Raw genomic sequence first — 288,358 nt, 5'->3', positions numbered from 1 at the left:
GCAACAAGCCAGTAGGCAAGCAGAGAAGCTATAAAACACAGGGTGATGAATACAATACTGAAAAGCTAGTGTCTCTCAGGACCTGGCCACACCCACCTGCAGTATCTCAGCACACTCTCAGAATCTCAGAGCGCAAATGCAACACAGCCATTACTATCCTGCTAGTGCCTAGCTGCTACCCTCCTTCCCCCCACCCCGCAGTCTAAAGAGGAAGCTCGATAATACCATTTAGCCCCCCCCACACCACCCCCCAAAAAAGCAGACTGTTTTTTTTTTTTGCTAGTTTGTCTTCTTTGATTCTTCTCTGACAAAATGAGCAAAAAAATTTAAACAGACCTTAAGCATTGATAGCTTCTATAAGGATAGAGAGCAGACTTTAAACCCTGGGAAGACTAAAACCATACTGTCTCCAGATGAATCCTCAAAGGGGAATATGATCTGGTCCTCAACACAAAACACTGTCATAGAAGAAATTAAAAAGGCTCTCACAAGAGAGCTAGGAGAAAAATGGGAAAAGGAAAGGGAAGCTTGGCAAGAGAGTCTGGATAAATCATCCCACTCATTTAAAGACAGAGTGGATAAAGAAATCAAATCCTTGAAAAACAGAATTAGTGAACTGGAAAAAGAAAATAGCTCTCTAAAAAATAAAATTGGCTAAATGGAAAAAAAATTCCATAGAACAAAACAACTCACTTAAAAACTCAATTGGACAATTAGAAAAATATATTTAAAAATGAATGAAGAAAAATATTTCATTGAAAATCAGAATCAAACAAATGGAATTGAATGACTCTAGGAGACACCAAGAATTAGTCAAGCAAAACCAAAAAGAAAAAAAGAAACAATGGGAAAAAATGTCAAATACCTTCTTGGGAAAACAACAGACCTAGAAAATAGATCTAGGAGAGAAAATCTGAGAATTATTGGATTCCCTGAAAAATATGATGAAAAAAAGAGCTTGGACACTATCTTCAAGGAAATTATCAAAGAGAACTGCCCAGAAGTTATAGAAACAGAGGGTAAAATAGAAATTGAAAGAATGCATCGATAACCTACTGAAAGGGTTCCTAAAATCAAAACACCAAGCAACATAGTGGCCAAATGCCAGAACTATCAGATGAAGGAAAAAATACTGCAAGCTGCTAAAAAAAAAAAAAATCAGTTCAAATATAGAGGAGCTACAATAAAGATTACCCAGGATCTAGTAGTGTCCACATTAAAGGATCAAAGTGCCTGGCATATGATATTCTGAAAGTCTAAGGAACTTGGTATTCAGCCAAAAATAATTTACCCAGCCAAAATGAGCATCTTTTTCCAGGGAAGAAGATGAAGATTCAACGAAATAAGTGAATTTCACCTATTTTTGATGAAAAAACCGGAACTAAACAAAAAGTTTGATCAACAAATATAGAACTCAAGAGAAACCTAAAAAGGTAAAAAGAAATCTTGGGAACAATATTTCTGCCATAAAGATATATAAATAACACATGTATACTTTTAGTTCTAGAAACTAGAGGTGGAAAGGAAATTATCCAGAAAAGGATAAAGTGGGGGTATTACATCTCATGAAGAGGCAAAGGAAACCTATTATAGCTGAGAGAAAGAATGGAGAGGGGTGAACATAGTGTGTATCCTCCTGCCATCAGAATTGGCTTAAAGAGAAAAAGATTAGACATATTCAATTTATGGTGAAACTTCTTCTACCTCATTGAAAAGTGGGAGGGGAAAAGTGAAAAAGGAAGGAGTAAACTAAGTGGAAGTGAATACAGAAATTGTGAGGAAAGTGGGGGTAGGAATATTAAAAAGGGAGGGCTGTGAGAAGTAAGTAGTCCTCATAAGTTTAATACTGGAGAGGGGAGTAAAGGGGAAGGAAAAGAGAAAAGCATAAACAGGGGTTAAGAAGATGGCAAGCAATATAGAATTGGCAATTTTAACCATAAATGTGAATGGGGTAAACTCCCCCATAAAGAGGAAGCAGTTAGTAGAATGGATTAAAATCCAGAATCCTACAATATGTTGTTTACAGGAGACATGCCTGAAGCAGAGTGATACATACAGACTAAAGGTAAAAGATTGGAGCAGAATCTACTATGCTTCAGGTGAAGTCAAAAAAGCAGGGATAGCCATCTTCATCTCAGATCAAGCAAAAGCAAAAATTTATCTAATTAAAAGAGATAAAGAAGGGCACTATATCTTGCTAAAGGGTAGCATAGATAATGAAGCAATATCAATATTAACATCTATGTACCAAGTGGTGTAGCATTTAAATTCTTAAAAGAGAAATTAAGAGAGCTGCAAGAAGAAATACATAGCAAAACTATAATAGTGGGAGGTCTCAATTTTGCACTCTCAGAATTAGATAAATCAAACCACAAAATAAATAAGAAAGAAGTCAAAAGGTAAATAGAATACTAGAAAAGTTAGATATGATAGATCTTTGGAGAAAACTAAATGGAGACAAAAAGGAGTACACTTTCTTCTCAGCAATTCATGGAACATATACAAAAATTGACCATATATTAGGACATAAAAACCTCAAACTCAAATGCAGTAAGGCAAAAATAGTAAATGCATCCTTTTTTAGACCATGATGCAATGAAAATCACATTCAATAAAAAGCCAGGGGAAAATACACCAAAAAATAATTGGAAACTAAATAATCTCATACTAAAGAATGATTGTGTGAAACAGCAAATCATAGACATAATTAATAACTTCACCCAAGAGAATAACAACAATGAGACATCATACCAAAATGTGTGGGAGGCAGCCAAAGTGGTAATAAGGGGAAATTTCATATCTCTAGAGGCCTATTTGTATAAAATAGAGAAAGAGAAGGTCAATGAATTGGGCTTGCAACTAAAAATGCTAGAAAAGGAACAAATTAAAAACCCCCAGTCAAACACTAAACTTGAAATTCTAAAAATAAAAGGAGAGATCAATAAAATTGAAAGTAAAACAACTATTGAATTAATTAATATAACTAAGAGTTGGTTCTATGAAAAAAACCAACAAAATAAAAAAACCCTTAGTAATCTGATTAATCAAATTGTTAGTCTTAAAAATGAAAAGGGAGAACTCACCACTAACAAAGAGGAAATTAGAACAATAATGAGGAGCTACTTTGCCCAACTTTATGCCAATAAATTTGACAGCTTAAATGAAATGGAAGAATACTTTCAAAAATATAGCTTGCCCAGATTAACAGAGGAAGAAGTAAATAGACTAAACAGTCCCATTTTAGAAAAAAAATAGAACAAGCTATTAACCAACTCCCTAAGAAAAACTCCCCAGGACCAGATGGATTTACATGTGGATTCTACCAAACATTTAAAGAACAATCAACTCCAATGCTATATAACCTATTAGAAAAAATAGAGAATGAAGGAGTCCTACCAAATTCCTTTTATGACACAGACATGGTACTGATACCTAAACCAGGTAGGTTGAAAAAAGAGAAAGAAAACTATAGACCAATCTCCCTAATGAATATTGATGCAAAAATCTTAAATAAAATATTAGCAAAAAGATTACAGAAAATCATCCCGAGAATAATACACTATGACCAAGTAGGATTTATACCAGAAATGCATAGCTGGTTCAATATTAGGAAAACTATTTGTATAATTGACTATATCAATAACAACCAAATAAAAACCATATGATCATCTCAATAGATGCAGAAAAAGCACTTGATAAAATCCAACATCCATTCCTAATAACAACACTTGAGAGTATAGGAATAAATGGACTTTTCCTCAAAATAGTCAGGAGCATATATTTAAAACCATCAGTAAGCTTCATATGCAATGGGGAAAAACTGGAACCTTTCCCAGTAAGATCAGGTGTAAAACAAGGTTGCCCACTATCATCATTATTATTCAATATTGTTTTAGAAATGCTAGCCTTGGCAATAAGAATTGAGAAAGAGATTAAAGGAATTAGAGTAGGTAATGAGAAAACCAAACTATCATCTTTGCAGATGATATGATGATATACTTTGAGAACCCCAGAGATTCTACTAAAAAGCTATTAGAAATAATATATTACTTTAGCAAAATTGCAGGATAAAAAAATAAATCCACATAAATCCTCAGCATTTTTATACATCACCAACAAAATCCAACAGTAAGAGATACAATGAGAAATTCCATTCAAAATAACTGTCGATAGCATAAAATATTTGGGAATGTATCTATCAAAGGAAAGTCAGAAATTATATGAGCAAAATTATAAAGCACTTTCCACACAAATAAAGTCAGATTTAAATAATTTGAAAAATATTAAGTGCTCTTGAATAGGTCTAGCAAATATAATAAAGATGCCAATACTCCCTAACCTAAACTAATCTATTTATTTAGTGCTGCACCAATCAGACTCCCAAGAAACTATCTCAATGACCTAGAAAAAATAACAACAAAATTCACATGGAAGAACAAAAGGTCAAGAATTTCAACGGAATTAATGAAAAAAAAAAAATCAAATGAAGGTGGTTTAGCTGTACCTGATCTAAAACTATATTAAAAAGCAGCAGTCACCAAAACCATTTGGTATTGGCTAAGAAATAGATTAGTTGATCAGTGGAATAGGTTAGGTTCACAAGGCAAAATAGTCAATAACTATAGCAATCTAGTGTTTGACAAACCCAAAGATCCCAACTTTTGGGATAAGTGTTGGAATCTTTACAAACTGCTAACTCATTAGAGTTGAAAGATTATTGATCTGATCTTACAAGAAGATGTTTTGGGCCAGAATCTGAAACAAAGTACTAAGTAGAACTAATTAATACAAGGCTTGTGTTCACACCTTTACTCATTGGAGTTCTCAAGTATGGGAGTTTCACAAAGTAAACTTTGTAACTTTTGCAATTCACACCTCCCTTGAAGCTCTTAGGGCCAGAGAGCACTATGAAAAAACCCATAATCCCTCTCTCTCGTATCCCACAATTCCTCCCTCTTGTATAAAAGAAAGAGACAGAGGCTCTCAGTCAGATTTCAGCAGAATTACGCCAGAAGCCCTCTCTCTGAGGCAAGAGAGAATATTTTCCACTTGGCTGGCTGGTGGCAGAAGGAGAGTTCAGCTGGATTGGAGAGGAGCACTCTGGTGCAGACACAGAGAACTTTGAGAGATTTCAGCAGAATTACGCCAGAAGCCCTCTCTCCGAGGCAAGACAGATTCAACATGGTGCTGGCTCTGGAGGCTGAAGAAAGCAGAGGCAGAAGCAAAAGACAAAGCAGCAAGAGCTCTTGGAACCAAGCAGAGAGATAGGCCTCTAAGCTAACCGGGCTATATTGGAGATAATAAAAGATCTGAACTTTTATCACCTGGCTGCATTTTGAGGTGATTATTACTTTCAACTGATACTAAAGCTGCCTCCAAGAAAACCTCCCCGAGAAACCTACCTTCTCCCAGAGAGAACTATTCTACTTATTTTAAAAGAAGAAGAACTCTTACAGATAAGAACTCATTATTTGATAAAAAAGTGCTGGAAAACTGGAAATTAGTATGGCAGAAATTAGGCATGGACCCACACTTAACACCATATACCAAGATAAGATCAAAATGGGTCCATGATTTAGACATAAAGAAAGAGATCATAAATAAATTAGAGGAACATAGGATAGTTTATCTCTCAGACTTGGGAAGGAGGAAGGAATTTGTGACCAAAGAAGAACTAGAGATCATCATTGATCACAAAATAGACAATTTTCATTACATCAAATTAAAAAGCCTTTGTACAAACAAAACTAATGCAAACAAGATTAGAAGGGAAGCAACAAACTGGGAAAATATTTTCACAGTTAAAGGTTCTGATAAAGACCTCATTTCCAAAATATATAGAGAATTGACTCAAATTTATAAGCAATCAAGCCATTCTCCAATTGATAAATGGTCAAAAGATATGAACAGACAATTTTCAGATGAAATTGAAACTATTACCATTCATATGAAAGAGTGTTCCAAAACACTATTGATCAGAGAAATGCAAATTAAGACAACTCTGAGATACCACTACACACCTGTCAGATTGGCTAAGATGACAGGAAAAAATAATGATGAATGTTGGAGGGGATGTGGAAAACTGGGACACTGATGCATTATTGGTGGAGTTGTGAATGAATCCAACCATTCTGGAGAGCAATCTGGAATTATGCCTAAAAAGTTATCAAACTGTGCATACCCTTTGATCCAGCAGTGCTACTACTGGGCTTTTATCGCAAAGAAATACTAAAGAAAGGAAAGGGACCTGTATGTGCCAAAATGTTTGTGGTGGTCCTGTTTGTAATGGCTAAAAATTGGAAAATGAATGGATGCCCATAAATTTGGGGATGGTTAGGTAAATTGTGGTATATGAATGTTATGGAATATTATTGTCCTGTAAGAAATGACCAGAAACATGAATATAGAGAGGCTTGGAGAGACTTATATGAACTGATGCTAAGTGAAATAAGCAGAACCAGGAGATAATTATATAACTCAGCAATGATACTGTATGAGGATGTATTCTGATGGAGGTGGATTTCTTTGACAAAAAGAAGATCTAATTCAATTCCAGTTGATCAATGATGGACAGAATCAGCTACACCCAGAGAAGGAAGACTGGGAAATGAGTGTAAACTGTTTGCATTTTTGTTTTTCTTCCCAGGCTATTTTTACCTTCTGAATCCAACTCTCCCTGTGCAACAAGAGAACTGTTTGGTTCTTCACACATATATTGTATCTAGGATATACTATAACATATTTGACATGTATCTAGGGGAGGGGGTGGAAGGAGGGAAAAGAAAAGTCAGAACAGAAGTGAGTGAAAGGGATAATGTTGTAAAAAAAAATTACCTATGCATATGTTCTGTCAATAAAAAGTTACAATAAAAAAGAAAGAAAAAGAAAAGATTTTTATTGACAGAACATATGTATGGATAATTTTTTTACATTGACCCTTGCAAAACCTTGTGTTTTAAATTTTCCCCTCCTTCTCCCCACCCCCACATTTTTTTCATAAGACTAGAAAAAGTTTAATTTTTTTTCAATTGAAAAGTGGTCTGTTCATATGCTTTGACCATTTATCAATTGGAGAATGGCTTTTATTCTTATAAATTTGAGGCAATTATCTTTATATTTTAGAAGTGAGGACTTTATCAAAGCCCTTGAATATACAATTTTCCCCCTGTTTACTACTTCACTTCTAAACTTGTTTGCATGGGTTCTGTTTCTACAAAAAAATTATTTAACTTAACAATTAAAATTACTCATTTTGCATTTCATGATATACTCTACTTCTTTGACCACAAATTCTTTTATTCTCCACAGATCTGAGAGGCTATCCTTTGTTCTTCTCATTTCCTTATAGTAATACTCTTTATGACTAAATAATGAGTCCATATCAACCTTATCTTAATATAGGATGTTGGTCAATGCCTAGTTTCTGCCATAATAATTTTCAAATTTTCCAGCAATTTTTGTCAAATCCTGAGTTCTTATAAGCTGAGATTTTGGATTTATCAAACACTAGATTACTATAATCATTGACTATTGGGTCTTTTGAACATAACCTATTCCACTTATCAACTACTGTATTTCTTAGACAATACCAAATGGTTTTGATGACCATTGCTTTATAATATAGTTTTAGATAGATAGGCCAGTATAGTTTGCATTTTTTCGTTAGAAATTCCTTAGAATTTCTTCTTTAGAAATTCTTGACCTCTTGTCCTTCCAGATGGACTTTGATATCAATTTTTTTCTGTAAATTAATTTCTTTAGAGTTTGATTGGTACAGCACTATATAATTAGATTAAGTTAGGTAAAATTGTCATTTTTATTATAATAGCTCAGCCTATCCATGAGCATTTGATATTCTTACAAATGTCTAACTCTGACTTTATTTGGGTGGAAAGTATTTTGTAATTGTGGGAATATTCTTCCTGAGTATATATTGGCAAGTAGACTCCCAAATATTTTATATTACATTCAGTAATTTTAAATATAATTTCTCTTTGTATCTCTTGCTGCTTGACTTTGTTGATAACATATAGAAATGCTGATGATTTATGTGCATTTATTTTCTATCCTGCAATTTTGCTAAAATTGTGAATTACTTCTAGTAGTTTTTAGTTGATTGTCTAAGTATGCCTTTATATCATCCGCAAAAAGTGATTAATTTGCTTTCCTCATTACCTACTCTAATTCCTTTAATCTCTTTTTTCTTCTCATTGCCAAAGCTAACATTTCTAAAGCAATATTGAACAGTAATGATAATAGTAAATAATTTTGTTTCACCTCTGATCTTGTTAGGAATGGTTCTAGTTTATCCCCATTTCATATGATGCTTGCTGATAGTTTTAAAAAAGATGCTACTGATCACTTAAAGAAAACTCCATTTATTCTTATGTTTTCTAATGCTTTTAGTAGGAATAGGTGTTAGATTTTATCAAATGCTTTTTCTGCATCTATTGAGATAATCATATGATTTCTGTTAGTTTGGTTATTGATATAGTCAATGATATTAATAGTTTTCCTAATATTGAACCAGCTCTATGTTCCTGATATAAATCCCCACTTGGTCATCTTCTATTATTCTGGGATAATTTGCTATAACATCTTTGCTAATGTTTTATTTAAGATTTTTGCATCAATCTCCATTAGAGAAATTGTCTATAATTTTCTTTCTCTGTTTTGACCCTACCTGGTTTAGGTACCAGCACCATATCTGTGTCATAAAAGGAATTTAGCAAGACTCCTTCTTTCTCTATTTTTCCAAGTAGTTTGCATGGTACTGGAATTAATTTTTCTTTAAATGTTTGACTGAATTCACATTTAAATACATCTGGCCCTGGAGATTTTTCTTAGAGTTGATTAATAGTTTGACCAATTCTTTTTCTAAAATGAGACTAAGTAATTTATTTCCTCCTCTGTTAATCTGGGTAATCTATATTTTTAAAGTATTTATCCATTTCACTTAGATTATCAGATTTATTGGTATACATCTGGACAAAATAGCTCCTATTTATTATTCTAATTTCTTCTTCATTGATGGAAAGTTCACTCTTTTCATTTTTGATACTAGCAACTTGAAATTCTTTTTTCCTGTTTCTAATCAAATTATCTAAGAATTTATCTATTTTTAATAAAACCAACTTTTTGTTTTGTTTATTAGTTCAATAACTTTTAATTTTATCACTCCTTTTATTTTCAGAATTTCAAATTTGGTGTTTACTTGGGAGTTTTAATTTGTTCTTTTTCTAGATTTTTAGTTGCCTGCACAATTCTCCTTTTTCTCTATTTTGTGCAAGTAAGCATCTAGAGATTTAAAAAAAATTCCCTAAGAACTCCTTTGATTGCATCCTATAAATTTTAATATGTTTTCTCATTATTATCATTTTCTTAGCTGAAATTATTAATTAGGTCTGTGATTTGTTGTTTCACCCCCTCATTTTTTAGTATTAAATTATTTAATTTCCAATTAATTTTTGACCTGTTTTTTTCTGTCCATTTATTACATGTAATTTTTATTGCATCATGATCTAAAAATATGTATTTATTATTTCTTCCTTTTTGCATTTGATTTTGAGGGTTTTATGCCCTAATACATAGTCAATTTTTGTATAAGTACCACTGAGAATAAAGTATATTCCTTTCTATCCCCATTCAATTTTCTCCAAAGATCTATCATGCCTTACTTTTCTATAATTCTATTTACCTTTTTAATTTCTTTCTTATTTACTTTGTGGTTTGATATATCTAGTTCTAAAAAAGCTAGATTGAGATCCTCTACTAGCATACATTTGCTATCTATTTCTTCTTGCATCTCTCTTAACATTTTCTCTAGGTATGCTATTTGGTGCATATATGTTTAGTATTGATATTACTTCATTATCTATTGTACGCTTTCTAATCTCTTTTAATTAGATCTATTTTTGTTTTTGCTTGATCTGAGATCAGGATCACTTCCCTTGTTTTGTTTTGTTTTGTTTTGTTTTTATTTCAGTTGAAGCATAATAAATTTCTCCACCTCTCGGATCAAGCAAAAATGGATGGGGGAAAAATTGAAGGAAAGGAGATAATGTGAAACTCAAAATATCAAAAAAGTGAATGTTAAAACTAAATAATATGTTTGTTGTGTTTTTTTAAGGGGGAAGAAATTTTCCACATAAATTATTTCCCCTTATATAACTTGGTACAAATCACTATGGATCTTGTTATTCTTGGCAATCTATAAGATCCCTTCTAGCTCAAAACCTAGGATCCTGAGAATCTCTGGGTTCAAAAATATGGTACATTGAGAATTCATCATTTTTCTTATATGCTTTAGCACTATGTGATACTTTCAATATGGAAAGTAGCTTCATTGTTCCTCAAAGAGGAATTTTTAAAGAATGGGAAATTCTGTACTCTAATTTCCTATTCAAAGGATCCTACAATGAGATAAGATTTGGTGGCTTTGATCAACTACTTCTCTCACACATTAGAAATAACTTTTAAATAGGTTAAGTAAAAGTCACATATGATTATTATATGAATCGGGATAGAGAAATACAGATGATGTCAGAGTTGTTAAAACATAAACAATCAAACAGGAAAAGGAAAATCTTAAAAGAACAACCAAAGAACTTTGTGTTTTAAAACTTTCCAATAACAATTTGATGAAAATAGACTATTTTTCTAATAATCTCTATTCCTTTATGTCTGGGGGTATCCTAAAATTCTGCCTTGTGTACTTTTCTTTCTATGTATTCTCTCAGTGTTCTCATTGCTTCTCATGGTTTCAATAGTCTTTTCTAAGCACATAATTCCAGATTTTGTGCATCTGGCATTTATTCCTCTTCTGAATTCCAGTACTGCCTACTTAACTGACCATTGTTTCATTTATATTTTAAGTTCAGCAAGTTCAAAATGGACATCATTATCTGTCCCACTAAACTAGATCATTAATGCAACTTCACTTTTCTATTTCAAGTATCATCCTTCTAGTCACATAGATTCATAGCCTTAGATTCATCTTCAACTTTTTGCTCTGAGCCCCTTCCCACCTCTAATCCATGGCCAACTCATATTAATTCAGGCTCCAAAACATTTAGATTTTTCCCATTATCTTTGAACTCAATCAACTTCCCCCAATTCTGTCCTTCATACTTCTTGCCTAGGTTATTGCAATAAATAAAATAATAATTAATCTTTTCTCTGTCGAACCCATTTTCCCAATGGCTATTAAACTAGTAATCCTATGGCAGAGGTTTGACCATGTCAAACCCTCTGATCAAGAAACTTCAGCAGTTTACTTTTGCCTTTATGGTAAATTGTAAATTTCTCTCTTCTGTATTTTTAAGGGGGAAGAAATTTTCCACATAAATTATTTCCCCTTATATAACTTGGTACAAATCACTATGGATCTTGTTATTCTTGGCAATCTATAAGATCCCTTCTAGCTCAAAACCTAGGATCCTGAGAATCTCTGGGTTCAAAAATATGGTACATTGAGAATTCATCATTTTTCTTATATGCTTTAGCACTATGTGATACTTTCAATATGGAAAGTAGCTTCATTGTTCCTCAAAGAGGAATTTTTAAAGAATGGGAAATTCTGTACTCTAATTTCCTATTCAAAGGATCCTACAATGAGATAAGATTTGGTGGCTTTGATCAACTACTTCTCTCACACATTAGAAATAACTTTTAAATAGGTTAAGTAAAAGTCACATATGATTATTATATGAATCGGGATAGAGAAATACAGATGATGTCAGAGTTGTTAAAACATAAACAATCAAACAGGAAAAGGAAAATCTTAAAAGAACAACCAAAGAACTTTGTGTTTTAAAACTTTCCAATAACAATTTGATGAAAATAGACTATTTTTCTAATAATCTCTATTCCTTTATGTCTGGGGGTATCCTAAAATTCTGCCTTGTGTACTTTTCTTTCTATGTATTCTCTCAGTGTTCTCATTGCTTCTCATGGTTTCAATAGTCTTTTCTAAGCACATAATTCCAGATTTTGTGCATCTGGCATTTATTCCTCTTCTGAATTCCAGTACTGCCTACTTAACTGACCATTGTTTCATTTATATTTTAAGTTCAGCAAGTTCAAAATGGACATCATTATCTGTCCCACTAAACTAGATCATTAATGCAACTTCACTTTTCTATTTCAAGTATCATCCTTCTAGTCACATAGATTCATAGCCTTAGATTCATCTTCAACTTTTTGCTCTGAGCCCCTTCCCACCTCTAATCCATGGCCAACTCATATTAATTCAGGCTCCAAAACATTTAGATTTTTCCCATTATCTTTGAACTCAATCAACTTCCCCCAATTCTGTCCTTCATACTTCTTGCCTAGGTTATTGCAATAAATAAAATAATAATTAATCTTTTCTCTGTCGAACCCATTTTCCCAATGGCTATTAAACTAGTAATCCTATGGCAGAGGTTTGACCATGTCAAACCCTCTGATCAAGAAACTTCAGCAGTTTACTTTTGCCTTTATGGTAAATTGTAAATTTCTCTCTTCTGTATTTAAAGTCTTTCACAGCCTAGCTAGAATTATTTCATGTCACTTATCCTAACACATTCTATATTCTAGTCAAACTCCTCATTATACATGGAATTTCCCATTCCACTTTTATGCCTTTGCACAGGTTGTTTGGAATACTCTTGCTCATATTTTTTCCCTCTGGAAACTCATGTTCTCTTTCTGGCCTTCCAGAAATATAAAATTCTGTTACTTACATCAGGCCTTCCCTGATTTCCCAGTTGTTAGTGCTCCCATCTGTCCCTGCCACCAAAAAATATATAATATTTATTCTGAGTTTATCTTTTCTCTAGGCAGAAGTGATGCAATTTTAAGTCCTCTAGAGTTGTGGTAAATCATTGTATTGGTAAGTTACTCTTTCACAACTGACTGTCCTTTCAGTATTGGGATTACTATAGAGACTGTGCTCCTTGATCTACTAACTTTACTTTGGATCAGGTCATTTAGGTCTTCCCAGCTTCTGTGTTTCCTTGTTCTTTATTCTTGGAGTACAGACCTACTAGCAGTATTATATTATTCTCTAGAATGAGTGGCCTAGCTCAAAGGCTGACCATCAGTGTATTTTATGTGCTGATTTTACAACATGTTTCTCAGCATTTGTAATTTTCCTTTTCTGTCATCAATCTGATGGGTATGAGGTAGTAACTCAGAGTTATAACTCTGGTTCTTTTAATTTGTATTTCTCTAGTTAGGAGTGATTTAGAGAATTCTTTCATATGATGATAGCTTTGATTTCCTATGAAAACTGTTTATATCCTTTGATGAATATGTAAATTTAATATACTTTCTTCCATACATATTGAATGTCCCAATAGAATATAAACTTCTTGAAAGGAAGGATTGCTATAATTTTGTATCCTCATCACCGACTATATAACTATTGAATTGAATTAATAAAAGAAAATAAGCTCTCAAGCCTATGTTTACACAACTCAGAAAACCTTACTATAATATAACAGAATCAGCACTTGGTGGATATTTGAAAAGATTGGTATATGATGGCCTTTATCTAGAAGGGCTATAATGTCATTCTTTTTTTTTTTCCTGAGGCAATTGGGGTTAAGTGATTTGCCCAGGGTCACACAACCAGGAAATGTTAAGTTTTTGAGGCTAGATTTTGAACTCAGGTTCTCCTGACTTCAGAGGTGGTGCTCTAGCCATTATACCAACTAGCTGCCCCTAGAATATCATTCTTAAAACTCCAAATGACAGCTATGCTCCATTTACTGGTAGTATGTGCATTTAAGAAAACTCATCAACTCTTTGAAGTTACCTGAGTACTTTTTGGTGCAGAAGACAACAGGTACGTAGAGAAATGTTATATACTGACAAAGAAGGATGAATGTTACTCATTAAAATGTATGGTGCAGTAATACAACTGTAATATCTCCTGTTACCAAAATAGTTGAGATTGACCATTGGATATTAATTCACTGATTGAATTTAAAATTCATACCACACCATCCCTGTATTCAGTATTTTATGCCTCCATATTTTACCTTAAATCTGAAAACCCTTTATATATTTTATGGAGCATCAAAGACTTTTGGGGCGATAAGAAAGCAGAGGCATACACACTTCAATGCTAATATAACTCAAAAAGAAAAAAAAATTCAAATTTACATTTGCATTGCTCAATATATGATCTCTATAATCAGAGTGACATAGTGCATAGAAAACCAGCCTTGGAGAGACAAAGACATATATAACACCTTTGGTATGTACTGGCTGAATGACTTTGGACACTGAACCTCTCAGCATTCTGGGCAACTTTCTAAGACTATAATTTGAAGAGAAAATGATGACCTGCATTTGTAGATTGGTATTCTCACGTGGGAGTTTTCTGTACAAATGAATCATAGGTCCAGTGTCTACTTCTATCCCATCCCTATTCCTATGCTATCCCTATGATCTGTTATCTTCTTGTAGAATAAAAATGTGAATTATAAAATTCTGCTTTGAAGATTTATGAAATATAACACTTATTTTTCAGCCATAACAAATTCTATCCTTTGGACAGTTTCACAACAATATGAAATATACCAAATCCATAGGTCTAAGGGATTCATTAAAAGCCATAAATAGCATTTGTATTACTCAGAGAAAGATAGAGGCAGGATGAAGAAGATAGTGTGCAGGTCACTAATCACTAAATCTTATCCCTAAATTCCTTTAGGCTACTTCTAATTTGAGACTTTTCCATGGATGAATGATACAATCCTTGATCATAGTATAATTACTTTAAAAACATATAATTTCCCTTGAAATTATTTCAAGATTCCCTTAACTACTAAGATTTCTTTTTTAAAGTGACTTAATTGTGGCAGGGCATACAAAAAGTTAAATCACTGGAATACTATGTTATGACCAAGGGTTCTTTGACCCTTGAAGTGCTTTGTTGGCTAGGCAACATCAATGCAAATGCCCAGGACTACTTCCCTTCACTGCTTGAAAATTTATGAAGTAGTATACTTTAACCATAAAATAAAACACACACTGATATTTGATGTTCTCCACAGATAGCTTCCTCCTACCTTTTCAGGCTTTTTTAAATTATAACTTTTTATTTACAAAACATATGCATGGGTAATTTTTCAATACTGACCCTTCCAAACCTTCTGGATGTATATATATATCCATACAGTCATCTTGCTGCATAAGAAAAATTGGAATTAAAAAGAGAAAAAAAAAACCTGGGAAGGAAAACAAAAATGCAAGCAAACAACAACAGAAAGAGCTTTTCAGCCTTTTAAAATGATATTTCACCTTCATGTACACTGAGTCCCAGCTTACTATACTACACTCCTTGCATTACATATTGTTCCCAATGTACCCCTGCCTTTTCTCATGAAGGATGCCTCTTTCCTCCTTCTTCCCCTTATATGACTGTGGCCACTCATTTCTTCAAGACTTTCCTGAACTTCATGCAAAAAAGAAATTATCATATTCATCATAAAGCAATCTAGAAGCATTCTATCATTCTTGTTTTATCCTTCTTATTAAATTGTAAGCTCATTAAAGGCAGACTCTGTTGGTTGCTTTTCATTTATCTAGTCATATATCAAATCAGAGTATCCTGCTTATTTTAGGCACTTTATAAATATTTTCTGAACTAATTTTAACCCAGTTTTCTGAAGTTGAAGGAAATATAGTTGATTAATATTTTTAAAGCACTGGGAAGACACTTTTCAATTAACTAATTAAGATGCAATTGTTAATGCCTATTAAGCAAGGTACTGAGAGTATGAAAATGTATGGTGAAATTATGCCTGTCCTCAAACAGTTTATTTTCTCTCAGGAAATATATCATACAAACTTATAACCATATGTAAATTATTTAAGATATGTGTAGTGTGTTTGCACACATGGATTGTATGGATATATTGGTAGATAATCATAAATAGTTATCTCTGACATCCATTGTGCCTCTCAAGAAATATGAAGAAACCTGGAAAGTGCCTGAATCACCATCATCATCATCATTATGTCTGTCAGAGGGAGATGGGGGGCAGTTCCAAAAAAGGCAAGAGGGGTAATGGACTATGTAATATTTATGTTCTCACTTAAACATTGCTCTTTTAGGGGAACAATAGGTTCAAAAAAGAGAGGTGCCTCTCTTTGTCATTAGTTTTTTAATAACTGTTACCTTAATTCTTTCCCATCATTGTTGGTTACACAAAAGACTATCAGAAATAGTGAATATCAAGTAAACCCATTTATCTAAGCCAAATAGCAAAAAGAAGTTGGAAAGCTTGTATAAATTACAATGCCCCAGAAAATGTATAGGAGGGGAGGAGTTCTTTAGACAAGTGTAAAATTAGATTGCACCTGAAGCAAGAGGCAGTCCTCAATCTCATACAAAGGGAAAAGTTTCTGAATTCTCCAGCATTAGAATTCTCTAAAGCTCTCCAATTAAAAGTCAACTTAATCATATCTCCCTCTGAAGGCTCAACAGCAAGCAAAATGTTCAACAGCATTCACCACAAGTGTAGGAGAAAGCCCATTTATATAAGCAAAATAAGCAGAGGGTAATTTGGGGTCAGGGTAGGAGGCAAATAGTTTTCTAATAGCTGGGGTAATTAGAAAAGCCATCATATTGGAGGTAGAATTTCAGATAAATTTTGGGGGAAATTATTTTATTTCATATGCTCTTACACACCATAGGTAATTACTAGAAATTGAGTCAAATTCTTATTGGCATAAATTGGCACTTAGGCATTGATCTAGGGATTGAGCTCTAGGACATGTGATAAATCATTGAGTAGGGACTTTATATCATTCAGTTACATCAACTCTAGTGCCCACTTTCCAAACTTGTAACTCAAAGAAACATAATTATTCTACTGATACTAGTTCATGCCAGTGGAACTTAGATTCAGCAAACATGCAGACAAACTTTCACATTTATATTTGTCTCATGCCACCTAAGTGCCTCAAAATAACAATGTACCTGCTTACAGATATTTCCACTCTGTATGTTCTCTTGCCACTTAAGTAAATCCCTTTTTCTGAAGCCTGATAAGACAAGCAACTATCTTCCATTAATCTGTATGCACAACAATTTGCTCTTTAGAAAAGGAGACTACATGGGTGAACAGGTAAAACTGTTTTTGTGATCTTTCTCAGAAAAGGAGAATTAAGTTTTTTTAATTTGAAAAAGAATCAATGAATAGAAAAGTTGAAACACAAAATTAATTTATCTACACAACATAAACCCTGTACATAATTTTTACCATTTCTAGGATCAATGTTTGTTACTGAATTTACTCTGGAGCATAGGCAATCTGCTACTTGCTAGACCACAACTAAGCTATAGCACAAAGACTCACAAGAAGCAGACATAAGTCTTCCTAAAACACTAACAAATGAAAAGAAATGAAAATAGAAAGATAAGGATACATGCACAGCTGGAAATAGCAAATTTTATCTAAGGTGATTCTTCAATGCTAAATTATAGAATTTCTAATTACTAAACAATTCGAGAAGATTAGACTGAGGTGATAAGAGAAAGCACATAACCATTAAGCAGTTTGTTCTGCTTCTGAAAAGGAAAACTTTTTTTATATGTGACAAAATTAGATTTCTTGGACAGGAAACAAGTCTTAATGAAATGGGGAAGAGTGGAGAACCTAAATTCTGAAGAGATTTGTATCCCAAATATCTATACTTTGGAAGTACAATGAAGGGATTTATAAATTTTGGATTCAATAATATTAAAATTGTAGAAAATGTCCTAGAAAATAATGAAAAGATCCAGCTCAAGATAGACTAAAATATTTTCAAGAAAGGTCAGTCTCACTGGGGTGAAAAGGGTGTTCAGCCCAGGTCAGATAGACTCTGGGAAAGCTGGTGAGAGGGTCTTAATCACAGCAAATCAGTAAGTAAGATCTTCATTCCTGTCTTGGTAGAGGAGGCAGGATGGCAGCTTCCATTCCCAGCTCAGAAGGCAAACTTTGGGAAAACAGGATGTTTTCTGAAGAGAGAAAGCAAAGCAACCCCCTACAAACACAAGGGGCCCCTGTACTCAAATCCAAGGCTCAGAACCACATAGAAAGCTTGGGACAATGTTCCCTTTATCCCAGAAATACAGTTCCATTTAAAAAAAAAAATTACCAAAAGAAAAGTGTAGAGAGCAGGGATTCTGAAAAGGTATATTTGAATCAAGTACAGCAGAGTGCTTTAGTTAAGCACTTACTCTTTCAGGGGTGGAGCCAAGATGGCGGAGAAGGCACACATGACTTTCTAAGCTCCTCTCATTCCCCTCATAACTAACTATTTAATTCAGCCTCAAAAATAGCTCTTCACTGCTTAAATTCATGAAGATTAGAAGCACTACAACTTATCAGCCAAATCATATTGGAAGATCGCCAGGAAAGGTTTGTCCTGAGGGGCCAGGAACAGACTAGTTCAAGTACCAAGAGACTAGCCTCCTGAGCAGACCAGGGGCAGAAGTGATCTCTGTGGCTAGAGAATTTATAGGGATGAAGAAAAGTATAATCTGGGGATATTAGGATGACAGGAAATACAGAATTGGTTATTTTAACCATAAATGTGAATGGGATGAACTCTCCCATAAAGCGAAGATGGATAGCAGACTGGATCAAAAGTCAGAACCCTAAAATATGTTGTTTACAGGAAACACATTTAAAACAGGGAGATACATACAGAGTAAAGATAAAAGGCTGGAGCAGAATCTATTATGCTTCAGGTGAAGTCAAAAAAGCAGGGGTAGCCATCCTTATCTCAGATCAAGCAAAAGCAAAGATTGATCTAATTAAAAGAGATAAGGAAGGAAACTATATCTTGCTAAAGGGTACTATAGAAAATGAAGCAATATCAGTATTAAACATGTATGCATCAAGTTGTATAGCATCTAACTTCCTAAAGGAGAATTTAAGAGAGTTGCAAGAAGAAATAGACAGCAAAATTATAATAGTGGGAGATCTCTATCTTGCACTCTCAGATTTAGATAAATCAAATCACAAAACAAATAAGAAAGAAATTAAAGAGGTAAATAGAATATTAGAAAAATTAGGTATGATAGATCTCTGGAGAAAACTGAATGGTGACAGAAAGGAATATACTTTCTTCTCAGCAGTTCATGGAACCTACACAAAAATTGACCATATATTTGTTAGAACATAAAGACCTCAAAATTAAATGCAGGAAGGCAGAAATAGTAAATGCTTTCTTTTCAGATCACAATGCAATAAAAACTACATTCAACAAAAAGTTAGGTGTCAATAGACCAAAAAGTAATTGGAAACTAAATAATCTCATCTTAAAGAATGATTGGGTGAAACAGCAAATTATAGACACAATAATTTCACTCAAGATAATGATAACAGTGAGACATCATACCAAAATATATGGGATGCAGCCAAAGCAGTAATAAGGGGAAATTTTATATCCTTAGAGACTTACTTGAATAAAATAGAGAAAGAGAAGATCAATGAATTGGATTTTATGAAAAAACCAATAAAATTGATAAACCTTTGGTAAATCTGATTGGAAAAAGGAGAGAGGAAAATCAAATTAGTAGTCTTAAAAATGAAAATGGGAGAATTTTCCACCAATGAAAAGGAAATTAAAGAAATAATAAGGGACTTTGCTCAACTTTATGCCAATAAATTTGATAACCTAAGTGAAATGGATGACTACCTCCAAAAATATAGGCTTCCCAGATTATCAGAGGAGGAAGTAAATTGCTTAAATAGTCCCATTTCAGAAAAAGAAATAGAACAAGCTATTAATCAACTCCCTAAAAAAAAATCCCCAGGACCAGATGGATTTACATGTGAATTCTACCAAACATTCAAAGAACAATTAGCCCCAATGCTTTATAAACTATTTGAAAAAATAGGGAATGAAGGAATCCAACCAAATGTATTTTATGACACAGACATGGTACTGATACCTAAACCAGGTAGGTTGAAAACAAAGAAAGAAAATTATAGACCAATCTCCCTATGAATATTAATGCTAAAAATCTTAAATAAGATATTAGCAAAAAAGACTACAGAAAATCATCCCCAGAATAATACACCACAATCAAGTAGGATTTATACAAGGAATGTAGGGCTGGTTCAATATTAGGAAAATTATCAGTATAACTGGCCATATTAATAATCAAAATAACAATAACCATATGATCATCTCAATAGATGCAGAAAAAGCATTTGATAAAATCCAACATCCATTCCTATTAAAAACTCTTGAGAGTATAGGAATAAATGTACTTTTCCTTAAAATAATCAGTAGCATCTATTTAAAACCAGCAGTAAGCATCATATGTAACGGGGACAAACTGCAACCATTCCCAATAAGATCAGGAGTGAAACAAGGTTGCCCACTATCACCATTACTATTCAATATTGTATTAGAAATGCTAGCTTTGGCAATAAGAATTGAGAAAGAGATTGAAAGAATAAGAATAGGCAATGAGGAAATCAAATTATCACTCTTTGCTGATGATATGATGCTATACTTAGAGAACCCCAGAGACTCTACTAAAAAGTTATTAGAAACAATGCACACCTTTAGCAAAATTGCAGGATACAAAATAAACCCACATAAATCATCAGCATTCTTATATATCACTAACAAAACCAAACAGTTAGAGTTACAAAGATGTTGGAATCCTTACTAACTGCTAACTAATTAGAGTTGATCTAATCTTACAAGAAGATGTTTTGGGCAGAACCTGAAACAAGGTACTAAGTAGAACTACCCATAATCCCTCTCTCTGGAAGGAGCATAAATAGGCCAATGGGCCAGTCGGAGAGTTCTTGAGAGAGGAAGACGCTACAAGTCGAGATTTCACTGGAATGACATGAAGACTGGAGCTGGCTGGAGGCTGAAGAAAGCAGAGGCAGAGGCTGAAGGACCAGACCTTTGGATTTAAAGACATTTGGAGAGAGCTCTTGGAACCAAGCAGAGAGATAGGCCTCTAAGCTAACCGGGCTATATTGGAAATAATAAAAGATCTGAACTTTTATCACCTGGCTGAATTTTGAGAAGAAAAAGCTCACCACATTTGGTGCCCGAACAGGGACCGATTCAAATCCATCGGAACTAGATCACAACACAAAGAGAAATTCCATTTAAAGTAACTACTGGTTGTATAAAATATTTAGGAATCTATCTGCAAAGAAACTTTATGAACAAAACTACAAAACACTTTCCACACAAGTTAAATCTGATCTAACCAACTGGAAAAATATTAAATGCTCTTGGATTAGGCAAGCAAATATAATAAAGATGACAATACTACCTAAATTAATCTATTTTATCAGACTGTACATACTCTTTGACTAACAGTGTTACTACTGGGCTTATATCCCAAAGAGATCTCAAAGAAGGGAAAGGGACCCACCAGTGCAAAAATGTTTGTAGCAACCCTTTTTGTAGAGGCTAGAATTGTAAACTGAATGGATGTCCATTAATTGGTGAACAGCTGAAAAAATTGTGGTACATGAATGCTATGGAATATTATTGTTCTGTAAGAAATGACAAGCAGTATGATTTCAGAGAGGCCTGGAGAGAGTTACTTAACTGATGTTAAGTGAAATGAGCAGAACCAGATCATTATATACTTCAACAGCAATAATATATGCTGATCAATTCTGATGGACATGGCTCTCTTCAACAATGAGATGAGTAGAACTTGTTCCAACTGTCAGTAATGAAGAGAATCAGCTACAACCAGAAAGAGAACTATGGGAAATGAGTGTGGACCACAACATAGCATTTCCACTCTTTCTGTTATTGTTTGTTTGCATTTTTATTGTCCCTCTCAGGTTGTTTTTTTTTTTTTTTAACTTTCTTTCTAGATCCATTTTTTCTTGTGCAGCTAGATAACTGTATAAATATTTATACTTATATTGTATTTTACATATACTTTAACATATCTAACATGTATTGGACTACCTGTCATCTAGGGGAGGGGATGGGGGGAAGGAGGGGAAAAGTTGGAACAGAAGGTTTTGCAAGGGTCAGTGTTGAAAAATTACTCATATATATATATATGTTTTGAAAATAAAAGGCTATAATAAAAAGAGAGAGAGAGAGAGAGGAAATAAACAATTTTTTTAAAAAAAGTTTCAATTGCTTTCCTTTTTCTTGTCTTCACTAATGTTAACCATCCTTCCATTCCAACTTCCTGACATTATGAAAAAAATAAAAATAAAAAAACTGCAAAAATTAATCATAACTTCACACATTGGCCATGTCTAAAACATATGTCTCTTTCTGCACCCCTTGGATCCATTATCTCTCTGTCAGGAGCTAAGTAACATGAACTATGATAGATCTGTGGAGATATGTTTGTTAGCTCATTGCATTGATCAGAGTTCTCAAGTCTTTCAAAATTATTTCTTTTTATAATATTATTGTATAGTTTGTTCTCACTTTCCTCTGTACAGAGAGCTTTCTGCAATCTTTTATGTTTTACTTGTACTATGATGAGATTCCATTATATTTATATAATATTTTTTCCATCCATTCTTCTATTATTGGGTACCTCCTTAGATTTTTATTCTTTTCTTTTTTCCTCCTATTCATCACTATATTACTATTGAGTTTGAAGTATTTATAAATGATATTTTTGTTTGTTTGTTTGTTTTTGGAGGGCATCAGAGTTTAGTGTTTTTTTTCCAAGGGTTATACAGCTAGTGTCTGAGGCCACATTTGAACTCAGATCTTCCTTACTCTAGAACTGGCAGTCTATCCACTATGCCACTGAGGTGCACACACATCCTTCTTACATAGCCTTATTTTTAGGTATGTATTTATATGTTTAATTCTAAGTATGTGATGGTATGTTGAACTTTCCTTTGCTTGTGGTAATCTGATAATCACATCATTTACCCCTTTCTTTTCTATATATATGTTTCTTCTATAGTCTTTTATTATTCCCTTTCTTTCTCACTTTGAGCTCTTAGAATAGTACCAATTTACCTCCATGTATTGTCATTTTCTTAACTCTATTAATTTCCTTTGAATACCTTAAGATCTGAAAGGATGATTGTTTTTTCTCCCCCATTAGAAAGCCTGCACTACATCATCATAAATCCGCTTTAGCTATGGGATCTTACATTTATATTTCAGTTACTCTGAGCTGTTTTTTAATCATTAATTCTTGAAAATCCTCTTTTGCACTATAGGTCCATTTTTTCTTCTGTAAAGATCATATAAGTTCGGCTTTGCAGAGTAAATTATACTTGGCTTTAAACATAAAGCTTTTTCCCTTTGGAATATTACATTCCAAGATATCCTTTTGTTGAGAGGAGAAACTACCAGATTTTGTGTGATCCTGACTTTGGATCCTTGATACTTGAATGTTTTATTTCTGCTTTGTTTTGCAATATTTTTCTTGAATACAAAAGTTCTGGATTTTGGTTAACATGTTCCCTGAACTTTTGCTTTTGTGCTTCATTTCAGAAGATAAAAGTACAATTGACCAAATACAAAGAGATAAAAAAAAAGTAAATAAAAAAATTCATTAAAAATTAAAACTGGACAAATAAATGAATGACTCAATGAGACATCAAGACTCAATCAAATAAAACTGAAACAAATGGAAAAAATAGAAGAAAATGTAAAATATCACAATGGAAAAACAACTCACTTGGAAAATAGATCCAGAAAAGACATTCTAAGGATTATTGGATTACCTGAAAGCCATGATTTAAAAAAAAAAAGGAGCCTGAAGTTCCAGTGATCTTGTGATGAAGAGAGCCATTTGCACCCAGGGAGAGCAGTGTAGGGACTGAATGTGGATCACAACATAGTATTTTAACTTTTTGTTTGCTTGCATATTGTTTTCTTTCCCTTTTTTTTCCTTTTTAGTTTGATTTTTCTTGTGAAGCACAAAAATTGTGAAAATATGTATAGAAGAATTGCACATGATTAACATATTTTGGATTACTTGACATCTAGGAGAGGGGATGAAGGCAAGGGAGAGAAAAAATTTGGGACACAAGGTTTTGCAAGGATGAAGGTTGAAAATTATCTATGCATATGTTTCAAAAATTAAAAGCTTTAAAAAAAGAGCCTGGACAATATATTTCAAAACATTATTAAGTACAATTGCCCTGATATTTTGAAACTAGAGGACAAAATTGTTATTGAAAGAACTCACCAATCACCTTCTGAAAGAGACCCTGAAATGAAAACTCCAAGGAATATTGTAGTTAAATTCCAGAATTATCAAATCAATGAGAAAATGCTGCAAGCAGACAAAAAAGAAACAACTCAGATACTGAGGAACCACAATCAGAATTACCCAAGACTTAGCAACTCTTATTTTATAGGATTGAAAGGCCTGGAATATGAATTCCTGAAGGCAAAGGAGCTTGGACTACAACCAAGGATCAATTATCCAGCAAAACTATGCATTGTCTTTTGGGGGGAAAGATAGGAATTCTATGAAATAGGGGATTTTCAATCATTTTTGATGAAAAGACCAGAGCTAAACTGAAAATTTGATCTTCAAATATAGTACTCAAAAGAAATATAAGAAAACAAGGTAAGAAAAATAAAATGTTTACATCCCTACATGGAAATATGACATTTGTAACTTTTTTTTTCTGAAGCAATTGGAGTTAAATGACTTGCCCAAGGTTACACAGATAGGAAGTATTAAGTGTCTAAGGTCACATTTGAACTCAGGTCCTCCTGACTTCAAGGCCGGTATGCTATTCTCTGCACCATTTAGCTGCCCCAGATATGTGTAACTCTTAAAAACTGTATTTGTCAAAGTAGTTAAAAGATATATACTTAGATGTCAGTGTAAATTGCTGCACCATTTAGGTGTCCCAGATATGTGTAACTCTTAAAAACTGTATGTCAAAGTAGTTAAAAGATATATGCTTAGAGGATGTCAGTGTAAATTGACTTTATATAAATGATATATACTTTTAAAATTTATGGAGAAAATATCAATAAATCAGATTAACACCTTTCCCCCCCCCAAAAAAAAAAAAGAATAAGGAACAGTCTACCTGTTAGATCTATGGGGAGGAAATAACAAGGGATAGAGAACTTATAAAATATAAAACAGAAAATTCTGATTATATTAGATTAAATACAAACAGAATCATGATACTCAGATTAAAAGAAAAAAAGCTAAGAAATAATATTTACAAGTGTCTCTGATGAAGGTTTCATTTCTCAAATATATAAAAAATTGAATCAAATTTATAAAAGTGCAAACCGTTACCCAACTGACAAATGGCCAAAGCATATAGATAAGTTTCAGATGAAGAAATCAAAGCTATATACAGACATCATTTTTCTTTATAGAAATGCAAATTAAACCAACTAGGAGATACTACACCATATCAGATTGGCGTACTATGACCACAAAAAGTAAAAGTGATAAATGTTGAAGAGGACATGGAAAAATTGGGACACTGATGTACTTTTAGGTGAAGTTGTGAACTAAATCAAACATTTAAGAGAGTAATTGCAACTATGTCCAAAGGGCATGCCTTTTGATTCAACAATAGTAGATCTGTATCCCAAAGAGATCCTAAAAAGAGAAAATGATCTACACATGCAAAACAAATTATCTATAGCAACTTGTATCAAAATATTGGAAAATGAAGGGATGTCCATCAATTAGGGAATGGCTGGACAAATTATGGTTAATGATTATAATGAAATATTGTTGGATAATAATGATAGACAAATTTCAGAAAAACCTGGGGAATCTTTATGAACTGATACAAAATGAAATGAGCAGAACCAAAAAAAAAAAAAGCATTTTATACAGAATTAGTAGCATTGTGTGATAATCAGCTATGGATGATTCAGTTCTTTTCAACAACACAATGAGACAAGTACAAAGGACTCATCAAGGAAAATGCTATCAATATCCAGATAAAGAATGAATGAACTCTGAGTGAAGAAAGTAGCATAATTTTTCCACTCACTTTACTCTTTCTTGGGCTTTTTTTCCCCATTTTTACCTGTTTTTTTTTCTTTTACAACCGTGGCTAAGATGAAAATACACTTTATGTGAGAAACAAATTCAAAATACCTACTATTTTGGGAAGAGAGGAAGAGAGAAAGGAAAGGAGAAAATGTGGAATTTAAAATCTTGTGAAAATGAATGCAAAAAAATTTACATGTAACTGGGAAATATTGTTAAAATAAAGATTAAATATTAACAATATTTATTTGCTTTATTTATTTCTCTAGTTCTACTTCCTGAACTTGAGATTGATGCCAAGGTCTTTGCCTTCTATTGTGCTTTTTCATTGGAGTGGTCAGCTATGTTTTTTCTTATTCTGTTTTCCTACATGTACTTCAACCTCTCAGAGTTAGATCCATCTGAATCTTTGAAGTTCAGGACACTTGATCTTCAGAGCTGCCTATAATATTCCAAGAAAACCATGTCCACTATGTCTTCTATTCTCCAGCAGCCAGCTCCTCCTACCTTATACAACTCTGTAGGTTAATATACATATGAATACTGTCTCCTACATTATGTTCCTACATACATGCAAGCTTTTTGAGGGCAAGAATTATTTTTGTTTTGTTGTGTTGTGGGTTTTTTTTTCTTTGTGCCATCAATGCTAAGTATAGTATCTGACACATTAGAAATTATCAATAAATTATAGGAAGGAAAATTTAGTTTCAACAATAATTTCTGCTCCTTGGTTTTAGTCTAGCCCTCGAAATTTACACAAATTATATCATCTTTTCAATGGTATCCTATATTTGAAGAAAATTACTGGAGTCATTAAGTATTCCCATTTCAAGGATAAACAGTGTTTCAAATTAAATGTTCTTCAAATGCTTCCCAAGTGACATGGTTTCAATTATACTCCTCATCCTGACCACTGTTTCCCAAAGGCACTTTAATTCATTACTATCTTTCATTAGAGGTAGCCCCCTGAACTACACAGAGCATCATAGAACTTGGTTTGATCAATGCATACTGTACAGAGAGCAGGCTTATTTTTGAACAGTTAAATCTAGGACTTCATGCTTGAGACACAGAGGCATTTATCATTTTCTTTATGGTGTGATCTCAGAGCATAAGTTCCAGAATCTGTTGGCATGGAGACTATCATATAACAAGGTACATTTCCCATCAAGAACAGTAGGAGCCAATGTTGTTTCTGCTGAACGATTTACAGATCCCCAAGAAAGAAGAACCAGTGGTTTTACACAGTGGACAGAGAAGCAGGAAAAACAAAACAAAACTGCCTAGAGACAATATCTGTGGGAGGGGAAAGGAGACTGATTTTTAATATGTACAGTGTGGACACCTGTACATAAGCATATCATTTATTCTATCTAAAATGGAAATACTTAAATACTTAGTATTTTCACAATATTGAAAAAAAATTTAAATGTCATTTATATTAAGTATAGATTAAAGAACTGAAAATTAAATGTAGACAAATTTAACCTAAAACTCATTTTTAATTTTATTAGATATATAATATATTAAATGGTTGTAAAAAGTAAATTATGTTATTGCAAATAATTCAGATTTAGAATAAATTGAGTCTTTATCATAGCATTGTCCCTCATTTGTTAATATGCCTCATCATCATGACCATCATCACAATAATTAGTAATATTTATATATTGCTAAATATGTTCCAGGTACTTTGTTAAGCACTTTTAAACTTTAGTTTATGTGGTATTTATAACAACTCTAGGAGGAAGGTGCTATTATTATCTACATTTTACAAATGAAAAAAACTAAGCCAAACACAAATTAAGTGTCTTGTCCACAATAAGTGTCAAAGACAGGATTTTAATTCAAGTCTTCCTGACTCTGGGCCTGGCACTCTACTACAGTGCCATACAGGATTTGTTGTTTATGTTACTATATACACAGACACATTACTAACCTTAAAACAACACAAAGACTTCCAGGACACCCCATATATAAGTAGGGGGAGATATTAAGTCTGTTTAAGATATATGAGTTTGAGGCAGCAGCAAGGGCCAAATGAATATAAAAAGATAGGAAATATGTTACAGTTGAAGATAGAGATTTAAGATTAATTTTCATAAAGACAATTGAAACTAAATAGGAATAAGATATATTATTCTTTATGAAATATCATATATAGATTTGTAATTTTAAAATGAAAGGTTTAAAAATTCTCCTTAGCATAAGCTCTTATTTATGAATATCACTAACTTCTACTAAGTTACTATTTGAATACTTCACTTTGAAATATATCTACTCTCAGCTCTCAAATGTTTTGTTAGGGACATACAAGCTCTAGTAGGTCATACCAAACTACCCACTTGTATGTACATATGTTGTGTATGTCTATTATCTGAAAGCGGCCAAACTCAATGCAAAGAGGCCTAATATTTTAAGTCCTAATCACATTTCAGAGTTTATGACTTGGATCAATAAAGGTAGTTTTCAAGCTGTTAAAGTCATGGATCTTTCACAGTATTAGCACATTTATGCTTACTGGGTTATCTTCTGGCTCTAATAATGGGTAGTCCAAGTTTGAATAATTAATTAGAAAAATATGATGATACATGTTGACTAAGATTTAGTGGAAAAAGCAATAATTCTGGACTTAAAGGACATGGGTTCAAATCATACTGTTCAAATGTACTGTGTGACTTTAGGTAAATAATCATTCTGGTATTCATTTATTCAACTGTAAAATGACAAGGTAGAGAGCAACTAATGTCACCACCAGCCCCAAATGTATGATTTTATGATATTTGCAAGGCAAAACTGAAGAGAGATCAGAATGTTTGTGTGTGTTTGTGTGTATGTGTGTGTATACACACTGGAACATACACTTAAACACACACACACACACACACACACACAGAGTACTATATTTATATTTAAGCAATGGCAGAAGGCAAACCAAAGTTCAGTTTGTTTATCATTATGAAGACCAAATAGAAAGCAAATGATTGCCATAATCAAACTAGTCCATCTAAGTTCAGTCTTCTCTCTTCTGCAATATCATTAATAGATTAAATACTCATAAAATTATTTCCACTGCATTATTATTATTATATTTAAGGAGAAGACACATTTTTATATTCCTTGATACAATGCAAGATAAAATGTTTCCATCCCCAGGAGGAAAATCATTTAATTGGTTGAAGAAAAAAGTGTTTAACTATGATCACCATGGAAGTCTTAAATGTGGTCCTCATTGAAAAAACAATTTATAGCCTGTATTCTAACAAAGTTTAGAAGGAAAATCATCTCTGAAGAGGAAAGATTAGGAATTCATCCACATGTTTCTTTTCTTAGAGGATGGAAAGTGAAAAGAAATTAAATTTTAAACAATTAGTTTTTCACTGAAAAAAACCCATAAATTTATACCATTTAAAGAGAGATTGGAAATACATTTAAAGGACTTTCCATTATAGAAGGGAATAAAAATAAAATCTTCATAAAACACCAAAGTATTCTTTTTCAAAAGCAATGAAGTGTGGTCCTCTTTGTAAAAACAATAAATTTATTTAAATCTTATAATAGATTTTAAAAATAAGAATGTCTAGAATGAAAGGTCTAGAAAAAATAGTAGAACTATAACTAGAAATATCTAGAATGAAATAGTAGATCTGTAACTAGAAATGTAGAATGATATAGTACAGCTGTAACTAATAGTCTTTGTGCTAGGGGTAAGTAACATCAATAGTACCAGGGACAAGAGGCAATAAAAGGACTCAGTGGAGGACCATCTTAAGGGGAACTCACTTGGCAGCTATATTGCTGCCACACTCTAAGTTGTGGAAGAACCAAAAATACTCTCAGAATACTCTTAAATTCAGCATCCCTAAACAAAGATCTACTTGTCCCACCCTCATGACTAAAAAATAGTAAATTCATGGATGCAGAAAATAAATTCCCAAATGGAAGCTCATGTCAACCCAAAATTATTACTTATATTTATATATTCTTGAGAAATAAATCTTTAAATGTTATTTGCTTCCATTTTTTCTACTTGTAGTCTCATTATCTTAAGAACTCACAAATCAAATCCTAGAGACATTTTTAACTTCTATAATTTTTTCTCCATGTCTATCACATGTACATTTGACTCTCCTTTTCCATTCACATCTCAATCCAGGACTATTGCCATAATCAAACTAGTCTATCTAAGTTCAGTCTTCTCTCTCCTGAAATATCATTAATAGAAGACAATTCAGTTTTTTGTAAAATATCTTTGTGTATGTCATGATTCTTTTCAAAGACATTCTATCACTCTCTTTTGGAGGATAAACCCCAAATATTATAGCTAATCATTCAAAAGCCCTCTCATAACTCTTTAATTTTATATCACCATATTCCTTTTTAAAAAATATTTTCAACATTTTTTTTATTTTGTTCCTCCTTATATGAAAATTACAGCAAATATTATTGTGAAATCTATTTCTATATTAGAAATGTTACAAAAATTAATTAAATGGAGTAAGAACATTATACTCTTGGTGTATCAGTTCTCTTCCTCTAGAAGATAAAAAAAAATTCATCATGAGTCCTTTGGAGTTGTCTTGGATCATTGTATTGATCAAAGTAGACAAGACTTTCATAGTTGATAACCATTATAATACTGTTATTACTGTGCACAACTATCTCCTAGTTCTTCGCACTTCAGTTTGCATTAGTTCATTTAGATCTTGTCATGAGTTGTTTTATTTTTTCCCTAAAAGCACCCCTCCCTTCGTCATTTCTTTTAACAAAATAGCACTCCATCACAATCATATGCCAAAACTCATTAAACCAATCTCAAATTAATAAACATCCCTTCAGTTTTCATCATTACACACACACACACACACACACACATACACAATGTTATAAATATTTTTGTACATATAGGTATTTTTCATTTCTTTTGATCTTTTTGGGGTAGAGAATTCCTAACCTTGCTGAATGAAAGGTTATGCACAATTTTATAGTTTTTTTTCAGAAATAGTTCCAAATTGTTCTCCAAAATATTTGGATCAGCTCACAACTTTAACAGCAATTCATTAATATATCTATTTTCCTTCATCCCCTCCAGCATTTGTCTTTTCTGATAGGTATGAAGTGACTATTTAGCATTGTTTTAATTTTTTTTGAATATTTCTTCATTGCCTTACTATCTTTTTGCAAAATGTGGTTTTCCTAATTATCTCTTTTTATTAGGCCTTTTTTATTTGCTTTTGCTTTGTCTTTTATCAGGATTGTCTGTATTCCATAATATCCAACCAACATACTCTTTAAATAAATCAACCACTCTAGTCAAATTACTGCTTATGTGACTTTGAGGAAGTCACTTTACATTGCTTGCTTCAGTTTTTTCATCTGTAAAATAAGTGAAAGAAGGACATGACAAACCACCTGTAGTGTCTTTGCCAAAAAAACAGAAACACCCAACAACAGCAACTTGGATCATAAAGGGTTGAACAGAACTGAAAAACCACTGACCAAATACTAGCCAAAATGGTCTCCTTGTTTCCATAACATGCCATGAAATATCCTACCTCTGTCGTCCAGTTTTGTGTAAAGACTTCCAAGAAGGAAGATTCTATGACATACAAAGGTAATCTATTCTATTTTTGGACAGTTCTAATTATCAGGAAATTATTTCTCATATGAATTAAACTTTTCTTCTCTGTAGCTTTGCCTCTTTTCCCCACTTTAGCTCTGTTCCTGGTACAAGAAGAACAAGTCGAGCCTCTCTTTCAAATGATAACCATTAAAAAATAATTTAAAAAAGGAATTAAGATGCTGGGGATAGGGGTGGAGTATAACTGACTTTCCTGGGTCATAATTCTACTTCAAGGTACAGGAAAGCAATTGCTGCATTGTATTTCTCAGTGTTTTGGAACAGTAGATGCTTATTTGCATATGACAGGCTATAGAAATTTAAAGCATGTACAGACCTATATCTTCAAAGCACATATCAAAACTTGAGAACATTGAAGTCAATAATTGGGGCGATATGAACATACATTTTTCTATATTTATGAGATAAATGCATAATAACTTGATTGCAGTGTGAAAAACACGAGATTTTTGTTAGTAACTATAATAAGATGGCATCTCCCAGAGAGTACTCAGGTGATGAGCCCAGAAAATAGAAAGGTAAAAGAATAAACTACAGAGGGGTGGCTAGATGGTGCAGTAGATAGAGAACTAGCCCTGAAGTCAGGAGGTCCTAAATTCAAATTTAGCCTCAAGACACTTAACACTTCCTAGCTATGTGATCCTGAACAAGTCACTTAACCCCAATTGCCTCAACAACAACAACAACAACAAATTAATTTTAAAAATAAACTACAGAGCTTTGTCAAAAACAGATAATTTTATCCCTTCACTATCATATGTTGTCAGGAATATTTGGTTGTTCACAAAGACTGAAGTTATATTTTTATTACCATTTGATTCTTAAAAAAAACATTTTAAATTTATATTATTAAATATTTCCCAATTATATGAAAAAAATTAACAATATTTTTAAAATTTTGAATTCTAAATTTTCTTACTTTCTGCCATCCCTCCTCTTCTTTGATATAGCAAGCAATTTGTCATTGATTACCCATGTGAAGTCATGCAAAACATGATGCCATATCTTCCTTGTTGCTAAAGAAAATGAAGCCCAAAAACTCCAAGAAAAAAATAGTTTAAAAATTGAGAGTTTAACAATTCTCTCTCTAGAAGTGGATAATATTTTTCATCATATGTCATTTGAAATAGTAATATATCATTGTCTTGATCAAAGTAGCTAAATATTTCATAGTTAATCATCCTTGCACTATTGCTCTTACTTTATTCAATATTTTCCGAGTTCAGCTCATGAAAAGAACAAATAGAATAATTTGAACCTCTCAAATATACCACACCCTTTGTTCCCCTTAGGCTGATAGGTATTCACTTTAAATCAAATATTTTCCCAGTTTCCTTGAAACCAATCTAAGTCTTCCCCAACCTACAAGCAAGTCTTAAGGCTTAAAAATTCTTCAAAATTGACCTAAATCCCCAAAATTCATTTCTCTTTTTTCTTTTCTTTCTTTTATTATAGCATATAACATATGAATTTTACAAGTTAATCTTGGATTATTACTTTCATACATTGTTATAAAATTATTCAGGGCTATAAATTTTAATCTCTTTAATAAGACTTTAAGAGAATCATAGCACCTACCTATTCCTTGGCACATTAAATAAATTTCAAAAAATCTTTCAACTAATCAGATTTTAGAACTGAATAGTTTTAGAGATTTAATACAGTCTGATAGGATCACATTATGAAAAAGTTGTAAAGTTTAACCCTTTTCATTTATATGTGATAAAATAAATCCAAAGAAGTGACTTGCCCACAGTCACACAACAAATAAATGGAATAGTTGGGAATCAAAGACTGTAACTCTGACTCCAAATCCAGCACTCTTTTTACTCTACCATGGAATTAGTATCATGTGAACCTTTCTTGATTAATTGAATCTTTAAGTTTTTCTTTGTCTAAAATCAATGATTACTAGCTATACTTTTTTCCCTAATAAATTCTACTCCTGATCCTTATTGCAGGATTTGTGTATATCTCTTCTTTCCTATTCCTGCTAACTCTTCTACTTTAATTCTGCTCCTTAACTTGCCTTGCTATTACTTAACCTCCCCCCACCCATGGAACCCACTCTTGTATTCCTCCTCCACTTTTTGATTCCCCCTCTACCTATCCCTTCTCCCTTATTTCTTTTTAAATAGTTTTTTTTTTATTTTCAAAATACATGCAAAGATAGTTTTCAATATTCACCCTTGCAAAACCTTATGTTCTGAATTTTTCCTTCCTTCCACCCAGCCCCTTTCCCTAGACAGCAAGTAATCCAATATGTGTTCAACATGTGGAATTTTCTATATATATTTTCACATTTATGCTGCACAAGAAAAATCAGATCAAAAAGAAAAAAAAAATGAGAAAGCAAAGAAAGCAAGCAAAAAAATGGTGAAAAAACTATGTTATGATCTTCACAGTTAAAGGTTCTGATAAAGGCCTAATTTCCAAAATATATAGTGAATTGACTCTAATTTATAAGAAATCAAGCCATTCTCCAATTGATAAATGGTCAAAGGATATGAACAGATAATTTTCAGATAATGAAATTGAAACTTACCACTCATATGAAAGAGTGTTCCAAATCACTATTGATCAGAGAAATGCAAATTAAGACAACTCTGAGATACCACTACACACCTGTCAGATTGGCTAAAATGACAGGAAAAAATAATGATGAATGTTGGAAAGGATGCAGGAAAACTGAGACACTGATGCATTGTTGGTGGAGTTGTGAACGAATCCAACCATTCTGGAGAGCAATCTGGAATTATGCCCAAAAAGTTATCAAACTGTGCATACCCTTTGATCCAGCAGTGTTACTTCTGGACTTATTTCCCAAAGAGATATTAAAGAAGGGAAAGGGACCGGTATGTGTCAAAATGTTTGTGGCAGTCCTGTTTGTAGTGGCTAGAAACTGGAAATTGAATGGATGCCCATCAATTGGAGAATGGCTGGGTAAATTGTGGTATATGAATATTATGGAATATTATTGTTCTGTAAGAAATGACCAGCAGGATGAATACAGAGAGGCTTGGAGAGACTTACATGAACTGATGCTAAGTGAAATGAGCAGAACCAGGAGATCATTATACATTTCAACAACAATACTGTATGAAGACGTATTCTGAGGGAAGTGGATTTCTTTGACAAAGAGACCTAACTCAGTTTCAATTGATCAATGATGAACAGAAGCAGCTACACCCAAAGAAAGAACACTGGGAAATGAAAGGAAACTATTTACATTTTTGTTTTTCTTCCCGGGTTATTTTTACCTTTTGAATCCAATTCTTCCTGTGCAACAAGAGAACTGTTTGGTTCTGCATACATATATCGTATCTAGGATATACTGCAACATATTTAACATATATAGGACTGCTTGCCATCTAGGGGAGGGGGTGGAGGGAGGGAAAAATTGGAACAGAAGTGAGTGCAAGGAATAATGTTGTAAAAAACTTACTCTGGCATGGGTTCTGTCAATAAAAAGTTATTATTAAACAAACAAACAAGCAAACAAATTAATTAATTAATTGATTGATTGATTTTTTAAAAGTATCTCTGGGGAACCCACAGACCCACAGATTCTACCATAATTCACAGTCTACAGAAATGTTTAGAATCAATGAATGGGTAATTTAAAGACTTAATGATAGACACCATGGTTTTAAGGCTTTAAAAATAAAAATTGAACACACAAAAAAAATAATACTATGTTATGATCTAGATTCAATCTACACACTCCCCTTTCTGGATGCAAATGGTTCTCTCCATCACAAATCTTTTGGAATTGTTCTGTATTTGTTGTTGAAAAAAGCCACATCCATCAGAGTTGATCATCACATAATCCTGTTGCTGTGTACAATGTTCGAACTTGGTTCTTCTCATTTTACTTAGCATAAGTTCAAGCAAGTGTCTCCAGGCCTTTCTGAAATCATCTGCTGATTGTTTCTTGTAGAACAATAATATTCCATAGCATTCATATACCATAACACATTCAACCATTCCACGACTGATGGGCACCCACTTAGTTTCCAGTTCCTTACAAAAAAGGATTGCTACAACAAAACATTTTTTGCACATATGAGTCCATTTCCTTTTATAATCTTTTTGGGACACAGATCCAGTAGAGACAATGCTGAATCAAAGAGCCTTCTTATTTCTTTATAGGTTTTGGAGGGTGCTGTTTCCTTCATGTTATATATGGAGTGTTGCCTATCTAACCAATTCCTGGTGTGAGTAGGTTTTCAAAACTTTGAGCCCTCTTATTCACTCTAATGTTTCTGTACCTATTCTTTCTCTGGATCTCACTTGTATAACATAATTATATTTTTAGAGTCAGATCATACTCAACTCTGCCCTAATCTTTCTTTTGAGCTATCCAATTGCTGATTTCACTTTTAAACATATGACATAATTTCCACACAAAAATCATAAACAATTTCTCCATGTTAAAGGTAATTGAAATTGATCTTTGATATTAGCTTTTATATGTGAAGTTTTCTATTGTTTGGGTTTTGTTGAAGGAAAATCTTGAAAATTACAAGCTAATTGAATGTTCATTTTTGTTTTCATCCAATATTATGGATAATTTTCTGGATATCATATATTTGATCATAGGCCTAGTTCTTTTGATTGCTGGTATATATGAATCCAAGATCTGTGGTCTTTTATTGTGGTTGCTGATAAATCCTGCACAATTCTAATTGTAGGTCCAGCATATTTGAATTATTTTTCTCTTGTTTCTTGTAAAATTTTCTATTTCAAGTGGGGGTTTTAAAATTTAGCAATAACATTCCTATGTGTTTTCCACAAAGTATTTCTTTGAGATGGTGATCAGTGTATTTTTTATTTATACTTTCCCCTCATCTTCTATTACTCCAAGACAATTTTCTTGAATTATTTCTTGCATTATTGTGTCAAGGTTCTTTTTTTGGTCACATCTTTCAGGTAGTCCAATTATTCCTATGTTTCCTCTTGATATGTTCTCCAGATTGTTGTTTTCTTATAACATGCTTTACATTCTGTTTTATTTTTTCATTCTGTATAATTTGCTTTCTTATTTCTTATAGCTTCACTGGCTTTCGCTTACCCAATTTTAACTTTTAAAGATTTATTTTCATTTTTGACACTCAGTGTCTCTTTTTCTAGTAGGTTAATTTTTTTTCATAATTTTCTTGTTTTGCTCAGATTTTTTTTTGTTTTTTAGTTTTTCCTTACTGTCTCTTATTTGATTTTTAAATAACTCATGTTATTACTAAAAATGTTGTTCCCCAAGGCTGTCTACATAGTTGGAATATACCACATAGGTATACCTATGCATATGTAGCCTGCAGTATTCTCTAACACTATCAATCATGGCAATTTTACAGCAAAGGGGAGAATAAGGTAGCATACAAATAAAGATATGTAAAACTCCCTGTAAAGATTATGTGGGATAAAAATAGGAAAAGAAAAACATCCTCCTGAAAGATTAAATTGTTGAAATGTCACAATTCCTATACTTCCTAACAAAAAAGTAGTTCTAGTACTGGAAATATTTTGCATAATAGCAAGAGAAGACAATACTAAGCTTGGTCAAAGATTTAGGGATGGAATTGTTTTTAGGCATTGTCACTGTTAGTCACAGAAAACCTTGTGAAATAATAGCCATTTTATTGACATCATATAGTTACCAATGAGTTTCCTGAAAATTCAAAGTTTTCAGACCCAAATGTTCTCATATTGATGGTTTCTTGGTTAATGCTATGCTGGAAATGAGAACAATTACTATACATGAGAGAAAAGTGGGACAAAAATATGAACAAAATCAAAGTATTTGCAGATTATATGCAGCAAAAGTACCCAATTCTAAGACTTAATGGAAAATTGGTTTCAGGAGGATGTTTTTCTTTCCTTATTTTTATCCCACATAATCTTCATGGAGAGTTTTACATATCTTTATTTGTATGCTACCTTATTCTCCCCTTTGCTATAAAATTGCCATGAATGATAGTGTTAGAGAATACTGCAGGCTACATATGCGTGGATATACTCATGCTATTATTAAAAAATGTTGTTCCCCAAGGCTGTCTACACAGTTGGAACATACCACATGATTTCTTACAAATCCATTTTCCCTTTCTCACTATTATTCATTTTGATCTACAGAGAAATAAAATAAAGGCATGTAAGAATATATCTTTTATTTTACTTACTTTCTGACTGTGTTGGTAATAGTGAACATCTCTGTAAACACAAACTTTAATTTTCAATGATTCAAGCTATAGTTTTTTGTAAAGGGCTATCTATTTTACATAAATATTATCCTAGTTCTATTCTATATTCTGTTCACCAGGGAGCACAAAGATGTCAGAAAAAACAAAATTGCAAAAAGAATGAGGCATGGTAGTTATAATAATAATTATTTGTACATCAATTTGGTTCAATAAGCATTTGTTAAGCTTTTACTAGAAACAAAGTAATGAACTAGGTGTTAGAGAAGTAAAATATATAACCAAGGATATGCATGACTATGACACAAGGAAAAATAGCCAAGCTGGAAAGCTAGGAAAGTACCAGAAGGATAACCCATGTGACATATGGAATTAAAAAAAAAAATTAAAGTAAAGCTTCCAGAGCAGAATAAGTTTTTCAGAATATAGTTGTGGGAGGATATATTTAAAACTCAAAATAAAAAGTGTGAGCAGTTTATGAGTTGTAGAGGTTTAGTAGGTGATCACAATAATTAAATCAAACTAAAAAAAATTCTCTCTTGTTATATGAGTTCAAATATGATCTTAGACACTATGTGACACTGGGCAGATCAATGAAAAACTGTTTGTTTCAATCCACTAGAAAAAGAAAAGGCAAACCACTCCAATATCTTTGCCAAGAAAACCCTATGGACAGTATGATCTACATGGTCACAAAGAATCAGATACAATTAGATGACCGAATAACAAAGTCAGACTTTGCACTGGGGATTTTTATAGTATGAAGAAAGAAATTAAATATAACCTCTTGTGTTGTAAGAATAGTGGATTTATTTGACAATTAACCTTATATGGAAGGAAAACATAAAAAAAATTATATTCAAAGATTTGATGTTAGGAACAGATAGACAATAATATTTTAATATTATGGGGAGAAATTCCTAAGGCAGCAAAGGAAGGGTCTAAACTATTCAATTCTATCTTGTTTTATATTGAGGTAGATGAGACAGTAGTGAATAGATTTAGAAAGATTTTAAGGGAAATTAATAGGAAGAGATAGAAGGAAGAAATGAGGCACAAGAATAGATCAGAGTAGATTGAAGAAGAAAACAGAGATGGAAAGAGACTATGCACAAATTGTCCAACACTTTGTAACTCTATTTGGAGTTTCCTTGGCAGAGATATTGGAGCAGCTTGCCATTTCCTTCTTCAGTTCATTTTGCAAATGAAGAAACTGAGGCAAACAGCATTACATGATACTCATTTTTTAATTCTTTGGTAACTATCGTGGTCTATGACTCACAAACATGAAAAAGGCAAAATAGTGTGTTATAAGAATGCTGAGATTAAATCTAGGAAGACTTGGGATCAAATGCTGCCTTTGCCTTTTACTTATTAGTTATATGGCCTAGGGTTAGTTACAATTTATATGTACCTCAGGCAACTCTTTAGAATTCAGTTCCTAAGGCATAAAATAATTCTCATTCAGACAATTCCTTATTTTGGTTAAAAATCACAAATCCTTAATACAATAGAGATAGATCTTTTATCTATATGCTTCATAACCATAGACATATTTTTAAATCATCAGTTTAAAAGCATATTACCTTTGAACTACCAAAATAACAATAGTTACAGACACTAGTTACAATTTTACACAAATTGGATTTATGGAAAAGAATAGTCTTTTCACATACTTATGATTTTTGTACTCTTCATTTACTACCTTCTTCCTTCTCCCCCCATACATACTGATATTTAAAGGTCTGCTTATTTCATATGTGTAGTTATTCCCAGCGGCCATTGTAGATCACAGTTCTATATCTTAGTAATCTTCATGAGTTACTACAGCTAAGGGGGAAAAAAGGATTATTACATGGGGCTGATGTTCTATTGAAGAATTTCTCTTATGCTAGCTAGATTAGTGTCAGATGACTGCTACACACTGGGTCCAGTGCCAGGCAGAACTTTATTTAAATTCTTTCTGTCTTGAAAGAACCTGCCAGAATTTTTACTCTATTTGTAAAATCTTAAAGAATCCAAGGTTACCTGTATGCCATAATGAGACACTGAATCAAGGTTTAGGATGGTTTGTGAATTTGTGCATTTATATACACACAAATACACATTCAGATGTTTATAAACTATTACCTAGTGGTAAGAAATATTTGTATATGTATATGAAATATCTACCAATAAAGACATATATCTCTTAGTTGGTATTGTATCTACATGATAAACATATAAATGAATTAGTAAAATATTCAGTCACATGAGTGTTTTCCTAACCCCAAAAGTATTGAAATCATATCAAGTAAACTATTTCTAGAACCATTAAGAATAATTAGAGTGATAGAAAACATGTACCCCCTACTCTACTATGATATTCAATTTCTTTCTCACCATTGTGGAATTCATTTGACAATGCAGTCATATTTAACTAACTTAGTCTGACATAGCACACATTTACTTTGCAAGAACAATCCTACTCCTAATCAGGAAGCATTCTATTGCAAGAGAACATGATGTGAAATGTAATTCATTTGTGCATGAAAGTAATATAATACATGGGCTGAGGTGACATAACCACAAACAGCACAAAAGGTCTAGAAATAACATTTGGACCTTGCAAGTTATAGTACAGTCTTTCTATGGAAAGTATAGTTTAGTGCAAGTCTATCTCTCAAGTCATTATAAATTGAGAGAGAAATAATCAGTAACATTTTCCAAAAAAGGATCTTGCACAAAAGAAATTATGTGAAATTGTTTTAATAATTATGAGCCATTTTTATTATTAACAAATACTATTTTCAACTTATTATTATTATTATTAATTACTGATTATCCTAAAGCATTTTAAGATTTACAAAGTTCTTTACAATACACTATCCCTTTTGATGTTCTCAATAATTTTGTGATTGAGATACTGTAGTTATTTGCTTTACAGAAGCAACAGAAGTTCAGAGAGATTCGGAGATTAGTGATATACTTATTTAGTGTCATAAGGTTCAAGTAAGGTCTCTCTACTTCAACTCCAGCATTATTTCTTGCCACAGTCCTTGAAAAGAATGTTAAAATTAGAATCCAAAGACTTGAGTTTGAATTGTGTCTTCTTATGTAATGTTGGGTCACAGACAACAGTCCTTGAGAGGTGACAATTAGGAAGCATTAAAAGACAAAAACCACAAACTACAGCGACCTCTCGGCTGACTCACTATTGCTGAACCTGATATGGCATTTCTTCCTATGTAATCAAAGTCAAGAGAACTTCTTCTTTCTGAGCTAGAGGGCGCAATAAAATGTGACAGACCTTTAAGCTAATGTAAACCTTTCTTTGAACTTGCCAACTTTAAAGGAAAAAAAAATAACATAAAGGTGTTCTTAAAGATTAAGACTGATTGAAATATCAGAGAAGACAGAGCAAAATGATCCATAGATGATCCAACGCACTTTTTTTTCCCCAAAAGGGAAGAAAAATATTCAGAAAACACAATTTAAGATTGTACAATGATAGAGAGATGGATTAGACTTCATTATAGAAGTCTAATAGTTTTCCCATGAATAAGATTAGTAGATGGAATTCCTGCACCTTGGATTTTAACTGAAAAAGGTTGTGTCATTCTTTGAAAATGTTAGATAATGCTATAGTAGAAAGAGGGGAAAACTTGTAATGGATAAAATAAAATACATGAAACTAAACCTATCCAAATTAAAAAAAAAAGTTTACATACCCCAAGTTAATCAAGTATGGGCTAAATTATTTATAAGGTTACAACCTGTAATTGTTATTTAATGACTATAGTGACCTCCACATGGGAAAAAAAAACACTCTATACTGGTGCAGGTCATCATTTTTTCTATAATTTATATTCTTCAAGAGTTAGTGACTCAATTAGAGTCATCAATATATATCAGAGGACACATATTGAGGGAGGATTTATATTCACTATACCAAACCTTCTTAAAATTTGGGTCATGACCCCATGAAGAGTTACATAACTGGATGTGGAAGGGATCATGAAATTTTGAATTATTAATTATAAATGTTTTATTTGTATTTCTATTTTATATACTTATATACTCAGGGTTATGTAAAAATTTCTCAGGTGAAAATGGATAGCAAGTGGAAAATGTTTATGAAGCCCTGAACATGACTTCTCTACAAAATCCAACATATCTAAGATCTCTTTGAAAATCTATGACCACTTGAGAATGTTTCATTTCTTCTCTCAGGCTGAGGTTTTATTTCATTATCCAAAATGAAAAAGTATACAGTAATAAACCAATTGAAAATAAGTAATATTAATTTGGTCCAAATGAAAAAAAAATAGATTTATATGTGGAAAGGATATAATGGATAAATTTATTTTAATAACACAAACCTTTAGTACATTCTATGCAAAAGGGGATAGGAACTGAAGATATAATGTTTAAATAAAATATTCTCCGTTCTCCAGGAGCTTGCTGGGGGAGTTAGGGGCATATTACATGTAGAAAAATAAGTAAATACGAATCAATGAGAGTGAGATATTAATGCCTACTAAAGATATAGATTAGGAAAGAATTCATGGAATTGACACCTGAGTTGTGCCTTAAAGAATATAAAAGAATTCAGGGTCAGAGATGAGATAAGAGTCCATTGAAGACATAGAGGGGTGGTTTCTATAGAAGAATAGTGGCAGAATAAGGCTGAATCCAGAGAAAAATTAATGGTCCAATGTGACCCAAATGAAGAATGTGAAGATGGAAACATTAAACAAAGATGGAAAGCTAGGTTTATGTCAGATACTGATGGGCAGATTTTGAATGCCAATCTAAGAAGTTTGTATTTCAAGGCAATAGGGAGCCACTAAAGGTTTTTGAGCAAAGTAATGATATGATTATACTTTTAAAGTAGGAAAATTATTTGTGATCATTTGTGATCAGATATGTGAATGATAAATTGGAAAAAGGAAAAATCATAAAGAGGGTGCCCATCTGGTCCATTACTACACTAGGTGATAGGAAAAGTGATTATGATTTGAAACAGATTAGTAATCTAAAGAGAAGAGAAAAAGCAGTGGCAAGATGACAGATTTGGTAAGGGGAAAAATCAACAAGATTTGATAAAGAATTAAGCAATATTGTGTAAAAATTAAGGCACACTTTGAAGTTACTCACCTGTAAGGATAGGGAAAAGGTAGAGCCCTCAATAAAAATGAGAAACATTAAAGAAACTGCTTTATTTGGGACACCATGAGATTTGGCTGCCAAATGGAAATAGCAATAGCAACTAATATATTTAATGCTTTGACTTTTGTAAAATATGTTATATATGTTAACACATTTGATCTATGCAACAACCATGTAAGATAGATATTATTATCTCAATTTTACACACAAGGAAATTGAGACAAAAGAGGGAAATGGCTTGCCCAGGATCACATAGCTAGTAAATGTCTGAGGTATAATTCAAAGTCAGATGTTCCTGACTTTGTTCCACTTTCTTTCCTCTACATCACTGTTTTGTGATTTTAGAGAAAGGTTCAGATTCGCTCCTACAAAATGATGCTCTCAGACTCAATTAAAGTGAAAGTAAAATTTAATTATACAATACTCGGAATAGATTGCTTGCAATAACAACTAATACAGCAAATAACACATAACAGACAAAGAATGATGAGGATTATGATTAGGATAGAGGAAAGAGATAGAGAATACATCACCGATTCGAGGAAATACTAGAGTGGCTGGGGGCCCCATTCTGCAGCCTTCAACTCGATCGGGAAAAGTGGGTCCCAGGCAGATGAATATCTCCGTGGGTGAGGCTCCAAAATGGAGAATGCTTTGCCCACTTTTTATAGGAATCAGGACAAAGAAGGCTTTGGGCCAAATGAAGACCTCATGTAAGACAAGGACGTACCGACTAGGACTGCAGGTGGTTTTAGTCCAATGTTGTATTATACAAGGGGGCCAGTCCTTATCAACAGCAACAGTTCCAAGGAGTGGCAAGTTCCTGGAATTACGTATTTGGAGCTAAAACACAGGTGGTACGTGCCTATCTTATAGGTTAAAAAATGGTCAAGTTCTCATGGGAGTAAAAGCTAAAACATCTGTTGTTATGGGTTAGGGAATGATCAAGTTCTCACAGGGGGAGTCATATCCTACCTCAGTTAGGTTCCCATGGAGATTGGGTTCACATGGTTCGGATGGAGATTAGGTTCACATGGGGAAAGTCACGTTCTTACAATGATTTGAAATGAACTTACTACCAATAAGGAGATTTCTTATTCAATCACCCAAATAACTGCATTCTGGTAGGTTTTTCTAACTAGTACATGGCAATGGAAGTTTGGAATTAGCAAAAGAACTTAAAACTAGACATTAGGAGTTCTTAAGACTAGTTCTTAGGGGTTTTATACACAGAGAAATGACTGAATCTATGAAGAACATAGAGAGAAAAGAGTTATGAGGGCCCAAAGCAGAATTCTGATGAAATCTCATGCTTAAATAGAAAGAGATGCATGATAACCCAGAAAAGGTCAAAAGAAACAAAAAGGCATCAATAGAACCAGGAGAGCTAAGAATCACATAAGTTAAGGATGGACTAGCTTTTGATTATTTTTTCAAGTAACTAGAACTAGCATGTTGTATATCATCAATTAAATACCCCCCTAAATATCATAAATTCCCAGAAAAATTAAGCATAGAGATATAATCAATAATGATCTATATGTTTTATGTGTGAAAGGCACTTAATTGAACTTGTTTTGCTAGTATAATAATTCCTGTTATATTTCAAAACACCATAATTTTAATTCACAAGATCAATCAACACCAAGGGAGATATTCTCAGTTAAGGTAATTTCAGAATACTGAGACTATTCAACAATTCTTTGTAATAAACTGACCATTTTAATCTATTCATAATAAAAAAAACTTTTTGGGGAAGTGATTATTGCCATAGGTATTTGTGTGGATCTTGAGTGTGAAGGACTGTCAGAATGATAATTATCACTATGAATAAAATGTCAGTTTTTTCAATGTCAGACATATTAATTTATGTTGTACAATTAAATCACTTCTGGACATAAATTTGGAGGGAAAAAGAATTAGGAAGAAAGTGATAAAGGAAGAAAATAATGTATCTTAATGGATAACAAGAAATGTACAGAAAGTTATTTTCATTTTCCAATAGAAAAAAATCTTACATTATTTACTAGCAATAATTTAAGTTGATTAACAAAGAAAATATCTCATAGGATTATTTTGCCTGCAAAAGATAAACACTAAAATGACTATTATAAGATGATGTACTGAAAATCACCACAAACCTTCAATCAACAATGTTTACTAAACATCTAGATGGTAAAAATTGAGTTAAGATGCCTGTTATTCAGAAGCTACAAAACCTATACTATGAATATAAGCTTGAGATATTAAACTTTGAACTATTAATCTATTAAGCACATTGTGTTGTTTTTTTTTTTTTTTTGAACCTGTGATTTCATCAGGAGTGAAAATTTCTAGGGAGGAAGATCAGTTTTCTAAAGCAGATTGGCACCTATTTTGTAATATAAAAGTTTTGAGGAATTGTCTGAAACATTGATTAATTAAGTAAATTGATCAGGTAACTATAGTAAGCATGTGTCTAAGATGAGATTGAACCCAAATCTCCATCCACTGCCTCATAATTCTTAATTGCCATTCCCACATTGTAATAGACATATAGAAATTGTTACCCAAAAGGTTATATAGGATTCAGTAGTAAAATTTCAGTAGTATTTACTACTGAAAGATTGATAGAGTTAAAAGAAAAGAATCTAATCAAGATTAGAATCTTGAATAATACATCAAAATAAGTTATTAAGGAAAGTTAAACCTATTTGATAATAATAACTAACATTTAATGGTTTAAGGTTCACTAAGTGCTTTACAAATATTATTTAAATTCATAACAATTCTGAAAGTAAGGAGTCATTACTATTTCTATCTTATTGATGAAGAAACCAAGGGAGACCAGGCTATACAAAAGTATTAAATATATGGCTAATAAGTATCAGATTCAAAGTCAGATCTTTTTTTATTATTATCAGGACTCTAAGAGGGTAACATAATTGTACTGTTACAAATTACTCACTGTCAGATCCCTGAATTGGATGGATGATTGATTACATAGCCCAAAGCTTCTTAAGCCTTGAGTTGTGATTACATAAAGAGTCATATAACTGAATGTGGGGACTGCTAAAAATTTGGCAACAGTAAAATGTTTCTGAATGCAATGATCAAAACTTAATTCACAATCAAATGCATAATGAATCCAAACTATTTCTGGCAGTGTTTGTCCGTGTTTCATTATGCAGCTTCACTGCAATGTTGGTTTTGAACACATTACATGAATAACAGCATGAATGCTACCAGAACAACTCGGTTCAGATTTAAGGCAAAGACATAAAAATTTCTTGGGCAAAAAGCTGTCATGAGTGGGAAAAAATTTAAGAAGCCCTGATATAGCCTGAATTTTTTTTTCAAATAAGAAATTATACCTGTTGATGAATTGAATCACATTGAATTTTAAAGTGGCTTGATTAGCCTTCATGATAGTCTTCTTCTGATACCTCATCATTCCCAAGATAACAAAAGGTTCTGAAAATCTAAGATTTCTCTTAGGCTGGAAAGAATTGCAGTATGGAGCATTTTCTATTTTCTGAAGAACAAGCATGGCAAAATAAGGAGACATTCATTCAATCCCAGAAGATTGTCCACCAGGTTTTAATGTTTATTTATTCAAAAGATATTCATGAAATACAGTCTACTCATATAGGGCAGAATTATAAGCTAATCTGATTGAGTGAGTAACATATAAGGAAATCATAGACCCTTGAGGTATTGAAATGTACATTAGTAGAGTATAGTATAATGCATATGTCAAATTGCTACAGATGTAGTGGTCTTTGTACTCTTTATTCAGACATCAAAACTCTTTCAGAAATAATGTAATTAAGACAAAAAAAAGTCATTTGAAAAATGAGAAAACTGAGGCCTAAAAAGATTACATGACTTTACTCACAAAGCTACAGAACTGATATTGGAATCGAGGTTCTTTCAGGATACAATAAGAAACAAGACAGAATGTAAAATTTAAAGATTCCAGTAGATTTAAGAAAGATTGAGAGGACCAAAGATAAAAAATGTTACCTACATCCTGACAGAAAGAAGATAGGTTAAATATTCAGAATGAAACATTTTTGGATAATACTGATATTTAAGGCAGATAAATCACTTAGCAGATAAAACACTGCACTTAGAGTCAGAAGTTCATATTTGAAATCAATCATTTACTAGGTGTATGATTCTGTGCAAGTTTCTTATCCTTATTTGCCTTAAGTTTCCTCATCTGTAAAATTAGCTGCAGAAGGAAATGGCAAACCATTCCAGTATCTTTGCTAAGAAAACTCCAATTGGGCCTCACAGGTCGAAAAAATTGAAATGACTGAACAATACAACAGAATCTATATTTTTATTATGCATATGTGCTACAATTACTTTTTGTTTTGTTTTTCCCAATGAGTCATTGAATTATTATTCCCATTTTACAGTCAAGGAAAATGAGGGAAACTAATATGCACATGCTCCTTTACTTAGTAAGCATGAAAGCTGAAAATAAAAGTTTGCTTTCCAGCTTTAAAACCCATGATGTTTTTTCCCCCACTGTAGTATATTTCTTCTATTATTATAGTTTGAATTTCTCTGTAAGGTTATCTTCAAAGGGAATTAAACAGACATGATCCATTAGCTCAAGGTAACTCATGTTCTAAAAGAGAAACTGGAATATGAACAGAACTACTGAGGGTATAAGTTAAATAAAGACATTATATATATATATATATATATATATATATTAATTTTCAGTGCTTGAAAAACTCCTGGACTCTAAATTCCAAGAATGCAAATGTTACGTCATATGTGAACTACTTCTATCCTTCTAATACCTGGTATGGTATTCTGTACGTGATTATTGTCCAAAATGTTTGTTGAATTAACATGGTAGTGTGGAATGGGGAAAAAATGTCCTACAGTTGGAATCAGAGAAGCCAAGTTTACGACTCATTCCCTCTGTAACCTTGGAGACATCAGTGTGAACTTCACTTTTCTCATCTGTAAAATATGGTGGTTGGATTATATGTTTTGAAGTCCCTATCTCTAGATCTGTGATCTTATAAATAAAAATAAAATCATAATGCTTTTATTGAGTAGAAAATGAAGACAAATAGTCCAAGGTGAACTGCCAATATAATTTCAAGAAAGCTTTTTAAAAAGAGGGAGAAAGTTGATTCAAAAAATGTTAATATCTAGTGGAATGTCTGTAAACATAAAGCTATTTCTACTGCCACTCTAAATTTGCTATGTATCCAGGAAGAAACTTAGAGGCAATAGTAGGGTGATTTGAGAAAGCTGTGGATATTTTTTCCCCTAAAAGAGACCTTAGTTTGGGATTAAAAAAGAAAAGAAGGGAGATGAGATATTTGTGAGCATTTTATTCAGGAGATTTGGGGGTTGATTGATAGAGTTAAAAGAAAGCTCTTGAAGTCTTAATGCCCAAAGTATTGTCAAGTGTTTTAATAAAACAAAGATCTATCTGTGATCTGGAGGAAGACACTTTTCCCAGCACTTTCCCCTTCTCCCCACAGTAAAAAGACCTAGTGTAATAAAGTGGGATTTCCCCCCCTCCACCTTCCCAAACTTCCTAACTCCCCCCCCCCTCCACCTACCACTACCCTCCACATATATTTCCTTCTCCGAGTTACTCGGTTTATTAAAGAAAACGCAGAAGTAGTGCTGTGAAATAAAAACAAATAGAACGGATGCCTAGCCCTTGGGACTTTGTTTCTGTTTTCTCCAGAAGCAAGATTTTGAAATTAAAGCCCTAGAAGCCTCAATCCTCCCAGTTAGGAAGAGGAAGCCCCCCACACACTTTAAGTTCGTCTTCCACCATCTCCTCCAAGAGATCCCAAATGGCATAAATAAGGGACCTCAGTCGGGTGCAGAATCAATATCTTCTCTACCGTATCTTCTTCCCAACCTCCCATTTTCACCCCATTCCATGACAACTACATATAGTCTCATTTTCTTTTCATGTGCCCAACACCGGCTCCTTTAAAGGGCAAAGTGGTAAGCACCGCCCGTGATCCCGAAGGAACTGTCAATCTATAGAGCCGCGGTATTGTGATTGGCGGGAAGGCTAGCGTTGCCTAGTACCTCCCTCGCCCCCATTTGGATTGTCAGCGGTCTTCTGGTTTGGATTTTGCTGGAATGTGGAGAGCGGACTTTGGGTTTACGCCTGAAACAGGTGCAGGAGCGGAAACAGAAACAGGCGGCGGGGAAATCCTGCTGCAACTGAGTCCTCTAGTCCAGTGTGCTCGGAACCCTGAAGTGGATCGATCTCCTTCCCTGGTGAGCACAAGTCTGCCGGAGCTTCAGAGAGCTGTTGTCCACAAAAAAAGGGAAATTACAGACCCCTCCTCTCTAACCTTATCACCCTTCCTTTCGCTGGTAACAGTGTATAAATCACTTGCGCTTCTGCCACCCTTGAGTCTCTCCTCTCCTGTACTGAAAAAAGGAATCCTGTTGGAAATCACAGGTGCAACGGACTGTTGAGAGCTGTCTAAGGTGCTGAAGCTTTCCCAGCCGCCTTCACTATCCAATCCAAGAACTATTGGTATTTTGTGTTTTTCATTACGTTCCTTCTGTTTCCCCATGTCTTGGACACACCTGCTTTCAGTAATGTAAATGACTGCTTAGAACATGGCCCACGTGAAATATTTTCGGATAGCTGCTTCGGGATTTTACTTCTGGGAAGCAACTGTGTTACTCAGGTGAGTCCACTTGTAGTTAGCAGTTGGGCGATGAATTCCTTCTGTCTTCCATCTGGTAACGAGCACTTTAACGCTGACAAAACAGAGACTGCTCTCACTGTCTAATACTAGCTGAAGGTGTCTCTCCTGCCTCACTTATTTTTCTAGCTTAATTGCCTCTGAGGTTTTGAAAGAAAATGAAAGGGAACTGGATGATTGAAGGTAACTTTCTTCTCGATGAACTTATTTCCTGGTAACTGAATTTCAGTAATTGATTTTTATATTTCATAGTCATTGTTTTCCTTTTCAACGGAGGTATTTCTAGAAGACTTGATCATTTGGAAAGTCTGGATTGTTTATTTGCCCTCCAATGTAAGATTTCCTGTGGAGTCTTGTCTTTATAAATGAATTGTGAACTCATTACAGTTTCTCAAGCCTGCTATTTTATATACAAAAGTTATACAAAGTTTGATAACTAGTTGTGAATAATTTGAAATTTTTCAAGGTATAAATTATAGTTCAGAAACATTTTTCAGAAAAGAATGATTCTTAAGGAAAGAGAAACCGTGATACTGAGAATAACAGAGGGAACATTAAGGTAAAGAGGTTTGAATTCTTTGCAATAGGAGTTTCCTTAAAACAAGTCTTTCATTATATTTATCAGGTTCTTCCTTTCAGTAAATAAATTAATCTGATAATATTTCTCTTCAAATAATTAGTCTTAAGAGATAAGCTCACCTTGTGGTTCAGTGAGGATTTGTGGACTGTTAGCTATTTCTTACAAAATTCTTTCTCCTTTTAAAAATCTTGCAAGAAAGAGGAAAGAGAAGGAAGTAGACAAAGAGTATGGAGTCTTTATCATCTGTTTTGGTACTTAATTATACATTATAAATGTTGCAAGTCCTACTTATGAAAGTATAGTCAATACTTTCTTCTTCCAGTTAAAGGTGATATTCCCTAGTATGTAATAGGAATATCTATGTAATAGATATCTTCAATCCTAATGAGCTTGCTACATTGCCAAATTTTTTTTCTTAAATGGTTAAGAAATGATTTTCTTAAATGATGAGTGTATTCATTCTCAGTTGATTTTTTATTTCTTAGTGTTGGAAACCTTTGAAATATACTTAAACACATTGAAGAAATCAGATCAAAGAACATGGGGGAGCAAATATGTCTGGATGTAAAATGAAACAGTTAGAAAGAGCAAATAAGAGTGTGTACTTTTAATATCATTGCATATTTTATTTCTGAAATGAAAGGTTAAGAATATGAGGAGCATGTGTTTGAAGCACAACTTCAATTCATTCTGGTAAATTTTCTACAACTTCACTCTTTTTTGAAACTTGTAAGTAGAGGGATTTAAATGCAACAACAATTCAAGACTTTCCTAGTTAAGACTTTTGAGATATACTTACTGCATTAGAAATCATATAATAATTTTTATAACTGGATATTATTTTGCTTTTATGTTCTAACATGAAAGTGCCTCCATTCCCCACAAAAAAAGAAATGAACAACTTTTAAGAAAATTGACATGTTTTTCTGTGAGAAATGTTTTTGTTATTTGGAATTAGGAGGACAAGATTACTAAAATTTCTATAGACAATTATATATTTTTAAATGTATGTAATACTGTTTTGCATGCTATCAAGTCAAACTATCTCTTCAAAGATATCCTTAAATAATGAGGTTCCATGGTCTTTACTAAAATAATTGAAAATCTATAATAAATTAGTTGTAGCTTGTGAAAGCTTTTCTAAATGCACTTATTGAAATGAAAGAAAGGAAATTTCTGCAGATGTGGAGGCTCAGTGTGGAAGTATCAACTCTACTTTTCTTTTTCTTTCTTCTTCAATCAAGTTGTTTTTCTTTTGTCTTGTATGGATACGAACGTGTTTTATTGACTATGTTGCAGGTTGGTACTAAAATAGTCCTTCATCCAATGAGAAATTTTCAACTTCAATAGAAAATGAAATATTTGGTACTGCAGGGTGACCAGTGAAGTACAAAGTGTCCTTTAGTAGTACTCGAAAGGAAAACTCCCCCTACTGGCAACATTATATAAAAGTGATTTTTATAAAGAAAGTTCTTGAACTCCATCTTTTGAAAAGTAACTATATTTTCCCCTAGTATCATTGTTCTTGGAACAAAAACAAAAACTTGCCATGCATAAAGATAAGCCCCAACTTCAGAATTATTGATACATAATTTAAATTAGTTGAAAGTTTTACTTTTTAAAGACTCCCTTTTAAGAACCATTAGGGGCTATCTCTTTTGAATCTACTAATCAATAGATATACATATTAATCCATAAGAAATTTAATCAAATAAAGTTTTGACAATATTATTTTTTATCAGTTAAATATTGGTGTTGTGGTTTGTTATGATTATTATGCTTGCCTTTCTCCTATTAAAAACAATTTTGCCAAGGCCATCTATATGTTACCTTGTGCAGTAGTTGTATTCATTCTTGTACAAATTTTATCATATTTGACTTACTTTGAAAAATCTTACTGGGTTTAAAAAATGAAATGAAGAAGCCCAATGTTTTAATGTTAATTTTGTGTCATTTCTATGGTGATATTCATCTCTTTATGGGTGTTCCCTTTACATTCCTTGTGATTTTAATTATCACAATGATCTACAAATTAGGAATTGCTATACAAAAATAGTTACCTCCCTAAATGTTTTTTCACAGATCTGCAATAGTTGTATGGGGAAGGTAGTAGCTGATTTTTTAACTGAATCTTCAATTCAAATAGAGATTATAAGAGGTGGTGGTAAAAAGAAAACCATTCTAAGACAAAAAGAAATGAAATTGAGTGAAGGAAAATCACACTAAGACTAATTTGAGTAGACTATAGAAGGTAGAAAACAGTAATAATTTGTAATAAGACTGGAAAAGTAATTTGGAGGTAGAGTAAGGGATTTAAAATCCAAACAGAAGTATATATGATTCCCTATCTCAAATATGGAGTCACTGAAATTTATTGATGGGCAGAGATGAGGAATATAGTGGGTGATATAGGCAGGCCTGAAATTTAGCAATATCACCTTGGTGCTTGTGGACAATGGTTTGGATTAGGGAAAGACGAGATAAGACAACATAATAAAAGAAATTCTCTAGCTAAGAAGTGATGAAGGCTTGAACAAGAGCAGTGGCTTTATAGATAAAAAAGAGATATTTGTGAAAGATGATGTGGAGGTGAAAATAATATTTGTTAACTGTTTTTATTTGTGGTGTGGAAATAGGAGGTGAGAATGTGTGAATTTCAATGACAGGAAGGATATGGTGGCTTCAAATGAATTAAAAAATTTTAGAAGAGAGGCATTTTGGGGAGAGGAAAGATTAATTTTGTTCTTAAAATATTGATCTTAAGGTATCTGAGTAATATCTAGCTAAAAATGTCCAATAGGTAATGATGTGGGACTAGAACTCAGTTGACAAAGGACACAGTAAGATGATTAGATAATTAAAATCTCCTCTGTTGATTCATTTTCCATTGAACACCTCTATCATCGACCAGAAATGAATTCTCTGAGAGCCTTGGAATTAGTACACAAAACCAGAAAGATGAATTAAGAAGATAAGATCACCAATATGTCATTCAGAGTAACTCCCTGATTGCTTGAAATTTTCATTGTTATGATCACAAATAATCAAACAGCAAAACAATTACTGGCTTGTAAAATAAAGATGAACAACATGACAGAAATGTATATAAGCATCATAAATTTCCTGAGTATTAACCCTATGAAGGATGGTAGACTTGAAAGAAACTGTTTTAATAATGGTCTGTCAGGTGGTAGACTATTTTTGGATCAATGAAGATCAGTGGAAATATGTCTGGTAGAAGAAAGATGAAATAGGGAATCTTCAGCTATAAAGAGATTTTTATAACATATTACATAATGTTTAGAACTTCAAGGATAGTACTATTTAGTTGTCAGTTGAAAACAATTATCTGCCTCCTATGGATTATCATGTTTTTTAATAGAGAAAAATAGAGATTTCACCTCCAACTGAGGTGGACTTGATAAAGTTATACACTTAGAAAAAGGAAATTACTTGAATTCCTTCCACCACATTATTCTTTGATTTTCTTAAAACTGTACTTTGGTTTCTTTCTGCTCACATTCAACCTCCACATCTACCAGAATTATCTTCTTCAAGCACAATTCTCATAATTGTGTTTCAAGTCAAAAAAAACCAGAAACTATTTCTTGACAGTTATAAAATCTAGGCTCTTCAATCTGTCTTTGAAAGCTCTTTGTTTGCTCCCTTCTTGTTTTCTCTTTAAAACAATCATTAAAGAGCCAAAATAAGCTACTTGTTTCCCTCAATACACTTTTTTTCCTCTTCTTTTGTAACTTAAGTTGAATTGAAGATATCTGGGGAGCAATGTCTTCTCTCTATGGGAGGAATGCCCTTCCCTATAACAATCTTTTCTTAGAAGGATAACAACTTAAAGTGTAAGGATATAAGATATAAGAATCTCCTTGCAATTTACCACAAGAAATTTTCCCTGATCAGTCCAATCTGATGAACATTATAATTGTTACATTGTCAATTTGTGCAATATAATTTTTACGTTTTGATATGTTTATATTATTAGTTTTATGTATGCTTTGTCTCCCTTAGTATAAGTTAAGCTTTGATGGCCTCTGAGATAACTTATAATTCTCTGTGTGTGAGTGTTTGTATGTATGTGTATCCTCTAGGAGCAGACAACATGCCACTAGCACAGTGTTCTGTACCTAGGAAAAACTTGCTGAGTGACTGAATTCTGTTTGCCTCATACTTTTATAGCCTACTATGGCCCTGGGAATGAATAATATGTCCATCACTGATATAGATTGGCTCAGTTGAGTTTATAGAATCTCATTATGGTTACCATGGATATGGGGTCATAGACATTTCAATTGCTACAACTACTTTGGGACTGGAGAGAGCTCCAAAAGTAACAAATTCATATTTCTTAAAGCTTTAAAGAATTGTAAATGCTCAGAAGCATGAATATAACTATAAATCATTAACCCCCACATATTGAATATTTCTAAAATACCTACCACTGAATGACAGTGACTAACTACAAAATATCATAAATGTTTGGAAAGAGTGGAATAGATAGGTGTTTCTAGATTGAGGAGAGACTTGAAAATCATATAGGAAAATATGAATATACACTTGTATTGTTATCTATGCACTCACAGTTCTAGAGGGTTTTTTTTTTTATCGATTTACCACAGGTTCCTGAACCTCTGTCCAAATATTGTATATTTGTTTTTCTCCACATTGTGTTTTTAGCTGTAAGGAACTGGATGGAAAACTTGATATTTGAATAGAGTAGAAAGGTATTTTTTTATTTAGTTTTTAGTATGGTGTTATGGTGGGGAGGTAAAGAGGAAGATTCCCATAAAGAAAAGGAGCTAAAAACACTGTGGAGAAAAACAAATATACAAGTTTGATTTTATAAAAGATGGAAAGTGGTAGGGTACAGAAATTAGTAAAAAAAACAAAAAAGTTAGTTCGAGTAGGAGAAAGATCCCTTTCAAAATTGGGATTATAAGAAGTGAATATGAATAGGAGTAACTTTCAAAATAAAAATAAAGGTACAAAGAAATACAATATGATCTCAATCATTTCCATAAATCATGAAGCAGAATCAATATTAAATTAGAGAAGATGCATATATGAAGACAAAATACTTTTTTTGCCATCAGAATGTTACATATATTTTTAACATATCATTGCAATTTATAATGAAGCATTTAATGTCTTAGATGTAGTAATGACACAAATTTGACATAATTCTGCCTACATATAATTATATTTTTCTGATTATAAAAGTAAATATTGTAATTAATAGAATTTTAATCATAATTTTGTGTAATTAAAGATACACCCTTTAGTCTAGCAGAATATTAAGTTCATAACATATGGATTTGTAAAATACAAACTTGAGGGAATTCATATTCCTAAAAACCCAAATAGGAAATGAATACTGGTTGGATCAGGGTCTTAAATTACAAAATTTATCACTATACTTTTCATCCATTGGCTAAACTCCAGACTAAAATTGTTGTTTCAATTTGATGGCCGAACTGCAATCCCTATTAAAAAACCTCACCATCTTGGCTATGTTCCTAGTGGGCAGAAATCTGTGTCACAGAAATAGCCTCTGTAATTGGCACCTTTACTACTGGAAGTTTCAGCCAAGAGGTCAAGTTATATGTCCTGGCAGCCCTAGAAATAGTGCTTTTAGAAGATGGTTCTTAAGTGCTGGCAGATAAACTCACATTGTTGAATGTCAAAAAACATTCCCATTATGAAAAGAAATTCCACAACTTAAATTTCTCTCTTCCCTGCTTCTCTCTTATCTTTTCCATTTCCTCTCTCCAACTGACATAGAAACATAAACATGTCTAGCTTTGAGTTTTACTTTTGCTTTTTGTAGACTTATACAAATTGTATCTTAGCTGCATTCCATCTCTTTCCTATTTCTCTATATGTACATGCAGCTTAATTTGTGATTATTAAATTAATATTATTTTAATAACTGACTAGAAAAATGTCAATTTCGTTTCTGTTAAATTGTTGCATATGATAGATGTTTTATCATTTTCTGATTCAACATGATTTTATGAAATCTCTCTAGTGGGAAATGGATTAATATGTCAAGTATAGGAAAAGATGAAGATAAAAAGAAATAGGCCTTCAAAGAGGTTCTCTCTTAAAATAGGTACAAGTGAAAGACTCACAGAAATTGAGCTGGAAATCTGAATGTGGAAGTTGTAGAATTCTAAAAAAGTTTTTACTCAGTTTTGCTGAGAAAATATTTCTACAAAGCTTTTCTTCTCTTTGGTTTTCATATTCTAGTTCTTATAGTAATAAAGCAAAACACAAAGCTTCAGTGTTCAGGCTTCTTTGAAATGCAGATAAGTGATGATTATGAGGCAAAGATAGAACAAATGACAAAAGGAAGGAAACTGCCAAAAAACATTTCATTTAATTTCATTATTTTCAAAACATACAATTTTATTTTTCATTATACAAGTTACATATCAACACAGCCTTGAGGTTTGAATAAATTAGGAGAAATGTTTTCTAAAATGTTGAATACATTCCATGACAACCTGAACATGTGAATGAATGTGAATGAATAACTCCATCACAATGTGAAGGAATGTGTTCTTTTGCTTTGCTTCAAAGCCTAAAAAGTGAATTCTGGCAGAAAAAAAAATTTTTTTTTCTTTTTTTGTGTTCTTCCTGGGAAATTCATTTGTGGAGATTTTGGTTAATAACAATTTTGTGTTAGTGAAAAAGCTCAATCAGCCATAGGATAGAAAATTTGATCTAGAGTCAGGAAGACACAAGTTCAAATGTAACATCAAATATTTACTAGCTGCGTAATTTTAACTTCCTTAATTTCCCTAAATGTAAAATAGGATAATGATATCTACCTGCCAGGATAGTTATGAGTATAAAATGGGATAATATTTGTTAAGGATTTGTAAATATTAAAATGCTATGTAGCTGCCTTCCTATAAGCCTACATTGTCTATAACATTCTTTTACTACTTACTAAATTGTAATCATATTGATAGTCTGCTAGGTGAGGTTTACATAAAAAAGGAGTTCTTGCCAAACACTGGGTAATAAATAGATTAGTGAAGACCTAATATGGCAGGATGAAGTCCTTCCTTTCCCCCTCACCTTACTGTGATTTAAAAAAAAAAAAGTTAATGAATAGTTGAATCCATCTTCCCATGAAATATCAGGAATAGGCATTAGGTTTTTACCAAAAATTTAAGGAAACAAATTTTATAATTGTTTGTGGCATTCCTATTATATAAAGATGCATAGCATTGTACTAGGCACTTTGAGGAAGTCTCTACATATATTCAAGGATTTAATTATGTTATTTTCCTTCTCAAATATCTCCTGTGGCTTATTATGCCATTTTGTTGATTATAAAGCAGAATTCTTCATATAGACACTAGAAAAGAATGAGTGACATAAGAGAGAATTAGAAATAAGAGATAGATGAATGTAAATATATGCGTAACTTCTCCAAATACTCCTAAAACATATTTCTATTTATATTCAAGGTAAAGAAATAATAAAAATAATTTACATAGTAAATTGTGCCTGTTCATTCTATGTAAATAAAAATATTTACTATGAAGTAAAAGGCACCAAAGGAAAAAAAATGCATTACTATTTTTTTTTTTTACCAAAGCTGGAAACATTATAAAACTCATCATGATGAATGATAAATATATTAAAGTAATTTTTTTTTAAGATTCTGACTTCACTAAAAGAAATAACATACTTCAGAAGCAAGGTAACATAAAAACTTGGGTGGGGGGGACAGGAATAGTTTTAGAATTATCTAAGAATAATATAAACAAAAGTTTGGAATCTCCTAGAAATACAATTGTTATTTCAGAAGAAAAAATGGTAAAAGCAGAATAATTGTCCAAAAAAGAGCTTTAAAATATGACCTAAGTATAAGCAAATTTATAACATCAGGAAATTATGAAATAAAATTATACATAACTACTGAGCTTAAGGTACAAATTTCAGATCAGCAGAATCTGAAGAACATCAAGAAGGATGAATTCCAGACTTAACTGACCTGGTGTTAACACACACACACACACACATACACACACACAGATAATCTCATAAACGGACCCCCAAAAATCCATTTCTGAATAAAATTATAGACAAATTATAGAAACAATGAAAATTGTTAAAGATATTAAAGATAAAGAAAATATTAAAACATTTAGGGTTAAGCAAAACAGCTATTCATGATTTTTATTTTGGACAAGACCTGTGATGTCATTGGAATAAGAAATTCCAAGTGAGGAAATTCCCTGTACTAATACAGATTAGTACCTGCTCTCTTATCTTTTAATCTTAGAAAATTAGTCTGGGGTGGGGGGGAGGGGGGAGAGAAGAGGGGCAGCTAGGTGGTCAGTGGATAGAGCACCAGCTCTGAAATCAAGAAGACCTGAATTCAAATCTGTCCCAGACACTTAACACTTCCTACCTGTGTGACTCTGGGCAAGTCACTTAATCCCAACTGCCTTAGGGGAAAAAAAAAGTCAGCTGGGATTCTGCAACATAAAGTGATTTGCCCATAGGCATTCTCTGTTCATTGCCTTCACTTTCTTTCCTCCACTTTAACTTTTTTAAATTAATAAAACATGGACTGGAACTATAATATACTACTAGTACTGGAATTCCTGATAAATAAATTCACCACCTACCTAGTTCCCAATTTGTAGTTTCAGAGAGGTGCCTAGGACCTTGAGAAGTAAAGAAACTTACTTCTCAGTCTCTTATATCTTTCACCTTCATCACTTTATTGAAACTTCCTCCTTCACATTAGCAATTATGAAATCTGATTGACTTTTCTCAGTCCTAATGTTTGTTGATCTCTGTGCATTTAAGAATATTTAATTACCTCCCTTCCAAATTTTCATGACATTGCTCTCTTGGTTTTCTTCCTATCTTTCTATTCTCTTCTTGATATCCTTTGATGGATCGTTAACTATATCTTATTACCTACCTGTGGTTATATACTAAAGCTGTGCCATAGGCCACTTTTTCTTTTCTTCATTTTCTATCTTGGTAATCTCTCCCATAGGATCAATTTTGATATCCATGCAGGTAATTTCCAGATCAATTCATTTAGCCCTACTCTCTACTTCACCAATCTTCATCACTAATTACTTATGGGACAGTTTAAATTTAGCGTACCACAAACATCTCAAAATTCAAAAGGGAGTTCATTATCTTTCTTCTTTTTCTCATTCTTCTTCCTAACAATTATTTCTAGGTTATCCTTCCAGCCACTCAGGTTCATAGTCTTAAACTCATCCTTGATTCTCCATTCAAATTATTCTGTTGAGTTTACATATTTCACCACTTTCATGTCTTTTGTCTTTCTCTCTGTTCATATAATGACCTTCCAAGTTCATGTTCTCCTTATGTCTCGTGGGCTACTGCAAAAGCTTCCTTAACAGAATTTATCTTTAAAATAACATTAAGATAGAGAAATTAAAGATTATATAAATGAGAGGAAAATCTATACTTCCAAATATCTAATTATATAATAAAATTATAATAACAGCCAAATAGAAGATTAGAATTGGATAAGGATCAATAGGAAATATTAAATATGATCTAGAATTGAATGAATTCATAGAAGAGATTTAAGTCATTTCAGTCATGTCTAATTCTTAAGGATTCCATTTGGGATTTCTTGGCAGGGATACTAGTGTGATTTGCCACTTCCTTTTCTAACACATTTATAGATGAGGAAACTGAGGCAAACAAGGTTGAATGATTTCCCTAGAGACACACAGCTAGGAAGTGTCTGAAGCCAAATTTGAACCCAGGAAGGTAAATCTTCCTGCCTCCATACTTAATAACCTATTCACTGTTCAGATCTCTACTTTGTTATTATCCATTGACTTTGGGCAAATGTTTAAATTCCCTGGACTTCATTTTCTTCATGAAAGATAAGGGTTTGAATTAGAAAAATATCAAATGCTCTTAGGGTGAGCAAATATAATAAATAAATAATAAATAAAGATGACAATACTACCTAAACTAATCTATTTATTTAGCACTATACCAATCAGACTCCCATAAAAACTATTTTAATGACCTAGAAAAAATAAAAAATAACAACAAAGTTCATATGGAAAAACAAAAGGTCAAGAATTTCAAGGGAATTAATGAAAAAATCAAAGGAAGGTGGCCTAGATGTACCAGATCTAAAATTATATTATAAAGTAGTGGTTACCAAAACCATTTCGTATTGGCTAAGAAATAGACTAGCTGATCAGTGGAATAGGTTAAGTTCAAAGGACAAAATAGCCAATAATTTTAATAATCTAGTGTTTGATAAATCCAAAGACTCCAGCTTTTGGGATAAGAACTCACTGTTTGAGAAAAATTGCTGGGAAAATTGGAAATTAGTATGGCAGAAACTAGGCATTGACCCACACTTAACACCGTACACCAAGATAAGGTCAAAATGGGTTCATGACCTAGGCATAAAGAATGAGATTATAAATAAATTAGAAGAACATAGGAGAGTTTACCTTTCAGACCTATGGAAGAGGAAGGAATTTATGATCAAAGAAGAATTAAAGATCATTATTGATCACACAATAGAAAATTTTGATTATATGAAATTGAAAAGTTTTTGTACAAACAAAACTAATGCAGACAAGATTAGAAGGGATGGAATAAACAGGGAAAACATTTTCACAGTCAAAGGTTCTGATAAAGGCCTCATTTCCAAAATATATAGAGAATTGACCTTAATTTATAAGAAATCAAGCCATTCTCCAATTGATAAATGATCAAAGGATATAAATAGACAATTCTCAGATGAAGAAATTGAAACTATTTCTAGCCATATGAAAAGATGTTCCAAGTTATTATTAATCAGAGAAATGCAAATTGAGACAACTCTGAGATACCACTACACAACTGTCAGATTGGCTAGAATGACAGGGAAAGATAATGTGGAATGTTGGAGGGGATGTGGGAAAACTGGGACACAGATATATTGTTGGTGGAATTGTGAATACATCCAACCAAGAGAGATTTGAAACTATGCTCAAAAAGTTATCAAACTGTGCATACCCTTTGATCCAGCAGTGTTACTACTGGGCTTATATCCCAAAGAGATTTTAAAGAAGGAAAAGGGACCTGTATGTGCAAGAATGTTTGTGGCAGCCCTCTTTGTAGTGGCCAGAAACTGGAAACTGAGTAGATGCCCATCAATTGGAGAATGGCTGAATAAATTGTGGTATATGAATATATGGAATATTATTACTCTGTAAGAAATTACCAGCAGGATGATTTCAGACAGGCCTGGAATGACTTACATGAACTGATGCTGAGTGAAATGAGCAGGACCAGGAGATCATTATATTCTTCAACAACAATACTATATGATGATCAATCCTGATGGATGTGGCCATCTTCAGCCATGAGATGAACCAAATCAGTTCCAATACAGCAGTTATGAATTGAACCAGCTACATCCAGCAAAAGAACTCTGGGAGGTGACTATGAACCACTACATAGAATCCCCACTCAGATTCTTTTTGTACAGCAAATGATTATATGGACATGTATACATATATTGTATTTGACTTATACTTTAACATATTTAACATGTATTGGTCAACCTACCATCTGGAGGAGGAGGTGGGGGAAAGGAGGGGAAAAGTTGGAGGGACATTTACAACTGTCAATGCTGAAAAATTACCCATGCATATATCTTGTAAATTAAAAACTATATATTAAAAAAAAGAAAGATAAGGGTTTATTATACAGTCCCAAACATTCCATTTGTCTATAATTATGTAATGATATAATTCTAAAATTATTTGAATAATTGGATAGAATCTGAGTAAAAAAAATTCTGTAGACATCATTTTAACATTTCACCACAATAAATTTCAAAAGAAATATCTCTTTTTTCAGTTATAAAAGAGGAGAAACTTCTGCTCTTGGTGAAGGACAGAAAAAATATTTAAAATATTTATTATAGAAGAAAGCTCAACTTACAACAAATGAATCTGATTACATGTAATTATAAAATATTTATACAACAAAATATAATGTATCTTGAAGTAAAAAAATATATAGATTTAGGGATTTTTTATTGAATATATCTGATAGGTTTGATATCTAAAATTTACAAGAAACATTCCTTAAATTATAAGAAATTTGTAAGAGGAAACATTCTTTAAATGATGAACTGATATAAATAGTCAACATTTAAAGGAAAAAACACACATGATAAATAACCTCATGAAAAAAATATTCAAATTCTAATAATCTGAGATTATCACAAAGATGAAATCACTATAGGCAGTACAATAAAATTCATTGTTTACCCAGCTAGGTAAAAAAACAGACATGATAATACCATAACAATTAAGCTGCTAACTAATTTGATCTTTTTTTGGAAAACACTATGGAAGAGAAATTACCAAATCTTCATAACTTTGGTTAGGAGAAACCCAAGAGGTTGTAGGAAATCAGATAAAAGTCAGTACAACATCTTTCTATCTATTTGTAATATTGAAATACTCAAGGAGAACAAATGCCTAAGGAAATGGCTAAATAAATTATGGCATATGAATATTGTAGAATATCATTATACAATAAGAAATGGTAGCTAGTGTTCAAAGAAATGTAGAAATACATATAAAATGATGGAAAGTAAAAAAAAATCAACAAAAAGGAAATTATAACTGTAACTATAAAAACAGCAATAAAATGATTAAATATTCAGAAAGGAAATCCAGAGGAGATTAAGAAAACAAAGAAAATGATTTTGTTGCTACCTTATTAAAATTAATATGCATATATTTTATTTTTATATCCTGAAAATGGCATAAATTTATTCCTGTTTACAATCTTATTTGTCTTTGTCTTTTGTTCTTGCTTATATATTTTGATATTTTTATTTTAAGCTAAAATTGATGATATGGAGTAAATCCCTCTTGCCTGGGATTCAAAGCTCTCAGCATTGTATTACCCAAGCTTCTCTAGCTTATTTCTACCCTCCATTCACTCTATGATATAGCAAAAATGTTTTCTCCTCTTTCTGGGAAATCTCACTGGGATTTCCAGTCTCTCTTCACATTCTTCCTTTTACTGAAAGTGTCCTACCTTCCCCTTGTCATCTATTGAACTTTAACCTCTAAATCTCTCTTCTCCCCATCCCTACCTTAGCCCTTTCTCTCCTATTTGATGACTCTTTCCCTGACCTAAGGAAGGAAAGAAAATTAATTTTAAAGGTCTCTAATGCATGTTTCGTGTGTGTGTGTGTGTGTGCGCGCGCACACATCCACATCTAGCTGGTAGCTAAAAATGTTGCACTAGAATGGATTGCTAGATGGTACGGTGGTTGTAGCAACAAGTCTGAAGTCAGGAAGACTCAGCTTTATGAGTTTATCTGACCTTTGAGTACTTACCAGCTGTGTAACACTGTGCAAGTCTCTTAACCCTATTTGCTTCAATTTCCTCATCTATAAAATGAGCCAATGAAAGAAATGCAAGCCATTTTAGTATCTTTGTCATGATAAGTCAATCTTAACTGAAATGGATGAACAATAACAGAGCTCAAAAGAGAGACTAGAATAGATGGTGTAGAAGTTAAAATTGAAGTCCTCATAGTGTAATTGATTTCTGAAGGACAAGACAAGAGAAGAAATCCAAGTACCAAATTCTCACTTATAACAACTTTTAGATATTTAAATAAAGTAAGGATATACAATAGAGGAAAGATGGTGAAGGTAGCTAAATGTGTCAAGAACATATATTGGAAGGCAAGATAAAACTGAGATAGTATTGTAATGTAAGCTATTTATCTTTATCAATACAACCTTTCTACCTCTAGCATTTAGTGCTCATTTCTTCCTAGTGCCCATAGTGGCCTTTTCTTTCCAAATGACTAAAATGCTTTAACCTTTTCTCATTATCCTACTCCCTCCCCCATCACTTTATTATTCCTTAAGATCTGCAAAGATTGCTTTAAATCCAGTATAATAATCTGAGACAAAGGGTGATGGTGAGTTTAATGTTTGTCCTTTTATTTATTTAACATATTTATATTGTTACAGGGCATATCAGAGGAGAGGAAGGATAAAAATATTTAGAAAACATAAGCCCATTGTTTTCCTGAAATCATAACAACCAAAAGCAGTTGCCTGCTCAGTTTATATGTGTAATGGTTTTTCCTATATTTCATGTTGATCTTCACACTCTGAATTGCTTTCTTTCACAGGCTGTGTGAAAAAGCTACCTTTTCAAACTTGTGGGTTTGGGAAGGAAGAAAGTTGGGAGAGGATTAAAATTATATTGTCGATATAAGAAATTCCTGATGAGAAAACTTATTCCAAAAATGCATATCAGCACCACTTTGTAAGTAGATATCAGAAAATTGCCTGGAGGTAATAAGAGGGTTAGTGACTTGGTCAGGGACACAAAACCAAGTATATGTCAAAATAGACTATTATATCCTGAAAAAAAGAGAGAGTATTGAATCCTGCCTGGTCTTCCTGGTAGCTCTAAATCCACAACGCCTCTTTCCTATTATATTCTTTATATGATAAATATCTTTATAGCCAAGATGCCACCCTTTATTCTATATAATTGCATATGTTTAAAAACCTTATAAGGAAGAGCCTTCTACCAGAACAGAATGAGAGGAGAATTAGAAAATTCTTAGAACTTAGAACTTGTGTGTACCAAAAAAAAAAAAAGAAAAGAAAGAAAGAAAGAGATGGATATGAAATAATATACTAGTCAATGGAAGAGAATTCATGGATATGCCTACTTTATAGATGAAGGTCTTTATTACTAATAGGATAGGGAGAATGTGTTCTTTTAAGCATCAGGAATATGCAATTGGGGGATAAAAATATGGTCAGAAATAATCACCAGTGCACATGAACATGAATACACACACACACACACACACACACACACACACTTCCTCTTTTTTTCCCTCTGTCCCTAAAAGTGGATAGAATGACAGGCCTGAAGTTCAGAAGATCTGAATTGAAATTCCACCTGAAACACTTATTAGATGTGTGACCCTGAGTCAGGCACTTAACCTCTATTTGTCTCAATTTACTCATCTGAAGAATGAGAGAAATGGTTGTTTCAAATCAAATTATAATTGTAAAAGATTTATCACAATGCCTCAAATTTAGTAAGAGCTATGTAAACATTACCTATTAGCTATATTTCTTCATTCTATGTTTTGTCCTGTTTTTCCCTTTTGTATGAGGATGAGGAAAATATTGAAACTAGACTGGATATAGAAATGGAATAGCCAGTTGTTTGGGATTTAGGTTGGAAAACTTCCTACTAAGAACCCTCTTCTAAAATGAGACTATAATCTATAACTATCTTGTGTACCTGATATTTTCCCCACTGCAGATTCTTTTCATTCCTCTTCGTTGCAAAGGTGATTGTAACATGTGGCCTGAGTATGATATTTTAGATAACTAAAAAGAACACTTTTTTAAAAACTTAAGAATAGTTATGTTATATAATATATTATCACCATTGACAAATAACTGTTGGTTAATTTGTAATTATATTCAATGTGCATTTATTAACTTCTTATTGTGTCCTTTATAACATTGTTCATACCAGGATAAAAAAAAAAAATGTGAGCAACTAACTTGGGAAGGCTAGAGACAGAGAACATATTACATTGGTTATTCTAATCAAATGACAGTAAAGTTCATTTTGTATGTAATATTCATAATTGAAATTGTGTGTGTGTGTAGTATCTAGTCATAAATAAGAATCAGCATTTACCATTACAACTAGCATTGATTGAATCAACTGAAAATGGTAAGGGTGCCTACCTAGGTGCAATGGAAGTGAGAAGCATTAATAGGTGCGGTAGTAGAGTAGGAATTTTTTCTGAGGATTCAGTATAAATCCACAGCCCTATTGGAAGGGTGCTCCAGATAGTAAGCCTCTTAGTTTCACTAGTACAGAAAGTATTCCCAATAAAGTTTGCCTAAGGACACACTGAAAACTTGTCACCAATTTGACTAAATATCAAGGGAATAGCTCTCTTCACTGTGATTTTTCTTAAGAAGGATAACAAGAAATAAGAATCTGGACCACATTGATCTCTATCCAGATTCTTATTTCTTTTTACCTCTCAGTTCATGGGTTCTTCCCATGCAGGGTGGAGGGATAGAATTAGAAAAGGTGACATCACCTAATTCTTAGCTCATGATTTAAAGAATGGTACATACATACCTTTCTTTCTTTTTTTCCTGGCTTTAAGGGTCCAAGTATCTATCAAAGGATTTCAGAACAGTTCCTTCTCCAGCTATTTCTTCAATTATTTCTCCAAAGATTAAACATGTATCTGGGAAATCACAAATGTTTCTTTCATCACCTTCTATCAGGATGGATTATTACTATTTCTTTCTAATTTCTAAGTCTTTAAGACCACTCCACAGAATCTAATGTTCTATCAATTCAAAATTGATTGGGTTCAATAAGTAAACATATATGTAGGAGTAAAGGTGAATATGATGATCAATGATTCATCCCTTAGTGTGTTTGAGTTTAATAAGATTGCTTTTTTTTTTCCTTTGCATGCTGGAGAGAAAATGAATATTTTAAGGTAATGGAGTGAGAGGGATGTAAGAGATAATCTTAAATCATAAGACATGGTGAAAGAGTGCAGGCTTAGGTAGAATGCATCATTAGAAGGAAAATTACAGTATTTAGTCATTAATTTGAGGAGAACAGTAGAGGAAGGACCAGGAAATGGAATGATCTACTTTGAATGAGCCATTCTCCTTCCCCTTTGCCAAGAGACCAAGAACAGGTTACCCAATTCTCTCCTGAGCCCTTTAGTCTTTTATCTCTTGGATGCTCTGCCAAAATTATTGATTGAAGAAGGGATGAACAAGACAGGTCAATAGTGGGAGTCTAAAAAGACATACTTGAGCTTCTCAGATTTTGCTCTGCACCAAGCAGAGTCTCTGGAACAAATATATAGACAAAATTCAGTCAATAGCAAACATGCACAGAGGAGTTTATTTTGTGATTAAAGGTATAAAGCTCTATACATATAAAAAAGATGTGCATATAAAAATTTGCAGTATTAGAAAAGATAGTAATGAAGACTGAAAATGTTATATCATCGGTAGAAGAGGTATACTTCTTCCAATTCAGAGTGATTTTTTTAAACAAGTCTTAAAAAGTTGTCTAGGGCCTTAAGGGTTAAGTGTCTTACACTGGGTTATACAGTTAATATATATCAGGTGGAGCAAGATCCTAAGGGCTTCAGAATATTTTAGCTGTCTTGAAGAACTAATGGGATTTCCAAAGACCATGATATATTTTTATGGTATATTGGAAATTCTACTAAATCACACTGCCTCTAAATCCTGGAATAGCATCCTCAAATTCAGTGGAAACAGAAGAAAATACCTGAGACATAAGTTTCATATAATGGCATTCCTGTTATTTTGCAGCAGGTTACAAAGACGAAGATACATTAAAATGCTACTTTATAGATTGTTCCCAAGTTCCCAAGTAGTTCATGGGAGTAATAATTAGGTACATGATAATCTAGTGGTTTAATATGGAATAACACATGCTCTTAATGTGTTTTATTTACTGCCTTACAGAAACTAATTCTGTCACTGAAATAATCTTTCATGGATTGCAGATATTTCCTTGCTTTTTGTTGAAAATCACCAACACTTTTTTATTTCATTGACTTAGATTCTCCTTTCACTGACACACATTACAATCTTCCCCCTAGCAGACATGTTTCAAGATTTTGGGGCCCAGAACATCAATCTGTCTCCAGTCAGTCTTTTGATGCTGAGTTTATCTCTATGAACTTAATTTTGTTTGTCTTCATATTTGTCACAAGTTTATTACCCAATTTGGCCTTTATTAAAGCCTTTCCAGTTTTGTTGGATCTCTCAGAGCTTATACCAAGAAGCAGAAAGAATTGTGGGACTGAAATCTAAAGACCTGGGTTGAAGTCCCAGCTTCACTATATACTGTTTATGTTACCTTGAACAATTTAATTAACTTCTATAAGCCTCAATTTCTTCAATACTAAAATTAGAGAATTTTATTTTTTTAATTTTTATTAGACTTTAAATGTCTATTCCAACTCTAAATCTATTATTGTATTGATTCTGAGTGACCCACACAATACATAAAGCATCAAATGATTTATCCAGCAGAAGATGTATTTCTGATCCTGTAATCATTTAGAGATTTTGGCAGAGCCCAGTTTCTGGGCATATTTCTCCAATCATTAGTATATGTCCACATTGACTTGTATTTTACTTTATTCTATTTGATTTTCTTACTAACTGGAGTGGGGGAAAATTTTTTTTTCTCCTCTGGGAAGATTTGTGCCCAGGGACTTATCATAACTAATTTTGAGATCAAAGAAATTTCCTTTGGAAATGTCTACAGCCTCAAGAACTCACAGTGATCCAAATGTTAACTGACAGTACCCAGTAAAAAAAAAAATCACTATATTCTCCCTTCCCCTCAGCTCTGCTGAAAAATAAAGTATATATTTGATGATAGAAACTTTTTGTGACATTACTTCTACACATCATATTGAAGTTTTTCATTCTTGGATAAAATTTAGTAAAAATATTTTTAAATGATACTTTTTTGATCTAGATACTCTTACCACTTCTTTTAGGTAGCAGATGCTTTGGAAGCTGCATTAACATGTCAAAGTCTTCACAGGACACTTTATCTGTCTGAAGAAGCTAATGGAGCTTCAAAAGATTGTTCATCTATTCCCTGGGGAATTTCGTTCATTAATGGGGTGCAATTATTGGGAAAGTTTGAGGGCTGGATCTGAGGGCTTGAAGTCAGGGTCTTCTTATTGAATTTTAAAGATCCAGAACTTTGCTTTGTATAACTATAACTAAACCAAGATAAATGACCACAGTAGAAACATTTTAAATAAGAATATTTCAATGTTTTTGCTTCTGACTGAGTGATAGGATGATAAACTTGAAGAACAAAAATGGATTTCTTTCTGAAGAGGCACATAATGGTTTTGTTATTTGTTTTTATTTTTTGCATTTGGGGTTGAGTGGCTTGCCCAGATTCTCACAGCCACTAAGGGTCAAGAGTCCAAGGGCAAATTTTAATTCAGTTCCTCCTGAGTCCAGGGTGAATACTCCATACACTATACATCACTGCCCTAAGTTTCATTATAGTACTTATTATTCTCATTATCGTCATCATAATTACAATATATATTTACAAAACACTTCAATACTGTAAAAGTGATGTTTACAACCACTCTGTGGAGAAGATAGAACACATATAAATAATCCCATTTTGTAGATAATAAAAAAAATGAAATAAAATGACCATGGACAAGGATTGAGGAAGATTTAGATTTAGATCATACCTCAGAAATTTTAGTTTGATTATAAAATCAAGGAGTTGGACGTGATTTCAGTTAAGGTTTAGTCCAGCTCTAATTCTCAAGTCCAATGCAATATCCTTATAACTATATTTTGGGTCAGGATTTGAAATACATCTCCCAGTCTACTTTTGTTTCCCCCACTCAGATGTATGACTTTTCTCATTTTAACCAATAACAAAACAAAGATTTTCTCTTACTGTTTAAATAATTAAAAGATTTTAATTTTAAATTTAAAGTTAAAAATCTTAATCTTATATTTTATATCACAGGTAGGAAAACTTTTCTCTGCCAAGACCATTTAGATATCTATAGCATCATTTTGTGGCCCTATAAAATTATCAATTTAAAGAATTAAAGCAGCAAGAGGTTGTTGTGCCCACCTTTCAGCTCTTCATCACCTGCAGTTGCCTTAGCAAATGATTTTATGGGACTTATATAGCCTGCAGGTCAGACATTCCTCATCCTGATATATGTGATGATAAATTAATGTTTTAATATTTCATGAGCTTTATAATGTGAATATAAAACTCATGGGGTATCTCTCTGTAAGGTAGCAATAATCAGATGATGAGAATGATAAGAATAATTGTGAGAATGATATTATCACCAAGATTCTAGAACTTTAAATACTCAAAGTTGTCACACATTTGACTGTTGTCCTCAAAAGAATTATACAAAATAGAGAACTGAAATGAAATGTTATTATGTTTTAGTTCAGACTACCTTTCTGTACCCTCAGGTACTTCCCTGGGTGGACTGATCACATGTATCATCCATATTAGAATCTGACCATATTTATAGGTATCATGAAAATGAATTAGTGATTTTTTTTCTGGAGAAAAAACTTTTTATCTGGAATGCTAAGTTCAATCTGGAATGAACGTTTGATTTTCCATGTGTAGCATAATAAACTGAAAAAAATTGAAGCCTTAATAAGGTAAGTTGTTTCTGCATTTTCCTTTTTATTTCTGTATTTACATATTGATTTTCTATATAGATAGATAGATATACAAGACATATACATACACACACACACACACACACACACACACACACACACACACACATATATATATATATATATATATATGTATTATTTATTTGTGGTTACTCTTGAGCTGAAAGGAAGGAGTAATGTTGGTAGATATTAGTTATTTGATGTCAAAGACCAGTGAAACCCCACATGCTTCGGGAAATGGTTATTTTCTTATTTTCTGCTTGAACTAAAGAGAAATGTTATTAAACATAGGATGCTTGGATTTCAACAAAGCACTTGAAAAATATCCTATGCCTTCTTATGAAAAAAATGGAGTAATGAATTTAAATAATAGTACACATTGATAGAATCAAGACCTGTTTGTTGATATTATTCAACAAGAAAGCATTAAGGCATTGGTATCAAACTGAAAGTTACTAGATAATATTTCAAGAGGTCTCTCCTTGGTATTATTCAGCATTTTAAATGATATGAATTGCACAGATGGCATGCTTGTCAATTGGTAAGATAAAAAGATCTAAGATACGTAACTAACATAATGGATGACAAAAACAGGATTCAAAAATATTTGAAAATATTAGAAAAGGGGAAATCTGATAAAATGAAAGTAGTTAGGGGAAAACCTACTATTAGAATATAAAATCTTAATCCAAATAGATGCCTAGACAATAATTTATGTGAAAAAGATCTGAGGTTTTACTAGACCCCAACATTAATTAAGTATAAAATGGCAGCCACAAAAGCAGTTGATCTTAAGCTATTTTTAATAGAAATATGTTGTCTGGATTAAGGAAAGATATGTCCCTGCTCTTCCCTTTCTTGGTTAGATACTACATAGTGTTTGATTTTAGACATCACATTTTTAGAAAAGATGTACATAAATGGAGCTTCCTAGAATAGAATAACTAAAATGGCTAAAAGAATGAAGACAATGTTATAAGAAGATCATGTGAAGGAACTCTGGAATTTAGTCCAGAAAAAAAAAAAAAAAAGTTGGGCTTAGGAAGCTGTCCTCATGTCATGAATTGTCATGGAAAAGAGTAATTAGAATTTTTCTAAAGGGTCTTTTCTCAATTTTCATTTACTTTTACCTCTATGCAGCCCTTGCCATTGATAATCCTCTTCACCTTGATATTTCTTTCTCTTTGGGTTTTCAGGACATCATATTCTCTCCCAGTTCTCCTCCTACCTATGCGATTATTTCATAGTCTCCTTTTTGGGGATATTTATCCACATCATACCCTCTAGCAACAGGTGTTTCTCAGAATTCTGTTCTGGGCTTCTTTTCTCTCTTGAAATTACTTCACTTGGTGATCTTAAGAGTTCCCATAGATTTAATTATAATCTTATTCTAGATAATTCATAACACTAGCATCTTCTACCATCTCTCTGCTGAACTGAAAACTCACATCTACAACTGCCTTTCAAATTCATAAAGATGGATTCCCAGTAAAAATCTTGAACTAAATATGTCCAAAGCATAGCTCCTGCCTCCTACATTTCCTATTCCTTTGAAGGGCATCACTATCTTCCCACTCTATCAGGCTCACAATCTTTGAATCATTTTCTACTCTTGACTATCTTTTATACTCCATATCTAATTTATTAACAAAACCTATCAATTTCACTTTGCATCACCTCTCAAAAATATTTTTTTCCTTTGATAGTACCACAACTCTGGTTCATTCCCTTTTCAACTCACACTTAAACTATTGCAACAGCCTTCTGGGGGATTTACCTGCTTTATTCCTTTTCCTATTCCAACACATTTACCATTCAGCTACCAAAGTTATTTCCCTAAAGCACGGTCTAACCATGTCACACACACACAGTGGCCCCCATCATCTCTAAGATAATACAAAATCCTCATCCCTTCTACTTTTTCAAGGTCCTTACATCTTACTCTCTGCCATTTGCTTTTTTTATCTAGTGCTCCCCTTGCTGTTCCACAAACAAAATAGTCCATTTCCTGGTTTCAAGCATTTTCATTGGCTTTCTCTATGCCTGTAATGCTCTTCCTCCTCAACTTTTTGTACTGAGTTTCAAGTCTCCATTACATTTCAATTTCTTATAGGAAACCTTTTCTAACCTTTTTTACTTCTAGTACTGTTCTCTGTTCATGGTTTTTTAATCATATATAAAACCAATTAATATATATTTTTTGAATGTGAACTTGAGAGGAGGAGTTGTCTTATGCCTCCTTTTGTATCCCAACTGCTTAGCATAGTGTCTGGAATAAGGTAAGTATTTAATAAATATTTATTGGTTCATCCATTGTGATGGTCAGAACTAGGTAGTAAATAGAAATTATAAAAAGAGAGATTTTGTTCAAAGCTTACTAAAATCTTAAAAAAAAAAGTGAATTACCTTTGGAGTAGTAATTTTCTAACAATAAAGATCTTTGGGGAAGATGATAGAATTACCTTAGTTATATATAGAATTATATATACCTTAATTATATAGAGAATATAGAATCTATATGTATAGAATTACCTTTCTTTTCTGAAGATCCATTTTGGAAGGCATAATTAAAGAAAGAAGGGGGAAAGGGGTAAGAATAAGGACAGCTGGGAAGTTCTTCTAACAGTAATCAGTAGCTTTTTGCCATTATTGATACGAAATATGCCACAGAAAAAGGGATTTTCCAAGCTAGAGAAAGACTGTTTTGAAAAGAATGGCCAGAATTGAAAAAGAATATGATTCATTAAGTGGGAAAAATCTAAAAGGAAACATCCTTTGCCCCACCTCCCTTCCATCATTTTTTTCATTTCACTCCCTCAAAATTATACAAATTTGAATTGAGAAATGGGGGGGGGGGACTTTCGTAAGAGTTTTCAGCTATCTTTTTGACTTGTTATTCCTTGCTTTTAGAATGGAATAGAATAGATGTTGAAATTGTTCCCACCTCCCCAAATTCTGGGTTTTAGATCAATATAATTTTCCTTAGCATAAGGAAATATCATGTTCTATGAAAGATTAAGTAATAATTGACTTTTGAATTGTACTAATAAATTGTGAACTTATATCAAAAGTGATAAGGTACTTGGGGTACTCATTTTTCATATAAATAATAACCTTAATAAAAAGATAATATAGGTGTTTTTATGCTCATTTTATTAACAAATAATCTCAGATTCAAAGAAAAATATTGACATGTTCTTTGTTACTCAATTAGTAAATGAACAAGATAAGAGTAAAAACCAGGACTCCTAACCCAATTTCTAGGACTTTATCTTTCACCATGTTATTTCTCCAAATCAGGGCTTCTTGAACTTTTTTCCAGTTGCAATTCCTTTTTGTCCAATAAATTTTTACATGACCTTGTTATGTAGTTATATAAAATAGATATACAAATCAAACATTTGCTGATAATCATAATTTCAAACCCCCATCTTCAGTTTTGAGATCTCTTTGGGGGTCTCAAACTTAACTCTAGATAAATGTACATTTAATTATGCCATGACTCTACAAAGAACAAAGTTCTATTGAATTATTGCTTAGACAATGTTTTTATTAGTGCAAAGTAAATATTTCTATTTTCACAAGTCATGTTATAGATTTGTTGTATAAAAGAAAAAAAAAGATTTTCATATCTGTACCTGCCAATAGAGAAAGGAAAGTTTCTTTTTTTTTCACTGTTAGTGACAATATATTCAGGTGGCAACTACATACTACCAATCTTATCCCTCATACTAGATTTTAAGATCCTTGATAAGAGAGATATATTTTATACTCTTTAATGCCACATATTAGATGTTCAATAATTGTATCTAGATAATAAATTCTATAAAAGAGAAAACTAGAGTACCCAAATGGAAAAAAAAATGGGTGCTAGTAAGTGAAAACACTAAAGAAGTCAGACCTATAGTCTAATGCCTTATAATTCTAGATTTAGTAGTTATATGACTTGGGGTTTAATTTATATCCTTAACCTTTCTATGACTTAAAAGATATTTGCGCTATAACGTTGCACCATCCCAATGAGCCACATGTTGATAAATTTCCCAAATCAATCAGTCAGCAAGTATTTATTAAACACCTACTATATGCTATGCTAAGCACTAGGGACAAAATAAGACCAAAAAAAAAAAAAGAAAGAAAAGAAAAAAGAAAGAAATCCTACCCTGAAGTCACTCATTGTCTAATTTAGACAATTTGTCTAAATGTAGACAATTATGCAAACAATTATATATCAATGAATAATATATTGAATTGATTTTTTTTAATAATGGAGAGAAGAATAGTCTTGAATAAGGAGGAATTAGAAAAGGAGTCCTGGTTTTTATTTGGGACTTGAGGAAATCCTTACTACAATATCAACAATAAGGAGTTATCAAGCCTTAGCCCAAAGGTATCTAGGGAAGAAAAATGTACTTCTTTCTGAAGGAGCCTATGACATTTCTGAATAGCTCTAATTGTCAAGTACCTATTTCTTACATTCAAGATGAAATTTGTACCTATTCAATTTTTACTACCCTATTGTTCCTATCAGCTAGTTTCAAGACATTTTATCATCTTATTTGCCTCTTAGAGATATTGACAATGGTAACTTATTTTGGGAGAACTCTTCAAAGTTTGCAAAATACTTTTCATATGTTAGCAGAATCCTCACAAAAATCTATTGACGAAGGTACTATAAGTATCATTAACCTTATTTTAAAATGAAGCAATTTGAGATAGGTCAGTTTCCCTAAGGGTTATCCAACTAAGACACAATGAATAAATGTCAAGCACAGGTATTCCTAACATCAAATCTAGTACTTTATCCAGTTTATCAGTCAATAACTTTTTTAGAATGTTATATCAGAGCACAACATTCCAGACTTGATTTGATTAAAAGGAAATATAATAAGAGCATTATCATGTCTAAAATTATGCCTTGCAGTAAGGTTTAAGATCTCAAGTGAGTCAGACTAACATAGTGGAGAAGAGAAAGCACTAAGCTAAGCTCTCCCAACATTCCCCTTCAAACAATTTTAAAATAATGCCTCAAATAAAATTATGAAGTGGCAGAATGAACAAGGTCAAAGCAAGGCATTCTTCCAGCCTGAGACAACTTAGGAAATCAGAATGAGAAATCTGTGACATAAGGGTGACGTAAGAGTAAAAGCTAGTCCAAAAGCCCATTTAGATTAAAAATCATTTTTTTTTGCAATAAGGCCAATATTAAAAATTGTTTTCACATATATAATCAACATACAATTGCATGCCATCTCAAGGAGGAGAGAGAAGCAGAGAGAGAATTTGGAACTCAAAATGGTAAAAAAATTATATGTAATTAGTAAATACTTAATAAAACAAATGAATTTATAAATGTGTGTATAAAATCTCATTTCCCTTTTTCAGCTGTCATGCCACACTATTAGATCATATGCAGTCAGTATATATCAAAAAATGGAATAGGATTACTTTAGGAAAACATAATATTCAGATCCACATTTCTTATAATTAAGTTTTATAAACACTTAGAAAGTAAGAGCAGAGTAATCAGGGATAGGGACTGAACCTGTGATTTCATTGGTTTAGAGCAATGAACTTCAAGTCAGGAAGATTTGGTTTCACATCCCAGTTCATATACTAGCTATGCAACCCTGGTTTTCTCACCTAAACAATGGAGAAAATAATATCAAGCTCACCACAAGTGTTTTAAGGATCCAGCAATATAAGCAAAATGCCTTTAGTACATTGAAATACTCTCTAAAAATGAGTTATTATTAACAATTCAGATGAGGCACAATGAAGGCCTGAATTAAGGTGATAGCAATAGCAATAGAAATTGAAAGGAAATGGTAAACATGAATAAAATTTATGATACAGACAGAATTTTAGAAACAAATTTATTTTCTAAGTATGGGCAAGGTGAGAGATAGTAAAAGGATCTGAATAATATTTTAGGCATTAGGGGAAAGAGATCAAAACTGAAGATGAAAGAGATGGATCCTCAATATCCTAAAGAAGATGAAAGAAAATAAGATCAAGAGCAGACATTGAAGAGTTTGCTTTGATAAGAGGGAGGAACACCATTCATCAGACTAACAGAACGAAGGATTGGGAGAAGATGAAGAGAAATTTTGATGTATAAAAGACAGGAGTTGAGGGATCTTACATGGGATGAACTCCATCTTTCCAGCAGAGTAGGAGGCAAAGTCACTTCTTAATGAGGGGAGTTTCAGAGGGTGAATTTTAGTTGAAAGAATATAGATTTAAAAATCACTATGGGAAATGATAGGCATGATTATTAAGACTGGCAACCCCCAGCCAATCACATACAAACCAATCTAAAGAAAATGGCTGTAGTATGGAAAAATCTAAAATCAGAACTCCAACGTTCAGATTCCAAGTCTAGATCAATGATTGAAAGCAAATATGCAGTCCCTTGTAATATCTACTCCCCTCTCTTCAAACTAAGCAATTGCTATAGCCTTATGTGAAATTAATTTCCTACACTGGAAATATAGGAAAGTAATATTGTTATTGCATTGGATTAGTGTAGTGAATAACTGTCTCTAGTATAAGGTACATAACGGAATTAAGACAGATGTATTGAGTATCTACTATGTGTAAAGTGCTGTGGGGAAAAGAGGAGTAAAAAACATAGTACACATCCTCAAGAACTTTATAATCTAGTTGGAGAAAGGGTAAATAAATGAGGAATTAATAGTACAAGCCAACAGTAGAAGAGCCATCATACAAGTAGAAAAGCTATTGTGGCATGGTGAATTATAAACTGGCATTGGAATTAGAAAGACTTGGGTTCAAATATCTTTTTCAAAACTTACAGGGCATCTGTTGACAAGAGTTAAACATTATGAACCTTAGTATTCTCCTCTATAAAATTAAAATATTCATATATATTATTGCATATGTATAGCAATGTCTTCGGTAATTATCTATAAATGCTATAGTAATTATTCCACAGATATAGAGAGACTCAACTGAATAGTTCATACAAAGCATTTTTGCAAACCCTAAAACTTTATACAAATTTCATCTATTAAGGATATCATTAATTTCCAAGTAATTATTATCCATATTGCTATATCAGGAGACAAAAATCTCTATCAGTAAGTAAGAAAGCTTTATGGAAAAGAAAAGGCTTGATCTGGACTTTACTGTAAAGATAAAATTTGGATAGACTAAGTTAAAAGACATTGTAGGCATAGAAAGAGGCAGGAATGTGAGGATTGATGAAAATAATATGTAAAAGGAGAAACAAAATTTGAAGGTTGGAGGGCCCAGAATATGTAGAGCACAGGATGACAGGCTAAGGAATTAGGACTTTTTAAAAAATTCTTTTTTGCTGAAGAACCTGTAATATCATTAAAGAATTCTAAGCATTAAAGTTCCATGATAGAAGTGGTGTTTTTAGAAAATAACTGTCACAAATATGTAGAATTGATTGATGAACTAAGAGTCTGAACATAATAGCCCCTTAATTTTGGAGGGCAGGGGAAAAGGGTCCCAAGCCTGTGCTTTCATTAATGTGGAAAAACTCCCTCTGTAAAGCTCATTGGCAAGTTGTTTGTGACTTTTAGTCTTAGACAATTGCCTAAGGAGATCAGAGGTTAAATGATTTGCCAGTGATAATGAGAAGCAGCTTAGCATTTTGGAAATATGCTATACTGAAAACTGAAATTGTCCATGTCCCTTGCTTATAAAAATGAAAAGCAACTTGATGTATTGGAAATGTGTCATATTGGAAATCAGAGGTAATCTTATTGGAAGATATTGTAATCTAGTTTCATACTAACAGTATAACTGTATATAAGCCACTGCTCTATAAGTTGAAGAAAATATAAAGTCTTGCATTGGTAGAGGAAATTTCTCCATGCAAGAATTCCCTATAGAAAAGAAACCACATACTGGGGTCCCATCCATATTCCTCTGAAGCATAGCTAGCATTTCCAGAGACTCAATTTGAACTACTGGCTCCATTCTGTCTGCTATTTCATACTCCACTCACCACATCTCAAGCTACTCAGATGTAGTAGTTATAATAATACCAGCTGCTTTTTAAAAGAGAGGTATTTTTGGATTATCCCCATATGTGAATTTGAAGTTCAGGTGGATGCAATTGGCCAGAAATACTAATAAATAGCATTTATTGCATAGCTAAACTATATCAGACCTTATGTGTTGGCATAATGCAGTTGGGGAATAAAACAGTTTTATCTCAAGGAGCTCACTGCACAATGAGGGAGATGGAAATAACATGCAAACAAATAAACAAGATGTATAAAAGATAAATTGGAGATTGTCTCATTGGGAAGGCAGAAAGGTTATGAATACTTTTTACAAATGGTGAGATTTTTTCTGAGAATTGAAAAAATATAAAATAAGCCAAGATGAGGGGATAAAGCGTTTCAGATATAGGAAACAGCCAATGCTCAGATTTGGGAAATGGAGTCAGAAAAAAACTTCTCAACAGAGTCTAAAATGTATGTAAGATTGCAGAATCCTTTTTTTCCTGCAAAAATGGAAGGAGAGAAAAAAGAAATGAAGGGAGAAAGGGAAAAGGGAAGGAAGGGAAGAAAAGGTGGCAAGAAAAAAGAAAAAAGGAAGGATTATGTCACTGAAAAGATAAATGTCATTTAACCTGGATACTCAATCTGAAGTTTTCACTTGATGTCTTGTGCTTCTATGATATAATGCAAAGATTATTAGTCTTTTGTTGTTGTTGTTATAGATCATTTTGGTAATCTAAGAGTAAAGCCTATAAACCCCTTCTTAGAATAATATTTAGGTGCATAGAATTATAAAGGAAACCAATTATATTGGTTCATAGACTCCATATTATGAACCCCTGATATAAAGTATTTATGAACCCAACTTCAGAACTAATTTTTAGGCAACCCGATGTGTGTAAAGAGATGGAGGATGAAGTTTCTAACAATTTTTCCCTGTTAATGTCCCTTAGAATTTCTAATTACATATTAATTTTACTTTCTGCTATTTGGGGACAGTTTTTAAATAAAGTACTGCCTGATTGTGTTGGAATGTTATCAGGAAATATTTTTTACTAATAGTAGTAGGTTTGCAAATACAATATTTTCCTACTTATGTTCTGACTAAAAGAAAAGAACTTATGGTAAAAAAGCAGTTTGTTCTCTTTTGTTGTATTTATCAATAAACACAGTTTTTGTTCATTTGCATTATTCACATTCATATCATGTAAGGACAGAATAAGAGAAGTACTCTGTTATATAGATAATAAGCTACAAATGTTGTGGATGGAAAGGAACTAGAAATATGTGGACATTTTATTTCAAAGTTTACAAATAACCTTCAAAAGGACTTTTCTAAGACACTGGGGGAAAAAGATAAATTGGGAAAATGGAGAATTGTGTATTCCTTGCAAATTTCCAAGCTAAATGTCTCTTTCCTTCTAATGTAATCTTAGACTGTATAGAGAATATTGGGGGGGAGGGGTAAAAAATATTAACAGCAAGGATGAGGAAATAAACAGGATATGAAATTTCTATTTTCTAAGTTTCCATCATTAATAATTCTTGTGAGTGGCCTTTTAAACTCTTGTAAATAACTCTACAATATAATGTTATATTATCTGCCTGTCTGATATTAGGATATCAAGTAAAATAATCTGTCAAGAAGTTATTCTAATGTTCAAAGTTACATTTGAATGCATTTATATGTATCCCTTGGGGAGGGAATTATTATATGTTCTTTTTTAATTATATCTTATTTTGGATGATAGTTTTTTTTTCTTTCTAAACCATTTTCTTCCTAATAATGCCTAGTAGAAGGGTGCAAGATAGGTGATTATAGTTAAATCTTTACATTATAATGAATAGAATCATCATGATTACAATGGAATGGAAATAGCTTTGTTTTTCTTGATCCTGTCCCAGCTAAGAAAACAACTTCACAAATGACCATAGTTTTTAAAAGCTGTTTTTATCTCTGATTTTTTTTATATTTCCCATCTATTTTTATGTTAACTACATCATTTTGATATTTTTAAATTAAATTTTATTTCATTTTTTTTTAAAAAAAGAAGTTATTCTAGTGTTGCTCTTAGTGAATCAATGAACATTCTAGGTAATTAAAACCAAATGATTCATTTAATCACCTTTTGATAACTTTGTCAAAGATTGACCAAAAGCTCACTATTATAACTGGAAGGAAACACTTTCTTGTTTTGGAACATAGTGGTCTTTGACTACTTTCATCAGGTTACCAACTGTAGTTCCAAAATCACATTTACAAAATTTTTCAGTAACATAAGGTCTAATTCATTCAAATCAAAAGACTTGAACACATTTATGGCCTAATCAGGAGGTTAAGAGCATCCCTTAAAAGATTAATACTTAACCTTTTTATATGTGACCTCTTTGTCAGAATAAAGGTGAAGCCTATGGCCATCTTCTCTGAATAATTTGTTGACATCTTCACTTAATAAGTGGCCAAAGCATATGAACACACAATTTTCAGATGATAAAATTAAAACCATCTATAATCATAGGGGAAAATGCTCTAAATCACTATTGATGAGAGAAATGCAAATTAAAACAACTCTGAGGGGTAGCATCTCACACCTCTGATAGATTAAGATGACAGGAAAAGATAAGGATAAGTGTTGGAGGGGATGTGGGAAAACTGGGACACTAATGCATTGTTGATGGAGTTGTGAAATGACCCGCCATTCTGGAGAGCAATTTGGAATTATGCTAAAGAGCTATAAAACTGTGCATAATGACCCAACAGTGTCACTACTGGATCTGTATCCCAAGAAAATCATAAAGGAGGGGAAATGACCTACATGTGCAAAAATGTTATAGCAGCTCTTTTGGTGGTGGCAAAGAATTGGAAAATGAGTAGATGCCCATCAATTGAAGAATGTCTGAATAAGTCATGGTATATGAAAGTAATGAAACATTATTTTTCTATAAAAATGATGAATAGCTGATTTTAGAAAGACCTGGAATTTATGTGAATTGATGTTGAGCAAAACAGAACCAGAAATACATTTTATATAGTAACAGCAAGATTGTGTGATGATCAACTATGAAAGACTTGGTTCTTCTCAATGGTTCAGTGATCCAAAGCAATCCCACTAAACTCTGGATGGAAAATTAGAAAGAGAACTTTGAAGGTTGAATGCAAATCAACACAGGATATATTCACATTTTTTCTGTTTTTTTTTTCCTCTTGTGTTTTTTTTTTTCCTTCTATTCTGTTTTTTTCTCACCCAACACAATTCATAGGAAAATATATTTTTAAAAAATGAATGTACATATATAATCAAAAAAATTGTTTTTTTAAACTTGTAACTGGAGAAAATAAATTAAAAGAATAATTTTTACTGCATTAATAATAGGAGAAATGGTAAAAATTTTAGTTAGAGATTAATGATAATAAACATGCAATTTTTTCCATCCAAATGCAGACTCCAGTTTAAGAATATTTAAAAAGTTTGGGACATTTTAAAGAATAGGACCATAGAACAGAAAATTCTAATGTAGATGGACATAAGTATACTTCTGGAGAAAGGGATATAAAATATAAAATGCCAAGAAAAGTATAAGAAAAATTAGTTGATATTAGGATAATTTTTATTCAGAATCAGAAATTTCACCATTGGTAGAGGATACTCCCTCACCAATGCAATTAATAAACATGGATTTTTTTCATGGGATATTTTTGTCCATTTCTTGTATTAAATGTTCAATCAAAGATCTACCCAGTGGACTAAAGACTTTGCTCTTTATATAAAAGACTTTTATATATAAAGGTCTCTTGATAATTCACAAAAATCATCACTTTAATGCTGACTGCCCATCTCCTATACTTTGCTCTCAATATGTAGCCAGCCATTCTCCTTTCTTTCTCCTTTATATCCTTGCTGATTTTTGTAGTTCCTTCTTGTGCATATACTTTTTTAGCAATATTTCCTCTTCTATTTACATCTATGAAGTGTCTTCATTTTATTTTTAAATTGTGCTATCTTACAAATTTCAGTCAAAGAACATTATTGAGAGTACTGCTCTTCTGAAATATTGATCAGTTTATCACCAATAGGAGGACCACTAAGTTATTTGCTTACCATATCAATCCACGAAAGAATGAAAAACCATATCAATCCTGTGTAACATTTTAATTTCCTTAACAATAGAAATCTGAAGGGAAAGAAAGGGAAAGAAAGAGCAGGAGTTAAGAATCACAGAATTTAAAAATCATTAAAAATGATTATAATACATAATGTTTTCCAAAGTAAGAATAGAATACCCAAGTGAGAGGTCCAAAGTAGAACTAAATGACATATCAGTCTAGTTCCCAGCTTCTTAAACTGTGGTTTGCAACCTCATATAGGGTCTTGTAACTGTAACTGGGTGGGGGGGGTCCACAAAATTATGATTTGTATGCCCTTTATTACAGACCTATATACCTGGAGTCATGTTAAAAATTAAAAATTTCATGAGTGGAAAAAATTTAAGAAGCTTGTGTGTATTTAGGGAAAAAAGTGAAAAATAAAAGGGTATGTTTAAAGCATTGGACCCTGCCTTTATGGCCCGTTTTAGGCCAGAATGATACTTCAAGTTTGAGATTGTAATGAAATGAGATACTTATAGACCACCTAACAGTTAAGAAAAGAAAATTAATTTAGATTCACTATGGAAAGACTATTCAGCATTGGTTCAAATAGAAATAGTTCCTTTTCATCTTCCTAAAGAAATACAGCTTGTCAGCAGGGTGTGTTGGGTTTACATGGGTGCTGTTCGCTGGCATGTCAGAGAATCAATTCACCAAGTCTGAGGGACACACTCTGTCCTTGAGCTAGCCTCTTTTATGCCCTCTGAGACGTAGGGAACCTCATCAGTGATTCAAACATTAACTCCCTGGACCAACCAAATTTGAATAATGCTTTCTTTCCATTTAGGGAAAAACCTTGCCTAGACTGCATGGCAGGGGACTCTGAATAGATATTACTCCCACCAAGAACAACCAACCAAGAACAAGCAACCTTTTTTACCTTTTTCTGAAGGACTAATAGAAATGAAAGAAGAGAATCCGCTTTCTAGCTACACCATGTGTATTTAATTTAGGTAGTGAAATTTAACATACTGAGGAGAATCAACTCTTATTCCCATTAGAATCAGTAATATTTCCAAATATACCATATACTTTCCTATTTCTATGCCTTTGTATTAGGTGACCAGGAATGTTCTTCTTTCAAGATTTCCTACCCATTCTTTAAAACCCAATCCAAAATCCAGTTCTTTCAGGAAGCCTTCTTATTTGCATTTCTTGTAATATACAAAATCTCTCTGAATTTATTTCATTTATCTTGTATTATAATTATCAATTCAAAGATGGTAGAAATGATGTCTTTTTATCTTCCCCATTGCCTACATATGGTCACTATACAAATGTCCAAATTGCCTCTTCTAAAACCATAAGAGAGAATTAAGTTCAGGACAAGGACACAATATTTTGCTCTTCGATAGAAATTCTGATGTTAATATTATAACTTAACAATAGCAAGAATTTTCATCACTGTGATTCTTTCATAAAAAAAAAACTGTTACAATGTTTCCATGCCTTATTCAATATTAGTTGTTATAGTAGATTTTTCAGGTCCTCTTTGCTTTTTCTGAGTATAACTAGCTTAGTTCTTGGCAGCAGTCTATCTTCTGGCCCATACTCAAAGACATTCCCAGGAAGTCTCTATTACAGCCAGACTCTGAGAGCCAGAATCATCTTGGAGTGTTAAACTTTTATTATATTAAAAAAGCACAACAGAATCAAAATTGAAGTCAGATCAGAACAAAATATGTAGAAAATTTCTGTTGAGTTTTCAGTTAACTTTCACTTGAATGTAATCAGTCTTAATCACAAGCTTTTAAAGTTCAGTGTTTGTACTTAATAAACTTGTATATTAAATTACACTTGAAAGGATAAGATGTTCCTTATTCAAAAAACAGCTATTTGTCTAAGAGAAGAAATGAAATTTAACTTAGAACTCCTATTACGTAGGACTTTATTCTTCTAGGGCAAGTAGGTGGCCCGTTGAATAAAGTATTGGGCCTGGAGTTCAAACTTGGCCTCAGACCTTTAATAGCTTTGTGATGCTGGGCAACTCACTTAATATCTGTTTTTCTCAGTTTCCTCATCTCAGTAAAATGGGAATTATAAACAGTACCTGGCATGTGTTAAGTGCTGTATAAATATTAGTTGTTTCTAAGAGAAATGTAATAACCTGGTGTAGTGAGAAAAGTGATAAAAGTTGGAGTCAAGAAGAGGCCTACTTTTGAATCCCACTTTGAATAATTGTCCCTCATTTCTTTCAATGTATGAAGTGAAGATGCCTGTGTTATAGGTTTTTGTGTATTTGGGTTATTTTTATTTATTTTTTTTTTAGAAGATCATCTTTAATTATACAGGTCAAAATTGTCAGACATATGTCCCAGAGATATTGTTTAGTATGGCCGGATCTTATTGAAATGTAATTAGGAAATAGCTAACAAAATAAAATTTAAAAATAATAGAACAAAGATTATATTAATATTTAATTTACTAAGTCAATATGTGATCCATATGTGAAGATATGGTTATGTATTTCTATTTGAGTATGACACAGATGATACAGATTGAACATTTCACAATCATTAAACTATCATATAACTTTTAGTTATTTCTAATCAATAATTTCTATGATATTGTGTGAAGGGAGTGATAACTAATGAGTACATTAATTCAAGAGAAAGAAAATTGATAAATCAGTAATTAAGGAAGAAATTAACAGGGGATATAGATTAAACATATTAAAAAGTTAATACATAATCCCAATTACCTGCTTGATATAAGTTAATAATATTGTTAAATGATCTTATAAGAACAGCAACATTGTAAAAATAAATACTTAAAAATTCTGATAAATGCAATGATCAACCATAATCCTACATTACCAGTGATAAATATATATATATATTTTCTGCCAAAAGATTCTAAATCTACCCAAGACTGCTTCTCTCCACTCTGAATGGCTTTTAAAAATCACTTTATGTCACCTTTTGATAAGTGAAATCAACTTGCTATTTGAGAACTAGGATCAGAATTTGTGGTTATTATACTAGACTATCTGCCATGATTGCCTCCTTGTGGTATTGTGGTAAATTATGGCTCTCAAAGGTATTGTACTATGACATAGCTGTGAACAGGTCATTTTAAGTTGGAAGGTTTTCAGATGCAAATCTTATGGTTCTGGATGTTTCTGTTGTCTGAGAAACAGCCTAACCAGGTTTGAAGCAACTCATTTCCTGTAGGATCTCAAGTGATCAATTATTTGACTGTTCTAGTCATGAGAAGAAAAAAAAAGTTGCTATTATAGAGAGTTTGACACTTTCACATGGAATTAGACTACTGAACTCACAAGGAGGAAATTGATATATTAATATATTCTATAAAGTTTCTCTAATGTCTTAATGCAGTTTTCAGCTATTAAAGCAAAGAAGTATTCTATAACTTTGGGGGATCCTTGAAGATGTACCACAAAGATATGAATTTAGCCACACCTATACCTGAGACATGTTCAATAGAGAGAAGGGAAAATTTGGGGTATACCACAGGAGGATATTAGATAATCTAGTATATCTAGAAGATAGTATAGTGAGAAAAATGGTCACTGAAGTACAAAAGACATTCTCATTGTGACAATTCTAGGGATTTTGCAATTCTTGGCTGCATGGGAAAAATTTGTCTTCCTACTGCCCCTTCTTCTTTTGAACTCAGAAAGCTCTTGTGTGAAATATTTTGTTTTCTTGGGGAACTAGAAACATTCCACTACACCAGAATAAGCTGATGTTTTAGTTATATAATAATGGTTATGTGTTATATATAAAGTAACAGTCTAGAATTTCTATTGGACAAAATGATGAAAAAAATGTTAGTTTTTGAAGTTAAATCACTCTTTGTCAGTATTTTTGTTCTCTCTTCACCTCCATGAACAAAATCCCATGAAAAAAATTTAAAAGCCTTTAGGTATACTCTGATTTTCAACAGTTTTTTTTTTCTTCTCCTGGAACAAATGGCATAACACTAATTATAGCTCATTATCTTTTCTCTCAATTTACTGTCTTTCTCTGCCCAGGTAAAAGGGTACTTTTTTTTCCTACCTAAGTATTTTCCTAGTCTCTTCTACTATTTAGCTCTATTTTTCATCATGTTGCCCATATTTTTCTCTTCTTTTATTTTTCCTAGTTTTATCTCCATATAAGAAACACACACACACACACACACACACACACACACACACACACACATATAAGAATATCTTTGGAAACCAAGAGTTGAGAATTACAAGACACAATATAGGATTTTACTAAGGGAAACTGATAGACTATCCAAAAATGTTCTTCCTGATTCTTAATTAATGAATGTGTTCAAATTAATTTTTTCATAACTATAGGGCAGTCACATAAACGCTGTGCTTCATTTTATTTATGAATAGAGATAATTCCTATAGTACTGCTTATTTGCTATTCAAGCTTTAGCTATCATTTTTACATATATATATGAAAAAATACACACTAAATACTTTGTAACAATAAATGTCACATAAATATCAGATATTATCATTTACAAAACACTATTCAAAGACTAGCTAAGAAAATAAGGTTATTTCATCAGCCTGAACTTATCCATTCTCTTCAATGAGCTATAGAATTTTGTGGAGGATGAGTCAAGGTCACTGGCATAGAGTTTGCCAACCCCATTCTCCTTTTTCTAAAGATCAGGACATTTACTTTTTTCTAATTCTGTCTTTCAAGATTTTTCAGAGTTTACAACTGGATCTGTTATTACATATACCCGTTCTTTTGCTAGTCAGTAATATAGTTTTCATGGGATGAAAGGGATAAAATAGTGTTTATTTTATTCCATACTTTGTGCTAGGCAGAGTTTTTCCTTGGTATAAAAAACTGAAATAAAAATAAGAATGAGTAATTCTGCCTTCTTTCTCTTAACTTCTACCCTGAGCAGAGAGAGTATTCCTTCTTTTGTCTTCCTGATTTCCCCAATATAGCTTTTAAAAATCCTTTTTTTTTTTAATTTTTCCTAACCAGATAGATTCCACTCTAAGATTTTGTGTTCTTGATTAGAAAATTATACAATCTGAGTGGTTCTGACTGAGGTTGTCACTATATCCTTGCAGTATAGGACTCATGCTTCTCAACAAATGAAAAATGATTAAGTGTACATCTTATTGAATGTTTTTTGTAGGTGATTTTTCAGCATCAGAGACTTTCCAGGGAAAGAGAATTGTACTTTCAAAAACCTGTCAGATATCTTGTTTTCATATTCTGAGTCTGATTGATTTTACGGTTTATAAAAGTGCATGTTATCAAGACTGCAAGTGCTTTTATAAAAGAATAATAAGAGTTTAAAATAAAGCTGATTTGACCAGAATGAAATCTTTTTATAAGGTCACTCATTGTCAAAAAAAAGTAAAAATATAAGCTTCTTGCATGTTCTAAAGGCCCAAAAGGTTTGGATCCTGTCAGTTCCACTTAGCCTTTCACTAAACAAATATTTACTGAATCCAAGATTTTTTAGAGAGTAGATCCTATATAGGAGTGAGGAAAATATGACTCTAACTAGCAACTTCAATGATAGAGCATATGTGTAAATATTTTTAATACAAAATAATATTTACTTTGTATCATTAGACAGTTTTTTTTTAATGCTATGGTATTGGGGGGGGATGCTCCAAATCGTTATGATTACAGAAAAGAAAATTAAAACAACTCTGAGATACCACCTCATGTCTGTCCTACTGGTTAATATGATATAAAAGGAAAGAAAAATGTTTGGCGTGGATGTGAAAAGATTTGAACTCTAATGAACTGTTGTTGGAGTTGTGAACTAGTCCAGTCATTCTGGAAAAAAGATTTGGCACTATGCCCAAAGAACTATAAAACTGCATACTCTTTGACCCAGTACTAATGTTACTAAACATTTATGAACTCATGCAAAATGAAGGGAGCAGAACCAGGAGACTATTAATGCTGTACCAGTAATTTTGTAAAGGCGATCAACTGTGAAAAACTTAGGTACTCAGATCAAGACAATGATCCAAGACAAATCTAAAGGGTACATGGTACAAAATATAATCTACCTCCAGAGAAAAGCTAATCAACCCTGAATGTAGATTAAAGTATACTTTGAAAAAAATTTCTTTATTTTTATTATCTTATTTTGGGTTTTTTTAGAAACATGGCTAAAATAGAAATGTATTCTTCATGACGTTACATATATAATCAACATTTTTTGCTAGTCTTCTCAAGAAGGGGAGAAAGTGTACAACACAATTTTTTAAATTGTTTTTAAAAATTCCATGTAATTGGAAAATGTTAATAAACAAAATAAAATATTTTTAAAGTGCTATTGTGACTTAAAAGAGGGAGGTTAGGGAAGGCCCCACTGAAGAGGTAAGCTATGAGTAAACCATGGGATTAGCCTAACAGTGGAGAAATAATAGACTGACATGTTTATAAAACATCTTTGCCTTAAAATGGTTATCATAAATAGTGGTGTTTTATATGGTAATATTGATGTCTGACTATATACTGGAAAGGATAAAGGTCAAAAAAAGTCTTATATAAAAACATTCCCAGTGATACTTTTTATAGCAGCTATCCAAAGTGTGTGTGTGTGGGGGGGGGGAGGGAGGAATGACTTCTCATATATGAGGTAATGCCTGAACAAATTATGATACATATAGTTAATATTGACTCTTGACAAAATATGGTATTATACACTTCCCTTCCCTGGTATAGAAAGAGACAAATGTTGCATACACCATAAAACATAATTTAAATGCCAAATAAGCATACTTTTGCTTCACTCCTTTTAAAAAAGAATACTTCTAAGGAATATGGGTTATGAGAACCAAAACATCCAAGATGGTGGAGAGTAGATAGCTGAGCTCTTCCTGACTTCCCCCAGAATCAACACCAGATCAAGCCTCTGAATGGATTTTGGAGTGACAGAACACACAAATATTTGGAGTGAAACAAATTTCCAAAAGAAGAGATTTTGGAAGAACTTCAGAAAAAATCTGTTTCAATCAGACTTGGGAGGGGAGTAGGTGGCCAATTGCAGGTGCAGGACAGGAACCGGGGGTATGTGCTGTCCACATGCAGGGGGAATCTACTAAGAGGCTCTTAATCAAAACACAGCAGCATTGGCTACTCTGTCCCAGTCCAGAAGCCAGTAGATCAGCAGACTAACTGTGAGACTTCCTACACAACTACAAAAGTCAAATGATGAGCCCCTGAATCCCAGAATAACTCCAGAATAACAGAATAATGCCATGACCACCTAGCACAGGAAGGAAACCAGTAGCACTGCTCCTGGGGCAGTGTGAAGACACTGTCCCCTGTAGAGGAAGCTTGGGACAATCTCCCCTTTGCCCTAAGAGCAGATTGAAGTCTTTAAAAATGAGGAAAAGAGCAAAAAGAGCTCTGACTATAGATAGCAATTGTGGAAAAAGAGAAAAGCAGACTTCAAACCCTGAAGACATTAAAGGCAAATCATCTCCAAATGAAGCTCCATCTCATAAGATTCTCTTGGAAAAATTCAAAAAGGATCTTAAAAGGATTGAAAAAATAGGGAAAGGAAATGAGAACTTTGCAAGAGAGTTTGGAAAAGGAAGCACAGAAATTCTCTGAAGAAAACTCCTTAAAAAACAGATTTAGCAAAATGGAAAAAAAACATATAACTCTTATAAAATAGATCTGACAAAATGGTAAAAGAACCAACTTACTGAAAAACAGATTTTATGAAATGGAAAAAAAAATCCAATGATTAAGTTAAGCCCTGTGGGTGATGAGTCACAAAAAACAGCTGTAAGATAATGTTGGAGGAGAGGTAAGATCACTAATATCAGTGACAGGATAAGAAAGTCCTCATTTAGAAGATGGCTTTTTAAATCAAAGGAAACCTTAGATTCTAAAAGAGAGATGGGAGAAAGGAGTATATTTCAGGCAAATAATCATCAGTAATGAGATATAGACATGGAAGATACAATATTGTGTGTGAAGAATTGAAAAGACCAAGTTATGTGTAATAAGACTAGAAAGGTAATATTTGATCACCTCAGGTACTTTAAAGAGCAACAACAGAGTAGCTGTTTGATCTACAAGGTAATAGGGAGGCACTGAAGTTTATTAAGTAGGTAAAGGCAGCAATGATCAGACACATACTTTAGTAAAAATCACTTTAGTGTTTGTATATAGGGGACTAGTGTGAAAAAAAATCTTTAGAAAAAAAAGTCTTTAAGCTATTGAAATAGTTCAGATCAGGGCCTAAACTAGAAAAATGATCATATGAACTAACAGAATAGTTCATATACAGAATATATTGTATCAATAAAAGCAACAAGATTTTAATAACTAATTAGATATGTAAAATGCGTAGAAGTGAGTAATTAAGAAGTCCTCTCTGGGAATCTGTGTGACTAGGTGATAGGAGTGTTTGTTACAGAACTTAAGGAGAAGACCTGCTGGATGCAGAAAAGAGGAATAATGAGTTTTGTTTTGGAAATATTATGATTGAGATACATATGAGAAATTGAATTGTGAAAGAAGGAAAAATATTGAAGACTTTATGAAGAAAAATGAATAAAACTTACTGGCTTGATTAGGAAGATCAAAAAAGAAGAAAAAGACAGATCAACATATAATTCTAAGTGCCTTATAGAAATTTAGCATTTAGTACAAGGTGGCTGGTTTACTGTTGAAATTAGGATATTCATCTTAGAGCTATAATGATGGTATAAAGTGTTGAATTTGCATATCTGAATCCAGGTGAGAATCTAATTAAGTCTGGCCTCTACTTTCAAATGTTAGCATAATTTTATGTCTTAAGGCTCCTAAATAAGGTGAAAGACCTTGCTTAAATAATTATAAATTTGAACAAAAAACTTTACAGAATTATAATGTAGGAATTTCATAGGATTTTGAACTGGAAGAATATTAAAGTTCAGTAAGTATAATCCCCATTAATTTACAGATGCGGAAACAGAATGGCAGTGAGTTGCTCAAGATAACATACATGATAATTAGCAAAATCAGAATTTGATTCTTGGTCTTCTGTCTCTGCATCCAGGATTCTTTTTATACATTATAAATACATATAAAAGATGATGCATGTGTGTAATGGGCTGAGGCTTGAGTTGATGCACTGAGGTCCCAAGCACATGAGGCTAAATAATAATTGGACCATACTCTATTAATATATAAGCTTGGAGAAAGAATGGCCCCCGCCCACTCTTTGTTCAAATCCTGATGTGTTGTATAGGAAATGACGATTTTGGTGGGTGGAGGCAGGGGAGTGGAAAAGGAAGGGGAAGGAGAGACTGATTGCATTGCCATTGTGACGACCCTTTCAGCTCAGGTCCCCCTCTGTTAGCTGGCTTCCTGTCGCAGCTGCCCATATTGCTATCACACTCTTTCTTGCCCATATTGCTATCGTAATCCTTATTCATCTCTTCACTTCAATAAAGATTGAAGATTTTTCCCTTAACCTGAATTCCTGACTCCGGCTGATTTTAAATACACGGTCATTACACATATGTATATATTATGTATGTGTATATATATATATATGTGTGTGTGTGTGTGTGTGTGTGTGTGTGTATACACATGAAGAAAATAATATCAGATTCTTAGGCAATGTGAACAGCAAGATGGTCAATTATTTTCTTCTGAAATTGTCAACCTTCCAAACTCCTCCTCATCTTCAAATGAATTGAATATGAGATAAGGTAATTACAGCAAAATCCACAGGAGAAGACAGAATCTCCAACAAGGTAAAATCTTTTATATATTAAGACTGAAGCTATTAATAAAACATTATTTCAGTCTCTCTGCCATACAGCTGCATAAAAAGAATAAGAAAACTCAAGTTTATTTAGGGATATTTTGTGATATAACATCTTTATCTGAACATTTCCATACTTCTCAGTTCCCCAAAAGCAACAGACTCTGGCTCAGTCTAGTAAAGGAAGTGAGCAGATCAGAATTGAGCAGAATGAAAATATAGTACCTTTTGATTGGGGCCTGATCTTAGGGTAGGGACTCTCCAAGTCTCCAATGACTCACAGAACATCCCCTCTATTTAGCCAGAATGATTATACAATGGAACTCCCCCAAAACTCAACAAAATTACTTCAGGTTTAATAAGGAAACTACTGTGAAAATATTATATATATGGCAAAAAAAAAAAAAAAAAAAACAAACCCTAATATTCACTCTTGTGGAGTACCTGATACATAATTGGTGCTTGATAAATAAATTTTGAATTGCAATAATTAGAAGACTCAAGTGATCATTTCTCATCGTACAACAAACTCCAAAGTCAAGGCCAAAGCAAAGGAAATGATGGGAAAGGATCCTGTTTATTACCTGAACTCAAGGATTTGTAAAGTAGGTACTTTTGTAATCCTAAAGCTCTTTACTAATTTCAAAATGGTAATGCTACAAAAAACCTTAGAACTTATTTTAGAACATCTTGGAGTTCAAATCCCACTTACTAGCTGTATAACCCTTGCTAAGCTATTTAACCTGTCTGCCTCAATTTCCTCAATTGTAAAATGAGGATCATAATAGCCCCTAACTCATTGTGAGAATCAAATGAGATACTATTTTTAAAGTTCTGAACATAATGACTGACAGACAGTAGGTAGTTAGTGAATGTTTGTTCCTTTCTTTCAATTCAGTAAAAACTGAGATCAGAGAATAGGAGAGTAGTTATGAATTGGGTCATTTCTATTATCACTGATACTATACCATAAAATATGGATTGTGATTTTTTTTCAGAAAAGTATGAAAAAAGTAGAAAGCCTCAGTAGGAAAAAATTCTGCTAGTACTAGGAAAAGGAGATAAAGAATAAGAGGTGAGATGGACCTCAAAAACATAAAGAGCCATAATTAAACGTTATTTCACTTGTAGAGAAAAACAATTGAACTAGGAAGTATGATTGATGTGGATATCTATCTTTGTCATCCTAAAGCAAATACTCATAACTATGCCCTAGTTACAGCTTCAAAAGGGTCATCCAAAGGCAGAATACTTTCTCTTCAGTTTTGTTTCTAGAGCCCAGAAATGAAATTCATACAACTATATTCACATATGATTCTTTTTTGGAAATGTTCATGCATATATACAGCTGTGTATAGTCATGCTGAATGTATAATAATTGCAACTTTGAATTTGTTATTTTAAACCCAGTCCTTGCAAGTATATAATTAATATCTTTGAGCTACAAAATAACACAAATATTCAAATGGAAATGGAGTAAAATAAGCTCTGTAGCCTATGGACAGTATCTTTTTTAAAGACTCCTGACTCTGTGATTAAAAAAAAAAAAAAAAAGACGAAGAAAAAGCTCAAGAGATTGAGGGTGGGCATAGAATTACCTTTAAGTTAAGTTCATACTGAATACAAGGGTAGGGCTCCCCCATTAAAACATAGAGGTCATTGTTATGTGACTAGCATTATAGAGAATCAGTCTCAAGAACATAGAAGAACAAGATGCAAGCTCCATCTCTCTAATACTTAGTGGCTTTGTTATATGACCTGAGCAAGTCACTGAGCTTCTCAGTGCTCTAGGAAACTGAGATTCCAAGTTGTAGAGAAATGCCCTTACTTGATCTTGTACAAGAAAATTCCTTACTTGTGAATCTCCTATGCCAGTGGAATTACAAATATAATCTCTTTTCCTATCCCTACAGGAAATAATCAGATGGTAACCTCCAAACTGGTTGCTGATCTGACAAAGACAGCAAACTTCCTATTTGAGAACATACTGAGAATACCTTGAATTTAAGCAAGTGAGTAGGTCACTACTCAATCAATATCCATGTTCTTTTCTGCCTCACAAAGGGAGAGTTTCCAAGTTTGGGGTATAATTCTTAGAATTGAAGAGGGAACCCCAAAACTGAAAATCCTTAAATGAGAAAACCTCCTTTGACTGCCTCAGTGAAAGGTCTCCACCCCAAGCACAAAGAATTTCATCTTTGTTATCTGGGAGGGATTGGCTCAATCCTGAAACCCATTGAATTCAATTCAAATTCTAGCCTAGCTGAAACCCAGTGAGGAGCCAACTTGGGACTCTACCTATAAGCCCCTTTCAACTTGTAGCCAAAACCCCCTATTATAAAAGACTCTCTTTGCAGAAGTTTCAAACATGCCAGCTATGCCATGCTTGGCATCCGAAAGAGCCTCTGTCCACTGGGATACAGTTTTCAGTGCCCCTTCTCTTCACTCTCACATATTTCCTTAATTAGACTAGACTTTAACCTTACTTCCAATCCTCATAATAAACCTCTTTTATCAATCTAGGTAAATTCCTTTACAGGGGACTCTTGCACCGCCAGGAGGGAATCCTCAGAACTCCCTACCCTTGCACTGCCACTAGACCTCATTTAGACCTTATTTAACTGCCTGACCACCAGTAACCCTAATTTTATTTGGGTACCCTAAATCTAAACCTCATCAGAATGGCTAGAGAATAATATGGGAATCAAAATTGTCATTGTTTTCTGATGTGTGATAATTGTATTAGCTCTTTATTTACAGCTAAATGGTGCAGTGAACAGAGTGACAGACCTAGAGTCAAAGCAATTCATCTCCCTGAATTCAAAACTGGCCTTCAACACTTACCAATTGCATAACTCTGGCTAAGTCATTCAACCTTGTGTTGTTCAGTTTCCTCATCTGTAGAATGACCTGGAGAAAGAAATAGCAAACCACTCTAGTATCTTTGTCAAGAAAACACCAAATAGAGTCATGAAGTGTCAAACAAGACTGAAAAATAGCTGAGGACAATAGCTTTACTCAGCATTTAATGACTTCCTGGGCCCCATTTCTCTCAATGTGTTGCCTCTTTACCTAGAATAAAAACTTCTTCAGGGAAAGGACTACTTTACTTTTTATTTGCATCTCTAATACCTAGCACTTATTCATTTGAAGAGGATATTCTGTAGCAGTCATCTCTAGCAAAAATAAGTTCAATTTAATGTTAATTAAGACTTTTTCATTTCCATAAGGAAATAAGGCTAAATTGTCAATTAAATTAGATATTAAAATACTTCATAAGTTTATCATTTTCTGTGTAGCAAATTGATGAGCTTATACAAACAAGTGAATTGAGTTAAAAATCAAATACCAATTAGAATAAGACTGAAAACAACTTAACTACTCCCCTGAATTTTGAGTTTATTTAAAACAATACAAAAATTTAATCAGCATTCTATAAATTAATATTTTTGAGGAAATATATTTACTAAGGTAAATATATACAAGATATTTGTATACAACACACTATGTTATTCTTTTGAATCCTAACCTATCCATTCAGTTTTCTATTGTAATTAACTTAATAGGGAAAGAAAAGTAGGAATTTAAGTAATCATAGGATTTGAAGTTAAAATAGATTTTTAAAATGAGAGAATTTAGAAGTTGGCAAACTATATTCTGAATACCAAATATGGAGCTGCCTGTTGTTGTTAAATAAGTAAAAATCATTCTTTGTTGGCAATACAAAAATTGGTGGCAATCCATATTTGGCAGACAATAGTTTGCCTACCTATGTCCTAATCTATTGTATTTAACATATACTTTAACATATTTAACATGTATTGGTCTACCCGCCTTCTGGGGGAGAGGGTAGGGAGAAGGAGGGGAAAAATTGGAACAAAAGGTTCTGCAACTGTCAATGCTGAAAAATTACTCATGCATATATCTTGTAAATAAAAAGCTATAATAATAATTAAAAAACCCTTTGTTCTTATTTGTAGTTTTAAATATTTCTTGTAGGCTAAATATAAGGAAATCTAATTTGTCAAACCATTTCATTTCTTTTATTTCCTATTTTAAATATTTTGAATTTTATATGTGTGAGATTTTCCTATCTTATTTCTATCTGTGTAAAATCACTATTCTGTTTTAATTTTTAAGCCAAACATTAATAATGACAAAATCCCTACTTCTGTTCTTAAAACAGATGATGTTCTAAAATTCTGTATTATAAAATTAACCAAATGATAATGTTAGTCTTTAAAAGATTGTAGAAATCACATTTATTTATATAAAAGTAAATGCAAAATATGTGTTTTTAGAAAGCAAGAAAAAGGATAGAACACAATTTCTTTTTCTGAATTAGAAAGATGCTCTAAGAAGATAAATCTGGACAATGTGAGTAGAAAACCCCTTCTTGTATTTAAAGGAATGCTATTAATCCAGAGGAGCCAGGGGAGGAAGGTCATCCAGTCTAGGGCCTATTCAACTCTTCTTTTACTTCCTTTTTCTCTGCAGAGAAGAATAATCTTCAGACAATGAAAAGTAGAAAAAACAAGTGGTTAGTAAAATATGAAAACTGGTAAAATGAGACATAATTAGGCTAGAGAAATTTAAGGATATGCTTTATTTGAGAAAAGTAATAGATAATAGAAGCAGTGGAACTGCTTGAATATTAAGCACTTAATATTAAGAAAATATGCCCAAATAAAGATATCTCAGAATTGGAGAAACATAGGAGGGTTAAATAAATAAGGAATTCAGGGGGGAAAAAGGATCAGAAACTTGGCCTAGATATATTATAGAGCAGTATCAGAAGGCTTTGGTTTTATAGTTTTTTTCCTTAGAGCTCTCACCTCTATTCTTTCTCTCTTTTCCCATTTCTTCTTAGCTGTGTGCCTCCCTTCATCTCTCTGTCTCTGAGAAAGAAAGGGGAATTTATATTTTCTTGAACTATTAATGGTAACTTCATTTTTCAAAATGCAGGGGAAACAATGCTAGAAACTGCTATTCTAAATGTGATTCTGACTGTAATGCTGGAGAAACTGAGGTAAGATAGAGCTTAGAGAGTTTTTAATATTTTGTTTAGAAGGAGAGATTGTGCTGGGGGCAAAACAGGATCCATGTTACTCCCTCCAGCAGCTGAATTGGACTCGTGTCTCAAAGCATCGGGCAGGCAAGTGAAGAATTCCAGATATTCTTATAAGATTCCAGTGATCAGGCGAACAAAATAGGGTAGGGTTAGAGCTCTAGTGAGGGAGGGTACTTCTAGGAACGGACCATAATTCTGTTCTGACAGGTTGGGGGAAAAGAAGGATCATAAATCCTGATAAGTTGGAAGGACCAGGAACTAGGATATCTGAAATAGGCAATATTCCTCCCCCCCATCTAAGATTAACTAACTGCAGTTTATAACTCTATGGAATGCTAATGATTAGGCCTCCCAGACCTAATTTATATCAGTCCTAATGGTCAGAAGGCAGGGTTATAACCAGGAGGATTGAAGCAGAACCATTTAGGGAAACTGAGGCAGAACAATTTAGGGAAACTGAGATAGAACAATTCAGGGAAACTGAGGTAGAACAATTCAGGGAAACCGAGGCAGAACAATTCAGGGAAATTGTGGCATAACATGACCAATAAGGAAAAACTGATTACTGAAGTAGGGGTAAATTGAAATATTCAGATGAAATACGTTTTAGAATTCATAAGAGCAAAAGAGAAAATATTCAAATGTAGTGTGATACGTTGCCTGATTTTGGGGATATCAATAAAATCATAAATAGTAATTAATAGCCAAAATTCTACTAGAGAAGTTCACAAAAGAGATATGGGAAGAAATGAAAAAATGAAATTTTAAAAATTGAAATTACTATGATGGAAAAGAAAAGATGGACTTTTCAAAGAAAACATTGTGAATTCATAAGAAATTGATCAACCATATATTTTTATTTTTAAGATTTTTATAGAAGAAATAAAAATGGTAACTATTAGTGAACTCATAAAAAGAAAGTGACCCAATAAAAACATTTTCAAGAATTCTAATATTCACTAATAGCTAAAACTTGCTATGTATTCTGAGAACAAAAACCACTTTTTTTTTCCTATAGCAATGTTGGAAGAAAGAGGAAGATCAAAGAAAACATAAAACTACCACTTAATGTAGATAATGGAAAACAAAAGTTCAGACTACTAACATCTTATTTTACTTCCATTTTCTCTGTAGAGAAGAATAATCATAGACAAAGGAGTATAGAATAAAAATGATTAATAGAAAGTTGAAATTGTTGTATAAAAAAAAAAATCTATCCAGCCTAAATATACTATACCCTAAGGTATAAGTAGAATTGCAAGTGATCTTCAAAAAATCATAGAGAATAGAAGGGGTCCTACCAAACTCTATAGAGGGAAATGTGATTGATATTTTTATGTTAGATGATTTCATAACTGGTTGAATAGCCAAATGCGAAGAATGGTTATTCATGAATTGATATGAACTTAGAGATTTCTAATAGCCCTGTGAATTTTTTACCATTCACTTTGTTCTGTGTAACACAGCTGAAATCATTCCTACTGAATTTCTAGGTTTAAATTTTGATCCTAAGACAAATCAACAAGTTAATTGACTTTGATAAGTCAATTCCCACTCTGAGTCTTAATTTATTCCATGGTAAATATGGAAAATAACGTGAAGATCAAAAGGTTTGCAAACATGAGCAAATATCAGAGTTTGTAGGAGAAAGGAGAGTATTGTATTTTCTTTTTTATAATTGAATGAAAATGTCATTCTTCATGATATCATTTGATTCTCTGAATATTCATCAGAATTATATGTTAATATAATTATATTATATAATTACACATATATGCTAATACATATTAACATATGTGTTATGTTAATGTATCAATATTATTATATTACGTATGTTGTTATAATATAATTATGTTAATTAACATTATTAGCTATGTGTTACTACAATTAACTTATTTTATTATATATTAATATAAATAATTATATTTTAATAAAAGGCAGTACGCCATGGGGAACTGAGTACTGAGCTTAGATATAAGAAAGGGACGGTCACTTACTAGATATGTTCCTAGACAAGTCACAGTGCCTTAAGTCATAGTTGAGTTTTGATCTATCTTGATGGAGGGAACTTCCATGCTGGGAGTTCCTCCATGCTACAAAAATTGCAAATCATGATATTGTAGGTTTAGAAACAGAAGGACCAGAAGTCATCTAGCCCATTTTACAAATGAGGAAATTGGGTCCCATAAAAGTTAAGTGATTTGTTCAAAGTTACATAATGAGTACATATTAAAGGTAGTATCTTAATCCAAATCATCCATTTCCAAAAAGGACAGTCTTTCCTCTAAACCATGTTGACATGACTTATTGACATATTGGTAATTGTGTTATTAAACCTTTAAAACTTTAATTTAACTCTAAATGGTGAATTAAGGATATGGTTAAGTATCTGATGAGTTTTGTTACACAATAAATAAAAAGACGTACATAAAGCAGATGAGTCATAATAAAATCATTAGTTAGAGGAATAAGATTTTGTTGATAATTTTCAAAATCTCTAAGTATGTATGCTACTTTTTATGGTAGAAACTTTTATTAAAAGTAACTGACATCCATGTAACAATACAAATATGGGAAACTTGTATTGGGGGGGAAAAAAAGGTATTCCATGATGGGAATATCTTATAGGTAGCCTTTTTTTGATATTTGAATCAGGGCTTGGTAACCAACTTTCAATGACTGAGGTATATAAAGAGAACATTCATCAAATTCTACTTCCTAGAAGAAAATAGTTTTGCTAGAGAATATTCTATGTGATCCATAGATCACATGAGCCAAGATCTCAGAAAGGCTCTCCGACTGGGAAAGGGTTAATCATTTTCCCAAATATACATGGGTCAAGCAAGCCAGCCTGGCTGAGGCAGTGAGCACTTTGAAGGAGAAAAGGGAGGTGATGTATGTCAGATAAGTCAAACTACCAATACCATCTTGACTGTAATCTTTCCTTATGCTTTGATGGAGATAATCTATGACCTTGAACATGAGAGCCTTGGAAATAGCAGTGTCCACCCCCCTAACCCCCCGCCACCAGAACTATTTCTAATCTAGACCACAGAAATATCATTGAAAAGAAAAATTGTTAAAAAGTGTGAAGTCTAGGCTAGTTCCCTGGAGGCCTCAGAATCAGCCGGAGTCAGAATAAGCAAAAGTCCTTGGTCTTTAGGGGGAGAAGTGAAGGGGATTCACAAAACTACCACAGGCTCTCCACCAACAGATCTTCCTTCTTCCCGTCCTCCTCCAAAGTGATTCTGGCTTGTCTCACTTCAACCCCTAATCCTATGATTATCCATATACATCAAAAGATTGAGCCAGCAAGGAATAGTGAGAAGGGCCATTTTCCCAAGCCTATGCTAATAGAATATTGTCCAATAGGTAATTGGCTTTAAGTGCTCCATTGTCTGATTCCAGTGCACTTATTCAGAGTTTCAGCCCTTTACAAGAGAGGAGACCCACTTCCCTCTCCACTACCAGCAACAATGGCTGGCATAACAAGATGGATGTAGGAGCCCTGGGATTGGCAACACTCTCTCCCCTTAACATAGGTCTTGATTTCAGGGCAGTACTCATAGCCATCGTGTCAAGGAAGCAAAGTTTATAAAGAAGAGTCCATTCATTTCCAGCTGCCCTAAATGGGGCAAGAAAAGCCAAAGCTACTTCTAGCTGAAGTAGCAAGTCACTATGAGGAAGAAACAGAACCATGTACCAGACAAACTATTACCACTTTGACCACAATCTTTTCTCTTACTATGATGGTGGCAGTTTGTAAAACCCAGGGGAAAAGTTATCAATTTGGCATTGTCAAATGATTCAACATGGAAATTGCACTAAAGAAGAGGCATTATCATCTATTTGTCTATGTACTCTGACCACCCCAGTACTTTGCACATAGTAAATATTTCATTAATTCATTCACTCATTTATTCATATAAATATAAGCTTATTTAAACATCTGTGAAAGGATTGTTTCCACTGATGCTGCAAGTATCATCTTCTCTGTGACATAATGGATGGTTTTTGAGAGTTACTTTTAGCAGTTAGGTAAAAATGTTGGCCCTAAAGTAAGGAAAACTTGCCTTCCTGAATTCAAAGTAAGTCTCATTCACTTATTAACTATGTGACCTTGGACAAATCACTGTTTGCTTCAGTTCCTCATCTGTAAAATGAGCCAGAAAAGGAAAAGGCAAAACATTCCAATATCTTTGTCAAGAAAGCTCCAAATAGTGTGACATAGTCAGACATGACTGAAATGACTGACCAACAAGTCAAAAAATATCAAAAAATTCATCACCTTGCAACCAATCTCTTTTCCTAATTAGGCTGGTATTAAAGTAACAAAGAGTATTCATCTTGCTGTTGTTAAAGTTTTCTAATTTATATCCCACAATGTCTTTGTCTCTAAAGGAATAATTTTCAATAATTAAGTCAATGTAGCCAATGAGACTTAAGGAAAATGACAAATGTTGGAGGGGGTAGGAAATCAGATAGTAATGCACCCACTGGTAAAGTTGTACTGATTCAAACATTTTGTAGAGTCATTTGGAACTAAGCCTAAAGGACTATAATATCATTATTTTATAATATCATTTAACTTATCAATATCACTACTAGGTATATATCATGAGACAAAAAAAAGGAAAAAGAACCTATATAGACAAAAATATTTATAAAAGCTCTTTTCAGATGTCAAAGAATAGGAAATTGAAGAGATGCCAATCAATTGGGGAATTACTGAACAAATTGTATAGTGTGATTGTGATGAAATTCTATTGTGCTATAAAAAATGATGAGCAGAATGCCATCAAAAAAAAAAAGTACTACAAACACAGTAGTTGCAAAGTAAAATGTATTGTGTACAAAATGACAGCAATACTGTAAGATGATCAACTATGAATGACTTATTCTCAGTGATACAATGATATAAGACAACTCTGAAGGATTTAGGATGAAAAATGCTATTATTTCCAGAGAAAGAATATCTGGATGCAGATTGAAACATATTTTTTTTAACTTTATTTTTCTTGAAGGCTTGTTTTTTGTTTTTGTTTCTGTTATTTTTAGTTTTGTTTCCTTTAACAATATGACTAATATGGAAATATGTTTTGCATGACTATACATGTATAGCCTATATTGAATTGATTGCCTTCTATATGAGGGAAGGGGGATACTAGAAGAGGGGAGAAAATGTGGAATTTAAAGTTTTAAAAATGAATTTTGAAAATCATTTTTGCATATAATTGGTGAAAAATAAGATACTAAAAATAATTTTTAAAAGTAGCAAGTCAATACTACTCACAATGGATCTTCAGAGTAAAACTTGATTGGGGAATATTATGTAAAATAATGAAATTTCTAAAAAAAAAATCTAATTTATTAGAGGAAGCATTTAATACAATTTTAAAGTGAGATCATTAAGAATCAGCATGGTTTCATCACAGTAGCTGATTCACTTTCTTTTTTGGAAAGCCACAAGATTGCTAGATCAGGGAAATATATATATTTCAGAAAACGTTTCATCTCTCACAAATTTATGTTATTAAAAATTGAAATTAGTTGAATTGTCATTATTCTTGTTGACATAATTAAGAAATTTACTCTCGATGAGTAAATTTTGTTACATTCAAAATTTGTTGCATGACCAAGCAAATCACAGAATAATAACAATCAATGTCAATTTCAGTTTTCTCTGATCCTGGAATCTGTACATATTCCTAATCTATCCAATTACTTTGTCAATAACTTGGATTAAGTCATGGATAGAAGGCTTATTAAATTTGCTTTTCACAGTAAGGTGATAGAATTTAAAAAGTTGAAGATGGGGTTCGCATTCTAAGTCTCTCAGTCATCTAGATTGAAAAGATAGCATTTAATAAGGATATTTGTGAAGTTCTATATTTAGCTCAGAAATTTAACAAAGATATATAGTACCAAAGATATATAGGACTATATATAAGTATATAGGACATAGCCCAATACCAATTGAAATCAAAAAGACTTTAGTATTTAGTTCAATGAAAGCTAACTTAGAGTAAATCATGTAACATGGTAGTAAAAAAAAAAAACAAACAAACAAACATTAATGCCATTTCAGGCTGTATTAATAAAAGTACTGTGTTCATGACAAGAGTATTATAGTTTTACTATGTTGTGTTGTGGCCCGAGTATATATAAAATTGTATGTTTCCTAATCTGTGCCACTTTTTTTATTATAGCTTTTTATTTACAAGATACAATAGTATCTTTTATATAATATACAATAGTATACTTTTATTACAGCTTTTTATTTTACAAGATGGGTAATTTTTCAGCATTGACAATTGCAAAACTTTTTGTTCCAATTTTTCCCCTCCTTTCCCCCACCATCTCCCCCAGATGGCAAGCAGACCAATGCATGTTAAATATATTAAAGTCTATGTTAAATACAATAGATATGTACATATCCATACAGTTATTTTGCTGCACAAGAAGAATTGGATTTTGAAATGGTGTACAATTATTCCTGTGAAGGAAATAAAAAATGCAGGCGAACAAAAACAAATGGATTGAAAATGCTATGTAGTGGTTCACATTCATTTCCAGAGTTCTTTCTCTGGGTATAGCTGGTTCTATTCATTATTGAACAAATGAAGCTGATCTGGTTCATCTCATTATTGAAGAGAGCCTCGTCCATCAGAATGTAAGTTCTCTCCAGGCCAGTATGAAATCATGCTGCTGGTCATTTCTTACAGAACAATAATATTCCATAACATTCATGTACTACAATTTATTCAGCCATTCTCCAATTGAAGGGCATCCACTCAGTTTCCAGTTTCTGGCCACTACAAAGAGGGCTGCCACAAACATTTTTGCACCTACAAACATTTTTCCCTTTCCCTTCTTTAAGATCTCTTTGGGATATAAGCCAAATAGTAACACTGCTGGATCAAAGGGTATGCAAATCGTGCCACATTTTGAAAGACGAATTAGTAAAGTGTGAGTAGTAAGTAGAGATCAGTGTGACCAGGTTGGTGAATGAATTTGTTTCAGCATTGTTTCAGAGAAATATGATACTGTCTTAAGAATTTAAAAAGCTTCAAGGTGAAAGTGTGTGTAGCTTTCTTTTTCTTGCCTCTGAAATTAGAAGTATGAGCAAAAACTCAATGTTTCAGAGAGCTGGAGTTGGATTTGATTCTGGAAAACTTAACAATCATTCAGTATATACAAATGGATGGGCTTCATTTGGAGGCATTGGACTTTCCATCACTATGGGGCTTCAAGTAAAGTATCAATGAGGATTTGTGAGGAATATTGTAAGGTTCTAGGATTCAAAAAAAAAAAAAAAACATTTTAAGGTTGACTTAAAATGGGATTCATATAACATTTTGTAATGATATAGGAATTCTAATAAGAATGGAGAGGAAGTATCAGGGAAAAGTTGGGGAGATAAAGGATGTATATTGATATTGAGAATATCTTACATGTGGCTCTTTTCAACAATGAGATGATTGAGACTAGTTCAAATGAAGTTGTGATGAAGAGAGCCTTCTACACCCAGAGAGAGAACTGTGGGAACTAAATATAGATCATAACGTAGCAGTTTCACTCTTTTGTTGTTGTTTGCTTGCACTTGGTTTTTTCTAATTTTTTTTTTCCTTTTTGATCTGATTTTTTTTCTGCAGCAAGATAATTGACTAAATATGTATACATATTTGATGTAACATATTTTAACATGTTTAACATATATTGGATTACTTGCCATATAGAGGAGGGAGTTATGGGGGAGGGAGTTTGGAACACAAAATTTTGCAAGGGTCAATGTTGAAAAATTATCTATCTATATATATATATATATGTATATATATGTTTTCAAAATAAAAATCTTTAATTAAAAAAAAAACAAAAAAGAGAGACTGTCTTAAAGATATTCTGGAAAAACTTAGTTCCCATCAGAGTTTAACAAAACAATTTGGGAAGTTTCTATCAGAAGTATCTTAAAGATGCTAATCAATGCAGTTTGGGATAGTCTGGGAAACTAAATTCCCAGGATGAGTATTTTTAGTATTTCCTGACAAGAGGAGAGTTTCAAAATTTACATCACTAAGTGCTTTATAACTAATATTCCATTTAATTCTCATAATAATGTTGGGAGATAGATGCTGCTATTATCTCCATTTTACAAGTGAGAAAACTGAGACAGAGTTTAAATGATTTTCCAGGATTACAGAACTAGTATAGATCCAAGATGAGATTTGAATGGATTCCAGATCCAGTATTTGTTCTATTAATGGTGAATAGGCACCATTTAAAATTCTAGGTGAATTTTATCCTCAAAGAAGTTTCTAAGGTAGCTAGATGGTACAGTGGTACACAGTGAATAAAGCACTAGACCTAGAATCAAGAGCTTGCTTCAAATACTGTCTCAGACACTTAGAAAGTGTGTGAACTTAACATAGTCACTTAACTTCTGTCTCTTTCAGCTTCCTTAACTAAGAAATGGAAATAATAATGATGCTACCTGCCAACTAGTCTTGGCACATAAGGAACAAATGAAATATTTTAAAAGTACTTTGCAAACCTTGAAGCACTACATAAAGGCTATTATTATTATTTTCTCTCTATTTTCCCAATTTAAATAAAAATCTTTTATAGGCATATACTTTAATATTTTTTCTTTTCCCTTGTTAGTAACAAAAGATATTGTTCCCAAGAATACTAAGGATCTAGAAAAATCATTGAAGTAGATGAGATCTGTCTTGATCCTTCTCCATCTTCCTTGTAATGCCAGAGAAACTGGGCCTCCAAAATGTAATGCTGGAGAAGAGCAAGACAGAGATTAGAGAACAATTTAATAGTTTATTAAATGGAGAGATTTACTGGAACCGTTTGGTTCCAGGGCTGAACGAGACTATCTGTCCCAGCCCAGAGTATAGGGACAGCAAGATTTTTTTATAGGATAACAAGAACAATGACATAATGGGGGAGGTACCTGGATGGGGATAACCTAATGGGGGGAGGCACTTAGGATGACATAATGGAGGGAGGTACTGGAGAGGTTACTGATATTCTAATGATGTCTAAAATGGATAGACCTTTATCCTGTCAAACATTAAGAAGGAATGATTATAGCCTAAAGATATAAAATCTTTATCTCATTAAACTTAAGAGGGAAAGGTTATAACCTGACGCAGAGTAACTAAATAGGACAATTGGAGAAACTGGGTCAGGACATTAAAAGAGAACTGTGGCATAACATCCTCTGGTTTTATTCTGACTCTTCAGTGATCTTATACAGACCTTAAGTTCCACTTATATTGTACAGTTATCCCTACTTCATTGTAACCACAGGTTTTCCCCAACAAAACATAAGTACTCATCTTCCCTCTGATACCTTTAGTATGTAACAAAATAAGGCAATATCCAAATGGAACCATTCAACAAATACATCTTTATGGCTATAGCAATGTTAGAAGCTTAATATTATAATGCCTTACCCCAAATGGTTGACTGATTAAAAACTTCTAGTGTTGTGCACAGTTCCCTTTTATTGTCCTGCCTCAGTTTCCCTAAATTGTTTTGCCTCAGTTTCCCTAAATTGTTTTGCCTCAGTTTCCCTTAATTGTTCTGCCTCATATCTCTTAGTTGCAAACCACCCCTCCTCTGGTTCATTAGGACTGATAATAACTCAGGGCTAGTTACACTAAGGTTATAAATTATGAATATGTAAACTCAAAATAAGGGGGAGTTCAAGAATTTATGGTCCTATCCCCAACCTGTCAGAACCAGATTGATGGTCCCTGCCTGGAGATTCCTGATTACCAGAGTTTGTACTCCACCCCCTGCCTTTGTTTAGCTACCCTAGCTGAAAAGTATAAATATGTCATTGAGAACTCATATTGGGGGGTATTATGCCCCCAGCACAATCTCTTCCTCTCAGAAATCCAAATAAAATATTAAAAACTCTCTAATCTCTATCTTGCCTCAATTTCTCCAGCATTACACTAGGACTAAAAATAATATTAGGTATTTTAGAGATTATGAGAATGATTAGGATTTTTGCAGTCTATTAAATGATACTGGTAAGATCATAGGATTTACAACTGAAACAGACTTTAGTAGTCATCTATCTAGTCTAATCCTTTTATACATTTAGATGATACACAAAGGATTTAATAAGGACTTGCTAAGTGTCCTATTGAAATTAGTCCTTTGTCAGAAATTAGCCATGGACCCACACTTAACACCATATACCAAGATAAGATCAAAATGAGTCCATGATTTAGGCATAAAGAACGAGATTATAAATAAATTAGAGGAACATAGGATAGTTTATCTCTCAGACTTGTGGAGGAAGAAGAAATTTGTGACCAAAGATGAACTCGAGACCATTATTGAATATGGAATATTCTATAGATTAGAATAGAATATAGAAAATAGAAAATTTTGATTACATCAAATTAAAAAGCCTTTGTACAAACAAAACTAATGCAAACAAGATTAGAAGGGAAGCAACAAACTGGGAAAACATCTTCACAGTTAAAGGTTCTGATAAAGGCCTCATTTCCAAAATATATAGAGAATTGACTCTGATTTATAAGAAATCAAGCCATTCGCCAATTGATAAATGGTCAAAGGATATGAACAAACAATTTTCAGATGATGAAATTGAAACTATTGCCACTCATATGAAAGAGTGTTCCAAATCACTATTGATCAGAGAAATGCAAATTAAGACAATTCTGAGATACCACTACATACCTGTCAGATTGGCTAAGATGACAGGAAAAAATAATGATGAATGTTGGAGGGGATGCGGGTAAACTGGGAAGCTGATACATTGTTGGTGGAGTTGTGAACAAATCCAACCATTCTAGAGAACAATCTGGAATTATGCCAAAAAAGTTATCAAACTGTGCATACCCTTTGATCCAGCAGTGTTACTAGTAGGCTTATACCCCAAAGAGATACTAAAGAAGGGAAAGGAACCTGTATGTGCCAAAATGTTTATGGCAGCCCTGTTTGTTGTGGCTAGAAACTGGAAAATGAATGGATACTCATCAATTGGAGAATGGCTGGGTAAATTGTAGTATATGAATGTTATGGAATATTATTGTTCTGTAAGAAATGACCAGCAGGATGAATACAGAGAGGCTTGGAGAGACTTACATGAACTGATGCTAAGTGAAATGAGCAGAACCAGGAGATCATTATATACTTCAACAATGATACTGTATGAGGATGTATTCTGATGGAAGTGGATTTCTTTGACAAAGAGATCTAACTCAGTTTCAATTGATCAATGATGAACAGAAGCAGCTACACCCAAAGAAAGAATACTGGGAAATGAATGTAAACTATTTGCATTTTTGTTTTTCTTCCCGGATTATTTCTACCTTCTGAATCCAATTCTCCCTGTGCAACAAGAGAACTGTTCGGTTCTGCACACATATATTGTATCTAGGATATACTGTGGCATATTTAACATGTATAGGACTGCTTGCCATCTGGGGGAGGGGATGGAGGGAAGTAGGGGAAGAATCACAACAGAAGTGAGTGCAAGGGATAATGTTGTAAAAATTACCCTGACATGGATTCTGTCAATAAAAAGTTATTTAAAAAAAAAAAAAGAAAGAAATTAGTTCTTTGTTCTTAAAGAGGACAATTGACGTCATGAGGACAATGTCTGAACTAGACCTTGAATTGGATGAGCTAAAAAGTAGTCACTCTTTCATCCAAGTCCAATAACAAGACAAAGATCAAGAGGACTGGCAATGGTCCAGGTTGCAATGAGTGACTTAGGCCTTTCTAATTTAAAATCTTTATCTAAAATCACATCATCACAAAGATATCCACCTGGAAGGGAAGATGCCCAGGGTTTCTGGCCTAAACAGAAAATAATTGCTATTTACACTCATTTTAAGCCATCAAAGCTAAACAAATGCCAATACAATCTAAAAACCTATAAAGATATAATAAAGCAAGAATATCCCTGCCATCAAATAATATATATATATATATATATGCAGGGAAAACTAAAACTCAAAGGATACCATTTAGATTGAGATAGGGGAAAATAGAACAGTGGGGAATTGAAACCCAAAAAGCCTAATTAATTTTCCAAAGAGTCATATGGACAGTAAGCAGCAGAGCTGAAATTAAAACCTAGGTCCTCTGAATCTAAATGTAGCACTTTCCCAAATATACCAGACTTTTTTTTTGTCTATACTAGTATGAGCCCAACTACCTCTGTTAATTATTCTTTGATTTGGGAATAGACCTAAAGCAGCTTCTCCAAACATGCTACCATAGCAGAAATCTTAAAAACAATAAGAGTCAATGGTAATACTGATCCCCAAACTTTGTGCTCTTTACTGAGCTCAGATCTCTTAACATTGAGATAACTTGATCAAAATTTCCAAGATTAAGGAGACATAAGTTATATTTCCCAAATGGCAATTTTAGCAATAAATCTTGATGGTATTCAGATTATTTAATTATGATGTATTAAAAAAACAAACCAAAGGGAAAGAAAGAGCTTTGTCCAAAGGGCCAGTTCCATTTGGGCCCCAGTGGGGCAACTATTCCTTTAACTACCACTTCCACTTTTTTTTCCTCTTCCTTTCCCTCCTCCACATAGGGTATCATACCCTCCTCTCTTGTTGCTCTTCCCAAAGGAATATAAATTTTGATTTCGGAAACCTCACAAGATATCTTGAGGTTGATATGCCAAATTTTTTTCTTAAAGACCTAGCCTTAAACCCAAATCACTTTGACTCTAATTCCTTGGCCAACAATAAGTCCCTATCAACCCTTACTTGGTTTGGTTTGGATTCTGATTTGTTCTGAGTGAATGTAAATAGCAATCTTTTCTGTTTTAGCCCTAAAGTTCTTCCCAAAGGAAAATGGTTTGGTTTTGTTGACTATGTAAAAGAGATCACTCTCAGCCTCATTTTGTTACCTACTCTAATCACTGAATGGGTGTTGTCTCTGTCAAACTGAGATTTATTTGTTGCATAAAGGAACGAATGGATATGTTTGCTGCTGAAACTTCCAGTTTTTAATTAAATACTTTTAAATTGTGCATTGGAAAATTTAATTACTATAATTGCATGAAAACTACCTGATTTCTCTTGGGTAATAGATAAATAATGGTACAGGTTGACATCTTATAGTTTGGGTATGGACTTATTTTAAATCAAAAATATTAAAAGTTATGACAGCTAATTAATTGCTTGATTTATAGTTTCTTAATGACTTATTTAGATTGAGTATAATTACATTTGAAAACACATTTAAAAGTATGGTATAAAATGTCTGCTTTTTGATTAATACTTAAAATCAGAGTAAATAGAAGACATTAGGATGCAGTGGACTGATGAAGTCAGATTGATAGTGAGAACAATGAGTCTCTAATCCAAAGTCTACCATTAAAAAGTAGTCCAAATCTCACCAAATCAATAGAACTCTGGGCCTGACTTGTTCTTCACTTGTAAAAAGGAATAGGCAAAACCCACTTATTGGGGGCATCTAAAAAATATTGCTAATGTTAAGCATTTTTTCAAAGGGAAGGTATTAATGTATATATATGTATATAAGATATTTTATATTAATATATAATTACATGATATTAAATATAATAATAATAAATGTATATGAATTAATTATATTAAATGAAGCCCCCTGCCTTCAGGGAGCTTATATATTCCAATGATGGAAAACAATTTACAAAAGGATATCAGAAAGGTTACTTGGGGTGGGGGAGGGCAGGGATAGGTGGGAGAATAGGAAACAGACACAGAGAGGCTAAATAATTTACCATAGTGATGAGATTGGGGCAGCTATTCCTAATTCAAAATATGAGGCAGGAGGCACAAAGTACATGAGAAGATTTAACAATGGCGTTCTCCCAGCCAAAAGGTACTTTTGTTTACAACAAGAAGAGATTACAAACAAAATGGGAAGTAAAATAGACACCAGGAATGGTAAATATGAAGTAGATCTGGGAAAGCCTATAGTTAGCAAAGAAAGGGGCGTCAACGATTAACAAAGGGAAAAGACAGGTTAGGTTCCCTAGTGGAACTCACAACCAGGAGAAAGGAAATAGTGATGAGGTGAAAGTACACCATTGTCTGGCAGGCTAAATCCATAGAGAAGTTGAGCACTCTAAAAAAGTTGGTTAGCTATAACAAGGAAAAAGACACCAAGAAGCCCAGAGAGAGAGGGTGAGAAGAAAGATTCCACAAGACAAATAGCGGGCTAACCCGAAAGGGATCCAGTAAAGATAGTAGAGGCCATGGGCAAATTTAAAGGTGAAATATAACTTCAGGGGTTTGAGCTCATAACTTGGCTTTCTAATTGGATGCGGTAAGGTGGGATTTCTCAAGAGAGAGGATAGTTTCCCCCCTGGGAATGGGACTGTGATGCTGAGTTAATCCCATCAGTGCCCTTTCCTGCTTGCCTCAAGGCAAGTTATAATCTTAATCGGTACTTCTGATTTTCTCTGCAAACGCCATTTAGTTACCTAAAACCTCATCAACAAGATCATGTAAAAAACTAAGTAAAGATATGAGTTCATACCTCGACATTATAAAGCAGAACTATTTATAATGTAGTTAGCTTCCTTCCTTCCTTCTTCTCTTCCTTCCTCCCTCCCTTCCTTCCTTCCTCCCTTTCTTCCTTTTCCCTTCCTTCCTTCCTTCCTTCCTTCCTTCCTTCCTTCCTTCCTCTCTTTCTTCCTTTCTTTCTTCTTTCCTTTCTCCCTCCCTCCCTTCCTCCCTCCCTTCCTTCCTTCCTTCCTCCAGCTCTATCCACTGCATCACCTAGATGCCCCAAAAGGAAAGATTTCAACCCAGGTGGCACTGGCTCTTGAACATTATTCCAGAAGGGGAAAAAAAAAATTTGCATATATTAATTCAAGTCAATAAGGACAACAGAGCAAAAGTGAAGAACCTTAGAATTGCATTATATATGTGTGTGTGTTTGTGTGTGTGTGTGTACAAACACACATATACACATGTGTATCTATACTTATATATGTCTGCATACATATGTGTGTGGGTGGATACATGTATGTATATGCGTGTATGTACACGCATATACATACACACACACACATATATATATGTATGTATTTGTAATTACATTAAAATTGCTGCTCAAAAAAATCCTTTAACTTATATTTCTAATCAATATTATTTTTAAAAAATGCTTGCCAATCCTCTTGGGCCTTCAAAACTTCCTGCTTCCAATATATGTGGAACTATAAAGAAAGATATTATTTTGCCTTCAAGGTTTATTTTCTTTATTTGAAGTCATCAGAGAAAGAGCCTTACCTTAGCATTGTATTCACATTCACATTTTGTACTCCTTCAAAATCTTCAACTGCTGAAATAGTTTCTTCAGTAAATCACTTTGGTTACTGGATTTATAATGTATATAAAATATCTAGATATTCCTAATTGAGAGCTTAACTCCTATGATTATATACTTATATTTTCAATTCTTGGATGGAGTATTTGCTCCCAAGCAATTTGACTACCTAGATGGATTACCCCTGCATATTTAAGTCCCTCATCTTCAACCATATAATGTTAAGGAATAAAACAACTAATATTGTATTCCTACCATCTCCACAGAACTAAGTAGTGAGCATTGAATGTCATTAAATGAAAGACATATTTAGTTCCAATTTATTTTTTAAAAAAAAGGTATATAATCTCTTTTGAGAATGTTGTAAAGGGGCTTCTATGAAGGATTAGATGAGTTCTAATCCAACACTTTTATACTGTGATTCTATAACAGAAGAAAAAAAAAACCTTTAAAATGTTTAATGACAAGTAATGAATTATAATAAGCTTTCTCTGATTTCTAGTCCCTGAAATCAGTATGTCAATGAATGTGAGGGAAATTTCTTCAAGTAATTTGAATCACAAACTATGCAAATATCATTTTCTACAGGTTTTTGTTCTTCTTTTTCTTTAATTGTTTCATAAAACATCTCTATCCAATAGATTCCTTGTTCTAAGTCATAATTTTAGAACTAAAAAGAACCTGATAGATCGACTATTCCAACTTCCTCATTTTAGAAAGGAAGAAACTGAGGTCCAGAGAGGTGGTGACTTACCTTTCAATATATATATTTTAGTGGCAGATTTCAAATCTAGTGCTTTTTAATAAGAATAGCTAACATTTTTATAGAGAGCTTTACTTTTTAGAAATCACTTTATTTCAACATTATATTCATTATCATAACCACCTTGTGAAATTTTTATTGCTCCTACATCACAATTAAGGCACATGAATCTGAAAGAACAAATAACTTATGCAATATTACTTACTTAGCTAGTAATTACCTATGATCAGATCTGAATGCAAGAATTCCTGAATTCCCCTGAAAGCCACTGAATTCTCTATCCGCTATGCCAAACTACCTTTCTATGAATATGAGTTCAACATCTTTGTTGTACCTGTCATACTACAAACTGGGCAATCTCCTTTTTCTAATTATATATTACTTGGATGAAATAGACGAGAAATGAAGATAGATAACTGATTGAAATATAATTTGGTTTAATGTTCTACAATTAACAATAAATTATCACTTGTTGCTACTTAAGATTGGTCATTGCAGTGATCTGAGATCTGACGTCATGGTATATGATTTTCCATTGTCTTCTTGTTGGCATTGTCTTTAAATTCTCCTTACCTTGTTCTTTTATCACTTCATGCAAGTTTTCCAAAGTTTCTCTGAATCCTGCACATTTATCATTCCTTTATATTCATAACCATCCATTCCTCAACTGAGAGGTACTGACAATATGTCACAAAATAATTTATTATATATGTATGTAATGTAGAATTGATCTGTTATAAATTAAGTCACAATGTAATGGAACTGGCATCAGAGTCAGAGATCTGGGTCCAAGTTTCATCTCTGACCCAATCTGGCTATGTGATTCTGGGCAAATTACTTATTTTCTCAGTTTTGGCAACTCTCTAAGAAGTTACCAGTCTAATTTGGTAGAGAGATGTATTGCATCTAAAAGTAACCTATATCAAAAAAATCACAAACCCAGCCCTTATTTCTAGGGGACATATTCTCTCACCAACCTCCTTACAGTTGTAGATTCCATTTTTAAACAGTTCAATAGTTCATTTTAAAAAGTTTCCTAGAAATACACAGAACAAGTTTATTCTCTTTCATGACAAAAACATTTTAAGCTTGCAAATTTACTCTTAGCTTTTCTTAGACTAAATACCCCACTTCTTCATATTAACTGATTTTAGACTCTTCAGAAACCTAGCTCTTTTGCAAGCTCCACAACTGATCCAAATAATTTAGGTTTGATTTTTCTACCATAGAGTTTTACCTCACTTGTTCTGAAGACTGTCCATCTATTATTGTTGTTCAGTCATTCAATTGTATTGACCTTTTCTGGCCTCATGGACCATACTGTCTATAGATTTTGTTGGTAAAAACCATTTCAGAATTGAAATGGTTGCCATTTTATTCTTCAGTAGATTAAAGCAAAGACAGCTAGAGTAGCGAGGTTATAGTCATATAGCTAGTAAGTGTCTGAGGCTTTATCTGAACTCCTCTTCTTGACTCCTGGTCCAGCCCTCTATAAACTGAGTGGCCCAGTTGCCAAAGCCTTCTTTTAACACATCTTAATTTGGAATTAGTTTATATAGAGAGAGGAAGTAAACATCTAAAGTATATATATTTCTCTAGTTCACAGATTATTTTTAAAAATTATTAAGTTCCATTTTACTGACCTCTTTACATCTGTGCTTCCTCATTTCTAAGATGCTGGCACAGTAGATGGAGCATTGAGCTTGGAATCAGGAAAATTTACCTTCCTGAGTTAAAATCACTAGCTATATAATCTAGATAAGTCATTTATCCTTGTTTGCCTAAGTTTCCTCATATGTAAAATGAGCTGAAAAAGGAAATGGCAAACCATTTTAATATCTGCTAAGAAAATTCCAAAATGGGCCTATGAAGAGTTGGACATAACTGAAATGACCCAACAAACACAAAACAATGAAATGTTTGTCTATTGTGAAAGTAGTCTACAAACTTAGAAATATCCTCACCTAGCAAGAGACCCCAGCAAGACTGGACATACTTTTTAGTATAATAATACCACTACTAGATATATGTCCCAAAGAGATTAAAAAGAAGAGGAAAGGACTTATATGTACAAAAATATAGCAACTCTTGTGTGGTGGCAAAAAGTTAAAATCTGAGAGGATGCCCATCAAAGTAAAGAATAGCTGCACAATTTGTGACATTGTTACGATTCTTACAAGGTGCTAAGTAAGTAGAATTGAGGAGACAGTAGTTAAATCTAGTTTAGCATTGATTTAATCCTATAACAAATAATGGTTTCCTAGTGATATAATGATTGATGTGTACTCAGTGTACAGCATATAAACAAGAAGCTCTCAGGGCCAGACACAAAAGCCCACTAGAAGCTCTGAGCCTCAGCCAGGATTCAGTCGAGGAGACTCACAAGCCAGAGAAGGCAGCTTAAGCTCTCTTAACCAAGGAGAGAGATAAGCTTCTTTTAAAGCTAATCGGGTCCCAGGAAAGAGACAACATTTTGAAGGAGATAATAAAGGATTTGGACTTTAACTCCTGGCTGCATTTGGGGTGAACCCACTGAACTGAAACTAAGGCTGCTCCCAGAAGCTCCCCCCCCCCCCGCAAAGAAACCTGATCCCAGATAACATTATATTTTAGAGAAGAATATTACATGACATAATGGAGTGTTATTGTGCTATAAGAAATGATAGGGGGCAGCTAGGTGGCACAGAGGATAGAGTACCAGCCCTGAAGTTAGGAGGACCTGAGTTCAAATCTGGTCTCAAATACTTAACATTTCCTAGCTGTGTGGCCCAGGGCAAGTCACTCAATCCCAATTGCCTTAGTGGAAAAAGAAAAAAGAAAAGAAATAGAAATGATAGGGTAGAGTTTCAGAAAAAAAAAATGGAAAAACCTAAATAAATTGATGTGAAGTGAGCAAAACCAAAAAATTAGTCTATACCTTGTAATAATCGACAATAAAAAACTGAATTACTTTGCTCAATACAATGATCCAAGACTGTTCTAGAGGACTCATGGTAAAAAAAAAAAAAAAAAAAATAATCAATTTACCTTCAAGGAGAGAACTGACAAACTCTGAATTTACATATCATTTTCTTACTTTTTTTCTTTCTTTTTTTATTTTTTAGCAGTATAGCTAGTATGGAAATGTTTTTATGATTTCACAAGTACAAATGATATCATATTGTTTGCCTTCTCAGTAGATGGAGAGGAAGGCAGGAGAAGATGGAATATTTGGAACTCCAAATTAAAAAAAAGTCTGAAAAATATTTTTTTCAAAACACTAATAATATTTAAACAATTTACCTCATTGAATAAGGATCTTATTTTAAAAACTTGTGTTATGTAAACATGCTTTTATTGTGTTTTGTTGTCTGTAGTGTTTTTATGAACTTCAATTTGTTCTAAATTATATATTTATTAACACCATCCTTGTAGATGAGAAATAATCTTTTATATTTTATCTTTTATCTCTGCTGATGCAATAACTTCCATCTTTTATATATGTCTTTCATAACATAGCACTGAAATTGTAACCTCTTATTCATTACCAAAACATCTAAGCAGATATGGATCCATGTTCAACCTCAACCATCAATAATTAAGAATATCATCTTGATTTCTCTATAGCTCATATCCCTATCCATCAGATAAGACTTCAAAGACTTTTTAAAAATATTTTTGGAATAGTTCACATTCTACTTTATTTTATTTTTGGTTCCAAATTCTCTCCCTTCCTTTTCCCTACCTATTGAAAAGATAAGAAAGACAAAATCAACTGAAATATATAATCAGGCAAAACAAATTTTGATATTAACCATGTCCTAGCCCTCAAAAAAAATTAAAAAGGAGGAAAGAGGAAAAAAAAAGAAAATATGCTTAATTTAAATTAAAGAATATGCATGGAAAGATAGGACTACTTCACAGAATCACCAGAAGTATATTAATATTCCTATTTTCCTACATCAGTTCCAGCATTGTGCCTTTTACATCATCTTAGTCATTCTGATGAATATGAGGTGGTACTTCAAAGTTAGTTTTATTTGTATTCCTTTAAATACTAGTGATTTAGAGCCATTTTTCCCCTTATGGCTACCAATAATTTTGATTTCTTCCTCTGAAAATTACCTATGTTTATCCTCTGACCATTTCTCAATTAAAGAATAGCTCTTTTTTTTTTCTTTTATAAATTTGGTTCAGTTCCCTATACATTGAATAAATAAGATCTTTCTCATAGAAACTTGCTGTAATTTTTTTTCTAATTTATTGTCTAATTAACTGCATTGGTTTTATTTATGCAAAGAAAATTATTTTTAAGTGATCAAAATTTTACCTCCTCTAAATTTTCTATCCCCTGTTTGATCATATATTTTTCCCAGACTTATCTATCTAATGGATGTTATTTTCCATGCTTTACTAATTTCTTTGTGATATCATCCTTTATGGTATAAATCATATAATCATTTTAAGTTTTTCTTGTTATATGATATAAGTAATTGTTCTATGATTTCTGCACATTCATAGGTCTGCCCATATTTTTGTCAAATACTCAGTTCTTTAGTTGCTAGATATTTTGGGTTTATGAAATATGAGGTAAGTATGTCAATTTGATTTACTTTTGTATATTATAAACTCTATTATTTTAATGATCACATCTTTGTGGTGATATTTTTAAAAGTGGTGCTATTACATGCTCTTCATTGGTGTTTTAAAAAATTGTTTTTCTTGGTATATATGAAGTTTCATATATGAATGAATGAAAACATGAATTTTGTTATTTTTTCTAGCCCTTGGTAATTTGATTAATATAGTCCTAAATAAGCAAATTAATTTAGTTAATAACCTGCCAGTGATTAATTAATATTTCTCCAATTGTTTAGTTCATTCCATTTGAGTGAAGTGTTTTCTAATTCTGATTATATAGTTCCCATGTATATCTTGGAAAATAAATCCAGGTATTTTCTAATGTCTTTAGTTATCTCAAAAGAAATTTATCTCACTCTTTTGGCTAGGGTTTATTGGAAATCTAAAGAAATGTTGATAATTTGTATGGGTTTATTTTATATTCTGCTCAATTTAAGTTGTTATTTATTTCAATTAATTCTTTGGTTGTAGGTAACTTGCAAAGATAAAAATTAGGTATACTCCTTTTTATTCCCAATATTCTCTAATGGTCTATAACAGATAACTTTTCAAAAAGTCTATGAATCTCCTTAACTTTTTTCTCATTTATTTTATGGTCATTTAACTAGGTCTGAAAGAGTACATTAAGCATAGTTTTACTATTTCCTACTGTAGCTCATTTAACTTTTCCTCACAATTTAAATGCTATGGAAGATATTATGTATATGTTAAATATCAATATCAACTCATTATTTAAGTACAATTAAGCAAATTGCAGTTTCCCTATTAATTTCTTTAATTAGGCTTACAATGTCATGTTCCTGACATTCCTGGCTGCATAATGCTATGTGATCCTGACTGTGGTTCTACAATATTTAAATTATTTCTTTCTGGCTGCTTGTACTATTTTTTTGACTTGAAAATTTTGGATTTGGGTTTTAATATTCTTGGGAGTTTTCATTTTGGGGTTTATGAAAGGAAGTGATGCATGAATTATTTCTATTTCTGCTATGATTCAGGACTATACACTGATTTTTAAATTTTCTCTCATTTTATTTTCTTTTTAACAAATAAATCTTAAACAATCTTAAACAAATTAAAAAAAAACAATAAAAAAGGAACTTTTCCATGTATAGAGTAGAACATAGAAAGGATTCAATTATATAACCATACTTTTCCCTTTCAAATTGTTTACTTTTGGGGGAGGAAAGTAATAAATATCTTGCATTGTTTTCTAAGCTATGTTTATCATTCCAGCCCAAAATTGCTTATAAAACAGTTGGATTCCACCACAATCCTATATCACAACTTGTTTAGCCATAGCCCAGTTGAAGGGAATCTATCATTTTAGTCAATTTGCTAGATATAAGATGATAGTCAAAGTTGTTTTAATGTGCATTTCTCTAATCAATAGTGATTTAAAGCATTTTATACAACTATATATAGTTGTATACCTACAACTATATATGTATATATATACTATATATATTTGATTTTTTTAATCAAAAAACTATTTGTTCATATGCTTTGACCATTTATGAATTGCAGAATGACTTGTATTCTTGTCAATTTAACAATGTTCTTTATATGCATATGAGAAATGAGATCTTTATCTAAGCTATTGTCTATGAAATTTTTTTTACCAGTTTTTGATTTCCTTCTAATTGGTAATTTCCTTCTATTGGTGCAAGAATTAAAAAAATCAATATAATTGAAATTATTCACTTCATGCCCCTTAATGCCCTTTATCTCTTATTCCTTTATAAATTTATATACCCTATTTATGAGTCTGATAAGTAATATATTATATCTCCCTTTATATGTAGGTTATATCTCCATTTTGACATATTGGTAAATAGTGTGAGACATTAGAATATGCCAATTTTATTTTGACAGACCTCTTTCTAGCTATCCCAACAAATTTTATTTCATCAAATAGTAAATTCTTATTCCTAAACCTTATTTTAAATGTTTTTTTTTTAGTTATTTAAGTGGGATGACATTGAATAAATAGATTACTTAGGTAAAATTATCATTTTCTTTATGCTAGTTTGTTACACATGAAATATTTCTCCAATTATTTAGATATAACTTTTTTGTATAAAGAGTGTTTTAAAATTATGTTCATATACTCTCTGGGTCTGTTTTGTCAGTTATAATCTTAGATGTCTTATATGATTTGGAGTTAAAACAATATTGAATTATACTGGTAGCATATAATGTAGTTTCTTTATTTCTTGTATTATTGTATCAAGGTTCTTTGGTCATAGTTTTCAAGCAATCAAATTATTCTTACATTCTCTTCTTGATCTGTTCTCTATATCTGTTGTTTTTCTTGAGATGTATCACATTCTCTTCTGTTTTTTTCATTCTTTACATTTTCTTTTATTACTTCTTGGTCTCCTAACTTCACTGGCTTTCCCTTGCCCAATTCTAATTTTTAAAGTCATTTCTATCTTTTACCCACTGGGTCTCCTTTTCTAGTTGGTTGCCTTTCTTTTCATAATCTACTTATTTTGCTTGGATTGTTTTAGTTCTTAATCCATTTCTAATTTGATTTTTAAAGTTCTTTTTGAGTTCTTCTATGAATTATTTTGGGGTAAATAACCATTTCACATTACTTTTTGGAGTAGGACTTTTTATTTCAATATTCTCCTCTGAAGAGGAAACTCAGTCTTCCCTATTCCCATAGTAAGTTTCTATAGTTGGGTTTTTTCTCCTTTGCAAACTCATTTTTATATGAATTTATTAGTATAATTACTTCTAGTAATTCTACACTGTCCATGAGGTAAAAGTTTCTGAGGCTGAGTTTGTATCCTAATCCAGTTGTTTTCAAGGTTTATTGTTTATTGTTTCTTTCTTGGCTAAAAAATGGATCTCATCTGAGATCCTCTCAAATTGTCCTAGGAGGAGAACTGCATTACCTTGACATTTATTAAGTTATTTTTTTTTCACATTTTCATATGATGATTTGTCTTTTTTTTTTTTTTTTGTGGAAGGGAAATATGACTTATTCCACCATTTCCCAAATTCCAATAATCATCATTCTATTTTCCAGGTCACCTTTTTATTCTCTGTTAGGATTTTAGGGGAATTGTTTTGAATCTACATTTTTAAAGACTTTACTTCTCATTATTTACAAATCCTTGATCTCTTTTATGTTTGTGTCTTGGGCCTCCCTATTACTATAGTAATTGTCTATGTTTGTTTGCTCTTCTTTTTTAGCCTGACTTGGGACTCTGTTACTATTAGGCTTTTCTCAATTTTTGGAGGAAAGGTTGATGCCTGGCTTGAACTTCTGTCCTTTCCTGACCTTCTAGTACTTTCATAGTTCAGATTGGGGCATGTAAGTTTTAGTGCTTCCAAAATATTATGATCAGATAAAAATATATTTACTGCCTTCTGATTTGAGCTCTGAAAGTTACTAATATGGACTTGTTGTTTTTGTTATTGTTTTGGTTTGTTTTAATTGTGGAATAAAACAAGTATTTCCTTAACAGTATAATTTAAAAATAAATGATTGTACATAAAACTGTAAATGGCACAACTTGCCATTCCTTTCAAATATAAAACAAAATTATCAGGTGGTTTGGCTGGCTCTCTGAGGAGCCCCCTTCCCGGCCCCCTTGCCACTCATGAGTCCTCGGTAAGTTTATTTCCTCCGTCTCATAAGAAATGGGCGATAAGTTGTCTAATGAACAGGCTTTTATAAAGGATTTCAAAGCTTCCCTCAGGGAAAGAGGAGTTAGGGTTAAAAAGAAAGATTTAGTTAAATTCTTTTTGTTTGTTGATTTAGTTAAATTCTTTTTGTTGACAATGTCTGCCCTTGGTTTCTTGTGAATGGGCCAGACATCCATCCCGAAAAATGGCAAAAGGTTGGGAAAGATTTAAATGACAAATTACAAAAAGAAGGCCCAGATGCGGTCCCTACGACTGCTTTCTCTTATTGGGGCTTGGAATCGGCACATAACGATCCTGCCAAACAACAGCTTTTGTCAGTCGCGGAATGTTGCCTCTGCTCCTTGTCTCCAATGGCCTCTGTAGTATCCACCCTCCCGGCAGTCAAGAACCCCTCCAGGCTCCCCTCTGTAATCATTGAAATGCCTACTGTTCAAAGAGATCTCCCCTTTGATCTTAATCTTTTGATCTTGTTATTTCAATTTGGGCTTATGTGTTTGGCTAAATGTTAAACTGAGTTGCCATTCCACTTTTAGATTGGATCCACACAGCTAAATTTCTGGAATTTCTTGCTTTACATACCTAGGATTCTGTTCACTTGAAACCATTCCTATATATACAGAAACTATGTATAAGAATTGGGTAATGGGTATCAGAGCTGCTATTTAGAATCTTATTTTCCCAGTGCTAATTCAGTGTTTCCTTGGGACCATTTTCTGCCTTAGTTTTCCTACCTTAGTGTTCTTTCTTAGTTCCCTTTTGATCTCTTGAGTGTGCTAGAATGTTCTGTCATTGCATAAGACTGAACTCTTGGCCTACTCCCACCCTAGTATCTTCAGATCTCTATCTTCTTAAATTACCCTCAACTAGGAAAAAAAAATGTATGTACTGTGATTTTTCTTGTTGCTTTTTTTTTTCCCAATCAGAATTCAGTTCAACATTTTAAGTCATTGTAGAGAAGCTAGCTAGATAAAAATTCTTCATGTTTTGCCATCCTGACTCCACAATTTCACCTCACACTACTGTCCAATACATCTGATAAACAATTGTGAGAAACTTTCTTCTTTGCCTCTCAGACTCTTTCAACCTCTTTCAGAACTTTTCTGCTTCATAACCTCAGCCAAAGTATTCTGGGCAATTCTTTTTTCATTTGTATCACATCTGCTATAGTACTCTCATGTATCTTTCTGCCTCCTTTCCCCCTCCTCACAAAGGGATACAAGAAAAGAGAAATAGAAATGTGAAGCTGTCTCATGACTCTTTGGAATGCCTATTAGAGAAGAGTAACTATCTTTTTTTTTTTTTTTCTGTTGTAATAATCTGATTTTCTGGGAAATGGCATATTCTTTTTTGACATCATTTACAAATTGTTGACCTTTCATTTGGATTCATCAAGCATTAATTAAGCATTTAATAAATATAAAGAATTGTACTAGCCCTGGAGTTTGACTGGAAGATAAGATTGTGTGAAGAGAACTAATGTCAAATAAAAACTGAAAGGGCAATAGAGTCAGTTTATAGAAAGTGTAAATTCCAGGCTGAAGTATTTCCGTTTTCCTTGTAAAGAAGGCAATGGCTAGCTGTAGTGTGCTTTCTAGGGCCCCACACTGTGGTGCCAAAATGTACTGTACTTTCTAGAGCCTCCACGCGGGAGTGCCAAAATGTACTGTCCAGATTAGCTCACTAGAGGATCTCAGGACCAGCTCGAGTCCTTGGTTTTAGAACAAGAGTGATGAATCAGGCACCCAAAAATGGAGTCCATTTATTTCAAGTTCTCTCACCCTTAAATACCTTAGTACAATACCACAGCACATTGATCATGTACTAACTATAATACAGGACCATTGACCTGTCTAACAACAAGATCGAGCACCTCCCACCCGCTCTCATCGGCAAGTTCACGCTGCTCAGGAGTCTGTCCTTGAACCACAACAAACTGACTGTTTTACCAGAGGAGCTGTGCAAGTTGACAAAGCTAGAGACCCTACACCTTAACAACAATCACCTGACACAGCTGCCATCTGCCTTTGGGCAATCGTCTGCCCTCAAGTCCCTGAGCCTCTCTGGGAACCGGCTTCGAGGTATACCATCTCAGCTCTGTAGCCTACGACACTTGGATGTGGTAGATCTCTCTAAAAACCAGATTCAAAGTATACCTGACACATTAGAAGAACTACAGGCTATTGAACTGAACCTCAATCAGAATCAGATTTCTCAGATCTCACCACAGACATCACCACAGCATACTGCACATGTGCTAACTATAAGCACCCTGCTATTATTATGTAAATCCTCTTTAATGCTAGTATCTCTGCTTCAAGTAGAACCGAAGTTGTCACACCCCCCTGACTTCTCAGGAAGGCTGAAACACCCCCAAGGGAAGATGAGAGGCAGAACCAAACATTGTCAGCAGGTTCCCTTGAAGCATCTTATACCTCACCAAGAGTTCCCCCGCTGTCTGTGGCCCTCTACAGGTAGCCACATAGGTCTTTGATCAGAGTACTGAATCAATCAGTCCTGTGTCTTACACAGATTAATCGACTGTTTCATTCAGTATAGCTTGGAGTAGGGAAAACAACAAAAAGATGGTTGGTATTGAATGAATTGGAGAATAAATTTGTGTTATGTCAGCTTACAGAAAAAAAGAAACATAAATGTTAGAATTTTTAAGGAAATAAATTCATCAGGATTTAGGGAATTATATCTTCTCCCCCTCCCCCCTGAAAATTCTTGCCTTTACTCCAAAGAAAGATGAAAATACCAGCCATGTCCTCAAATTCTTCATTTTCTTTCTCCGAACTTTAAAGTAAATAGACATTAGCATCAAGTTTTTTCTTTGTATGCTTTTCAAATACAGAATAGGAGAAGTCGGTAGTGGTTGGTGAGTTTTTATTTTGGCAAACTAATTATATTGTATCAAATATAAGAAATACATCTCCTAATTTAAATGTGATGTAATGCAGCAAACCTCCTTCTAATGCTGTTTATACAGAATTATGTACCACAATTTGATGTCAACTTTAGGTAAAATTAGAATCAATTGCCATAGAATCCTGAGTTTAGATAATACATTGTCTACTGAACTAAACTTTTCCATTATATAAAGTACAAGTACATGATCACAAGTTGTAAATAAAACACAAATTAAGAAATAAAAAAATTAGATAAAAAATTCATGCTGATCCATCTACCAATAATGAGTATAATCCAGTTTCCAGAAGTACATGTCATATACATATAACTGTATTGTGCTACCATTTCCAAATGTATATTTATATGTAAATACAGATCTATGCACAATATTCACATTTACAGTTGTAATGAAAAATTGAATCCATAGTCTATCTGTTGTCACTACTACACATTTCTCTGTACTGAGGTCTCTAATAGATTTCCATAAATCTGGGAGTACCTGTGAACATACTTTATTGTTCTTTACAGTACTATGGACAGTTGCTGGTGATGTGTAAAGTATATTTCTGTCCTGTATAGGACTTTCAATAATTCCAAAATTCTTTTTTCCCCTTCTTTCCTTTTCCCTTTGTATTATATTCCTCTAGCTTCTTAAAACTGATTTCAACTCTGCCCTGTACGCCCGTGCTCGCGCGCTCGCGCTCTCTCTCTCTCTCTCTCTCTCTCTCTCTCTCTCTATATATATATATATATATATATATATATATATATATATTTGTAATCTCTCTGGCTTCATCTTGAATTATTTTTTTTATCCTGTCTAGGAATTCTTAAGGCTCTCTAAAGTGGAAAAAGATATTCCTCATACTTTTCATCTTTCCCTCAAGGAAAGAGAGCATTCTGCATTTATCTGTCACATAATGTACAAATATCTTAAGTAAGAAAATAACATAACACTGAAAGAGTTTCAAAACTTCAGGTTCTAAAGAAAAAGAACAGTCTTTGTGGTGTCCCTTGGAAACTCCTTCCATAAATCACCAATTTTAAAGAACCTTTATTATTGGGAATTTTGTTGGGTAAGTCTTCCTAGAAATATCCCCTTAAAGTTGACTAGTTCTCTCTCTTTTCACTCACTGCTAGGCTGAGAGCTAGAATAGTCCCAATCAGTACTAATTGGCTCAGTTAGCCCATTCTACCTCAATAGTCAAATAAAATAAATTTTAATAAGACATTTCAAATCCTCTCACTCTTCTTTCCAACTTAGAATACATTTTCTTTCTTAAAATGTCATAAAGAGCAAGCAAAAATCATAAATTAACATATAGAGATCTATTAAAACCTAATGAAGTTGAAATATTCCAATAATATAATTTATTTTATACTGTTTTCTCCATCAGCTTGACTATAATTAACAATTAGTAATATCGTCTAAACTGTAGGGCTCTACATTCACAAAATTGTTCTCATTCTTTGGTTAACTTCTTAGAATAACTCTAGATTATTTTTTCTACAAAATCTCTGAGTAAGTCACTTGAATTCTTTTGGCTTAATTTACTCATCTATCTCTGAGTTTCTGAGATATTTTTTAAACCACAAACCTCCCTTGAATATCATTATTCACAAATGTCTCTCTTATAGTTTCATTAAGCCAAGTGTAGCACAAAATATGAATGATTATATTAATGAATATTCAGAATATTGTTTTTCAAGGTTATTCTGTATTTCAGGAATGAATCAACCTCACAGCCAAATACCTTTTTAAAAAAATTGTGATGAATCTTGTTGATGTTTGCTTTTTTTTTTCCTACAACATCCAGCTAACTTCCAAATGTGAAGAAGATTCACAGTATCTGAATATGAAATATAATATAAGTCATTAGGAATTGAATGTCTAAATAGGTTTGAGAACTAGAGTACTCATTGAAGGGAGTGTGTGTATGTGTGTGTGTGTGTGTATGTGTGTGTGTGTGTGTTTATGTCTCTGTATATGTGTGTTCTAAAACAATAATGAATGTATTCCTTAGATACATGCACATGCACACGCACACACACACACACACAGAGTATATATGTATATACACATATATACATGTGTATAAACCCCAAGTGGAATTAACAAGGCTTTTTTAAAAATAGAAGACTTTTATATCAAGAAATCCAAAGTTGTTACATTTTTTAAATCCTCATACTTATCAAATTGCTATGAAAATCTTTAGTAATGCTGTAAACATGACAACTTGTTTAAGTAAAAAACTTTAGAGAAAGAAATCAACTTTATTAATAAATAATCATTTGTATTTTTTAAAAGACCTATTTAAAGTGATGTGTTTCTTTTTTCTCTCCCTCCATATTGTAATCAGTTGGAAAAATACTTTCCGACTATCTGGATACAAAAAGACATGGTGTAATTCTGAGTAATCAAATGGAAACTCCCTCTTTTTGTTCATCATTGCAAGCTTTCTGTATATCATTTCCATACTGTTTTGCACAATAAAAGTCTGGTGATGTAGTAAGACAAGGAGAGTCCCAACAAGTATTCCAGAAGAACAAGAGTTCTATTATGACTCCCCAAATCTGCTACACATTTAGAAGAATAGCTAGAGAATTCTTTCTTATTTTCTGGTCCACTACAACTGTGCTATCAGAAAGGGCAAGAAAAAAGTGAAATGATTCCCTCTGACCTTATAAGTACTCAGAAAGTGTTTATTATATATTAGATCCTATACTAGATACTGGTCAATTTCAGGGTTTTTTTTTTTTAAACAATCTGCTATTATTATTCATTAAGATGTTTGGAGATACTGAGAGGAGTGTTTCCATAATGGTGGAACAGATTAAAATCTACTTAAGCCTAGCATCTTTTCTTAAAATTCTCATATTCATCAATATTCTTCTTGCTCCTCCTTTTAAATTGTGATTTCCCCTTCATTTTTCTTTAAAAAATCACATGAACAGAAATAGAATAGGATGAAATGATTCCAAGGTTATAAAGGATTAAGTTATACTTTCAAATCCATATAACTAGAGTGAAAAGGAATGGCATAACATTTCTTTTTTTTTTTTTTAAATAATAACATTTTATTGACAGAACCCATGCTAGGGTAATTTTTTACAACATTATCCCTTGCACTCACTTCTGTTCCAATTTTCCCTTCCCTCCCTTCACCCCCTCCCCTAGACGGCAAGCAGTCCTATATATGTTAAATATGTTGTAGTATATCCTAGATACAATATATGTATGCAGAAACGAACAGTTCTCTTGTTGCACAGGGAGAATTGGATTCAGAAGGTATAAATAACCCAGGAAGAAAAACAAAAATGCAAGCAGTTTATATTCATTTCCCAGTGTTCTTTCTTTGGGTGTAGCTGCTTCTGTCCATCACTGATCAGTTGAAACTGAGTTAGATCTCTTTTTCAAAGAAATCCACTTCCATCAGAATACATCTTCATACAGTATCATTGTTGAAGTATATAATGATCTCTTAGTTCTGCTCATTTCTTTTAGCATCAGTTCATGTAAGTCTCTCCAAGCCTCTCTGTATTCATCCTGCTGGTCATTTCTTATAGAACAATAATATTCCATAACATTCATATACCACAACTTACCCAGACATTCTCCAATTGATGGGCATCCATTCAATTTCCAGTTTCTAGCCACTACAAACAGGGCTGGCATAATATTTCATGTTTCTCATATTTCTGGGTAAGAGCATGTTAGCAGCTTTTTTAATAACCAGAAATCTCTAGTGATGCAGTTCAAGAAGATTATGGAAAATCATCCTTGACAAATGAAGCAGAGATAATGAGCCTGCATCTTGAATTTATGTGGTCCAGAAGAAACTTATTAGAGATATCTAGAGGTACTCCCAGTATCCTTTAGATTTCAGAATTTGTCTAGTCATGGGTCAAGAATCAGAATCTGCTATCTAAGGAGTTTGAATAGGGTCACTACTCAGTGGAGAATGAGACTCCTTTTTTCTTCTATCTGTGATGTGGGGGAATGGTTGAATGCATTCATATCTTGCCTCTGGTGGAGGTGGTGGGGCAATTCCCTCAGACTAAGTGAGATTTAGAACTCAGATCTCAATGAGATAGAAATTTCAGACTTTTTAATGGCAATACTTAGTGGCTCAGACATTCAATTTGTTACTTTTTTTCATCCCAACTTCATTCAGTTAATGTTTTCTAATGTATAGTGGAAATTTGCTGAGTGCGTAAGTGGTTTCAATTACCCCACTTTGGGAAAAATAAAGAAAACAAAAGAAATATTTCTAAAATATTGTACACTAATGTTATTTCACTTAAAAAGTAAAGTTGAGTAAGTAGAAGCTAAGGTATAATAGAGAAGAGTCTGGGAGACTTCCTGGCATATTTGCAGCAATCTTGATGAGCTTAAGTTTGCATAAGGACAAATGTAAGTGAAAGAGCCCAGCTTCTAGCTTGAGCTTAGAGAATTGCTTTGGTGCTAAGGCAGAAATGGCACATAGTAGCAAGTCTAATTCCTGTTCCAAGGAGGCCCTTGTGCATTTATACACATCTAGCTATCCTTCATCCTTCAGTACCCAAATGTGTAAATTTGTATAAATGTACAAATCACGAGTTCTTAACCTTTCTTGTGCATTTTAGATCCTTTCTGCAGTCTGGTGAAGCTTATGGACTGCTTCTATGAATAATTGTCTTAATAGATAGGAAACAAAAGGTTAGTAAATGTGTGTGTGTGTGTGTGTGTGTGTGTGTGTGTGTGTGTAAAATATTTTGTCCTATCCAAATTTGTAGAGTCCAAAAGAACTATCTCTGAACCCCTTGAGTGTTCTTGAATATCAAAACCCCTAATATAAAAGAAATGTTTTGGAATCAGCATAATCAAAATACTTTATGTGTGGGTTCTCCATCTGTACCAAAGAAACCATGAATGTATAAGAAAAATGATTAACGATCAAAAGAAAGCTATTCGGTTTTTCTCCTTACTAAATCAAGATTCATTTCTCAATCTTTTTTCTCAGTGTTTGCCAGAATATCTCTTTTGAGGGGTTGACAAGAGGAAAAAAAATATATTTAGAATTCTATAAAGTTTTATATTATTTAAATCATCTTTGAATTAAAGGATGATATTTATGGTTGAATAATTGTACACAATAGAAGAATGCCTTATGTACCTTGTAACATTTTTGCTAAAAAATTAACAAACTAATGAGGGACTTTATAGTCAGATGCATATTTTATAGTTTTTCCCCCACATTGTTATTTTCAAAAGTGTTATTAATTTGAAGTAATCATTCTCAAAATTTCTGCATTTCTTACTATAGCTAAACCTACAGACAAAGTACATAACATAAAAATACATGTTATTTGTAATTACAGTATGCCAATTATTCCCACAAGTCATGTCAAGAAAAACACAAATGGATGTGCTATGTAAAGAACAACAAAAACTCAGTTGTTTTACTGAGAACATAAAATAAGTGGTTAAATATCCCATTTTAATTAGAAAGCCTGCTCTGTCTTTCTCTGAACTTTGAAGAGAAATATTCAATAAACCTCAAAATGATATGACTATGATGGTATCCTTTCCATTTTTTTTCCTCCATGAGTCCAATTTAATGTCATTCCTGCACTATTGATTTTTGAATGTCAAAAGATATGAAAAGGGATTAGTAACCTTAATATCAATAAATAATTTCATCCTTGAAGCTATAAAGGATTAGTCTGCTTTCATGTAAAACAAGATTAATCTCATTTGCTTCTAGAGCTCTTCAGAGGAAAAAATTGGAGGTAAAGAAAGATGATAATTCCTTCTTAAAAAAAAAAAAAACAGTTTTCTACCTAGGATTCAAGAAGTTCCTTTAGTAGGTTCTTGATACTTATTTTGGGCCAGGTGCTCTCTGTGAAGCTCTGAGACAAAGATAACATTGAAATAGCTTATGAAATATAAGTTGTGAACTCTAAGGGTCTCTGATTAAGATGAGAAAAGAATAGAATATCCCTTGATAATTGGTAGTACAAAGCAATTTAGAATGAATAGCAAGTCAATGGGACAAATGTACTTCATAGAAGTTTGGAAGAGGGAGAGTTAACTTTGGGGAGCAATAGTCAAGATAAGCATTGGGGAGATAGATCTTTGAGCCTTGAAATTTGAGTAAGATTGAAAAAGGAGAAAGGCATATATGCATGCATATGTGGGTATGTTATAATGGGGAGAGAGAGATTTTCATTGGGAAAAATGATAAAAGGAATAAAAATAAAGAGGATTTCATGAAGTATGCCAGGAGAAAAGTGAGTAGATAATTCTTTCTTGGAGAGAATATTCACAGAGAAGAATTATGAGAAAGAACTTTCAAAAGGTACATCTAAAGAAAAATTGTGAAAGATTTTTAATGTCACCTGATTGGCTGAAATGACTAATCACTTATTTATTATATAATTATATTAAAATTATATATATAATTTATTATATAAAATAATAAATATATTGTTAATATTTATTTATTATATATAATATATAAACTATATATAATTTATTATATAAAATAATAAATATATTGTTAATATTAATTTATTTATTATATATAATATATAAATTATATATATTGACATTATATTATATGACATTGTGCTAGGCACCATGAATAAAAGTATGAACCCAAGCCAGATAGTCCTTACTCTCAATGACCTTACATTCTAACAGGAAAAGATAGCATGGATAGGAATAATGTACATTGGGTACTTGTTTGGTAGTATTGAACTTGGCTAAATAATGAGATGTGGTTTGTCTATCATTCTTAAAGAGAACCATGTCATCAGGAAGGTGATACCATGACATGCAAGTGAATTGGATTTAGGTGAGAGAGGGATGTACAAATTCATCTGCTTCATTCTTTCCTTCAGAGCCACCTAGGTTCAGTGGCCAGAAAAAAATCAGGATGACTGAAGATGGCCCCGCAAGTAATGGGATACCTTAGTATTTTTAAGCTAAGAACTTCAACAAGTCTTAGTTTAACTCATACTCACTCAGTAATTAAGGCTTGGTAGCAATGGAGACAAAGAATCTCTTCTTTCACCTAGTCAAAAAACAAAACAAAACAATAAAAAACCAAAACACACACACACACACACAGAGAGAGAGAGAGAGAGAGAGAGAAAGAGAGAGAGAGAGAGAGAGAGAGAGAGAGAGAGAGAGAGAGAGAGAGGGAGAGAGAGAGCGAGAGAGCGAGAGAATATTAAATCCGGGAGGGGAAAAGACCCTTGCTGTTTCTGGCCAGAAATGATTGCTGAGTCAGTCAGACCCAACAATGAGCAATTGGGATTTGGCTTGGGACTTATCATTGGCCAGTTATTGAGAGGTGGGGTGATTTGGGTTTAAAATACAGTCTTTAAGAAAGAAATCTAGCAAGTAAACTCTGAGATATTTTTAGAGGGCTCAGCAATGGGGGGGGAGGGGCGATTATTGAACTACCTGAAAACCATGATCAAAACAAAAACAAAAACAGACACATCTTTTAAGAAATTATCAAGGAATTTTTTTTGATATTCTAGAACCAGAGAGGAAACTAGAAATTGAAAGAATCCACTGATCATCTCCTAAAAGCAACCCCCAAATGAAAAGTCCCAGAAATATAGCCCAATTCCAGAACTCTGGGGTCAAGGAGAAAATATTGCAAGCAGCCAGAAAGAAACAATTCAGTGATGCAGTATGATGGAGCTACAGTCAGGAAAACGCAACTTTTAGTAATTCTACACTTAATGATTGGAGGACTTAGAATATGATATTCTGAAGGGCAAAAAAACTAGGATTACAACCAAGAATCAATTACCCAACAAAATGGAGTATAAAACTTCAGTGGAAAAAAAAAAACATGACATGCAGTGAAATAGAGGACTGTTGAACATTCTTGATGAAAAAGACCAGAACTAAATAGAAAATTTGATGTTCAAATATAAAACACAAGAAAAGAATACAAAGATAACAAGGAAGGGCAATCATAAGGTACTGAATAAGTCTAAACCTCTTGCATTCCTACATGGTTAAATGACACTTGTAACACGTAATAACTTTTTTATTATTGTATCAGTTGTATCAAACTTCCTTAGTAAAGGAGAAATAATCAGTCTCTTCTAGAAATGCCTTACTCTTAACAGATAAATTGATGCCAGCAAATGCAACTATTGCAACCTCTACAGCAATATATCCCATATCTCCTCAAGGGATATGTACCATCAACCCTAGAGAGACATGACTGTTAAGATATCAAACAGATGATTCATTTGAGAATAACTTCAGTAATAGTCTACCAGAAGATAGATTTCAAAAATAAAAAATTCACATAAGACACAAATCTTTTGAATTGATTATTTCATATAAAAACAGGAACTTAGAATCAAATTGAATAGGGAATTTCCAGGAATGGCCTAGAAAACAAGTCATGTTACATCGGAAGAGTCAAATAGATTACTGACCATCTTTCTTCCAGGAAGCATAAAGTACTTAAATTTATGAAAGAAAAATTTCTGTTAAAATTAATACTTAAAAGACAAACAAAAATAATTATCAGATTGTGAAAACTACTTCTGATAATATTTTGAAGGCAAAGTTTAACTGCTGGTATTGTAGTAAAAGTATTTGATAATCAGGATGCTTGGGTAGGACATGGACAGTAACATTTAATGGAACTAGTCCAGATTGGCATATGTTAGAATAATTTGTCTTGATTATTAAAAAAAAATTATTTTAAAAGAAAAAAATATTAAAGCAGTCAAAAGGAATATATATAGATAGAGGGAACACATTTGAGTCGAATGTGAAGAGATGATATCTAAAAAATTAAAATTAAGAGGTGAGAAAGGAATGTATTGGGAGAGAGTGAAAGACAGAAATAGAATGGGGTTGCCTCCCTTAAAGATGGCAAGGAAAAGCTTTTATAGTGGAGAAGAATGGTGCTGGGGGGTGGAGGGTGAAGTAAAGAGGAGGAAGTGAACCTTACTCTATTAAGAAATGGATCAAAAAAGGAATAACAAATATATTCAAGTAGGTATAGAATTCAGGAAAGTAGGATGGGGAGGGAAGAAAAGGAGGGCAAGAAATAAAGGAGAGGCAAAGAAACAAGGAAGGGCAGATTGGGGGAGGGTATAATCAGAAGCAAAACTCCTTGGATGAGAAACAGAGGTGGGGGGGGGGTGTTAGAGAAAGAATAGAATAAACAGAATAAATAGGATAGAAGGAAATACAGTTTCCCTGATAAAGGCTTCATTTCACAAATATATAGAGAACTGAGCTAAATTTATAAAAATAAGAGCCATTCCCCAATTGATAAATGATAAAAAAAATGACATTTTCAGGTGACATAATCAAAAATATTTATACCAATATTTTCAAAAATATTTTCATTATTGATTGGAAAAATACAAATAAAGGCAATGCTGAGTATTACCTGATACCTACATGCATACTTCATGTTTAGATTGGCTAATATAACAGAAAAGAAAAAAAAAATGGTGGCATGAATGTGGGGTGGAAAATGAGACATACTCCATTGTTGGTAGAGTTGTGAAGTGATTCAGCCATTCATTCTGTAGAGCAATTCTAACAATACAACTATTAGGTTTATATCACCAAAGGGATTTTTAAAAAAGAAAAGGACCAATATGTATAAAAATATTTAAAGCAGCTTTTTTCTGGGGGTAAAAAATTGGAAACAGAGGGGATGTCCATCAGAGAATGGCTAAACAAATTGTGGTGTGTGACTAATGGAATATTATTATGTTAAGAATGAACAGTATGCTATCAGAAACAGCTGAAAAGACTTACATGAGCTGATGTAAAGCACAAGGTATTATGTACAAAGTAATAGCAATAATGTATGATGATCAACTGTGAATGTCATAGCAATTCTCTGCAATACAATGATCTAAAACAAATTTGAAGGACTTATGAAGAAAAATGTTATTCATCCCCAGAGAAAAAAACTGATGGTATCTGAACACAGATTGAAACATACTATTTTAAACTTTAATTTGCATGAGTTTTTGCTTTTGTTTTGTTTTTTGGTCTATATTTTCTGTTAGAATTCTTACAAGGTGCTAAGTCAATGGAATTGATAGAGACAATGGTTGCTTAGCAGGGTGCTTAACAGTTCTCTAGATGTACTTAGTAATTATTAGATTTCCACAAGATTCACACCTTTAAGAGAGCATATATAAGGAAGAGCTCTCAAGCCCATTAAGGAGGAAGTCCACTAACCCACAAGCCCACTCTTGGACATAGAGTCAGTGTCATTCCAACTTCCACCTTTGTGTTGGCTGGAGACATTCAGAGGAGGTGAAACTGGCAGAAGCGAAGGAATAGCGGCAAGAGCTCTTGGAACCAAAGAGAGAGATAGGCCTCTAAGAAAGCTAACCAGGCTATTTTGAAGGAAACAGGCTATTTTGAAGGCTCTGGACTTTAATCCCTGGCTGCATTTGAGGTGATTATTATACTGAACTGAAAGGAAGGTTACCTCCAGAAGCCCCCCCCCCAAGAAACCTGCACCCAGAGAACATTATATTTTAGAGAAGAGAACATTACAGTTTTCTTTCACAATATGTCTATTATGGAAGTGTTTTCCTTAACTATACATATATAACCAATATTAAATTGCTTGCCTTTACAATGAGAGGGGATGATGGGGAAAAAGGAAGGAGAGAACTTGAAGTTCAATGTTTTAAAAATGAATGTTAAAAATTATTTTTAAATGTAACTAGGCAAAAATAAAATATTAAATACAAATGAGGACACTGAGGCTAAGAAAATTTATTTGAGATTCTCAGGGCCACAAAACTAATATATATGAGACAGAATTCAAACTGAGGGCTTTCTGATTCCAAGTATAGTACTCTAGCAACTACAAAGTCTAGCTGCCTCAAGAATATACTCTAGAATATTGTATGGAATCACACGAAGTGATCTATGTTTTCTTTCTTTTTAATGCTCTTTCTCTTCTTTTCTCCTCCTTCTGCTCTCTTTGTCCTCCCTTTACCATCACCTTTCTATCTCTGTCTCTTCATCTCTTTCTTTGTGTCAGAGAGAGAGAAAGAGAGAGAGAGAAGAGGAGGAGGAGGAGGAGGAGGAGGAGGGAAGGAGGAAGGGAGGTAGAAGGAGGAAGGGAGGGAGGGAGGACATTTGTTGTCCTCTGGGATAGGTAGGTGACTAGGTGATAGGCTGGGGAAGACTAATTTGCTCAAATCCAGCCTTACACTTTTACCAATTATGTGACCCTAGATAAGTCATTTAACCCCATTTGCCGCAATTTCTTCATCTATAAAATGAATTGAAGAGGGAATTGTCTACTCACTTAAGTCTCAAGTTTTCTTTAAGAAAACTCCAAAAAGGGTCAACAAAAGAGTCAGACACAACTCAAACAACTGAAGAACAATCCTGTAGTGCTTATCCTATTTTCCAAGATATAACAAAGATAATTGTAGCAGCAGTCATAACTTCAGCAGTCATAGCTGCCATTCATTCTTTATCCAGGCATCTATGTCTAATTGGTGATTTGTACTTATTAAGAACACCTGGAGCTCTTTTGTTATATGCCTTTTATGCCTATTTATCTATGGTTTAACTTTCTGGTAAAAATGTGGTTGTTTCCTTTCTGCAAAGATAATTTTCCTTGGTCAAGAAGAGAGAAGCAAACTAAGTCTTAAAATAGCTCTACTATCTCTCAATTGTTGTTCATCATTGTCCCATCAACAGCAAGCAATAGATTTATTGCTTATTCTTTCTTGGATGCCGCTGCTGCTGCTGCTGATGACAACAAGAATAGAGAGCATTTATATTGTGCTTTAAGATTTGTGAAGCAATTTGTATTTATTATCTTACTTGATAGTTTCAGAAGAAAAATTTTTATTTATTTTTCCTGTTATTTACCTCCATTCTTACAGAGAGGAAAAAAGATACAGGAATAGAGATTAAAAGGAAGGAAAATGACACATATAATACTAAAGTGATTAGTAACTATTCTCATCAAATTCTGTTGTATGCTTGGACTGTAGCATCCAATATATTATTTCTTTTTTAAGTATTTTATTATAGCTTTTTATTTACAAAACATATGCATGGGTAATTTTTTAGCATTGACCCTTGCAAAACCTTCTGTTGCAACTTTTCCCCTTTTTCCCCACCACTCTCTCCCCTAGATGGCAGGTAGTCTAATACATGTTAAATATGTTAAAGTATATGTTAAATGCAATATATGTATACATATTTATACAGTTATCTTGCTGCATAAGAAAAATTGGACTTAGAAATAAGGTAAAAATAACCTGAGAAGACGAAGATATATATTTATGCACATATAATGTTTATATTATATATAGAGATTTTACAAATGAGGAAAATGAGACTCTTAAGAGGTTAAACTAGTGACTTATCATTTGTTACATAGCTAGAACAATCAGAATCAGAATTCTAACTCATTTTCCTGACAGGAAATCCACCACCACCTATAACACACATCTTCTTTCTTATAAATCAAATAACTGACATGATTAAGCATGTTAACTTCCCTCCTGACAAGATGATGACAAGATGAGACAAAGACTTTTTAGACATGGTAGTAAAGGAATTTGCTTTGCTTAACTCTGGATAGTTGTTACAAAAATCATGATTTTCTTTTTTCATTATTAATTTTCCAGTTGTGGGTGGAAAGAGGTGATGGGAAAGAGAGAAATAGATTTTTGCAATTAAAAAATAAAAACCTCAAAAAATGATAATAAACATCATGAGAGTAAAAGTTATTTGCCTCATAAACTCATAATAATATCATTATAAGAATATAAAATTGAATGTTAAGTATAATTATAATTTTTTGCCTTTCCTTGTATCTCCAGTTATCACAAAACCTAGCACATAGTAATGATTTAAATATGTCTTAACTGTGTACTGTGAGCTAACTACCTACAGATCATTTATTGTCCTCTTACTAAATACATAGAGCAATGTACTAAGCTCTATGAAGTGATTGGGACATGGGAGACACTATTTCCTTCAGATCTTCGGAGTCTCGTTAGGACAGTATAATTTACACATGTGAAATAGTTATGTATTAGAATACATAACATGTAGACGATTGTATGTAATGATACAGAACTAATAATACAGAAGTGCTGGAAGAACACAAAGAAAAAAGATGCATTTCTATAGGCTAGAATGATGAATTATTGAAGAGTTTTAATTGTTTTTTCATTTAAAACCTTTTGAGAGTTTTTTTTTTTTTGGTTCAGATTTCCTCAAATGCTTAGAACTGAGTTCTGAAGGAAAATGAATATCTTTCAAGACACATTTTAAAACCATTAATTAAAATGGTAAAGGTCTTAAGTTTTTAAATGTTGTGAAAGTTTTCTTCACAGAGATCTTCAAGCCTGAGGGTTGGTTAAAGAAGAGAACTTATCCATTGGCTACCTAGAAATAGGTAATAACCATCTTGCCATGGCCCTGTAGTCTCCTTTTAGTAGCTGATGACAACTTTCAACTCTTCTGCAGTTGTTCTTGGGCCCTCTAGAAGCAGAAGAACAAATTAGAACCCTCAACATGAGCAGAGATCCCATGATGTCACTTGAATTGCCATTGTATGTCATTGTATGATTGAACTTCAAGCTTGAGCTGAATCAACATTGCAATATGATAGTCAAATAAGCTATTGGATTTTTACCTTCACAAATAGGAGCCAGAATGAGGCAGGTAGGAGTGCCTCTGTAGTCTCTGTTAGATCAAGTCTCAAAATTGCTCCTTTTTATATGTCACATTTTTAGGAAGACAGTGACAAGCCAAATCAGATCAGAGGAAGGCAACCAGATAAGGAGATGAGAAATGATTTCAAATAAGGAAAGGAAGAACTGGTGATGCTTGTTCTGGAAAAAATAGAAGATGTAGGATTCAAATTACATATGTCTTTCAGTATGCGAAGGTCTGACATGGAGAAACAGAGTTAGAATAATGCTATTTGGCTCCAGAAGACCAATTAGAATAAAGGGTTAAAAAGGAGGTAGATTTTTGCTCATTATTAAGAAGATCCACCAATTGGAATAGTCTGAAAATTGAATGAGTTCTTTGCTACCAGAGATGTTCAAGTATGTAAATTGTGTGTCTATTCAAAGTGATGTAGAAGAAATACATGTAGGGGGAAAGGGTTGAAGTGGACATCTCTAAGTTCCCTTTCAATCTTTGATTTTCTATTTCCTATGGTGTTTTCATTTCCCTTCCTGAGATGTCAGGGAAGATGTGACCACCTTCTATTGTAATATTTCAGAGTTTACAGGAATTATTGGATTCCTGGCACATGAAATAATGGACAATGGACTCCTTTTGGACTATTTCTAGGACTTATGGATATGTATAAATTCTCATGTTGATTCATGTTATTTGTTACATTACTATTAGCCTGTGTTATATTGCTATGTGCTTATGTGTAATGCCTCCCATATTGATGGATTTATGTACACCTTGTTTCATACCTGTTTCAAGTGAGCCCCTTTAGATACCCTCTAATCTGATTTGATTTTCTATTTCCTTTGGTGTTTTTATCTCCCTTCCTGAGACGTCAGGGAGGGTGTGACCACCTTCTTTTTATGGTGTTTTCACTTCTTTTTTGAGCAGTCAGGGAAAGCCTGATCACCTTCTTTTTTGGTGTTCTCACCTGCTTGAGAAGTCAGGGAGGTCATGACCACCTTATGTTCTAAAACAAAAGAAAGTGGGAGATGTTAGAATCCTAGTGTTAACCCAACTTGAAACAAGGTGATAACTCAAAGGAGATGTTAGAATCCTAGTGTTAACTCAATGGAATTGATACAATGCTTATTGGTTTACACCTTAGAGTGAATGCTTACAAAGTGATGTCAGTTGCCTAATTTAGCATGGTACTTGGCAAATCCTCTAGCTCACTAATATATTTAAGTACTCATGGGAGTTCACACTTTTGGGAGATTCACAAGTTAGTATTCAATATGAGATTCACAAGTCAGAAACCCATAATCCCACTCTCAGATCCCATAATCCCACTCTCTCAGAGGAGGAGTCAACCTTTTATACCGAGCATAAAAAGAGCTTTAGTGAGCCAGTTGGCCAATTCAGAAGAAGCCCACTCTTGGAGGCGCAACCAGATTCATTCATCCCATCTCACACCACCATGGTGGCTGGTCTTCTACACTTCCCCCACTGAGACCAAGGCTGGTCTGAAAGGCTCTCCAGAAAGCTGCCCAGCCCCAGGCAAGGAGACAAAACTCGGAGGGGGCATTCTGGGAGATTGAGAACCAGAAGCCCTTTCTTGGAGGCAAGAGAGATTCATTCCATTTTCCACCTTTGTACTGGCTGGAGGCTGAAGGACAAACCTTTGGATTTGGAGACATTCGGAGGGAGCTCTTTGAACCAAGCAGAGAGATAGGCCACCAAGAAAACTAACCAGGCTATTTTGGAGGAAGCAAGAAAAGATCTGAACTTTTAACACCTGGCTGCATTTGGGATGATTATTGATCTGAACTGATACTAGGGCTACCTCCCCAAGAAACCTGCTCCCAGAGAGAACCTTTATATTATAAAAAAGAAGAGACCACATTGTGTTATGATTTATTTTCGACAAGATAAAAGGATGCTATCTGTACTTTGCAGTATCTTTTCCACATTAGGATTTCAAAAGGAAAGATTAAAGGTCTAAAAAATAGCCCATAATCCAAGCTGATGTGAAAAAAAAAGTCTACATCCAGAGTTTGTGAAAATATAAATCATTGTGACTCCCTGTTGTGACCAAATTTGTTAAGAAAGTGACTAATATATGTGCAGATGATGAATGACTGAAAAAAATGGTTGACCTGAGTACTAAAATAGTTTATCTACTTTAGTGATTAACTAGCTAGAAAATGGTTAACACAGATGTTGTACTTAGTGCTAATTCAGATCATGAGACTGTGGGGAAGGGTGTTTGATTTTGTTTTACTTCAGAGGCAATGTATAAGCCAGTATCCCAAGGAAACATTACATGACAAATATTTACTACCATGCATGTTGATTTGTACCACATGAATATAATGTCACAAATTTGAAATGTTATCTTAAAGTTTCTTCCAATTCCAAACACTTTAATTACTACCATCATGTTACTTATTGCAGAAAAAATATTATGATGTTGTTTTTGAGAGAATACTTATATAGTAGCAGTAAGTATTTTGATAGTGTTGACTACATTGGTCAAAAAGCAAGAGTGGCTAGTGGATAGAGAGATAACATATTAGCTTGTGATTGAAATCTGGATTTCTGCTGGGATCTAGGCAACTGGTGATTGGGATCTTGATTCAGAATAAGATACTGGGGCCTACAGGATATAGTCAACTGTAAGGTTAAAGAAAGATGGAAGCTATGGATCTATGCATTTAACATACTTGCTAACCAATGAGTATTATTAGTTGACAAGTGGAAAAACACTATAACTAAAGATGATGAATGCCTGACTAGTCTGATTAGAAATTTACTATTGCTCAGATAGGAGAAGGTTAGAAAGAGGCTGAGATAGAAGGTATATGTACCAAGGATCTTGTTTGGAAAAATTGTGTGAAACAAGAAAAATATTTATATTAACAAGAAATTTGGATAACTATTCCCTGAATTCCCTGATATCACATGTTATCTAGTTGCACAAACTATACTTTTTTTCCTTCTTGACATCGATTTCTGAATTTGATTAATTCATACTGTCATTTTCTGACAAAAGAACTAAAGTTTGATAAATATAAGCTAATATATGACTAACTTGGGAAGTATTTTGCCTTGAAAAACTATAATTCTATATGCATTGAGAGATAGTAAGGTTACATCTGAGAGACCACATAAAACTTTTTTTTTTAAGAAGAAAAAGAAAAAGTTGCACTTTGTATAAATGAACTATTTAAATCACGTATTTCATTGAGCTGAATTTTTATGGTTTCCTTGTTCTGGATAATATGCTACTTTTTTTGATTACTTAATAATTATTATATGAAGAAACCAGGGTTGGGAAATGGGACAGGGGAGTATTAGTTTTTGAAAGTCTGATGTTTTGATGAGTTTTGCTCTGTCGTCAGAAGTGAAATTTATCTTTTTTGACATATGCATGCCACTAATTCCAAAGTCTGGGTATAATTTAGTTCAGCATTTCCCAAAATATATTACATGCAATAGGAATACAGGTTTCATAAATGAAATGGTGATACTTTTTCTTCTAAGTTGTTATCTAGTTCTATATTTCAAATGGGGCATTGCACAAATTGAGAAGGTATGACTTCAAAATGAAGCCCGAACATATAAATCTCACAAACCTATTGGTTTGGCTTAATGAAAATCCTACTACCAGTGAATATGAAGGTTTCTTTCACTGGTCTAGAGATATTTTTATTTCTGAAGGAATTTGAATAATCTTATTGGTTCCTAAATTGCATGTGCAACTACTGTTGCCAATTTCATGAGATATGGATCTTGTCTTTTTCTTTATAGTTTGGTTGCCACAAAGGAGACAGACAGTGCAAGATCACGTAGCACACCCATGTCACCATCTGATTTTCTGGATAAACTAATGGGCAGGACATCAGGCTATGATGCAAGAATCAGACCCAATTTTAAAGGTAATTTTTCTGCCTACTGTGGAACTAATTTGGCATATTTCTACAAAGTAATGCTTTTAAGGGGGCTTTTATCCCTCAAAAAAAAAAAAAGATAGATGCAAAAGGGGAAAGGTATCTGTGCTCAATTTAAAAGTCTGAAGAAATATTCTTTTAGGTGTGTAGGAAATGTACATCTCTGAAAATCTGTCCATTCACATTGATTGATAGTTTTCTAGAATGTCTGTACCACTCATTTTGTTGTTTGATTATAGGAAAATATATAGTCAGAAAATTATCTCAGAGGGAATATAGCCAAGCCTTTTCATTTTATAAATGAATAAATTTAGGCACAAGAAATTAAATAATATAAAAGGTCACAAACCAATGAAATAGGGAAGTTGGAATCATATAGCGTCTGATAGCGCAACTAGAAAGCTCATTAGACAAAATATTGGTATTGTCACTTGTCACTGGACCTGAGTTAAAATTTAGCCTTATACACTTACTGGCTATGCAACCTTGGCTCAGTCACTTAATCTCTATTTGCCTCAATTTGCTCATACATAAAAAACAATTTGTAAGGAAATGTCAAACTACTATGGTTATCTTTGCCAAGAAAATCCTAAGTATGGTCATCAAGAGCTGGACATGATTGAACCAAGACAAAGTAAATGGAGATCGTGATAGCACCTCTTAGAATTGTTGTAAGTACCACATGAAAGAAGCACTTAAAAATTGATTAGCACAGTGCCTGACACAGAGTGAGCACTTAATAAGTACTTGTTTTTTCCCTCCCTTTCTCCTAAAAATCTATCTTCTATTCCTACTTTGGACTGACAGTTCTTTAAGGATAGAGATCACATCTGATAAGAGCTCTCAGATTCCTTACCCCATGAGGCATGATATGTTGTGCATAAATAGGTTCTCAGTAAATACCTGCTGGTAAAATAGATAAATAAAAATCATAGATGAATAAGGGACATCTTATTTCACTTGTCAAATCTGTTTCTAGAATTTCTTTCATGAAAGAAGTATGGAGGTTTTGCAACTAGATAAGTAAATGTCTGATATATTTCCAAATATGCTTAACTCTTAAATTGTGGGTGGTACTGTTCCAGTTCATTTTGTCTCTGTCATTGGTTACTTAATTGCACATTAAGGCTCACAGTGAGAGGAAATAACCCTGCATCCATCAGGGCCTTGGACAAATTCCCCTTTTGGATAGGCATCTCTAAGTTTTCTCCTCTAAACTTAAGGCTTAACAGTTCAAGTTAAGAATAAATTTGGAATTTAACATGGAAAAAATGTAATGGTAATCATTTGCTCAGACCATAAGAGAAAAATGGAGATGTGAAGTGAAAAGTAGACTCATTATGGTGCTTCTATAATTGGGAAAACCAGGAACATCATTTTGTACTCATTACAAAGTAAAATGGAAAAGAATTTTTTATATTTTTCTCTTTAAAAAAACTATTTAAAGTTGTATTTGAATTCTTCCTAATCGATTGCTTTGAGAGATTTTCCAAGAAAAATTCTGATAGGAATTTCAATTAAATTATTGCCCAAATATTTTTAGTAATTTCTTGGGAAAATTGTTTTGACTTTACTAATGTTAACCAGCAAATGGTGTTTTATGGCATTTAAACTTTTGTATTTATTAGAATTTTAGAACTACCCCCCTGAATAGATCCCCAAATTATCTGGTAAAAAATAATAATAACTTCTCCGGTTATGACGGTTTTTTAGTCTAAAGAAAAAAGTGTTGTATACAAGAGCAGGGTGATTTATTTTGACCCCAAATATCCCTGTACTTCAGTTCCTGGAGAATTCATGATTATGTGTTATCAGTCAAATCCCTCCATGCCTTTAAAAAATATCTTTATGAATTCCTTTGGTTCATCACTTTGCCTCCAGCCTTTTGGGTATGAGCCTTTCTAAATTTAACTAGTTTATTCTTTGAGCAACCACTGTGGTTAAATCCTTCAGAGTCTTGGTATCCAAGTCTGTTGTTCCATCTGTTATAATACATGGTGTAGGTTATTTAATCTAATCTTTCAAATACTACAAGAATCCCTTCTTACACTATTACTGATAGATCATCTAGATTTTTCTTGAACCAGTTCCACAGTGAGAACTATTTTACCATATAAGATAAGCTAATCCAACATTAGACAACTCTTAATTGTTAGGAAATTCTTCCTTATGAGAAGTCAAAATAAGTCACCTTTTAATTTGCAGGCCTTACTTCTTTGTAAAGAAAGAGAATTATTCTTTTTCTTCCATGATGTCTTCATGATATCTTCCAAATATCTTTCCTAGTTAATGTCTCCCAATTTTAGTTGGGAGTTTTTCAATTTTAGTTTTCAGTTCCTTCAATTATTTTTATACAAGAATTTTAAAACCTTTTTCTGTAATGAATGCCTTCCTTTTTTCCAGTTATTTGACCATATGCCCATAAATGTGTCCAACGATAGTTTGATAGTTTTATAAATTTTGCAATTTTTAAGGTTCCATTACTTCAACTGATCAGTAAGCAAATCTAAAAGTAGCCAAATTTATCAAGTAAACATAATGTTCTTTTTATACTTTTGCAAAACAATTTTAGTGTCCTTTAATTCTTATTCTCAAAGCACCTTGTTCCCCTATTATACCTCTTGTCTATCACAATGTTCTTTTGGACAGGATTTCATAATAGTCACCACCACCCCCTCACCATCTCTACCACATACCCCCAAAAAAGAATTAATTTTTTTTATCTTCTCCTGAGTATTTGCCTAGCCTTTCTGATAAATTAATTCAAATTTGTTCAACCACTTCTAGGTGATTTTCATGTTTTAATAGTGGCAAGGAAAATAATAATGAGATTTAGATGTAACTGACAAAAATGTTTTTAAGATTGTCTATTCAATCTATGTTAGTCCCAATAGTAAGGTATAATTTAGTTCAACATTTCCATATATGAGATACAATTAGGAATAAAGTTTTCATGAAAAAAAATGGTGCTTAGAATGATTTTCCTTCTAAAATATAAAAAATGAAACTGCATAGACCAACTGTGCTTATTATATAGGACAATGTACTTTGCATAAAAACTTGATTTTCCTTCATTTAGGGAATATCCTATGACCCTAGATTCCTTTAACCAAAATGGAGAGGCTTCATCAACATATTCTGATCCCCCAAGTTTTCCATGACCCAAAATATTTTGGAAAAAGCCAATTTAATTCACTGGACTAGGCAAGAGTTTTTAGCTTTAGAAGGAAAAAAAAAAAAAACAGACATAGCACCCTCTGATGGTCATCATGAGTAACTGTACCATATTTTGTCAGACAAAAGTAGAGAACTAGCTTATTGGGTCATAAATTTAGAGCTCAAATCTAGTCAAATCCCTAGTTTTAAGAGATGAGGAAAGTAGGGCTTAGAAAAATGAAGTGACATGCCCAGAACCAGATAAGTGATAAATGGCAGATCAGTTAGTGCAATTCAAAAACATACATGACTTCTAAGTACTTTCATCCATTTACATTCAAGGCTGCTATTAATTGTTCCAAAGTGATACATATACTAAATACATACAGTGTCCCTCATAACTATAGATTCCTATGGTTCTATCATGAAATAGATAAGTTGGTAGTACCTACATTTTATGCAATATTCTCACAATTCAATATAAGAAGACCAAATTTTGGCTCCTAGTTTATAGTTTCTCCTTATGCTTTTATCTTCTCTAGAAGGGAATCAATAGTTATTTCGCTTCATAACTCACAAGATTTTCATGAATTCATATAAATTTCATGATTATGTGAGTACTTGCTGCAGTCTTCTCACAGCTCTTAAAACTAGTTCCATTTAACCATGAAAATGTTCAGCTTTCCTAGAATTGGCAGGAAACGGGAAAAGAGCAGGAGAAAAGATAGTATAAGAGAGGAACATTTAGTTTTACTTTAAAAAAATACCCTTATCATGTAACATATGCCATCATTTTTGTAGAATTGGTTGCAAATATCTATTCTTGCCATTATTCCAGAGACCATTAATATTAATTAATGTCAATTAATAAATATTAACTTACCTTGTTTATTATGCCTAGTTATGACTAACCACATGTCTGTTCAACTGAACCAAATATTGAACACAGTTGTCAGGATTTCTTTGGCCAGAACTCTACTGCAAGCTTGATAGCCTATGGCAACAAGAAAGTAAAGCATTAGTTGGAGCAGGGGTATGGGATGACAGGAATTGTCAGTAAAAAGTATACTGTGGCAACCAAAATAACCTAAGCCAATATTAAGCCACATAGTGTTGACAATAAGAAAGGTTGTCATTCTGCCATTCTTAGCACTAGACAGATAATATTTGGAACATTGAATTAATTTCTGAGTATATAACATTCTAAGAGAAGACTGATAAGCTGAAATGTTTCCAGAGTAGAGTAGGACAGAATGAGGACTAGAAACAATTATAGGTAAAAAAAAATAACTGAAGGAGCATAGGGGAAAGAGGATTTACTAGAGATATAATGACTATCTTTAAATTCCTGAAGGGCTTATCTTGTGGGTGAAGAAAGGATTCTGCTTCTGCTTGAACTTTAAGAGCAGAAAAAACACAGATAAAGAGAAAATTATTGGGCAGCAGATTTGTACTAAGGATGATAAAGGCTTTTCTTACGATTAAATTTGAAGTATTTTGTAGGGAAACGTTACTTGTCACTATAGTTGTGGAGTTTTGTTTTTTGTTTGGTTTGGTTTTACTGGAAACTGTTGAGTTTCTATTTAGTCATATTAGATTGGATGAAACTCTTGAATAATGAAATAATACATTTCTTTGATTCTTTTGTCCATCCTGTGATTTGTATTTGCTTGACTCCCAAAGGGCTAAAAGGCGTGGAAGTTAAACCACTTAGGTTTGACATGGGATGGATCTATGGGAACAAAGTTTGAAGAAGGACATATGCCCCATTTTCTTATTTCCTATGAATCTCTTCTACAAATAATTGGGGAAATAGAAAAGGAAACCCTTTATTTCACTGGTCCTGTTCCAAATTTAATCGAATATCAAGTGGGGAATATTGGGCCTTGGTACTCCAAAGATTCTTAATCCTCCATGAAAAAATAAAACTGCCCATATTCACATATTTACCCTCCTAATCTAGCCTTAGCCTTCTCTTCCAGCTTATTGGATCTCAAAATCCATTAGCTTGAGTCATCCTGGATCCAGCTCTACAGGGTAAAATTTCAGTCTCTTTTAAACTGTGTCTTGGTGAGATCTTGGCTCCTGCTTATGATCACTGTAAGTATTGGTTTAGGTAGCTATAGGTGAGGGCTGCATCTTAACGGATGTACTTCCTGAAATCTTGTTTAAAGCTACATTATATTTAGATATTTTGCTAATAGCAGCAATTAGTGATTAGTTGTACAAAGGTTATATATATGGGAATACCTAGCCCCTCATTACTTTTACATGTCTATTTGAATATATACAAATATGTGAATGTATACACATGTAAATGTGTATATGCATAAAACTGGGCACCTCTGCCTGTTTTCAGTTTTTTCTGAATTTCAGGATTGACACCAGTGACCAAATATGCAGTTTTATATGTGCTAGCCTTGATGCCCCAAATGTATAAAATGCTGTCAAATAACATAGCATCAAAAGCCCATGGGCTACCATGGCTTCATTTCAATTCAATCACAGAAAGGTTTTTGCCATTTTCTCTAGCTTTTGCTCCCATCTATTTGACTCAATGTTGAAAATCCTAGCCCTATGCAACAATCCTCAGACTTTTGGGGCTAAAGAATGCAAAGCTGTCTTCATGGTAACTGCTGTCTGCTAAATCCATGTCTCCAGGGCATAGTTCCTAAAGTGATTTTTTGAAAATTTTTCATTCTTATGTCTTCTTAGCTCTACCAGTTCAACCTGCTTTGTAGCAACTGCAAGAGAGAAAAGATATGTATCTGCACAAAAGAGCATGAAGTCCTGTGACTGTTCTCTCCCTGATTTCTCTGTGTGACTGCCTTTGTTCTTTCTTGTTTTTGCCATCTGAAGTTATAGCTTATTCTAAATCTGCATATGGCATTATATTTCTTTATTAAAAATCAGTGTGTTTAAGCTTCCTTTTGGTCTGCACACCTTGTTCTCTGACATAGGATGTCCACTCACAGGGGAAATCACAACTTTTTCCACTGACCTTGACATTTCTAAACATATTTAAGGTGAACACAATAGAGATACTAAAAAAAATGTATCTTTTCAAAGACATTTCTTAAGTTGAATCCTAGTTTCAGGCAACTTCATTCCTCTGTTCTCCATCACTAGATTCCTCAAACTATACTTGCTCTTTCTAAGGCTCTTCCTTGTCCTCAGATTGGAATTGCTCTTTATACAAACCCCAGAATCTTGAGTTGTCACTTCTGAACTTTCTTTAAAAATCTGTACAGCATCTTTTTTTTCTTTGCTAATTCTCTCATACAGGCCATAATAATTGTTCTCTGCAGCTATAAATGCAGTAAATTATGCCGATTTCTTCTTTCTCTACTCTTTTTACATTTTTGGTCTTTCATTCTGAATCCCCATTTCTCTTATTGCTGTCTTATTATCTTACTTCTGTCTAATATTTTCATATTAATCTCTTCTTCCCAATAGCACAAAAGAAGTCCTTCCAGTTTTCCTAACTGAGCCACCATGCCATTCTATGCTTGTCAATTATGCCAAGGACATATTTTTCAGCTTTGTCTTCTCCTTATGATGATTATTATTTTAGAGCCTTCACTCTCAAATGTAAATTCTGAATTGTCACAACTTGATTAAACCATGTTGTTCCTAAATCTGTATACAAATCTATTCAACAAACATTTGTTAAGAGGCTACAATGTGTCCCTGTTATGCTAGCTTCTATGGATACAGAGATAAAAATAAAAATGTTCCTATACTCAAGGGTCTTAAATTCTACTGAGAAAAAATGTTTAGATCATGATGAAAAAAGGTTGTGGGTGGTGGTGGTGTGTGTGATTAATACAAAATGATTTTAGGGGAACACTAACAATTGCAGGTATTAAGGAAGGTATCTTGTTTGAAGGCTTATTTGAGATGATTCTCAAAAAGAACTAAGGATTCCAAGATTCAGAGGTGAGGAGTGAGAGAATTCTAAATATGAGGGAAAATCTGTGCAATGTCTAGAACAACACATTTCTTGGGAACATGTAATAAGACAGTTTGCAGGAGCATGGAATGTGTATGGGAGATTGAAATGAAATCAGTCTTGGAAAGAGAGACAAAGAAGAGTTAAATTGATAAATAGAGGGTAGAACATTTATTAAACTCTTATTGTATCTATATAGAATATAACTATCTAGGGGTTTTTATTCTAAGGAGAGAAGACTATATATAGAGATAGAGATAAATATATAAAAGGGTCTCTGGAAAGGGGGATGGAAGTGTATTCACTTCAGTGTCAGTGAATGGTTCATGATAGTGAAGTTGGGTGGAGGCTTATAAGCAAAATGAACATTCCCTTATCAACATCTGCTAATGATCAGATTCTGAAAAGTTTTAGGTGGGAGAGAAAGGAGAGGAGAGAGAAGAGAGAGGAGAGAGAAAGAGGTATCAAGGATGGAAATGTATTTACAATGGTGTCACAGAGTGCAGTTGAATGGTTCATGGTGGTGAAGGGGGGTAGAGGCTTGTAAGCAGAATAAAGTGAACATTCCCTTCTCAACATCTGGTAATGATCAGATTCTGAAAGGTTTTAGGTGGTAAAAGAGGAGTTCATTACTTCATCCTAGAGGCAAGAATCATTGAAGCTTCTTGAAGAGAACAGTGCTTTAAAAATATTAATTTGGCAGCTGTAGAAGATATATTAGAAATGGCTGAATATATGAAATCCAAATAGAACATTATTGTAATAGTCCAGATAAAGAGTGATGGAGGGTTATGGTGTGAGAGAAAAAAGTGGGCCTGTTCAAGAAATGTTGTAGACTATTGCAAAAGGCAATGTTGACTAAGGCAAAATAAATTGATTGGAAGAAGGGAATGAAGTTAAACAATCAAAGGTGACTACAAGGTTATAAAACTGTTGATCAGCAAAATAATAGTACCTTAGATAAAAATATAGAAGTTGGGAAGCGAAATGAATTTATAATGAGAAATAATGAGAGGAAAAATAGAAGGAGTTTTTAAAAAAAACATGTTGGATGTGATAAGGCTGTGAGACAATGAGGCAGGGAGCTATCTAGAAAACAATTAGAGATTCAGTGTGGGAGCTTAGGCAAAAAATGAGGACTGCATAGAAAGTCTGAAGAGTCATCTTGCATAGGGATAAGAGTTGAACTCTTAGGCTCTAAGGGGATTATCAAAACAGAGCACATATAGAGTGAAGAGAAGAAACAAGGCTTGTAACAGAAATCTAAAATATAAACACATATAGAGAAGCAGACCTGCAAGATAATAAAAAATGAAGACTGAAAATAATTCTAGTCAATAATTTTGACTAGAATTACTCAGATGTCTGAGATTTTGATCTCATTCTAAAGCTAGAATATATAAAAGAAAAAAAAGCTATATGAAAATCTCGTCACACTGGAACCACCTTTTTTGTGGATAGTGAGTGTTTCTGTTTTGGTTTTAAGTTTTATGTTTGTTTTGTTTTTGCCATAGAACTGTCTCTCAAACAGTTTTCTAATTTAAAGGGGGAATGTTATATTCCTAATGTATAGTCTTTTGCCATTCTCATTTGTAAATTACTTTGAGAGTAAAATTTGTTCTATGATAGCTTTAAGAGATGGTTTTAGAGAATAACTATAAGAAAATATGCTGCCAATACATCTAAATTTACCTACAAATGTAGGTCATAAGACCAGCTATGGCTAAATGGGTAAGTAGTTTAAAATAAAACTCTATCATATGAATGTGTGCTATTTTTATAAATAAATTAATGAACTAATTAATAGATTAAACAGCTTCTATTCTAGCGTGTCAAATACTGGATTGACCAGGAGCCACTAAAAAGGCTTCTCTTTTGTAGCCACATTGAAACATTTAGCATCTTCACTCAGCTGCATCTCCTTATTAATGATTGCATTTCCAAATGAAATGATCTAATTTATTGAAAGCAATCAAATTGTTGCTTTTAAATTAGTCCATGTGAAAAATCCCAACACAGTATGATGCCAGGAGCCAAAATACTATAGATATTTATTTTCTATATATTTGTTTATCAAAAGAAGTAAGTTCTTCTACTATATAGGGAAGCAATCTCCAAGCCTGGAAAACCTGGCTTCAAGTTTCACTGCTGTATAACCTTAGGCAAGCTACTTAACCTGTAAGTACTCAAGGCAACTTTCAAACTCTAAATTTAAGACCTGCAATAGTAAAGGGAGACTCTTGCTTGGTAATCCTTACAACAAAAGAAGTCATAGTTCCAGTACTTGCTTATTACTTACATAAGGATATTTCTCTCTCTAAATAAAACACAATTTCCTGGAAAGTAAGAATAGTTTCATTTTTTTGCATTTGTATCCTCAGACCTCAGTGAGGTGCCTGGCACCATGATAGGTACTTAAATCCTTGTTGAGCAATTAAATGACTGATTGATGTAGCACCTTTGTTATCTTTAGTTAGTGTAAATCATTGCTGGGTTAGTGTTGATGATTGCTGGCCCATTTGCTAACATCCAATGACCAAGATAAGAAGAATTTTTTGAACTACCATTTCATTTGTCTTTCTCTACAATAATTTTCTTAAAGCCCTAATTATGTCTAAGTCTATGGAGATCTGCCAGAGGAAAAGACTCCAGCAGGCTCAACCAGTGGAATTTTTCAGTGAACCAGGTGATGCTGATTAATGTACCCTGAAGAATTTCAATGTTTTGGAAGGCATAAAATAGTGTAGAATTTCTGAATGCAGAAATATAAGTTTTTAGTTGTATGTACCAAAGACAGAAATGTTTCAGGAGCCAAGTTCCTGCAAAGAGCTAATGATCATTTTGAAGCTCTGTATAGCTGGGATTAGAACAGTTTGATTTTAGTGTTCCTTGTCTTCTGTCTACAAATACTCAGATTTTCCGTTTGACTTGCCACCTCTTCAGGTTGCATAACTAGTTAGGGAAATAGCTAGATTGATAAAAAGTGTCATGAAGGGTTGGGTATCTCTGAAAAAAAAAAAAACTGAATGGCTAGTAGAATCGATGACATTGTCATCATTATTATATATACAGAGAGTATGAATGTGTATCTATCAATATGTATGTGAATATCTAGACTTATACATGTATATCTCTGTGCCTTTGTGTTACATCCTAGATACTATAACCTGCTTCTTCATTTCTGATCTCATTTTCTATCTGTGACTATCTAATTGTGACCATGCTAAACCCCTAAATCATGAATGTGATGTTTTAGTAACCCGTAATTTGCCCAAGGTTATTCTTTACTATTTTATATCTATTTTGAGCTAAAATAGATTTGTGGAAGAGCAGTTAAACAAGTGTACCTGGCAATATGCTATGTCCTAGAGATAGAAAACAAAGAATGAAATAATCTTAAACTCATCAAGAAGGTTGTATTGTAATGGAGAGACAAGTAAATAGAAAATATGCAAATGCAGCATAAATATAAAGTTGAAAAATATGTGTTTAGATAGTGTATATTCACATATATATAATATATATATATATTCATTTAAAAAGTAGTTTGGAAAGGAGGAGCACTAATAATTGGGGTGTTCAGAGAAAGCTTCATCTAGATGATGAGGTCTGCTTTGTAAATTAAATAGAAGACCTGGAGAAGGTAGAAATGAGGGGGAAAATAATTATAGGGATACCGGATGGCAACCAAAGATTCAGAGAGAGGAGAAAGAGTGAGAAATAGCAGTCCAATTTTGACCAAATATCAGAATGGTAAGAGAGAAAGTGAGTAATGACCACTAAGAAAGATATATCTGGATAAGGTTGTATAAGACTTTGACAGCTGAATAAAGGAGTTTATTTTTATAGTAGTAGCAAAAGGAAATCACTGGAATAAGTGAGTCACAAGGTCAGATCAGGACTACTACTTTCTTACTTTCTGGAATGGACTCTTATTTCCCTAATTCAGATCTTAACTCCTCCTTGACTCAGTAAATAATCTTCTAGATTTCCCTAATTAAAAAGAAAAACAAAAACATCACCAGGATTCACCTTGTCTAAGGTAGGATCAAAATTCAAATAGTTGTGAATCCAATTCCAGGGTCCTATCCATTACCATCACAACAGATCACAGCAATCTTTTGTTCATTTTTTTTTTCCTGAATGCTATCTTTTCTTTGAGTTTTTGATACAGTATTCTCTCCTGCCAATCTGACTGCCACTTTTCAGGTTCATTTGAAGACTTTATTCATATCATATCTTGTAAGTGTGCATACTTTCAAGACACTGCCCTCATCTCTTCATACATTCTGATTTGCTGAACTCAACATCCATGGACTCAGTTACCATTTCTACTGATGACTCCCATCTTCTATATCAAGCTCTATTTGTTTTCTTGAGCCTTAGCTGTGAATCACAAAATGTCAATTAGACATTTTTAAATGTCTCAAACTCAGCATGTCTAAGAGAGTTCATTGTCTTTTCACTCATTTGAACTTCCTTGTTTTTAGTGAGTAAACGACCATCCTTTTAGTTTCAATTGTTTGCACCTGTAGAGCCATTCTTGGTTCCTTAATCTAGCTGACACCCTTAGATCCAATTACCTATCAGGTCTTACTAGTTCTACCTCCACAATATCTCATATCCATTCCCTTTTCACTACTCAGTCACCAACTTGATTCAGTCCCTTTTGGCCTCTAGCATAGACCATAGGAATTGGCTATTTAAAACTCGGATCAATGCAATAAACAATCATTATTCCAAAAGACTGATGATGAAGAATACTATCTAGATCCCAACAGAAAGGCAATGAAATCAGGATGTAGAATGAGAAATACATTTTTCAAACATGAATAATATGGGAATTTGTTACTTGATTATACATCTTCTTTAGAAAAGTTTTGTTTTTTCTTTTGCAAGGAGCATGAGGGAAAAAAAAAAACTACTTGTTCACTGAAAAAAATAAAATTTACTTTGAAAATGTTCATTTCAAATACTTATATTAGTACATTGTGATTAATATTAATAAATGTTTAACTAATTAACATATGAGCAAAAGTTGTGATTTAGATAAGTAAGGGAAATCAATATATGTATACCGGTGAAATTACAAAACCTCTGAAGTTCACATTCACAGAGTTTTACACATTTGTAAAGTGCTTTCTTCACAACTACCACTTTTGGAAGAAAGCTACCAATATTATGGTTCCCAATGTAAAGATAAGGAAACCATGCTTCAGCAAGGTCATAAGAGTATGTAATTCAAAGTTCCTTTGATCAAGTTTCAATTTGACTCCAGGGCTTCTGATTGTGTTGTTGTCATTTAGTCATAAACTCTTTGAGACCATATTTGGGGTTTTCTTGACAAAAATATGAAAATTGTTTTCCATTTTTATCTCCAGCTCATTTTACAAATGAGGGAGGAACGGATAGTGTTAAATGACTTGTCCAGGGTGACACAGCTAATATGTATCTGACGCCCACATTTGAACTTAGATGTTCTTTACTCCAGACCTGGCATTGTATCCATTATCTGGTCCCTTTCTGTTATCAAGTCCAGAGTTTTTTCCTCTACAAACTTTTGCCCAGCATTGGTTTTTACTTTTTTTTTTCAGGCCCTCCAGTTAATGTCACATGCAACATATTCATAAATAGCTTTGGATCCATTGCAGAGACAACCATGGTAAGCTATTTGACATTGTAAAATGTTTCAACTCCAAATTTGAAGTCATTTAAATAAGAAGCTGTCTATTAAAGATGTATGTGTACTGTGCATATATATTAAATTTTTAATGACTGGTACAGTTAAATCATAGTAAATCAAATTTATTCAAGCTATTTTAAAGAATTATTACAAATACAATAAAAACTGATCTTTATGTGTACATAATTTTGTAATCTAATGTTTAAGATCCCAGAAAAATACCAAAAGTTTTGATATGAAAAGTAGTGGCATTGCTTATTGATTCAAATTAATTCATGGCCTCTTTTCTAATGGATTAATTTAAGTAACTAGTAATTCATTTTAGTTTTATTTCTGTTAAACTTTTGTTTACTTATTTATTATGTGTATAGAATTTGCATGCTATTCTTTGAACTGATAAGAAATTAGCATTACATTTTAATATTACAAATTAAGGCATATATTTTAAGTTGTATGTGGTTTTATATTATAATATGAATAAGGAAGCTAGAATTTAGATTTGCTATGTTTTTTAAAGAAGTATTAAATATTATACACCTCTACTTCTTATGATTTTATCTTTATACTTTATTTAAAAGATTATATTGTATCTGTGTTGTTCTCTTGGAATCTTGAAGTATTCTTTGGCTAAAAACAACACAATGACCTGATTTGCAGAAATTGCAATTTTCCAAAATTATACTAGAGTTAATGCTTTGTATATAAATTGTAAAGACAGAGAAAAAAATGTTCTTTAAACACATGGTCATAAACTAGCTCAAATGTAATAAAATTATAAAATATATTAAATATTTAAATTTGAAATTTTAAAACCATTCCTATATTAAAATAAAATAAAATTTCATTCAAATTTATAATGTCAGAAAAATAAGTCACAGAGAATGATTATGTCCAGGGAAAAGATATATGTATTTCAAATAAAGTACTTTAGTATAGAATCCTAATGAGTATATTTTATAACTTTTCTTTCCTTTGATATTTACTTTTCTTTATAACTGGAACTTTGTCTACCTTGTACTATGGCTATTCTTGCTTAAAAGATGAATTCTGAAAATAACCTTCAGTAGTCACATGGTTGCAATTGCTATTTAGAACTTTCTGTTCTTATTCTCTCTATATTCAATATTCTGTCTTAGAATATTGCAAAAAATAATCTTTTGTGATCTTGCCCAAAACTCACCAAAAGAGTAAAGAACTTCCAGAAGCCTGAAATGGTAACTAGTAGTATTGTCCATCATAGATAATTAGGACTCTATTGACTCATATATTTAATCCTCCCCTCCCCCACTCACCACCCAGTAATGATGTTGACTTATCCTGAGCCATTCACAATCTGTTGACTGGATTTTTGTGGGATAAAGAGCAGGTCTTTGCCAAGATGACTGAACAGATTTGCAAAATATAAATTTTGGGCATAGGGTTATCTTTTTTTTTTTCTTTGTGAAGAAAAATGGATCATTTAGGTATTAAATCTATACTCAGGTCTTCACTTTCACTATTCCCTAGCCAAAAGAGTTTTATTTAATTTTTGCAAACAAAAACAGCAAGACAGAGATGTAATGAGATATTTGAGATAATGCTTGATGATAGTTATGATGGTAAACATGGAAAGATCTATTGAATGAGCAGTAGGATTACTGCTATTATGTTTCACCAGAGTTACATGTCTAGCATACCAGGGTTTGGGTGAGGGATGGAGGGATGATATTCAACTATCATTTTTTTCTTGTACTTATTGAAAACCATTACATCTGATTGATATAAATGCAATTAAATATAATGGAAAAAAGCCTGAGGGAATTCAATATAATTTTTCAATCACTTTCGAATAAGTGAGCTTACACTTTATTTTCCACCTCTTTGCTAGCATGGAGTGCTATTGTAGATCTTTCTTTGATAATACATTCAATTTGTATTTTCAATTTCTGACTTTTCTTGGAACACACACACACACACACACACACACACTATAAGCAATGAATCATCAGGACAAGAGTACAAATAAATATCTGAATTATTCTTCTTGCATAATTCCAAATTGATGTCCAGAATGATAAGGTCAGTTCACTTCCACTAACAGAAGTAGTAATGTGTCTGTATTAGCATACCCCTCCAACACTGTTCTCATTTACTATCATATTCAACATTCAGAGATAAATCAGAGGTAGATACAGGGGGAAAGAGATGTGGCTTTAAAGTCAAGAGGACTTGAATTCAAATACAGCCCTAATACGTACTAGCTGTATGGCCCTGCACAAGTCACTTACCTCTGTCAGTCTCAGTTTCATCATCCATAAAATGGAAATAATAACAGCAACTGTTGCCCAGGGTTGTATTGAATATTTTTTTTATTTCTTCTTCCTCTTCCTTCTTCCTTCTTCCTTCTTCCTTCTTCCTTCCTCTTCCTTCTTCCTCTTCCTCCTCCTCCTCCTCCTCCTCCTCCCCCTCCCCCTCTTTCTTCTTCTTCTTCTTCTTCTTCTTCTTTTTCTTCTTCTTCTTCTTCTTCTTCTTCTTCTTCTTCTTCTTCTTATTATTATTATTATTATTATTATTATAGCTATTATTTTATAGGATATGAAGAAAAACCTTAAGGTTGTTTTATTTTTTTTTTTTGAGTATAACGCTTTGGAATTAATCATGTTTTGTAATTATTCTTTTGAAAATATTGAAAAATGTCACAACATTCAATCACATGTCAGTGCAAAATGAGTCTTGATATTATAAATTTATGTCAGTTTCTAATGTATTCTTTATATCAGACTTTTATGATTGATATTTAATATATATTTCTTACATTATATTTTCTTTTATCTTATTTTCATTTATTTTATTTATATAAAATGTTTTCTTTATATAACAAATCATATATTTATTTTTTAATGTGTGAGATTAAACCCTTGTGAGATTAAAAATTCTACTTCCAGTTGGTAAATGAAAAAAGTCCATGATAGAATTAACGGGAACAAAACTTCAAGGCCCATTGAATTTTTTTTTTTAATCCTCCAAATATATGTATTACAGTCTGTTGGAATGTTCAGATTTTATAGCTCTCCTGGAATTCTTCTGCTGAAATTTTAGTATAGGCTTCAAAAAAAAAGGGGGGGGTGGATTTTATTTGTAAAAATAAGTGGTAAAAGTCTCTGCTTTTTGTGTTGTCTTGCCAATTAGAAGGTTTTTTCCCCTTTATATAAATGGTTAAGTAGTTTGTTGTCATTTTTTATAATCTGTTCTTCTTGATATTCTTCTAGTATCAAAATATCTGCACTATACTTCAGATAAATTAATTACAACCTCCGTAGTTTCCAAATCCCTCTGAAGGTTTTTTTTTTCCCCCTTGGGATTAATATAGTTCTATTACAGCAGGAATTTGTCAGTTTTTGGTGTTATTTTTCAATTTTAGATTGCATTTTCCTTTGTGCTATCTAATGATTGATGCTTGATACTCTCACCTTTCTTATACTAACATATGTGACAGAATTCCTAACAGTTATTGAAATGTGTTTTTAAAGCTGTAACTTTTTTGTCAATTTCTTTGAAGCTACATATTTTAAACCTACAAAATTAAAAAAAAATGAAAAAGAAAACAATGAAATGCATATACATAGCACAAAATCTAATCCTCATTTGTCCGAGAACTAAAATTAGAGAAGCCAGCACTACTTGATTTTATCTGGTCAATTTAATGTTTTGAGTCAGCCTAATGTTAATGACACATTACCATCACGGCCACAAAATTAAACCATAATAAAATTACTTGTCATAAGTATTCTTAATAGTGCCATAGCAAAGACCTTTAGGTGTCTCCTCTCTTCCATTTCTTCTCCTACAATCCACACTCCTCTCCAATCATTTTTCTCAAAAGTCAAAGTTATTTTGATTCAATAGCCCCAAAGTGTCATATAAGAACAATATACCTGCAATACTACCATATAGTTGCTTTCAAAAGACTGTATCTAAAACCTCACGTTACACCAGAAATATGGAATTCAAACTGTGAAAGAGTGATCGGTATTAGGCAGTTAAGGGCAAAAGTAAAAGAAACTTTGGGTTAGTGAGTTGGTTGTTAAGCATTTCTTTTAATATAAGAATTGTCTTTTAATAGACTTTATAAATAGTCCTTTTTCTATCCAGCACCTCACTCATTTCATCCTTCTACCTTTTCCTTTTCTTTCTTTTTTTCTTTCTTTCTTTCTTTTTCTTTTTTTCTCTTTCTTTCTCTCTTTCTCATTCTTTCTTTCTCATTTTCTTCTTTTTCTTTTTTCCTTCCTTTTTTCCTCCCTCTTTCTCTCCCTCCTTCCTTCCTTCTTTCCTCCCTGCCTCTCTCCCTTCTCTCCCTCCCTCCCTTCTCTCCTTTCGTTCTTCCCTCTCTCCCTCCTCCTCCCTCCTTTTCCTTTCTCCCTCCCTCCCCCCTCATTCCCTCCTTTCCTTCTTTTCCTTCTTTCCTTCCTTCCTCCTTCCCTCCTTCCTTCGTTCCCTCCTTTCTTTCCTTCCTTTTTCCCTCCTTCCCTCTCTCCTTTGCTTCTTTCCTCCCTTCCTCTCTTCTTCTCTTCCTCTCCCTCTTTCTTTCTTTCATGTGTTATGGCACTCAGTGTGAAGGTGGTCCTTAATAGATATTATCTAATGATTATTTTCATTGTAGTATTTATTCTTTTTGTAAACATTTCCCTGGTTTGGCTTATAAAAGGGAAATTGAGTGCTCCATCAATTTCATCTTAATCCAACTAATTTTAAAATATATATTTTTTATTTTTCCCTTAGTTATAATTGATATTTCTTTTTTTCAAAATTATCATAGGTAGTATAGTGGAAAGAACGTCAAACCTGAAGTCAGGAAAGCCTGACTCCTTACACACTTAATTTATCCTCAAATTTATCCTCACACTACTTAATAACTATATAATCCTATAAAATTCACTCAACCACTGGTTCTTCAATGATAAAACAAGGACCAAAAATAGTGCCTACTTCATAGGATTATTGCAAGGATTAAATGAGATAATATTTGCAAAGCCTTTAGGACAGTATCTGATACGTTATAGGCATTAAATAAATGTATATTACTTTCCCTTCTCTTCATAATATAATTATACCATTACTATAGTAATTATATAATGAGAAACAATTTTGCTATAAATTAAATGAGCAGAATTAGTTTACTCAGAGAGAATGTCATCAATATCTCAGGAGTATATGTTTTTTTGTTATCTCTTACTCAGCATTTATCTTAATCTCTTTATTTAGAAATCAGTATCATTTAACACTTGATTTAAATTCCCCACTCTATAGATCCCTTTCCAATTTTCTTCCCTCCTGAATGCTTAAAACAATTAAAATATTACATTTTTAAAATGAGAGAATGGTATATAACATCACTTGTAACAATTCACAAACATCTTTGTTTCTAGTAACTTTGTTTAAAAGAAAATATTAATTCCTCTTCTAGGAATAGTTTACATCCTCATTCTGCTCAACACAATCAATTTTCCTATTAAATTTAACAACTGACCAAATATGCTAAGCTACCTCTGGTGGTCTGGGTCTCTCTGATGTATAATACTTCTAATTGTATCTATTCTCATTTGAAGCTATTCTTTGTAGTCTTCACTCATGTAGAAAGTCTATTTACCCAGTTTATTTTTAGCAGAAGGCAAAATAATATGCAAATAAAGTTTTGTTCACAATCCATTCTTGGCAACAAATTATTTCAATATTTGAATCATTTTTCTATAACATAAGCTCAGCTTTCTTTTACTGCCAAAATTATATAGCTTTTTCAATGTTTATCTAATTTACTTAATATAGAATCAGCCATTTGTTCAGTTAAAGACTGATCTGCTGTTCTTGATATATTGCCATTGAGGATTTTTCTAGAAATGGAGTAAACATTATTCTATCTTCCATATTTCCTTAATAAGTGATCCATATGTTATTATCCTTAACTATGTTTTTCAAGGTCTTTATCTACTTTCTAGTATTAAGTTAAGGAACATTGGATAATAATATATTTGAAAGTCTAAATAATAATTGAGGGCGTAAGAATATTGGGAATAATAGATTACAATATTATTTTATTAGACCTTTCATTTCATATCATGATCTGATAATTTATTTATATCTCAAGAAATACATGCTCTTATCTTTCGAGATTCTTGTTTATATTATTTCAGAAATTCTCCATAAAGAACCCATTTAAGGCTCTTGAAATTTCTTGAGCCACATTCCTTTCTGAGCATGAAATTTCCTCAATGGGTTCCCTTATTTTGCTTCATGATAAAACATCTTTATTAGAAATATGTTGCCACTTATTTATACTCTTTATATTTATTGCCTTTTGAATGATCACCAAAATTAACTACTGAAGATGCTCCAAAGTTTATTTCTATAGAAAGTCCCCAAAACATTTGTATTGAAAAGATTAGTCTTTACATCAGAATGTAAGCCTAATATTACAAAAGATACAATTCATCCCTTTCCTTCCTCCTATTTAACTTGGAAAGTAATTTGTTGTATATTTGCAGTACATATTCAATATATTTAATATATCATTAATATCCAGCACAATATGGACAATATCCACTTTAATACATTTTTCTTGTACAGATTGTTAATCATCTCTTTTTTAAATGTAAACTTCCTGAAAACTGAGGCAGTTTCATTTTTGTCATTGTGTCTCCAATACAGTACCAAGAACATAGTATTTAATAAGTGTTTCTTGATTGATCTATTAAATAATAATGTATCTCATTGAGAGAGGTCATAAAATAGTCTGGTTTGATGAAATTTGTGCAATATTATCCATCAAAAGGTATATCACTAGATCTCAGTATCTGTTTCTATTTTATTTTCCTCTGCAAAGACCAAAATATCTTCCAGAAGATTCATGACAATGGTGAACACATTTGACAAGCATACAGTTTTACTTGATATTAATAATTTGGAAGTCTTTGAACAGTTTTCTTTGCAGTTGTATTTATCAAAGAATCAGGTATGATTTGAAAATTGGAATGAGAAACTTTGCCTTGCTGAAATTGCCTTCAAATCATAATAATGATTAGAGTAGGACCTAAGTCAGGACTTTTCACTCCCAAGAAAAGAAAACTGATTGTTTTTCAATGTATTTGACAGGGATACTTAAAATACTACATATATGTCACATTAGGGCCCTTTTGTGCTCTCTCTCTCTCTCTCTCTCAGAAATAATTTTATATAAGCATAAAAATCATCAAGAAAGATATACAAAACATGTCATACAAGTTTTCTATAATTTAGGATGAGAAGGAATCAAAAAATTATCCAATCTGTTATCTTGTTCTGAGCAAGATCTCAATTATCCTAGACCAGAGGTTCTTTTTTTTTTTTTAAGGGGGTGGGTACAAGTTTATTACTGCTCATAACCTTGATTTAAATAAGACATAAGGGAAAAAAAAACTCACAGCATAAAATTAATACCCAATTAACAAACATAATGGCTATCAAAACAATAAAGACATTATAACAAAGAGCATAAAAATACATCATCACCAGTACAGGGAAGTACCAGCATCTGAATTCCTTAATTGGGAGAATCTATGGTCACAACTAATCAGTCTCAAATAAGAAACATTGCTAAGCACGCTGTACAGTACTTCCTAGCTGAATTCTCAAAGTCCCTTTCCACTAAGAGGTTTTTATAGGCTGAGAACAAAGAAGTCACTATGCTAAATATTCTCATTTGATATATGACTCTTAAGATGAAGTAACCTCAGGTATAGGATGCTTCATATCCTATGTATTATATCAAGAGGTCCACCAAGGATAATATTTGTTCGTTCCTTTAGGAGGATTATGTTTACTCAAGGAACTGAAGTAAAGGACAGACCTGCAATAAAGGATATTCATTAATCAGTCCACCAGAAGAGTGACCTCCCAACTTCTTTGTGCTTTCCTGGCATTCCATCAGATAACCGCAAGCACATGCTCATGTTCTCAGCCAAAAAAAAAAAAAAAAAAAAAAAAAAGTTTCATAAAAGGCATGGCCAAGACTCACTTAAGATTCTTTACTTACTAGGATTCAGTCTTAGGATCAGACTTGTATACAGATTAGAACAGACATTCTTAATAAGTTTTGTGTCATGGATCCCTTTACAGAATAATCTTTTGAAATGCATAAAATGGAATTCATGTAATTACAAAGGAACCAATTATTTTGAAATAAAGAGATATGTTTTCCCACATAAATTTATGGACCTCCCAAATATATCAGGGATCCTAGGTTTAAAAGTCCCATCTTGCTCAAAACTATGCATACCATTTTGATTCAGCAGTGTTACTACTGGGCTTATATCCCAAAGAATTCATAAAGAAGGGAAAGGGAGCTGTATATGCATGAATGTTTGTGGCAGCCCTCTTTGCAGTGGCCAGAAACTGGAAACTGAGTAGATGCCCATCAATTGGAGAATGGCTGAATAAATTGTGGTATATGAATATTATGGAATATTATTGTTCGGTAAGAATGACCAACAGGATGATTTCAGAAAGGCTTGGAGAGACTTACACGAACTGATGCTGAGTAAAATGAGCAGGGCCAAGAAATCATTATATATGTCGACAACAATACTATAGATGATCAATTCTGATGGACCTGGCCATCTTCAGCAATGAGATGAACCAAATCAATTCCAATGGAGCAGTAATGAACTGAACCAGCTATACCCAGCAAAAGAACTTTGGGAAATGACTAAGAATCATTACATTGAATTCCCAATCCCTATATTTTGTCTGCCTGCATTTTGGATTTCCTTCACAGGTAATTATACAACATTTCAGAGGCCGATACTTTTTGTACAACAAAATAATGGTTTGGTCATGTATGCTTATTATGTATTTAGTTTATACTTTAATATATTTAACATCTACTGGCCATCCTGCCATCTAGGGGACGAGGTGGGAAGGAGGGGAAAAATTGGAACAAAAGGTTTGGCAATTGTCAGTGCTGTAAAATTACCCATACATATAACTTGTAAATAAAAAGCTATTTTAAAAAGTCCTATCTTAGAGAAAACATTTATAAAAAACAAATAAAAAATACATTAAAAATCCCCTTCTTAGAAAATAATGCATGCCTTTACAATACTATATTCATCATACATCCCTCCTATTTTTTTGGCAGAGGCAATATAATATAGAGAAAATGAGAGAAAATTTGAGGCATAAATAAAATACCATTGTTTAAATCCTGTCTTTTTCATTTATTAATTTCACTAGTCCAGTCAAGTTTGACTTCTCTGAACTTCATCATCCTAATCCATTAAATGGAGTTAATACTTGTGTATATAGTACCTCCCACACAGAGCTCTTGTAAAGAGCAAACAAGATAATTTACAACCCTGTTATTAGTACTATTACTGTTGTTATGATTAGGATAGAAATAGAGAATTCTCCAGCTACTCATTTTATGCTTCACTGTTATGTCATAATTTTATCCCAACCTACTTTTCTCAATTTCAAGTAAAATGTTTCTTCCTTTAGACTTTTCTTATAGACTGTTTCTTATTTTTCTTTTCTCCTTGAGTCTTTCTATTGTCATTGACAATTTTCCCCTCTGAAACATGCCCACCCTTAATATATCAAATATATGAACAAGCCTAAAGTGTAGCATTCTTAAGATCCTTCCAATAGTTTATGTTTACATTAAAAGACATCTTTTTAAAATATGTATAAATTATTCCAGATTATAGAACTTTTATATTGTATGCTCAGTATTCTCTAACACAGCTCTTGCAACTTATCTTTCTCCCAGAGTGATCTTTGGTATTAACACTATAGCAGATAAAAACCAGGCTTGTACACAAGCACACAAAAACTTTATCTTGTGATGACATCTATATACTTTGATTCCTATTCTGTTTCATGATCAACCCTGGCAATCATTGAATTAATTCTGAGTTAGCTCTCTACACTAAATGAAGAGATAGTTAATCTAGACTAATCTTGTTCAGCTAGACTTACTTCTTACACTCAAAGAAACAGATTCAAAGGTGATTAGAACTGGAATGTATGTTAAGCCCTTCAACTTAATAGTTGAAGTAACTGAAGATTCAGAAGACAAAATAATTTTTCCAAGATCACACGTATAGCTAGACAGAGATAGCATCCTAGTCTACTGGGATATACCTCAGGTATTTTTGGTAACATAAAAAGCACAAGCTTTTGATTCTACATTAATGTAAAAAAATAGAGATGCATGAGATACCCATAGACTGTTTCTATAAAAAGTGCTTCAGAAATTAAAATTACCTATAGTCATATGAAAACAAATGCTCTAATTATTTTTAATTAGAGAAAGATAAATTAAAACAATTCTAAGGTACCAATTCACATCTCTCAGATTGGCTAAAATTATGGGAAAAGAAGGTGATAAATGTTGGAGAGGATGTGGAGAAAATTGGAACAATGCATTGGACTATCATGTCAAACGTGCATTTGGTGGAGTTATAAGATGATCTAACCGTTCTGGAGAGCAATTTGTAACTGTGCTCAAAACTGTGCATGTCCTTTGAATTAGCAATATCATAGGTCTATATCCCAAAGGAATCATTAAAAAGAGAGAATACACTATATAAAAATATTTATAGCAATTTTTCTGTGGTTGTAAAGAATAGGAAATTGAGGAAATATCAATCAACTGGAGAATGGAATACTATTGTTCTATAAGAAATGATGAGCAAGTGGTTTTCAGTAAAACAAAACTGATGCTCAATGAAGTGAGCAAAGAGAACATTGTACACAATGCAAATACACAATGCAAAATGATCAATTATAGGGTTAGCTCTTCTTGCCAATGCAATGATCCAAGACATTTCCAAGGGACTTTTGATGAAAAATGTAATCTACATCCAAAGAAAGAATTATGGAGTCTGAACACACATCTCAAAGCCTACTGTTTCCACTTTTGTTGTTGTTTTTCTCATTTGTTTTCCCTTTTGTTCTAAGCCTTTTACAACATGACTGAAATGGAAACATGTTTAACATGATTGTTCGTGTATCTCCAAAAAAATAAGAAAAAGATACAGACTGAAAACTCAGAAAAATAAAATGCTTTAGGATCAGTAACTTAGACATTCTTTAACATAATTCATAAACTTTTTTGAGGATTATTTGACTAATAGAGGTTCATTCTACCATTTTAAAAAATATAAAGGGTAATTAGTCCAAGAGTCAAATGAGTCTCATGATAACTACCTGATGCAAGTAATCAGACTATGTGCTTTGGTATCTAATAACATGGTGCCTGGTACACACTAAATAGTTACTAAATCTTATTAATTTCTTGATTATTTGATCCTGTGATGCCTCTGCTCAGAACACTGCAGTGATTCCTCATTATCATTAGATTAAAATATAAACTTCTCTCTTTGGCATTTAATTTAGCCTCAACCTATCTTTCCAGGCTAATTGCACATTATACCCTCATTTATTCTATGGATTAATGGTTTGAATCTAACCAAACAGACCTGCTTACTATTCCCCAAATATGACATTGTGTGCCTTTGATTAAACTCTTCCAAATGGCTCTAATATCTTCTATCTAATGCTATCTAATATCTGCCTCTTCGAAACCTTCAACTCCTTCAATAAGTTTTGTCTGACTCATCTAGCTATGTCAATAACTCCATTTCTTTTTGGTGGGAGGGAGAGAGGGAGGAGAGGAGAAGCATGGAATTAAATGCTCTATAATTTATTTTGTCTTCACATGTATCTCATGATGGAATACATGCTCCTTGAAGTCAAGGTCTGTTCTCCTTTTTGTTTTTACATACTCATCACCTACAACAATGCCTATGATAAGCACCTAATAAAGATATTTGAATTTATTTTCAGCAACCTGCACTAAATATGATATATTCTCTGAGTGTTTGGGTCTCTCTTGCTCTCTCCCTGGCTTAAATTGGATCCTTTAGGGAACCACATGCATTCTTTCATATTTCCATCAAGCCAGTGATTATGATGCCATACTTCTCCATTTGTAAATACAACTGGTGCTCAACATGACTAATGATGATGTGAAATGTTTACCTACTTTTCAGGGAGATCTGAAAACATCCTGCCAGCTTTTGGAGAGTTAAACCCATTTCTGTAAGGCAAAAAAAAAATCTATATTTTAATTTTTCTTTTTCCTATAAAGTATTAAATAAAAACCAAGACCATGTCTAAACTTTTAATTTTGAGTACGTGTGATTCAGCCTAGATGTGCTATGTTCTATTTGCCATTGATTTAGAGTATGATAAGGCTTAACAAATAGAGAGCAGGCCTCAGAATCAGAATGACCTGAATTAATATGGAACATTGCTGATTATGTGACCCTAGGCAGATCACTTAATATCTTAATGCTCCAAACTAACTTTCTAAAAGTAGAAATTAAAGAACAAGTACTCACCTGCATTGGCAAAAAAAGAGTTTTCTCCTCCATAGTTTCTTCTATCAATAAAACCACATGTATAGTCCCCATCCTTTTGCATCTGGAATGCTATTTCCAGAGCTGGATGAGGACTAAATTCACTTTATGAACAAATATTTAAGAAGTAACTGCTGCATTCATGTTATAAAGAAGATGCAAAAAAAACAAAAAAACAACAACAACAAAAAAAAATGGCACTTCTAGGATTTTACAATCTCATTGAGGAGATAAGATATATAGGCAATAAGTCATTCAACAAGAATTTATTAAGTATCAACTATGTATAAAAAACCAAGAATAAAAATTTGACTATAATTGCATATGACAAAAACTAATAAAAGGCTAGGAGAGTTGAAATGGGGAAAAATCATGTCTTGCTAGGAGTTTTAGAGCAAATGTTATGAAGTAACTGTCATTGGAGCTGGACCTTGAAGGGCAGCATTTCAGCAGACAGGAAAGAGGGAGAAAGTATTCATTCCTAAGAAAGTGCATGATGAATAGTCAAATTTTCTTAGAATGCATCAAAGGAGAAAACTCATGACTGAGTTTGGAAGGATGGAAATGTCTTGAAAACAGCCACCTGTGCTCCTATTCTTTGGATATTCCTGTGTGGTTTTTTGGTTTGACTAGGTGGTTTGATAATTGGAATTTGGGAGATTTTGGAAGTGAGAAATGAGGAACATTGAAAGATAACATTGTCTTGAGAGCAAGTCTTAAACTATAAACATCTCCCCAGCTGCTGATCTCTCCTCTGATTATCTAGTCAAGACAAAAGAAATTTTAGTGGCTGCTGTGAAACCATAAAGTTAAAATGACAGAAAAATGATTTCTAGGAAAGGAGATTCTGTAATCCTACTTAACATACTTAGACTTGAAGTTATTTCTGTTTGGGTCTTCCATATTACTTCTATCATAACCTTCCTATTCACAGTTAGTCAATGCAAAGATGCCTCTCTCTTAGAAAGCAGCCAGTATTCATAAATCAATTTGAGTATCTGAAAGGTATCCTAGAAGAGTTGACAGAGTAATATAAACAAATCTGGATTTTAGACCCTCCTGTAGGATATATTGGTTGTACATCCTTAAAAAGATAATTAAATTTCTTGTTGCTCTCAGTCTCTTTCGAAAATAAATTGCAAAGTAATTATTTATCTGTTTTAAGAGTTTCCTCACTGGGAGCTCCCTAAAATAATGAAATTATGAATCCAGACCACTCCCTTCCCCACAAAAAATGTCCAAAACCATGTCCTAGTCTATAAGGCAGAAGTTCTCAACTGTTTTGTGCCATGGATCCTTTGACAATCTAGTACATAAACAAATTCTCAGAATAATATTGTTAAAAGAATGACATTGGGTAAATAAAGGATAACAAAGGAAATAATTTATGTTAAAATGTAATTATAAAAAATAAGTTCATATATTTCAGGTTAAGAATTGTTCTAGAAAGAATAATAATGAAAAAACAACATCTCTGCCCTAATGAGCTTATCATCAAATACAACAATAGAATCAGGGAAAGTTCCATGAAGTATCACCTGAGCTGGACCTATCACTAAAAGACCTCAAACTCCTTCCTTTGTTAAAACGATTGCCATGCGGATAGATACTGAAGAAAGTATATATTTGCTCCAAAAAATTGTTTTGTAGAGTTCACTAAATCAAGTCCACTAAGTTTTCTTTCATGGACTCTCTAATAGGGCATAGAAATATCTTTCTTGAACTATATGATTTGGCTTGGAACTTGTGTGAAAGAATTTTACCATATTTCAAGATTTTGTTTAAGAGGTAAGTCTTCTCAGATGGAATTGCCTACCCTGAAGAGCTAAAGGACCCTGAAAGAGAGGAAAGCAGCAAGAACAAAGAAAGTATATTCTCTAAAATGATTGGCATTAGTCATAACTTGTTACTCAGTCATGGATTTAGCGTGTCAATTAGTGTTAATTATTCAGCAATCAATTAAAAATATGGCATGTCTCTCTTCAGCTGTTATGCTATGCCTTTGGCAGATTAATGAGGAATAGTTAACAAGGAAGGCTGACAGTCTTGGTGAATTCATTGGGGCTGCCATGGCATTGTGCATGGAGTATCTATTAGTTCATTTTCTCCTTGTTTCTGAGGTGCATCACAGACAAAATCAAACACATAAGAGCAATATCCCAAGGGCCCTTGAAAAAGAGTAGAGGCTCACAAGCAAATTAAATAGCCCGTGTAGCTGAGAGAGTATATATGAAGATAAAGCATCCTTTCTTCACCAGTGAAAATGCCTATGGATGCTAGGAGTTTAGTGCTTTGGGAACTCATCTGGAAAAAAATAGGGAAGAAGCAATTTTCTCTTCAGTTGGGCTTACACAGCCACAGGCATCTTTATGATTTGAACAAAACCAATAACAAACCTCACTGTTTTCTTAATTTAGGAAGAAGTGGAAGTAAGAGCCTATATGATTCCTGCTAAATGAACAGCACATTTTGGTTCATGGTCAAGACTTGCTGTCTTTTTGTGCTATATATACCTCATGCTAAAATATTAATAAAGAAATTTGGTTTTTGTGGCCCAAAATATTTCTTATAAAATTCATAAAATATCTCCCTCCTCAATCATGTTTTTATTCATTTTATATTGGGCTAGATCTGTGATTTATCAGTATGGAATCTGTATAGAAATCTTTCCATCAATGCATATTGATAACACATCAATAACTTATGCATCTTAGAGAGCTATGTGGAATGGTGAAAGGTTATACAATTTGCCCATGGTCAGAAGCAAGATTTGAACCTAGATATTCCTAACTTAAAGGCCTATTTTCTAACCACTATGTTATTATAATATTTTAATCATCCAATTAATTGTTGAGTCTAATTTCCTGAATCTTAAACCAAAGTTTAATGATAGTCAGAATTTTTCAATATAAAGATGAGCTAGGATATTTTTAATTGACTTTGCATCATTATTCAGTTGTTATTCAGTTCTTTAAGTCATGTCTGATTTTTCATAACCTCATTTGGGGGGTTTTCTTGGCAGAGATACTGGAGTAGTTTTCCATTTCTTTCTGTAGGTCATTTTACAGATGCAGAAACAAGGGCAAACAGGTTTAAGTGACTTGCCCAGGATCACATGACTTGTAAGTATCTGGGGCTGGATGTCAATTCATGTCTTTCTAACTCCAGGCCAGATGCTTTATTCACTGTGGCACCTAATGGATTTGTTGTTAGAAGATGTCTGCAGAATATTAGAGTTTGAATTTGGGAAGTAGGGACCTGTCACCAATAGGTATCAGGGAGACAATATAACTTTTATAGGTATACCTATTAATCAAGCTTGATGTCTAAACTTGTTATCAGAATGTAATATTCTTCCTAATTTATGTTGGTAGCTAATTCTTTTTTGTCTATCTTTAACTTTTGAAATTTAATCTATACAAGAGAACTGACTCAAATTTATAAAAAATCAAGCCATTCTCCAATTGATAAATGGTCAAAGGATATGAACAGACAATTTTCAGATGAAGAAATTGAAACTATTACCACTCACATGAAAGAGTGTTCCAAATCACTATTGATCAGAGAAATGCAAATTAAGACAACTCTGAGATATCACTACACACCTGTCAGATTGGCTAAGATGACAGGAAAAAATAATGATGAATGTTGGAGGGGATGCGGGAAAACGGGGACACTGATGCATTGTTGGTGGAATTGTGAACGAATCCAGCCATTCTGGAGAGCAATCTGGAATTATGCCCAAAAAGTTATCAAACTGTGCATACCCTTTGATCCAGCAGTGTTTCTATTGGGCTTATACCCCAAAGAGATACTAAAAAAGGGAAAGGGACCGGTATGTGCCAAAATGTTTGTAGCAGCCCTGTTTGTAGTGGCTAGAAACTGGAAAATGAATGGATGCCCATCAATTGGAGAATGGCTGGGTAAATTGTGGTATATGAATGTTATGGAATATTATTGCTCTGTAAGGAATGACCAGCAGGATGAATACAGAGAGGCTTGGAGAGACCTACATGGACTGATGCTAAGTGAGATGAGCAGAACCAGGAGATCATTATACACTTTGACAACGATATTGTATGAGGATGTATTCTGATGGAAGTGGATTTCTCTGACAAAGAGACTTAACTGAGTTTCATTGGATAAATGATGGACAGAAACAGCTACACCCAAAGAAGGAATACTGGGAAATGAATGTGAACTATTTGATTTTTGATTTTCTTCCTGAGTTATTTTTACCTTCTGAATTCAACTCTCCCTGTGCAGTGGGAGAACTGTTCGGTTCTGCAAATATGTATTGTATCTAGGATATACTGCTACATATTTAACATATATAGGACTGCTTGCCATCTTGGGGGGGGGGGAAGGAGAGAGGGAGGGGAAAAAACAAAACATAAGTGATTGCAAGGGATAATGCTGTGTAAAAATTATCCTGGCATGGATTCTGTCAATACAAAGTTATTATTAAATAAAAAAAAAAAAAGAAAGAAATTTAATCTATACATTTCTAACCTGGGGAATATTAAGACCATCCCAACATTTATCAATGGCATTTGTTTGTTTTCTATTTTAGATAAACTGTATATATTCCCTGTAAGTTCCTTGTCTTATTGTATAGGAATGTTAGTACTCTGTTTCATAAATTAATCTGATCTCACAAACAATTCCAGAAGGAAAAATATGTAGTCCTGTCTTCAAGTCCTCTATAATGTAAACTATTTAATATGTCTGGCCTTGTATTTAGTATTCTATACTTTCTCTCTCTCTCTCTCTCTCTCTCTCTCTCTCTCTCTCTCTCTCTCTCTCTCTCTCTCTGTATCTATGTATGTCTGTCTCTTTCCTCCCTTTCCCTCCCTCTCCCCTGCCTCACTTTCTCCTCTCACATTCATGCTTTCTTGCTTTCACCCTCTGCCATTGTCTCTAAACAGAGACAGACAGAAAGAGACAAATAGAGAGCTGGATAGATAGATATAGACAGATAGAAGGATAGAAATGCCCAAAGACACTCCAACATACTTTTCTCAGAATTAAGAAGGTCTGTGCTTGAATTCCACCAACTAGTTATCTGGCCATGAATAAGTCATTTCATCATATTCTTAGTTTTCTCATCTGCAAAATGAAGGGAAATATAGCTAATATATATATATATATACATATATATGTGTGTGTGTGTGTGTGTGTGTGTGTATGTATATATATATATATACACACATATATATATACACACACATATATATATACATATACACACACACACACACACACACACACACACATATATATATATATATATATCCCAAAATGTTATGGTATTTAAATGAAATAGTACAGAGAAAGTGTTCTGCTCACCTTTTTTGTAAATAGCTACACAGAGAAATGATCACTGATATTGAAGTCAGAGAACCTGCATTCAAATCACTGCCTTTTATTGCTAGAATGTCTATGACCCTCAGACAAGATGCTTATCCTCCTTGGTCATCAGTCCCCTCATCTGTAAAACTTAGAGGTACCATTATTTGGCTTGTGAGATCCCTTCTAGTTTCTGTGTTCCTGTGATTATAATTATTAGGAATAGAGTGCTGCACTTGAAATCAAGAAGACCTGTCTTCTTGTATAAATCTGGATATGATATCGGTTTCTTCATCCATAAAATGTGAATAATATAATTTATTTCACACAGTTGCTGATTCAAATGGGATCATGAGAAATGTTGTTTACATCTTTAAAATACTAATATTGTTATCACTGTAATGACTTTTAAAATATGCATAATTTTTGGTTCATTAATATAATAGTATTTTAAGATCATTTTGCTAACTATCCTGACCCTACTGGCTACTTCCTTAAAAAAGAAGGGCATTTGTTCTATTTTTTATAAATTTGAATAGGGGAGGTTTTTCAACAACTTTTGCTCAGTAATTATTTTTTTTTTTTGTATTTTTTAATGAGTCTCATTGCCACAGTGTTCTCAAGTTTGAAAATAGCCAGGGAAATGATGGGATCTTGGGAATTGTCAGTACACAGGCCACAGTCCCCTTCAGATAAGGGAAACACGAATCCTCTAGTCTATTCTTGGGTTTGTACTGACTCATTGTGTGATCCTGAGAAAGTACATTTTTTCTCTGTATCAGATTCATAGAGCCTAACACATTTCACCAGCGTCCCAAGAGTGCTGTGGGAATAAATGAGTAGCTAACTGGATGTAACTAAAGATTTTAGGTGAGAAGCTTTATATAAGGGGTGTATTGCAATTTGATATCAGTGATTGAGAATAGAAATCTAAAACCATCAAATAAAATAGCCTCATAAGCAGCAGCTAAAATATTACTGGTGTTAGCTGTAAGAGTCATTCAACAATTCAAACTTTCTTTCCACTAAGAATATCTCTTTTCTTAGAAATACACTGAGTATTCAAAATTAGACAAGATAAATGAATTCCAAAATTTAGATTTCTATTTCCTCCCTACCCCTTTGCCAATGAAGCATATCAGATCTTAGATAAGTCTTGGTCTTAGATCATCCTCATTGGTGCATATCATCAATACAGAGTTCAAAAAACTATGACATAGCAAGCCTGATATGTGATTTTATAATCCCTAAATTTTTTACATTTTTATAAAGTTATATTGCATTCAAATTAAAGGAAAAAAAAAACACTCTTGACCCCTGGTCATTTAAATATAGGTGGAGACTCACTCTGGGTCTTAGGCCAAAGTTTGCCAATTTTTGATAAGATCTGAAGATAGTAATTTCTCAAACCAAAATGTAATGAAATTTCTGAGAGCTTTTGGTGTTTGCTTAAGGCATATCTGCGTATATCTGTGTATCTATGTGCTCATTGAGATTTATCTTCCAATCCTTATACATTGTTGTTATCAAAGTTAAGTAATATTCAATAATTTTCAAATTAAAAGAATTTTTTCAAGCTGTAATATATTTTATATTGACTTTGCACATATTTTATATTGACTGAACATTTGTGTTTTGAATTTCAGTAAAATGTAAGCTCCTTGAGGATAGACTATGTCATGCCTTTGTGTGCCCAATGCTTAGGGCAGTATCTGGTAAATAGTAAAGACTTAAATACTTGTTTAATAAAGATCTTTACTTTAATTACCATCTTTTAGAAATATTTCTTACTCAACTAAAGGCAGCAGTATCTTCCTTGTCCTTCATCTTCATATTATTAAAGTAATTAATATTTAATAATTAATAATAATAAATAATAATTAAAGTAAATTAAGAGATAAGATAGCGATATATAAAGATAAATGGCAAGTGCATGCATCTGTGTATTATATAGATATATCTATGGTATATATCTATATAATAAATTGTTTATGTGTGTATACATACATACATACATGTGAATGTCTATGTAATAACATATTAATATTCCATATAACTAAACATATAATTATAAATTATGTGATATATATATACACATATATATATACCACATATAATTATATAATATGTGATATATACGTGTGTGTGTGTGTGTGTGTGTATACATAAAATTTTGTGTATACATAAACATAAAATAACTTCATCTCACTCAGGATGAATGAAATGTGCGTAGCACTGAACCAATACTATTGGTTTACCTGATTTTTTTTTTGCAAATGCTACTCCTATGCATACAGTAGTATTTGGTCAGCATATGTTTTAACTCATTAATGAAAAAACATATTTTTGATACATGTACATATGTATATTTGCATTATATCCATATCCATATGTGCATATGTACATATGGAGATGTATGTAAAATTTGTATTTTTTGCTTCTCACAGGATTCATTTAATTTTTGCCTAGAGCTTTTCTGTTTGCTTTTGAGTTTTTTGTCAGTTTTTTTTTTTTTGGGGGGGGCACTAATTAAAAGAAAGATAACTAATTCATTGGCCACTACCTGTGAATTATCAAATAGGCACCAAAATAGGCACTTTTATGGAGTACCACCTTTCACTTTCAGTTAAAATCTCCTAAAATTATCTAGACTTTAGAAATGGAGCCAGATCCCTTATTTACTGTTTTGCAAAGGGAAGAGCAAAATTTGACTTGACTGAAAGATTGAATCAGATTTATTTTCTCCAGTGTTCCTGGCTTTTTTAGTGGCAGGGAACGTGGTTGAGTGCCACTCATATATCCTTCCTCTTGAGCTAAAACTATTTTGCCATGGTCATATAGATATTTCATCATGATTCTCAATGATGAATTCTCAATTTTTTTCATAAGTCTAAATTTCCAATTTTTTCTTTCTTCAAAAACGATCTTTAAATCCTCTACTACAGTATAAATTTCATGATGACAAGACTATATAAATTATCATCTCCTCAAAGATTAGTACAGTGCTTTAGTCTTCCAGCATGGTAGAAATAATAGAAGTTAGCACTTAGCAAAGGAGGACCATCAGGTAAAATGGAAGTTTCCAGCTGTTGGACTTGGAGATGTTTTTATGCTTTCCTAGCTTGATCCTTCATCCTCATCTGTAGCCTTCCAGAATTTATTTCCTTTTTCTCTATTTGTTTCAATTTGTGTTACTTACTCTAGGTGTGGTTCACAAGTCTTTCCTCAAATGCTATGCACATATTAAGCATTGTTTGAATTCCCAAATGTAAAAGTCCAAGATGAAAAGGAAAAGTTTGTGCATTCTTTTCATTTCATTATACTACCTCATCTGCTTGAATTTAGTATTATCTTAACCCTTTTGCTAATGGTAGTTATTTGGTTATAAGAGATATTCACTTCAAAATATAATGTGTAAAAAAATACCAGCTTTTCCTTCTGGGGCATATATTTCTAGGAGCTTATCGATGCTAAATTGTCTGTTTTTGAAGATCTAACTACTTAGCTCTCATTATAAAATAAATTGTTTATGTGTGTATATATACGTATACTTTTTGTATTCATTTTGATTCTTTTTCAAAGTCTTGATTCATTTTGAAAATTTTTCTGCTCTAAGCGACCTTTTGGGCTCTCACTCTTCAAATTGCCTATCTCAAAATAACCTCTAATAAAAACATTAATCACTTCTCTTCAAAACTATTCACAAATGTACTATTGGTCAATTCTTATGCAGAAATAGATATAAGATCATTTGTCCAATTCTAGATGATCAGCTTCAGAATGAAAACTAACATTATTGAATATATTTAGACTTTAAGTATATTGAATTGCTTTTAAAAATTTTAAATCAATAACCTTTTATGAATTTTATTGTTATGCCATAGCCTCCTTGAAATTGTCCTAGTTCAGTTACTCTGCCCCAAAACACCAGGTTATAATCATTCCCTCTTATTGTTTTATAGGAGAGAGGTCTTATATCTTCAGGCTATAATCATTCCTTCTTAATGTTTAATGGGATAAAGGTCTATCCATTTTAGACATCATTGGTATAAGAGGAGATTCTCCTGCACCTCCCTCCATTATGTCATCCTAGGTACCTCCCCCCATTAGGTCATCCTCATTAGAAGTACCTCCCCCATTATATCATTGTTCTTGTTACCCTATAAAAGAGTCTTGAATCAAAAATTCGTTGCTGAATACTTTGAGATGAAATACGGATCCAGTCAATTGATTTACTCTCTAATAAATTAATAATTGTTTTCTAATCTCTATCCTGCTCAGTTTCTCGGGCATCACATTTTGGACGTCCCATCGAGATGTTAGAAAATGAGCAGGATTAGAGATAAGATACGTTCAGGTCTCTATCTTGGACCTCAGGATGGCTGGGGATCTGTATTCTTGGCCTGGAGAGGCTCAGCGCCCTGGATTTTTTTTCCCAGAGTCTCCAGGAAAGAGAGCAGTTTCCAGTCACAACAGCCTAATGGTAGACACCCCCATTTTGGCCAGAGGAGAGTAAGTCTGTCTGGGTACCTTTTAGAGTACTATCTGGTTCTGGTTAAGTCTTTTTTTAATATAGCTTTTTATTTACAAGTTATATGCATGGGTAATTTTTCAGCATTGACAATTGCAAAACCTTTTGTTCCAACTTCTCCCCTCCTTCTCCCCACCCCTTCCCCTAGATGGCAGGTTGACCAATACATGTTAAATATGTTAAAGCATAAGTCAAATACAGTATATGTATACATGTCCATACAGTTATTTTGCTGTACAAAAAGAATTGGACTTGGAAATAGTGTACAATTAGCCTGTGAAGGAAATCAAAAATTTCAGGTGGATAAAAATACAGGGATTGGGAATTCTATGTAGTGGTTCATAGTCATCTTCCAGAGTTCTTTCGCTGGGCATAGTTGGTTCAGTTTATTACTGCTCTATTGGAACTGATTTGGTTCATCTCATTATTGAAAAGGGCAACGTCTGGTTAAGTCTTAAGACCTGTTCTGTTTTGTCTGTATGCTAGCATCTTGATTCCCAGAATAACAAAATGCTGACAGGCATAAATTCTGGGAGTAGGGTCTTCTGGATGCAGGGGACTCTACTTAGGTTTCTAAAACACATCAGATTCTGTGTGCCATTTGCCACAACTCTGGACATTCCAGAGTATAAATCTGGGTGTCTTTTTTTTTAAGACACCATCCAACTAAAAAAAAAGAAAAAAAAAGCTCTCTTTGGATTCTGGGAGGGAGCTAACAACTTCCCTCAGGGCTAGTCTAAAATTTCTAGATAGTCCCTGGTCTGTGTTAAATGTTTTGTTTTATGTTGTGACTACTCAGTCAATGTCTGTCTTTTATGTGACTTGTTTGTGACTTTGGTTCAGAGCTCTGCTAAATTAAGAAATTTGGGAATTAGTTAAAATTACTGGTGATTTTAAACTTAAAAAAAAAAAAAAAACTGGCACTCGGATAGTTGTCTAAATTTAGGCATGGCTTGAATGGAGCTACCTTAGTTAAGGCCTCTGGAGAACAAAAGGAGTTTATATAACTACTTTGAACTCAGGCTGGAGAAAACATGTTATTAGAATGATTTTAAAAATTGTAGAAAATAATTTTATTGTTGCCTTTGCATGCCAGGTTTGTTCTGAGTATTCTTTTGGGTAGTTTTAAATTGTGAGAAATAATTTTACTGTTGCCTTTGCAGGTTATATTTGGTTATCTTTGAATATAAGATCTTAAGAACTTGTTGGGGTAAAGTTCTGTTAACTTACTTGTCTGACTTAGACAATTAGGTTCTAACTTTTCTAAAGGCTTCAACACCAAGTTGGTTGGCATGAAATCCTCCCCCACCCCCAACCCAGTAAAGATTGGGTAGGGTAGGGATCTTTTGTCTTCAAAGGTGAAGATTAAACTCACCCCCACTGCTCTCTGCTACTTCAAATACAGGACTGCCTAGTTAAGCCTGGGGGACAGGTTAGCTCCCTTTCCTTCCCCCCTGTCTCTTTGGAGGTGGAGTGAGAAGGGTGGCCACATGGAATCCACACATACACACATACTAAGTGTGTTCCAGCCTCTCTCTGCAGAGGCTTGGCTTTGGCAAAAGATTTCAAGGAGGCTATGGCATAACACTCTCCCCCTCCTTTTGTTGAAAACTGCTCTTCAGTGGGATTTATTAATGTATAATTGTCTCTGTGTGTGTCTGTGTATGAGTGTGTGTGTGTATGTGTATGTGTGTGTGTGTTTGCCTAAACTAATAGGAGTCAAACTTAGGCATTCCTAACAAACCTTAAGCCTGCTATGTTTTTTAGAAGGATGAAACTGGATTTATTTATACTGGTACTGGTACTAACTGGGAGGGCTTATTGATGAGACTTTTCTCCTTTCCTTTCTTACAAAATAGGAACAGTCTTATTGATGGCTAGACTGATATTCTCTTTCCCCTCTAAAGAAAGAGAATAGAAGTCAATCTATAGGAAGAATATTCTCTTGTTGTTCCTTGAAAATACTCTACCTATTTCACTTAGAATGTGAAAGACAACAGAAGATCAATGTAAATGATTTCTTCAGTTCTTTTCCAAATTATTGAGTTGTCTGTGGTGAGCAGAGAAAAAAGAGCAGCTTTGGTGGATATTTTTCAGGATGCAGGATTTTGCATGGTGGTTTTCATAGATAATTTTTTAGAATCCTTCTAAGAAACCATATTGATGGATGGAATAAGAAACCTTCTTTCTAAGGACTTCTTTTCCTGGGATGATGAGTTAAATATGCTGATTGCTCTGACAGGATAGAAGTAGGAATAATGAATGGAAGTTGTAAAGAGGTAGTCTTGATATTGATGATAGTCAAAAGGACTGAATATGGGGAAAGAAGATTTTCATTTGAATAAATACTGAGCTTCTTCATCTTCTGATTGTGTGATCTTGGGAAAATCACTTAGCTTCCCAGCTTTCTAATTTGTAAATAATAATAATAAAGAGTTGGACTAGAGACTCCTAAAATCCCTGGTTAGATCTGTGATGTATAAGATAAGAACTATTCAAAAGAATTGGCTCCTTTAGAAAGCAGTAGTTTCCCACACTTACTAGATGTTTTCAGGAAAAGACAAAATGACTGTTACAGTTATTTGGTATAGGGGGAAAGGCACACACTGATAACAGAGGACCTGAGTTCAAATCTTAGTTCTGCCACTTTTTTTCCTGTTCTATTTGGGGCAAGTCAGTAAGAGTCTGGGTTGTAGTTTTCCCATCTGCATAATAAGAAAGTTAAATTAGATGATAAGATCATAAAATGATAAAATGAAAACTGGAAGGAACCTTAGAAATCACCAAAACCAACCCATCATTTTACAAATGAGAAGACTGAACCCCAGAGAGGTAAAGAGATCATCTGACAGTCTCAAATTGTTTTCTATTGCTATTATTACTATGACTACTATTACTATTATTTTTACTATCACCATTATCATTATTTCCCTAGATAACATAGCTAACAAGCATCTGATGTTATTATGTTATTAAATTCAAACTTAATTATTTATTTAATTCCAACATTGTATTCATTATAACATGCTGCTCTTAAAAGAATTCTGAATGACCTCTAACATCCTTTCCTGTTCTCAATCTATGATTTTACCTTGTTGAGGGAATTTCTGTTCAGATATTGGTTAGATGTAATTGTCTCTTAGATATTTTCTAATTCTGCAATTCTATAATGTTTCCAAAATTCATGCTAGAGAGAGCATTGACCTCAACACTTGAAATACTAATTTGTGGCCCTTCACTTGTCCACAACTTATATTTCTAATTTCCCAATAGCCACTTTGACTAAGTTGTGTCCAGAAAACAATGAGGAATTATGACATGACTTCCCATATTAAGACTTTTCTAAGCTAAAGAGGCAGCAAAAATTGAATGATATTCCTACAAATTCTCTGCAGATAGCTTTGATATAAATAGAAGCTGCCCTATCCTAATATGCTTCCATTTTTTATGGTCTGCTGTCTAATTTATTTCAATTGGTCAGCCTGCCAAGGAGGTCAATAAGTACTTTGTACTTTGTAGCACATCATATGTATCCTACAGGCAGATCTAGATCACCTTTTCTTAATGTAACATACAGCATAAACATTTTGCCTTCTTAGTCTTTAACAATTCAGGCAAACATTTGCAAACTAAGGATATTCAATAACCTCAGTGATTAGATTACCTAAAATGTAATAATCTAAGTGTCTTAGTGGTGACTGAGCAAATGCAAACTAGAAAGTCTGTCATTAGCATAAAGCCCTAATCAAGCACAGATGATTTATCTAATTATGTTCATCAAAAGAGGAAGAAAAGGCATGTCAGCTTCCATATTTTTAGAGATGGGAATATCTGCATTATACTTTCAGTCCTTTAACAACACAGTTATGTACGTGTTTTTGTACTATGATTAATTTTCTTCTTTCATTGGTGGAAAAAAAGGACAAAATAATAAGACCATGTCATCTTTTGCTTTTTCATTCCTAACCTCTCATCCTTTGTGTTTAGTGTTGCAACAAATACCACTTTGGAAGTCTTCCATAATTCCATAATAAGCAGCTACTTCAATTATCTCCAAGTGTTATTAAGGATTAAAGTAAACATATTTCCATTTGGCTAGTTTCACTGAGAACTCAGAATTCAGGATTATTTTTAACTCTTCTTCATACATAGCAAAACATTTTATTACTTTATTATTTTGCTGGCTTCTAAAGCTTTTCTCAGCTATGGAAATCTGCATTCATGCTTTACAATTTCTTCTAGATATTCCTTCCCTGTTGTTTTTCTAAGAGTGTGTGTGTGTGTGTGTGTGTGTGTGTGTGTGTGTGTGTATGAAATATATTACATTTAAATGAATGTATTTAGGGGCAGCTAGATAGCACAGTCATCTCCTGACTCCTGGAGTCAGGAGGGCCTAAATTCTAATCCAGGCTCAGATACTTAACACTTACTTGTGTTAAAAGGAGAATTATTTAGGTGCCAGCAAAGACTATGTTGTAATGATCTGACTTGAAAGCATAATGTATCAATCACAAAGTTAAAAGATATGGAGATATGATTTGTTAAAAATGATAAGACTTTTAAATCTAAAAAACAACCCCTCCCCCCTAAAAAATTCATCTAATATTGATTGTCTTTTCCTTGGGTGAAAAAAAAAAAACATATACAGCAACCTCTGAACTATTCTTGAAAGATTTAGGCTAAGAATTAACTTTATTTGCTTAAAAGGTTCATTTTTCTTCAAGAACTTCTACCACTCTTTCTATCCTAACTCTCAATCCAATATCCGTGTGGATCTGGGAGTTAGTAGAGGTAGTAGTAAGAAGGAAGGAAATAGTTGGGGACAGAGTTTGGTAGAGGAGAACTTCAGGTTAGTATGAATGCCTAGCTAATTTTTCCCAGATGAAGCTAAGTACCTCATTTACTAAACTGTATGCTGTAGATAGTCAATAAATATTAATTTAAATATTTTTTAAATGAAGGATTTTTAACATTTTTAGTGAGAGTATCTATGACCTCATCAATGTGATGATTTCACCCATTTAGATTATCATAAAACACTGCCTTACAATCTTTTTATGTTTTTGAATGTTCTTATCCAGATATTCCCACAATCCTTTCTAAAAATTAATCCAACATAATGGAGGCTTTCCTCCAGATGTTATAGCATTTCAGTGGTACCAGTTTGTTGAGGGTTTTGCTTTGGTTTGTGGTTTCATTTATCATAGTTGTGATTGTTACTTTTATTGGACTTAAAATATCAAGTTACAGGAATCTCCTATTAAGGAACTTCCACTTTAGAGTTTCCTCAATCACAGAAAAGTCGAATGACTTCTCCAGTTGCTATAACCAGTATGTGACAAAGACAGGACTGAACTTCCTTATGATTCTGAGTACCATGTTACTTCTTACCTGAATTTTCGTATGTGTGTGTGTGTGTGTGTGTATCAATTGCCTCTGCAAATCTATAGAAATATAGATATAGACATGCACATATGTGTCTAATATATGTATTATATATTACATATATGTATATTACACATAATCATATGTGTATGTTTATTTATTTTACCTAAAATGATTCAAAACATTTTCTTCTATTGTGGTGTTCTCTTCTTTAAAATATAATGGTTCTCTCTGTGAGCAGGTTTCTCGGGGAGGTTTTCTGGAGGCAGTCTTAGTTTCAGTTCAAATCAATAATCACTCCAAATGTAGCCAGGTGATAAAAGTTCAAATGTCTATTTTCTCCTTCCAAAATAGCCCAGTTAGTTTTTCTTAGAGGCCTATCTTTCTGCTTGGTTCCAAGAGCTCCCTCTTAATGCCTCCAAATCCAAAGGTTTGTCCTTCAGCCTCCAGCCAGCACAAAGGTGGAAAATGGAATGAATCTGACTCCACCTCCGAGAGTGGGCTTGTGGGCTTCCTCCCAGAGTGCTCTTTGGCCCTAAGAGCTTCTTGTTTATATGAGTTCTCTAAAGGGGTGAACACAACAAGCATTGTTTCTATCAGTTCCACTTAGTACCTTGTTTCAAGTTCTGGCCCATAACATCTCCTTGTAAGATCAGATTAATCATACTGAACCATGCTATTATTGTCTCTTTCAACTCTAATGAGTTAACACTTTGTAAGGATTCCAACATTCTATCTTTTCAAACTTCCATTTCATTAAAAATTTCAAACACTGTTTTTAATAATATTTTCATTGTTATCATTGACAAACATAAGACACGAGCACTTCAGTGTCAGCCATTATGAAAACATTTTGAATTTCTTATGTTAAGACTGGGTGTGATATTTCATTGATAATTAAGGACATGCAAACTGTAGCATTAAAATTTATATTTAAATCCTTGAGGAATTAAGCTTCTATCCTAATATTTTGAGGAAAAAAATACTGCCTATACAGCTTTTTCATCATATAAAAGGAGGGGAGTGATTGAGCTTAATATATTAAGTATTTATTGTTATCATCATGGGAATTCATAAAAGAATAGACTAGTAGAAAATATATTATACTTTGGGCCACTTAATTATAATGAGGAAGAATGTCATGGAGAATGAATGAACTGCCATTCAAATTAGAAATTGAAAGAGTTGGAATAACAAATAAAACTTTGACCTTAAATGACATTTTATTCTGGGAAGAATATATTCTCAGGGTATAGTCTAAGTTATATTCTCAGTAAATTTAAAATACAGTTGAACAGAAAATGAAAATAATGAAAAGTCATATCTCAGTGACAAAATAGAAAAGATTTAAAAGAGAGAAAACATGTTGTGCAAATTATTTTTCAATGAATGAAGAAGCGCAAAAATGTATGGTGGAGCAGCTAATATTGGGGAATTAATTGTTGACATTAATTGTTCATTTTAACCTAAGTTGGTATGAGATTTAGGTAAATTGCTTAATATCAGTCATTAGTATTATATGTTAACATAAAAACAATACAGTTTTAGACTTCATTGAAAGGCCTGGTTTCCAAAAGGTGGCAAGTGAAAATTATCATCAGTCTACACATTTATCTGAATGTGATCAGACCACATCTAGAGTACTTTATATAGTTCTGGTGCCATATTTTAGGAAGAAAATTGATAAGGGGAGTAATGGAATCAAGGATAATTTGGGTCATTAGAAGGCCTTGCAACCATGCTATATAGAAAGCAGTTGAAGGAAGTAGGGCTGTTGAATCAGAAGTAGACCAAAGAAACATGGTATTTGCTTCCTTCTCACTGGAGGTCCTCACAAGTCAGATGGTCAATTATTGAGGAAATTGTAAATGAGATTCCTGTTTAATTATAGATTTGATTATATGGGCTTTGGGGGCCCCTTCCATTTTGCTCAAATATTTTTCATGATATTTGCAGGATCGAAATAAATAAATAAATGTGAGCCAAGATATTGGAAAAAAAAAAAAAACTTATCATGTCAGGGTTCAGATACATTAATCCAGTGTTAGAAAAAAAGAGAACAGATGATTGAGCTAAAGGAAGAGATCACTCTAACTATCACAAGAATGCCTTCCTGATTGCAATGACATTATTCTAAGACTACCGTGTTGCAGGTCTGATGCATTGTTTTAATATCTTATTTTGTTTGTTGTTGTCATGGGAGAAAAGCAAGGCATTCTCTTTCTAAAAGAACAAAAAAAAAAAAAAAAGATTTTGGAAAAAGCCTCCCCAATTGACTTGTGCTACCCTAAACCACAGCACCATCATTCACATCATGGATGTTTAGAGGTAATTGCCACAATCACAGATAAAATATAACCGAAGAATAAGCAGTTTCTATCAACCATCCTTCCCATGTCTAAAGCTACAGTGTAACAAACATTAGAGTAACAAACTTTTAGAATAGTTTATGTGCTGAATGAAACTAATGGTCTTTGAGTTCATATCTTGGTCCTGCTTCATGTTTACTACAAAATTCCAGCAAAGATACATATTTTTCAATTATTTTATTCCTTAACTTGTTAAATTATTTCTTAATTCATAATAATATTCAAAAAAGGCATCAGGCTAGCTATTTAGATTCAGGGAAAAAATGTGATGAAGACTAGTAGTAGTTATATTTATGATTTGTGTTTATTGAACACTTGCAATGTGTAAAAATTTTAACAGAATATCTTACTCTTGAGCTAAGGTTCTCAGAATAACAGACTTAAAGAATTCCAAGGTATCTCATTCAAAAGTCTCTCTGCATAAAACAACATAAAGTTAAATGCTCAGAAATATTCAAATTGATACATGAAGATAATCAACAAAGCATCCAATTGTTATCATTTTTTTCATTTTGATTCTATGTGGATACTGCTTTTGTCTAATACTTGAGTGCTACAATTTAATGATAGCTGTCTTGAGAAAAATTAGTACATATCTGCTGCAGTATAAAAAATGTCAGTGGTTAATATTTTGTTTGAAAATGAAACCATAATGTCCAATTATGATTCCTAAAAGGAATTAATTTGTCTATAATTTTATGGTGAAGTTAATAGCCTCCATAGTGTTTCTTGGCCTTTCTGCAAATCAGCAATTAGCCAATAAATAACTCAGCAATTAAAAGGGGGAAAAGTCATTACAAATATTGTTTTATTACATAATATTTTATTCACAGTGTTTTTTCCAAATTAGTCTTTATTTTTCTCTTCGAAATCCATAACATTTGAGTAGAGCCACAACTAGTGGATAATTAGCAGACATTTGTTTAATTGCATTAATTAATATATAAAAAGATATAGTCAGTGATCCATCAAAATATTGCTTATAAAAAATATGTCTATTTAAATTTCTGTAAACTTAAATCAAAGCTAATGGTAAAACTTTGTAGAACTAATGACATCAAATGAATAATTTGCAGGACCATTAGAAAACAGAATATTTTGATATTATCACAATATTTTTCTGGGAGCTAAGTATTTTATTCTATAATTTATTTTTATATCAATCATTACAACTCATTGGTTTTATTTAAATTGAGATTCCAAATCTCACTACCAGAATGATTTCACTCTTCAATTATGAACCCCTTATGGACACACACTGTCTTATTTATATTTTCCCAAGAGCTCAGTACAATGTTCCTCATGAAATGGTTTATCATCTACCTAAAATATTGTATTTAGTACATACACACACACACACACACACACACACACACACACACACACACACCAATTTAACTATTTTAATGGTTTGTCATTGTCCTGATTATTGATATTTCATTAACTTGTTAACTCAACTAAAATTTTCAGTTTGGGCAATATGTATGTTACCGAGATATAAAGTAGTTTTAAGTGTAATCAACAAACATTTATTGAATGTTTTTATATTCAAAGTTCTGTGCTTAGTCATGTGAGAGATAGAAAGGTATATAGGATATTGTATTTGCCCCCATGCAACATTCAATTCAATATAATAATTACAGCTGGGGGTGGAGGAGGCACACAATAAATATTCTTCTATTTTTCCTTACCAATGCATTTTAGTGGTTTTAATAGCTCTATTATTATAAGGAATCCATAGTCTTCACCACATTTTTGTAGAAGAAAGCAAAAGTAGATTCTTAGAATTATTATAAGAGCTGGGAGAGATCTCGAGAGATGATCAACGTAAGAAAAATAATTTAAAAAATGGAAAAATCATTTATTTTGATTTCATCATTTTACATATGCCCATACAGTCTAAGCAATTTATTTTTAAAAAATCACAAAGATTTTCAAGCTTTAAATTGAGGACTCTTTCCCTATACCATGCTGCTTTTCTTACAATACCTTTTTATTTACAGATAAGGACATTGAGTTTAGGAAGGTAGAGCTTCTTACCTGAAGTCATACAAACCATAGCAGCAGTAGGATCAAAGTTAGCACTTAAGTCTCTTGATCTTCAGGCCAGTACAGACTGCTTCTCTCCATGTAGCCAAACAATTTAATCATTCAATTTTTCTGTAATATTGTCCCAGCATGATTCTGTGAACAGCTTGACACCTGTTCATTATGTCCTAGGGGAACACAAGCTCTCCTACAAGTATACTGTTCTTTTTTTTTTTTTTCTGATATTGAAAACAGAAAATGTTTCCTTAACTACCTACTTTCATTTGTATTTATTTTAGATCCTAAGGGAATAGAATAGAAAGCCAAAATGTTGGCTTGGTGAATTTATAGTACTATAATTCAAAAAGATATGGAAACAACAAAAAAGAGATAATTGATTTTTATGGTCAATAATGAATAATATAGATCACAATACAATAATTAAAATAATAGTAGCTAGAATTTATAAGGTACCTACCACGTGCCATATACTTTACAAACATTATCTTGTTTTATTCTCACAACAATACTGAAAGGCAAATGCTATTATTGTTCCTATTTTACAGAGCTTGTGATTTTCCCAAAGTCACACAGCTAGTGTCAGAGGCTAGATTCTGAACTCCACATCTGGCACTCTACTCAACCTAGCTGCCACAATCTATTTATATACTGCATTTTCTCTGCAGAAGGTCCATTCAACATGATGAGTATCTTCCTCTCCTGACATCGTATAGCTGCTAAAGCTAGGGCTGCCTATTGGTTATTGCTTACTCATCCAGGGATTGATGCAATAAACAACAAATAGTTTGCAAATGAAACTATGGGGAGTTCATTTTTTGCTTGTTTGTTTGTTGGCAAGCATCACATTATTTTGTTCCTCGCATGGTATTTTTTTTAAATTTTCAATATAATTTTATTTTTTCCAAATACATACAGAGTTTTCAACATTCATTTTTATAAGATCTTGTGTCCCAGATTTTCTCCTTCCTCCTTCCCTTACCTTCCCCTTTCCCAAGACAGCAAGCAATCTGATATAGGTTAAATATGTGCAATTTTTAAAAATATATTTCCATATTTGTCATGTTGTGCAAGAAAAGTCAGACCAAAAAGAGAAAAAACACAAAAAAGAAAAACAAGGAAACAAAAGTGAAAATATTATGTTTTGATCCGTGTTCAGTCTTCATAGTTTTCTCTCTGGATGCAGATGACATTTTCATTCCAAAGTCTATTGGAATTGCCTTGAATCACAACATTGCTGAGAAGAATCAAGTCTATCACAAGTGATCATCACACAATCTTGTTTACAAGGCGATAATTACCAAAGTTATCACTGTTGTTTTGTCATTTAAGGAATTGTCATTGATTTTCAACTATGCACAGGAAACACTTTTGCAACAAAGCTTTTAAAGTGATGTTTTGTTCAGCAAGTCAATGATTATTTGTAGTCGATCAATATGCATTGTAGGATCTTATAATTCGCATAGCCTTTTAACAGTTATGGGACTATAATGATGTGGTCTGCTGCAGAGTGAAATATGTTCAGTAAAGGTATACATTACTGTCATGAAAGTAGAGCTGGGAAAGTAGTCATAGGATTCGGTAATTGTTAGAATCCTAGTGTTAACTCAATGGAATTGATACAATGCTTATTGGTTCACATATTAGAGCAAATCCATACAAGGTGTTAAGTCACTAATATTGGTAAAAAAAACAATCTTTGAGTTTACACCTTTGAGAATTCAGACATTGGCTTACACACTGGAGTTCACAAGTATGGGAGACACATAGTTTGTAATTTTGTGAATTCACACTTCCCATAATCCCACTCTTGGAGGAGGGATCAACCTTTGATTCACATCTCTAAAAGAGCATAAAAAGGAGCTGAGTTAGTAAAGTCATGTCAGTGGAGGAGATTGAGTCGGAGTTGAGCTAGAGGTGAAGCTGGAAGAGCCAAAAGACAAGCTGCAAGAGCTCTTGGAACCAAGGAGGGAGAGAGGCCTCTAAGAAAGCTAACCAGGCCCAAGGAAAGAGACAAGACTTGGAAGGAGAAAATAAACATTTGGGTTTTATCAGTTGGCTGTATTTGAGGTGATTATTACTGGGAACCAAAACTAAAGCTGTTTCCAGAAAACTTCCCCAAGAAACCTGCTCCCAGAGAATCATTATATTATACAAAACAAGAAAGACCACAGGTAATTCTTGACATTCTCTCAGCTAATAAAGTAAAGTTTGAGCCTTTTTTTCTAATCACTTTATAACCATATTCCTACCTCATTTGAAAGAATTCAAAGCAGGAAAATTGCAGGTATAGGAAAAAGTAGATATAGTTAATGCCTCTGAGGGATGAATCTATCTTCAACCTGTAGATTAAAGAAAGCAAATGAGAACTTTACATTAAGTATGCGTTAGGCTGATCTTTTGATTGATATTTGTTTGAAAGAAATAATGAATCAGTAAGAAACTATTTAACATGGAATTTGGAGCTCTTTTTGTTTCTGGGGAGCTTTCACTATTTTTCTGTCTACTATCCTATGTTGAATATATCTTCAGAAAATTCTTATGTATCAATTTGATAGCACATAACATCATATGATGATATGACTCAGATGTAAGCATGAAGCTACAACATCCTTCTGAACTCTTCCTTAAATTTTCAAATATGTCCTAGTTTAAAGGACACTAAAATTTATTAATATTACTAATGGCACTAATAACTCACTAATTGAATAAACTGTGTAAAAATATATTTTTCTGTAAGATCTAAGATTCTTTAAGAAAGATTGATTTACAATAAAGTTATTACTCAGTAGTCCTTCTATAAACTGTCCCCAAAAAGCATTTTTAAGAACCAACAGTTGAAAATAAAAAGTTCCTAAGATATACTATCTAATTTGAAGTCTATTTGCAGCATTGATTGAACTAGCAACAGATTTAAGTGGTTTTTGGAGCTCAGTTCTCTAACAGCAGCTAGTTCTGTAGTGCTGAAAGTTATGGAATCCTCAAGGAAACTTTAAATGTAAAACATAGCATCTTAAATATGCTTCATCCCATGATATATTTCATATCTAAATAGCAAAAATACACTAAATAACTATCTTTAAAATTATTGCCAGCATTTAAAATCAGGGAACTGAGAATATCTTCTTTATCCAAAGCAAATATGTTTATGGAGTAAGATATCTAAGAATAAGCAAATAATTTGGGGAAAAAGTGAATATAGTAGGTCGAAGCATTTAATAATTGGGAAGAAGTGGTATACAATAGATGGTAGAACACACAAGGGAATAAATTATATTACTTTAGTGAAGGACCGTAAAAAAGAAAAGAGATGCACAACTTTCTACAAATATGTGATATACACTGTCATTATCTTTTCCTTTAAAGAAATAGCTACTGTTAATAGCCAACTTGAATGTGTCAATCATTGAAAGTTCTTTATTGGTAATAATAAGGGTATCTTATATGGGCAAAGTTTATTGATCACTTAATAAATGCTTATTCTCTTCCCTTCAGCCTAAATCTGCTTTCCTGCAATTTCCCTTCATTGGCTCTACTTCTGGGGTTCATAGACCAGATCTAAGTCTTTGCCTGAGGAAAGCCAAAAAAACTACATGCATAATCCCATTATATTTCTAGTCACATAGGCTAAATGTAACCAAGATTTGCTATTAGCTACTGAATATATTAACCTGTTCTATTTACTTTTTTAGCTTGCAAAAAAAGTGAATACTCCATTAGTTGACTAAGGTCAATTATTTTTTTTTTAAGACATGTATACATAGTTATTGAGTTCTGGTTCCCCTGGAGAATGAGTTGGAGAGACTTCAGTGCAGTAGAATTTCTAATTCTAAAAGTATTTCGAGTTACAGGATCATGGACTTAAAGTTGAAAGGGAATAGAGAAGGTATTGGAAAGCCAGCTTGTTAAATTCTTCATTTTATGGATAAGGAAACTGAGACATAAAGAAATTTGCCAGATTAACACTTCTGGTAAGTATATGAGGCTTTCCAACCACAAGTCTTAAATGGATTCTACCCACTAAAATTCATTTTTCCTTCAAGTAAAGAGAATTGTACTCATTGATTAATAATATTATTTTATATCATGGAATCCTAAGTTTAGAACTGGAAGCCATTCAGCCCAGCTCTCCTTATTTTACAGATTAGGAAATGAAGGTCCAGAAAAGTGAGGTAACTTGTCACACAGGTAACAATTAACTAATTTACAACTATTTAGAAGTGAAAATAATTCCTTTTTATTATTGTATCTATAACTTTATCCTCCCCCATTAGGCTGCTAGGTGGCATAATGGATAGAGCTTAGCCTCCAGTCAGGAAAATCTGAGTTCAAATCTGTCATCAGACACTTACTGGCTCTGTGACTCTGAGAAAGACATTTAGCTTCTGTCTGTCTATTTCAATAACAATAACTAGAGTTAACAATAGAACCAAATTCTCAAGATTGTTGCAAAGGCCTAAAAAATTGATATTTGTAAAGAACTTTGCATAAAGTAGGCTCTTAATAAATGCTTTTCCTTCCTCTCATTAAAATTTTAATTTAGAAATTTATTGTTTTTATTATACATTTGTTTTATATATTTATAAATTTATTATAAATTATTATTTATTATTATCATTTATTGAGATAAATCAAGATGTTGATATAATTTTCACTTCATTCAAAGCTTGCCATAAATGTTACCTCATCTAACTAGGTCAGTATCATTATATTGACTCTGTCTTCTGAAGCTCTCATATTCTAATTTTACAAATAGTAAATAAATGAAAGACAATTGAGCAAGAGTCTGTTTTATTGCATAAATGGCCATTCTTGGAGGCAGGAAGAGTTAAAGTTATATTCTATCTCTGATCCTAGAAAAGTCAACAAATCTGAGGCTAAGATGCAAAATGGGTGCCAAGCTATATCAATAGGAGATTCAGTCCACCACAAAAATCCCAACTCTAGAACAAAAAGGAAAAAGAATCAAAGAATTTAAATGTTACAAGATAAAACACTAGCTGCCATCACTAAATGATGAAATAGAAAAAGTGAAAAAAATTGGAGTCTGTGAGGGTGGATCAGTAGATTGGGGGTAGGGGGATTTCTTCATAAGTAATTTTCTAATAAGATTTGAAATTCCTTTTCAGCTTTACCTTAAAAAGTAAAAGATGAATCAATGTAGTTGCCAAAAAAATGAAAATATTCAGGATTCATTTCATTGATGTAAGCAGATGATGGATATTTTCATTTTCAAGACAGCCATTTCATTTAGTTCTTTAGTGATTCAGAAATGTTTTTCCCATTGTTTCAGAGGTAAGATTCTTACTGAGAAATCCATGTAAAAGAAGTGTACAATTTAGTTCATGCTTTCTTTAAAACACTAACTTGGTATGGGCCCTTGGAAAAGATGTAAAAACCATAACTCTTCCATTAATCTAAATGCTTAGACATCTATTCTGGATACAATGAAGGCTAACTAAATCTAGGTTTCATTATAGAAGTGCATATGATTTTTAGTCTTGGTATGGATTCCATGGAACTACTAAAGGAAATCTGAATAATTTATGAAATGAAAGAGATTGAAAAGGACATGGATAATTTCCTATTTTACCTTATTTAGATTGTTTCAGATGAGATTGTTTCAGAAATATATGTTATTCAATTTAAAATAATAATAATTTATAATGCTATTAATCCCTGAAACATGAAATACAAAATTAACCTTGGAAAAAAATATTCGTTTCTATTTTTCCCCTCCTCTAGGATAGCTCTCGAATAGAGACTGGGATTATAAAGAAAATTTAGTTATTATTTTACCATTTTTGGTGAGAGCAATATTACAAAGTACTGTTCCAGAAACATCAAGTAAATTTTTGCCCTAAAAATATCAAATTGTCCTTGAGATTTAATTTGATCATCTGAATAAAATTCAAGCTACTAATGTAACTTCTGATCTCCTGAGTCCAAAATCAGCTAGGACGCAAAGACTAGAGCTCTTTTTTCAAGTTTTGGATGATAGATGAACAGCAAGACCAATAGTAGCAAGAAAGCTGTGCTCAATTGTACCAACTACATCCTTTGGAACTAAATTTTTCAATGAATGTTTCCTTGAGTATAACTCATTCATATATAATTTCCTTGTTCCACAACAAGAGGCATCCTTAATATAATAGGTTGAGAGCTGGCCTCAGAGTCAGGTAAATCAAAATTCAAATCCCCTTTCTGAGGTATACTGGCTATGTGATCTTGGTCAAGTAATTTAACTGTATAGTGTTCCAGACAACTCCCAAAGATTTTAAGTTGTCAATCTGATTAGGGAGTTCCCTTCTTCCTATTCCATCTTGACCCTATCCTCATTCATTTTAATAAAGTTTTTCTTTTCAATCTCTTTAATCCCATGCCCCTTGACTTGTAACAATTTTACTTCAGTAATCTTTAGCCCTCTTCCACTCATATTTCAAAGTTAACAAATGCTACTTTAGAAAATCACAAAATTGGACTATTTCCATTCACTACAAAATTATACTATCTGTCCAACACTGGGTTCTTACAACTGTATGGCCATGTTCTTATTAATCTCTTACTGATTTTATATCACACTCCTATATCTTTTTTTCTACTCCAAAACTTCCAACTCTACCTTATCATTCAAAATAGATGTTATTGTTCAATTGTATCTGACCATAGCATGCCAGGCCCTTCTGTGCTCAACTGTCTCCCAAAGCCTGTCCAAGCTCACGTTTGTTGCTCCCATTACCTATCAATATCATTCTTTGCTATTCCCTTTTGCCTCTAACCTTTCCCAACATCAGGACTTTTCCCCAATTAGTAGTTTTCTCATTATGTAGCCTTATGTGTTTAAGCTTCAGCATTTGACCTTCCAGTGAATAGTCTGAATTAATTTCTTTAAATATTAACTGATCCTTACCATACAAGAGATTCTCAAAAGTTGTCCTCAACTTTATAATTCAAAACATCAGTTCTGTAGCACTGTTTTCCTTATAGTTCAACTCTTACAGCTATACATTGCTATTGGAAAAACAATAACTTTGCCTATATGGATATTTCTCAGCAAGGTGATGTCTTTGCTTTTTAGTATGCTGTTCAGCTTTGTCATAGCAGATGACTATTTCTCTTATTTTACTGAGAAAGGACCATTCAAGATGGACTCTCTCACTTCACTGTTCTAAAAATGTCAATCATCTCCTGCTCTCCTCTATTGTCTAAGGAAAAGATAGTATTTATCATAGCTAAAAAGTCAATCCTTCCAACCATACCTTCAAACCCATCTCCTCTCATATGTCAGCTTACAAAAATGTTCAAGAAATCTCACTCTAAAAATAAAATAAATTCCCTCAAAATTTAAAAACTCTTAACCTTTATTTTCTCTCTGTTATCTTCTTTCTCTACTTCTAGTGCAGAGGCTGAGTTTAAATTCTGCTTTTGATGATTTATTTAACTATGTGGCCCTGGCCTAGCCAAGTAACTTTTCTAAGTCTTGGTTTTCTCATCTGTAAAATGGAAATGGGTTTGCTATAAGGATAAAATCAAACAGTATATGTAAAATACTTTGCAAACCTTCAGGTATCATATAAATGTTAACAATAACAAGATTATCATTTTATTATTTATTTGGGAAATTAATTGTCTTCTCCTATCCTTTCCTTCAAACTCAACATTGAGGACTACCTTTCTCCAGGAAGTTCCTTGCTTCTCTTCAACATAAGGGAAAGAAATAATTCTCCCCTAAAATTTCTCCAGAGCAATTTATGTGAAATAATCTTTCAAAATTAACAATTATTCTATTTGGTAAATTGTATACATTATTTTCCATACTCATTAGATTGGAAGGTCCTTAACAAAGTGTGTAGCATGTCTGTCTCTGTTCCTTAAGGCCATTCACAATATCTGAATATGATAGACACAATGTTAATGAAATTAATTAATTTATTTGAGATAGGCTTATTGAATTGACTTCTCTCAATGTGTCTACCTGTTAATTAAGCAAAATAATTAAGTAGTTTATTGAATAAAAGGATTAGTGAAATGGAATCACCTAAAACAAGTTCTGAAAAAGTCAATTGAAGCTTTTTTTTCCCTAAATCAATTAGAAATTAAAGTTTTTTTTTTTCAATGAACTCATAGCACTTCCCAGAATATTCACTCACTGCTAAGGAAACCAAAAATATATGCCATTTTTTCAAGGAAATAAAGATTTTTGTTTTAGCAGCAGAAGAGTCCAAGTATGGACTACTTTTTTAACTCTTCAGGCATCTACGTGGCCTAGTGAATAATAATAAAAGCAAATAGCTGACATTTTATAGCACTTTAAAATTTAAAAGCACTAATCCAGTTGATAATCAAAACAATCTTGTGCGATCATTACTGTTATTATCCTCATTTTACAGATAAGGGGACTGAAATATTGAGACCTATAAGAGGCAAGAATCTAATGTCTGAGGCTGGATTTGAACTCAGGTTTTCCTGACTTCAAGTACTATACTCTATCTCCTACAACACTTATCTACCTGAAACATTGAACTGGAGTCAGAAGACCTGAGTTCTAATTCAAATTCAAATATTCTATTAGCTGTGTGAGAGTGGCAAATCAAAACCAATCTGTGTCTCAGTTTCATTATCTGGAAAATGGGATAGAGTTGTGAGAATAAAATAAGATTTTTAAGATGTTCTGAAAAGCTTAAAGAACTATATTAATACTAGTTCTTATCTCTTTTTCCCCTTTGTAATGCTTAAGCCACATATCATTATCCCCTCAGACTTCTCTTCAAAATTTCTCTATTACTCTTGAGCATACCACCAATTTTCCAATGTCCTTGGCTCTCACATCAGAGCCTTGACTTCACTTACTAAATTTTGTACAGTTTTATTTTCAAAACATATGTTGTCTATAATCTCTCTTCTCCACTCCCAGAATTACCATATTAATTCAGGCCCTCATCACTTTTCTTTTTTTTGAAGTGTGTGTGTGTGTGTGTGTGTGTGTGTGTGTGTGTGTGTCTGTCACAGTTAGGGAGAAGTTGTATCTGAGGTCAGATTTTAACTTAAGTCCACCTGACTTCAGTGTCTGTGCTCTATCTACTGTGCCATCTAGCTGCCACACTCATCACTTTTCACATGGACATTGAAAGAGTCTCCTAATTAGTCTCCCTGTTTTGAGTCTCAAAAGTCTCCTTAGTACTCTCAAAGTGATTTTTCTAAAGACAGGAAATCCAACTACATTACCCTTTTCCATCCACACTCAATCTCTAAGGACCCCTGTAACTGCAAGATCAAATATATACTCCAAACTCTTTATGACTGGAACTCTTCCTATTGATTTCCATGTGGTCCAGATATATTGGCTTATTTTCTATTCCAAACACATAAGAATCCATTCCTGTTGCTGTATCTAAATACTGACTGCTCCTTGTGCTTGTAATGCTTTCCCTCTTTACCTCTCATTTCTACAATCCCCAACTTCCTTTGAAGGTTCCTTCCTAGAATCTACTCTATATCTTTGAAATACCTTTTAAGATGCATGTGATCATCTCCTTTAAAATGTAAATTCCCTGAGGGAAAGAACTGGTTTTAGCTTTTTTTTTTTTTTTTTCATCTCTAGTTTTTAGCACTGGAACTGGAATGTCAGAGCAAAATAAAGTTTTATAGATTGATCAATTCTGGTCTAGGCACCTAATCAACTAGTTGCTTTGTCTGCAATTGGTTATTTTTTCTCATTATTATTCCTTCATTGTTTCATTACAGTTTAGATAGAGTATGACATAGCTCATGCTTGTATATTTTTCCTTTTTTTATTATATATTTTTAATTGACAAAACGTATGCATGGGTAATTTTTCAACACTGACCCTTGCAAAAACTTCTGTTCCAACTTTTCCCCTCCTTCCCCCCACCCCCACTCCTCCCCTAGTCCCATACATGTTAAATATATTAAAGTATATGTTAAATACAATATATGTATACATATTTATACAGTTGTCTTGCTACATAAGAAAAATCAGATTTAGAAAGAAGGTAAAAATAACCTGGGAAGAAAAACAGAAATGCAAGCAAACAATAACAGAGAGAATATAAATGCTATGTTGTGGTCCACACTCATTTCCCAGTGGTTTTTTTTTTTTTTTTTTGCTGGGTGTAGTCTGTTCATTACTGATCTATTGGAACTGGAACTTCTCATTGTTGAAGATAGCCACTTCCAGTAGAATTGATACTTATATAATATTGTTGTTGAAGTGTATAATGATCTCCTGGTTCTGCTCATTTCACTCAAAATCAGTTCATATAAGTCTCTCCAAGCCTCTCTGTATTTATCCTGCTGGTCATTTCTTACAGAACAATAATATTCCATAACATTCATATACCATAACTTACCCAACCATTCTCCAATTGATGGGCATTTATTCAATTTCCAGTTTCTAGCCACTACAAAAAGGGCTGCCACAAACATTTTCGTACATGTAGGTCCCTTTCCTTTTTTAATATCTCTTTGGGATATAAGCCCAGTAGTAATACTGCTGGATCAAAGGGTATGCACAGTTTGATAACTTTTTGAGCATAGTTCCAAATTGTTTTCCAGAATGGTTGCATCTGTTCACAACTTCACCAACAATGCATCAGTGTCCCAGTTTTCCCGCATCTCCTCCAACATTCGTCATTATCTTTTTCTGTCATCTTAGCCAATCTGATGGGTGTGTAGTGGTATCTCAGAGTTGTCTTCATTTGCATTTCTCAGATCAATAGTGATTTGGAGTACCCTTTCATATGAGTAGAAATGGCTTGCCAAATCTATCTTTTAAGAGTTATATGCTTTTTCCATTTCACTATGTCTATTTTGTGTTGCCTTTTCCAAACTCTCTTGTAAAGCTTTCATTTCCTTTCCCCATTTTATCTCTGGCTCTCTTTTAAGAGCTTTTCTAAGTTCTTCTAGGAGAGCGTTGTGTGATGGGGACTAGGCTATTTCACCCTTTGGAGCCTCATCGAGACAATCTGCCTTTCCTCTCCTCATCGTTTGAAATCTGTTCTTCTGTTTTGCCATAAAAGCATTCAATTGTTAAGAGTCCTCTTTACTTTTTTACTCATTTTTAAAAATTGAGTTAAAGTCTGCCTTTAGGGCCTGAAAGGTTTCCAAGCCACCACAGCTGTGCTAGGTCAGTGCTGATTCACTCCTGGTACTGGCTCTGCCATGTGGAGTCATCAGCAATGCTCTGGAGCTCTCTGCTGTCTGCCTTGGTGTTTGTGGTCAGCTGCCTGAGCCTTGCTGTCTCTCTCCTGCTTCTGATTGAAGCAGACCTTCTCTGCTCCACTTCCTCCTGCAAATTCTCTGCCCCACTGTAGTTGCACTGCCACACTAAGATTGTTCTGCTCTGTCTGTGCTGGTGTTTGTGGTTAGTTTTTTGTGCTTTGCTGCCTCTCTCTCGCTTCTGACTCAAACAGATCTTTTCTAGTTTGTTTTCTCCTGCAAATTCTCTGCCCTGAGACTCTGACTTAAATGCCCTAGTGTTTGCACTGGTTGCCCTGGCTGCCTCCCTCCAGTTTCCAATTGAAACAGATTTTTTTTGGCGATCTTTGAAATTATCTTCTGCTGATAATTTGTTGCACTCACAATATTTGTGGGTTCTGCCTGTCCAGAGTTAATTCAGAAGCTAGATTTCATAATTATTATGAGGGTTGTAAAGAAGATCAGAGAGAAATAAATGTATATCATCTCTGCCATCTTGACTCCACCCCCTGGGTTGCAATTGTTTGATAGGTTTTTTTTTTCAGAAGAATTGATTGAAGTAGATGGCCCTTTGGTTATCTTTTATAAACAAACATTTTTCATTGTTTTACTAAAACAAAATTGTTTCTTTTTAATTTTTATCAAATATTTACAGATAAGTTATTGGAAATGTATATAACCATTTTCTGAACTACACAGGTTGAGTAGCCTTCTAAGGATAATAGATTATTGATTAACTTACATAATTTCCACTGGACTACTCTTCATCCAGCATTCTTTTGAAATGATATTCTTTGGATAATTAGAACTATGGAAAGTGATTGGATATATGATTTTATCTGCATTTGAAATTCCTAGGCATGGAAACTCCCTAATCGGGATGACAATTTATAATCCTCTGGAGTTTCCTGGAGCACAGGAAAATAATTGGTTGAATTACTTGACCAAGATAACATAAGCAGTATTCATCAGAAAGCTGATTCTAAGGCTAGTTCTCAACCTCCTTTGTCATGCTGCCTCTCATCATAGGATAAAGAAACTGAATATTGAACAAATTATTTTCAAGGAAACATTGATTGAAATTTTTAGTTCTAAAGATGAATGTTATCACAAGACATTTCATAGCAATAATTCATTGACCATTTTTTAAAATAGAGGACTCATATTTCCTTTGCATTCGTTCTGATTCCTAGTTATTGAATCTTAATTCATAGGATTGCTGGGGATCTTAGGAGATTTCAGGACTCTCCTGAGTGCTCAGGACATGGGAGATTATGTTACCAAGTACTCTGAGAAATAGAATCATAAGAGACTTTGTGTCACCATCCTTGGACAGTTGGTGTGCACTAAATGATATCCAAAGAAGCTATCCAAAGGTGCTCATTATCTTGCTTTTAGATTTCCAAGGAATTAAAAAAAAAAAAAAAAGAATATCCCCTCAAAAAAATCTAACAATTTATTTTAAAACATCACAAATTAAGTTTATGTTATAGTTTTAAATGAAAAGGGCCCCCCCCCCTTTTCTCTTTTTTTTCAGGTTTACCATTACAATAAGTAGTACTACAAATTGAGGAACAGGTAACCTCATGACACTCAGAGAAAAATAATGCAAGATAATGAGGGAATATTGGTTTGATATAAATGAAGCCTAAATGTAAGGATTTAAATAGTTGACCTTATAAATATAGACATTTCCATTAATATCTTACAAAGTTTTGAAAATATCTGAAAATTATTGATTACAACTATCAGAAACATTATATGAATTTATTATTTTTCAGATGTATTTTTTATACTTTTTTTTGCCCACAACATTATAATTTAGCTTTGCTCTAGTGGTCTCCTGCTAAGTCATGCAAGGAGATTTATAAGTCAGGCAGCATGACATATAAAAGGGCACACTGGATTTAGAATCAAGGTGACAACTGGCTTTAAATTCTGGTTTTGAAACTTACTGCTGTGCAAACTTTGGCAGGTCACTTATTTCTCTGAGTCCCAGTTTCCTCATCTAGAAAATGAGTTTAACAATACTTGTACTGCCTATTTCACTTAAATAATTTAAAATTAGCATTTACAAATAGTATTGTTGTTTTTCCTTTCTTGGTAGTTAGGTTAATACTTTGTCATAGGATAACAGAAGAACAGGAGCATAGCTTACTCTGCACAGGTCTCTTAGCTGAAAGTTGTGCTGTATTGTTCTCTAATATTAAGGTTAAGAGAAGACTTCCTTCTTTTGACTGGTAGAAGATTGTTTCCATATCCCTATTTGCAGATTTTACAGATGCTCATGGATCATGATGTTTCCTTGGACAATTATAAGTTGTTTCCCATTATGATGAGCCTTAAGGCAAAAAGTTGCTCCATGATCTCTTGAAAAGATTAATGGGGTACTTAGCAAGGAGAAAAATCTCAGTTCTGAATAAATGCCCAAAGTCACAGAACTCAAAACTTAAATCCAACAAATGACCTTTGGGTACCTGTCCATTTGGGTGGATAAATTTCTTATACCACTGACCAAGAATACAAAAGTTTAGCATCTTGTAAATCCATCAAGCTTGGATTCCTGGGATTGTCTGTCATTACTCAATGGTATGTATTCTGATACTCTGTTTTGGGAGAGTCAAGCAGTAAAATCAAAAACAATGGGATACTCATTCATCATTTCCTCATCCTTGGTAATTTAACCAGAATTTTCTAATGGTAATAGAGTTTGTTGGCACTCATTATTCTTATATTGACCTCCATATGATTTCTTTCATCACATATAAACTGGTAGTGGGAGAGGGAATTGAATGAGTGAATGACTTATTTTTAGCTAATAACTTTTGAATCTATTATCTTAACCCTGATCATCCATTTTGATGATGATTCTATTAATTCAGAGTGAATTAAGCAAGATCCCACAACATTGGTAGCATTTCTCTCCTCCCCTACTCATAAATAATGTGTTTCCTCTCTGGGAAACATCATTAGCACTAATTTCTTTAAATGTAAAGATAAAAAATTATATTTTTATCTTTTAGCTCTTCATTTAAAATCCTGTACCACCAACAATAGAGTCTGTGTGCTATTCTCCAGTTGAGAAAAACATATCATTACTTTTAATAGAGATGACTTTGATAATATTCTTAATGCAAAATTATCTCCATAAGTATTCTTCAGTTAATACTTACTCTTTCTATAATACATTAAAAAGTACTGCTAGGAATTTAATGCTAAGGACAAGAATTTTAACTCAAAGAGGGAAAAAGGGAAGGTAACTAGAAAGACCATCCTTCCAAACTAGGAAGACCTGACCTCATGTCTTACATATGATAAATATTGTCTATATGTCACTTGATCCCTCCAAGTTCTAGGCAACTTTCAATTGCCTAGTGTTGTATAAATGCACATAAAAAGAAGTAATCAAATCAAGTTTCTCGTTCTGTATTATCCTACAGAGTAATGTGCTTTGTATTTCAAAGGGGATAGGAAGTAAAATTATAGATTTCCAATTAAAAGATTTTTTGAGCTGTGGCATAGTGGCTAAAGATCTGTCCATGAATTGTCACCTCTGTCACAAGTGATTATGTGATTTTGAATTAGTCACTTTAATTTTTCAGTGCTCTAGGCAACTTTTTTAATTGCAGAGAAAATATTGTCCTGCTCTGCTTGCCATCTAGGGGAGGGGGTGGAGGGAGGGAGGGAAAAAAAATTGGAACAGAAACGAGTGTCAATATAAAGTAATTATTAAATAAAAATTAAAAAAAAAAAAAAAGAAAAAGAAAATATTGTCCTGCTTTGGTAAACAGAGTATCCTCATCTGAGTTTCATATCAATGAAATCACACATCTAATCTTTCTTATTGTCCTATATTTTATCCATCTTCATTGTATTTCTTTTGGAGATTATAAATAATGGGGAAATATTGCCTAATTCTCCACTTTAGAATTCATTTTTAGTAAATAATGGATTATAACAAAAATGTTAGTGGACATAATCCAATGAAGATACTGTTCATTCTGCCATCATCTAGGGAAGAGTAGCTAGGTTAGTCTAGTGAATATGACTTGGAATCAGGAAACTCTAAGCTTAAATCCAGTTTCAGACACTTACACTGATTCTGGGCAATTCACATACTTTATTTTGGTCTCCTCATCTGTAAAATGTGGACAATAGCAGTACCTAGCTCCCCAGGGTTTTGTAAGGATTGAAAAAATGTAAAGTATATCACAATCTTAAAGAACTATAGAAATGCTGGTTATTATTATAAACAATAAACAACCTGAAGCAGCCAAAACAAAAAACCCATGAAACCCTTCAGTGTTCATTAAAAACAAACAAACAAACAAAAAAACCAGTTTCTTTGTTTCTATAGGATTACAGAGTGAACATCTTCCTCCGTCAGAAGTGGAATGATCCGCGCCTCGCATATAGTGAATACCCTGATGATTCCCTAGACTTAGATCCCTCCATGTTGGATTCCATTTGGAAACCTGATCTTTTCTTTGCTAATGAAAAGGGAGCCAACTTTCATGAGGTTACAACAGACAACAAATTGCTAAGAATTTTCAAAAATGGAAATGTGCTATATTCAATCAGGTGAGTCCTAGATGGGAGAACTATTTTACTTTTCCACTTTTCATGTTCATGATTTTTTTTTTTTTTTTTTGCTTACTATTGACTTTGAGAGTTGATGCAGTTTTGATCCACACCAACAGAGGCCAGCAGGGAGCATTAAATGGAAATAGAAGGCCAAAGAAATCTAATATGAAATTAAAAAATGGAAAAAAAAATTGAATTCACTAAAATATCTACAAGGGAAAAAAAAAAAAAAAACCTTTTCCAGTTTACCTGGCTATATCCCATTTTGTTATGCTTGCTATTCATTTTACATTCTTTCTGCTTCTATATTTTTCTTTGGTCACCTTTTTAGATCTTTTATCTTCATTCTCCAATTCTCACAGCACTTTTGTATGTGTAGATGACAACCCAAACCACAATGGCAGACTAAGGCAGCACAAATTCCTTTTCTCCTTCATGCATTTCTCTGAAAAGCCCAATGCATTTTAGTCTCTGATCTCTCATATATGTCCCTATACTTAGATGGCATTGTAATAATAGGATTAAAGTCTTTCGTGATATTGATCACTTAAGGTACCAATAGAATGACTCTATGGTCATCCATATGTTTTGACATTTTGTAAGATGAAGAGGAGACAGATATCTAGTCTCTCCCTTATAGATTCATCTGATATGAAGCTTCATCAGTTTAATAATCAATCCTCTGGCATTCAGAACAGGCTGATCTCTGAGACCCAGAAATCACCTGTTGCTGAGGAACATTAGAGTATAGGACTTCTGCCAGAGCTTTTGATGATTTGTTTCAAAGTCAAAAATCCTTTACAGTCAGGGTGACTGCCTTGTAAAAATAAGGGAATTGGACTTAACCTCTCAAGTTTCTTCTAGCTCTAACTAATATATGAACCTATCATCCTGAAACTGACTCTAAATTGTTTTCTCTTAATTCCAACCCTAAATTAGTTCGTCCAGAATAAAAAGCAAGTTTCTTGTTCTCAGATTTCCTATAATAACTTCCCAGAACACAGAGAATCCAAAATTTATTTTAAAAAACATAGTATTTTTCTATATAATGAACATAATGATCAGATAGTTTCCTAAGGTTTTCAATGTGGTTTCCTTCATTTGATCCTCATAGCACTTCTGGGAAGCAAGCATTGTTATTATTCCCATTTTATAGATGAGGAAATCAAGGTAGGAGGAAAGTGAATTGCTCAGGATTACATACCTAATAAATGTCTGAGGCTAGATTTGAAATCAGGTTTTCCTGACTCCAAACTGACATTATCTTCACTATACTACCTAGCTGCCTTCTAAAAACTGTTTACCTTAAGAATAAAAATGCAGGGAAATCTCTATGTACTTGTGTGTCCAAACTAGATCGATTTTGTTTTCATTATTCTTTTCTCTTTTATTAAGTTCTTTCAAAAATTTGTTGTATAAGATGATTCTGAGGATATCTACTATAAATGTTATTATGCCCATCATTGCTTGTCATACTTGAAATGATGCTGATCTGATGTTCCCATTATATTATTTCTTTTTTCTTTCATTATCAATGAATTGAATCTTAAAAGTGGCAAGATGGAATAGTCATGAAACAAAGTGCTTTATTTTTCTCACCTGTCATTTTTAGCATTTTCCAAATAGAAGACAAATGTACCTCTGATTAACTATTTATTAAATTCAAAATCTTCACAATTTTCCTATAAAGATCAAGAAACTTTGAAGCTTTAAAGGGAAAAAAATTGAATAAAGTATAGTGAAACTCCTCCCATTTACATCCAAATCTTTCACACTGATAAAGGATACTTTTAGAACCAGTTACAACTCTACTCCAATAAAACAACAACAACACCAATAAAAATCCCAAAGATCTATTTAATCTGCAATGTTTCCAAATATCAAGAATCCTATAGAACTTTGGATGAATCTAAATTTTTTGGATTGTCAATATAGAGTTAAAGGATCTCAGAGGTACCCTAATTCAAAGCATATCACAGTTGGAAAAAACTGAGAATCACAGGTAGTAAGTGACTTGACCAAGGTTACAAAAATAGAAATTTACAAGCATTAGTTAGTATCTGAACCCAGGTCCTCTGAGTTCAAATTCATAGACTGGATATAGGGTACTTTACATGACTAATGATGCTAATAAGTCAATATATCAAAGACTTCTGATTCCATCCATGTAAGAAACCCTCTCACTAAGAGAGGTTATAACCTATTCATAATTTAACAGATATTTTCTAGAATAATCTGAAGCTCACAAAGTTTGAGCAATTTTTCCAGGGTCAGTTAATATATATATATATATATATATATATATATATATATATATATATATATATATATTGCATAAGATTTCAGTTGATATTACACTCTAACATATCACAATATCTTATTAATCATGATAATTTCTAAATCCTATAAATAAGAATTGAAAAGAGGTATTTTATCTAAAACAGAGATACAAATTTGCTTTTTTACTAAACTAACTTCATTGTCTTTCCATATAACCCAGCAAGATAAGTTTCTCCAAGAAGTATTTACTTTTCCTATTTTGTTTTTTTTATAAGACAGCAAAAGCAAACTTTACTCCCAAAGGCATTCATTTCTCACCATGTTTCATTTTTCTGATTTTTCCAATATATTATCCAATTCCTTATTTCATTTTCACCTGTTCTATTTCCTGTTTTGAATGCTTATAGCTACCTGCCTAAAATCTATGGTGTTGATAAGACAGCATAAAATGTGACACATTTATCACAAAAATGTTTCTCATAGAATATGAACTATCTTAAAATGACAGGTGATGATAGCAGAAAAGTGGAAATGGATTCTTTAAAACAAAAAAGAAATGATTAAAGCAATAATAAATAAATGATTTTAAACAAACAGAATATTTTTTTCTTTACAAGCCTACATTGAACTAGATTCAATTAACAAGCCTTTATTAAAGGCCTACTGTGTTTCAAGAATGGTAATAAGCACTAATGAAACATGGAAAAGAGCAAAAAATTCCTACTTTCAAGAAAATTATGTTCTAGTGGAAGAACCAACATATATATATATATATATATATATATATATATATATATATATAAAGTGCCTATACAAGATACACAACTAATTTTAGAAGGGAAGGCACAAGGACCTAGGAAGATTGGGAAATAAAGGAAGTCCAGAGAAACTAAGATGTAGAATGTGAAGGGACAAAACATTCCAGGCATGGAGCCAGCCTGGCACAAATAATGGAAATAGAATGTTGTGTATTAAAAACAAAAAGTAGGTCTGTATAGCTGGACAGTAGATGAGAAGGGGACAGGTTGTGAAGTTTTAAATGTTTAACAGTGAAATTTATTTTGAAGTCCATAGGGAGCCATTAGAATTTGGGAGGTTAGGTACATGATCTGTGGTCAGATCTATACTTCAGAACAATTTCTTAAGTGATTTTATAGGAGATGGATTAGAGTAGGGAGAAATAGTAAGAATAATTAGAAGTCTATTGCAATTGTTCAAATGAATGAAATAAAGACTTGAACTATAGTGATAGGCTATAGAAATGGAGAGAAGAGGAAATATATGAGAGACCTTGTGAAGACCAAAAATGATTACTTTGGGCAGCTTATTTAGATATATGGGGTGAATGAAAATAAGTGGAGGATGACATCAACCTGGGTAAATGGGTTAACAGTACCCATCACTCTGATGCTATAAAAAATTTTGATGCAAGGATCACTTGGAGATCGGATTTCTGAGATGCCCATATGACATCCTTTTTAAAATGCCTAACAGGCAGTTCATAATGTGGGTCTGGATCTCAGGACAAAGACTATGGCTAACTATATGGATCTGAGATGATACTTGAATCTATAGTTGTTAACTGGAATAATCAAGTGAGGAAAAAAGAGAGAGATAAAGAGGGTGGAAGAAACAAGAGAGAGGGGAGGGGAGAAAAGGAAGATAGCCCAGAACAGAGTTTTCATTTATAGTGAGTATGACATGGATGAAGATCCAGAAAGCTCCACAGATTCAACAAATCACCAAGCATTTAGGAAATAGCTACCACTGAGATTACAAAGAAAGACAAATCCATTTCCTACCCTCAAGATCATATTCTGTTGGAAGAAGAAACATGCAAACAACTATATTCAAATAGATATATAGGATAAAGTGAAAGTAATCTGGCCAAAGCACTAACATTAAAAAAAAAAAAATCGGGAAAATATTTTTGCAGAAGATAGGATTAGCTGAGGCTTGAAAAAGCTAGGAAACAAGGATGAAAAGAAAGACATCCAGGAATGTGGGATGTTCATTGAAAATATAGAGTTGGGAAATGAAATATCTTGAGAGAACATGTGCATAGAGACAGTATCACTCAGTTTTGTTTAGGGGAAGGGAGCCATGGTAAATCTATTCTTTAAGATCTCATTGATAAGTAGAAGATAAACAGAAAAGGACTTCCTAATTCATCTGGAATTGTGAGTGGCATTTGATTCAAGAATTTAGTATTCATTGAGACTTAGTATGACAAAGTAAGCCTTAGTATCAGAAAAAAATCTGGATTTGTCTCATCTGACACATATTGGCTGTATAGTCCTAAACTAATTTCTTAATTTCACCAAGCTTTAGGTGTTTTGTTCTGATAACAGAGTAGGTATTGATTTGGATTATTAGAGGGAATATCCTCATGCAGAATTTCTTTATATCAATGAAATTAGTTGTCTTGCTTCTATCCCTACAAAGGCACCAGTTATGAACATTCCAAGTACTACATGTACAAAGAGTAAAGATAAATCCTTCTATCTTCAAGGAGCTAACACATTTCTGTTGTTAAAATATTGAAGTTTTAAAACAAGGGCTAAAGATCTGGAATCTTATGACAAGTCAGCTGCAAAATTGAATGTTTTCTTTTCACTGTAGTGAGACTAATTTGTTTATTCTACATTTAAACTTTCTTTTGTAAACTTTGTTTCTGCGTGAAGCCAAGGATTCCCGTGTCCCAACCTGAAAGGGACTAAGCCTGCTTTCATGTCTTGTCAACAAAACACAGTGTTCTCTCTTTCAGTAAAAACTTTCTACTTCAAACAGTAGAATGTGATTAATTGCTGTTTAGTTAGGGATATTTCTTTTAGGAGCTACATATTAGCCTTTTTCAGGTCCTCTGTTGTTTCTTTTTTTTATATTATCATTTTGTAGTCTCCATTTTCATAACTACATCTAATGATACAAACACAGAATTGACTCAAAATTTGTTACAGTGCTAAAAAAAAAAAAAAACCTTTCTAATATTGTACCTTAAACCAAAAAGGACAGATATGCCAAAGATTTGTTTTTCCAGGATAAGAATTATAGCAGAAATTCTTATTTTTCTTAGTCAGACAGCTCCTTGCATCTTTATTTTCAAAATTATATAATATCTGGTGTTTTCACCCAATGAGATCATCAGAATGTGTATTTGTCTTCTCATAGCATAGGAGGAACTTACAAAAGAGTTGGAAAATCACTGTGTCCTTTCAAAGGGAAGATCAAAGTGCTCATTGTTGAAGCCAAAACCTTTGACTGTCCTAGGCATCTTGGATATTTGAAAACTTCATATGATTGAAATGAAAGCAAATTTTAGGATTTAAACCTAATTAATACAAATCCAAACCTGTCTGGTTTCAACTTTCCTTAAAAAATAAAAACACAAGATGCCAAGTTTGCAGTGGTACTGGTAAAATTTTGTAACCTAGCTGAGCCAAGTGAAAAAGACTCTGATAGTTGATTAACCCTTTGTAAAAATAATAATAATAATAATAATAATAATAATAATAATAAAGTACATGAACTTATCCAGTAAGAGGTGTAATTCAACAGATACCTTGATAGATTGAATTGAAATTGAAAATTTCTGGTCTATTCCTTCTTCCATTTTTTTTTAACATCACTCTACTCATGACACATTGTACTTTCCTTAGTACTTCTGTTCAGAAGTATTTTGATGGGTTGTGAGAAATGTGTTTTGATCAGGTCATTGGTTATATAAAGCTTCATTCTTGTTCCCATTTTATTATCCAATTTGACCAAAAAAAATAAAGCATAAATTTAACAGTCTCCATTTGTTCACAGACTGTCTCCTAGCCAATGTCTATTTTGATGCTCATTCTAATCTAAATCGATGTTGCTATCAAAGTATTTTCTTTTTAGTTATTGACTCATTACAGAAATATTTATGTGATATTCTCTTTTATAATAACTTTTAAATTTCAGATTGACATTAATACTCTCCTGCCCAATGGATCTAAAAAATTTTCCTATGGACGTACAAACATGTATAATGCAACTGGAAAGCTGTAAGTATGAATAACATGAACTAAAATGTATTTTAATACAAAATCTCAGCAGTAATTAAAGACTTTTTTATCAATATTTTGTTGCTTAGTGGTGCTATCTTTCAATTGGGTATTTTCTATACCAGAAAAGTTGTCAGTTTTGCTAATGCAAAGACTTATACCATTTTTCCACTTTAAAGAAATAGAGAAACTAAAGATAAAGACATAATAAGTTTTTCTTTTCAAATAAGCTAATATCTATTTTTTGTGTTTGAATTAGACTTTTTAGAAAGCCTTAATTCATTAATACTAGAATAGCTTTAATAAACTACTTATTGTAAGATGCTCACCATTGAACCAAAACAACTATGCAACATGAAATGTACCCTAAAATCAAGTTTTTAAACAAATGCAATTTGTGAGGTGAACTTATGTGGTGGAACCAAATCTGAACAGAAGTAAAACTAGGAGTGGTAGAGAAGAAGAGGAGGGGCAAGGAGATAATTACTTCTTAGCTTTTTGTTTCAGGTAACTATTCTTTCTAATTGCTCAGATCAGTTGATTTGACACTGCTGATGTACTGTAATTCCTGATAGCATACATAAGCTTTTTGCTCTAATTTAAAAAGAAAGTCTTTGTCATCTGAGCCTAAGTAAAGACTCACATAAATGTTGATGTCTTAGCATACACCATTGACTTACCTTTAAAAAATTTTTACTCCTGTCTGCTCTATATCTCTGTCCTTATAAAACTAAACCAGATGCAGGAAGGAAGAAAAGAACATGCTGTAGTATATAAAACTATTCCAAAAAAGATTTAATTAACTTTTCAATCTTCTTAGAGCTTTTTTTTCTAATCTCCAGGAATCCATCATATGAAGTTTGATGAAGTTTGCAGATGTTTCAAATAAATAATTCTTCAGCTTTATATTGTTATTATGGTTGTTGTCACAGACCGATAGCCCTATTTTCAACAGATAAGTTGTCAGTATTCTAGGAAATCTAGAAATTTATTTTAGATGAAAAATAACTCTAACCACACTACAATTTCCCAACATATAACTGATTTTTTAGAATTTACATCACTGGAGGCAAGTTTAAAAATAATTGTAACAATCAAATATCTATTACGAGCCACATAGTGATTTAAATACTTTTTTACCCTGGAAGTCTCCCAAAATTATGGAGCAAATTACACTAGAATATTTTCTGAAGTAGTAATTCTTTCTTGACTATCTCTTCTATACATCATTTCTATATGTACTTCCACTGAGCTATCCAGCAGCAAGACATGCCTTTAAAATTAATTTAATAATCACAGCCTATCTTTTGATGAATTAGTTGTTTATTTAAGGGTTGAATTTGGTTTAAGGAATATCATCCCCAAAATGATATGATTTTAATATGTAGTGGACCAATTGTAATGTAGCAAGAGTACATGATAACAGTATGCTGAAATTCATGAAATGGCTTTTTTTAAAAAGAAGAAAATGTCCAACGTGTAGATTTTCTAAGGAGGATTCATGGGAAGAGATAGACAAAAATGGTATGAAATGATGGAACATGAAAGTTACAATAAATAATGGAAAAAGTATCCATAACAATGGTTTCATTAATTCAATGAAGTATTGAAGTGCATTTGTAAATAAGGCCATTTTCCCATATAAGATAGAATTCCAAGATAAACTGGAAATATGAGTTGCATTGGCTTACTAATTATTTTTACTTCTACCATTACAATTTAATATCTTTGTGACCTTGATCAAGTCATTAGACCTTTCCAGGTCTCAGTTTCTCCATCTGCAAAATGAGAGGTTTGGACTTTCTTTCTATCTCTAAATCTATGGTTTTATGGCCTAAATACATAATCCCAGGGTCTTTAAAATCAGGTTAGCACTATAGACTGACCGTAAGTGTCAGTCAGAAGGCAGAAAAAAAGGTCACATCTCACCCTCACTAGTATAACCAAATACAGGGCTTATCTTCAATGTGTTAACATCAACCCTTATTGTCCAGCATTCCACAATTTCCCTCTCTTCTGTTATGCAATGTACTAAACTAGCCTTTTTGTGAATATCATGATGATCCCAGAGAAGCAGTCACCAATTAAGATGAAAGGAGCAATTGTGTAAGAGGGAAATAGGATTTTCTCCTGGACAGGAAGGTAACTGGCAAGAGAGAAGAGCATCAAGAGTAGTCAGTTGTCAAATCTTGCTAAGTCTATCTTCATATGTCTCACATCTATCCTCTTCCATCTACTCATAAATCTCTTATTAGGCCTTTATTACTATCCACATTTTGTGTTAAACTTTATAATCCTCATAATTACTAATATAATAGTACATATATATAATTTGTAACTATGCATGTATTGCAAGACCCATGATCATAGAATTGAACACCCCCAAACTAATCAAGTGCATATGTCAAACAATAATATTTTCTATGGAATTAATTTATTAAGGTTTTATTGATCATTCAATGAAGTTAGGTATTCCCTAAGACATTGAGTTAGGCTTAAAAAGATATCACATGAATATGACGGCAACTTTGTTGCTCTCTTTCTTTTAATCACTAAAGGAAAACATAACATTAAACCATTTCAAAAGCATGTGATTTATATGCCTCAATTATAGAATAGTCTAAAATCAGTATTACTTTAAGAAAATATGTATGCATATTTATTTTTTGTAAAAAAGCAATTTCTCTTTTTATTATCAAAACATGCAGGGATAGTTTTCAATATTCACCCTTACAAAACCTTACGTTTCAAATTTTTCCCTCCCTTCTCTCCACCCCCTTTCCTAGATAGCAAGTAATTCAATATGTGTTAAATATATGCAATTCCTCTATACATATTTCCACAATTATCTTGCTGCACAAGAAACATCAGATCAAAAATGAAATAATGAGAAAGAAAATAAAATGCAGGCAAACAAAAACAAAAAAGAGTGGAAATATTATGTTGTAAATCACACTCAATCCTCACAGTCTTCTTTCTGGGTTTAAATGGCTCTCTTCATCATAAGACCATTGGAACTGACCTGAATCATCACATTGTTGAAAAGAGCCATGCACATCAGACAATGATGTCCTGGTTGTGCTTACTTCACTTAGCATCAGTTCTTGTAAATCTCTCCAGGCTTCTCTGAAATCATCCTGCTGATAGTTTCTTATAGAACAATAATATCGTGTAACATTCATATGCCATAACTTATTCAGCCATTCTCCAACTGATGGGCATCTATTCAATTTCCAATTTCTTGCCATTACAAAAATGACTGCCACAAACATTTTTGCATGTATGGGTCCCTTTTCCTCCTTCATGATCTCTTTAGGATACAAATCCAGTAGAAACACTGTTGGATCATTTGAAAGCCCTTTTGGCATAGTTCCAAATGGTTCTCCAGAATGGTTGAATCAGTTCACAACTCTATCAACAAAGTATTAGTGTCCTAGTTTTCCAATATCCCCTCCAATGTTCATTATTATCTTTTTTTCTCATCTTAGGCAATCTGAGAGGTGTGTAGTGGTACCTCAGAGGTGTCTTAATTTGCATTTCTCTGATCGAGTGATTTAGTGCACCTTTTCACATGATTAGAAATATTGTCAATTTCTTCATCTGAAAATTATCTGTTCATATCATTTGACCATTTATCAATTGGAGAATGGCTTGAGTTCTTATAAATTTGAGTCAATTCTCTATATATTTTAGGAATGAGACCTTTTCTGCATATATTGAGATAATCATGTGTTGTTTATTAGTTTGGTTATTGATATAGTTGATTATGTTAATAGTTTTCCTAATATTGAACCAGCCCTGAATTCCTTGTATAAATCCTACTTTGTCATGGTATATTATCTTTTTTTTTTAAATAACTTTTTATTGACAGAACCCATGCTAGGGTAATTTTTTACAGCATTATCCCTTGCACTCACTTCTGTTCCAATTTTTCCCCTCCCTCTCTCCACCTCTTTCCCCAGATGACAAGCAGTCCTATACATATTAAATAAGTTACAGTATATCCAAGATACAATATATGTGTGCAGAACCAAACAGTTCTCTTGTTGCACAGGGAGAGTTGGATTCAGAAGGTATATATATAACCCAGGAAGAAAAACAAAAATGCAAGCAGTTTACATTCATTTCCCAGTGTTCTTTCTCTGGGTGTAGCTGCTTCTGTCCATCCGTGATCAATTGAAACTGAGTTAGATCTCTTTGTTGAAGATATCCACTTCCATCAGAATACATCCTCATACAGTATCGTTGTTGAGGTATATAATGATCTCCTAGTTCTGCTCATTTCACTTAGCATCAGTTCACATAAGTCTCACCAATCCTCTCTGTATTCATCCTGCTGGTCATTTCTTACAGAACAATAATATTCCATAACATTCATATACCGAAATTTACTCAGCCATTCTCCAATTGATGGGCATCCATTCATTTTCCAGCTTCTAGCCACTACAAACAGGGCTGCCACAAACATTTTGGCACATACAGGTCCCTTTCCCTTCTTTAGTATCTCTTTGTAGAAACAATGCTGGATCAAAGGGTATACACAGTTTGATAACTTTTTGAGCATAGTTCCAAATTGATCTCCAGAATGGCTGGATGTGTTCACAATTCCACTAACAATGTATCAGTGTCCCTGTTTTCCCACATCCCCTCCAAAATTCCGCATTATCTTTCCCTGTCATTCTAGCCAATCTGACAGGTGTGTAGTGGTATCTCAGAATTGTCTTAATTTGCATTTCTCTGATTAATAATGATTTGGAGCATATTTTCGTATGGCTATAAATAGTTTTAATTTCTTCATCTGAGAATTGTCTGTTCATATCCTTTGACCATTTATCAATTGGAGAATGGCTTAATGTCTTATAAATTAGAGTCAATTCTCTATATATTTTGGAAATGAGGCCTTTATCAGAACCTTTGACTGGAAAAATGTTTTCCCAGTTTATTGCTTCCATTCTAATCTTGTCTGCGTTAGTTTTGTTTGTACAAAAACTTTTCAATTTGATATAATCAAAATTTTCTATTTTGTGGTCAATAGTGATCTCTAGTTCTTCTTTGGTCATAAATTCCTCCCTCTTCCACAAGTCTGAGAGGTAAACTATCCTATGTCTTCCAATTTATTTATAATCTCATTCTTTATGCCTAGGTCATGAACCCATTTTGACCTTATCTTGGTGTACGGTGTTAAGTGTGGGTCAATGCCTAGTTTCTGCCATACTAATTTCCAATTTTCCCAGCAATTTTTGTCAAATAATGCATTCTTATCCCAGAGACTGGGGTCTTTGAGTTTGTCAAACATGAGATTGTTAAAGTTATTGGCTGTTTTGTCCTTTGAACCTAATCTATTTCATTGATCAACTAGTCTATTTCTTAGCCAATACCAGATGGTTTTAGTAACCATTGCTTTATAATATAATTTTAGATCTGGTACAGCTAGGTCATCTTCCATGGTATATTATCTTTGGGATGACTTTCTGTAATCTCTTTGCTAATATTTTATTTGAGATTTTTTTGTATCATTATTCATTAGGGAAATTGGTCTATAATTTTCTTTCTCTTTTGACCCTACCTAGCTTAAGTATCACACCATAACTGAATCATAAAAGAAATTGGGTAGGACTCCTTCTTTTCCTATCTTTCGAATAGTTTGCATAGTATTGGAATTAATTGTTCCTTAAATGTTTGGTAGAATCCATTTGGATTCTAAAATTTGGAAATTTTTTCTTAGGGAGTTGATTAATAGCTTGTTCAATTTCTTTTTCTAAAATGGGACTATTTAAGTGATTTATTTCCTCTTCTGTTAACCTAGGCAATACATATTTTGGTAAGTATTCCTCTATTTCACTTAGATTATCAGATTTATTGCTATATAGTTAGGCAATATAACTCCTAATTATTGCTGTAATTTCTTCTTCAATGGTGGAAAGTTCTATCTTTTCATTTTTCATAATAACAATTTGATTTTCTTCTTTAATTTTTCTATTTAGATTAACTAAATGTTTATCCATTTTGTTGGTTTTTTCATAAAATCAACTCAGTTTTGTTTATTAATTCAGTAGTTTTCTTACTTTCAACTTTGAAAATAAAAGGGGAGATTAATAAAGTTTCAAATTTTATATTTAATTGAGAGATTTTAATTTGTTTTTCTATTTTTTAACTGCATATACAATTTATTTGATCTTCTCTTTCTTTATTTTATGCAAGTAAACTTCTAGAGATATAAAACTTCCCTTAAGAACTGCTTTGGCTGCATTTCTTAAATTTTTGTATGTTGTCTCATTATTGTTGTTCTCTTGGATGAAATTATTGATTGTGTTTATGATTTATTGTTTCACCCACTTACTCTTTAGGATTAGGTTATTTAATTTTCAATTAATGTTTGAAAAACTTTCCCTGGCCTTTTATTGCTTGTAAGTATGCTATTTCTACCTTTTTGCATTTGATTTTGAGGGTTTTATGCCCTAATACATGGTTAATTTTTGTATAGGTTCAATATACTGCCAAGAAAAAAAGTAAATTCCTTTCTATCTCCATTCAATTTTCTCCAAAGGTCTATCATACCTAACTTTTCTAGAATTCTATTCCCCTCCTTAACTTCTTTCTTATTTATTTTGTGATTCAATTTAGCTAGTTCTGAGAGAGCAAGATTGAGATCCCCCACAAATATAGTTTTGCTGTCCAATTCTCTTTGGAGTTCTCTTAATTTCTCCTTTGGAATCTGGATGCTATACCACTTGGTGCATATATGTTTAGTGTTGTTATTATTTTATATTTAGGCTTCCTTTTACTAAGATGTAGTTTATTTCCCTATCTCTTTTAGTAGTTGTATTTTTGCTTTTTCTTCATCTTAGATCTGGATTGTTACCTCTGCTTTATTTACTTCAGCCAAAGCACAATGGATTCTGCTCCAACCTTTTACCTTTACTCTGAATGTATCAGAATATATATCACTTTTTAAAAAATGTTTTCTTATAAACAACATATTGTAGGATTCTCGTTTTTAATCAGTCTTCTATCCATTTCTGGTTTATGAGAGAGTTCATCCCATTTACATTCACAGTTAAAATTAGTAATTCTGTATTTCTCATCATCTTGTTTTTCCCCGTTATACTTTTCTCTTTCCTTTCTCCTTTTCCCTCCTCTACAATATTTTGCTTTTGATTACCATCTCCCTCAAACAGCTCTCCCCTTTTATGCTCTTCCCACTTTCTTATACCTTTCCCCCTCCTACTTTTCTTCTCCCTTCTATTAACCTCTTCCTTTCCTTTCCCCTTTTCCCTTCTACTTCCAATACTATAGGGTGTGACAAGTTCTCTGTAAATCTAAATATGTCTGATATGCTCTCTTTGAGCCAAATCTGATGAAAGTAAGATTCACATAATGCTCATCTTCCTCTCTTCTTTGCTTCAATTATGAGACCTTTTTTGCCTCTTCGTGAGATATGATTTATCCCCATTTTAACTCCACTTTCTTCTTCCAGTAAAATCACCTTTCTTCCTTTAGTTTCTTTTTTATATCATCACAATAAAATCAAATTATACCTGCACCCTTTAAGTATGCCCATAACAGAGATACTAATCTCATGAGTTAAACATATCCTCTTCCCATATAGGGATGTAAGCTTTATAACATCTAAAAAAGTTTTTCTTTTCTTTTCTTTTTATTTTTTCATGTTTCCCTTTGGTCTTTTCATCAGAAAAGAAATTTAAATGAAATTTACCTGTTTCATTGAATGTCTATCTTTTTTCTCTGAAACACAATGCTCAATTCTGCAGGACAGTTGATTCTAGGCTGTAATCCAAGTTTCTTTGAATATCAGATTCCAGGACTTTCGGTCCTTTAAAATGGAAGTTGCTAGGTCCTGGGTAATGACTTGCCCAGCATCATACAACTAATATTAATTGTCGGAGATTAAGTTTGAGCTCAGGTCATCCTGACTCCAAGATTGGTGCTCTATCTGTTGTTCCATCTAAGTGCCTCTTGGTTTTAAATCTCACCTCTATTGTTTCCTACCTGTAAGATATTGGGAAAATAATTTTAACTTTACCAATCTCTAAGTTTCCTTAACTACAAAATGAGGTTAGAACCAATGGCTGGTCTTCACCAGCCCCTTTCAGCTCTAAGCCTCTAACTTTTGTGATCATTTAATTTCATTAGCATAAGATGAATTTATGTCAAACACAAAAGTGATTATTATTAACTACTAAACAATGTGACAGATAATAAATGTAAGTGCTTTTTTTTGAGGCAATTGGGGTTAAATGACTAGCGAAGGGTCATACAGCTAAGAACTCTTAAGTGTCTGAGATCATATTTGAACTCAGGTCTTCCTAACTTCAGGTATGGTGCTCTATCCACTGCCCTACCTAGCTGCCCTGAAAAGTCACTTTTCTACACAGATTATATTGGGTATGCAAAGAAGGCATTTGGATTTGAAGATTGGGGTAACAGCATAAATTAAAGTATGAAATTGGCAAAAATGGGGTTTTCAAGTGAAATCGCCGCTAGAAGACTTGAAGAAGAGACAATATGAATAATTGTAAGTCAAAGGATAAATGAGATTCCTGTGCAAGTATAGGTATGGCTACCTGAAAACCTATGAATCCTTAATGAGATTGCCAAGGGAAAGCAAACAATAAATAAATAAATAAAAGAGGTCAATGACAAATCTTTTGAAAAAGGAAAATTAGTTCTTTAAAGAAACTGAATAACAATTAAATAGGAAGGAGGAAAGACATAAATACAATGGTGAAGTGAGAACCAGTATTTATGTCCAGCTAACCAAATAACAATCTAGAAAATGTGCATTACCAATTTCTGATTGAGAAATTCAAGAAAAGACATTGAGTCATAATTCCAATCCAAGGAAGTTTAGAAAGACAGAGAGGTTTGAAGATATTGGGGTAGGAGCATAGTACAGAAATAGTAGTAGGGAAGAACATTCTTCTACAAGGAAAAATAAGGGAGTTACGTCTGAAAACCAAAGCTGGGGCAAAATGTTCCTATGGGACCCTTGAACCAACACTGTCACCTCTGATACCCATTTTGATACCCAGTTTAAGGTCATAGTGTGGAGTGGAATGGAGAGGAATAGTCATGATGATAAGTGAGAGAAGCCCTACTTGTGTTTAGAATAAGGTATGAGTTCTAAAACCTTAGCTGTGTGGTTCCATGTCCAAGATCAGAGGGGAGATATAGTTTCAACCATTAATCCTCCACCCATAATCCTAAAGTAGAATAAGCCTGATTTAAAAAAAAAAGCCTCAAAGGAGAATCAACCAGTTCAATTATTCTGAATTCAAAATATTCTGAATGTACAGAACCTTCCAGTGGGCTAACAACAGTCTATTGAAACTCAATTGCATAAAATTCAACACATCCAAAATTGGGTCAGAAACTTGTAGATATAGATATGAAGTCATTGAACACACTGTTACCCCGATCAAAGCACCTTGGAAGCACTGAAAACTTGCCAATATCCATACTAAACTGTAAAAACATCATAAGACCAAAAAAAGACAGAATCTCACTTTAAAGACCCACCACTTAAATGAGAAAAGCCTAATACTAATACTGCACTACTTAGCTGCATGTACACACCACTACCAGAGTCATTTCCTCTCAGTACAGCTTTGTCTATGCAATCCATAATGCAAGAGATTATAAAGGAACACTGTCCAGATATCTTAGAACTACCAGTGGAAGTAAAAATTGGAATAATCTAAAGACTACATCCTTAAATAAAAATTCCCAGGGATAGTGTAGCCAAAATCAATAATGCCCAAAGAAAAATATTTCAATAAACCAGAAAGAAAGAATTAAAGTACCATGTACCCATAATCAGATTCATACAAGATTTAGCAATCACTAGTAAAAAGAAACAGTACTTGAAGTATTTTGGAAGAAAGAGGAAGTAGAATTACAACCAAGAATAACCTACCTTAGCCTTAGCTCACAAAAAGTGAGCATATTAAATAAATTTTAAAAACTTAAAAGCATTCCTGATTAAAATGTCAAAGTTGAAAAGGAAGTTTGACATTCAAACACAGAAACAAGGAGAAATGCGTGCGTGCGCGCGCGCGCGCGCGCGCACACACACACACACATACATACAATCTGTTTATATTTTTATAGGGGCTATATGTAAAAACTTTATCTTCTTAGATAGAACTTTATCTTCTCTAGGGCTCATTAGAAGCAGTCTAAAGAGCAGGTTTGTGTGATTCTGTTATTCTGAATTATCTAAAAGAAAAATGAAAGAGTAGATAAGAGGAATGAATTGGAAAAGGGATAAAAGGAAAGGAAGAATGGGGGAAATTGCCATACATAAATAAAAATACATAACAAAAAAAGTTGTGTTTTGTTTTTGTTTTGTTTAACAATGGAGGAAACAGTGGAGCACTAACAATTAAACCTCATTCTTATCAAACTTGTTCAAGAAATGAAGAATATACATACACAGAGGCAGAGACAGAAATTGATTTCATCTATAGGAAATCAGAAGGAAAAGGATTTAAGGGAAAGGAGAAGGGGATAAGAATTGAGGAAGATTAAGTAAAGCAGTGGTCAGAAATAAAAGGGTCTCTTAAGGAAGAAAAGGCAAAAGGAGGAAGAATAAATATAAGACAATTGGATAGAAAGAAACACATTTAGTAATCCAAATTATGAATGTGCATCAGATGAATCACCCTTAAAATGGAAGAAGATATAGAATACGTTAAAACCAGAATCCAACAATATGTTGTTTACAAAAAACACACTTGAAACAGAAAGATAGCACTTAATTTTAAAATAATGGGCTCAAGCAAAATCCATTCAAGTTAAATGGATTCCACTCAAATTTTAAAAAAAAAAATGTACAATTCACAATCTCACAGAAAGCAAAACCAAAAATAGTGATAACATGGATATTAATTAAAGAGATGATTAAAAGAGATAAGAAATTACATTTTGCTAAAAAGTATCATAGACAATGAATATCAATATTGAACATATATGCATCAAATGACAGAACATCTAATTTCCTCTAGGAAAATTTAAATATCGTTGGATGAAATTCTAGTGGGGCATCTTAATCTACCCTCTCACATGTCTAGATAAATCCAACCATAAAATTAAGAGCATGAATAGAATTTTAGAAAAATTAAATTGATCATCCTTTGAAGAATGTTGAATGGGATTCAAAAAGAGTATTTTTTTTCTTAACTGTGCATGGCATCTTCACAAAAATTGACTACATATTGGGATGTGAAAACTTCAAAAATTCATTAAAGAAGAAATATGGATGGTTTTTCTGAATCTAATGTAATAAAATAATATTCAATAAAGGACCTTAGAAACAGATTAAAAATTAATTGGATGCTAAGTAACCTATTTTTTTTTAATGAGGTTAAATAAATTTTATTAACAATTATATTAAATTAAAGGTAAATAAAAATGAAACAATGTAACACAAATTTTGGAATGCAGCCAAAGCAGTAATTAAGAAAAAATTGTACTTCTAAACATATAGCAGTAAAAGAAAAAAAATTCTTTTAGGAATCTAGATTTTAGAAAGCGAGAAAAAACAATAAATTTAAAATCTCCCTAAATATGAAAGTAGATATTTTAAAATTACTTTTTAAATTTAATTAATAAACTAAAAACTAAACCTTAGCTAATGTGATTTTTTTAAAAAAGAAAAGAAAATCAAATTGCCAGTATCAAAAGTTTAAAAAGGCATATTTACAACAATTTTAAAAAATAAAACTAGTTATTAGGAATTATTTTTGCATACCTATGTCATTAAACCTAACAATCTAAATGAAATGGATAAATTTTTACAAATATATATGTTTGTATATGTGTATATATGTGTGTGTTATAAATTTACTAAATAAAAAGAAGAGGGAAGTAAATACTTATCCCTTATGAAAATAAATTGAAAAGCCATAAATGAGTTTCCTAAGAAAAAAAGGCAGCATGAATGTGGTAGAATGAATATTCTATAAAATCCTTTAAAAATAATGTATTCCAATACTATAGAAACTCTTTGAAAAAATGGTTTATTTATTATATACCAAATTCCTTCTGTGACACAAATATGATCTTGATACATAAGCCAGGGAGAGTCAAAAAAGAAAAAAAAAATCTAAAGACCAATTCCCCTAATGAATATTGATTCTAAACTTTAAAATACCAGATGCAATAATAATAGTTCATCATAAAGAGAAAAAAAATATGAATAGGCTGGATTTATGTAAGGAATTTAGGAATGGTTCAATAATAAGGATATTATAAGCATAATTAATCATATCAGTAACAAAATCAAGAAAAGTCACATGATTATTTCAACATATGCAAGAGAAACTTTTAACAAAATAACGTCATAAGTGAAGCTTTTCTTTAAAAGATAAGCAACAACTATCTAAAACCAAAAACAAGTATTTGTAAAGGGGATAAACCAAAGCCTTTCTAATAAGATCAGGGGTGAAACAAGGATGTCTATTATTACCATTTTATGCAATATAGAAATCCTAGTTATCATAATAACACAAGGAAAAAAAATATAGACAGAGGTGAAAAAAACCTATTTTTTGCAGATGACATGATAATCTATGTAGAGAACTCTTGAGTCAACTAAAACAGGAGTTCTAATCTTTTTCTACTGCAACTTCTTTTCACCCAAGAAATTTTTACATAACCCCAGGTATATAGATATGTTAAATAGAGATACAAATTAAACATTCACTGATAATAAATCATAATTTCACAGCCACCATATTCTATTGCATGACCCCATGCAGGGTTATAATCTACAGTTTAAAAAACTTTGAACTGAAAAAATAAAAAATATTGATAACTTCAACACAGTTGCAGGAATTAAAATAAACTCCCATAATTCCTCAGTATTTCTGTATATTGCCATCAAAATCCAGCAAGAAAAAATGTCTTTTAAAATAACTATATACATATTGTATCTAGGATATACTGTGACATATTTAACATGTATAGGACTGCTTGCCATCTGGGGGAGGGGATGGAGGGAGGGGAAAAGTCGCAACAGAAATGAGTGAAAGGGATAATGTTGTAAAGAAATTTTTTTCAAAATAAAAGAAAAATAACTATATACAATATAAAATACCCTATCAAGGCACACATCAAAACTATGAGTACAATTACAAAACACTGTTCTAAAAAATGAAAACAAAAACATTAATTTATCATAAGAGAGCTAATCCAATGTGACAAAAATAGTACAGCCTAAATTAATTTACTTCTTTTGTGCCATATCAAACTACCAAAGAATGTAAGGAACTAGACAAAATAATAAAATTCATCTAGACAAAGAATATCAAAGTAAATCTATTCAAAAATTGGAGAAAAGAGGCATTAGACTTCAAAGCAATTTGAAACAAGATAAGAAATAGAAAGGTCTATCAGTGAAATAGATTAGATACAAATATAGAGAAGCAAATGACACAGTATCCTAGTGTTTGATAAACCCAAAGTTCCCAACTATAGGAACATAAATTCACTATTTGGGAAAACTATAAAGTAGTCAGGGAGAATTTAAATATAAATTAATATCTCACATATATCCAAAAATAAGGTCAATATGGAAGCATAGATTCAACGTAGGGTGGTATCATAAGTACATTAGTGGAGCAGGAGAAAAATTACTATCAGATCCAAGAATGGGGGAGAGCTCATGACTAAACAAGAAAGGTTCACAGGAGGTAAAAATGGATAATTTTGATTTCATAAATTTAAAAATAATTGCACTAACAAAATCAATGCAGTCAAAATTAGAAGAAAAGCCATACTTCCTCTTCAATTCCAATATTTTTCCTATCACATGCTACTTGTCTAGCAAAATAAATGGACTATAATTATCAATATATAACACTAGGCATTTCAACAGTGTGTTTTCCTTAAAAAAGGAGTTAAATAACAAATTAAATGAATATGCCAGAATGTTCACCACTAATTGCAGACAATTACAGTAAGAGCAAAAGAATTATGAAGCATATACTTGAACTTGCATAGAATCCCAAAAGGTATCTCCACAAAGAATGCCTAAAATTAGGATGAAAAAATATATTTATCTTATGTTAAGATGTTTATCTTACCTTTTATAAAGCACACTAGACTAGACCCTTTCAAGTCCCTAGATAGGATTTTTCACTCAAATGATGTTTACATCAACATTCATTCTCTGTAAGATTGAAGAGCAAAATAATTTTATTACCTTTTAAATAGGTGTGTAAGTACTCTAGGCTGCCTGGGAGTTATGTTGGCTATGCCTCCTGATCAGAGTCCTAAGAGTATCCCTAAGAGGTTAGGGTATCTCTTTTCTAATGTTATATGCTCAAGCTCCCATTCTGATGTGGTGTCTCTAGTATTAGCCATCAGTAATTAGTACCTCAGTTCCATTTAACCAAGTAGCAACAATTAGCTTTTATGAAAAATATATAGAGGGGCAGATAGTTGGTATAGTGGAAAGAACACCAGCCCTGAAGTCAGGAGGACCTGAATTTAAATCTGGCCTTAGTTTCTTAAAACTTCTTGGCTGTGTGACCCTGGGCAAATCACTTAACCCTAATTACCTCAGGAAAAGAAAGAAAGAAAGAAAGAAAAATACAGTAATAATTATAAACATTTCCCCCATACTCTTATAATAGCACACTCTTCTCTACCATCTTGCACACTGGGAAGAGTGGACTCATACTTAATACAGTTTTCTACATGATATTTGTCCAACCAAGTTCATATCCAAATGAGGCATTGCTGCAGTATATACTCTTGTCTTACTTAAGTGGTAGGTAAGACAAGAGTTATTTAAACTCCTGCTGAATCAAAATTTCTGTTTCCAGTCCTTTTTTTGTACTTGAGAAAAAAAAAACAAACAACTCCTATGGTGTGTAGCAATTTAGACCCTCTTAGAGGCAAATAGTCCAGCTTTGCCAGAAGGGCTATTATTACATAGGGAAACACTGTCAGTGCTCTGTCCTTTTGTCTTATTGCTCCAAAGTTTGGTCCAATGACATGTGCCAATTATTGGTGAAATTTTCAACATAAAATACTCTTTCTGTTATATAGCAACTAAAGGGTACGCAGAAGTCACCCTATGCACTGAATGATGCTTTTAATGGCTAGTATAACATTTGCTTTTGAGCACAGGAATTCTTGGTGCTTAAATCTATAAAACATTAGCTAATTACATCCAGTTTTCCCTAACAGTTTGTCTTTGGTGATAAATAAGGTCTACTAATATGTTCCCAATGACAGCTCTCTGAAAAGCATTGGGGAATTGACAGTAAAGTATGTGCTATAGAAAAACCTCCTTTTACCTATTCCAGCCTAAAACCTACTGATCTGAAGTCCATCTTGTTGACCTGAAGGCAGATTATAGTCCTTCTGATCTATTTCTATCTATCTATCTATCTATCTATAAAACATCATGATATTGCCATTTTGAAAACAAACTTTTACTTTTGCTGTTTTACAGTCTCACAAACACATATATGCATATATATAATTAATATATATATATATATACACACACACACACACACACACACACACATACGGTACATTTGTGATTGCCAGTTGTTTTATTGTCAATTATATATTGGCACTCAAATATTTTTAATTACAATGTAAAAAGAAGGGGAAGATAGAAAAAAATTTACCACTGTCAAAATATATGCAAATATGCATAAATATTTTATATTTAATATATGTATGGGAGAGGAGATCTGACATCACAGAATGCTTCAGATACAATTTCTCTATTTGGAAGAGGCTTCCAGAAAAATTGTGATAATGTGAAATGAAATGCCTTAGAGAAATTATGGGGCATAGGTAGACATGCTAAGTGATTCTGGTTGATTAGAGTGGTTGATTGATTTTTCCAAAGCTAGCACATGGAATAAATACTATAATCAAGATCTCAGATTTTCCCTCTATGTATTCAGTTCTCTTTGTACTATACTCTGTCAGTAGAAATGATGGTAAGGGTATTTCATCCACTGCTCAGAATTATCCAAGAGAAATTGTAGTGTTGGTGATTTAGGGAGTGTCCAAACTAGAATTAGAGTTTGAAAATTCTCATGTTCCTTATGAACTACAGTTGATCCTTTACACAGAGTTCATATTTATTCAATATGTGCTGATTTTGCAGAAATGATATCTATATAGACTTTTTCTTTCTCACTTAAATAATTCTTTTGCTTTTCCTTTTTCACCAATTCTGTGCAAAGTATCAGAGCTCATGTAACATTTTCCTCTGGTTCACCTGCATCTACTGCTGCTGATTTCTCATGGTAATTTAATAAGACAAATTGCATTTTGATATCATGAGCTTCTTGGTACTTGGAATGATAAAGAATGGTTCATTCACAAGTTGTCAGATGTATTCCTACTCAAATGACATCTTTATTTTAGTCACCCACGAGATTTTATGCTTGAATTCCATGTATGGGTGGATAAGCTGCTGTTACTGTCTTTCTACTGTAGGAAAGCAATGACAACTGAAGAATTCTTGACTAATGGAAATCATCTCTAATTACCCAAAAATTAGCAGAACTGATTTTATTTTATTTAGATACAAAAACAAAAATGTGTTTAAAAAATATTGATTAAGTTCCTACTATTAAGCAGCCTGCTCAAAGAATGGAAATTTCTACCAGCTGGTGATTCTTCCATCCCAATGCTATTAGGGATCAAAACTTCTGTCATCTTTAGGCCTTGATCAGAACGCAGCTGCAAAACTGAGCACTACAAAATAATTTCATGATTTTGTTCAAGAAAAACAGAGAATTGAGGGGAATTATAAGTATTTAGATCATGGAGAAAGTCCTAAATAAATAATGAACTTATCAGGCACTTAAACTAGAGAGACGATTATCAATGTATACATATATGCATGCTTATATAACAATCCAAATTCATAGGATGAACATTTATTAATACCACTTATAGTCCTAGCAAGCCTTGCTTGTACTTTTATTTATACTTTTTGAATGGCTTTTGCTTTTAACATTTGTTTTTAAGCAAAGGAATTCTTGGTGCTTATGATGTTTCTTTGAATCTATAAAACACTACATAATTAGATCCAGCTTTACCTAAGTATTTCACTTTGGTGACAAATAAGGTCTAGTGATGTGTTCCCATAGTGACAGTTCTCTGGAAAAACCTAGGGGAATTAAAAGCACAGTGTGAGCTCTGTGTATTTGTATATTTTCTAATGCCTAGAAAAAAGAGGAAGAAGGGTCAGGGAGAGAAGGTAAAAGATGGACAGACTAAAAAATGGGTTTCTAATTACTCTCTTATCAATTAAAACAGTACCTTCTGATCGTCGGGACAAAAGCTCTGTGTCAGCTCCTTAAAAATGAATCAGTCTCTTCTTTAAACCCTTCCAGAAAATAATTCAATTTACAATTCAGATCATCTAACCCTAATTAAATTGAATCAGATTCTTTTCATCCAGGCCACATAACTTCTTGGGGAGTACCTTTCTGGTTCAAAGATGTCCTGGCCTATATTACTAATAGAACTCCATTCCCTAAATCCTGAAATCTATTTGGAAATTGTACTTGCAAGGATGGGAGTTCAGTAAAGGAGTGACTAATTGATACCATCTTTATCCGCATTCAAATAAACTAAAGATATCAGCTGCCAAATATATTGTTACCAAGGATGAAAGATGCTTAAAGAGAGTCTTTAATACCTCTCAATAAGATTCTGTGCCAGATATAAAGACTGGCTCTGATAGAAATTTATGCATTAATAAAAAGGATTTATTTTCTTATTCTATTTGCTGCTTCTTTCTATTACTATGTGAAGGGTGATGGCCCAACCTGAATTTTAATAGGGTAAATGTTAAACTATTATGATCCTGTTAATAATCATTCAAAATATGAGTGTTCCACTGCCTATATCATATTGATGTAGGCATGTTATCATAAAGCATACATTTCCTTTAATGGAAAAACATATTAGAGATTCCTTTGAGATGTAAGCCATCTGAATCTTTATCAGAAAAATCAACTTTTTTTTATTCTGAGTTCAGTGTAGCCTGAGATACTTCCTAGCTTGTATGATCCTGGGCAAATCATGTAACCTCTATTTCCATTTTCTCAACTGTAAAATAGGAATAACAACACCACCCATTCCTTTTGGGGTTGCTATGAGGATCAAATGAGATGATATTTGTAAAGCACAAAGCATAATACTTGGAACATAGTAGGCAATTTTTTTTTCTTTCCCTTCCCTCAGGAGGTGTAGTGAACCTGCCAGATGTTTAATTCTTTTTAATGACAAAGGTGATGTTTCAATTTGGTTTCAGTGTAGTCAAGGAAAAACTTCTTTACAATACTTTAATTTCAGGATGATTCCAAATAAGAAATTAGTTGTCTGGTAAAATGATTAAAATTTAAGGCACCAATTATAAATGAATGAATCTGATTAGTTAAATATATTTTGACATTGCAGTTGTTTCTTGTCAGTTCAATGAAATTCACTTGGGGAATATGTCTTCTGGCAGTAGTTTACATGCTCCAAATGATCATATTTTTCAAAAAAGATTCCAGCTGTTACTTAAAGAACTAAGAATTGCCATATGGGCCTGGGCTCAATAATTTTTCTTCATAAATAACAAGAAACTTTAAGGAGGCCATGGTTATCCTCCATTACATCATTTCCTCTAGATCAATTGTGAATTTAGGAACTTATTTTAAACTTCTCTGAACCTTATTCTTTTAATTTCTATTATGTCTTAGAATAAGGAATTCCACCAACTTTGCTGTTTAAGGATAGGTTTCATTTTCATCTGCCATTTATTCACTTCTTTCAAACCTCAAGTGCTCTCTTCTTTTAGTATTGAAGGATTTTGTGTTCATTCAATTCACACAATTTTTGATAGTACAAATTTATATTAAATGTCTTTTACCAAGGGGAAGAATTCTTGTTTTTATTTTAATCCCCATATTTTAACCCTTTTATATCTTCAGTCATTTTTGATTTTCATTGTTTTCAATGTTCTTAATCGTCATTAATAGAAAACTGCAATACAAGGTCCTTATAGTTAGAAATAGTATCTCATTGTTTTGTACCCATTATGCAACTTAATGTTTATCTTTCTTAATGCCTTATTTATGGCATCAGAACATTGAATTAATGACTCTCAAGTCCATTTCTAGTCAAAAATGATAATTAAACATCTTATAAAGTATGGATTACTTTTTATATTTTCTTATACTAAAATTCATCTTCTATTTTCTTGCATTGCAAAATCTTTCAAATTTTACTGCATTGCCCTCTCTCATCTTCATATTTTATCATTTAATAAATGACATCAGATTTCATTCACATCTACTGAGATAACATCATACATTCCTTTCTGTTACATTTTTAAATGTTAAAACCAAGCCAAGCATTATTAATTTTTAATCCCAAACAGAAATGAATATTTATTCCTACTTTTTGTTATTTCTAAGCCAGTCACATGTTGACTTAAAAATATTTAGTCTTTTGAGAATATGTTAATAGTATAAAAATGTGTTATTTATTTATTCATTATTTGTTTTAATACAATATTAAATGATTTACATAATAATATTGTGTATTATTTTCCTTTATATACTTTACTCTTTAAAAAAAATCTCATAAATTAGACAAGCAGTATTTTCACTTAATGAAATAATCTTTCCCATGCTTTTTTGTTCACATAAAGTGAATCTACCATTAAGTGTTTCAGCCCATTTATCTATTATCTTCAGTCTTTCTTCTATGATCCCTATTAAAGTTGGAAATCATAACAACAATCTTCAAATCAATCAATAACTCAAGCTTTTATCAAATACTACTCATGTTCAAGGCACTAGGGATGCAAAGAAAAAAAAAGCAATCTCTGTCCTCGAGGAACTAAAATTGTAAGTTTCTTTTACATTTTGTCCAATAATTCCACAATTTCCATTCTTGATTTCTTTCAAAACTTTTAAATAGGTGCCATCTGGGGCTGGTTATTTATATATCTTCAATTTGTTTGATTGTATCAATATGTTCTATCTATGAACTACTTTTATACATCAATAGTATTGACAAAATGTCTACTTCAGAAGGTAATTTTGTAGTAAATGTTTTTTATTAGTATCTTACTCAAAAAACATCAAGACAATTTAAATAGTTCCTATTAGTCTCCTTCCACAATGGAGCATGCCTTCAGTGTCATGATCAAACACTCCTACCCTTTGCCTTGTTGATTTTCTTTCTTTTGTTAAATACACACACAAATTCAATTTTACCTTTCTGATTTGTAAATGAAGATCATTTCTAATGTGTCATAATTTTAATGCAAACTAATAGATTTTCCAGTTGAGGGAACTAGATTCATTTTTATATAATCAAAATATTTCCAGCTCTGCCTCTATAAAGGAAAAGAGACAGCCAGTAGTCTCTTTGCTCATTTACTGGCAAAATCAATACACCATTATAAAACTCCTATCTTGTGTAGTAGGTTCTAGGAGGGATTAGGTAAATTTACAAGTCATCCATACATTATTAAGAGAAGAAGCTAAAGATTTTAAGGTTGTCTCCAATGAGGTCAGTTCCACAGAAATTAAACATTCTTCTTTACATATCATCTCTTGATATCACTTTTAGACAACTTTTTTTAGAGAACTTAACATGCCTAAAACTGAAATCATTATTTTTGCCTCACTAACTCTCTTTTCTAAATATCCTTATTTCCATTTAAAGTACCATTCCCCTCTCTATTTCCTATATTCATAACCTTGACATGAACCCAAACTCCTCTCTTCCTCATCCCACATATCCAACCAGTTGCCAGACCTTGTCATTTCTACTTACACAAGTTCTCGATTCCTTTCTTTCACTCACACAACAACCCATCTTCAATTAATGCCTTCATTACTTCTTACTCAGATTATTGCAAGAGTTTCTTAACTGGTCTCTCTGCTTCAAGGCTCTCACTACTTCATCCCATTGTACCCAGTGCTTGTATAGTTGTTTTCAGTTCTATGCATCTCTTCATAACTCTTTTGGGGTTTTCTTAGCAAAGGTACTGGAGTGGCTTGCCACTTCCTTCTTCAACTCATTTTATAGATGAGGAAAGTAACGCAAACAGAAGTGACTTATCCAGGATCACATAGCTAATAAATGTCTGATAACAGATTTGAACTCAGGAAGATGAGTCTCCCTGACTCCATGCCTGATACTCTATCCACTGAATCACCTAGCTGTCCACACCACTGTCAAAATGACTTTCTTTAAACTCTGTCTACACAATTCCTTTATTCCATCCACTCCAATGGATTTCTATCACCTCTCAGGTAAATTTTAAACTGCTTAGTCTTCATTGCCATAAGCAAGTGGTTCAACATTAATTCTACTTCTGCATTTTGTGATCCGACTAAATGACTTTCTCTCTGCTCCTCAATAAAGACACAACATGTCCTGTATCTATGCTTTTGCACTGGTCATCTCATTTGCCAAGAACATACTCTGTCCTCACTCTGGATCTACAAAGTCCTTCTCTTTCTCCAAGGTGCAGTTTAAACATCATTATCTACAGAAACACTTGACTAATATCTGCTAGTACCCTCTTTCTTAAACTTCTCTGATTTTGACTATTTCATATATATTTGTATTAACATTTTATTTAAGCTACATAGAGTTTATATGTACCATTTTCCTCTATAAGCTCCTTGGGAGTAAGAATGGTCTCATTCTTTGTACTTATATCTCCAGCTCCTAGTACAACATCAGACATATAGTAGGTGTTTCATAAGTACTTCCTGATTGAAGGCATTAACAATTATGTATATTTCATTCAATCTCTATTGCTAATTTCTGCTGTAAACATGCTTTACCTTTAAAGCAAATCTTAAATGTTGGGAGGATTATTCAAATGAAAGTTTATATGGAAAAATAAACTGATTCCCTCTTTTATTTTTATTTTTATTCTTTTTTTATTCTATTTTTCTTTTATTTTTCAAAAGATATTTTATCTTTTCCAAGCTATTTTAAAACACTGGACTAATTGACAAGGTATGGAAGGCTTTAAAGAATAAAAGCCCTATCATTTTTTCACTACTATAATATAAAGTGAAGACAACACTACAGAGCAGTTCCTATCACAATACAAGGAAATACAACTGGTATTTAGAGCTGATACATATAAATTTATAGTGTATTAATAGTATTCAAAAAGGCACTTAAGTAAGCAGTTGGTAAGAACAGATGAAATAGGAAATGACTGCATCTATTCACTATTCCTGATTCTAGGAAGTTACCTTACTTTCTCATCCCTGGAGAGAGCTTTAACCATATTTTTTTACCTATTATCCAATGGATCACTACCATGGAACTGGCATCCTATAGTCTATGCCTTCATTTTGACTTGATGGGATCCTGAACTCCAAGTGTCTCTCCAAGGTATCCTCACCAACAATTGCAGTTGTTTCCAAAAGACAATCTCAGACCACTTTGATGCTGCTTATTTATCCTAGATATATCTTGCAGTGTTTGTCACAAGTACCAGAATTTCTGGTTATGATTCCAAATTGGAGGAACATTTCATGTTCGTTTGATAAGGTGACTCATAACAATCATAGCCTCTTTGCACTTGAAGATATTAACTTCAAAGCACTTTTCTTTTGTGGATTTCCAGTAAATACCATAGAATCACAGAGTAATATGGAAATTGTCTTCTACTATGAATTTTAAGAAATTTGGGAACTTCAAAAAACTGAGGGAATCAGGGCATATTGAATCCATTGTAAGACATTTCATGACTTCTTTGTTTCCTCTCCTCAAACCATGATAAAATCTTGACTTATTTTCCTTTTAGTAACTCTCTCCTACTCTCTTGAAAAAATAAAATCCTAATCATTTTTTAAAGTTCATCTTTTCTGCATATACAATCAATTTTAGAATTTCATGAGAGTTACCTAAAAAAGAAGTGGCATAAATCTGCACATTATGTTAGATTATAAATTGTAGGACAGATGTTTGCCTTTATTGGGAGAGAAAGCTTCCTCACTCAGAATTCCTTATTAATGATCCATTCAGATATCTGCTTTTTTTTTTTTTTGTATTTATTAGAATTTGAAACTCAGAATAGTAATTGTCTAAATTCACATCTATAATTATTCTCATAATCAAGACTCCCCTCTTTGCTGGTCCAATGATCTTTCTGCCACATCACACTACTTCCCTATTATTGTCCTTGTTCCTTAAAAAAGGGGGCGGTAATAAATTGTAACTCATTGTTAGTACAGAATGGCCCATCAAGTAAAATATGTTCTATTCCCTTGGTCCTGGTGACCAAGGAAGAGCGAGGCCATCCATTATTTGAAATGGTTTCATGTATTGATAATTTTGGTAGGACAAAAAATTTCTTTGGGCTAATAATGAGTTTCTTGACGTTTATGCACCATTTTGGGTACTTGACTGATTAGATGACTCCAATTGCATTGTTAAAACTTTGTAAGCTATACTTACCACCAGCAGCTAATGCATGCATAAAATGTGTTTTGAAATTATGGAAAATATCCAAAAAGTTTAAGATGAGATAAGGAATATGAGTCTAGAAATTTAGCAGTGACTGAGAAAGATTTCCCTCAATTCATTTGATAAACACTTATTAAGTATCCTACTCCATGTTGAAATGTACCATGATAGGACAATATGTACAAGCCAATAAGAGAGAACAGCCATAAAAAGGGAAATTTAATCAACTTATATGGAGTAAAGGGATTTCAACTGGGTATTATGCTTTTTTTTATCAAAACTAATCTGGGGTGGCTAAATGATGCAGTAGATAGAGCACCAGCCCTGAAGTCAGGAGGATCTGAATTCAAATCTGGCCTCAAACACTTAACACTTCCTAGCTGTGTGATCCTGGGTAAGTCACTTAACCCCAATTGTCTCACTAAAACAAAACAAAAAGACTGACATAAAAACCTCTTTAAAAAAAAAAAAAAAACAAATGCAGAAAATTGAGCCTAAATAAAATGAAATAACTACATTTCTTTTTGTTTTTTTTTTTTTGTACATGATATAATTTTTCTAAAGTCTATATTTTGTGAACAAATATGACACAACTGCATACTAGGATCTGATAAGGGGTTAGAGATGTTTTTTCTAACAGTAGTAATGGGTCACACCAAGACATTTATTCTCACTGTCTCTCCTGGTGATTAGCTGAACTGAGACCATGTCTATCACATGGCTACATCTAAGGAAGGGAATTTTTCCTTTCTCTGCATCCAGCTGATCTCTATAGTGATTGAGCCCATAACCTTGCTCTCATAAGCAGCATGTTTGACCAATTGGTCCAACTTTACTTTAAAAACTGCCAACAGAAATATGAGAAACAGCTGTAATTCCCTGAAAATTTTTTGAATGGAAGTAATATGTTTAAAAAAAAAAAACCTGACCCCCTAAAAAACTAAGTATTTTCTCATTTAGCTAATGGACTGTTAGCAAGTTGCATTTAACTGCTTTGGATCTATGTTATAGTTATTCTCTCTTTATTTTTCATATACTTATATATGTCCATGCTGCCCTGCTATCTCAGTTAAAAAGTAAGCTACTTAAGAGTAGTAATTATTTCATATATTATTTTGCATTTTCATTGTCTTAACATAGTGACTGTTCTATAATAGGTGTTTATTAAATGTTCATTGGTTGATTAAAACACATAGAGAATTTAAGCTGATTAAAATACAATATTTTTTAATCCACTGGCAGTTAGTTGGCACAGTGGGTAAAGTGTCAGGTCTGACTCATCTTCACGAATTCAAATCTGGCCTCAAATACTTACTGTGTGGCTCTACCTAAGTCTCTTAACTCTCTCCTAAAACCTGATCTGCAAAATGAGCTACAGAAGGAAATATCAGACCCCAGTGGAATTACCAAGTATTAGACACAACTGAAGATTGAAAAACCTAAACAAAAATAACAATCATTTAAAGCAGACCCTCAGTAAATGTTGCTAATGCTTTGTTTTTGTTGCATTTGTAAAGTGTAAATCATAAATTGATGTATTTATCACTTCCAAATATCTATATGATCTAATAAGCCTCTCATATAAAGGTCATAAATGGATGACTACATAATTATCTAATTCAGTAATTAATTTGAGCAGCAATTTAGATTAAAAGCTAAAGAGGACCTTTCCCTCACCCCTGAAATTATCTTAGAAGGTTTGAAATAAATTTGGAGCATGGGATGGTAAGGCTTAAGCAATTTTTGCTATTTCTAGGATTTTCCTCCCTTATTTCTTCCTATATCCATTTGGAGCTGGGCAGAAATTCAGCTGCTTACCTCTTCAATGACTACAGAAATAGGAGACTACAGAGTGTGACTTGGCTGACTAAAGATCAGTACTTTTTTATTACTTTTAAATCCTTGAAAAAAACCCACTCAATTTTTAGTGTGGGCAATGTGGAATTTGAAACTACCTTCATAAGAAGTTATCAAATGAGAAAGTCATCCTCAGATTTAGAACTAAATGGAAGAATATGTGATGACTAGAGAAAAGCTTATTCAATATCAGTCATCAATGTTTGCATTTCAGTAATGTAAATTTTCACTATTATCAGCAAGTCACAGTCAGATTGTTCAAAAAGTAGTCAGAAATAATAGTTCAAAAAAGTAGTTCAGAATAACTAACTGATGCTATTTCCTCGGATATTGTGAGTATATATCTATTTTATTAGCCAGATCTTGACATAAGCAAGGTTTAGTCTTTTAAGAATCCCGCATGTGTTACAGTCATAAAGTTACATATATGCAATTCAGCAAATGAGCTGATTGTTTACTAAACTCACTTTTATATTGACCTAATAAACAAGAGTTTCATCTTGTAAACAAATTTAAATCAAGCAGATTCATCAAATATTCATTAGGTACCTATTTTGCCAGGTCCTATAATCAGATTTGGGGAAATGCAAAATTTTTGATAAAATGAGGTTTTTGACTCTCATGAACCAGTGTAATAAGGACATAAGATGTGAGAGCAGAATAATACATGAGGTAGTACTGTGATACATTATAAAAAATAACTGATTTGGAATCAGGCATCCTGGATTCAGGTCCTAGCTCTTCTATTTATTACATGGGTAACTTTGGCAATTTATTTATCCTCTCTAGGTCTCAGTTTCTCATTCTGTAGAGTGCAGCTTTAAATATGTAATGATCACAAGTGATTTGTACATCTGAAATTTCAAAGCAAAATTCTCCATGAGGTCCTAGAGTGTGAGAGAATATGAACAAAAAATTAAGGAAAGCTTCATCACCTGAGAAAGCCTTTATAGGACAGGAAAGAATTTAACATTCATTTTCTGTATTTGTATGTATGCTTTTTGTGCACATGTATCTTTGAGATAGAGGTTCATTTTCCCCATGTGCTTCTTGTGGGCTCTAACAAATAGAAACTCCCATGTTTTCCTCATTTTAGGAGAGAATTTATAAAATTTAAATTTTCTTCATTTTTTATTTCCTTACATCACGTTCCATCTGGATAGATGTCTGAGAGATTAAATTAGGAAGTATGCAGCATCTTCAAGTGACTGATTCATGAAATATGTTTTTTTTCCTCTACTGATTTTTATATTTATAAATATTCTTGGTATTAAGTGCATTGTTTGGAATAGCGCTTTCTAGCTTGAGTGGTTTTGATTATCTTTTGCCTAGTTGGATATACCATGAATGATCTCATCTTTCAATGGCAAGATGAGGCACCTGTACAAGTAGCAGAGGGACTCACTTTGCCCCAGTTTGTTTTAAAAGAAGAGAAAGACTTACGGTACTGCACCAAACACTACAATACAGGTAGGAACTAATCATAACTCGTTATGATTGTGGAGTCAGGAATTTTTGAATCACAGATTTATAATTCTTTAGCTCCATCCTAAATATATTTAACTAATTATTCTGACTACATTTGAAATGCATATTTTTCCTAGTATCAGAAAAGAAAAAGCAGTCTTTGAAACATATGAATCATGCATTTACATAAATGCCTGCAGTTGACTTGAATGAACCAAATAAGTGCCTGATGGCTGAAATATGTTCTATGTTGACTTAAGGTAAATATATATATATATATAATAAGAATTTTCTAAAAGACCTCAAAGTGCATTTTTGTTGTTTTTGTTTTCTGAGAAATACCCTAGATAAGTGATGTCAAAGTTAAATTGAAATGGAGGCCATTAAACCATATATGAATGACTCTTCAGACTTAGAAAACCACAAAGTAACATCTACATTTTATTGTAAATATTTCTCATTTACATTTTAATCTGGTTTGATTACATTGATAATGTTGTGGTCAGCATGTGTCTATAGGCTGTAATTTTAACACAGCCCAAAACCATTCTAATATGTGAAGAGTTAGAAATAAGAATTCTTTCAATCCTCATTGGGGGAAAAACTACTAAATCGGTCTTTTGCACTAGTGAAAAAGAAAAAGAGAAAAATTTTCAAAGTAATTATTGATAGTCACTTTGTCCTCTACATTCAGGTTACCCAGGTCACTTTGGGGCAAAATTATGATACAAGTAAAAGCTTATCCATTAGGAATATTTCCTCTTTTTCTTTCTGATAAAATAAGTCACACAAGATATTAGGTACTTATTTCCACTTCTCAGAGTATTGCTGTTTAAAAGGACAATTATGGGAAATAGAAAATTCTCCCCATCCCCACCAAGGAATGGCTCCACAAAGGGCTGTAACATGTAACACATGTTCAAAGAGATTTTCTGGCAGGCCAGCCTTCCTATCACATCTCACATCATCTAACCACTATAATATACAAATCAATTGGACTGATTAAGAAAAAAAGGCTAGTAGGGAATTACATTATTCATTTTAGTGTTTTGAGCTGTAACAAAAATACATTTGGAACAAATTCACGTTGACAGCTTCTCCAATGACTTTCCACTTCTGCCAGACACTTGACTAAACTCAAATTCATTCATTTCATAGTGTTTACAGTATGGCATAGTTGGACTTTGTTCAAAAAGTATGAGACTTTTTTTTTAAAAAAAACAGCATTGACAGAAAAGATTCTTTATGGAAATGAAGCATATAAGTTCATTCAGAGTAAAAAAAAAAAAAGATAACATTCTTATTGAGCTGCCAAAAAATGTTGTTGTTTTTGCTTTATTCCCTAGTGAAGACATGACCTACTTAAAAAAAAAAAATCTATCCTTAACAAGCTGTGACTTTACTAGTGGGGCATATTCTCTCCACCAAAATTGATTATAACCTTTATATAACTGAGAATTTGACTTTAAGGAGCTATCATGGTTAAAATAGCCATCACTTTGTAGCCAAGGAATTGACAAACCTTTCTGAACTCAATCTGGTCTCTAGTTAACACACAGATATTGTCACTATGCCCAGATTCAAAGTCTTTTCATCTGGGTATCACTTGCCCGAGCTGAAATATTAGTAAGAGTGATTTTAAAACCTTAGGGAAACCTACAAGCCATGATAAAAGTAGGATTGAATAGACTTGAATAGACTTCAAAAACCCACCCTATATGCAATGAGAAGAGTAGAATAGTAGGGGCAACTAGGTAGCAGCCCTGAAGTCAGGAGGACCTGAATTCAAATCAACCTCAGACACTTTCTAGCTGTGTGACCCTGGGCCAATCACTTAACTCCAATTGCCTCAGCAAAAATAAATAAATAAATAAATTTTAAAAAGAAATAAAAAAAGAAAAAAAAAAACTTATTGAATCAGAACAATATAAAAGAATACCAAACTATTACCTAACACAAACCTGAAGACCCATATTGATGACACTTCCAATAATCTGGTGTCATTTTTCTTGAATTCAAATACAATATAATCCATCTAGACATCATATATCCATTGTTCAGCCTTAGAGGCCTTGTATTTGCTAGTTCTTCTCTAATCTAAATTCCTATCCTACTTTTCCAATTCCTTCACTCTGATGAATTTTAGTATTTTTAACCATCCCCATACCTACTCCAAATCTACACTTCCAGTTCACTTAAATCCTCAAATGTGTTTAGTCCTCATGGTTAACTATTTCAGAGGTCCCCAAATTCTTTATTCCCTGACTTTTACACCTTGCTAAATCCTGACTGTTGTTTCTTGACAATTTTTTTAAAAAATATAACTGGTTTATACTGCTTACTGACAATGGTTATTCCAAGCCATTTCCATCCCTTGAACCATTGTGCTTTCAGGACCAGCACTGGTCTACTGACTCACTCTTATATTCATTTGTGTGCCTTCCCTGAGTATTGCAATCAAGACTCATCCATTACTCTTGGTAAGGAACTTTTTAGTAGTCCCCAAATTTTTCTTTATCTTTTCTCTTATGTCTCAGGACACAAGAAAAATACAGAAATCAAGAATAGTCCAGGGTGTCTGTCCCATAGTTTCCTGAGATAAAAGGAAAAATTAAACAATAATAGCCCTAAGTTACATAAGTATATATTTCACTCTAAAAAATTCCTCAATAAAATGAAATGTACTAAAGTTGAAGGTTTTTTCCCACCAAAATAGAACAGACTTGATATTTTACATCATTAAAAGCATGAACAAATTGTCCATTTATGCATAACAAATTTTGATGAATTTCCCTCAAAGAAAAAGTCATGAGGATTTTCAAAGAAAACTTTAAAATTTTTATCTGAATAAAAAAGTTAGAGGACAAAATAAAAGTCATGCTCTGGCTTTTTTATCTAATGTTTGAACTGACACCAAAGGATCATACTAGGGTTGAAGCAGAATCCTACAACTTCATTATCGATTAGATTTCTTGGTTTTTCCATCACTAGAATCCTCATCACAAAATTCTCTAGTTTTCTATTTTTATGGGTACTGTTAATTTTGATAGTTAATATATTTTCAGCTTCATGTGTAACTGTCTTTTTAAATTTTACTATGTTTTGGAAGTTTTTTATTTCATGAACAAAAAGTAAAATTTAAAAATAATTAATATAGTGCCCCTAACTTTAGAATAGAATCAGTTTATAGTTTAAGCTACCATCTTCCTATATTAGTAACTTGTGTTATTTTTCCTCCAGAACCATATCAAATTGTTCTGTATTTTTCTCTTTTTTGCCTCAAATGGGTTTTCTGGGAATGAATGCAGGAAGTGATTGATGGAATAGTTATTTCTTGATAGCCAGAACAACTTGCAATGTTGTTTCATCATTTTCTGTTCCTGAATATCCATTCTTTTTGGTAGCCTTAGGATCAATTTTTCATAAGGGAATTCGCTTTCTTTATCTTGTTCTCTTCTTACATCTTTGTTCTATTTTTAATCATAGTGGTAACCATAGAAATGGAAGTGTTTTTAAAAATATTTTTCTATTATTTTTAATCTTTTATGCTACTAGCTAGTGAAAATAGAAGTAAGAATTTGCCCATTCTTTTAGAAGTCACCAATTAGCTATGTAAGAGTCAATAGTCAAATTTCTCTGAGCCCAATTTTCCCATTATAGGAATTATATTTCTGCTAGCTACCTCTTCAGTACTAATGTCATAATGTAAAGTGCCATTTTACAAAAGGTATCTACTGGAATGGGCAGAGTGGTTCTCTGTTACCATGTCAGTGCTTACAGACCTTCTAGTAGGAGTAAACCCATTTTTAAAGTCAACTCAAGAGACCACTAAAAGCAATTGCTTGGTAAAGAGGCAAACTTAGGTCAGGAAAAACATCCTAATTTCTGCCTGTTGTGGAATAGACTATCAGAGGAAATAGTGCTTTTCTCCTCAATTGGAGGTTTTAAGAAAATGCTGAATGACTATTGTCAGATATTTTTAGTGATTTTTTTTATAGAAAGATGACTATAAATTAGAATAGATACCTTTTCAATTTTTAAATTCTGTGACTCAGATGCAATAAATTGTGCCACTCACTATTTCTCTCTAATAACTATTTCTGACCCCATGTCCACTGAGGACAATGTCTGCTATTATAGCCTAGAGTGAAATAAACTACTTACCCCAATTGTTAACACTAAGTAGAAACCATATAATCCCATTTTCCTGCATACACAAATGAATGCACATGCACACACCTTAGCTTTCTACCTTCTCTTATCTCTCACCTAACCTTAATCCAACACAAATACTCCAGCTTTCCACTTTTCCTTGGTGTCTTTCCCATAAGATACTTGTTTTCTCCCTGTAGAACATAAGCTACTTGAAGTCAAGGATCATTTCATTTTTGTCTCTGAAACACAAGTTCATAGCACAGTACCTAGAAAATAAGTGGCATTCAATGAATGGAGAATCTTTTTTCTATTTTATAATTTTGGAAAGTGATCCATACCCTTGACCATGAATTTTGCACAAATGGATTCCATCAATATATTACAAAATCAAAATTGTCTCATGGCAGCTAGTGGCATGTGAATAGAGTGCTGGACCTGAAGAAATGCCTTCAAATTTAGTTTCATACACTGAGTTATCTTGTAACAACCTCTGTTGGCATTAGTTCCTCCACTGTAGAATGGGAATAATAATAACACCTACCTCAAAGAGCTTTTATGAAAGTCAAATGAAATAATCTTTTTTTAAAAAGCACTTGGAACAGTACCTGGCATAGAGATGTTATATAAATACCAATTCCTTTCCCTTCCCTCTTGTTTACTTTCATTTAGGAAAGTACTGATCTACATTTCCTTACTGTTGTATAATGAACAATCACAGTAGGCTATTACATCATGGTTTTACTAGGAGACATCAAAATTATTTCAGATAAGAAAATTTTATTTAATAGTTGATATGACAAAGATATGTTCATGTGAAAATGAATGTGTATTTTTCATCATCATCAGGAAAGTTCACATGCATAGAAGTTCGTTTCCACCTTGAACGACAGATGGGCTACTACCTGATCCAGATGTACATACCTAGTCTCCTAATTGTTATATTGTCATGGGTTTCATTTTGGATTAACATGGATGCAGCTCCAGCCAGGGTTGCTTTGGGGATAACAACTGTCCTGACCATGACCACGCAAAGCTCAGGATCCAGAGCTTCTCTCCCAAAGGTGAGTAAAGCGAGCATTTTATAGTTGTATGTATTTTTTTAATTTAATTTTATTTAATAATAACTTTGTATTGACAGAATCCATGCCAGGATAATTTTTACACAGCATTATCCCTTGCAATCACTTATGTTTCGTTTTTTCCCCTCCTTCCCTCCCCCCCCCCAAGATGGCAAGCAGTCCTATATATGTTAAATATGTTGCAGTATTACATGAATCATTGGCAACATTGGAATCATCCTGAGCAGATGGTTTCTCTAGCCTTTACTTAGACATGATGTAATCAAAAGGGAGAATAATTTTTGCTGCGCATAGAATTCTCAAAAATGCATCATACATGTGTGTATGCACATGTGCATGCAGGCACACACATGCATGCAGAGAGATTGCAGCATTCTCTCCCAGGGCTATTTAAAAGTACCTGTTCTTTTTTTACTACAAGCATTGCCACAGTTAAATATGGTTAGCTGCTTTTTGCCCCTTAAGGGAATGCCAGTTGACAAATATCAATTTCCCTTTCTACTGACCTGCAAGCAAGGAACATTTCATAGCCTACCTTAATGTTCTCCATTGTCTCATAATCTTCCCTGTCATCTTCATCATCATAATTTTCTCCATCATCATCAAATCATAAGTATCCATGTACATATAACAATGTCTTTGTTGCTATATAAAATTAATAATTTTTCATGATTTTTTTCATTTTGGAGTAAACTGTGTATTGTGTTCTAATCTTACAATCATGTGCAAATGTGGTTCTAAATAAAAGCAGGAAAAATGACTTTTCTCATTAATAATATGCAAATGAATGCATTGGAAATGTGTTAATTATTAGTCTACTAATTCATGCCCTACATTGCTCACTTTGTACTTCTAAGATTTAATAGTGGAATATTAGACTTTTTAAGTCTCAAGTTATTAACATTTCATTATGTTTTTGAAATGTCTTATGTTAACTAGTATTCTATGAAATATTGATCTGATTATAAATTATAAATCTGCTCATAATTTTTAAGCTAATGAGCCTTGTCATTTATTTCTATTTTCACAACCATACTGCAGGGCTCCCTGTTATTAACTAAAATAATGGTTGTTCCTGTGCTAACCAAATGTGTACTTTCAATATTGATTTTCCACATGGACTAATCTGAGAGAAAAGCTTGTTTGATTTAGAAGTTTTCACCTAGAGGGAAGGCAGCAAAATTTCAGTCTGGGGAATCATATTAACTCTTTCTGACCTTGCTTTCCTGCTACTTGAATTATCAAAAAATAAAAATAAAAAAGACTAGTTCACCACTTTCTAATATACTGAGTAGACTCTGGGAGAGAGGCTTATCATTTACATCTAGGCAAGATTCAATTATGTATTTGAAGCCCATGTTGTATTTAGTATTGGAGTTTTTTTGCGATTATTCTAAATTTTTGCCTTTTCTTATAGGCATTACACACATATTGTATAACAAAAATAACTGTTGTACATAAATAAATGAGACTTCTGAATACATTTGAGTAAAGAAATGTCAGATATTTATTTACTGACTGTTTAATATGTGCACAAGTACTTTGGTGAGATACTAATACTTTATGGTTCTCACTTCAAAGAACTTGCAATCTGGTTGAGGAGAGAGAAAACTAACATTACTGAAGAGTGGTGGAATATACAGAATAAAATGCAATCAGGAGCTGAATTAAGCACCATAGACCATAAATGCTATAGGAATTCAGGGAATGATAGAACAATGAGGATTTTAAGAAGTGGGAAAAACTTCATAGAGACTCAAAGGGATAAAGGAAAAATAAGATTTGGGTAGACTGAAAAGACAAAGTTCAAAATGGTAGAGGTAGGAGACCTTAGTGAAGACATAGATATGGTAAATAGAATCTCCTGGTTTAGGATTTTAAATATTTTATGTATTTTATATATTTAGAAAATATACTTATATGTATTTATATGTTTATATATAATTCATGTATACTGTATATGTTTATAAAATACACATTTTGTATATTTATAAAATTTGAGGATGATATAAAGCTGGGAAGAAAACATTTTAGATGACAGAATACAAATTCAGCAAGATCTTGTCAGGCTACAGTAATAGCAATGATAGCTGGCATTTAAATATAACTTCAAGGTTTGCAAAGAGATTTACATGTTATTTTATTTCAGCTGGAAGAAGTCAGAGGAAATTTAGTCTGAAACTAAGAAGTAAAATTTAGTAGAGAAAACTGTAATATCCTTCACTTTAGCTAAAATGAATGATTATCCGATCAACAGATAGGTAAAGGCATGTAAGGGGGGAAAAAAGTTGATTCTGAGATCAGTCTAACTCATTATGGTTACCTCTCTGCCAAAATAGTCATTGTGGTCCAATGTCCAGATTTATTTTATACTGTTCTTCTCAGACTATACCTGGATCATTGTATTTAGCTCTGAGTATAACATTTTAAGAGCATTAACAATCTACAGCACACCCAGATGACATTAACAAGGATGGTGAGGAGTAGTGATAGTTATATCATAGGATCATATGTTTGAGCTAGGAAGGACTTTCAAGACCCATATTACTGATGAGAAAACTGAGGAAGTAAAAAGTTAATTGACTTGTCCAGGATCACAAGGTCTGAAGCAGGCTTTGGTTTCATGACTTTCTGAGTCTTAGCCCAGGAATACATTTAATGTGCCACTTGGTCACATCTTATGAGAAGCAGAGAATGTTCAGTGTGGAAAAGGGAAGAGGGGAGGAAGTTTTAGTGTAGATAAAATAGTTGTCTTGAAATATGTTGAGAGCTATTGTGGAGAAATACAATTCTTTGTTCTAAAGTTTAAGAAAGTAGATCTGGGCCCCATATATGGACATTTCAAGGAGGGAGATTTTAGTTCAAAATGAGGTAGAAGTGCAGAGCAAGCAAGATTGTCCCAAGACGAAATAGCTTAGAAATTAGACATTAAATTCCCATCAGTGGAAGTGTTTGAAAAGAAATCAGATTACCACTTGTTACAAATGCTGTTACAAATACAAATGTTCTTAGTATTGGGAAACCAGACACTGTTAAATGGCTAAAGGCAAAAGGGTTCAACTTATTGAGGTAAAACTGAGCAAGAACAGATTTTTGTCCAATGCTATATAGTACTGTTCAACTCCTCCTAAGTCACTGATTATTAAAATCCTCTTCCAACCCCTAATCTTGCATAGTAACAAACATGATAACATTCCAGAGATTGTTAGTTATCCCACACTAGGACAATATGGCAATGAAAGATAAAGCCTGGAAAAAAGCAAACTGGAAGAAAACATATCTGCTGCTAAGGAAAGTTGGCCTTTCTGAGAATAACTGTCATAAACTATATTAAAATAATAACTAGCATTCATAGAGCATAGTCCTGTTTTATATGATGCTTTTTAGATATTATCTTACTGGAACTTATAACAACCCTGCAAGATGAAGGTGATATGATTATTTGCACTTTATATTTAGATGAAGAAATTGAAGCTGAGAAAGGCTTCATAAACCAGAGATTTTTTCACTTGATCCTGAAGGCAATTAGGAGTCACTGAAATTTATTGAATAAAAGGATGACACCATCAGATGTACATTTTAGGAAGATCCTTTTGACAGTTGAGTGGAAGATAAGAATTGAATGAGGAGTGAATTTAGGCTAGCTTCATGTTTTTGTTGTTCACTCATTTCACATATACCAGACTTTCATGACTCATTTGGAGTTTCTTGGCAAAAATACTGGAGGGGCTTGCTACTTCCTCCTCTACCTCACTTTATAAATGAAGAAACTGAGGCATTAAATAAGTTTCAGTGACTTTCTCCAGATCCAGCATTCTGTGCACTATGGCATCAACAAGCTTCCCAAAACTTAATGTAATATTTCATAAAAAATATGTTGTTTTGGGAATCTGCAGATTGGGACAGGGAATTTTTAGTGAGATAGAGAGATGGCACATGGAAGGGTTGAATAAGATGATTCCTGATTTGGTTTTAGAGGAGACAGTATCAGAAAAAAATAATGAGATTAATTTATGTTTCTCTTTCTTCTTGGGCATCTTTGTTATTGTGACCTATTCTTTGATTACTTCTAGCATAATTAAGACTGCTGGGGCTGGCTAAGATTGGTAGTAAAGAATATGGTCTGACTATCAGAGCTTAATCCTCTCAATCTACCTTAGTGCTCCAGCAACACTGTGGGTCAGTCATGCTCAGGTCATTACAGATTTTAACCTTTAAGTAACTTTTAATTTTAAATTGAATCAAGATTATATGATTCTTTCTGAAAGCTCTGAATGTATTATACTAATATAATCAACTAAAAGGTAGAGTGTTATTGATAAGAGGAGATTCTGAGAGTCAAAGGTCCTCCTTATGACACTTAAATCTGTGTGCTCCCAGACAGTTTTCTAAAATTATAATTTTCAGAGTACATACAGTTTCACATTAGTAAACGGAGCTTCTTCACTGGGAGCTCCCTACTCTGATGAGATCACATCTGGAAAAAAATAAATATAACAAAATAACTGAAAAATGAAAAATTCAGTCTTACCTCCAGATTTTGTCTGCCAGACAGAATCATAGGATCAAAAAGTTAAATGTGAAAAAAATCATCTATAGTAAATTTAATTGTTTCTTTCCCCAGCACCCTCCAGAATCAATTGACTATTTGATTATCATCTATGCACAGCTATAGTCCAACCAAAAATTACCTTTGACAGACTGTCAATGTTACTGGTTCAGATTCAATTTGATAAAGCAATTTGGAATCTACAGTTAATACATCTTTCATCTTATACTCCATTGGTTTGTAAATACACTTAGTTCTTAGAAGCAAGAGAAAAAGAGGAGAATGAGAGGTTATGATTAAAAATAAGCTTTGGGGAGAACCATGATGAAAGCAGGGGAGAGAGAAGGGGAGAGAGAAGGAGAGAAGAAAGGGAAAGGTAAGGGGAGGGAGAAAGTCAATTATAACTGTATGTGTATCCAGTCTCACACTTAATAGACTTTGAAGTGCTATTAACATTGATAGAGTACTAAGAGATGTCAGTGAGATTCATAGATTGGGTCTAACAGGGAAGAAAAAAGCTGACACTATCTGAATTTGCTTTCCAATTTCATCAAGGTGAAAGTTAAGTGTAGAGAAACAAAAGTCATTCAAAGTAGAGTATAGCATGTCTTCAAATATTTAAGCTATGAATTATGCCATCCTAGAACCATAAAATATAGAGCTGAAAAGGGCCACAGAGATCATATAATTCATCCATCTCATTTTAAAGATGAGAAAAATGAGATCCAGTTATTAAGTGACTTGTCCAAGGTCAGTCATACAATTAATTAATGGCAGAGTACAAATTTTAGAAAGTCACGATTCTTCTTCCCAGTCCAATACTGCTTATATTATACCACAATGCTTGTACATTAATTGCATTACATTTCTTACTAATAAAATAATATTTTTATTTAAAAAGAATCATTTTGATATAGAATATCCATGAGTATACTGAGAAATATTTAGCAACTGATTCTCTGGGAGAAAATGTATGCATGGCACACTTTTAAGATTGCTCTTCATTAATATTTTCTCCATGATTTTTAAGTCTAAATTATCAACAAAATAATAACTCAAGCTCTGATTTTCAATGTTGACCAAGATGTATATTCTTACAATGAAAATGTAATAATCATCTCAAGAACTGTTAGGATCTGGTTCCAGCACACCACTGTATTCATAGGCAGTTTGACACATTAGAGTTGTTGGCTTAGAATCATCAAGACCCATGTTCAAATCCCACTTCTGAAAGTTCCTTACTTGTCCTTAGGGCAAGTCACTCCATCTTTTCATAGGTGGTTGTAATTTACAGTATTAGAGAGATCATGAGACCAGGAGTTCTCATACTGAGAAGCTCATAGAATCATCAAAATGTTTTACTACTGTTAAGAAAAATAAAAAACAACCACAGATAAGCCCCATTAGGAAAATAGATAAGGAAGACAATATAGAGAAAGAAATGAACTTAGCAACCTGACATCCCATAAACCTAGACTCCAGATCCTGGGGGAAAAGGATACATACTATTTGATAATAACTTCTAATAAAACTAAAACAAATACTGAACCAATACCTCAAAGAGATCAAACAAAGGTAGAAAAAAATCCATATAAACAAAAATATTTCTGACAGCTATTATTGGACTGGGAAATAACTATAAAAGAAAGGAGTGCTGTTTAGGGGATGGCTGAACAAACAGTGGCATATGAGTACAATGGAATATTATCATACCATAAGGATTAATAAAAAAAAAAAAAAGATGGGTTCAAAGAAACTTGGGAAAACTTGTAGGAACTGCTAAAAAGAAGGAAGTGAGTAGAACCAGCAGAACAATTTATGCTGTTAAAGACAAACAAGTATTGAAACACTTAAGGTCTTTGCTAAATAAGATGATTGACCATGATTATAAAGGATGAAGAGTTGTTTCCCACCTCCTGACAAAAAAGTGTTGGACGAGAAATGCAGAAGGAGAGATACATTTTTGGAAAGGGACACTGTAGAAATTTGTTTTACTTGACTTTGTTACATGAATTTTGTTTTTCTCTTAAATTTTTTAGTGGGAAGAAAGTGGAGAAAGAAAGAAAAGAGATTTTAATTTTAAAAATAATTTTAAAAGAATTCACAGATCCTTCAAGTGTATGTATATTTGATTCATAATTATTATGAAAGAAACATCTGCAGTTTCAAACTATTCCTATAAACCTGAAATGGAATACATCTGCTATAACTACCAGAGATGAAGCCCATGCTCTGAGTCATCTCTTGCATAGTGTTCTCAAAGTACCTTTTTCCCATTGACTATTCCAATGTAATTTTTGTACTTTAACACAAATTTAAAAAAAAAAAAACTTCATTTATCTTTGCTCTGATCTGATGAGGACATTTTTGATCAGCATCAAGTCTTGAAAAATGCATGAAAGAAATAGAAGATAGCAAATATTTCTCTAGAAATGTTGCAAAATGTAAAAGCTTTTTTCTGGATCACTCATTACAGGATGTCCAATTTCGTTTTGTAATAAAAAGTGTTTTTCAAACCACATGAAAGAGAGAGAGAATTTTGTTAAGGAAAAGGTTAACTTGAAAGCAAAATCGTATACCTCCACCATAAATCAAGCAAGGAATAGAATTATTCTACAACTCAAAGAGGTAGCATAATATAATGGACAAAGTGCAAGATACAGTGTAGATCTCACTTGCCATGTACAGAGTGTGACTCAAAGCAAATTATTCATCCTCTGATTTTCTAGTCTAAGACAAGAAATTATAAATGGGCTGTAATCTGCATGAGTGGATGACAAAATTATAAGTCCTTGATGTAGGGCCAGTAGCTGGATAGGAAACAAGTCCATAATAATCATGGACCATTCTATATATTATTAATTAATCTCAACAGAAATTAATAGAAAAAGAAATTAAATCCAATTATAGAACATGTAAAATATACTTGAGAGTTTATCAAGATACACATCAGAACAACTGCTGGTTGTGTGGTAATATAATCACAATGCATTCTTTACAGTAAAACAGACCATTTTTAAATAGAGAAATCAGATTGTTCAACTTGCCTCCAGAGGACAAAACTAATAATAATGGGTTTTGACTGTTACTCCTAATTTTCAGTTGTACTTAAAAAGAAATTTAACAATTAGATCTATTCAAAAGTGCAATGAAATATTTTAGAGAATAGTCCCCACCCCATCCAGTTTGGGGGTTTTTGAACAAAAGTCTTTGAAATGACATCCAGTAAACTAAACTCTCAGATTGTTCAACGCTACCTGGTTTTAACTCCATTGAACAAGATACCTTCACAATGAGTAGTTCCTGAGATCTTATTCCTCTTCCCCCACTCCTGTTTTCTGTCTTCTTTCCCCTTTAGACTGTGAGTTCATTGAGGGCAGGAATTATCTTTTTTTAAGTTAGATATCTGGACTATTCCAGATGTTTGATATATGTTTATTAAATTGGTCTCTAAAGATATCAATGTATATACATTTCTTTTCTGGTATGGATTTGATTATATGGTTCAACTCTGAAATTCCATGATTCTCCAAATAGTTGCCAAATTGTATTTTTTAATATAAGCTGTAGAAAAACTTTAGATACAAAGATACATGGACATTTTTACATTATGTATTGTAGTGAAAGCTACACCAGATTTAAAATAAAAAAGGAGGGTTAAATTCTTATTCTGCCATTTAATTATCTCTGACTGGGACAGAAGCACAGCCTCTCTGAAGGAATAACTTTCACATTTTTCAAATGGGGTTTGGAGAAAGGGAAAGAGTCTTAACCCCCAACGTTCTTTCCAACTCTGAACCTCATGATCCCATGATTTAATCTGTCTAGATAGCTTATGTAAGAAGTGCTCTAGCATAAACGAACAGGAGTTTGAAGATTAAGAATCTAAATGTATCTTATGTTCTTGCCAAAATATTTTAGCTTTTCCAAAATCAATTAGTCACCACTATTGGCTAGGACTAAATTCACAAAGGACAATAAAGCATTAATGAGGAGGAAAGTCATTATAAAATTCAACTTCTTTCAAGAATTTAAGTATGTGATTAAGCTTTATATTTGTTTGTAATTACCAATATTCTTCTGTATCCCCAAAAGTGTTTTATACAATGTTTTGTGCATCATGGGAGCTGTAATTGTTGCTTTGCTTTATCTGCCTGTACTGAGCTTCCAGAAAATCCTTTCTCCAATTCATTCTCATGTTATGAGGCCCTGGGGTTCCACTCAATGATATGCTCCTCAAGTTATATTACTGAGGTCAGACTATGCATCAGTCATCTCAAGATCTATCATATTAAATGGGGAGTGACTCATCACCAGAAGACTAGTCACCAGGTACTGAGTCATTTTGACAGCACAAACACATGAAGCCATCTACAAAAGATGATGATGTTGTAATCTATGTCTGTTGCGTGGAGTCATAAGATATTGTGTAACGAGAGCTGGATTTGGAGTGAGAGAACCTGGGTTCCAATCCTCATTCTGCCATTTAATATCTGTGTGATACTGGACAAGAAACTCATTTTCTTCTTCATAAAAGTTTAAATTTTAACAAATATTTATCAAGCAAGTATTATATGCCAGACAAATATGAGATATATAAAGATACACACACAGAGAAGGAGAGAGCCACAGAGAAAGAAACAGAGAGAGAGAATGCATGCTAAAGTCTTTACAAATACCTCAGTTTATTTTCACAATAATTGTAGGAGGCAGGTACTGTTGTTATTTTAATTTTATTCTTAAGCACAATGAGACAGAAACTAAATGACTTGCTTAGTAGTCACAAAGGCAGTAAGTAAATGGAGTTGAATTTGAATGCAGGTCTCCATGATTCAGAATCCAGTTCTCTGTCTGTTGTGCTACTTAGTTACCCTTACAGTAAGAATTGTATTACACAATCTTCAAGACTACTTCTGTAATGCCGGAGAAACTGAGGCAGGAGAGAGATTAGAGAGTTTTAAATATTTTATTAATGGGAGAGTAAGATTGACTAGACAAGACTCTCATTTGGAATTATCCAGTCAGACAGAGATAAGTATACTGGGACCAACGAATTCATGTTGGTCCCAGGGCTGGAGGAGACCAGCATACAACTGCCAGCCGCCATACTCCAGCAATGAATGGAGGAACCCCAACTTCTTAAATACCTTTTTGGAGACAAAGAAGAGAAAGGGAGGGAAAGTTTTTATCAGGGAGGGGAAGCCATAAAACCCTAAAAAAATCTGGATACAAAGAAGTAAAGATATCATTTGTTATCTTGGAATATTTTAAAGGGATATTGTAAATCCTTGAGGATACAAAACAGTCAGGAATCTACTCTTTTATCTTGCTAATTTATAACCCGAGAGCGAATAATCCTTAGTTTTACTTGGTCAGAGACAGAACAGTTAAGGAAACTGAGACAGGGAAACTGAGTCAGGACAGTAAAGAGAACTGTGGCATAACACTTCCAGTTCTAGTCTATGATCTTGAGACATCCAAAATGAAGCTATGAAAAGTTAAGAAAGCAAAACATTAGCTTAGTGTCTCCACAGAATAAATCTAGCTTAGAAAGTATATGTAAGGTCTTTAATATTCTGTGGCTCCCTCTGATGCAATGCCAAATCACTACAGGCAGATTGCTCCTTCAAGAGTAGGTAATTTTAATGCAAATGGAGACTCCCAAATGACTTGAAATACAACTTTCAACTGGTTTGAAGGATAGTTTCTTTTTACACTGCTCAGGGGTCATTGACAATTTCAAATCACTTTGCAATGAACCAGATATCTCTTGGTAGACCTACTGGAGTAAGTAACATTTCCACTCAGAACAGACAATACCATTTAGGTAGACACTCAAGTGTAGTAAAATCCACACAAATACCTTGTAAGCTATTTTTTTCCCAAAGAGTATTGATGTTCATACAGGTCCTGAATTAAGTTTTTAATTAAATTACAAGTATAGTTTGACTAACATACATTAATGACTTTCAGGAATAAATGATCATTGGAGTTAGAGAATTCATTTAAAAGGAGTGGTATTTATTTTGAATCACAAATATTTAGGGATTGTTATTGATTGTTATAATGTATAAAGCTATCAATAAACGATCTTTCTCTAAGTTTGTTACTATAATCTACCTATCTGTAGATCATTTTCTCTCACTGTTCAGTGACATCAATAACTATGTTACAATTTATCTCTTTAATTCCACCCTTGTCTTCATACTTGAAAACCAATAGGCTCTGTATTCTATCGTCACCTTCCTAATTTTTAGTCTTAATTCCTTTGTTGAACAATTATTTAATAAATTTACTCAATCATCCATCTCCTAACTTCTAAACACGGGTGTCCCTGATATTCTTTCCTGCACTTTTTAATCTTTTTTCTCTACGTTATCTTGATGATTTTATCTTATTCTCTGAGTTCAATTATTGTATAAAAAACTTCCAAATATCCTCTAATCTCTCCCCAAAATTCTAATTCTATATCACCAACTGCCTTTTAGATATTCTATCACTAGCAACCAAACTCTTAAATTAGCATGTCTAAAATCAAACTCATTGAAGCAAAATTGCCCACTATCACCATTATTATTCAATATTGTATTAGAAACACTAGCCTCTGCAATAAGAGTCCAGAAAAAGATTAAAGGAATTAGAGTAGGCAATGAGGAAACCAAACTATCACTCTTTGCAGATGATATGATGGTATACCTAGAAAACCCCAGAGATTCTACTAAAAAGTTATTAGAAATAATTCATAATTTTAGCAAAGTAGCAGGATACAAAATAAATCCCCATAAATCCTCAGCATTCTTATACACCACCAACAAAATCCAAGAGCAAGAGATACAAAGAGAAATTCCATTCAAAATAACTGTTGATAGCATAAAATATTTGGGAATCTACCTACCAAAGGAAAGTCAGGAATTATTTGAGCAAAATTATAAAAAAGTCTCCACACAAATAAAGTCAGACTTAAATAATTGGAAAAATATTAAGTGCTCTTGGATCGGCCGAGCGAACATAATAAAGATGACAATACTCCCTAAACTAATCTATTTATTTAGTGCTATACCAATCAGACTTCCAAGAAAATATTTTAATGATTTAGGAAAAATAACAACAAAATTCACATGGAACAATAAAAAGTCGAGAATCTCAAGGGAATTAATGAAAAAAAAAAATCAAATGAAGGTGGTCTAGCTGTACCTGATCTAAAATTATATTATAAAGCAGCAGTCACCAAAACCATTTGGTATTGGCTAAGAAATAGATTAGTTGATCAGTGGAAAAGGTTAGGTTCACAAGACAGAATAGTCAACTATAGCAATCTAGTGTTTGACAAACCCAAAGATTCTAAATTTTGGAATAAGATTTCATTATTTGATAAAAACTGCTGGGATAACTGGAAATTAGTATGGCAGAAATTAGGCAAGGACCCACACTTACCACCACATACCAAGATAAGATCAAAATGGGTCCATGACCTAGGCATAAAGAACGAGATTATAAATAAATTAGAGAAACATAGGATAGCTTATCTCTCAGACTTGTGGAGGAGAAAGAAATTTGTGACCAAAGATGAACTAGAGACCATTACCGATCACAAAATAGAAAATTTTGATTATATCAAATTAAAAAGCCTTTGTACAAACAGAACGAATGCAAACAAGATTAGTAGGGAAGCAACAAACTGGGAAAACATCTTTACAATTAAAGGTTCTGATAAAGGCCTCATTTCCAAAATATATAGAGAACTGACTCAAATTTATAAGAAATCAAGCCATTCTCCAATTGATAAATGGTCAAAGGATATGAACAGACAATTTTCAGATGAAGAAATTGAAACTATTACCACTCACATGAAAGAGTGTTCCAAATCACTATTGATCAGAGAAATGCAAATTAAGACAACTCTGAGATATCACTACACACCTGTCAGACTGGCTAAGATGACAGGAAAAAATAATAATGAATGTTGGAGGGGATGCGGGAAAACGGGGACACTGATGCATTGTTGGTGGAGTTGTGAACAAATCCAGCCATTCTGGAGAGCAATCTGGAATTATGCCCAAAAAGTTATCAAACTGTGCATACCCTTTGATCCAGCAGTGTTTCTATTGGGCTTATACCCCAAAGAGAGACTAAAAAAGGGAAAGGGACCTGTATGTGCCAAAATGTTTGTAGCAGCCCTGTTTGTAGTGGCTAGAAACTGGAAAATGAATGGATGCCCATCAATTGGAGAATGGCTGGGTAAATTGTGGTATATGAATGTTATGGAATATTATTGCTCTGTAAGGAATGACCAGCAGGATGAATACAGAGAGGCTTGGAGAACCTACATGGACTGATGCTAAGTGAGATGAGCAGAACCAGGAGATCATTATACACTTCGACAACGATATTGTATGAGGATGTATTCTGATGGAAGTGGATTTCTATGACAAAGAGACTTAACTGAGTTTCAATGGATAAATTATGGACAGAAACAGCTACACCCAAAGAAGGAACACTGGGAAATGAATGTGAACTATTTGCATTTTTGATTTTCTTCCCGAGTTATTTTTACCTTCTGAATCTAATTCTCCCTGTGCAGCAGGAGAACTGTTCGGTTCTACAAATATGTATTGTATCTAGGATATACTGCAACATATTTAACATATATAGGACTGCTTGCCATCTTGGGGGGGTGGGGGGTGGAGGGAGGGAGGGGAAAAAACGAAACATAAGCGAGTGCAAGGGATAATGTTGTAAAAAATTATCCTGGCATGGATTCTGTCAATACAAAGTTATTATTAAATAAAATAAAATTTAAAAAAAAATCAAACTCATTATTTCCTTTCCCTTATTCTGCCCCTTTTATAAACAGGCCTGTTTCTCTATAAGATAGTATGATCCTTCTAGTCATGTTATCCTTTCTCTTTTCTCTCATATAATAGGATTTTTTTTTATTCAACCTACCTCTCCACCACATTTGCACCCAAAACCTTCTCTCTATTTATACAGTCTTATTTCAGGCCTTCACTTCCTCTCCCCTGGACAATTGAAATAGGAAACTAATTTGATTTCCCTATGTTTGATCTATTTCCTTTGATATCCATCCTCCATAAAAATGTCACAACTCTTCTAAAAAGCCTAATACTTTTAGGTTAATATATAACCTTCACATTTGGCATTTATAACACTCTAAAATCTGGCTATCATCTTCCTTTCCAGACACTTCATATTACTCCTTTACACATATGCACACATGTGACACACACATACACACCATTCCAAAAAAATGAAGATGCTTTTTTGCCCCAATCAAATACTAACTTTATTTCTTTATTTTGTGAACTCTTCACACCTGAAATATATTTTCTTATTTCTGTTTGTTAGCATCCTTGCCTTCCTTCAAGGCTCAGATCACATACTAGTCAAAAGAAATAAAGATTTGTTAGACACCTACAATGCACCAGAAGCTCTTCTATGGGCTAATGATACAAAGGGGGAAAAGTCCCTGACCTCATGTTTATGCTTGTTTTATTTTCTTTTGAGACAACATACCATATGTAAGCATAATACAAAATAAACACAAGCACTTGGTGTATGGATGAATTAAGTATAGCATAAGAATATAATAGAATACTCTTGCACTGTAATAAATGGCAGAAAAGATGGTTTCAAATAAGTCTTAGGTTAAAAGATTAGTGAATTGATTCAGAAGAATAAGAACAAAAGTAGAAAAAAATTTTATACTATATTATCAGCATAATAAAAATGACTAATTTTTAAAGACATAAGAACTCTGATCAACCCGGTTATCAATCACCACTCCAAAGAACATATAATAAACAGTGCTGTCAACATTTTGACAGAGAGGCAATGGACTCATATACAGAATAAAACATACCTTTTTGGACATAGTCAATATGAGAATTTATTTTGCTTAGTTGTCTTGAAAGTTTTGCTTCTACCTTTTTTTTTTTTTTAAATTTTTTAAAATAACTTTTTATTGATAGAACCGATGCCAGGGTAATTTTTTACAGCATTATCCCTTGCATTCACTTCTGTTTCGATTTTTCCCCTCCCTCCCTCCACCCCTTCCCCCAGATGGCAAGCAGTCCTTTACATGTTGAATAGGTTATAGTATATCCTAGATACAATATATGTGTACAGAACCGAACAGTTTTCTTGTTGCACAGGGAGAATTGGATTCAGAAGGTATAAATAACCCGGGAAGAAAAACAAAAATGCAAGCAGTTTATATTCATTTCCCAGTGTTCTTTCTTTGGGTATAGCTGCTTCTCTCCATCCTTGATCCATTGAAACTGAATTAGCTCTCTTTATCGAAGAGATCCGCTTCCATCAGAATACATCCTCAAACAGTATCATTGTTGAGGTATATAATGATCTCCTGGTTCTGCTCATTTCACTTAGCATCAGTTCATGTAAGTCTCGCCAGTCCTCTCTGTATTCATCCTGCTAGTCATTTCTTACAGAACAATAATATTCCATAACATTCATATACCACATTTTACTCAATCATTCTCCAATTGATGGGCATCTATTCATTTTCCAGCTTCTGATTACTACAAACAGGGCTGCCACAAACATTTTGGCACATATAGGTCCCTTTCCCTTCTTTAGTATCTCTTTGGGGTATAAGCCCAATAGAAACACTGCTGGATCAAAGGGTATACACAGTTTGATAACTTTTTGAGCATAGTTCCAAATTGCTCTCCAGAACGGCTGGATGTGTTCACAATTCCACTAACAATGTATCAGTGTCCCTGTTTTCCCACATCCCCTCCAACATTCCACATTATCTTTCCACTCTAGCCAATCTGATAGGTGTGTAGTGGTATCTCAGAGTTGTCTTAATTTGCATTTCTCTGATTAATAATGATTTGGAGCATATTTTCATATGTCTATAAATAGTTTCGATTTCTTTGTCTGAGAATTGTCTGTTCATATCCTTTGACCATTTATCAATTGGAGAATGGTTTGATTTCTTATAAATTAGAGTCAATTCTCTATATATTTTGGAAATGAGGCCTTTATCAGAAACTTTGATTGTAAAAATGTTTTCCAGTTTATTGTTTCCCTTCTAATCTTGTCTGCATTTGTTTTGTTTGTACAAAAACTTTTCAATTTGATATAATCAAAAATTTTCTATTTTGTGGTCAATAGTGATCTCTAGTTCTTCTTTGATCATAAATTCCTCCTTCTTCCACAGGTCTGAGAGGTAAACTATCCTATGCTCTTCCAATTTATTTATAATCTCATTATTTATGCCTAGGTCATGAACCCATTTTGACCTTATCTTGGTGTACGGTGTTAAGTGTGGGTCAATGTCTAGTTTCTGCCATACTAATTTCCTATTTTCCCAGCAATTTTTGTCAAATAATTCATTCTTATACCAATAATGCATTCTTATCCCAGAAACTGGGGTCTTTGGGTTTGTCAAACACTATATTATTAAAGTTATTAGCTGTTTTGTCCTTTGAACCTCACCTATTCCATTGATCAACTAGTCTATTTCTTAGCCAATACCAGATGGTTTTAGTAACTGCTGCTTTATAATATAATTTTAGATCTGGTACAGCTAGGCCACCTTCATTTGATTTTTTTTTCATTAATTCCCTTGAAATTCTTGACCTTTTGTTTTTCCATATGAACTTTGTTGTTATTTTTTCTAATTCATCAAAGTAGTTTTTTGGGAGTCTGATTGGTATAGTGCTAAATAAGTAGATTAATTTAGGCAGTATTGTCATCTTTATTATATTTGCTCGCCCAATCCAAGAGCATTTAATATTTTTCCAGTTGGTTAGATCAGACTTAATTTGTGTGGAAAGTGTTTTGTAGTTTTGCTCATAAAGTTTCTGATTTTCCCTTGGCAGATAGATTCCTAAATATTTTATACAATCAGTAGTTACTTTAAATGGAATTTCTTTTTGTAACTCTAACTGTTGGGTTTTTGTTAGTGATATATAAGAATACTGATGGCTTATGTGGGTTTATTTTGTGTCCTGCAACTTTGCTGAAGGTGTGGATTGTTTCTAATAACTTTTTAGTAGAGTCTAATGGGGTTTTCTAAGTATACCATCATATCATCAGCAAAGAGTGATAATTTGGTTTCCTCATTGCCTAGTCTTATTCCTTTAATCTCTTTCTCAACTCTTATTGCCAAAGCTAGCATTTCTAATACAATATTAAATAGTAACAGTGAGAGTGGGCAACCTTGTTTTACTCCTGATCTTATTGGGAATGGTTGCAGTTTGTCCCCATTACACATGATGCTTACTGCTGGTTTTAAATAGATGCTACTGACTATTTTAAGGAAAAGTCCATTTCTTCCTATACTCTCAAGAGTTTTTAATAGGAATGGATGTTGGATTTTATCAAATGCTTTTTCTGCATCTATTGAGATGATCATATGGTTTTTGTTAATTTGATTATTAATATGGCCAGTTATACTGATAGTTTTCCTAATATTGAACCAGCCCTGCATTCCTGGTATAAATCCTACTTGATCGTGGTGTATTATCCTGGGGATGATTTTCTGTAGTCTTCTTGCTAATATCTTATTTAAGATTTTAGCATCAATATTCATTAGGGAGATTGGTCTATAATTTTCTTTCTCTGTTTCCAACCTACCTGGTTTAGGTATCAGTACCGTGTCTGTGTCATAAAAGGAATTTGGTAGGACTACTTCATTCCCTATTTTTTCAAATAGTTTATAAAGCATTGGGGCTAATTGTTCTTTGAATGTTTGGTAGAATTCACATGTAAATCCATCTGGTCCCGGGATTTTTTTTAGGGAGTTGATTAATAGCTTGTTCTATTTCTTTTTCTAAAATGGGACTATTTAAGCAATTTACTTCCTTCTCTGATAATCTGGGAAGCCTATATTTTTGGAGGTAGTCATCCATTTCACTTAGGTTATCAAATTTATTGGCATAAAGTTGGGCAAAGTAACCCCTTATTATTTCTTTAATTTCCTCTTCATCAGTGGTAAGTTCTCCTTTTTCATTTTTAAGACTGCCAATTTGATTGCCCTCTCTCCTTTTTCTAATCAGATTTACCAAAGGTTTATCAATTTTATTGGTTTTTTCATAAAACCAACTCTTAGTTTTATTAGTTCAATAGTTTTTTTACTTTCTATATTATTAATTTCTCCTTTTAATTTTAAAATTTCAAGTTTAGTAACTGATTGGGGGGTTTTAATTTGGTCTTTTTCTAACTTTTTAAGTTCCAGGCCCAATTCATTGATCTTCTCTTTTTCTATTTTATTCAAGTAAGCCTCTAAGGATATAAAATTTCCCCTTATTACTACTTTGGCTGCATCCCATAAATTTTGATATGATGTCTCATCGTTGTCATTATCTTGAGTGAAATTATTAATTGTGTCTATAATTTGCTGTTTCACCCAATCATTCTTTAAGATGAGATTATTTAGTTTTCAATTACTTTTTGTTCTATTTACACCTAACTTTTTGTTGAATGTAGTTTTTATTGCATTGTGATCTGAAAAGAAAGCATTTACTATTTCTGCCTTCCTGCATTTAATTTTGAGGTCTTTGTGTCCTAATATATGGTCAGTTTTTATGTAGGTTCAATGAACTGCTGAGAAGAAAGTATATTCCTTTCTGTCACCATTCACTTTTGTCCAGAGATCTATCATACCTATTTTTTCTAATATTCTATTTACCTCTTTAATTTCTTTCTTATTTGTTTTGTGATTTGATTTATCTAAATCTGAGAGTGCAAGATTGAGATCTCCCACTATTATAGGTTTGCTGTCTATTTCTTCTCACAACTCTCTTAACTTCTCTTTAAGGAAGTTAGATGCTATACCACATGGTGCATATATGTTTAATACTGATATTGCTTCATTGTCTATAGTACCTTTAAGCAAGATATAGTTTCCTTCCTTATCTCTTTTAATTAGATCAATCTTTGTTTTTGCTTGATCTGAGATAAGGATGACTACTCATGCTTTTTTGACTTCACCTGAAGCATAATAGATTCTGCTCCAGCCTTTTACCTTTACTCTGTATGTATCTCCCTGTTTTAAATGTGTTTTCTGTAAACAACAGATTGTAGGGTTCTGACTTTTGATCCAGTCTGCTATCTGCCTCCTCTTTATGGGAGAGTTCATCCCATTCACATTTACAGTTAAAATAACCAATTCTGTATTTCCTGTCATCCTAATATCCCCAGATTATACTTTTCTTTTTCTTGCCCTCTTTCCCTTCTTCCCTAGTATTAAACTTATTGGTCCCACTACTGTCACGCAGCTCTCCCTCTTTAGTATCCCTCCTCCTCCCTTTGAATCCCTTCCCCTTTCTTGTACCCTTTCCTTATTACTCTTTTTCCTTCTCCCTTTTCCTCTCCCACTTTTTAATGAAGTGAAAGAAGAATCTCTGTAAAACAAATATGTCAATTGTTTCCTCTTTGAGCCAACTCTGATGAGAGTAGGATACACACAATGTTCCTCCCCCTCTCTAAGTTCCCTCATATATGATAGGTTTCCTTTGCCTCATAGTTGCATATAGTTGCCCTCTTTTTATCTCCCCTTTTCCCTTTTTCTGACACTATCCCCTTTCCATTTCTACTTCCCTTTTTTATGTTATATCAGTAAAATCAAATTATACATATAGTTTTTATGTATATCCACAACAGAAATACAGTTCTCAAGTGTTCCTTTTACCTTTTTCTACTTCTCTTGATTCCTGTTGTTGGAGATCAAATTTTTTGTTTAAGTCTGTTTTTTTTTTCTTCTTAGAAACAGATGGAATTCCTCTATTTCATTAAATGTCCATCTTCTTCCATGGAAAAAAATACTCAACTTATCTGGGTAGTTTATTCTTGGCTGCATTCCAAGTTCTTTTGCCTTTCGGAATATCTGATTCCAGGCCCTTCGATCCTTTAATGTTGAGGCAGCCAGATCTTGCATGACCCTTATTGTGGATCTCGGTATTTGAACTGTTTTTTTCCTGGCTGATTGTAAAATTTTTCTTTAGTCTGAAAATTCTGAAGTTTGGCCACAATATTCCTTGGAGTCTTTATTTTAGGGTCTTTTTCAGAAGGTGTTCGATGAATTCTTTCAATGCCTATTTTCACTTCTGGTTCTATTACTTCTGGGCAGTTCTCTTTGATGATTTCCTGTAAAATAGTATCTAGGCTCTTTTTTTCATCATAATTTTCTGGTAGTCTGATGATCCTCAGGTTATCTCTCCTAGATCTATTTTCCAGTTCTGTTGTTTTTCCAAGTAAATATTTGACATTTTTTCCCAATCTTTCATTTTTTTGGTTTTGCTTGACTGATTCTTGATGTCTCAATGATTCAGTCATTTCTATTTTTTCAGTTCTGATTTTTAGTGAGTTATTGTCTTCATTAGCTTTTTTTTACTTCTTTTTTTATATGTCCAATTGAGTTGTTTTGCTCTATGGATTTTTTTTTCCATTTCACTAATTTTTTTTATTAGTGAGTTATTTTCTTTTTTCAATTCATAAATTCTCTTTCCCTGCACTTCTTGGGAGTTTTTTACCTTTTCCAATTCACATTTCAGGAAGTTGTTTTCTTTTTCCACTTAATCAATTTTTTCTTTTAGTGAGTTATGTGCCTTTTCTGTACTCTCTTGCATAGCTTCTCTTTCCTTTCCCCATTTCTCTTCTAGCTCTCTTTTAAGGTTTTTAATAGTCTCTTCTAAGAGAGCCTTTTGTATTGGAGACCAACAGTTGTTTGGAGACTGTCTGCTATTAGTCTCTTCAGGTTTGAAAAGCTGTTCTCTTTCTGAGTAGAAACTATCAATAGTTCTTTTGATTTTTTTACTCATTTTGTTAAAGCCTGTAGGGTCTTCCTTCAGAGCCAGGAGGTTACCAGCTTCCTCTGCGGAGCAGTGAAAGGTGTATGGATGGGTAGCTGTCCTGCCAGCCGGCTACAAAAAGCAGCGAGGTACTGGAGTGCTCTGGGAGAGAGTTCCCCATCTGGGAGTAACCCAGGCCTGCAGGGCCAAGCTGGGAACATGCCCTGCAAAGAGCCTCAGCTGTGTGAGATAATGACTGCCCTGGGGCTAGACGCTGAGCAGTGAGAGTTTCACTTCCCATGCCAAAGCCTGCCCGTGGGCTGTGGGTGTTAGCAGCTGAGCAGTGAATGGATTTGCAGGGACAGGAAATGCACTCAGCTGGGGAGGTTCTATTGCCCCAGGCTGACCCCCCCCCCCCCACTGATAAGAGGCTGACCAGGCTGTGCCCCCATGCCGTGCAGATAGATAGCTGCCTCCGCAAAAGCCCCGAACTGCAGGATGTGGCTGTAGGGCTAAGTTACAGTCTGCCTGAGTCACTTCTGGGTTTGAGGGGTTACAGCCAGATCTCGTTAAGTTCTGGCATTTTTTTTAGAGTACCCTCTGTTTTAGGCTTTAATTTCTCTGCCAGTTTACTGCTTTGTAGTCAAGGCAGAGCAGTTAGCCTATAGCAGAGTGGTCCCTTAACTACTCTAGTCACAGAGGTCACCCCTGCCCCTGGTCTGCTCAGGATGCTAGTCTCTTGCTACCTGAGTTAGTCTGTTCCTGGCCCCTCAGGACAAACCTTTCCTGGCGATCTTCCAGATTGACTTCAGCTGGTAAATTGTAGTGCTTCTAATCTTCATGAATTTAAGCAGTGAAGAGTTATTTTTGAGGCTGAATTAAATAGTTGGTTATGAGAGTAATGAGAGGAGCTTAGAGAGTCGTGTGTGTCTGCTCCGCCATCTTGGCTCTGCCCCCCCATGCAAAGATCACTTCTACCTTTTCTTTATCCAATGGTGAGTAGGAAAAAATGCTTGATGGTTGAAAAAATACAAAGCAATTTGTTAGTAATACATCCTTGCAATCTTTTATATTGGCCCAGTTGATAGTGATTTCTCCTTTCTTGGATTACATTTTATTTACTTATTGATATAGATGCTGAAACCTTCCATTTCCCTTTACAGGTAGGGGCAATTTCATTTCTGCTTTTATATTCCTTGTGTCTTAAATAAAAAAGATTTTTTTTTAAGTTTTGTTGAATTAAAATTAATAGGTCCCATCAGGTAGGGACATGCCTGTGCTTCTTTCCATAATTATCTATTGCTATTTTAAGCAAAAAAGAAATACTGGTGATGAGGAGGGAGTTAGGGACATGTTCAGAGAAGATTGCTGCCTGATCTATGTCTAGTTGAATATTAAGGAGACCAAGCACAGAATAATAAAAATATTTGAGGAAAGTTTCTCTACTTCCTCATATGAGAAAGGAGTATAATTTATTTGCAACTTGCTGGGGTTCAGCAATCATATTAACATCTAAGGATATAGAAGTAACATAATATATTTCTTATGTGCTTATCATGTATTGAAATATAAAATGTGACAGGCAAATGAGACTTGAGAGATCATCCAAGACAGTAGTTCTTAAGTTGAATCACATAGATTGAAGAAAGTCTCTGAATTCGGATAGATAAAAATCAATAGGTATTAACACAATTGTTTTTCCATTTTCATTTATTAAAAATTTTATTCTGAAAAGGCATCCATGAAGCAGAAAAGATTAACAACCTCTGATCTAGTGCAACTCATTTATTTTTTGTGTAAGAAAAGTGAAGACAGGAAAAACAAAGTGAATTGGCCATTATTGTATAGTATTGGTAGCTGTCTTAATAGACTGTGAGTTTCATGGAGAGAAGGGGTTGGGGAGAAGAATAAGCATATTATTATATTAATGTCCTACTACATTCTAGGCACTATAGTAAACACAATTTCTTTCCTTAATTTACATTTGAGGAAATTGAAGCATAGAGATTACATTAACTCTCCAGGATCACATAGTTAACAAATATCAAAGGTGAAAGTTGAACTCAAGTCTTTCTGACTTGTAAAAGCAGTGACTGTCATCTATTTTTTTCAATCTCCCTGCCAGCTTGAACAGTGCCTTACATAAAGCAGGAGCTTACTGTTTGTTGAATTGGATTGGATTCCAGGCTCTACTATTGTAGCAACTGGGGCAATTGTTAATTCATCATTTCGGTTCATTCTGGTTTTTTTTTTGACCTGAAAGTGTTAATGCAGAATAAAGTATCTCAATTATTACCCAGAAAATATTAGACACTGTAAAAAAAAAAAAAAAACTGGCTGGAGAAAAATGGGAGAATTGTAGCACCCACATCATACACACATTTTAATTTTAATCATACTTCTCATGTACTGAACTTCCTAAAACCAAAATTGCATCTCATTACATTTTTTTCTCTTTTATGTAGGTGGCTAATTTGGAATCAGATTCTGAGTGCAATATAAACAAGAGGAAAGTATGATCATCTCGTATTTGCAACGCTTTTTATGATAAAGTTCCAGAAATAGCTCTTTTTCAAAAAGAACTAAATTTGTAAAGTTTGTGATTTTATTTTACAGGAATTGTTTAATGAGAAAATTTAGCAGTCAAATAACTCCTCTCCCATTGTTTCTTTTTTCTTGGAGGTGATATTTTGAGTCACCTGGCCCATCTTTTGCTCAATTGGCTTTTTTTTTGTTGTTATTGTTCTCAGGTCTCCTATGTCAAAGCCATTGACATTTGGATGGCAGTATGTCTCCTCTTTGTGTTCTCAGCACTCCTGGAGTATGCTGCTGTCAATTTTGTATCAAGGCAACACAAAGAACTACTGCGATTGCGTCGGAAACGAAAGAAGAACAAGGTAAGATGTGAACATATTAACAATCTGGAAAGATATTGATTTTATGTCCCCAGAGAAAGAAAATAGCCTGTCAGGGAGATATATATGCTAAGATCACTTTGGTGTTAATGTGTAATTTAGCAAAATGTTCTAGATGAGTATAAGAGAATCTAAAAGTTCACAAAATGCTATGTTTGAACAAATCATATGACCTCAGAAGAGTTTTCCAGATTATTCCTCAATAAATATAAATAAATCTCTTATCCAAATTAAGAAAATATGTTGCTTTACATATGCTAATTCTTAAGAGCATCACCAGAGAAATACTAGGATTTATACTTAACCTAAATCAACTTTGATAAAAGTTCAACTTTATTTTGATTTTTTTTCCTTCTATATTCTTTAACCAAATATATTTTATTTGATGAGATAGAAGAAGAAAAAGATCTATGTTTCTAAGTTTTTTCTTCATTTATGTATGTCTATATTAAAAAGTCACTGGAATTAACTGGGTGAAAAGGATAGAATGCTATTGGTAAATTGCTATCACATCCTGTCTTAAGTTGGACTCAAACCTAGAAGGCCCCAAGATCATTTTAAAATAAATCTATGAAGAAAGTCTCTAGATACAATTTTTATCCTCAGATTAACAAATTAGTCTGAAATTTCTTGTGCTATTGTTTATTGTTTTTTTTTTTTCTTTCTGATAAATATCAGCTCATTAAAAACAAAACCTGTAACTACAAACAATAAGTAAAGGGCTCAGTTATATTAAATGTTCCTGTTCCAGTTGTTTATTTGTTTGTTTATTTAATGTTAAGTAATAACTACTTAAATATACAATCCTCTAGGTTGGGTTTTGGCAGAGGAAAGAGTGTCTAGAAGCTGGAATGTCAATATGTTTAAGTTAATTAAAACTGCAAAAATAACATCACTAAGACATAATTCAGACTTTCTTAACTTTATCCCAACATAATATGATAGATGGGATTAGTTCTTGGTGTTTCATATAATAAGTTATTATTTCTTATCACTTCATGTATATCAAAATGGTTATTTATCCAGATATATCTCTTGAGCTAAAAATATCTGGTACTACTTCAAGCAATGTCTATTTCATTGTACTGTGGGAAGACTACTAGAAAAATTTGGCAAAAGATCAAGAACAGAAGCATCTGAGATGCTCATTTATACAATATTTTGCCAAAATTTTACTATATTAAATGATATACTGAGAAACATATTAGATGAGTAGATTTTAAAATAAGAAAACCTTCCCTCTTTATCCTTCTCCACCATTCTCCCTCCTTTACTTTCTCTTCCCCACTTTCCCCTTCTCATCCATCCTCTCCCCTCCACTCCCTTTCTTTTAACATCACATTACTACTTTTCCAGTAATTGCTGCAAAACTAAAAAAAATTTCACAATGTTACTCTAAAATTTTGGATTCTTTCCCTAATTTCTCAGTTGACAAACATATGTCTTTTTTAGCTTTCATTATAAATGAAACAGTGTCCCTTTTCTCCTTCCCACCTTTGTTTTATTGGGGAGAAGAGGGAAGGAAGAAGGACTTCTTACTTATTCTCTTCTCTTTTTTTTCTCCTAGATGTCTTCTTTCCTTCTTTTTAAAATAGCATTCATATCTCCTCTGTGTTTGGAAATTAGAAGGAAACAGGTTTATACAATAGAAATTTCATGACAGGTGACATTCTATTTAGAAGTCAATGTAGGCAACATAGGGAGGCATAAAAGGACAATCATACCCCATCTTATCATATATTGTAGAAGCATTATATTTGGATGAACAAAATAGTCAAAAGACCTCAATTTTGGTTCTTTCAGTGATCTTGATTTAAATGAAATTAACAGACTAGCTGCTCTTTACCTGAGGGTGGGTTTTTTTTTTTCTCTTCACACAAAAATATAAGGATTTCTAGGAATATGAAATAACAAACAGTGATTTGGACCATTTGAAAAAAAAAAAAAGGTTTACATAATTAGCACATAAATATGCACATATATAAGTATATGTTAATATATATGCATATATTACATCAAGAAAATGAAGACTCATGACTTGAAATCTTTAGAAAATAACACAAGAAATTTAGATTGAGGAAAAAAATTGGAATTTTTCTGAGTACTAACTGAGGGGGAAAAATACTGGTTATATAAATAATCAATTCATTGATAACCTGTATTAAGATGCTTTATGTAATTCAAACCAAATGTGCAATTTTATTGAATTATACATTATTTGACTCTGATTTTTCAATCCTCTTGGTCCACTTTGCCTTCCCACAGACAGAAGCTTTTGCATTGGAGAAGTTTTACCGTTTCTCAGACACGGTAAATTTACTTTTTTAACTTCAACTAGAAGATTGTGGTTATCAGTTAAAGGCTAACAGCATATTTCTGCATGCAAGCAGTGTCTGGTGGAGAAACAAAGCACATTTTTCTTTTAAAGTAATAACAAACCATCGGCAATCTTAGCTATTTCTTGGACCTTTCCTTCCTTTATTTTGTTTTTCTTATGAGAGAAAAAAATATCCCATTTTAGTATTCTTTCATTCAGGGGAAGGCATTTTAACTAGCGACTTAACTATTTTTTCTGAGCTTTTTGTAAGCTCAAGTTTTTTTATAAATATATATTCAAAGAAAAACAGTTCATATTTTCTTATTTATCCTCAAAATGAAAACAATGACACATTTTACACAAACTAAGTAGTATCAAAATGAGTAAAATGTATCTATTTTTCTTCTTTTTTCCTATTTTTTTTAACAAAAAAGAAAATTGCTCCAAGGCAATCCTATATTTGGCTTGAAAGTTTTAATTGGAAAAACTGTCCTTTCAGATTTTATATGTGTGTGTACTTAACTCCTTATATTGAATTTTGATTGAGATACATAAGATAAATGAAAGTTTCTATTTGCAAACAAACGTTCCACATATGAAACGAGGACAAATGCTTGAAGGGGAGGGAAGCATAAGTCATTAAGTATGTCTTGGCAGACTGTGCTACATATGGTGTTTAGCTTGGGGGAGAATACTATGCCATATAAAGATGATTCAGTGAAAATGGAGGAAAGGTGGACATGTTCTATGTGCTATCTGTGCTAATGGAAAATGGTATGTCATCATTGGATTATACTAAAAATACTTGTTTCATCAGAGCTAACTTTACTTTCAAAGCTATTTTTCAGAAAAAAAATTGAATGATTTATAGATTGTTTAAATTATTTTATAGCATGTAATTCCATACTATTTTCCCTCTGCATTAAAACTGCATGCTCTTTCCCCATATGGGTAGCTTTTCCCAGCCTTGTTATGTGTTTCACATTTGAAGCAGTTTCTAGTTAATACTAAATAATAATATACAAGTGTTATGCAAGAATTATTTTTACACTAATATTTGTCATTTAATTGCATGAGATTTGCATGCACAATTATGACTGTAGCATGGCAATTATTTGCCTTTGGGAAATATCTATTATTGTTTTTCATCTAGGTTATACTATTAATGTTTTTTTTATCATCTTTGGGGGAGAATCTTTCAATTAAATGTTGCTTCACCAAAAGATAAATACTCTAGTGGAAAAAATTAGGCAAACTAATTGTTCATGATGTGTCTACCTCAAGAGCATTCAATTCATATCTACTGACAATTTAAAAATTACCAATGGGGTCATCTCATATAAGGAAGAGTTTCATTATAATGGGGATATAACAGGTATATCAAACCATCCCTTACTGTTCTAATTTTTAATAAACTATTGATTATTTTGAATTACTAAAAATGTGCCCATCACTCAAGACAGAGAGTTGGCCTTGCAGTCAAGAAGTCTGTCTCAGACTTTTGCTAGCTGTGAGCAAATCACTTAGTGATCATAAAAATCAGTTTATTTATCTATAAAATGAGGAAGAAGTTCCCTTGCATCTGTTAAACTTTTGATGTTCCTAGACCTTTTGTAAAAGCTGAGATTATTTCTTAACTTCTCTCTCAAGGAGCAAAATAAATAATGATTTGTTAAAAATACTGAATTGTAAAAATAAGAGTGATATACACAAAGTCAAATAAGAAAATAAAAGGATGTTATCTAGATATCCAAATAAGAAACCACAATTGTTAATATGTGGGGAGGGAGGAATCAGACATCATAATGGAAATAGGCTTTCTAAAACCAAAGGACTATTTATTATTATTATTATATGTGCTGCTGAAGCAAGCGCAAAGACCTATTTATTAATATTTAGGAGCTTTTTAGAGAGAACTAATTTGTAGTATATATCTCTACCCATTCAAAAAAGCTTGCAAAGAACAGGGGGAGTAGATATCAATAAAATAGATTACTTAGAAATTAATGACTTTAAATAAACACTTGATGACTAAATAACAATGCATAGAGAGGAAGAGTGGGACAATGGATATAGAGTTCCAATGAGAGAAAATCTGGTTTTAAATCCTGTCTCTGATTTATACTCTGTGACACTGAGAAAATCATATAAACTCTCGGGGTCCGACAAAAAGCAAACTTCTTGTCATAAAAGGGATTCATTTCCTCAATGAAATCCTAAGTTCACTTCTTCAATATTAATTAAGAGAAAAAGAGATACAGAAAGACAGAAATACAGACCTTAGTGTACACTAAAATCATTTGGATAACTGAATTCAGTGCTGAATTTTCCAAATTGTACATCAAACTTTGTTTTACCATTCAGATGCCCATTTAAAAGTTATATCATATAATTAATTCCCTTTATTATTTTTAGGGTTGAATTTAAAATTCTCCTAACCTATATTTTTTCTGTCAGACAATTAGAATGAAAAAATATAGTATAGAACCCAAATTATCTTTGAAAATAAGGGGACACTAAAATTCCATTTACAAAACATTTACCAGAATATTATTCCAAAGGAAATTATTTCTTCCTTGCTAAATAAGAGCCTCCTTTTTTTTTTTTTTATTACAATGGAGGTTTGTCCTTGGTCCAGATTTCGCTACCCCACACACTGTTGGGGAATGTTGTGTTCTGATGACATGCTTTGTGGTAGATGTTTATCCTTGAGTAGTCTGTGAGTTTGTATGTATATGTATGCACATTTATTAAGTTATATTAGATGGAAATTGTTGTGTTTACTGATGATTTTGTTGTTTTGTGACATATGGTTATCAAAAAAAATGCCAAAATATCTCTGAATAACACTCAGAAAACCATGTGAAAGATATGAACAAATGTCCATGCTTCAATTTGTTTCTTAATGTAATTCAGTATCATTAAGAAAAATCTGCTAGAACACATTATTCTGCATTATTAGCATAAACTATTATATATTGTTAGAAACCTAGCCATAGCCTAGAAGATGGCGATAATAACAATTTTTCAATTTTTTGAATCACTATTAATCCTTTTAAAATATGTGGAGAAGATATCTCTAAGTTTCAAGACAGATAACTACAACAAACTCACTGGAAATTAGAAAATTGCAAATGATAAAAAGAAAAAGTTTATCTAGCTAAATTTACCTTTCACATTAGCCAACATCATGTTCTTTAGCACATATACAATATTTTTTTTTGATTTTCCAAAAAGATATAAAGAATTCTAAAAGATTTCATTGTTGAAAATCACTAAACATATATACATAAATAGAGTGCTACATTATTTGTTGTTATGACTCAAAAGTAATTATATAAATGAATTTTATTTTTGTCAAGAACCCTTGTGCTATTTTCACAAATCATAATAGATCTCCTGATTTAAAATTATGCATTCTTTCTCGTCATATTGGAGTAATTTTGATAAAGTAGCTGAAACTTCAAACCCTTAGAAAATCTCTACAATGAACTTTCAGTCTCACTTTTTATATATTCCTTAAAATACTTCATTACTACAGTGTGTCCGGATTGTGGTTGTTTCTTATCAAATTTCCTGGAAAGCCCTTATTCTAATTAGAAAATCATTCCTTTACAATGTTAATTTTAAAGTCAGTTATGAAATTTTTAATACTGATCTTTCTTCTGCTTTTCTATTTTTCCATTCAACCAGAAGGTTACCCTGAAATTATAGCATGATAGAACTGTAATGGATCAGAAAGATCATTTTAGAGAAGAGAAAACTGAAGCCCAGAAGATACACATGAAAGAAATATTTCCGAGGGTGACTCTAAATGGTGATTTAAATAGTTAATTATGAACCAGAAATGTCATTTCTAAAATGGCATTTGGAATATGTAAGTCCTTCCACAGTGTTTCAGGGCTATCTTTAATTCCCCTCCATGGGCCATTATCTGTGCTTCTCCTGCCCTTTCCAGCTAAGAAAAAAATTTAAGCAGAATTTTAAATTTCTGAAATGCAATATGTGATAGTAAAACAAGTATTTAACTTTTATTCAGAATGACATGGATTCAAATTCCACTTTAAACACTTGCTAACTGTGTGAACATTGACAAATCACTTAATGCCTTTAAACCCTAGTTTCTCATTCCTAAATTCAGGGCATTACCCTTTGTCTACTATTATGAAGCTTAGCAAATCTAAAAGTACAATGCTCTTCTTTGATCTTTAAAGGACTCTGGGTAAATATTAACTGCAACAAAATTGTGACATTAAAACACAAAGAAAATATAAGGCTAAACATAGCATTTTTGGATGGGATGAGAGAAGATTGAAGAGCATCAGGAAGTCCTCTTGACCAGAGCTTTGAATAATGTTTTCAGCACTATCATTCAAAATGATGTGTTGTCACTTGCCTTTTGATAGCACCTAACCCTCAAAGATCCAGGCACCTTCCACTTTCCATGACTCCTAACCTGAAGGTTTAAGTTGAGTTGACAGCAACTATCAACCTATTTCTTCTGCAACACTTTTTTTTCAACATGAAATGGTAGGGATAAGATCAGTTCTTGTCATCTTGTCTTTAAGAAATTAAATGCTAGTTCCCTTTACCTCACACCACAAATTTCCATATTCTTTTCCGAGAATTTAGGGCTCAAATCTGATTCATCCTTCTCATATTGGTCATGATGATAACTTCGATTTCAAAAATAGTTTCTCCCTCTCTGTAAAATGAGGAGATTAGATTAAAATGGCCTTAGAGATCCTATCCAGATCCATTCTAAGAACTCATGATCCAGATGCTCAAAAAGACTAAATAACTTGTTCAACATTGTACAAAACATACTCCTTTTAATGAAGAGTAGAAACATGTAGTCAACTAGCATGTAGAAATATTAGTTGATATAGTACTTTTCCTATGGCTGGGTTTTTTTAGGGGAGGGGATAGGAATCTAAGCAGAATCTAATACTAGCATTATACAAGCAATTATTTGAGCTTACCAAGTAATAAGAAAAAATCTATTTTAATATCTTTGCAATAAAAATAGTTTACTTGTATAATGCTTTAACAATGCAAAACATTGCCTACATATATTAGGTCAACTGTTTAACATCTTTTTAGTCTTTAACATTAATCATAATACACTGAAAATTATTTTAATTTGGCTGTTTACTTATTTTTGAGAAAAATGATGCACACATTTTAAAATATCAATAGGTGTTTATTTAACTGGTTTCTTACATTTACATATGTGTGTGTATGTATATATGTGTATGTGTATGTGTGTGTGTATGCTTTTTATCCCCTTTGGCAGAAATAAAATTAAAGTCAATACAGAGACATGTCAATAGGAAAATGTTCTTATTCAGCAATCAAAGATGTTCAATAGAGAATTCATTGGCTTCCACTGGTTATAAAATTATATTTACATCTTTTTAGATATTTCTTTAATTGACACAAAATATATTCCTAGGAAGGAATATATATCACAGTTTTGTTTTAAAAAATTAAGTCATTATGAGAATTTTCCCCATTAAAAAAAAATCCTTTGCGGGATACCAAGAAATGTCAAAGAATGATCTCTGTCCTTGAAGAGCTTTCAATCTAATTGGTAATAAAATGTTTAAAACAGTTAAAAAGTTAAACAGTACAAATTTTTTAAATGATGGATTACTATAATAATGAGTCTTCATATGATTAATTTTCAAATGAATGGTATAAATAAAATAATGTAAAACTTCAGGGAAGGGAAAGTCGTTGTGGATAGATTACTCTGGAAAGATATTCTAGAGGACACATGAATCAGATTTTGAAAGATATGGAGAATTAGGATTCAACAAAGTCATGAGAAAAGACATAGAACATTATATGTGAGGCATGGGCAAAAATGTGAGATTTGAATATGGGAGAGTGAGAATATTTTGCCTAGAATAGTCATAAAAAAAAGGCTGAAAAGAAAAATGAGTCAGAATTGTGGAGACTTTTTGATACTAATCTAAAAAGATTAGAAGTTATTGTAGGAAGTGTAGAGTTGTTGCTAAATGCTAAAGTTGTTGCTTTTTTGTTGTTGTTTTTTAGGGGAGTTATGTGAGGAAAATGATGTTGAGAAGATCACTAATTTTTAATTAAGTATTTATTTTATGTAAAACACCAGGAATAACAAAACACAGTCCTGTCCTTATCGAATTTATATTCTAATAAGACAGAAACCGTGAAAATAAGATTTCATAGAGAAAGAAAGTAGATATAAGATTATATAGAAAATACCTTAAGAGTGTTTATAATACCTTTCTGTTTTTATAACTGTTTAAAACAGTTAAAAAGTTAAACAGTACAAATTTTTTAAATTATGGATTACTATAATAATAAGTCTTCATATGATTAATTTTCAAATGAATGGTATAAATAAAATAATGTAAAACTTTAGGGAAGGGAAAGTCGTTGTGGATAGATTACTCTGGAAAGATATTCTAAAGGACACATGAATCAAATTTTGAAAGATATGGAGAATTAGGATTCAACAAAGTCATGAGAAAAGACATAGAACATTATATGTGAGGCATGGGCAAAAATGTGAGATTTGAATATGGGAGAGTGAGAATATTTTGCCTAGAATAGTCATAAAAAAAGGCTGAAAAGAAATATATACATAAGGGATTGGAGAAAAAAAGAGAGAGGAGGCAGATAAAGGAAGGAGAAGAACATTTCAAGTAGTATAATAATGAGAACATAAAGGTCTGAAGTATGATTGCATCAGGGAAAATAAAGAGGGCACAACATATTTGAAAGATATTTATAAGGAAGAATTAACAAGACCAGTGACTGATTGTAGATGAAGAGGTAGAGTTGAAAGATAATTTTGTAAAAGTCAACTTTTTTGTAAATCAGATAACTTTGTCTTATAAGGCTAAAGTTTTCATTTTTATTAGACATTTGTATTAGTTGTATTTATACAACCTAAATGATAAAACTACTATTGATCCATATTCTGCTTCCTCAACTAAGGAACCTCAGGGGTTCATTAACTTTCTCAAGCCTTTGGAATATAATTTAGTGTAGCATTTACTTAAAATTAAGTATTTAATAAATTATTCCCTGGGAGACAATAAACTAATCAATATGGAGTTAATTATCCTTATCCGGGCACTGTTTAAATTGTCAAACATACATATAAATATGAATACTGTGCTTGATTCAGTAGAAAATTTGAAAATATATATTTAAGTACTATAAGAATTGATAGGCCTCCAATGGTGCATGGTATTTGATTATAAACTTTCTCATATATGTGTAAATATGTATGGGTATGGGAGAAAGAGCAAATATCTGCACATTTCCCACATAATAAAAGAAGTTTGCAATTTTTCCTCACTTAGGTAAAATCTATAAACTAGTAATTTGAAGTATAGCTCCTTTGAGACAGCAAATATTATGAGCTGCATTTCGAATTTGAAGGCCTGAGTTCAGCTTCAGACTCTTCTTATTGGCTAGTACATTGTAAATACATAATTAATGTTTATTGATTGATTGTTTTCTATGCTTTTTTTAATGAGTCACCAAAGCTACCTGATCCTCAGCATCCTTATCTATAAAATTAGAAGCTTGTACTAGATAGATTCACGATCCTTTTCAGTTCTAAATCTATAATTGAAATCTAAATGTATAAGTTAAGTCCCTTACAGCTATAAACATATGCTTCTATGAGCTTAAGCTTTTATAATGATGCTAAAGCTAGAATGGTGATTGAAAGTCATGATCAGCTCCTGTCTAGAAATTATTGTCTTTTTTTATTTCTTCAAAGGACTCAAATGAATAAAAACTCTGAAGGGCTCTACCATATTGGATTAAATGTCTCTATTCTAAATTATTAGAAAGGATAGTTGATGGATATGATTGAACCAAGTAAATCAGCTGCAGAACTTTGGATCAAGTCAACATCTTGGGTATTTAGACATTTGACTTTGATCAAGTAGATGTGCAAACCCAAGTTATTAGATGAAGTAGCAGTCCTTCCATTCTATTTGGTTCAGACACAAAATGAGAGGACCCCCCCCCCCTTTAGACTACACTGCAGCAAATAGCTGATCTGCACAGAGAGTGGTTCAGACTTAGAGATGGCTCTTACAATCTTCTCTGGATAGTAAAGAAGGATAAAAACATTATTTACAAAATTATACCCTTTATTTGGTAAACATTTATATGCAAGCTATACACTCCCAGGGAGTCAACTAATCACCAAGTTATGTTATTAAGGATTTCAAAAAGGAAAAATTCTTAGGGAATGGAAAATCTTGGGGAACAGAAAGTAGTATGAATAAATATGCATATTATGTTAATTATCAAGCATAAAAGAAATGTGAGAAAAAAGTGAAATAATACTGACTTGAAAATTGACTCATCAGTTTTATGTTATTATTCAATGTATATAATTGCTTATAATTTTTTAATCTAGTTCTTTCCCTAAATAGATACACTATATTTTCTCAAGTCAAATCAACATATATAACATAATTATTGAAAAAATTAATTTGATCACAGTATCTTTCTTGGTCTCAATCTCACTCTACTTGAGATTTCCAATATCAACTGATAAAATGATAAACACAAAAATAAAAGATAAATGACTAAAAAAGTTAAAGTGTTCCACTTTTGCCTGCGATTCTAATTCAAAAAACTATTTTCTTTCCCAAAAACTTTTACATGGAGAGAAATTAAAAGCTTGCAAATCTACAAATGGCATTTTCTATGCTTCCAACTATCAGTAGCAAGAAAATACTATTGATGAAGTGTTACATATTCTAAACAAATCCAGTGATTTACAATTGCAACCTTTATGAACTCACTATTATATTTTAGGCTAAGTAGGATACCTTTTTAAAAATTGATGCTATTTGATATCAATTAATGACATAAAGAAATTGAGACCTCTTAAGATATTCCATTTGCCAAATTTAATGACTAATAAAATTTTAAAATTATTTCTCTATTTGCATTTTAAAGATGAATATTTATTTCAGCAAGTTGCTATTTTTCAAGGATGGGGGATAACTTAAGATTTTTCTAACAACTTAGAATTATTTAAAAAATAATACTGAACTTCAATTAAATGTAGGGATGTCTCCTAATTTTTTTTAATACTCCAAAGGAGGGTGTTTAAAAAGAGTGTGTTTAATAAGTTTAGATTTCAAATTAATCTTTTCAAAGATATCTATTAAATAATAGCTGTGCACATGGTGCTATTTATTTAGTTTATATTCTTCATTATCCAAACAACATGAGTTAGGAACACATAGAGTCAGACTTCAGAGAAAGTAAGAAAATAGAACACATGAAGACTAAAATAAGATTCCCCCCCCCAAAAAAAAAAAATAAGATTTCTTTGGCCAACAAAACCATTAAATATTTGAACAACAACAACAAAAAAAGCACAAAGATGAGTTTCATCTAAAAAAAAAATTCATTAGATCTCCTGATATGATTTTTTTATCAGGAAGTTTTTATACTATTTTAAGATACCATGAGAGTTCCTTCCAAAATACTTAAAAATAAAACAACCTGTTATATTATTACAATATTTTACATATTGCCAGATTATTTCTAATAGCAGTATAAGACAGAAGTAATGAATTAAATAGGAGGAAATAAACTGACTTAACATTAAAACGCAATTATAAAAATATTTTTCATGTATTATATATGAGAATAAGTAAAAAAAAATATCTGTATTTGTTTTCAGATTGGGAAATTCTTAATGTGGCAATAACTTTCCCTGACATAGATCAAAATTTACTTAGTAACTAAATCTCTGAGAATTGGTGGGGCACATAAAAATACAATGTCACAAATTCCAGTGTCATACAGCTAATCTTTCTCAATAGTATTAAAGATTTAAATCCAGTTCTTCCTGACTCCTGAATCCAGTACTCCATCCACTATGTCATACTACTTTTATTTTTTGATATAGTATTACACAAATATACAGACACACATACATCTCCACACACACACATATACACAAATATATATATATATATATATATATATATATATATATATATATATATGGCATATGTTATGTGTAACATTCCTGTTTATGTATTTTAAATTATGTGTGAGACAGTATGGCATAGTAAATAGAAATGAATGACTTGGATTCAAGTTTTATCTCTGACACATACTAGCTGTGTGACTCTGGACAAGTCATTTAACCTCTCTCTGCTTTGAAAAATTCTCTATGGTTATAAATTTCAGAGAAGGTGGCAAACTGCATTGGTAGAGAAATTCCTTCTCCCGATGAAATCACAGATCCAATCCCTCTTTTCATATCTGTATATACACATATATATATGCAGGTATTTATCAATATATAGAGATGTAACTAGATATGTGTATCTCTATAACTATATGGAAACAAATATATGTTCAAATCACAATTCAAAAGTAATCACTATATAGGTCATTTCTCTTTGAAAGTCATTCCATGACATATAATTTTTTTTTTGTTTTTCTTGTGACAGGATGATGAGGTAAGGGAAAGTCGGTTCAGTTTTACAGCCTATGGAATGGGACCATGTCTACAAGCAAAAGATGGCGTGACCCCAAAGGGGCCAAACAATCCTGCCCAGATCACACCAAAAAACTCCGATGAAATGAGGAAGGTATTTATCGACAGAGCCAAAAAAATTGACACCATTTCCCGAGCCTGCTTCCCATTAGCCTTTTTGATTTTCAATATTTTTTATTGGGTTATCTACAAAATTCTTAGGCATGAGGATATTCATCAGCAGCAAGACTAAACCCACAGAGGCATTGAGGCTTGGTTGTTCCATTTAGCAGGAATTATCTCTGTTAGATACGTTGCATGTTTGTATGTATGTATGTGTGCATACACATATTTGCCTGCACAAGAATGTGTGTGGTGTGTGTGCGTGTATGTATGAGTGCATGTGCAGCTGAGACATATGGAGAGGGTTAAAGAAACATATGGAAAAGAGTTTCTATTTTGACTTGCTATGCAGTCATAATCAGACAGATGAATGAAGATGAATATATGCTATGATAATCTCTATTTCATGCCGATTAAAAGTGACCAATTTTTTTCATAGTAAGTCATATCATTGTATATTAAAGCTTTACTGCCAATGCATTTTATGGTACAACTTATTACTTAGTGGTAGTAATATCACCACTTTTTGGAGTTTCCTATGATTTTTTTTTTAATTCAGTGTTATTTCCTATTAAAGTTGGTTTAAAACTCCCCAGCTGAGTACCACATAAGAAGTACCTACTTAGAATTTTTTTGTAAAGAAAAAAACATAGAAAGTAGTAACAAATCAATGGTTTATCTCTAAAAATTATTTTCTTAGACTGTGTCTATCTGCCACTTAAATCATTGCTTACTTCAATAGAATATATCAGACAAACTCTAGTTTTGATGTGTCAACATAGCTACTAGCTCTGAAAAATATGAACAAATTTTCTAATACAGAAAATAAGCAAACTTTTTTTAAAAAAATTAGTGTTATGAAATTGTTCATAATCAAGTCATCTCTGTAGGTAACTAGTATAAATGGCCCAGGAGGCCAGATAGCCAACAAAATCTCCCTTCTTAGCCTTTATTATTCTCTTTGAATTACAATCGATTCAATATAAACATGTTGTTTTTAAAAGAATTGTTATGGCTGTGTATTTTTAATTATTACCAAACAATGTTTGATAAATGTAAGAAAGATTTTTTAGACTTTGATAGTTATTTAATTTTATTCATATGATTATGGCAAATAATTTTTATTATAGATGAAGGTGAATCATTCAGTGTTCATTGAAACATTCACATTTTAATTATGCCTGCTGAAAAGGTTAAAGAAAATATTTAAAAACTGAGACTAGAAATTGATTGGGTAAAATTGCAATAGAATTATAGAGGAATGTTGGAACACATTTCCTGTGAGATTTATATAAGTTTTTAAAACAAATCAAGTTTAAAAGGATATTGCAATATATAAATGTGCTGCAGGACTGAGTCTCTTTTCCCAAAAGCATATAATTGTTGAGTTTTACTTTTACAAATTTCAGGGGTGTCTTTAATATTGAGCACAATTCTTCCAATGCATTAAGATACTTCTTTGGGAGTGTTCATAATGTCACCAAATTGAAATGGAACACAGCATTTTAGTTCCAATTATTTGGGTGCTTCTTAGGGCTGTTTGAACCCAAACCAGAATTTTCTGACAGAATAAGTGCAATTATCAATTGACAGTGTTTGTGGCACATCAGAAATCCCAAGTCTAACTACCCAAATTCCATTTTGACAGTACAAATGAAATAGAATATAAGATTCTGGTTTGATTTGATTGTCTCCTATGTTAAATTGTTCGTGAGTAACTATTTTTTTTATAAAAGCAATACAAACAATTTCAGCTAATTATTGCATTTATGCATCCAATGGGACCCGAAGAACAAGTTATTTCCAAAGAATCATTTCTGCACTGGGAGAATTGAGACCAAGATAGAAAATCTAGCAAAAGCCCTTTCTTGAACTCAAAATCTGGCATTCTGATGCTCTGATCTTTGTACACTGCCAAACTGAAAGCTATAACTGCCAGTTAAAGGTAAAAGAGTTTCCCAATTTGAAGGGTCACAGTAATTGCTGTGCTGTGGCATTACATTCTAATTACCTATCGCTTTTAATAATCCCTTTTTTAGAAACATGGCCACTTTCACTGCTCAAATTTCTCTTGTAAGACATAGACAGAACACAAGTTGCCAGTTATCTTGACTTTATAGACAAACGCTGCAGCTAAAACAGCTTGTTACTATAAACTTTATTTTTAAAAAGTGTGTATCCAAAAGCAAAAAAGTAGCTAAGGCAAACATATGCTACATTACTAGCAGCCCAGCTCATGTGACCCAAACCTTGGCAACATATTTTACTGAAAACAAGAGAGAGAGAGAGACAGAGAGTGAGAGAGAGTGTGTGTGTGTGTGTGTGTTTCTGTATTTCTGTGTGTTTTAACTGGAAGGGGAGTGAAAAGTATGGGCTTTTCCAAAGTGTCCCTGAAAAAATTTGTATGCAATTTTTTTGTCCTTTAGTATATTATACATCAGTATTTTCCACTAATTAGTAAGATATGTTGTCTTATCCCCAGAAAAATATATGTTAAACATATAGAATGTGGGTATACAGAATCATATTACATTTCAGCTACTAAAATCTACTCCAAATATCAGCTGTTTCTATATTAGGTGACAAAGCATAAATGACTCCAGTTAAATAAGTACTCTTAAAACAAATTCAAGCAAGGGTGGCTTTGAATCTTGTTCATACTTGTTTCCATATCATCATATACACATTTTTCCTCTAAAAAGTAATAAGAAATTACTCTAATTTCCACATTATTGACTGTGTTGTCAAATGAGAACATTTCACCCGAATGTAAAAAACATTTGTTAAATCTCTCATTAACTATCATGGGAATGTTTTTAATGACCAAATATAATCTAAAAGGGAAGATTTAAGTAAATAAGTCTTTCAGATTTCAACCAGTTTTCTAAATCAAAATGAAGCTACATGAAAGCTATGGCTATTATGAGTCAAAATATTGATAGAAATGAATTCTCCAGAAAACATCATGAGGAGATTAGAAGAAATTATCACTCAAATAGCTATATGACTTTATTCCTCCATATACAACCTATATTTGTTTTTATATATGTATAGCATTCATTTATATTCAGCATATTTGTCTGTATACATATATACACACTCCATACATCTAAAATATGTCACACATATGCATATATTTGTATATATGTGCATACATGAATATATTTAATCTAAGTTATAACAAACATAGGAAAATATATTAGCTCATCATTCCTAGAATCTTGAATATCTCGTCTGCTTAGGATAGAAGATTGCCTCATCCCCCTTTCTCTAGAGAAATACTTAAGCACTGATCCTAAAAGATTTGTTGGACTATCAGATATTTATAAATATGTTCCCTAATTATCATTCTACATCTGGCTTTTTGGTACAATTATTTGTCCATCCAAGTGTTACATCCAGGTGATTATAGTGATAAAATGTCCAATTCTTAATAAATTCCAAATGCATAATTTCCTGTTCAGTTCTACCTATTCACTTTGTAGACTTCTGACTAAGTTCAAGTTTATCATTCCCAGGATTTCATGTTTAGATATGTCCATTTTTCTACAATATGGCTACAATTTGGGTACAAATCCTCATCATTCTAAAATATATTAAAGTTTATGGAGCAATGGAGTATTAACTAACAAAAAGCTGGTCTCAAAACTAGGAAGACTTGAGTCCCAGTCTCACTTCTAACACATCTTGGCTGTGTTGACCCTGGCCAAGTTACTTATTCTCAGGATGCTATGAGTAACTCTCTAACTCTAAGTAGCTGAGATGGTGCTGATGTATAATGGTAGAAAGCATTTCCTCACCCAGGATCCTCATCCCATTGAAATCAGAGGCCCATTCCTAATCTCCTATACTTATTGATACTCTTAGAGAAGACTACAGGAAAGAGAAAAAATATAACTAAAACTGACAAGCTAGCTTAAAGGGCAGTTCCTATATTAAACTTTGCCATCTGCAAGAATTTTTTTCTAAGGAAAATAATCATCTCTATATAGCTGCCTTTTTTTCTTGAAAAAGAAAATGCATCTGTCTCATTTCTTCTCCATTTTTGTGCTATCAATTTCCTCTTCCCTTTTCAGATTTCCTTTCTTAGAATTGAGGTGTCCTCTTACTACCACTTTTAAAAAGACTATCCATTCTCAATATTTCCACCGTTCAACTCCCCCTACCTTTTCCCACTTAACATATACCCCTTGCCTCACATCAACTACTCTTTTCCTAACCTGATACATTCAAGACTACTAATCATTTAGCTCAGTCAACAGAAGGCTGAACCCCTTGAAATTCACCTGTACCAACAAAGCTCAGTAGTCTATATAACACAGAGGCTCATAATCTCAAGTATACAGACAATTGTTTAGATTTTAGAGAGTTTGTAAACCTGGATGAAAAAAATACATCATTGCTTTCATCATCTTTTAATAAAATTTAGCATCTTTTCAATTATTTAAAAACATTATTTTTAGAAGAAATCTATAGAACTTTACCAAACAACCAAAAGGTTCTTTACCCAAAAAAAGATTAAGAACTTCTTAATTGATAGAATGAATTATGAAATACTTAAGTTGGAGCAGTAGAAAATAGGTGATCCTAATTTAGAGAAAAATCCATTAAATAACTCTTTGTTGTGTTAAAAAAAAAAAAAAGAAGAAGAAAGATATTAGCCTTATATGCAACCATTTTGTAGCCATGGACTTAATATTTGTAACTTCTAAAATATGTTTCTTATACTTCACAGAGCATTATCCAGATGATACATATACTTTCTAAATTTATCATTCGCTTTAGCCAGAGAAGAAAAATTAATTAGATCCACAACCTGGCACTTATTTTAATAATGTTAGATAATAAATGCAGAGTATAAAATGCTTGGGAAATATATTTAAAAGAAGAATGGTACCTACCTTCAAGAAACTGATAAGAAAGTCAAAACTAAGTTACATTCAATAGAAATATGTGTATGTATATTAAAGTAAATTTGGTCACACACTGAAAGTATATCAGAGATTCTGTTGGCAAGTATGTCTAATTTTATTAAGAAAATTCATTTCTATAACCAATCTTCCCCATTTAGTCATATTCACTAATTTTGGAGATAGAAATCACAAAATTTGCTTAATTTGAGAATATATGCACTTCACCAGATTATGTTACTGTCTAAACTGTGTGCTTTTGAAAACTGTAGCAATACTCTTATTAAATAGAACTGTAAGTAAATATTACACTAAATAATCACCACATGTCTCCTGACTTTCTAAAGGTAATTCAATACAGGTGAAAAATCAGAGTAATTGAAAATTGGTAAATTCCAATATAATTTTTAAATGGACCCAACATAAAAAGGTCCCCATTACCATGGTCTACACAAGCAGATCTAAAACACAATGATGGGGAGATTTGGGGGCAATGATTATAGATTAATTGATTCAAGCTGTGTTAGAGGTAGAAGAGACATGCTTTAACCAAATTTTCTGTGGCATTAGTACTGGGTTTAAATAGTTATGGAAAATAAAATTTCAAATGCTAATAATAACAACCAAATAACAAATAAAAATAACAACCAAAACTATGTTTTGAAGCCTCCAGACTAATTCATTCTTCTCAGTGTCAAAAAAACACCTCCAGATATTCAATGAATTTTTAGAAGCAAGGCACTGAGTGTAATACCAACCAAAGTTGGTTCAGTGGAAGTTTTAAACAAATAAATATATTTACTACATAGTTGTAATGTTAAGTACAAGAAATAATTTTTGCATTTGTGAGAAATTTGTGAGATACAATCTCAATTATCTTCTGTATATTGAAACATATGATCAATTCTATTTAATTGTCCTTTTCAGGAAAGGACTGCCATTAGTACAAAGAAAAACAGTGTGGCTACAAATGGAATACAAAACCCCCAAAGATCCCAATGGTACATTACAATGTACAAATTGGTCCTCTAATAAATAAGAACAAGTTGACCTTAATAATAAATCCCTTTCATACTTTTCTGAAATAGGGTCTTCTCAATTACATTTGTGTTTTATTTTCTTTTTATTGATATTACAAAGAGTAAGGAAAGAAGAGAGCCAATCCCATCTTATTTCCAAAGCTAACTAACCTTTTTAATCACAGACCTTGTCAAATTCTTAAATATTATATTTTGGAAAACTGGGTTCACTGATGAAATCACCCAGTTTTCCTACCCTCGTATCTTTAAATTTGAGGTATATAAGTATTGCTCTATTCTACATTTGATATGTTAAGCAGAGGCATCAGGTCTAGAGGAGGCTAATAGCTACTGTGATTTCCTAAGGTTGATTAAGTGTCTAGGGCAGCAAAACTACTTCCAGAGACTAGAGGAGAGCATTATATATTTCAACACTGGACAAAGGATATAGATTTCCCTAATGGCAAGTTGGGACTTTCTCTTTAAAAAGTTCTGCAGTTGTCAGGATTTTAAAATGATGGATTGTCCTATGTCAATGTGACCCGGGAAATTAACAGGCTAATTTCAAAATGGAAACATAGTCATATTTCAGGAATAAAAGTTCTTGGTTCTTCCAAGTAGTATAAAAATGTTGGCATGTTTCAGGGGATTTGACAAATTCTTTGTTATGAAAGCATAATGCTTAGTGTCCAAAATGCAGTAATAAAGTTATATGAGGTAAACCATTCATCAAAACATCTTTGCTACACAATAGCAAAATATTATACTAGATTTCTTTCCAAAAATGACCAGTTGTTTGTCAGATCTTAGTGATAACCATTTTTATTAGAAATTTTTCTAGCATTTTAACAAGAAATCTTTCTATTATTTCTTAGAGTTCTCATATGGTTAAAATCAGAACAGAAATATATATCTCACTTTATTCAATATACTTGAATCCAATCTCAAAGAACATTGAAAGTATTCATCAGCTAAATGGATTCAAGAATCTTTTTTTTGCTTTTGCCATTTTTCTCAATTTTTCTTTAATTTCCAATAATAATTTTCTACATTAGAATGAGAAAATTGGAAAAGAGCACCTATTATATCTATTCTACTGTAATATTTGATTCTATGCTATCCCAGAATATAAAAAATAAAAATTTCTGGTGAAGGGAACTCGTTATTGAGTTATTGTTGAGTATCTTTAATTCTTTTTTTAAATGTTTCATTAAATTGAATCCAAATCTGTGGTTCTATTACTTTTATCAGTTGTTCTGCTTTCTATAACCACATAGAATAAGTCTATTACATTTTGCACATCATGGCACTTTATAAAATTTCTCCTAATACAAAAATCCATGTATCTTCCCTTGATCTTCTACTATGACTTTTATTTCTTCTTAAGCCATTTATAAATGCACTTTAGTCTTGAAGGATAAAGAATTGCTTCCATTTAAAACTAGGATAAAGTACAAAATTAGCATAAGCAAATCAAAATTTATGAAAAATTTTTGTATGATATATGCAGTAAAATTAAAAAGAAAAGCATCTTCCTTATCTTAAACCATATTCAGCAATAATTTTTGTTACCAAGATTCAATTGAGGAATATAGAGAGAGGTGGAAATATCAAAAGATCCCTAATTAGGTAATTAGATAAGAAACTATACTAACCCAAAAGAATTCACATCTTTTCTTTTTCAGGAAAGATAAGATGAAATATAATTGTATATTAAGTTGTTTTTATAGTAACAGCTGGTCTTTCTTTAGGGTTGATTTTAGCAAAGGTGCCTTCAGGCAACCCACATCTTTATTGTTATAAACACATCAGCTCTAATGGCTTATGATTGTAGATGAGAATGTTAGAAGCTGTGGGTTAAATGCCAGGGAAAAATATGTATATATAAAGCTTTGGATGTATTGTATTTTTGACATGCTTGAATATTATTGCACTCTTTCACTTTCATTTCTGTGAAATATGCAAGTTGCCATCTTTGAGTTTTTGTGTAACTTACAGTAGAGTGGTGATCCTGGGGAAAAAAAAAATGGATCCAAGTATTGACATTCTACATTCCATAGATGTGTACTAGTGTGTTCTATCAAACAAAAACAAACAAATAAAAAATGTGCCATAAGCTTTCAACATGTTTTAACATCATACAGTGACTTTTGTGATAGTGAGGAAAAAATGTTTAAAAGACAACCAAAAACAGTATTACTATGATAGTATGTAAATTACCTGTCTGTAGTTTTTGTCTCCTGAGATTTGTGTCCTGATGCCAAGTGGCATATTTCATCGGGAAAATTTTGTTTTCTTAAAATTATATTAAATGTCATGCATGAATTTGATGGAATTGCTTTTTGAATTATCTTTTGTTCAGCACTACAACTAACAAACCCTAGTCAGAATTGTTAATTTCATGTGCAGTTTATGTCATTCATGTAACTGTAGAAACTTTGATCAAATGGAATAAAGAGATCTTTTTTTCCAGAATATAGATTGTTCTCTCTAGTACATTTCATTATTCTGGGCTGGACCTATCTCAGGTCAGATCTGTCGCTTAATAATTTATGTTAGAACCTGGAACACAATGATATACTTATAAATCATTTAACAGTTAGCTAAAGGAAATATACTTGGCCATTGTATAGGCATTGAGGATTCAAGATAATTCAGTTGGATGAATCTCCCAACATTGAATTGTCAATTTTGATCCTCTCATCAAGCATCAGAGACCAGGAAGTGTTAATAACAGCTTGAATGTTTAATATAATAAGCTAACTAAAATTCAAAGACGATCTCCATACCTTTTAAAGAAGAAGTAGCCTAGTTTACATCCACAAATAGGATTGCGCTGTTATCCCTGGGGTAACTTATTCTGTTGATCAAAAGATGGGTCAATTACTGATATTAATACACTTGGATTGGTTAATCTAGGTTATATTCATTCGGAGGTTGTTTTATGCTCCAAGGTCACCCTAACCAAAGACTATAATTCAGTGGCTTATACAGTTTCTTCCGGTAGGTTGGATAATAGTATGTGTTGAGTTATGCGACTTAAGCTCCACAGGGTCTTCTGGTCTTGTATAGTCATTCCCCACCTCTGCACGGGAAGGTCAATTTCACTGATGGGGAATAAGAGACAGTTAAACCCTTATTGTGCAGCCAATGTTCATTAAATCTTAAAACAAGAAAGGAAAGAATCGAACCCCAAAAAAGTTGATTTCAAGTCAATCCCATAACCATTATGACTTTCTCAAAAAAGATATTAGTAACAACCATCACATAAGGTTTAAGCCCTGTATATCTTATCATGCCTTATCCTATACAACTGGGCTTTCAAGATGCTACCTCTCCAATTATAGAAAAGCTTATTTTCATGATCACACACTAATAATCATCTTCTTAATTAACTCCCTAGTACATTATGTGTTAATTCTTATACTCACAACAAAATTAACCCATACTAGCACCATAGACGCCCAAGAAGTCAAAACCATTTGAACAATTATACCTGCAGTTATTTTTGTCTTAATTGCTCTCCCCTCCCTTTGGGATTAAGACACAGCTTCCAGTAAAAAAAAAAAATATATATATATATATATATATATATATATATATATATATATATATATATAATATATATATATATATATATATATATATATATATATATATATATATATATATATATATATACACATAAAACTCTGCAGAGTATCACTTTTTTATGAACAATATTTTCTTTAAAATATCTTGGGTTTGTTATTTAGTTGTAGTATGACCTTATACTTGGTAGTAATGATGGCAAACATCATAGCTTATTTTTACATAAAACTATAGAGTTTGCGAAATGTTTTCCAGTAATCCCCATTAAACTTCCTTACAGTATAGATGAATATGTAAAATGAGGGATTTGGACATTTTTAATGTCTCTTCTAATTCTCCAGATATCTATATGTCTACATGTCTACATAAAAGAGTAATGGAAGAAATGCAGACTCTAAAATAAGACTTATCTAAAATAAGAAGCAATGCAATATTTTTGAGTAAAAACTTAAAAACTTGGAATTTCTGAGTATAAAACCATAAGATGACAATAGATGCCTTTAATTATAATGAAGCAGTAGAAAAAAGATGGATGTGAGTTTTCTGTTGCATATGTTGGCAGGAGAGATTTTACAAATATAAATTCCTGTTGTCTGACAGAGTGGGTTTTTATGGAACAGACAGAAAGGTTAACAATTTCAATAAATGTATTCCATGTAGACAGGCAATTTGGATTCATGGACTTAACCTAAGTAAATATTGTGTTATAGCACAGAAGTTAATATTGATTAGGCTACAAAAACTATGACATCTAAGACTAGGGACTCACTTTACTCTTCTATGGTCAAACTTTATCTGGAATACTAAGTTCACTCTTAACTCAATAATTTAGTAAAAAATATTGATAAACTCTTATTTCCAAAGATGGAACAAACATTATAAAGAGATTCTAGTTAGGGGTTCTTAACTCCTATTGACCTAAGGTCAATAGACATCCTTCCCCAAGAGGTCAGTGAATATATTTCAGGAGACTTATCAGTTTGGATAGGGTGAAGAATTAACATGCATATTTTGATATAATTGGTGTCTTTTGTAATTGGATGTATTTTATTCATTTAACAAA

At 32.8% G+C, this 288,358-nt stretch overlaps 2 protein-coding genes across 2 annotated transcripts; both read left to right on the top strand.

Annotated features, from left to right (window-relative positions):
* Window positions 1-49,545: 49,545 nt before the first annotated feature.
* Window positions 49,546-278,704, top strand: GLRA3 (glycine receptor alpha 3). The gene is made up of 10 exons (XM_051964069.1): window positions 49,546-49,635; window positions 142,333-142,460; window positions 155,175-155,242; window positions 202,952-203,175; window positions 209,410-209,492; window positions 236,196-236,333; window positions 241,332-241,546; window positions 264,646-264,792; window positions 267,076-267,120; window positions 277,627-278,704. Exons 1-10 carry the CDS (start codon window positions 49,565-49,567, stop codon window positions 277,903-277,905), a joined length of 1,398 nt encoding a protein of 465 aa, XP_051820029.1. The 5' UTR covers window positions 49,546-49,564; the 3' UTR covers window positions 277,906-278,704.
* LOC127540597 (leucine-rich repeat-containing protein 57-like) lies at window positions 122,172-124,425 on the top strand. The gene is made up of 2 exons (XM_051965372.1): window positions 122,172-122,293; window positions 123,771-124,425. Exons 1-2 carry the CDS (start codon window positions 122,172-122,174, stop codon window positions 124,423-124,425), a joined length of 777 nt encoding a protein of 258 aa, XP_051821332.1.
* Window positions 278,705-288,358: the final 9,654 nt, after the last annotated feature.

Source organism: Antechinus flavipes, chromosome 6 (assembly GCF_016432865.1).
Source record: "Antechinus flavipes isolate AdamAnt ecotype Samford, QLD, Australia chromosome 6, AdamAnt_v2, whole genome shotgun sequence".
In the NCBI taxonomy this organism is placed as follows: Eukaryota; Metazoa; Chordata; class Mammalia; order Dasyuromorphia; family Dasyuridae; genus Antechinus; species Antechinus flavipes.
This window is presented reverse-complemented; position numbering and strand designations above follow the sequence as displayed.

What these genes read in the sequence shown, in the direction of transcription:
- GLRA3 (XM_051964069.1), top strand. Translation starts at nt 49,565, where the DNA reads ATGGCCCACGTGAAATATTTTCGGATAGCTGCTTCGGGATTTTACTTC. An exon ending in TATAATGCAACTGGAAAGCT is followed by an intron (nt 209,493 to 236,195) that starts GTAAGTATGAAT and finishes TCTTTTGCCTAG; the next exon opens with TTGGATATACCATGAATGAT. An exon ending in CCAGAGCTTCTCTCCCAAAG is followed by an intron (nt 241,547 to 264,645) that starts GTGAGTAAAGCG and finishes TATTGTTCTCAG; the next exon opens with GTCTCCTATGTCAAAGCCAT.
- LOC127540597 (XM_051965372.1), top strand. Translation starts at nt 122,172, where the DNA reads ATGCGGTCCCTACGACTGCTTTCTCTTATTGGGGCTTGGAATCGGCAC. An exon ending in CCTTGTCTCCAATGGCCTCT is followed by an intron (nt 122,294 to 123,770) that starts GTAGTATCCACC and finishes ACTATAATACAG; the next exon opens with GACCATTGACCTGTCTAACA.